Genomic DNA, 288,358 nt, shown 5'->3' with positions numbered 1-288,358 from the left:
AATGATTATCCATACCCTGGGAGAAAGACTATGCATAATTGTTACATTCTAGAAAACATTGACTATTCCAAGTTTTAGCTCTTGCCTCTGCCATTCCTAAGTATAGATATTAGGCATAAGTGAAATAACTCAGATTTGGGTAATAAAGAAGAAATGGTACCAAAAGAAAAGAACAGGTTACTCAAATTCTATAGCCAGCGTCTAAGTGAGTTCAAGGGCTTGCTTTATATGAAAGCACACATTCATCCATTTTTAAGAATTATGCAGTATTAAATTATTATGGGTGCTGTATTAAGAGATGTAGAGCAAGTAGAATCAAGCGTTTACTTATGGCATGCATTCTCAACAGGAGTGATAGTGCACCCAAGGGAGCAAAAGCCAGCTCTTGAGGCAAAGTCTAACTCTTTATATGTAACATAAACAGGCCTGTAAGTATTTTCTGTGGCATTAAAATTTCAGGAGGGAGATGATTAGAAAAAAATAAATGTTTCTAAAGGCTCCATGGGGGTGGTGATAATGGAAAAAGAAGGTTGAGAAATGGTGGTTTGAAGGAAGATTAAACACAGTGGTATCAGTGGCAACTCCAGAATTTCTATATTGCTAGGAAATGGAGCATCAGAATGACAATCTGGTTAGAAATGAAACAAGGCTAAGAAGTAGTTGCAGAAAAAAAGTTAGGCAACATTGCTTGAAGTTTTGTTCTATTTGCATATTGTGATAATCAGAATTCTACAATGGCTCCCAAGACTCCTGACTCTTGGTGTACATGGCCTGTATAATTGAATCTTTTTGAGTGTAGGCAGGATCTGCAAATATGATGGATGTTTCTCCCATGATGAGATTACATGGCAAGGGTGAAAGCATTGTGCAAATAAAATTAAGGTCCAAATCAGTGGACCTTGAATCCGTCAAAAGTAGGATTATGCTCAGTGAGCCTGCCTTAATTAGATGGAGTCATTAAGAGAGGGTAAAGAATCCGAGACATCCTCCTGGTCATCTTGAAGAAACCAAACAACCCTACAGTGGCAAAAAAAAAGCATTCTGCCAACATCCACATAAGCTTGGAAGAAGGCTGTGAGCTTCAGAGACCAGAGAAAAACCAGCTAACCTGTTCCTGGACACTGGCCCAGGGAAACTGAGAAAATAAATGAGTATTTTTAAGGTGGTAAACTTGAAACAATTTGTCACAAAAGCTGTAGAAAACTCATGCACACTCTAAGTACATAATTTTAAATTTAGATTTGTGTGCTTTTATATATATTTGGAGATTGATATGGGTAGTAAACCTACCTCTCACACCTGTGTTTCCACTGACAAGAAGTTTTAAAGAAAAAATACTGGGTCAGAAGTGAAGTGGTAGTTAGTGGCCCTTTTTAAGTATCGCCTAGATAAACATTCTGATGGTGAGGGCAAGTGGATTTTTTTTTTTTAAATCGTGAAAACTCACATAGTACTTAAAAATTTTAAATATGTTTCTAAAAACATGAATTGATTTGTCTTTCAACCTAAGGTAGGTATTATTAAGTACACTTGAGAGTGGAGAACAGTTGCATCTATGCAACCAAATTGGCTAGCTCAAGATGTGACAGTGCTTGAGTAGTGGCTCAAAACCTAGAACTTAGATCTTCTGAGGGATTAGACTTTTCCTCCTACGCTTTCCTACTTGGGTCTCATTCTAATAACAGTTTATTTATTCAGTTAGAATCCAACCTTCAACTGATGTATGTTATTGCTTACCAGAAAATTGTACTTTAGGAGAAGCAAAGAGGAAAATCATGTTTTATTGTAAAGGCATATAAAAATAGATGACTGGGATAAATATATACAGCTATGTTTAGTAATTTTATTGTATGATAAATGCTGTTAATTCCCTTAAATGGCCCTAGCCATGATATATTTTAACTGAAAATATACCCTATAGTAGCAGTTCCTTCATAAAATAAAATAAAAATGATTTTCTATTCAATTTTAGATTTGTAACTATATTATTTATTAAGACGTTCTAAGCCAGAGGAGATTCTCTCTCCCTAAAACTTACAAACAAACAAACAAAAACTTGAGCCCTTCTGTGCTATATAGAGAAGCTCCACATTCTATGTATGAGAATATCCATTTACTTATCAATATTTAATAAATGCCTTTCCCAAACATTATAATTATTCATTTTCTCAAAAATTATGTGTTTATATACCTCAATTCCTAAATTTCACATTGTACATCACACAGTGCATACACGCTTTTCAAGATGGATACATGCTTCTATTTCTGATGTTCACTCTGAAGAATTGAAAGAGATCCCTACATAAGCTGAGTGCATGGTATCTTTTAAGTTATTTATAGCTTACACATAGCAATGACACTTTGAGCCCCTCTAGGAATCTCTCTTATAGAAATGCCTGGGGGATATTGAGCTACTACAGTACACAGTGTGTTCCTTTGAAAGATTTTGAGTCATCCAGGATAGGCAGGATCTATATTATCAACTTTGATAAGTGCTTCTGTAGAGGCATTTGAAGCAAAAAGATCTTGTTCTAGCCTGTCTCCATAAGGGACCACAGAATGTGGAACTACAGGACTATAGACTGGGAAATCATTAAAAACACCACTTATATCTCAGAAAGAAACTTCTTTGAGAATCTGAATCTACATTCGCAAATACTTCCTAAAGTTCATGTTTTGATATATGGAAAGTTTGGCCTCACAAAAAGTTTAGACACTTTGTATTTCTTCCCCTTAAAATTATTTCATTTGCCCTCCTAAAATAAAAACGTAGAAAGAAAAATATTGTATTCATTTCCAATTACTGATGTAACAAATCACTGCAAACTTAGTGACTTAAAATAGCATAAATTTATAATGTTATAGACCAATTGTCTGACATGGATCTCACTGGGCTAGAATCAAAATTTCATCAAGGATGATTCCTTGCTCCTTAGATTCTAGAGGCTGCCAGCATCTTTGGTTCCTAGCTATATTACTTCAATCTTTGCTTCCATTATCAGATCACCTTTGTTTTTTCTCTGATCTCACTCTTATCTCTTATAAGGACCCTTATGATTATTTTGAGAGACCTAGATAATTTTCTTAATCCTAATCTAAATCCTAACTGCAATGTTTCTTTTGCCATAAAAGGTAATATTCACTGGTTCTGGAGATTAGGACCTGAACATCTTTGGGGGCAATTATTCAGTCTGTTACAAGCATTAAAGGTTAATTTCATGAGAACAGCTTGGGAGTCACCAGTTGGTGACCATCCAAAAAGAGTCCATAACAAAGATACATACTTAGAGGGATGCTGCTAGGGAATTCACTGGGGAGCCAGCTGCTTGGTTGAGCTGAAAGAGGAAATACAATATGAATTCATGAATTGGAGGCCAAGAGCTATTAATCTGATTGTTCTCAGACCTCTGAGAATTTTGTTTAAAAAAAAAGAAGTGGAATTTACAATGATTAGAGGACTACCGTGTCTCAAGACTAATTTTTTTGTTTTTTCAACTGAGGTATTGGGGCCATATGACTACTGGTAATGTAGGGTAGAGAAGTGTTGATGTGGATAGAATGTATATATCAAGACATGGTGATGAAGTTTAGAAGAGCTCACTGGTTAGCTACCATATGTGGTAATAGGAGGGGGTCTTTCTTCAGGACATGGAGGGCTTCAATTTCCATAGAGGTATCAATAACATGGGATATTTCTAGATTGCAGGCGTAGAACTACACTCATGATTACTTGGTTTCTTTTTTTTGTTGTTATTTTTGTTTTATATCGTTAGTAAAGAAAATGCTTAATAGTGTAGTGCAATAAACATAAGGTATTGACATTTTTTGTCCTGGACTTCAGCCAATATACCCTCCTAAAAATTATTGAATAATGGCAATTATAGGTAACTTTTTATGCTTTTTATAAACTTCCAAGTGTTTTATATTTATTAATTCATGTAATTTTCCAATATAATCTTATGTGGTAGCTGCTATTTTAATATGCACGCTTACATAGCGAATAAAAGAATTGTTTTTTGAACCTAAGCAATTTGGCTTTAGAACTGATATTCTTAAGTTAACAACTGACACTATACTGTTCACATAAAACTTCACCAAAATCTATTCCTAAAAATCCAGACAGGAATTAGTTGAAAAAACTAAAGTGCAAAATGAATGAAGTGATGGAAATTAACACAATTATCAAAGAATATAAAAATGCATAAATATGATGACCTACTGTCACATAAAGCAAAAAAGTTCCGTGGAAAACTTAGCATTCCATGTGAGAGCACTGGTGGCTCTCTAGGAGTGGTGTGGCCAGAAGCTAAATTCTATTTGTCTGAAAAAATGAAGGCACTCTACAGAGTTACCTCTGCTTTCAAGTCTTATTAGAAAACCATAAAAAAATATGATAAGCTGATCTTGAAGTTAAGAAAATATTAGCTGGTTAAAAATAGTAACATGACATTCCAAAAAAAATGTTCTGTCATTATTTCCACAACTTCCTTTTCTGCATACCTACTACTTAACGACTAAAAGCTCTGCCATTTCTTGCCCTGGCCCCACTTCTCCCCAGCTATCCATCTACACGTGCAAATTCCATGCACACTTTTTTCCATACTCTAATTGATCTAACAAAAATGCTTTTTTCTGGAGCATTTTTGCCTCGGGTATTAAAATGCCAACGTGAAAACCTTCCACTAAGACTGGAATTCTAAATGATCTGGGTCAGTTTTTGAATGCTTTTGGTTCTCAGCTCACAAACTTACCTTCTCTGTTTATACTACTTATTGTTAATGGCCTAGTCTTAGGCCGGAATTTATTTCTGTCTGTTATTCTTCACTTTACTGAAAATTAGAGTAAAACAAGTTAAGTTCTAAAGACAGGTAGAGTATGATTTCATAGGCCTCTTGAAATTTATGTACTAAATATCCTGGCTGCACACTGTCCATATGATCTTTATCGAGCAAGAACACTTTCCTTATAGTTGGTTTTTGTTACTCAATTGCCTTCTCGCTACAGTATCAGGCTTTAAAAGCATAAACATTTTTGCTAAAAGAATCCTTCTTATTAGGGTTTTACAATATGAGAGTTGATGTTTTTGTTTATTGAAAATATAAGTTGTAGTTTTAATACATGTTATTATGACCATGCTATTAAAGCTGTCAGGTAACATCCTTGTTAATTTATTTTTATTCCCTCCAGTTTAATTTCTCCTATTTTGTAACAGATCCTTCTGTGCCTAGTAAAGTATTACAAGTGAGTTTTGCTATATTTATGATGATTAATACCATAGTGACTACAAAGAACTGAAAGCGAGTCCATAGTGGCTAATAGTATGGGCTCTAGTTATTAATACTGAAAATCAATTTAGCTGAGAGAGAAAAACTGGAATTTAAAGCAAGCTGCCTCCATGGGCCTTTTTCCAATTAAAGTAGCTCAGTGCATCTTCAAAAGAAAATAGTTAAAGGAATATAGATTAAGAAAAAAATTAAGTGCTCCAGACACCTTTAGTAAAAATAAATTTAATTTTTCTTTCTTAGCTAACAAGCTACTTTATCTTAAGTATCTCAAGAACAGCAGACCAAAGTGAGTAGTTCAATTTATTTTGGCAACATTTCCTTGTAATTATGGTGAAGTAGAGAACTTGACTTCAAATTATTTCCTGACTACTAAGTAGGACACACTGTCTTTTTTTATGTGAAAATTTATATTTGATTTACCTTGTAAATTATTATAGGGTCATCATTCCAAGGATTGCTTTCCACAGAATTATTTCTCAGATACTTCAAAATTATTAAACTGAATGCTACCACTCAGAGGTAATTTAAAAAACCAAAACAAACAAAACATTTATAAAGCTGTGAGTTATTATCTTTACATACTTAAAAATAAAAACATGATAAACTTTATCTGGATAATAAACTACCATGTGGAATTATAAATTAAGGAGATATGTTTCTCATGTTTTACAGGATTGGGGGCAGTTTCACCCTCACCCCCCACCCCCCATTGCCCCTCTTTGCCCTCCCATCTTACTCTATGTCTATTTGTGAATAGAGATATATCAATGAATCTTGTAAAGGGACCATATTTTCTATATGATTGTTTTTTATCAGTTCAGTTGTCTTCTGTAATGTATATATATCTCACTGTTGGATCTGGAATCTGTACCTTACACACAACTTAATAAATGGACCTTAACTGTTGCATATGCTAGCGGAAGACAAGAGACTGCTGAGTCAGAGATAAAGAACTGTATAACTCACGGCACAGCAAGCAGCATGACCATCAGCATACGCATGTCAGCTTTCTGCCCTTAAGTCTTACGGGGGCAACATGAAGCTGCCCAGTGGCCCGTGGCTGCAGCAGTCCCGCTGCATGCACAGTGGGTTTCTTCACAATGGACGAACACTGACGCTGATCTACATCAAGCAGTAAGCAAACCTACTTTTTGTTTCATAATCCCTCATCTCTCAAGGTTGCTTGCTGCAAACACAACCCTGAGAAATGGCACAGGTAAAGAGCTGTCAGGGCCTTGTAGTCTTGGTATACGCAGGAAGATATAGGAAGACAAGAAGCCTAAAGTATATTTCCAGGACTCATATATTATTGCCCTTTCACCAAAATAGTAGATACAATTGATGACTAACTTGTTATACAGCTGTAGTATACTTCAGAAGAAATTTTAGAGTTCTAGTGATGCACTACTGATGTATGACTTTATATCTTTAAATGAATTTATTCTATTTTATTTATTAAAAAAAATTTTTTATATCTTTATTGATTTCAGAGAGAGGAAAGGAGAGGGAGAGAGACAGAAATATCAATGATGAGAGAGTCATTGATAGAGCCCACAAGCCAGGCATGTGCCCTGACTGGGAATCGAACCCCAATTGCCTGGATCCTAGGTTGACACTCAACCACTGAGCCACGCCCGGCCGGGCAAATTTGTTCTATTTTAGAAAAGAGACTTTGAATAAAATTTAAACAATAAGTATTATTGTTTTGTTTACATTTTAGAAATATAAAATTCAAATTATTGTGTGTATTCTTTTTAATAAAGCAACTGTTAAAATTATATAACGTGGTTTCATACTAGTCCAAGGTTTACAGGTAACTGAAAAAGATACTAGTACAAAAATAGAGCTACTATATATTTGCTTTTCTACCATTTCCCAAAAATAAAAACATACTCTAGATGAATTTTGGAAGAAAATAGATAATCAACACTCATAGTTAAGACAGTTTGTTCATCTGCATACAAGAGAGCTAGATGACGCTAGGTGAGACTGTAGTCACTATAAGTAATAAAATTACATGTTTTGTAAATTTAAATAAAATTTTAAAAGGTATTCGGAGAGAGAGAGTGTGTACTCTAAAAAATATATGGCATTGTAAACTATTTTCAGTGCCAGACAAAATATGGGAATGTAGGTTTTATCCATTTTAATTTTGAAGAAGCTGAAGTTCAAATTATTGAAGTGGTCTAATTTCTAGGACTGAACAGTTGTTTGCAGAGACAACAATTTTAAAATTGAATCTTTGAAGGACTTCAAAAGATGAAAAATTACATTATTTCTTCCTCTTGGCTTGAAATACAAAGTATATAAATCAGAATAACTTGCAATTTATTGCTGGTCTATCAGTTGCCATATAAAATGACATATTAAAACCCACAGACTCTCTACACCTCAATGGTAACTGTCATGTCATATGGACATGTCTTACCTTCACATTGAGTTTATTAACTCCATGAGAGTAAAAATTGTTTAAATTAAAATTATTTATTGAAATATTATTTTATGTTTTCTCCCCCCTCCTTTCGATTAACCTGGTTACTAGAGATTGCAATTCCTGGCATTGTAGATTTTGGCCAGGTTTGAAACAGAAGCAGCTGAGTCACATCTCTATATATTCTTTTTAACACCCTAAATGTACACAAGAGATTCTGCTCAGTAAGGACAGTAGGGGAGAGTGACAAAAATATTTGGAAACTGAGAAAAGAGGAGATTCTCCAAAACACTGTGAAGGTAACAGCAGCCTGTGGCTCCGTTTCTATTTCTTAATGAGGTCTTTGCCGACCTCATGCAAATTGCATATGTTGCTCCTCTCCTTAGGCCCTCTGTATTCCCTCCTGTCGGTTATTACCACCTAGCATATCGTATACTTGCCGCATTTGCTCTGGTCTTTGCGATCCTCTGTCTGCTTCCACTAAAAAGAAAGTCCCATGATGACAGGACTTTGTTTTGTTCATGGTTGTTTCCTATTTTAGTTGCCTTCCAAGGTAAAAGACTATTATACTTTAAAAAATGATAACTAGCAAAATAAATAATAAGAACATCAAAAAATCCGGAATTTTTTTTTTTACTTTTGAGTGGCAAAGTGGAAGATTAAAATAGCTCAGATGCAAAATTTTAATTCAGTAAATTTTATAGAGGTATAAACTGTATCCACGTACATTATGAATCAACAAATAACTGAGCTTATAATTAATTGGATTAATGCGTGACAAAGATGCAGTATATGAATACAGTAGCAGGCAACCTTTACACTGACGAACAGGATAATTAAAGAATGTTAACAGTCACGGGGCAGGAAAATGATTCACAATACGGTGCTTCACCCCTTTATAAGCAAGAGGGTGCAGCAAAGCTGCTTCCCTCAGCACACCGAGAGAGAAAGCTCTATTTTGGTCAGACATATTTTTAAAAGTCTATTTTGTAAGTTTCTTTTTCTATGAATATGTATATTTTAAGCAGAGGAGGGAAAGAATTTGAATTTCTTTAAAACTGTGCTAGATCAAGATCTTAAAAACCTATAAATGGTCAGCCCAAGTATTTTTTTAGTCCCTGAAAACAGAACACAAAAATAAAAGTGACTGTTTACTGAAACACATTTTCCATTGCTTCCCTTTTTAAAGTACACCTAAACATCATGAAAGCCGAGTAAAGTGATAATCTGTTTTTTTGTGTACTGCTTCAAATTAGTCCAAAGAGAATAAAATACTCCTCAACCTGTCAGAATCTAAAGGGGTATCTTTAGATCTTCACTTATCTCTAGTTGTTTTTTCTTTGTTTAAAAAAATATCTCTTTATTGATTTTTTAGAGAGGAAGGGAGAGGGACAGAGAGAGAGATAGAAACATCAATGATGAGTCACTGATTGGCTGCCTCCTGCAGCCCCCGACTGGGGATGGAGCCCGCAACCCGGGCATGTGCCCTGACGGGGAATCGAACCTCGATCTCCTGGATCCTAGGTCGGGCTCAACCAGCCGGGCATGTTTTTTTCTGTTTTTGAACTTCTGTCTAGCACACTGACGGAGAACTAACTATATCCTAAGTCCCATCTCTGTACTTCCTCTTCTATATTTCCAACCTCCTTCCCTGGGGAAGGCATTTCAGAATAGTAAATATATCCAAGATACTTGAAGGGACCATGAATTCTAGTTAATTTATTAAATCCATGTAGTAGTCAGGGCAAATTTGCAAACATTTGAGGACTAATTTTTCTTTGAAAAAGATAAACAGTCCTGTGTCACTTAACAGTGGGTCACATTGTGAGAAATGCATCGTTAGGCAGGTTCATCATTGGGCCGATATCGTAAGAGTGTACTTAGGCTAACCCACATGGTATAGCCTCCCGCACACCCGGGCTATATGGTATAGCCTGTTGCTCCTAGGCTACAAATCTGTACAGCATGTTACTCTACTGAATATGGCAGGCAACTGTAACAGAATGGTATTTGTGTATCTAAAAGTATCTAAGCACAGAAAAGGTAGAGTAAAAATGTGCTATAAAAGATAAAAAATAGTGTACCTGTATAGGGTACTTACCATGAACAGAGCTTACAGCCCTGAAAGTTGCTCTGAGCGAGGGTCAGTGGTCGGTGGATGTGAAGGCCTAGGACATTGCTGTTCAATGTCCTACAAACACTGTCACAAGCCCTCCCCCTGCTTCCTGATGACAGGGTCAGAAATAGGACATGGAAGCTGTCAATGCTGCCCCAAGAACAGGGATGTGGGCTGGCTTCATTGGAAATATCAAGGAGAAACCGGCTGTGTAAGGTATGGAGGACCATAATGACAACTGTGGAGGGAGTAAAAGGAGGTCTGCGAACCAGTAGGAATGAGAAATCAAGATGAAGAGATAAAGAAATTCAGGAGACTGTCATGGCAATGCGGTTTTGTCCATTGCATGTTGAAGCAGTGGTCAGAATCACAATGTTGTATTTATTTAAAAAGAGAGTGTTTAATATGCAGAGGGTGTAGAAATGAGGACTCAATAGTGCTCTCTCTGACATTGAATTGATAGAAAAAATAAAGTTTATTTCTGCTTTACATCATTACAACCTGAAAATATTTCTAAACTGCAGGGACAGGCTGGCTTCACACTACCACAGAAAGGTTTTACTAAAGTGGCAGGAGCACTGAATACATGTTAAGGTAGTTCCTGTGGACCTGTGTCCTTCTATAATATCTTATGTCTTCAGCAAAAATTTACAGCAATACACTCTGAAGATCATCAACCTACATCTGGGAGGGCTGGAGAGCCCTCTGAATATGTAGTGCTTGGGGGACAGGCTCTTCTGTGTTGAAAGAGGTCAGTGGCTGATTGGGATGTAATCTCTTCACCCAAAATTGAGGTGCTGTGAGCAAGAGGGAATCTAAGCCCCACAAATACTGCTCCTGTCAGAGAGGGAAAAAATTATTTTGAACCATATGTGCTTTCATTTTTTTATGGGAAATTCAGCTCCATTGTGGTTTCATGGGTCCACTGTTGTATATGTGGTCCATTGTTAACTAAGACATTGTTATGCAGTGCACAAATGTAAAAAACAACACACACACAAAAAAGCCCTTGGTTTTTAAAATTAAAAATGCTTACAAAGTTGCATTTACATAACCCTAATCCCAATAATGAATAATACTTTTTAACATTGCCCTTGCTTTTTTCCTACTGGATCCAATAAACCCAATTAATGTAACCTAAATTTTTATGATTCACTCTCCTCTAGAAGGTATTTTTCTTTTAATAAGTCTAAAGGGATATATTGAAACAAAGAAATGAATGTCCATTCATAGAATAGAAATATTAGCAGATGATTTAAGTATGAAAGAAATAGTACTGAGATGAATCACTTCATGTAGGCAATTGCTGTGTGCTACACATAAATAAGATGATGATACCTGTTGTATGTTTTTCTCTTTTATTTTAACTTATCTTAATTTATTCACTGAGTTCCATAAATATTTGTTTTGAGGGGTCGGATTGAATAATGAGTGAACATACATGGTAGAATTAAAACATGTAGCACCTACTGCATGCATGGCATATTTCTAGGCACTAAGAATACAAATATAAGAAAAAACTAGATATACACACATTTTTTAGAAACATCTGTGATATGGAAAAATAGGAAGAACATTAAACTTGGGTAACTACAGAGAGACCTATATCTTAGAGTTAAATCAGTTTATCATGTTGAGATTCAAAACTCTCATCTGTCAAATGATAAGGTGGAAGTAGGTAATTTAAAGTGTATTCCATCCATAAGAATGTACATATAGGCTATTTATACAGGGTGCCAATAAGGCTGGCTAGAAAAATTCAACTAAAATGTTTAGCTAATTGCAAAAGACAGGATTTAGTCTGGTATGAGAGTATAAAGTTTACGAGCTGCATACACAGGGGGAATTCGCACCTGTTTGCTGGGCTGGCTCTTCTCTACTTCTCTACAAACCTTTCCATGTGGACACAAAAAGATGAGGGACACAGCCAGAGGCTGCAGGAGCTTGCCTTGTGGTTCAGGCCTCAGGGAGGAGAATAGCAAATGCTATAGAGACAGCAGGGGGTCAAAAGTCGTCTTCGCTACCACCCTTGTGGAAAAAGGCCCGAAGCTGCAGTGGGAAGGGTGCTGAACCTTATCAGTAACAGGACACAAGTAACCACTGCAGCCACAACAAGGTTGCAGCTCATTAAGAACAACCTTTTGTTGGGAGAGAAGGATCGTAATCACTGAAAAACTCCCATCAATTAGACCAAAGGGCACAGCCCTTACCTAAAAAGGATATTGAACAACAGCAGAGCAGCACAGGGGAGTGAGGAGAGGCTCACTCTCTAACTGAAGGTGCAGAGATGCCATAAAGCGAGTGCAGGAAAACACTGAGAAAAATACTGTGGAAAATCAGTCTCAATTTAACAGCCAGGTAACACCAGAGACATTTACCACCTTGCACGACTGCACTTCACTGAGAGTAACTGCAGCAAAAACAAATGCCAAAGACAGCTCAGGTTTTCAATGACTCAAAACCAACATAGAGAGAATACATATGTTCATTTCCAGGAATGAGTAATATTTACATTTTCTATTGTCATACAGAAGATGTCTGACATTCAACCAATAATGATGAGGAGAAGCAAGAATAATGCACACACTTTCAAGAAACAAAGCAATGACCATTATCAGGTTCAGAAAAGAGCCAGATGTCAGTATTATCAGACAGGGGCTTCAAAATAATTATAATTAATATGTTAAAAATTATAGTGAAAAAACTGAACAACATACATGGGGGAATGGTTAATTTCAGCTGAGAGATGAGAAGAATCCCAAGGAAATGGATATGTTGTAAATGAACACACAGTAAAAGAGATGAAGAGTGGCTTAGAATTGAATCCCAAATTAACATAATCAAGGAAGCAATCATGAAAAGTGCTCAAGCTATAACAAAATTAAATTAGTAGTGAAAAAAACAAAACTATGGGACAGTATCAAATAGTCTTAAAAATTTGAGTCTCATAAGAAGAAAAAAAGAATAAATATTTGAAAAGATAATGTTTGAGAATTACAAAAACTTATAAAAGGCATCAAAACAAAGATCCAGTAACCTCAGAGAATATTAAAAGGGAACAAACAAACAAACAAAATGTTCCTGGACTCATAATATTCAATTAGCTGAAAATTAATGAGAAAGAGGAAATTTTGAAGAAGAGATTCCTTATATACAGAGTATTAAAGATGAGAAATTCAGCATATTTCACCAGAAACTATACAATCCAGAATGTAGTTACTTACATTCTTAAAATTATCAAATATACACACATGAAAATTGATTAATCTAGAATCCTATACTCAGTGAATATGTCTTTCAAAAGTAAAGTATTGATTTTCTTAGAAATACAAAATCTGGGAAAATTTATTACAGTGACTTATCCTACAAAGTAATTAAGGCAATTCCTTCAGGCAAAGAAATGTCATACAAGAGAGAAATGTGGATCTACACAAAGAAATTAATAGTTATAGAAATGTCATTAGTAAAGGTAAATTTAATTTTGTTATATTTAATTCTTTTAAAATAATTGACTGATTAAAGCAGAAACAGTAGCCATGAATCTGTTGTTTATAACTCCTAAAAAAGTAAGATATGTAACAAATATAGCACAAAAGACAAAAGGACAATTGGGAATATACAATTTTGTGTTTTTATACTACATAAAAAGGAGCATAACATTTGAAATTAGATTAAGACTAATTGGAAATGTATATTCTATACTCCTTTTCAAAAGAGATATAAAAAAATAGGCCAAAAGAAGAGCTACAGTAAAATGATAAAACATTCTCAAATACTCCAAAAAAGGCAGGAAGAGAGAGAACAAAATAAGAACAAGTGGAACAAATAAAAGAATAATTACATAGATAGCAGACTGTAATACAACTGTATCAATAGTTAACATAAATATAAGCAGTCTAAGCATGACTATTAAACAACAAAGATTATTTGAATTAATTGAAAAGCAAAATCCAACAGTTACCTAGATATCTACAAAAACTAACTTTAAATATATGAACTGTCTTTGGGAATTTTCATGAGTTTATCATGTCTATGTGAATTCTCCATGTGCATGTATTAAACTTTGATTTTCTCCTGTTAAAAAAAAAATAGTTTAAAATTAAAAAGATGTGAAATAATAAAACATGAAAACATAAATCAAAAGAAAACTGCAATGGCTATATTAATATCAAAGTATATTCAGAAGTTACTATTTCCAGAAATAAAGAAGAACATTATATAATGATGAAGGGTTTAATTCACTACAAAAATATAATAAACCTAAATGTATGTACATGTAACAACAGAACTTCAAAATATATTAATCATAAATTATAGAATTGAAAGAACAAACACACAAAAACACAATTACACTTGTAGACTGCAATAACTAAGGGTTAAAAAGAAAGTCATCAAAAAATTAGCAAAAATTTTGAGTTGAATGAAAATAATATGCAACTTAAAAAATTTGATGGATTCAGCTAAAGGAGTGGCAGATGACAATTATAGCATTATAGGTTTATATTAGACAAAAAGAAATATCTCTAATAAGTTACCTAAATTTATACCTGAACATATTATAAAGGAAATATCAATAAAACACAAAGCAAGAGATTAAAAGAAATAATAAGAGCTGAAAACAAATTGAGAATGGAAAAATTAAAACAGAGAAAAAACACAATGAAATCAAAATTTAGTACTTTGAAAGAGTCAATAAAATTGATAAAACACTAGCCAAACCTAGGTGAGTGTGTGTGTAGGGGTGTGTGTGTGTGTGTGTGTGTGTGTGTGTGTGTGTGTATGTAGGAGGTGGTAGGTGAAAAAAAAGGCATGACATACAAGTATTAGAGATGAAATGGGGTACATTACTACAGAACCTATAGATATTAACAAGTTACTAAATGAATGCTAACACATTTAGCCACCTAGATGAAATGGTCAAGTTTGTTAAAGAACAAAAATTTCCAAAGCTTATCAGGAAGAAACAAGCAGCACAGATACCCCAGTATATGTTAAATAAAGTTACTTTTTAATAAAAAATCTTTCAATAAGAACAATTTTAGGTTGTGATAGGTTTAGTTGCAAATAGTAGTAAACATTTAAGGAAGAAATAATACTGATCCTACACAAACTCTCCATAATATAAAAGTGCCAAACCTTCCCACATCATTTTATAGGACCAGCAATTAACCTGATTTCACAAGAAAGTAATATGGTAACTCAAGAAAATATAACTACAAATTAAAGTTCCCCATGAACATAAATGCACAAATATACAACATAATATTGGGTATTAAATCTAACCACATGCCTAAAATATAATGTATCATGAACAAATGCAAATTAGCATAATATGTCAAACTGGTTCAACATTCAATTTAACCAATGAAATTCACCACATAAAGAGATTAAAGATGAGGAATCATATGATCATCTCAATAGAAGAAACAAAATCATTTTACAAAATTCAATACTCATTTATGATAAGTACATTCAGAATACTAGCAATGGAAGGAAACTATTTACCAGATAAAGGGCATGTACAAAACTTACATTTAGCAACATACCTAATGAGGAAAGGCTGAAAACTGCTCTCTTGATGTCAGAAACGAGGTAAAAATATCCTCTCTCATCACTATTGTTCTATATTGCACTGAAAGTTTGACCTAGCACAATAGGACAGGAAAAATATAAAGTGTTTATAAGGGCTTTATTCATAATCTCCCAAACTGGAAACTGCCCAAATGTTCTTCAAATGATGAATGGATAAAATGCATTACATCTATACGATGAAATGGGAAGGAAAGTATAACTAATGCACATGATAACATCGGTTACTATCAAATGCATTATGTCAAATGGAAGCAGCGGTACTGAAAGGCTACATGCTGTACGCTTCTATTTTTATGACGTTCTGGAACAGGCAAAAGAATAAGGCCCCAAAACAGATCAGTGGTTGCCAAGGGCTGGGGCATCTACAAAGAGACATCGGGCATTATTGGGAGTAATGATAATATTTTATGCTTTGGTTGTGGCGGTCACAACTGCATGCATGTGCCCAAACTCAAAGACTATACTAAAATGCTTAAATTTTATGCCATATATATTTTTTTGTTTAAAAATTCAAAGAAGATATGTGTAAATCTAGACAAAAAGTAATATTGTCATCTAGAGATCAAAAATGTTAATAGCGAAATCACTCAAAGGATGGTGAATACTGACATCCTAGTCAAGCTCGCACATGTCTCAATTTACAATTATTATGATGATTTTTAGGTAACCACTCAAAGTTTTCATTTTAGTTGTGGCCTTCAAACATTTTTCATTTCTCCCTCTCTCTTTCTCTCTTACAAGCTTATTCCTAGGAACGAAAAGCTTTGGAAGGAATCAGTATTACTGAAAATGTCATGTGTGCCTGTTTGCTCTTTGTAAAGAATCAATAAAAATAATATCTCTATTTTGATTAAAATCAGCTGTCGAGACAAGTCTAACTCTATGGGATAAGCTAAAACAGACCACTTAGCAATTCCGGTTCAACATAAAATATTAGAATGAATAGGACAAACTCCACAGATTGACTAATTGACGGTTTTTACCTGTGTATTTCTTAAGTAGGGGAAGACCAGAAAAGCAAGCTAAATGGAAATATATATTGTAACGGTTACATAGTAAATAGAACAGGAAATAGTATTTTACAATACATTAATGTAATTTTAAATTACATGTTTTTAAATGCAAATTGAATTCTTACTTAAGTTAGAAACCTGTCAATCATCTTAGACCTCCACACTGCATCTGTGATTCATTTTTTCTGAACTATTTAATACTCTCTTTTTAGAACAGCTTTAGTAAGGTATAATTGATACATTAAAACCTGCACATGTTTATTATATACAAATTGGTGAGTTTGAATATATGCATATACCCATGACACTATCAATACAATAAAGGTAATACATAAATCAATTATATTTCCTTGTGCTTCTTGTGTGTGTGGTAAAAATGCCTAACATGAGATCTGCCCTTTTAACTCTAATGAACAAAATATACTGACAAACAAAATAAAACCAGATGCATGGATACATGGAACAGACTGGCAGAAGTCGGAAGGGAGTGGGGAGGGGTACTGGATAAAAGAAGGTGAAGAGAGTAGACCAATAACACATGCATAGCCCATGGACACAAAACAATGGAGTGGTGAAGGCCGGGGGAGGGGTGGTGGGGGCTGAGAGGAGGTGGGCAAGGGGTGGGGAAATGGGGGACATATGCAATAGTGTCAATAATAAGAAAATTAAGAGCACAATACTATATTGTTAACTATAGCCATCATGTTGCTTAGATACGTGAAAAGGAGGTCAACCTTATTAATCATCAGGGAAATGCAAGTCAAAAACTCAGTGAGACGCCTCCTTACATGTTAGGATGGCCTTTATGAAAAAAACAAAACATAAGTGTCCAAGAAGATGCACAAAAAAGGGAACCTTTATATTCTTTTCTAAAAACAAAGATAAATTAATGGAAGGATAACAGAAAATTGACTTTAATACATTTATGAATATAGTTTCTCCTTAGGTTGAATTCTTAATTTTAGATTTATAGAATGCTTTTCTTCAATATTTAAAATCATTGCAGATTTATTGTCCTTCTTTCTAGTTATGGATTTGTACACTGTTTTGTAGAGTATCTATACTGTTATCAAAAGAGTACATATGTGTTTATCATGTCATCATAGTTTTTCTGTGATATTAAAAATGCAGTGGGAGGGAATTTATCTGTACTAAAATGTTATTGCATTCATTGTGAATAGGTTAAATACTCTCATGTGAATTAGACTGGGCATCAGCAGTTAATGTTTATAGACAAAATGCAAAGTGCAAAACAAAAAATAACTCAACTTAGCAGAGCATTGATCACAAATGATGCAAAGGCCAGAAGAAAAAAAATATTTTTACAAGCCTTTCTCTTCAATCATATTTTTTCACTTCAAATCTAAATCTGATATTTTTCTCTCCTTCCTCCATCTACAAATTGATCTAACCTTTCCTTACAATACTATTAAGTATCCTGTAAGGAATATTATGATTTAATAGGTAAGAAGACAGTCAAATAGCCTACGTGAATGAATAAGGCCAAGCCCTTGCCTAGTTGTGTTAAATGAGCCTGGGTTTGGAAGAAGCCTCCCAACCTGATCTTTTCATTCTCATTCTGCAACTAAGGTCCCACACAAGTCAATTTTTAAAGATTAAGATACGTAGGTTTCCACTTAATAAAATATTTGGGGCCAGTTTTTCATTATATAACTATAAGCATTATACTTGATTCATTAACGAGATAATTTAACCCCCCCCCCCCATCCAAAAACCTGAAGGCAGAGGAAACTTTGGGATAAGGATTTTGATAAAATAGGAAAGGGGTTCTATTCCAAAGGATTTGAATTTGCCTGCAATGACACATTGAAGAATTTTTATGAAGCTGAAGAACAGTAGTTTACTAGAAATCAGAATGAGCTTACTAACTCATGCAAAATTGTATGCATTTTAGGACAGTTCAGAAACATTCAACTTATTTCTTATTTGCTGAAGTGACCCAGAGCATAAAAGTGTCGCACACTATAGATGTAATTTCAAGTACAATACAAGCAATTCAATTTTCCATTTTGATGGGGGGGGGGGAAGCAACCCAGCATTTTTTCTATTCATATCATGGAAAATATTTCAACAATTTTAACCCTCATAACAGGAAAATTTATTCATTCTTTCTTTTTTATTTCCTATTTTTTTCTGTCATTCATTTTGTCAGTGGTGGGTCACTTTAAAAGGAGAGTAGGTATTTATTGGTACAGTTATTAACTTTAATGTAATAAATTCTAAGAAACAGAAAGTTTCTTTCCTTTAAAAATAAGATGACAGAGCAAGTCAGGCACATAATTAATATACAAAAAGTCTGCTGATTTTTCCAAATATTTAGCAATGTGTAAAATATATAAAGCTCTTTGGCAATAAAGTTGTAAATTTCCTGCTCCAAGCATATCTTCAAAACCAATTAAAACAAACATACACCAAAAGTTTTTATTAAAAATGCTGAGTCTCTTAAGTTAGTTGCTACTAAAATATTCATACTTAAGCACCAAATAACATGTCCAGGTCATTAGAAATGTATTGAGTTTTCCAAAGTCATGATTGGTTTGTTTGCTACTTTCTAGCAGTTCTTTCTGTTAAAACCTGCCACTTTTTTCTAGACAGTGTGCATATTTTGTTTGTGTTGTTAGTATGAATTTTAACATTGACAACATTGTATAGAAAATGTAGTATAAATTATTACTATACATAAAAATTTCTGATGGCCTTTCAATTTGTTATAGCTTTAAGCTATTTATTGAATTAATTCATACATACAGTTATTTACAGAAGTATAAAAGATGACCAGATGAGTAGAGAAAATTGACCTTTCTAACTCTGTCAAGACTATGGTGGAGAATAAATATAAGCCAATCACAGATTTATATTGAGAACATTTAATAGTTTTGCCTACCGATATTTGAATTGAAATCTGATAGAAAAATAAACGCTGCAAAACTCAAGGTTTTTCTTAGCAATTTCTTAGATAATAATAAACATTTAAATAAGTAATAATAGAGCCAGCTCACAAGAAATGTATTTGAGGCTGAGTGATGAAGTAGTAGTTGATAGTAACTCTCCAGGGTTGGACACCTGAAAGTTTATTTAAAGTGTGGCAAAAAGACTACTTTTAAAATAACAAAATTTCTAGTTACCTAATCCAGTCCACCTGAATAGAGGTGGTTTTCAATTGGTGTATTAGTTTTCTGTTGCTGCTGTAAAAATTGCTGAAAATGTAGTGGCTTAAAACAACATAATAATGTATTATCCTACAGTGGTAAAGGTCCGAGTCTCAAATTGGCTAAAATCAAGATGTCAACAGAGCTGAGTTTCTTTTGAAACCTGTAAAAGCTCTAAAAACCTTCTCTTTTGCCTTTCTTGTTCACTTTCTTAAACGACTCTTGTGATTATATTTGGCCCACCCAGATAATCTAGGATGATTTCCTTATTTTGGTCAACTGATTAGCAACCTTAATTACATCAGCAACTCTAGTTGCACCTTGCCATGTAACAGCGTTCACAGTTTTTGGGGAGCAGGGCATGGTTATCTTTTTTGGCAGGAGGGGCATTATTCTTCCTACCACAATAAATAATCATGCATGATCATAGTACAACAAGATATACTATGGTACTCAATATTGTGATGGAGGAAATGAGAATTAATATATGTGAGGGGAATACAGAGGAACAAATGTCCTAATATGGAAAAGAGTTGAAGGAAAATTACACTAGGTGAGGAGATGATACTATTGTGTGCGGATTAAGTGTTTTTAACCATAATGAGGGGAATATTCTGAATTAACTTTTATTTTGGATCAATTAAAGTCAAATTTATTTTGTTTAATATATATTTTTCTTTGTTTTCCAGCACCTAACATTCTTTACCATTTCTATTATGCTACATTTCATTATATATTTAACAAGATGGTTAATTTGTACACATTTTTACCTTTAAAAAGTTCTACTTTGAACTATCACCCAGTTAATATGTAATAATTAAGGAACGTTTTATTCACGTGATCTAGTGCGCAGATACTAGACATGGGGAAAATACAAAATTCATACTTGATGCCAAAAGTAAGTAAGGTCCAGATCCATGTGGAAATATTTCAGTATCCAATTGAAAATATTTCAGTGACCCTGGGTAAAGCTAAATGTCCTCAGACTCACAACCAAAGCCTAAGGTCCTATAGATCTAAATTACACTTTAGATTAAATGGGCCACTTTTCTCTTTTTGCTTATAATATCTGATTTTGGAGAAGGCATTGATTGCTGTCAAAGTAGAAGGAAGGAGAGGAGATGAAATGAGACAGAATTGCGAAACACTGCAAAGACAGTATCTATCTTTCTTGTTTTAACTTTTATAAACCTTTGAGTTAGGCTTGACATAGAAATTATAACGTGCTCACATGTGACTAGTTTTCTTTATAACATGAATAAAATTTAAAATTGTTATTCTTTTCTAATTCATCCTGTGCTTCCAGGAAACCCCATGCAGTGATATCCTGTTAAAGATATTGGCTTCTGAAAGTACCAGATGGTCTAAAAATAGAATACAGCTGTTAATTAGGTAATTGTCCAACTGGGAATAATAAGTAGTCATGATGTAAAATTGATTGGAGATTTTATTTGCTGAAAATATTATGAGAAGAAGCTCCAGGTGAACTTTATTTACTACTAATACAGATATTTTTAACATGATCTGATCCACCTATTGTAGTTTCTTAAGGGATAATACAAATGCATTCTTGATATATTATATAAACAGTTTGAACTGTAAAGAAAGTTTTTATGCAGGTTAGAAGTTTTTAAGTTCAGTGAGTATAATAGGGTATCTATTCTTTGTTTTGGGACTGTCTTCAATACATAGCAATAAACCTTTGTCTTTTTTTCTAGAATATATTACCAACACAAAAGATATGATCAAAGATAATGGTATCCACAATTTTTCAACCCTCATACAGCTTTTTAGGTTTTTCCATATTGTTTTGAAATTCTCATTGTCACATGTAATAATTTTACATTAGAACAATGACATTGTAGATATCATTATGCTTTCTATAAACCATTATATGATGCACGTTTTACTGTTTATTCCATCTTTATAATAAAATATTTAATTGACTTATAATATTATATGCCATAGATGTGTATGTCCCTTAATTCAATAAATATTTAGTGTGAACTAGTATTTGACAAGAGAGCCAAAAATATTGTATGGAGAAAAGACAATCTCCTCAATAAATGGTGCTGGGAAAAATGGATATTCACATGTAAAAGAATGAAACTAGACCTCTATTTTACAATGCTTTCTAAAATTAACTAAAAATGAATTAAAGACTTAATTGTAAAACCTGAACTCATAACTCACCTATCTATATCTCCTTTATTTATTTTTAAAAGATCTGTTTTTTAAAACAATGCAAATAACTTGTCTTTCTCAGGAAATTCGACCACTTTCCTCACCCTGGAAATGACAAGATTTCAAGAAGAAAAAAAAGAATAATTTTATCAAATATTTGCTATTATTTATCCATCTGTAGCAACTTAATAAATCCAAGGAAAGAACTCCCCCAGACTTGGGTCAGCTGAGATGCCAAGAGAGTTTTTATTAATTCTGTCTGCTCCAAAACACTTCATATTTGCTTATGAAGATTTCCTATATTTATTAATTTGATCTCAGTGTTCTTCAAATGTAACCCTTTGCCTAGTTCTATGGAATCATTATTTATCTCATTAGTAATGGATTTTTGGCTTACTGTTATACTTATTCAGCCTAGATATATTTTTCAGTCTTGTAATATGAGAAGCTATTGACAAAAGCATTATAATTTCACAATTTGAAATCTGTAGATAAAAAAGATAAAATTAAATCATCTTTTTGACCTATTAGAAAATGAATATCTTTATTATGTTATCGTCTTTTAACATTTCAGATTTTGCATAGCAATATCTTTTTATGTAGTCAATACTCAAAGGCTTGCTGATTTTTATTTCTACATATTAAGGATTTCAATCATTTTCTGTTAATACACCTTTATTTTGTTGTTAAATAGTATTTTCAGTAGTACTTTATTTGGAGTTATTTTATTGTATAAAAACAGATTTTTTAAATATTTTAAACACAAACGATGTGACAATTCCTTATGTGAGCCTTCAGCAAATGACTGGGTGTAAACCTATATGAAATATAAACCCATTTATATGAACAGTTTTTATCAAATGCTTTTAGTCATTTTCTAAAAGATCAAAATATATACTACAACTAATAAATACAAAGCTTTATGTAATTAAAAGTTTATTAAGATAGGTAGAGGCAATATGATGGCCATCAGTGTTTAAATGTAAAAGGATTAAACTTTACACAGTGGCTGTTTTCCAAACCCATGTACCTCTTCTTCTACAGACATAAAATTTTAGGGTGCCATGCTTGTAGCTGAGTGTGGCTATTTGAGTAAACCCCGGAGTCTAATGTGAATGAGTGATGTGGGCGAGTTTCAGGGCCGATCAGAACACCTTGAGTGTGCCCTTCGCCACTCTCTTTCTTTCCTGTGTGTACAGGAGCGAGAACTCAGCAGCCCTGAGTCACTCAGTGGCGATGGCAGAGCTGTATATAGTCCTTCCAGGTCCTTCAACATCTGCGTGAAACATATCACTCTTTGCCCTGTCCGTACTGTTGGGAAACCCATTCAGGAATGTCACATCTGAGAAAAGTAAACTTTCGAGTTTGAATCATTATGCTCTATTTGTTAGAGCAGATTAGTCTAATCTAATACAGAGTATTTAATCAAAAAATGTGTTGGACTCGAAATAAATAGAGGATCATTATTTGTATATAAGTATAGTATTTTTAGTTTTTATTTTCCTATTGTTAAGCAGTGAATAGGTTTAAGCTATAATAAAGAAGGAGAAGCATTTATTTGAGCAAAAGAATTGCAATCTGAGAGACACAGACTCAGCAACTCAAGCTGTGCTCTGGAGAGAACAAAGAAAGGCAGCCTTTATAAAGGCAAAAACCACAAAATGTAATTCTTTCATGCCAATGCAGTATCCTGGCTAGGTCAGCAGGAATTGGTTACCTGCAATATGCAAATGAGAGGAAAAAACTACATGGAAGGAAGTGAAGTCCACATGTGTCCATATAGCAGTTGTTCTGGAATGTTTATTGCTTGGCCTTCAGCTGAGTTTAGCAACAGTTTTAGCAACTTAATAGCAGCTCTGAGAACTGAGGGACAAGATGTGCACAGGCCCACTTTCCACAGTCTACTGACTTTTTTAAGTGACTATCTTAGCAATGCTTATTCCATTTTATTTTCTCCATTATCACTTTTTACACTAATGTAACTACAAAAAGTACTTACCACAATGTAATATAACAATTCCCTTCATTTATGCAGCTTTATGAATTTTGCTTAAAATGGTAGATGATGTTGAGAGATGATAACAAATCCAATACATGTTAATTTTTTTTTTTTTTTCATTTAGAAAGATGTTGGAATTTTAATTTTTTTCAGACTTAACAGAATGGACATATTATACTTTTATAAACCAAAATATAAACATATCTATGTTTTAAAATTAAGTATATCAGTCACACCATGAAGAGTAAATATTGTACTTACATCTATATATTTGTTGATGTCCTCCAGCCAAAGAAAAGTATGTAGCTGAACGAACACCTGTGGTTGAGTAAAGTTGGATTTATTGACTCATTGCTAAGAGAGAGACCACGTACAATGGGTAGCCATGGGACTTCTCAATAATACAAAATGTATTATAGAATTTGTGAAGTGATTTGGGGGAGGGTTAAACGAAGTAGAATTTTGCTCTGGATTGAATGCTTTCAGAAAGCTGGAGTTATTTTATATTTGGATATCTGAACAATTTTTATTTGGAGGATGAGAGTAATAGAGTTAAAGCCACAATTAAAGATGCAGCAGTCACGTATATTAGTCAGGAAATGGGTGGTTAGCCATTATTTTAGCTTATACAATGTCATTGCTTTTTAGTCTGTGCTTAGACATGATTATCAAGCTATGTTTTTTATTCTTTTTCGATCACGCTCACAAGTGGCTTTGCCTGGTGCTTGTGTTTTGTGCACTTTTTTATTTATGTTCAGCAGGAGATCATCAGAGCTTAGTTGTGTCAGATCAACTCTTCTCACAACACCAAGTCTTAATGGTCAGTGCTGAACCACCTACCTACTGTCAGGGATTATCTTTCTCTTTCATAGTCCCTGCTTTTGTCCAAGGGTAGATGAAGGGAAGAGTTAGGGTATTAACCTCACTATTGCCAAGATTTTGCTGATCAGGAAGTTGTTCACTGCACATTGCTTGTACTTGGAATAGAATTAGTTCTTCCCATTCATTTTGGTGCATTTGAAATGAAAGTAACCTTTGCAAAACTAAACAGGATACTTTGGGCAACTGCATCAAAATGGCTGTTAGTATTTGTGCTAGGCATTAAAGGTAAGGCCTGAATTACCACACCTAGACAATAAAAACCTGTCCTAAATCCAGCTGTGCCATTTCTAAAGCTCCAGTAAGGAGTTATTTTTTATTTTTTATTTGTAGCCTAGTCACTGGCTATTCTATGTGACCTGAAGTATTTATATATGTGCAACAAGAAGTGTTTCCCCCTTGGCTAGATAAACAGAAATCAAGGGTTATGCATTTGTCCATATCAACTTTGGCTAATAAATTTTAAGTTTAAAGTGGTTTATTGGGCTTTTAGAGCAGAAGTTATGTTCTCATTAGTAGGGCAATTAATTTTAGAAATATCATATATCCCATCAGGACATAATCTATTATTGATTCCTTAAGGTGCAAAGATTCTTTGAATGGTAAACAGTTCCTGTAGAGCAGACTGGAATGTCTCTAAAGAGAAAATCTAACTATTGTAGCAAAAAGAAACCCAGTATTACTTTCCATTCCTGGTGGTGGGATGAGTTTTGCTGGTAAAATTGTAATTATTCAGTACAAATATCTGCTGATATAAGTTTGAAGTTCAGTATTAACAAGACTGAAGCTTGAATTAATTATGTGAGAAAGTCTTAAGTATCAGAAGATAACTTTGAAAAGTGTTTATCTCCTGAAATGTTTAAAGGTACGTCTATAAGGTTTATTGGTCAGCAGGGTTAGGGAGAGGATGACATTCAGCAAGTGGTTAAATTCAGAGCAAATGCAGGAGATTATAGTGTTAAAAGTAACAATTTGAAAGTAAGAAAGAGCGCATGGAGAAAACTTTTTGTTAATTAAAAGAGCAAGCCAAAATGTAATAATATGCAAGATTAATGATAGAATTAAAAGAAAAGAGAGGCTACTGAAAGATTAGAAAATTAATCTTGTTCTCTCATCTCCCTCAAAAGCTGTCCACTCTTGCAATCAATTATCAGTTCTGTTGTTTTAGATAAAAGTAGTCCACTTCTACAGTTACTTTCTGGTGGGTTTCTAACAATCCTAAATTTGAAGTTTCCTAGAATTGACATACAGTTGTCATGAAAACAGTTATGTATGTCTTTTTAGTTGGAAATCAGAACTCAAAGGATAAACACTGTGGAGTTTTACTGTTGTGTCAGTTGCTAATAATAACTGATATGGGCCTTTTCCATTGCATTCAAGGTCAGGTGTTTTTACATATTTTTCAGAAGATGAAATCTCCCTGTTTTAGATCATACAAGAGCTATTTAGGTGATAATTTTTGACATGTAATTTGAATATATTTGTACTAAAACTGGAGGTATCATTGAGACCAGGTTTTCTCCTTACCAGGTATCTTTGTCTCGTGGAGTTGAAGAATGAAATCAAAGACAACAGAAGTGTAAGGGGAAAAGTACAAAGTCTTGTGTAAAGAAAGCAAAGCTCCCTGCCAGCGAGAGGGGTCCCAAAAAGGGTTGCTGCTGAAATTCACTAGTCTGGGTGTTTATATTTCCTATATTTGTTCTTCATTAGCTCATTCTAAGAATTCTACCTTAGGAACAGCCAATCCCTCTTTGTTTTTAGTTTCCCACTTCAGAGGGTCAGGTGTAGGGCAAAACTCGTTTTTCTCATATCCTGCTTGCCCAGAACATTTCACCTTTGCCTGGTTCCATTTACCTCAGGGTCCCCAACTCTACACTGCCTGGCCATTTCTGACTTTTCAGCATGTGGCTCTCTGTCAGGATTTAGTCATATTAGCAAGTAATAGAATAGGACCTCGGAATTCTCAAATTTGGAGGGCAGCCTGTTATTAACTCAGGAAAATGCATGCTCCCTAGATGTGGTTGATACTATTACTGTTAGGATACAGGCAGTACTTTGGAACTTGTGTTAGACTTTAAGACTTTTGATGTTTATAATGATAGAATTCCATCATTTATCTTTGCAGTTTCTGAACTTAGTGGGTAATAAAGAAAGTGGATTTCCTAAGCAAATGATAAAGTCTTTTGGAGTTCTTTAATGACAATGCCACTTAAAAGTATATCTCTGTTACTGATGTGATATAATGGGATACTCAGTGAGAGGACTACATAGCTCTCCCGCAAGGAAAATGCCCAGACCATCCTGAGAAGCAATAATAACCAGAAGATAGTTATAGCCCATTGGGAAGTATTCAAATGGGCCTGAAGAGTTTGGTTCTTGTTTATGCCATACCTTTGTATTCTTGCCAAAATTACTTAATTGGCAAGTAGGACATTCATCAGAAAATACCCTTAATATTATTACCCCACCGAGTTTGGTTCAATATCATTGTCACTTTATTTGTGCTATTATGGATATTTTCAATAAGCATTTTTCTAAACTCCAACTTTCTTGGGGATTTTCCTTAAGCAATTGCAAATTGTATACATTTTTTTCAATTTGTTGTACATTTCTATAGGTGGTTTCTGTAGCCATCATGAAATATCTGCTTTCAAAGTATTTTAATATCATCAGCTAACCCATAATCATACATATTAGGATAAATATATGGCCTTTTATCATATGTCAGCTAGAAGTGCTTGGTTAGGACGATTAATTGAATTGATTAAACTGATTCAATTTCTAGAATAATTTTATACTTCAATGGTAAATTCATATTAGTGATTACATAGCATGCTTGGTAATTTTAAGTTTTCTTTTGAAGTATGAACCATCAATAAACAAGTTTAAATAATGTTTGCTATCCACGGGTTTTTTTTAGAGAGTTTGCATATGTATGGATAGTATTCAATTAGACTAGAACAATTATTAGCTTATCTTCTTCATATTAGAGAAGGAAGGTAACTCTGTTTAGAGTGTTGCACCAATGGTTAATGATATGTGAAGGGAAGACAACACTATTTCATAGAAGGAAAGGCAACTATTGGGGAAGTGGCATTTCCTGCCAATACAAGAGTCTATATAGAGTAGAATATCATTAGGAGATCACAAAATACAAACATTGCAAGCTTTCACTAGTTTTGTTGCTATTGTCTATATACAAGGTGAATATGTCTTCGCTTTTGGTTTTAATGAAAGACTGAAATTAACAATAGCTCTTTGATGAGTCTCAAGAAATAAAGTCAAGGGCTCTAATAGTGTCTGCCCAAACATTTTATGAACAAAAATGGAAAAGTATTTTGTGAACCTAAAATCTTGGAAACCTGTCTATTTGTAGGCTTAATTTACCATAATTATAAATTTATCTTTTGGACTAGAAAATTATTTCTGCTCTGCAAAAGACATTGTCAAAAGAATAAGAAAAGAGGGAGAAAATATTTTCAAAAACCACATCTGATAAAGACTGTCTTCCAAAATATACAAATAATTCTTAAAAATTAACAATACTGACATGAACCAAAGTCTGAATAAAAACTTCACAAAAGAACATACAGGTGGCAAAAAAGCATATGAAAAAATGCTCCCATCAGGGAAATGCAAATTAAAACAACAATGAGATACCACTACATACCTATTAAAATGGCCAAAACCTGACCCTAGACAGTTTGGGTCAGTGGTTAGAGCATCAGCAGGCGGACTGAAGGGTCCTGGGTTTGATTCTGGACAAAGGCACATACCTTGGTTGCCGGCTTCATCCATGGCCCTGACAGCGGCTCTTGCAGGAGACAATCAATTGATGTGTCTCTCTCTCTCATCGATGATTCTCTCTCTTTCTCCCTTCCACTCTCTCTGAAAAGCAATGGAAAAAATGTCCTCGGGTGACGATTAAAAAAAAACAAAACAAAAATGGCAAAAATCTGGGACACTGCTAGCACCAAATGCTGGTGAGGACATGAAACAACGAGAATTCTCATTCTTTGTTGGTAAGAATGCAAAATGGTACTGCCACTTTGGAAGACAGTTCAACAGTTTCTTACAAAACTAAACCTACTTTTACAATATGATCCTGCAAATGTACTTCTTGGCATTTAACCAAAAGAGTTGAAAACTCATGCCCACAAAAACCTGCACAAGGACAGTTGCAGCAGCCTTATTCATTCATAATTGCCAAACTTGGAAGCAACGAAGATGTCCTTCAGTAGGTGAATGGATAAGCAAAATGATACATCCAGGGAATGGAATTAAGATATTCAGTGCCAAAAAAATAAAAGCTATCAAGCAATGAAAAGACACGGATAAATCTTAAATGTCTATTACTAAATAGAAGAAGCCAATCTGAAAAGTCTACATACTGTATTCCAACCATATGACATTCTGGAAAGAGCAAAACTGTGGAGGCAGTATAAAGATCAGTGGGTGTTGGGTTGGTGGAGGAGAAGGGAGATAGAGTACAGAGAATTTGGGGGGCAATAAAAATACTTTGTATTATACATAATGGTGGACATATGTCAAAGTCATTCTATATTTGTCGAAAGCCATAGAATATACACTATTGAGTCAACACTAATGTCAACTATGGACTGTGGGTGATTAAGATGTGTCAATATAGGTTCATCAATGGTAACAAATGAACCACTCTGGTGGAGGATGTTGCTAATGGGGGGCGCCAATGTATGTGTAATTTCCCCTCATCATACAATGAACTTAAAATACTCTAAAAAAATAAAACCTTAATAAAAACACATAAGCATTAGCGTATATTTAGGTTTACATATTTATACGTTTTGGAAGCAATTATAATTTTGAGATTTCTAGACAAATCTATTCTTTCTCTTATGAAATGAATAGAAAAATCTTTGTGTTACCTAATGACTATTTTAAGATGATACAGGCACAAAATATGTCTTATTCAGAATTTGGGGTCTGAATTTGAGAAAGGTAAAGTAAAGAATAGTTTTAAACAAGACAAGATAATGAGAATATATTTAAAGAAAAAAGAAGTTATAGACATAAGCACATGATTATTAGTCTTCATCTGGGGCAGTGAGGGCTTTAGCAGAAGCTTGGTGGAACCTCCACTTCTTTCAGAAACCACAAGGGATATACTTGTAGTTGGGATTGGGATTATTGCATCTTTGAAAAGGGGGAGACTCCATACCATGGGGAACTATAGGTTTTCTCAGAAAGATAACTTATGAGACTTGGGCTTGTGTTCAGTAATTTTCATTAGTATTCACAGAAATGGAGTTTGGGCATTGAGTAATGAAGCAAATTCCAAATTTTAATTAAAAGTCAGAAGAAGGGTTATATTACCGTGTTAAAGAAGCAGGATCCACTCACGTTAACCATTTTGATGATCTGTGTGGTCTGGACAATATTCTGTGTTCTTCAGTGGGGACACAGAAGTCCTACTCCCTGGGTAATGTTGCTGTAGCCTTGCTCCATTGTAGTCACAGTTGCTTCTCTGATATTAGTGCTCTAGAGTTCTGTGAATTCCTTATGTTTAACGGGAACACATGCATTATTTGTGATTAGCAGGCCATATGCTAGATGTCAGAGGCTGCTTTTTTCTTTCTTTGATATTGAATTTTAAAATTTTAATTTTCAGTAAACCACCATCCACCTTTTTGAAGAATTTTCTTAGCTGTACATGATAGCAATTTTCTCCATAAGGTTGCGGGAGAAGATTGTCAGTGATGTACTAGATTGCAATGGAATTACAATAGAATCTTGACAGGTTGTGAGAATGTATAGGATCCTAGAAAGCCAACAGACTGATGGCCTATTCATGTCAATTGTAGATGAAGAAACCTCTTTTAATTAAAGCTTTCGGCAGAAACTAGGTTAAAAGGCAGATGCCAATTAGTATTATAGTTTACGCATGTGTGTGGAGGGGGGTTGTGTTTGTGTGTATGTGTGTGTGTTTTCAGAAATCAATTTTAATCCAAGCCAATGTCCATTCCATAATACTCCTATCTTTCTGCCTATTCTCTCTTCATTTTTCATCAACTCTCTATCCTAGCTTTTCCCCACCTGTCAGCTGGGTGGAATGCCTTAAAATGCAAACCAAATATTAACTATTCCCAGCCTCAAAACCCATCAGTCATTTTCTACTGGACTTAGGATAAAATCCAGAATCTTTAATACTATCTTAAGGATTCTGCTATGCCTGGTTTTTGCCCTCTCCTCCAGCCACTCCTCTTTCTTATTCCACCAGCTTTCAGTCACCACCACCAAGCTCTTTTCTGTCCTCTACCTGTAATGCTCTTCTCCACCACAATATTTTACTTAGTTAGCTAATCTTCCACTCAGTCATTCATTTATTAATGTGTCAGGTATTTATTGAATGCCAGTTCTGTGCCAGGCCTAGACACTGGGGATAATTTGGTGAATGAAATTAGCAATATCTCTTCTATTTCCTCATTCACCACCACTGAGTGCTACTGTACATCTGACTCTATGTGCTTTCCATGGGTTGCATATAACCATCTTTACCTATATGAAAGGAGAAAGGAGCACAATCTGTATCTTTTGCATATTTCTGTCAATTATTTTCACATCTGTGGTAGCAATATTACACTTTATTTTCCTCTTTGGATGCTTATGGACATTCTGCAAACTCTTTTTTACCCATTTCATCCAGGTTGTCCACCTTGGTGTCATATAGTTGTTCATAGTATTCTCTTACCACCCTTTGTATTTCTGTTGGGTCAGTTGTTATTTCACCTCTTTCATCTCTGATTTTGTTTATTTGGGTCCTCTCTCTTTGTTTCTTGATGAGTCTGGCTAAAGGTTCATCAATCTTGTTTATCTTTTCAAAGAACCAGCTCTTGGATTCATTGATCTTTTGTATTGTTTTTTTAGTCTCTATGTCATTTATTTCTGCTCTGATCTTTATTGTTTCTTTCCTTCTGGTTACTCTGGTTGTTTTTTTTTTTTTTATTGTCCTCTTTCTAAGTTTTTAAGTTGTGGGGTTAAAGAGTCTATTAGAAGTTTTTCTTGTTTTTTGAGGTAGGCTTGTAGTGCTATGAAATTCCCTCTCAGGACTGCTTTCATTGCGTCCCATAGATGTGGAGTTGTTGTGTGTTCATTTTCATTTGTTTCCAGGAAGTTTTTTATTTCCTTCTTAATCTCTTTGGTAACCCATTCATTGTTTAAAAACATGTTTTTCAGCCTCCATGTGTGTAAATGTTTCTTAGTGTTTATATTGTAGTTGATTTCTAATTTCATGCCAGTGTGATTTGAGAAGATGCTTGATATGATTTCATTCTTCTTGAACTTGTAGAGACTTGTTTTGTGTCCTAACATGTGGTCTATCTTTGAGAATGTCCCATGTGCACTTGAGAAGAATGTATATTCTGCAGCTTTGGGGTAGAATGTTCTGTAAATGTCAATTAAATCCATGTGATCTAGTGTATCATTTAGGGTCACTGTTTCCTTCTTGATTTTTTGTCTGGAAGGCCTATCCAGTGAAGTCAGTGGGGTGTTAAAGTCCCCTAGTATGACTGTATTGCTGTCTATCTCTCAAAGTCCTCTAGAAGTTTTTTTATAAGTTTAAGTGCTCCTATATTGAGTGCATATATGTTTATCAGGGTTATATTTTCTTGCTGGATTGATCCCTTTAGTATTATGTAATGACCTTTCTTGTCTCTCATTATGGTCTTCATTTTGAAGTCTATTTTGTGCGATACAAGTATTGCTACCCCAGCTTTTTTTTTTTCATTTCCATGTGCATGGAAATTTTTTTTCCATCCCTTCACTCTCATCCTGTATGAGTCTTTTGTTCTGAGGTGGGTCTCTTTTAGACATCATATAGTTGGGTCATGTTTTCTTAACAAATGCCTTTTATTGGGGCGTTTAATCCATTTACATTTAAGGTTATTATTAAAAGTTACTTATCCACTGCCATTTTGTTCCTTTATGCCTATGTTTCTCATTCTTTTTATTTCTACTTCTAATTATAGCAGTCTCTTTAACACTTCCTGTAATGCTGGTTTTGTAGTGATAAAGTCTTTTAACCGTTTTTTGTCTCGGAAACTCTTTATTTCCACATGCAGCTTGATAATCTTGCTGGATAGAATAGTCTTGGTTTCAGAAGCTTGTTTTGCATTGCCTTGAACACTTCATGCCATTCCCTTCTGGCCTGAAGAGTTTTCCATGCGAAGTCAGATGACAACCTTATGGTAGCTCCTTTGTAGGTAACAGATTGCTTTTCTCTAGCTCCCTTTAAGATTCTCTCCTTGTCTTGGATTTTTGACATTTTAATTATGATATGTCTGGGCATGGGCCTCTTTGGATTCTTCTTGCTTGGGACTGACTCTCTGTGTCTCCAGAACCTGTGTGCCTTTTTTCTTGTCCAGGTTAGGGAGTTTTCTGCCATAACTCATCAAACAGGTTCTCTAACCTCTGCTTACTTTCAACCTCCTTTTGCACTCCTATAATATGAATAATGTAACATTTTATGCTGTCCCACATCTCCCTTAGACTGTCCTCCTGTTTTTTAATTGTTTTTTGTTTTTGAGTCTCTGAGTGATTTTTTTTCTACCCTGCCTTTTACTTCACCGATCCAATCCTCAGCTTCCTCTAATCTGCTGTTTATTCCTTCTAATGCATTCTTTATTCCTGCTATGTCATTCTTCATTTCTGACTGGTCATTTTTAATAGTTTCCAAATATTTTTTCATGCTGTTGAGTATCCTTACAATCAGTAATCTGAACTCTGTATCTGAGAGATTGCTTATCTTTTTTCATTTGTCCCTTTTTCTGGAGACTTCTCTTGTTCTTTCATTTTGGGGCTTGTTTTTTGGTCTCCCCATTTTGGCTAAGTGTTTGGTAGACTTGATAAGATTCTCAGTCTTTTTGGAGGGTCTCTGGTACAGGCCAATGTCAGACACAATTTGTGACTGGCCCTGAGTACCCTGTTTGGGGCTATCAACAACCCCAGGCTTGAGGTCTCCACTGCTTGGGCTGGATGTGTTTGGACAGGACTGAGATACACACCAAAGTCGGTTTTTCTAAGGCCTGGGTCCCAAAACAGATCAGGCAAAGGCTCAAAGCACCCTGAGGTCTGCCTCGGTCTGTAGACTTGTTAATCTGATTCTCTTAATGAGCCTCAGGCTGTAGAAGCTCCACAGGGTGGGGCAGCTGGTTGTTGTCATTCTCTTAACAAGCCTCAGGCTGTAGAAACTCCTCTGTGCAGGGAGGAGAGGCTCCCTTGCAGTGTGGGGCAAATGCTTCCCCCCTCAGGCAAAAGCGGAAAATTTGCCTCCCAAGAAAGATGTTCCCCACAGTCTGGGAGATTGACTCTCCCCAGACTCTCCCCACACAGCTCCAGTCCACTCTGCCCTCCCTCTGCCTGAGCCCAAGGTGAGTGTCTGCACACAAAATGTTATGCCTTGGATCTTTAAAAGGCGCCTGCAGTTCCACTGCCTCTCCCTGGCAGACAGAAACCCTGCTGCTTTTCACAGGGAGATGTTATGTGGGCACCTTTCTCAGGTCTGGGGCTCTTGGCTGGGAAGCCCAGCCTGGGGTTTAGGCCCCAGAGTCCTCAGTGGGAACCCCCCCAGCTGAGCTCTCCCTCCCAACCTTCAGCTGCTGCCTGTGGGAGCCCAGCAGCCCTCTGGCGTCCGCACTTCTACCAGTCTCTTTGCGGTCTCCACTTTTTCTCTTTGGTTATGAGGGTGCTCTCCAGCTTGTCTTCAGTTCGTTTTCAGGATGGTTTTCAGGGTGGTTTTTCTGTTTTAGTTGTAAATCCAGATTAGCCCCGAGAGAGTGTCAGTGTAGCTTCCACTCAGCCCGCCGCCATCATGGATCTTTTTCAGTGTTTGCTTGAAGACTCTGCAAACTCTTACAGAAACTTCATCAAAGGTTACTTCTAATTTAGATATAGTGTTTGTGTTTGGCTTCAGTTCAAGTAACATTGAGATTTTTGGCAAAATAATGTGTTTTGAGTGAACATAAGGAAATTTGGATATTCAGTTAGAATTAGTTTTTTCATTTATTAAAATGAATATCAGTATGCTCCAAAAGTTAGAAGTGAAGAATATAAATTTCTTATTCATAGCCTTATTACCAGTAACAAATAAAAGCAAATTTCAGTATAAACTATGACAAAAGTAGACTTTATTTATTATTATTCCACTTTCCTAGCATGACAAAATTATAGCTGCTGTGTCAGTCAGGGTTTTCCAGAGAAATAGAATCAATAATCAATAAGAGATCTCTCTGTGTCTCTAAATATATATAGTTATATTCATATTATTTTTATTTATATTATTTATATTTATATTATTTATATTTATACTATATATGTAATATATACTATATAAAATGAAAGTATACTATTTGTGTATATGTATGCTCACATATTTAATACTATAATATAATCTATACTATAGCATAAGTATAATGTATGTGTGTGTATGTATATAAACATATATTTTACATATATAAGAGAGACAGACTATACATAGGTACACAAAGAAATTGGCTCATACACTTGTGGGAGGTGGCAAGTCCAAAATCTACAGAGGAGGTAGACAGGTTGGAAACTCAGGCAGGGTTTGTGTCTTACTCTTTTGAGGTAGAATTTCTTCTTCTCTAGGACACCCGTTTTTGCTCTTAAGATTTTCAACTGATTAGATGAGGTCCACCCACATTATTGAGTATAATGACCTTAAAGTCAATTGGCTGTAAAGGTTAATCACATCTACATAGCATCATTTAGACTAGTGTTTGGCCAAGCAGCTGGGCAGCATAACCTAGCCAAGTGACTTATAAAATTAACCATGGTAGGTGCTAACCTTCCAAAAAGGTTCATTTGAGACACTATTTGTAACTACTTGTTAGTTATAGGATTTAAACATCTAGTTGGGTTCAAGTAGAATACTATCAGAATCAGTGTCCCAAAATAGGGTACTTTACTAAATATATAATTTGTATACAAAGTGTTTCTCCTTCTGAAATAAAAATCTATGAAATTAATTTATCTTAGATTTTCTTTGTGGCAAAAGGATAAAATTAGAAATTCTCTGTAAGGCTTCTAAAAAAACATTTTATTGGCATGCAGTGAGGCAAAAAATAATAGTTATTGAAAAAAATCAGTCATTATACCTAAATGTACAATAAGATTTTTATTTCTAACCAACTTACTAGTCAAATTACCCAAGTAGTAACTTCTGTAGAAAGATATTGGATGATTTTTGGAAAGACTGTAGAAATGTTTAAGGAAAATACACTTCATAAGGGAATTTAATAGAAAATATTGTATTTCCAGGTATACAAATAAGGTCTTCTGTTATGAACTTTTTTCTTTCTTAAGACTAGTTACAAGACATGAAAATGCTTTACATATCTTTTATGTTGGCATTAACAAAAAAACATGAACTAAACCAATTTCACTAAAATAGCATTGTCCCTTCCTTTAGAAATCAGAACTTTTAAAAAGATAAAATGAATACAACATAATATTATTTATCAAAAATATTATAGTCTGTATTGCCATAAACCTTTTCCAGAGTGTTCAGTACACTTGAGTAGGTCACGTGAAAATTTAAAAAATAGTATATAGTACACTGTAATAAAAAAAAATAGCTGAGTTTTGTTAGAATAAACAGGATAGCAAATCAGTTTTTTATGAATATATCTTTATTGATTTCAGAGAGAGGAAAGGAGAGAGAGAGAGTTGAAACATCAATGATGAGAGAGTCATCATTGATCGGCTGCCTCCTGTACGCCCCTGACTGGGGATTGAGCCCACAACCCGGGCATGTGCCCTGACTGAGAATCGAACCCTGATCTCTTGGATCCTAGGTTGATGCTCAACTGCTAAGCCACGCCCAGCTGGGCAACAAAGCAACTTTTAAAATATATATATATATATATTTTTTTTTTTTTCAGTACAATTTCAAAGTACACATAAAAATAATTCCATTCAAATATTATTTCTTCTTATATGTAGAGAAAGTCTGAGAACTAATTTCATTTAACAAGCACTAAACCAATAAATATGTCATGACTATGAGTAAGAATTCCAAATCTCTGTGATTTCATTGCAGAGAAAAGGTCATTATAATGAAAATAGATCATATTTGATTAAGTATTATTTTTCTTTTAGTGAAATAGAATTTTGTAAAAACATTACATAGACAATATTACACACCCGTGAATCTATCAGTAAAATTTTGGGCTTAGGTTATTTATGCCTACATATCTATGCATTCTATTTTAATTGAATAAATTTGATTTATTTTAAATATGATTATTCATTTCTTAGTCTTTGAAGTCACTTTCTACTATTTATAAGTTATTTTCTCCAACATTTTGTTTACTAAAATGTGGCATAGCATCTATTAATAAAACATTTTTTATTTGGATGGAGAATCTTAGCTTTTTAATTTCTCTTGGGCATCAGAATGTTCATGCAGTCATCAGAGAACTTTAACATTTTGGTGCTTATGTAATCCAAAACAACAACAACAAAAACTTTTGAAGGAAAAGGTTTACAAAGACTTCCATTATCCTAACAAAAATAAAATTGTTTTGGGAACTTTTTCTCCAAGAAAATGTTCTTCTTTAGCATTGCACAAGGAACCTTGAGTAATTTTATACAGTAAATAACATCTTCAAAGACCATTTATAACAATCTTAACATTTCAGTAGTCTGCTTTTGAAGAGGGATATGTGCATGCCAATAAATAGTAACTTACTATAGAACAGATTTGGCAATGTGTTTTTGTCTATGGTATCATTAATATATACTTTACTTTCAGAATTTAGATAATGCTAAAATTTAAAATGAAAATTCTTGATGGTGATTAATTTGAAGTAACAGATAACACTACAACACATTTCACATGACATAATCATTTCTCAGTTTTTCAATTCTTGTTTTTTATAATGAAGAGCATAGTTTAAAATATCAGATTCAATGATGTTCAGAATTCATTGTTTTTGAAGAGACTAATTTCATTTATTAAACTAAAAATGAGTCGCTTCAAATTGAATTATGATAATGTTTGAAAAATAGCCTTATTTTTAATTTGAAATATATTATTTAATAATTATACAATAATTTTTATGTACAGCATTAAATAAGTGTTCAAATATATAATATGTATGCCTATGTGATTCTTGTACTTAGAACATTCTATCGTATGTGTATAATATACCTATATATATATGAATGATCGGCCTTAGTTTGTCCTATTAAGTAAAGGTTCCAATCTTCCTAACTTTTGAATTGGACTAAAATTCTTTCAATCACAATTTTAGCTTATTAATTAAATACATATCACTCATATTTATTATTTTCAAATCCATTATATGTGAAATAGTCGATAAAAAAAAACAATAATACACCATAGGCATTTAGAAAATAAGAAAAATAAAGAGCAAAAATAATAAAGGCTTCCTCACAGGATCGTTTTCTGTCTTGTGTGTATTAGGACAGGAGAATCCGCTTTTTCTACAAATAGAGCTCTCTTCCTGAAGGCGCTCCTGCCTGTGGCTGCCCACAGCACATACTTAGCACATGCTCTTCACCTCAGAAAGACGCCATCCTTCCTTACCTTTACAATATGATGCTCAGTCACAACTCAAAGTAATTATCGTTATTATTGATGATCCTGAAATACTTTATCCTTTCGTTCTTTATATTACTATCCAATTAAAGGCTCCTGGCCACTGCTTCCTTTTTCCCTGCCTCGTGTGGCTGGCATTAGTGTCTCATTGCCCGAGCTCTACGATACTCCTTTATGTAATGACATGCCCACATAAAAATATGTCTCTCTGAATTGGTTTTAAACATATAGCAAGCAAGCCCTGCATCTAATTTAGAAAATGAAAATTCTTCAGTGTTTAGAAAAGATAGGCTATACACATGAGTGAACTCAATAAGTATCTGTGGAGTGAAAGTGTATGACATTCAAATTATGGAGGGAGAGAGGAATGTATTCTTTTTCTATGAATATAGAGATAGCTTAGGTTTCTGTCTACTCCTGAATTCACCATTGCCACCACTGCATTCTAATTCTCATGCTTATGACGTTTAATGTTTTGCCTTCTAAATGGATATAACATTCCGCTATACATGGTATCATTAGATTACTTTTATCTTAAGTAGAAAGAATATTTTAGTTTTGAATTTCAAAAGGTCATTTTTCCCATAACTGACTAAACCACATCCTGTTCGAGTAATTTTACTTCCAGCTCCTTCTAGTGGAAATTGAATTAATTGAAGCACTGTTCTACTGCGTCGTATGATAGGCTTGGAAGGCCTGGCTGCAACTTTATGGCAGCCGAGGAAAACTATCAATACATCAGTGGCAGCATCCCCAGCCAAATATAGCTGTACATCTTTAAAAATTTTAGCGAAGATTAAAACTTTGTCTTTTCAGTTCATCACTCAGTTTAGCACGTAGAATAACGTGCTCTGGTGAATGATATAATAACTGGGAGGCTGTATCAACAAATGCCTGGGAGAAAAGCAATCCTTGTTAGGGTTATTATTTTTTTCCTTTTTAAAAGGCAAAGGGTCTCATAAGCAGATGCTTCTGAACACTGCTCTGTGATAAAGTAGTTCATAAAAGCATAGTCTCATCTGTAAACTTGGAATAATAATACTTCTGGTAAAAAGTTAAAGATGTCTTCTAAGATAGATGTTCAGTAATGCAAATAACTCATTATTTTTACTATTTTTGTACTGAAGCTAAGCTGATAATGCAGTTACCTGAATGCACCTAAAAATAAGCCTCAAGAATAGAGATTAAGGAGTTATACCTTGAGTCACTAACTAGTACATACCCCAAATTCATTTAATTCTTACTTATTTTATAACTCTGTATATACAGATAGATATAGATATCCTATCTCCTATACAGAAGATTCTGGTTGGATGCAAATACTGTCAATTGATGTATTTTTGTATCTGCTTAATAAGTTGCTCCAATGACATTAAATTCTATATTTCTCTGTATTTCTCACCTAATATATGTTCTGAGTTCTTCCTGGTGTACATAGAAACTTAGTTACTGACAGGCTGAAAAATCATTAAGACTGAATATCTTCTTATTACAAAGAGATATTCAATTAATGTTGATTAATGGTTTCACAAAAATCATGAAATATACACTTTTGGACAATGGAGATCACAATTTTGAAGATGAAGTTCATGTGTGAAGTATCAACATGCCTTTTCTTCCTTTACCTTTACAAACCCTTTATCCCTCCCTAGTCGTAGGCAATGTTACTATAGTGCTCTCGCTGCGCTGCTCAGTTCCTTGAGCTCTCGCCCCGCACAGCCTTCATTTCGTTGCCTGCACATTTGCAATCGTTTACTCTGCTCTGATGCTCTAGAATTTGACTGAATGTGACGTTCAGGGTCAAGAACTGAAGGAGAGCCTTCCTAAAATATCAAAGTGTGATACCCAAATGGCTACTGGATTCCCACATATCTTTGGGTACCCAAAATGCTTCTTTACATCTTTTGCTGCAAAGAACAGAGTGTCCTTTACCATGAAAAATGATCATTATGTTTTTGGGTTTTATCATTATAATGCACTATCCTTGTTTTAACTGCAAAAGACTCCAAAGGAGACTGTCAGTGAACCACAGTGTGACTCTACTTATCTTCTCACCTTGGGAAGTCATGCTACGTGATATTTATGTTCATTAATATTACAATGCAGTAGTTGTACAATCTAAATGCCTGACTAATACAGGGCCCAGTATTGTGACTCAGTCAATACTAAATGAATGCGAGCTAATGTCAACAACGTTGCTATTTTTCTATTGGCTTTAAATAGAAATCAAACAATTGGAGCGTTAGAGGAAGAGATAAAATCCAGTTCAAATTATTGCAAGTGCAATATACGTGTGTAAAGTTGACGTGCATAAGAGGTGATAAAGTATCTAATATCTGAATTAGAAAAAAGTAAATGCAGGGTGGAAAAATGTGCAAGAGGCTGCCACTGTCTAATATGGCCTTTGACCCTGTGAGAGAGGATGAGAAATATATGCTGGACAAAAAGTTACTGTGTGTGTGTATGTGTGTGTCTGTGTCATGAGATAAACTCCTCTTCAGCACATTGCATTTGAAAATCCCTTGTTGATTATGATATTTAGAGATTTTGGAGAAGAATGTAATACTAGAAAAATATAGAATGTTCTGCTGCTTTGCAATTCTAAGAGACCATTTTTAAAAACATAATTCTGAGGAATTCATAGCAAAGAGCATTTTATAAATGAGATGAAATGATAAGAAAATAGTTGGTGATGAAGAGATTTCACAAAGCTGGAGAAGCTAGTGACACCCAGAGTTGCAGCTGGTAAGTCTCCAGAGCATTGCGGTCAACTCATTAACCCAGCTTGATGGCGATTGTCCTGCGTGCTTCTCACAGCTGTTGGGACAGCCGAGCAGCTGTTACCTGCAAAAGATTGTATGAAGAGGTTGGTCTCCAGTAGACCACGCAGTGCACTAGCTCTTAAAAAGAGAAGGATGCGGAGCCTGAGCAATGCAGCAACACAAGTAAAACGCACACTAAGTTAAACCTGAGGTGTTGATTGAAGAAACATTGGTAATTCGTGGGGATTAGTGTTCTGATTTCTCACACTTTTCTCTCTCTCAAGCCACTGAAGCCATTTCTGTAACCAATTTCTCACACCATTTAAAGGAAAAATAACTTTGAAAAATGTATAATTAATTGTGATTTGGTATCGTATGCTGATAAGTTGTCTTAATTACTCTTGTCATGATAACTCTTAAAACTAATTTTTTTAGGTTTTGTGAAAGAAAGAAATGAATCATTTTGAAGTTGTTTTTATCTGAGACTTTAGGAAGAGTCTTTATTCCTTTAGTTCATTTTTAAACTTATGCCATTGAGCAGCTAGCTAAACATTTATTAGTAATTTTCCACCCATCACGGGATTCTTGTTTCGAAGAGGCTATAAAGGGCTAATGTTACTGATAGCGGTACCACGTTTTCTTCTTCAGAGTCTGTAGATGTTGAATTTGTTTGAAAGGTATTAATGGTTTTCAAAGTGCTGGGTCAAATCTAGAGAATTTTGTTGTTCTGTGTGCCTTATAGTTTTATGTGAATTCTCTTTTTTAAAGCTTTTACTTCCATTTCATAATTTTTATTATTAGTAGTAATAAAGTATTTATCTTGATCTCTTTAATAATACAACTGGTAAGAACATTTTGTGAAGGCTTTTCAATAGGTATATTCACTTCCTAATAACCTATTCAGTTTTGTACATGAAAGATGACATGACAAAACAACAGAGGTATTTTTCACTATATATATATGTACATATATATATTTTATTTTATTTTAAACTTTACAAATTGCCATGTTAATTTGTAAAGTTTAAAATAAAATAAAATTGACTTTCAGATGACTGAGCTTAAGACATAGAGTAGGGTTAAAGTTATCTATCTTACACTCTTACAAAGTAATTTTGTTATTATGATCATACTTTTGTCATTAAATATCTACTTGTTCCCTCATTATAATTTGCAGCTATTTTTTTCTTCAGAGTTTAATCTCAATAAAATTTAATGTAAATATCTAATAATAGTGAACTGTCACTAATCCTTGTAATGTATGTTCTTGTTATAAGACATCCGTATTCTTATAAAATTTAGACATGTAATTGCTTTCAGTGGAGACACATTTAAAAAATGGAGATATGAAAATACGTATGTATTTACTTTTCTTGGATAAATACCTAGGAGTAGAGTTGCTAAGCCAAAGGGGAGATGCATGCTTAACTTTAAAAGAAAGTTAAACCATTCAGACCTAGGCTTTTCTTTTTGGATAGACTTAGATTACAAATTAATCTCTTCTCTTGATATAGGTCTATTTAGATTACCTATTTCTTCTTGAGTTTGTTTTGGAAATTTGTGTCTTTCTAAGAATCTGTCCATTATATTTAAATTACTTAATTTGTAAGTATATAGTTGTTGGAAATATTTCTTTAGACTTTGTATTACTGTACTGTCCATAGTTATGTCACTTCTTGTATTTCTAATTCTAATAATTTGAGTCTTCTCTCTTTTACTCTTGGTTTATCTGACTAAATTTGGTCAATTTTATTAATCTTTTCGAAGAACCCACTTTGGTTTCATTGATTTTCTTTTACATGTTCTATTCTCTACTTCATTAATTTGGCTCTAATCTTTATTATTAGCTTTCTTTGTGCTTGCTTTAGGTAAAGTTTGCTGTTCTCATGTCTTTTTGTTCCTGTCTTCCTCCCTTTCCACTTTGTTTTGTGTCAAGTGTATATTTTCTAATTTAGCTTTCTAATTTCTTTAATGGTTTTGCCACTATAGGATGTTTGTGTATGTGTGTCTGATTACTCTATGATTCCCCATATATATCCTAACTTAGCTTCAGATTTATACTATATTTAAAATGACATTTTAGCATCTTTTCTAATTATACAATTAACTTTACCTGTGTTCTTTGCTTATTTATGTGGATTCCTAATTAGGATCTGGGGTTGCTTTCTGCCTCAAGAATTTCCATTAGTGTTCTGCTACCAGAAAAAAAAAAAAAAACCTGTTTTATTTAAGAAGGTTTTTACTTCACTTTCATTTTTTAAAGGTAGATTTTCTGTTTATAGAACTCTTGGTTGACAGTTTTTATTTTTTATTTGAGTATTTTAAATATATCATCCCACTCTCTTCTGGCCTGCATTGTTTCTGCTGAGAAGTCAGCTTTTAATCCTATTGGGTTTTACTTATGATACCCAGTGATTAGAGCAAATATTTTATTGAAGTATCAATCTGTTCCAATATTAGAGAAAACTGTGGATAAATTGGTTTTCTTGAGAAGTGCTTGTGTCTTTCTAGGGTGAGGTTATGGCTCAAAGTTCGATCTGTTGCAATTTTTAAATTAAGGGAAACTATCCTTAATGAAAGGAGTGGTTCCACTGCTTCATCACAGGCAGAGATCCAGAATAAAACATCCTAGTCTTAAACCTCACATCTATTTTATTGATCCTGCCTTATTTAGTCTTTTTTTTCATTTTTATTTATTTATCTTTGATTTAAGTCATATACTTCTTTCTATACCACTTCTGACACTGTCTTGTCTTTTCTGTCCACTAAAAGAGTCTCTGAACAAGACTTTCTGCCTACAGTTTTGGTTTGTGTCCAGTTGTCTTCCACACTATAGTGTTATCTTACTGCTGTTCCAATTTAGAAATATTTTTCCCTGCTTACAACATTTGGATAACTTTCTATTGGTCCTTATGATAAAAATCGAACCCACGTACTGTTTAGAAGGTTTTCCAACATATGATTTCTGCACAGCTCTTTCTTTATCATATCTTCATTCCCTTCCCTTCACACTCTAAGCCCCAGCTCTGCTGAACTCTTCATTCCACCATATTCACGCTTACCTCTCAGCTTTCGTGCATGTCTTCCTACTGTGAACCTACCTTTCCTTTTTTCTTCTGTCTTAGTTCATCTGTCCTGTCCCAGCTTCAACATCACTCTTTCTGAGAAATATATTATTCTCATCCCAGGTGCTCACGTAAAAATATAATTTTCTTGTAAAAACACTCATCTGTGGAGGAAGCAACCATTGTTCCTTTAGACACTGTTGTTTCCAGAAGCTACCTCAGTGCTCAACACAATATTATACCACTTAAAAATATTATCTCTAAAGACTGTAGTAAATCTTTGAATATTAAAATCAGAGAAATATTTGCTAACATCAGAGCAGAAATACCGACTCATATAAAGAACAACCTGTTTCAAACTAAATTTAGAGTTTGGTTGCTCTTTTATGTTTGCCAGCTGAAGTTGACTCTTTTTATGGCAATAGTGTACATATGCAGCTTCCAATTATTTGGTCTGCCAAGTTTCAGTTTATGTAATTACAGATGAATTTTCAAACAAAATTTGGATTTTCATTATTTTAAACTTTGTGAAAAGAAAAAAATATAGTAGCTCTATTGCATAGTATTTCAAATGTACTGTGATAGCTGCTAAAAATTCCTTTCTGTCCTGGACTCATATACTCTGTCTTCCATCAAGAGATGGAGTTAATTTCCCATTTTCTTGTATCCGGACTGAACTTGCTTTGACCATTAAAATGGGCAGAAGTGTAACTCTTCAAATTGTGGCCTAGTTTGTGTGAGATCTGGTAGCTTCTACTGGATGACCACCTCTACTACTACTAGAGAAAGAGAAACCATGGAGAAGAAAATCAAGGCTCATAGCCAGATCACCTGCCGGTCAGATGAGTGAGGCCAGACACCCCGTTCCAGAAGAGTTCCAAGTTGAATGCAACCTCATGTTCACGCAGCCCAGGCAAAATACGTGCAGCAAAACCCTGCTTGAATTCTTGACCCATAGAAATATGAGAAATAATATATAATAATTCTAACACTCTAAGCTTTGGGGAAGTTTATCATAGATATCTGATGCATGCTAAATAAACATTCACTTTAAATAAGGCTATATTGTCTCTGCAATTCATAAATTGCTTATGTTCTTTATTTTTTCCTTACTTGAGGTAACGATTAAGGGAATTATAAATAATCTAATGTATATTCTCTCCTGGTAACTATTAATAATATTGTTATCCTTTTAAACTGCTCCTGCTCCCTGTCTCTCTTTTATTTTCTACCTGTGCTCATGATATTCACACAATTTACTTCCCCTTGAAGGGTATTCCCTAGTTTCCCTTCTTTAATTTTTACTATACTTCCAAATTAATTTAGAGTCTACTCCTCAACAATTATTTGCTTACTTCACCCCACTGAGTCATTCCTTTCTTCCTCTGACCTCTCTCTATGTTCAGAGATAGGAACTATCACACTTGTATGTTCTGCTTTATTTCTCTGCCAACTGTTGCCCAGGCTAAGCACGTAGGCCTTATCTTTACCATGTTCTATATCAAGAATCATGTGAATATTTGATAATACTTTTTTATAAGACTGATTCCTCTCTTTTCCTGACAGCTTATAAGTATACAAAATATACAGAAGCAATATACAAACCATTGGAAGGATAAACAACTGTAGAAGTATCCACCATATTTCAGAATAATGTCCCTAATCATTTTGCTACCACTATTCTGTGGGTAGTAACTTTCTTCTTTCAATTCCTATTATAAAATTTAAATTATATATATTTATATTTTTATATATTTATATATTTATAATATTTATATATATATGTTTATTTATACATATACATAGTATATACTCATTTTCCAAAATTAAAAAGAAAAGATAAATACCTACATATTGATATATTGCTATCTCTTCTGGAATTTTTTTTCTTTTTATTTTTTATTATGGCTTAACTGCTGAAACAATAAGACTTATTTATAATAACTTTGTATTTTTACAGGTAAGATGATTAATAAGTCAAGTATATTTTAGTGTCAAATGGGATAGTGTATATGAGCATGCCTTTTAGACAGAGAAAAAATATATTGTAATTATGTAATAGTAGTCTTATTGGTTTTATTATAGCTATTTTTATGAGTTCCGAAGTTAAAATGTTGCCAAAAAAATTGTTACTCATCTACGGAAAAGCAAAATATTTTATACACTCTTTTATCTGACACTCAACATTCCTTGAATATTATAGTCTCTAAATGAAATGCCGTATTCTACTTAACAATAATATATCAGTCAAGGACCTGGCAGTCAAGATTGACCTGTTGTAGTCAAGGTTAAGGGGACTAAAAATAGTGAAGCATCCCAGGATGAGCAATATCCAAATACTTTATACTAGCTTATCTCATTGTCACTTTAGCCTGAATGGTAACAGTAAAAGTAAACTGTGTACTAGATACTGGAAGGGTCTAGTATAAGCTACAGCAATGCGAGAGGAGGTATTCAAAGGGAGACGTGGCCACTGGTAGAGGAACAGGCCATGACTGAGGGATGGAAGTGGGGAGATATGTCTCCCTCTATCTTCTTCCTCCCTCTGATCTCATTCTTGCGCCTCCCACTTGTCAAAGCCAACCAGGTGCCAGAGGGAAAAGGATTCTTAATGATAAGGTTCATAGAGGAGAACCTCACAGAGTACAGAGCAGGTCAAAGAATAGGGGAAGATGAATTTGAAAGACAAAAATCTGGACTTATCTTTTGTTTAGATGGAAGAAAATCAATCAGGTCAACATCTCAGAGGTAATGTAAAAATCTCATCAGCCTCCGTATCTTTGCAGGGGGATTTCAATTCAATCATTAGTAGTAGATCTCATGTAAGGTAGAAGAAAAAAACAGGAGATACTAAGTAATTATTGTTATAATCTTCACTTCTGCCTTTTGTCTTGAAGTCTAAGATGATATTCATATAGTCCTTCTACAGGCATTCGATGTTCCTTTACTCTCTCTCATCCAGGTCCTTGGTGTACTAGATAGTTTTCCCTGGTATGTTTTAATGGGATAAGACTAACAAGAGGCAGCCCAGAGAATGCCCAAAGTCCTAAGTACAGTCCTACTTGCCTCCATTTGTTTCCTTGTAATGAAGATCAATCATATTAGTCAATACTTGGAGAATTTATCTTCTTGGTTCTTAAATTGAATTGAAAGCCTTTGCCAATTCAGTAGCTGCAAAACAGGACATGTATTGATTTGCCATAGTTATGATACCACATCTGGTATCACAACTGTGAATAGTATCACTGCCTGAGTAAGTTTATGATAACCCAAAGTTCTTCTCTAAGATCCATTTGATTTTTGCACTGGTCAAACATGCAAATTAAATAGGGATGTGATAGGAAGTATCACTCTAGCATCATAATTCCTTCAGGTTTTTGATGATTGCACTACATCTGCAATTTTCTCAAGTATTCAGTATTGCTTTTGGTTATTGTTTTGGTGAGAGATAGGAAGCAGTTCTAACTGACCCTGTTTACAAAATTAGCCTTCAATATTCTTATGAGATTTTTTTCTCGGTTAATAAGTACATATCATCATCATATATTTTGGAATGAGAAATAACTACAGCTTAATTCTATGGTCCCACCAAACCCTCTGTTAAATGTACTAAGGCTCAAACTCCATACTCAAACTCTATTTCTCACCTGAATTCCATAACCCCTGTGACTAGAAGACCATAGTAGCATTTTGGTTACCCAGGAATTAAGAAATAGTGTCAGTTCAGAGATAGGAGGTTTGAATGTTTCCTTATCCAGAATGAAGGGTCAACCTTGATATATATTCATCACTCCTTTTGAGAGTAACTTTGACCAAATAGAATTAAGAGTGCACATGTAGCATCCACATTACAGTTCATTCTCAAAGGAACATGGCCTGTCCCTTAAGGGTCCCTGTGACTCTGAGCTGGCTTAGTATCATGGGAGATATGGCTAAATATAGGATAATCCAAACACCCCCAAACAGCATATTCTAGAATGGGCAGAGCTTAGGTTAAATAGCATGACCTTGCTCTTCTCCTTTCCTCCATTCTCTTGCTGGTGCCACTCTTTGGTTAACTTTAACCAAAAGATAGATGGCAAGGAAACACCAGTGATAGAGTCTTTGGATATCGACCTCTTAGGACACTAGCCAGATCAGAAAAAGACAGAGACTAAATAAGCAATGGATCTGGAGAAGCAAAGAAAATAAACAGCAGAAATGTAATCCAATTATAGGCAACCAACTCTCCTCTTAAAAGTGAGGTGAGGAATCTACTACAGTTGAACTCATGGCTTAGATAGACCTTTATACTTCACAGAGCCCCTACTCATAACCCTTAAACAAGTGAAAAATGATTTAGTTATATTACTAAGAAACTTTCCAAGTATCTGGAAATATACACATTTTTTAGAGTTGTGCAGATTGAAGCATGTCATGTGATAATAATTCTGTTAATTAGAGTAACAATACTACATGCAATTGAGAACAAAATGCATGGTGCTCCATGTGCAGGTAAAATCTGTGCATAACTTAGCTCATTTAATAGTAACAAAATTCTACAAGATTGCTACTGATTTCATGAATATTTTTATATTTTACTGCATAGAATTTACATCATGTTTGTAAGCACATGTTAATATCATCTTGTAAAAACATATATATAGGCACTGCCATCATTTTCATTTTTAAGTAGAACCTAGTAGTGCAATAACTTTATCAAAATCAATCCACTGCTCTAACTCAGAGACTGTGTCTTAATTTTTTAACAGTATATCTCAGTTATGCTTTTTTTGTTTCTATGTATTTTAATAAACATTCATCAGCACGTTTTAAAATCAGTCTATGCTACTATTCCAGATATTAATAATTCCTCATAATTTATAATGTGAAAAGTTGCTGATTCCATCTAGATAATCTGGCATGCAGAATTTTCTAATATATGTTTGACTGTAATTTAATATAGAGATATGGATTTATATCTTTTACTAGAGCTGCCATCTGTGGGGTGATTATGGAAGAAAGAGGCATGAAATGAAACAGAATATATCTGGCATACACAATGATTCATGACATGATTCAAAAATAGGAAGAAACTGATAAATCATTCCTTTCTTTCTAAAAATAAATGTTAGCTGATTTTCACTGATGCCATTCTAAGTTCTCCATGTGACAACATCATTATCTAATTTTAGAAGGAATATTCCCACAGGTGAAACAAGGGAAAACTGCAAAGTACCATTGGCTGAGTTTGATTGAATTATCCCAGTGAATGATTATGTTGGCTCCTTTGAGTCTTTTGAAGCAGTAATGCCTTTATTTGAGTTCCATAGACTGAGAAAATGGAGCTTAGTGAGGACATCTGAGCTCCTGAACTAAGGTATCACTTAAATCAACATTCCTGGAGCTCTTCTAATTTCAGTGTTGAAGTCACTCCCCAAAGCATTTAAACTTGTCCTTGCCAGTGGAGTGCCTTGACTTTTCCACTAGAAATGCTCAAAGAGTCATCACAGAATCGCCTCTTTATGCAAATCTGTGGCTTAAATCTTAGACAAAATACATATGGATTCATATTTATGTAAAAGTATGTGTGTTTATGTTTAAAATGAAATGTAGACCCTTTACCTTCCTAGTAGACAAGGGGACCTTCCTGTTATAATCTTTATTATCTATATTAGTCTAAGCTTGCAAAAATATCTGCCATTCTTAATGTAAGTCTATCTATCATCTCTGTTATCAGAGAGGATGTTCCTGTTGCACCCATTTTTTTTTTTTTTTTTTTTCCCCCCCAGAACAAGAAGGGGAAGCAGAGAGTCAGACAACTAACTCTGTTTTTAGGCACACAATTCAGAAATTGCATACCTGGATTTTGTTCAGTTCCATTGGCCTGGATTTAATCACATTGCTACATACAGTTGCAAGTGAAGCTAAAGATGTTATCACGAGCTGAAGGAAGCAAATGTGACCTGCTAAAAATTACAGTGAAGGAAGAGAGAAAAAAAGAGAGAATGGATATTTAAGAACACAAAGAAATCCCTCAGGCATTGTACATATGCTGACAATAGGTTATTGTTAATATTTAAATTCTATTTAAAAATAAACATACTTATGATCCTACATGGGATTTTATTTTACAATTTACTGAAATACAGCAAATCACTAAGTACAACATTAAACCCTCATAATTTTATAAATAAATAAGTCTCTTTTAAATGAATTTTAAATTAAGTCATGAACTACAACTTCAGTTCTGTGACAAAAATATCTGCCAGTTGGTATAATCTTTTAATATATTTATTCTTAATCTCCTTCTCCATGATGTATCTGCCTGATAGGTAAAGTTATTGAAGAAAGGAAATATTTCTAACACATTTTCCTAAAACTTCAATTTAAATTTTATAAAACAAATAGGTTTTAATTCATTTGGGGTACTGTCCAGAGGAATATAGAAAATAAAACATAAAAATAATATTTGTTACAGGATCTATTTTTAGCAATAGGAAGCTTACAGCCCCAATCTCATGTATAAAATTATAGAAAGATCCTAATAAATATAATGCCTTTAGGTTGTAGCTTGAAAGTGCCCACTGGTCATTTGTGTGAAGATTCCATGAGAAATGGAAAATGAACCCAGAAGAAAATCCTCCAAATTCATCTTGAGAATGTCATTCCTGAATAAAAGCATTGCCTATATTAGACTAGAGGTTGAAAACGTTGTGAGAAGAGAGGTGGTTTAAAAACACAATTTTTAAAAAATATAACGTTTGTAGCTAACTGTAAACAGTCTTAAGTTTGGCCTTTAGAATATATACGTGGCCAGTTTTTGCAAGGCGCAGAGAATGCCACACTGAAATGATAATGTACCAGATCTGTGGGGACTCACTGGATCATGTGTGCATGTGTGGGCTTTGCATGTGAGATAAAAATATGTTTTCCACTTCCCTACAAACTTCCCAGAACAATTAGAGCAATTTGGACTTTAAGTCATATGAGACCAGGGCACAAGTTTGGGAATCAAGAGATAAACATTCTGGTTCTCTTTCTTTCACTTCGTGATTGTGTACCTTGAAAATCACTTCGCCTCTTTAGGTCTCACAAAAGCATTGAGTGCCCAGGACAACATTATCTCCAAGGGCCATTCCAGCCCTAATAGCCTGTGATTGTGACTGTGTCTCAGCTCTACATTCCAGCATTCCTTTCTTGCCAAAATTCTTTGCTGCCTCCATTTTTCTACTTTCTCTTTTAGAGGGTTTCTTTGAGTCATTTATTTTATGAACCAGAGGAAAAATACACTGTCCCTTTCTACCAATGGATTTTACCACACAAAGGATAAAAGTAATTACATCTTCTTTATGTAGGAATGGTGAATTTTTCACAGGAATATATTTCATATCACTCCAGAAAGCAGACAGTGCAATGTGACAAACTGATGTGTTTTGCTCTCGTCTATACATTGCTTTCATTTGTTTTTAATATCGTCAACTCCTTCTTTATAATCCTAGTTCATGTGTATTTTACAAATGAGCTATTCTTCACTTTGACGTTTCTTTATGTTATTTTTTCATGTTGAGATTGTTCTACATTTTACTAATATATGGAAGGAGTGTTCAAAATAATTAGCTGTAAATACACAAAAAAAAATGGTTAATTAATGGGTTGTCACATACAGGTTGACTTTTTAACTTTGCACTACATCATATAACATAGCACTTGTCAGCTTCTGCCTATCTGTGGGGTTGCCTGCCATGTACCTGGTGACTCAATTTCTTTGCATCACTTAACCTAGGAGAGACAGGTCAAGCCATTTCTCCTTCATCAGGTGACAGGTGAATATATATGAGGTCATCCTTTGCTATTTCTGCACTGTGTTTGCTCCATCCATCTGACTGCATTTTTTCCAAATATACTTTGATGATGTTACCTCTAAGTCTGTGAGATTTAAAAACCAACCTTCACTTCCTTATGATCTAGAGTGATCCTGCATAAATAAAAATGCTATATTTATTGAATGCTATTATTACACCAATTAAAGCAAAGATAGTTAGAAATGACTGATTTGTATTCCAGAGTCCTTTTCTTTTGAAGGTAGACATAGTGAAATATTCTTGTTAGGGAAGGGGAGCAAGCTCTCTAATAGCTCCTAGAGTTAAAATTTACTCATATTTTTTAAATATTATGTATCATTACATTCTACGGACTCACAGATTTTGAAATTTGGGGGAAAGAAAATAGGTTATATTTCCCAAGTTCAAATTCTAAACTTTTTTTTTAAATATATCTTTATTGATTTCAGAGAGAGGAAGTGAGAGGGAGAGGGAGAGTTGAAACATCAGTGGTGAGAGAGTCATCATCGGTCAGCTGCCTCCTGCAGGCCCCCGACTGGGGATCGAGCCCACCTGGGCATGTGTCCTGAACGGGGAATTGAACTGCGATCTCCTGGATCTTAGGTTGATGCTCGATTGCTGAGCCACGCCCAGACGGGCCTAAACGCTTATTTTATTCTGTTAGGTTGCTATGAACTAAATTAAAATCAGAAAAAATAATACTATATTTTGTTCTGACAGAATAATTTTCTGTGCTGACTGTTCACATGAAGCAATCATTGGATATAGCTTTCACAAAGGCAGGGAACATGCCCAAAAGAGAGATACCTCTCTTTAGCTGAGGACTATTCCTGGAAAGGTCCCAGCTACTAAGGGCAGTCAGCCTGGAGCACCCTAGGATCTGAAGGAAAGGTGAATAATTACTGACAGAATCTAGAGAGTGGATCACAACATCAGTGACAATCTACCTTTGCACTGTCTAGACATATTTCATTATTAAAACTTCTAGAGATGGCAACTACAGGATTTTAATGGTCTTTTTTTTTTCCCCCCTGGGGAAAATCTATAAGTGGGAATTTAGTGGGACACACTACATCTCCTGTCATTATAGCTGGTATTGAGGCCATAATTAATACTAGAATTTTCCTTCCTCTACTGTCCATTTTAGATTTCTTTCGTGGTCAGCCAGCTTTTCTGGAGTCTGGGTGGCTTATCTGATACAATAATTACAAACTCTCATTCCTGAGGGGTGTTTGCTATTGGCCACTATGCCATTCTCAGGCCATGACTGCTGAATGTGTGTATTTACCATCAAAATCAAGCAAAGCTGTATTAAGAGGTGAGTGGAAGAAAATTGATTCCTCCCTGTCCCACCCAACTATTATGTAACAGCAACTATACCTCCTGATTATCAGGGGTCTAGTTTTAAAGGGTTCAGATATAAATTTCAGCAACATTCTTGGTTTGATTCAAGTCTTCTCAAAGTTGTGATTTCTCAGAAGAGGTGCCTGGTACAGTTAAGAAAAAATGAATATATTTAGATTTCATTTTTTTCTAAATATTAAACTAGAAACCAATATGAGATTATAAAACTAGCACCAAAACCAAAATTAGCACTTCTAATAAAAAACCCTACATACAAACAGGTGGTGCTTATTAAAGGAGCAGAAATAGTGTAAAAGGTGTTCAGGCAGCTTTAAAAAAGGTAAAGGGTGGTGGTGAGTAGGAAGGCAGTGGGAGATGTTAAACTGCAGAAGAGCCTTCAGCAAGAAAAAAGACTGACTATTGGATAAAATGGAAGTGCAAATATATTTGCCCATTTAATATGCTGTTTTAGGCTTTTGACAATGATGTCTTTGTGTGTGTGTGTGTGTGTGTGTGTGTGTGTGTGTGTGCGTGCGCCTAAAAAGGCATATTTTTTGAGTATCAAGCTCTGGCTAATTCCCTCATGTGCAAGAACCAAAGCTGTTATCTGGACATTTTGCAGTTTTGTCTTTCTCCTCCTGAGTGCTATTGCCTCATGTTTAAAATAATCTGAGTCTTTGTCAGGCAGAGTAGCTCAGCAAGAACTTTGAAGTTCTTTCTAGCTATCTAGCAAGATTAACATGTTTTATGGTGGATAATTTCACAGACAGATAATAAATTTAGTTCTAAAATCATGGGCGGGATAGGAAAAGAAATCTTGTGTTTAAAAAGAAATAAAATAAAATTATCCATTGCATTATAACATTCATTAGGCAACATGACATTTTTTTTTGCTGGAAGGCACATAAAAATTAACCATGAGGATAATTTACTAGGACAGTGGGGAAGAAACTACTTAGGCTGCATGGGTTCTGTTATATCATGAACACACTAGCCACCTACAGTTGAAACAAAGTACTCTGAAACCCAAAATGTGGTACAGAAACTAGTGAATGTTAGTTCTTGGGTAAAGAGAATTTATAGTTCTTTTTTAGTGTAAATTATTCATGCAATAAGGCCAGTTTTAAATGGAACACCCAAGTTCTATATATGCAAATAATTTTAAATTATAGGATATTTACTATTACTGTGTACCATAGATAAGGCAAAGTCATTGTGCAGCTGAGTAGACATCGCCCAGCAACATTCAGCATTATAAAGTCAACCAAACAGAAAAGATCAAGGACTGTTATGAAGTTCATGGCATTTTTACATTGGTCATTTAGACACAATTTGCATAAAAGTAAATAATATGCACATACAGAGATGGGCAATAGACATGAAAAGATGCTCAACATCACTAATCATTAGAGAAATGCAAATTAAAACCACAATGGGGTATCACTTCACACCTATCAGAATGGCTCCATCAACAAATCAACAAAGAAACATTAGTGAGGGTGTGCAGCAAAGGGCGCCTTCCTGCTCTGTTGGTGGGAGTACAGGCTGGTGCAGCCACTGTGGAAAACCGTATGGAGAGACTCAAAGAAATTAAAAGTAGAACTCCCATATGACCCAACTATCCCGCTTTTGGGTAGTTTTCCTGAAGAAATCCAAAACACTAATTCAAAAGATATATACATCCCTATGTCCATTGCAGCATTATTTACAACAGACGAGGTGTGGAAGCAACCTAGGTACTCATCAATAGACGACTGGGTAAAGAGTATGTCGTGCGCATATACAATGGAATATTAATTGGCCATATGAGAGAATAAAATCTTACCACTTGTGACAACATGGGTGGACCTAGCGGTTATTATGCCAAGTGAAATAAGTCAGACAGAGAAAGACAAATACTATATTATTTCACTTAATATAGAATCTAAAAAACAAAATAAGGGAACAACTAAAACAGAAACAGACTCAGAAACAGAGAACAAACTGATGGTTTTTAGGTGGGAGGGGTTGGAGGGCTGGGTTAAAAAGGTGAAAGGATTAAGAAGTACGAATTGGCAGTTCCAAAGAGTTACAGGGATGTAAAGTACATCTCAGGGAATATAGTCAACAACTATGTATGGCTTCAGGGGTGTACTAGACTTATCTGGGCGATCACTTTGTAAGTTATATATCTAACCACTGCGCGTACAGATGAAACTGACATAATATTAAATGTCAACTGAGATCCTTTTTTAAATTTAAAAGTAAATAATATGCATAAAATCAAAAGCAAGGTTAAACTTTAAAATGAGAGGAAAAACTACATTTTACTTTTTAGTAAAAAGGAAACAGATTTTTTAAATAGAAACTTTATTATATCCACAGCCAATGAAACCCCAGAGCTATTGTTAGTCATGTAAATACAAACTCTGATAAATATTTAATATTACACTCTGCATAATTTTTATGCGGTTTTAAGACCAGCACCTACACTGTTTTTTTCCTCTGTCTGGTGAGAGTGCATCTCGCTGGGCATGCAATGCTACCACTCTTGTCCTTTTTTTATGTAGCTTCCTTCCATTTAGTTTATTCAATACTTTTTCAATGAGGCTCTTTCCTAGATAGATGTTTAATTTTTAAAAAAAATCTATTTGGACTTTCTTTGATCACTTCATCCATTACTTGCAGTGTTCACCAGTGCCATTCAAGTTTTATTTTTTCTCATGTTCTGCTTTGTGGGCTGAAAACTTACTCTTCTCCAGAATAATCACACCCTTTTTCAGGGAAGCAATTTCAGACATTTTCTGCAGAGCCATCTGCTGCGTTTTGGGGCTCACATGTCTGTAGATCACATCCTTGTCATACAGGATCCACTCTAATGCAGATACACTTCTGCTTGCTGAACAGTAAACATACTAAGGTGTTGGGTGTCAAATAAGAGCACCCTCCTCCCAGAAGTGACATCTCTCCTTTTGTAACTAGAGTGATTGACAGAGGGACTGAATCTTATGGAGGAAGCAAAGGCCCAGCTGCCCCTGCAACAACTAGGGAGCTGTGCAGCCAGCACCAGGCAGGATGGGGAGCGATCTGGGCCCCTCTAGCCTCTACAGTCTGAGGGCACACACTAGAGCGTTTTCAGTCTCCAAGTCCTAATTGACTTTAGGGTCTGGTAATGCAGAGCTAGCTAATTGGTGACCTTTGACAAAGGGTGGCGCTTAAAGACTGATTGGGCTGGATGTCCAGAGAACAGGACGAAGCAAGCCTCTCGTGGAGGAATTTTGTGTTTGCCTAAAAGATAGAGGGAGAGAAGGCCGAGGGTGGGGGTGTTTTGTTTTGCAACAAAACATATTATACGTGTTTGTATAAGGAAATAATATAACTGCTGGGGGAAAATAATGATTCATTAGGGAAAGGAGAGACTTGCAAGAGCAAAATCTCTGAGTACATCAGAGCTGTCATGTGAGTCAGAGTTGGAGGGGTGGATTTGGAAATGTGCAAAGCCAGTTTATCCATTTAAAAATGATTATCAAAGCAAGGAATATTGGTTCCAATGTAGTTTTAGGTTTTTAGTCTTGAGTCTTTGTTTTTTGTTGTTGATTCTCCTTAAATGGCTGATAGTTCTTGGATTTGTGTTCAAATTATGAAGAGATGACTATTCATTGCTACAGGCAGTTTAAGCATATTTCATTGGAAGGGAAGGCTGCCTGCTGGCCCTAGGGATGTGGGTGGGGTGTCTGGACAGGAGATCTCACTGACTGGGGTGCTGACATAGCGCAAGCAAGCAGTGTGCCCCTGGACCGTTCCCTTACAGTCTGAAGGGAGGAGGGTGCCACGCTGGCCAGCCTGGTCTCGTTCTGGGCAACCTGCACAGCATACTGTTCAGTATCTTTAGGCATGAGGTGCTCAGTTTCATTTTGGGGACAAATCTGCTTCTCCGAGACAGAGGAAGTAGGGAGAAGAATTTTGACACCCTAACCTTCTGTCAACCAGTCCTCAGTCCAACATTGTAACCCTGCTGTTGTGTGACCAAACCACTCCACCTCATTTTCAGAAGTGAGACTTACCCAGGAAGCCTTTATCTTGAAACTTGTTTCCCCATTATCAGCATTTAGTTTCCCAAACTTGTTTTACATTGTTTTGAATGTAAAGATTGGTTATACATTTGACTAGAGACTTCTTTATATATAGGACTGCTGACTGACCATTTTCTCTTTTAAAATTTTATAATAGCTTTCTAGCCATTCTTTTTATAAGCCTTCCTCCTAAATCTATTTAAAAAGTGATCTCTTTGATTTGCGTTTTTCTCATGACTCACTTTAGATTCAGTTTCATTCACTTTCTTTTGTTTTATATGATTCTTAATTTTCTATTTTTAAATATGTTTTTATTGATTTTAGAGAGAGGAAGGGAGAGGGAGAGAGAAATAGAAACATCAATGATGAGAAAGAGTCATTGATCGGCTGCCTCCTGCATGACCCCACTGGGGACTGAGCCTGCAACCTGGGCATGAGCCCTGACCAGGATCAAACCATGACCTCCTGGTTCATAGGTCAACATCAAACCACTGAACCACACCAATTTTTTTCTACTCATGTATTACAACACGTTATTTAAAAAGTTCATATTGATTTTTGCCTAGACAATGGGATATAATATGAAAATACCTTTAATATTTTCATAAATTTTTGCTATTAAAACAATATTTCTGGGTTTTGATTTTAAAAATATATATATTTTGAAAATCTTGGTTAAGTCTTTGAATATTTTCTCTTACGTGTAAAAGAATTTCTAAGAAGTTTTTTCCAAATGAAGCAATTCTTTTCTTTCATTCCCAACAAATTAAAAAAAATGGTAAGTATCTCTAGAGTCAGTAGAATTTTTGCTTGTGTAAACTGCCAAACCAGGTCCCGTGGGTGGAATTTGACAGCTGTATCATGCCATACTGCACATTTCTCGACAGCTGAGCACAGGAAGAAATTCCATTTGAAGATCTGAAAGTTCAAGCGAAATTTAGTTGAGTAAAAGAAAATTTCACAAAATGGAATATACACAGAATTTTGAAGCTTTTGTTTTTCTTTTGAAAAGTGCCAATGACCATAAATAGTTAAGACCTTAATTTTGCATTGCAGAGCATATATTGTTTTGTTTCCTTATGTGTCTAATTTTTCAGTTTAGAGACTGAAATAATTCATAGTTTCAATAACAATTTTAAAAATCCTGTGTGGTTAGAAATGGATTTAAGAGAATTCCTTTCATTTTGTATATTAATATAAAACATCATGTCTTGAAAGGAACGCAAAGTGTATCTTTCAATGTTAGAATGGAAGCTTCCATGAGTGAGCCTGTTGGAATGAACTCTTACAGATGAAAAACTCAGTTTTTCTTTGGCAGTGCTGAAATAAATTATATTGTTCTTTCATTCATTGTTAATTATTAAGTGTAAGATATCTGCCAGGCAATAGTCTAAAAACTAGTTAATTGTCAACCATAAAAGATAAGGCCCTGCTTTAGGATTTTGGTTCATTTTGGTCTATTATGGAAACCCAGATAATACATTTTCAAAATAATGTGTAACAGGAATTATTACATAGGGACAGTGTAACAGGTTATTAAAAATCAGATACACCTTGATTAAAGTGATAGCAGTACCACTTATAAATAAAATAATTTTTCATACTCAATAATACTATCTATAAGATTTTAGAAAATAATGCTTTTGTGCTTAACAAATAGAAATTATTCAATAAATTTTATTATTTTAGTACTCAAATCAGCTACAATTGTCTGGAGCTATGAATAATATGCTATGGAGTGCAGAAAAGGTATCCTTATGGTTATCTTGAAAAGCTTTAAAAATTTGGTTTTATTTCCCTGGAATTTAAAAGACTAATAAAATATTTCAATGCATTCAAGGGTATATATTTTTCAAAAGTATAAATAGCGCAGGAAATTGTTTTTTAAAGAATTATTTGTGTGCAATTTGACTATATCAAAGGATGCCCAGCAATAAAATAGAAGTTAGTCAGGATTCAGATCCATGAAATAATTTGTATCAAATGACCACAAATACAAGAAACTTCAGATACTCTAATCAAAGCAAGCAAAGTTCTAATCTTCTACTTAGGTACATCGGTTTTGAAAGACTGTTAAAAACACTTAAACAACTCTGCAATGTTACTAGATCTCTTGTTTAAAAATATTAAGAAGGATCTTCAGGTTGAAGGAACAAAAATAAAAAGAATTGTAAATCCTACAGAAAAACAATTATATTTTGATACTCAAATGTGAAAAAAGAAAAAAGGCATGCCTGCATCTACATCTGAGTAAGATAACTAATTAAAGGAAAAGAAACCTTAAGTAACTGATATATCTGATTTAGAGGAAAGTTACTTTCTCTTCAATTCCTTGTGAAATTATGAAATTTGAATTTTAATTATTGTTGATACCTTAAAACAAATATGGATGAAACATGTTTTTAGAGAAGCAAACAGTATTTAAAAATCATCAATCATTAATAGAACAATGGGTTTATAATAATCTGAAACTAGCAAGTACTAAGATGTTATTTAGGAAATCTATTGTATAGGAAAAATATATATTACACTAACTTAAGCTGATGAGATTTGACAAAGTTAAAAATCACCTTATTACCATTTGGTGAGAACATAAGACACTCTTTCTCTGGCATACCAATAACTTCCAATGAGTAATACTCATCTTCAGTGGACATTAGGGCAGTTTTGACCTTCACTCCTTAGTACAACTCATATCAGTAGTGAATTATAAGTTGTTCTATAAATGTAAGAGAATATTGGTTATGCTTTAATTCACAGTGAACTCTTGCAGATGAAATTGACTATGAACATCCAATGTTTCGTGTTTCTGGAAAATGTCTGAAGTTCTCACACTGACCTTGTTCAAGTTGTGTGTGCATTGTACAGAGTAGTTCATTGGGCACAGGAATTTAATAATATAATAATTGTATTAAAGGATTTTTATTATGTAGTTTCAGCCAGAGGCATAGTTATCCACATACCCTGGAACAAGTGTCATTTTCAGCTACCCTGAATGGGTTATCCTGCTTACTTCTCTTATTGCCAAAGAGATGGATGCTAAACCTGCGCTACCAACCCAACCCATCTGGCTCTCAGCATTAATACTGAGCAAAGCTTGACATGTCCCAGAAAAACACCAGGTGCCACACAGACCCTGTTAACAAAAGAAGACAGCAAAAGCATTGGAGGTTTATAAAGGCAGAGCAGCAATCTGATAAAATATACATTGTTTTCTTTCAGCTGAATTTTTTCTTGAAGAAAATAAATGGAACAGACTGACAGATCTCAGAGGGAAGGAGGGTGGGGAATACGGGAAGATAGCAACCGAAAAATCTATATGCATATATGCATAACCCATGGACACGGACAATAATGTGGTGAAGGCCTGCAGGGGTTGAGAGCTGGGTGGAGGGAGGCAAAGGGGGAGAAAATGGGGGACACTTGTAATAGAGTCAATATTTTTTTTAAAAAGAAAAGGGTTACCTTACTCCCCACCCCCCAAAAAGATGTCTCTGTGTAGAGGGCCACAAACTCAGAGCTTTCTACTATTAGCAGTCCAATGTGAGCTTTTCTTAAGTCCGTAATGTTCTTCTTCAAGTGTCATTTTGTTATGTCACAGGCTTTTGACATGTAAAACGGGCTTGTGTTCTTGAAGAATTCACAAGCTGTAAACTGTGGAGGGCTACTGAATATACCCAGAGATTCATTCATGTCTCTGAAAGGGCACCAGATCAATGTCACCTGAACCGAGGTCATACCTAATTGGGAGAAAATTGTGACTATGGGATACTTGATCTGGGCCACAGCAGCCCACATGTTGATGTACTCATGATGTTCTTTCACAATTTCACAAGACACAAATATAGAAATGTATTGAGATCATGATCATCTTTACCATAACAGGCAATATAAAATGCTTGTGATGAGGCTTTAATTGGTGCTGCTAGAAGCATGGCAAGAAAGACTGCCACCCTCATCTTTCGGCTATTTTATAATTTGGCCCTTACACATTTTCCAACCCTTTCTTGAAACTTCTTGATACAGAGGTGACAACTAGTATAGCCGCTAAACATCTCTGCAGAATAGAAAATCTTTTTTTTTTTGATACACCATATTTATAATTTATTTTATTTTATTTTATTTTATTTTAATAATTTTTATTTTTGTTTAAAGTATTACAGATGTCCCTTTTTCTCCCCAATAGCCCGTTCCCCCCTGTTCCTTCCCCCTCCCCATTCACTCTCCCCACCATTGTCCGTGTCCTTGGGTTGTGCATATATGCACATAAATTCTTTGGTTACTCTCTCCCCCTCTACCCCCTCTCTCCCTTCCCTCTGATATTTCGTCAGTCTCAACTATGCTTCCATGTCATTGAATCTATTCTGCTCGTCAATTTATTAAGTTCTTTAGATTCCACGTATAAGTGAGATCATGTGATATTTTTCTTTCGCTGCCTGGCTTATTTCACTTAGCATAATATTCTCCACGACCATCCATACTGTCCCAAAGGGTACGAGATCCTTCTTCTTTACAGCTGCGTAGTATTCCACGGTGTAAATGTCCCACAGCTTTAATAGGTTCTGTCCTCAGATGTTTCGTGAGATTTATCATGAAAACAATTAGATTTTTAAACAACCTGGTTAATCATTTGGTTGATTTTATTCTCATTGTCTTTATGGTTCACACTTCCCTGAGGTCACAAAAGTTCTTTTCTTTATAAAGTTTTCCTTTCCACTTTCTGATGGATACAAGAAAACACGCTAAGGACTTAATCAATCAAAATAGATGACTTGGAAAACATTAGCACAAGATTTGAAACTTAGATGGTTTGAATGCTGATACTGGAGAATGAACATTTTCTTAGGTGGAAGGAAATAAAATGGACAGGTTCACTGTGATGGCTTACTAATTAAAAGTAATAACAGCGCTGGCCGGTGTGGCTCAGTGGGCAGAGCATCCTCCCGTGCGCTGAAGGGTTGCTGGTTCGATTCTCAGTCGGGGCAGATGCACACACCTGGGTTGTGGGTTAGATCCTGGTAGCAGGTATACAGGTGTTTTGCTCTCACATTCATGGTTCTCTCTTTCTCTCTCCCTCTCCTTCCTCTCTCTCTCTCTCTAAAAATCAATAATATATATATTTTAAAAGTAATAATAGAACATTAAAAAATAAAATCCTCTGCTATAAACACAAATTTATTGAAACAACTATTGGGGAGGGAGGCAGCAGAGGAAGTCTCTACCAAATGTTCACTTGCTCTGGGCCATGTGGAATGACAGGCACTTAGAATTTTTTAAACTTACTTTTTTAACTGCCAGGCATATATTCTGCATTTTCAAATCTCTATTAATTTTAAGTTTGAATTAAAATGCATATTACTACCATGATACATATCCAAATAAGGATATTTGACATGTTTCTGAAAGCCTCTGTTTAGAAAAAGACTTCTGCATGCACACAAACATGTATACACAGTGTCCCAGTTAGTGGGTTCCTTTTCAAAGCAAGAACTTCCAGAGGCTAAAAGCAACAATGTTACGTCCAGTGCAGAGAACCTGTGAGAGTGACATTTTAGTCCCAATGTAGTTCTATTTTTAAAATAACAGACAAAACAAATATATTTTCATAAAAAGGCTTACAGGTATTATTTATGGACAAATAAAATACATCAACATGTAGCTTTTAAAATGTTAGATGTGTGTATTCTTTATTGCTGTGTAAAAAAAATGACACAAACTATATACTTAAAGCAGCACTCATTTATTATCTCACTGTTTCCATGGGTCAGGAGCCCAGGCATGGCGTGGCTGGCTTTTCTGCAGGCAGCAATCCAGCGTTGGCCTTGCGGGCTGTCTGACTGAGGGCTTTAGTTTCTTGCTAACTATCAGCTGGAGGCTGATATGGTTCCTCTTCAGTACCGTATATAATTATTCTTCTGGTGTTGCGAGGGAGTACAAATGCATATTGTCATTGCCAATGAATAAATAAATGGGTGTATCCCCCAAATACATGGCTAAACAAACACAAAAATAACTAATTTGTTATTGTGGCTTTTTAAGCACAACTTTTTTTCAACATAGCTGTATAAGCACAATTTCTTACAGTGATTGTCTCTGGTCATTGTGCTCTGTGCTTAAAATGTCAACAGAAATAGATAACTGGAGGAAGTAACCGTACCCTGAGAATTTCCATTTTACTTACAATAAGTTTAACTCTAGCAGTGGTCACTATAGGTAAATCTAAAGAAAACATGATAGTTGAATTTGTGATTCAGAAAGTTTTACTTCCATTGAAAGATTTTATCATGTTTAGCTTGTTTTACATTTTGTACATATGATTCTAAAAGGTTTAAGGTCAGCAGAGGGAATAGTTACAACCTAGAAATACTAAAGGCATTACATTAAGAACCACAATATTGCGAATATAGAGCATTTTTTAAATATAGTACTTTTACACTGGTAGGTGGATTTCTTAAGTCCTTGCTGGTGTTTAGACAGGAAGTAGTAGAATTAAATCACAAGAAGAGAAGTGGACATTAAAAATACTTATTGACTTTCATGGCTATGAAATTAAATAATATATATTTTCTACAAATTATTTACAAAATAATTAATTTTCATATTCTCAAATGTTTTCAATATAGATTTATCAAAATACCAAATGAACTTGATTTTTTATCTTTAAATACCACAAGTTTCTTTTATCAGCAAAACTGATAAACACTAATCTAGATAAATGCCCTCAGTTTTAAAGATACATTTGGCTTAATACATATTTATTAAGCCATAGCTAATCAAAATACATTGATCATATAAAAAACACTATGCCTGATATTTAAGAAGTCAAGATTTACACACTTGGAAGAAAGAAATCTGAGAATAGTAGACCCTGTTACTTGTGGTCCCCTTCAGATAAGATAGAAACCTTAAAATGAGTTTAAACAACATATATATTGCATGTGAATAGAAAAGAGAAAAATCACTAACACAGGAGGAAAAATTTTAAAAAATATTCAAGGTATAATTGGTAGTTATGTCTTCCTGAACTACAGAATTTATGTAAGAGAAAATGTGAGAAGAAAGATTGAGAATGAATAGCTTTTAATGATGTTCTAACTTCTTATCTGAAAATATGTCCATTTTTAATAAATGTTTGATGTAAGAAGAACTGATAAGTGCCCATGTTAATAACAGTAATGATAAAAAATAAGTTGCAAAATTATACAAATGAAAACAATTTAAAATTTGTATTCCTATTTGTCCAGTATTTCTACTTGTCAGTTTTTACATTAGAGAAATACTCCATGAGTGCAAGGAGATTTGCATGCAAGGATGTCCAGAGTAGTAGTAGTGTTTGCAACAGCAAAAATACTGTATAAAGACTTCACACCCACCAGTAGGCATACAAAGAAGCTCTGACTAATCCATGCTACGGAACACTAGGCAGATTTATGTAGCTCTACCTGTACTACTGTAAAAACATTGCTACAATGTACAGTTAAATTTTTAAAAATTGTAATAAACAGATAAACCATTACCTGATAGTATCATATGCTGTATTTGTTAAAGTATACTTATATTTGCATAAATGGAAAGAAAAATATAGAAAGATGGAAGAGAAAGAAGAATCCAGAACTGTGGGTTAGAAGACATTGTCGACTTTAACCTTACTCTAATATTTTAAAGTTTTACTGGTGATTATACAGAAAATTATTTGTAGAACTAAAAATTAACTAAACATACATATTTAGAACTTAATGAAATTCCTACCAAAGCACAGTAATGTTTTGGACAGCAAGATAAATTAAGGTGAGCCGGTAGCTACAAACAAATGCCGATAAAGTATCAAATTCCTCTGTTTGTGCAGTAATTTCATAGTTATTTTCAAGCATTTGTTATATGTCACATACCATTCGCTGGTTTATTCCTTTACTATTGGAGCATTTTAAAAATTTCAAACCAGAAAGAATTTATCATAATGATATTTGAACTTAAAACTGGACAGAAAAATACTGGTTGGCTGAGGTTTATTCTTATTTTTCATATTTCTTTACCTTCTGACTTTTCATTCTACCCTTTGTGTGGGAGAGAGGGTGAAAATTCCTGGAGTTCTTTTCTCCATCTGAAGTACCTTTCAAGCCCTATTCAGTGGAAATGCTCTGCCAAAAACATAGATAAAGAGATACATCTTTAATCTTACAAGCTGTCTCCTTGCACAGGATCAGGAAAATGATTTTTCTTTTAATAGTTGGCTCATGCTTGACATGTGCCACAAAGGCTTAGGCTCTATTTTTATTTGTTCTATTGAAATCGTGCTCTGACACCTGCCCCTTTGATACCGTGGACTGAGGCAGTAAAGAACCGAGTGCTTCCCAGGCAAAGAACACGCTGTACTTCCTTTCTCTTTGGTTTGGTTCAAAAATACGATTAAAAGTAAAACATTTTCTGTAGGATAGACGTGCAGAAATATTCAAATTAAGTAAAAATATGTCATTATGCAATGAACAATGATATTTCTTTAAAAAAGATATGACCTTAACCTATTCAGTCTTCTCGAAAGTTTTAAATAACATTCCACATTATCTTCTGTATCTCTCAGAACAGCCTAGTGCTACTTGGCGTGAAAAGTAAGTATATATGTGTCAGTTGTTTCTGAGTAAAAGCTAATGACAAATGCTATAATAACCATATACACAGATGTAATAAAAGTGTATAATATGGTTGTGAATTTTAACGTGGTACTTTGTACTATTTGGGAAAAAGTCATTGTTTTATGTGACAAGCAGGAGGTGCAAAGAATTGGGGCGTTTCCATGAGGAAAAGTAAGGCAGTGCTAAAAGCCAAAGGGTATCAGTCCCACCTTCTAGTCACAAAATTGCCAAAATAATATCCCCTAGTAAAGAAATTCTGACACAAGATGCTACTATTTGCCCTAAAAGTATCATAAGATAAAATATTTGAGACTGACGAAAAAACAAAATAGTGTAGGCAGCTCCAAACTCACTTACCTATAAAAATAAACAAACAAACAAAAATTAAGTAAGAAACTGTCAAAACCAACTCTGTCAGAACTCTGGAAAACCATCAAAGATTTACAACAACCAAGCAAACACTGAATCAAGAAAAGGCAGCCTGAAAACAGCAGGAAAGCTGCGGGTGTTTCCAGTTGCACTCGCTCCCCTTCACTCTCAGCCTAGGAATGGCCATCGACTGTTCCCTGTGTGGAACCCCATCCCTGGCTCTCGAGGGAGCATAACAGATCTTATCGACACATTACCGTAGATGCCTGTGCTAGCTTGTCTGAGAGCTACCTGAGCGACTAATGAAAGGTGCTCAACTTAGTTTTGCTTGCCTTGGAACTCAGGCCAGAAGTGGCAGGCCCTGCCTGAAAAATGATGGCAGGCAAACCTGCAGCCTGCAGATGGTTAGGGGTCAGCTATACCCTACATGAGCTAAGGTCAGGGAGGAAAAGATCAGGGAAGCTCATGGGGAAATTAGAGGGCATTCAAAAACCCCTGCGTACCTAGAGATCTTTTAAAATCCACATGCATGCTCAGAAAAGACTTTAGAAGACATAAGCTTTTACCTTGGGCTGATCCCTAGGCTCAGTGCAAATCTGGCTAGTGGTGAAGGAATGCCCCAGAGGAGAGCTCATTTGCAAAGACAAAGAGGAGTTTTGTTGCTGTATTGCTTTTGGTTGTGTTTTTTTTTTTGCACTTCTGTGGGGTTTTTTTCTTATTTTTCTCTCCTTTCTTTTTAGCTCTTTCCTATTAAGGAATTATTTGTGAACACATATGCACTAGTACAACCTTCCAATATTCCAAAAAAGCTAAATGAGAACTTGATTTCAAGTGTTAACCACACTATAATATTTAAATGTCCAGATTTCACCAATGACAAAATCACAAGGCGTACAAAGGATCGGGAATGTATGGCCCATTTGCAGGGGGGAAAAATGATACAAATCATCCATGAGGAAGTCTAGACATCAGACTTACTAGAAAAAAAGAAAAAACACACAAGAAAAAACAAAATACCACAATACAACTGTCTTAATTATGTTCAAGGGACTAAAGGAAAACCAGGTCAAAGAACTAAAAAAATCAGGACAATGACATAGGAACAAAATGAGAATATCAATAAAGGGTAGTTCTTTATACGTCGTTATAAATCCTTTGTTAGATATTAGTTGTAAATATTTGTCCTCAGTCTGCAGCCATTTTGGTCTCTTAACATTGTATTTCACATAACAAACATTTTTAACTTTGATAAAGTTCAATTTATAAATTTTTCTTTTAGTGGTTATGCTTTGGGTGTCATGCATATGAACCTTTGCCTAATCCATGGCAGGAAGTTTTCCTCCTATATTTCTCTGAGAAGTTTTATAGATTTGTTTTGTTTTACAATTGTATCTACGATGCGTTTTGAGTTAATGTTTGTATAAGGTATCAGTCAGTTAGAGCAAGGCTCTTTTCATGTTTTGAATATCATGATAAAAAAATTATTCCTATTCCCTTTGTTGAAAAGATTATACTTTCTCAAATGAATTAATTTTGCACTTCTGTCAAAAATCAAATGGCCATATTTATGTGGCCTATTTATAGACTCTCTATTCTGTTTCATTGATCTATTTGTCTTTCCCTTTGCAAATATCACACTTGTTTAGTTTGCTAGCTTTGAAGTAACTTAAAATCGGGTAAGGTATGTATTAGTTTCCTATGGCTGTTGTGATTAATTACCACAAATTTAGTGGCTTAAAACAAGTTATTATCTTACAGTTCTAAACTTCAGAAGTCCGAAATCAGTTTCACTGAGCTAAAAGCAAGGCTATGTTCCTCCTGGAGGTTCTTGGGGCTCTGTGTCCTTGCCTTTTCCAGCTTATAGAGGCTGCGCACATTCCTCAACCTGTGGCCTTACTGCAGTAATAGTGTCACAGGACACCTACTGCTGTAGTCACATTTCTTTCTCTGATTCTGATCCTTTGGTGCCTTTCTTATAACGATCCTTGGGCCTATCCAGATAATTGAAAATAATCTTCCCATCTCAAACTCTTTAACTTCATCACATCTGCAAAGTCCCTGCAACACATTAATATAAGGTATTAGGATGTAGGTATATTTGGGGAACCATTTTTCTGACTACTACATAGTCAGAGGACCTACTATACATGATTTCAATTCTTTCAAATTTTTAAGGTTCTTTTATGATATAGTCTACTTTGAATATTCCATGTGACTTGAAATGGGGAGTATTTTTTAAAGCACTCTACTCTCTTGAATGAAAGTCATTGCAATGAGATCTAATTTTTAAGAATCAAAATAATCCCTATTATTTTATATTGTTTTCCAGAAAACATTCACTCTGTCCCCCCGTGATACTTCTTCCATGGGAGATATGTACTTCCCCACCTCATTAATGTATAACTTAATCATATGTCTTGCTTTGACTCTGTGATGAGTGGGGTGTATTTCCCACTTTTTGATTTGTCTGTATGACTTACTTTGGCCAACTGATATTAATAGATGCCATGTAAACAAAGATTTGAACTATGTTCAGTCATTTGGGCTCTATATTTTATGTTCCTGTATTTGAACAAAAATAGGTGTCTCAGATTGTCTCTGGCCCAAAGAATTTGTGAAACTGTTGGATCACACCTGCACTCAACTTTCTGATTGTAGACAAGTCTGCCCTAAGTCATTCCAAACCCTGACTATCTAATCAGTCAACACAAAAGCAGGAAATCAATGCAGATGGCTATATGCTACTGGATTTGTGCTGATTTCTAATGCAGCATTCTTGGGGCAATTATTGACTAATGAATAAGTAAAAATTGTATTAATAAATATAATGCATAAAAATAAGTTTATTTATAATAAAATGTCTATTTAAATACATAAATACACAGGCATGACTGTACAATAATGACAGATACAGACAAATACCAATATACTGTATTGGCAACTCCAGTGAAAAATATCTTGGTAAATTTTAAAACAAAAAACACTATGAAGACTGTCATATAATCTTCCCTTAGTATGTATATCCTGAAAATATCAGTGTATTTAAAATAATGCAAAAATATTTTCCATTCATGTATGAAATAGAGTTAAATCACAGGCTCAGATAAATTATAAACAGCCTTATCATCCAGTTAGTGTCTTGGAGACCATTTGAAAGTCCAGTGGCATAGTGCTTATCTATGTAGGACAGTCTTAAACATACCAAAACATTTGGCATCCCATTGTCCAGTTATGAATATGAGAAGAGCTCACAATCATTCCAGCAAACAAATACATTTCTAAAATTTTAAAGTGTCTTCCTAGTGGACAGTGAAACTCAAACATGAAAATCACTGTTAAATGTAGAGTAAACCTAAGAACTCAGTCAGTTGAAGTGAATCTGGCTATATCTGCATCAGGAAATATTTGCAGCTGTACAGAAAGGAGTATTTCCATGATATAATAGAGGGCAAATTCAAATTTCAAAATATTTGCAAAATGGAGTACAAAGGGTCCCCCAAAAAAGCATATAAAGTAGATTACCTTCAGAGCATCAGGAATACTCCTGGCTATTGCAAAAATAGAAAAAAGTGCATCAGTGAATTTGAAATCTAAATAAGAGAGACCTAGAAAAATAGATTGATTAGAAATTATCTTAGCAGTGCAACTACATAAACCCAGAAAACCCTCATTATACTTATACATATCTCAAAGGAAAAGCTGCATAAAGAAGCAACTAAGTGTTGCTTCTTTCAATTCTAGATTCATAGTGATAATTGTATCATAAACCCAAGTAACTATCTGAGCAAATGATCTGGTGTTAATTAAAGCACACTTAATGAATATATCCAACCCTCAGTAGTGTTGACAGAGCCACTTTCCTATGTAGTTAGAACAAATTGGATAATAGAATTTCACTGCAGTCTGTGCTTTCAGATACATATAAGGTGTGAGAAGTAGGGCATTTCAGAAAATAAAAATTAAGGAGGAACAAACCTATGAAAATACTTCTTAATGCAGGTTAATTGTTTAGACTGATGAAATAATTCCTGGGTGAATAGACAGTTATGTCTATGCCTCATTATCCCGAGCACTGAAGGATCCCATTTAAATTTGATTTAGTCCAGGCGAGAGAGCCAAAAATAATATGTTGTAAGGTAGGCTAGAGGGTGACAGGTAATGTTAAGTATATTTATTAATAGTCTTTTTTTTCAATCTTAATTTTTTTTACAAATTACCATGTCTAAAATTAGATTTCGTCTTACAAATCATGGTTTCACATATTAGATAAAGCACAGTAAGTGTGTCAATCTTTTCTAACTTAAATGGTCTATTTTAGGTATTCTCTTAGTTAAAAATACATTCTTCTGGAAATATTATCTCCTTAAAAGGACATCTGGCTGATTTAGGGCATGCATGCAATTTCAGAAAGGATGGGGTCACCTGGGACCCACACTCTAAGAATCAACAGCTTCAGTCTTTGCCCATTGGCTTCCATATTAGTGCCTTTCTCAGGTTTCTGTATAGCTTGTTGGCATTTGCGACTGAAATCTCAAGTGCTGATCCAACGGTCAGGCGCTGTCCATTCGGCGTATCCAGGCTGTGTCTGTCCTTCTGTACACCTTTGGTTTTGCCTCCCAGCGCTGTAGACTCCTTTGCCTTTGAGACACTCTCCGTGCGATCTGTGTGGCAGCTAGTCACCCGCACTCCTTTGCAGTCTGGAACTTCTAATTTTGCCACAGGGACACTCCTGCAAGGTGCTGCATCTCAGCTTCACTTTCTTATTCTGCGCGGCTTTGGGGAACATACGCGTAACTTCCACGCTGCTAAGAAACATCCAGGAGGGATAACTCGTAACTTTGCACGGGTGGCCTACACTGTGCTGACGGCAGAGTCCTCTGTTTCATTTATGCTACGTTGTTTCTCCCTGTGTGCCTCTCCCCTCCTGGGGTTACACACTGAGCTGAGAACAAGTACGAAGTTCTGCCCCTTCTTGTTTTTACTTCTACTGTAAAATAGTTTTTAAATAAAACTCAGCCACAGGAGGACATCAATATAAACTAAATATTGTGAGCCAAATATTAGCTTGATACCTTGAGATCTAATTAAATTTAATTTAAGTCTTTATCCAATAACCTCTAGGAAGTTCAAAGTCATTCCACAATTTCTGGAATTTTCAAGAAAACTCATGATTACTTTTACTTGAACATCATGATTTTAATCTTTGGCCCCAAAGGAATGTTATTATAACCTAGAGTTTATCTCATCTTGCTATTCTCTTTGTTCTGCACCAACGCATGGTGTTTTTCTCTCTCACACATTGATGTTTCTCTCCCTTCTTCTCTCTAAAAACCAATAAAAAATATTTAAAAAAAAAAGAAAATAGAAATGATTAACTTACCAATTGGATTCTCTTAATAACCATGCATAAAATGTGAGTATTAGTTTCATTCGTAAGGAAGAAAAAAAATACAGTCTAAAACTCATAAGTATGAAAAACAATATTAAATTATGAGAATTAATTTTGCATGTCTTTCCTTTTTTAATAAAATATTTTTATGTAATTCTATTTTTACATCTATCAGCTATTTTTCACCTGAAAATATTTTTTCCTAAAGTGAAGAGGAATACAAAAATGTTAGGGAATATATTACTCCACCTGCATTTATACACTACATATCAAGTTGTATAAAGTAATATGTATTTTCAATAACATATCCTTCAAGTAAAATTACTCAAATGCTTTCAAGAAATTGCATTCTGATTATTTACAAAATGAAGATTAGGTTTGTGGTCTCCTCTCCTCTACATGTATCATTCTCTTTAATCAATGGATTAAACACTCTGATCCACTGGAACAACTGGCTTCTCTATTTCCTCATCAGAATCTACACTGTATACCCTACAAAGAGAGAACTGTCCTTCAGGCAAACACGGTTTCAAGTGGCTACACTTCCCTTCCAGAAACTTGTTTCTGTGCTTTGAAAAATTTATGTTTATTATTGAATTTCAAAGAATAATTTACAGTTCAAAAGTGTGTTAGAGCCTGGGCAGGAGTGGCTCAGCAGTTGAGCATTGACCTAGGATCCAGAGATTGCGGTTAGATTCCCGGCCAGGGCACATGCCTGGGTTGTGGGCTTGATCCCCTGTTGGGGGCGTGCAGGAGGCAACTGATCCATGACTCTGTCATCATTGATGTTTCTATCTCTCTCTCCCCCTCCCTTCCTCTCTCTGGAGTCAATAGACATATATATATTTTTTAAAAGTGTTACAAAACATTGTCAAACAAAAATACTCGTATTCCTTTCATAACATTTACATGCATATTTCATAGTTTAGCACAATAAATCTGTCATATAATATTTTATGCATTTATTTGACCAATGAAAAGATGGTTTCCCAAAGTAATGTCATATATAGTGGCTATAGTTATTTGTTTTTTTCCATTTTACAGTTCATCAGCTGAAACTTTTTATTTAATAACTCTAATATCCACCCAGCCGGGTGTAGTTAAGTGGTTGAGCATCGACCCAGGAGCCAAGAGGTCACAGTTCACTTCTGGTCCAGGCACAGACCCCAGTGGGGGGCTAGATCCCCAGTGTAGGGCATGCAGGAGGCAGCTGATCAATGAGTCCCTCTCATCATTGATGTTTTTTCTATCCCTTTCCCTTCCTCTCTCTCTAAAAAATCAATAAAAACATTTTAAAAAACCTCTAATATCCATATTTCTGGCATATATTACTGGCTATTGTGTTAGTTTGTTCTCATTATTAGTACAATCTAACATTACCAGAAATAGCTATTGAAATATTACCTTTCTTTTGGAAAATATTTTTAAGGTTTATTTGAATAGCTTCCAGCTCTTTAATTGCCTTAAATATATTGTCAGAAAGAGCACAGATTTGGGAATTTTCAATTGCAGGAATAAAAGGTATTAATTTTTTAATAATATTAGTCAGATTGCTTAAAAAGAGTGGCACTAACTTCTAAAGAAGAGAATGAATTACCCAACAGACGCTCTTCCCTTTACACCTCTTGTTAACTGTGGGTTCAGGACTAGCCCACAGGGAGTGTTCGAGAGTCCTTCACCTGCTTGCCTCCGTTTTTAGAAACCTTTTAAAAGTTTGGAGGATACACTGATAGGCAGAGTCCCACGAGGAGGAAGGATCAGGAACAGTGCCTATTCTGATTCTCTTGTTCTAGTCTTGAAGGTTAAGGACAGGAGCCCAGCTTTCTTGGAAGCTGTGTCTGCATAGTGAAATGAAACAGAAATAATTCATGAACTGATTTTAGGAATTGCCCACTAGAATCATCAGTCTTACTTTTTTTTCCCCATTCCTTTTTGAATGATTGAAGGCCTTTTAGACCACAAACCATCAGTGAACTCAATCAGACCTTTTTTTTTTTTTGTCTTTAATGTTTTTATGATAATTTGATTCAGAGAATTATTCTAAAATACAAATAGTTGTGATGATCCTCAGGCATTAGTACTTATGACGTGTTCCCATTCCAAGCTGTGCTTCATCAGAATTTTTTAAACACTGAGGTTTTGGGATTTGGGATTTTCATATCATGAAGCAGGAGAAAGGCCGTGGCCTACCCATGCTCTGGCAGATTCAAGGTTGCCCTTGACTTTCTGTGAGCAAACACAAAGTGGTTTTGTTTGTTGGTTTCTTGCCTTTTAGTCTTCCTTTTTTTAACCCTTTTCTCACCCAACTTTTTCTCTATTCCTCTAAATCAGATTTTAGAAAAGGCTATATAAAAGACAATAAGTGATAAAAGAAAATAAAAGTCATAAAACTAGAAATAACATCAGAAAATTTGATATTCAGAATACAACTTTCTCTACCACCAGACACTGATTTTCATCTAAAATATGAGAACAATCTGGTTTGTCCTGTGTCAACATAAGAAAAGTCCAAACCTGTAGAGAATTTTTGTAAGAGTTTATTTGAGCCAACCTGACAATTTATGCTGGAGAGCCAGATCTCAACGCTCCAGAGAATATATTCTGCAGCTTTTGTTATGCATTTGAAATTGGAGAGGGGAGCTAAGGAAGATTGCATGGAGGTGGGAGAGAGCAAGGTGGGGACTGGATCATAGCAGAGTTAAAAAGATCATGTGTTTATTTCTAAGGGGGGAAGAAAAGTCAATCAGGTGAGTTTCTTCTGGGTAGCTTATGCTGTCTGTGGCTCACTGTTTTGTACGCCCATTTCCTTTCTCCTGGGAGGTACTCGTGTATCAGCCAATGTGAGAGAAAGACAAATATCACATGATCTCACTTATATGTAGAATCTAAAGAACTTAATAAACGGATGAACAGAAACAATTCAGTGACATGGAAGCATAGATGAGACTGATGAATGTCAGAGGGATGGAGGAGGGCGGGTGGGTGGAGGGGGAGAGAGTAACCAAAGAATTTATATGCATATATGCACAACCCAAGGACATGGACAATGGTGGGAGAGGGGCTGGGGAGGGGGATGGGACAGGGTGGAACAGGTCATTGGGGAGAAAAAGGGACGCCTGTAATATTTTGAACAAAAGTTAAATAAATAAATAAATAAATAAATAAATAAATAAATAAATAAATATAGAAATAAATAAAAGATTACGTGCTGTCTTGAAGGTGGTTACTGTTTGTTTCAAAGATGTTATCTTGATGCACAGGAACAATGAACAGTTCTTTTGCAAGGGAAGATAAACCTGTTAGTAAAAAGCTACTGTATATGCCTGGGATGTGACTACCTACCATGACCTGCTCAGTTAGGAAATTATGAAAAGATCACTCTGTGAAGTTACTTTCCACAGATCCCCTTTTTTCATCCACAACTGTATCTTACAGTGAATTTTATCTGATCAAGCTTCATCATAGCATATTCATGTCAAATACCTTTTATCACAGATTGAAAGGATTAATAACAGACCAGTGGTGAACTCATAGGTATGTGCCATTTTCACCTCTATCAGTCTGCAACTTTATCTGTGAAAAGGGAACTGAAATATCGAGGGGAATGGGGCAGAGATGAAGTAACCGACAGCATTCTGCTGCTGGTCAGACACTGCTCAAGTCCCATCGTCTCTGAATCTTTGTTTCTGCTTTTATTTAGTGATGATGTTAGCTATATTTGGAATAGATATGTCTTTTTTTCCTTTCTCTCTCTCTCTTTTTTTTTTTGTCCCTGAATTTGTTTGCTGCTGCTTCATTTTTATTAAAAGAAGAGAAAAAAATCAGGACCTCAGTATACAATGAAACCTGTTTATTTTGAATAAAGTAGCAACAAATGCTCAAAACTGCACTCCTTCAAAGCAGTCCCTGTCTCATCTCCATTGGAACCTAGTCTTCTGAAGTTTTAATCTGTGAGTTTTTTAGCTTTAAAAGACTCATCCAAATGTCAAAAGAAAATCTTTTATATTTTTGTTTTTATGTGTTTTTCAAATACAAAATATAAAATTTCTCTTTGAGTATGTAAGCTATTTCTTAAAATTTTGTTGTCTAAATTGCCATAGCAAAAATATCTGAAGCTATTTGCTAGTGCTCTGAATGCGTGCGTATGTATGCGTGCCTGATAATGTGTGTACATACACATATGTATGCATATATGTGTGATACAGTACATATGTTTAAATAGTATATATTACATATTATAAAATCTATAACTTGTATTACAGGACATATTTTTCATATATATTTTGTATTTTACTGTATCTGTGTATATATATAAAGTGCATAGCTCCTTGGTTCTCAGTTACATACTAGGTGACTCAGGAAAAAAAACCTCTCATATCTCTAACACACTAATGAAGATGTTATTTAAGGATTTAAAAAGCAACTTGCCAGATAGTGACAAACTTAAAATTACTTAATTCTGAAACTGCCATTTTAAGGCAGTTTCTATGGTGTGAAAAAAGCACTATGTTGCAAGATTTTAAGTATTTTGGCCTTTTCTAATTCTTAAAAATAGCCTTTAGATTTCCTTCTGACTTTTAAGAACTCAACAAGGTGATCTTTTCCCTGAAAACTTGTCTGCTGAAAGGTCAAGAAAACTGTGTGGGTCACATAAGAAGCTGTATAGGTTAGTACTTCATTTTAAGAGCCGTTATTAAGAAAATGATCTATCTTGGATGATGCATATTCCTCATTTACTGCAACTGTTGAGACTTTTTCAGAGTTATTTGAATATTCTCTCTGAGTTGTGGTGTGTTTTTTTTGCTACAATAAAATTGGCATTAAAACTGGGATTTATAAAGTTCAAAAACAAATCATTTCTTTCTTTACTGTCAGATTTTTTAATTAATATATTGTACCAAACTATAAAAGAGTTTAAAACATACCAGATCTTCCAAGTTGCAATCAAGCCATAATTTCAAACATTACTGAAAAGCTTCAGCCTGTGATCCACCCGGTTCCCAGTGCCCAGTGCACAAGTGCGTATGTTCCAACACCAATGAGTTCCGCAGAAGCTGGCCTACGCCTCCCCCCTCTGCCCTTCTCTCCAGCACATCAAAAACATGTTCAGCGATGCGTGTGGTTTGCTAGAACACTGGAAAATCTGTGCTAATTTTTCATTTCTTTATTTCAACAGTCAGAGACACTGAAACTGGTTTTCTCTGCGGGGCTCCATCCACTTTCCTCTTTCCGCCTTTCTCTTCTCTACTCTGTGGCGTTGTATTAACTCTGATTTTATTAAGCTAACACGTACCCATCAGATTTTAGTGACGGCTTAAGAATTATTTTTCCAAAGTGGCATATATGACCCCCCAATTCTGCTTATGCCCTTTCAGAGCACACTGTGGTTGACTCTTTCAGTGTGTGCCACACTTTATGCGTTGATCGTATCGAGCTTCTCTTTAGTCTTCGTGTACTTTACGCACCACCTCCCTTTCATTCTGGCTGCAATGCTGCACACACGCTTTTGGCAGTTCATTATTAACCATTCTTTGACTGCTACTTGGCTGTAGATTAATGGTTTTTTGTGATTCCCTTTGTTTTAGTTTTACCCTGTTCTTCTCATACCATCAGCACATTAGTTGTACAGGGACTTGACTTCTCTGGTGGGCTATTGGGTATGTAAGACAATGACCTTTCCTGGACAACAGAGCATTACCAGGAAGAAAAGATTATCTGGAACATACTTATAGAACAAATAGCCTATCAGGATTTCAACATATAAAATCTCTTCATTGCTGCCTGGACAAGTTTCATGAAAAAGTAGAGGGATTTTTAACAATTTCTTACAGATGTTTACTTAAGCAGGTAGTACAATCTATTAATGTTTGACCTGTGTTTGTTATATTGGTTGTAGTTAATGTTTTAAATTCATATGTTAGCAGAACATGTATTAAAGTAACTGCCTCACCTCATAAATTCCTGTATAAAACTTGTTGAAAATACAATGACTTTAGGAAGATGGTAGTGTATCCACAGGGCTAATAAAACAGTGCTCATGCACTGAAAGATAAGCTCTATTAAAAAAGCAAATTGCTCTTCATAATTGGGTGGGCCTCATCCAATCAGCTGAAGGACTGAATAGGGCAAAAAGACCAGCCTCCCCAGAGCAAGAGAATTCTCCAGATGACTGCTTTCGGACTTCATCTGCAACATCGCTCCCCCTGGCTCCACAGCAGCCAGCCTTCATATTCAAACCGGGGCCTCGGATCTCCTGGGTCTCCAGCCTGCTGGCCCAGCCAGCAGGTTTTATACTTGCCAGCACCACAGTCACGTGAGCTAATTCCTTATAATAGTCTCTATATACATAGTAAGTCCCCACTTAACGTTGGCAATAAGTTCTTGAAACTGAGGCAAAACAGCATTTAAAGAAATCAATTTTGCTATAGACTGATATAAACAAGAGTCAAGACCTACGATATCTCATCAACATTGTAACAAATGACACTATGAATGAAATAATGAATAAAATGATGCTATTTGGGGGAAAAAAGTATTGGTACTTATGTTTAGTGTACCTGTTTATCTGCAATGATTATTCAAACAAGTTGAATCTAGTAGATGCATCTGAATGCTGTTATTTCCCTCTGTATAAGTGTATACAGAAGTTCAAAACCAATTCAGTTGATTCCATTCCTTACTTCCCCGCTCACATCACAAACGTATTCCTAAATTACAGTCATGCAATATACAGTTTATCTTAAACGTTCATGATAATGGGTAGTGTAATAAACCAAATAGACCAAGATCCTACCCACAGAGAACTCTCATTCTAGTTAGAGAAAGAGAAAAACATATATGTGTAATATCAGTCAATAATAATTAGTGTGAGAAAATAAGATTTAGCTAACGTAATGAATATTTTGATAGAGACAACTAGAAAGGCTTCTGTGAGATAATTTCCAGTGGAGATAAACAGACAGGAGTGAGCTATGTGAATAAATGGGGGAACAGCATCAGTAAAAATGATGTGGAAGCCCCATTATGAGAAACTGAAGAATTAAGCTTTGTGAATTGAATTGAGATACTCATTAAAGCCAATTATTAAAATTTGAATCAACATGACCAAACATTAAAAAACTCATATCAGACCGTTAATGGATAAATAACAATTGTTTCTATTTTCTATGGGATTGCAAAGGACTCAAAACTCTTGAGGGATATTTACCAGAATATGAATATTTATCTGTCATTGTGATCTCTTGTCTTATTTGATAAGCAATAGAAAAGAGAATGATTTTGACAGCTACTTGAAATTGTTAAAAACTAAATAAAATTTCAGGGAAAAATATGTCTTTAAAGAAACTAAACCATTGGAATATTAGATACTTGAACTTCAGTAAATATGAAAACACGACACACTGGCGTCTAAAGAACCAGAAACCTCTTTATAGTTGCTATGACTCCCTAAAATCCCCCCTGACTATACAACTATTCAGTTTTTATCATCTCAGTATCCATGTGCAGTTACCAAGGTGCCTTAGTAATGTGGTGATTTACATCATGTCCATTTACATTTAATTGTTTTTTTACCTTTGTATGAGACAATACCTGCGTCACTGACAAATTCAGTGCAATTATGGGCGTGTTTGGAATAAAGAGATTGGAGATTCAAGACTAAAAGGAGAGAGACAGAGACAATAAAAGAGATACACGAATATTTATGAAAAAGAGATTGAGGAAAGCAGAAAATTAAAAATTGAACAGCTTCACATATATACAATGTGATGAATGCAAAGAGCCTATTTGAAGCCAAAGAATTCTATGAGGAATTTGCTGAATTTAAACTATGATTGCAATGAGATCTGGCAACTAATAAAACAAGTGAAGGGAGAGGAAAATAAGCAGATAATAGCAGTACCTTAAAGATAATTAAGATATAAAAACCATATGGTGTTTCTTATTTAGGATGATGGACATAGAGTGTTCATTCATATTCCCTTACAAACACACCATTAAAATGTTGGCAATTTAAGGAAAAGGTAAAAGTTGCAAGAATAAAAAGAACTGAAAGGGTCCATCAGTGAATGAAATATATTTCAAAAGCTTTTTGTAAGATGAAAGGCACATAAAAATTCATAATGAATAGAATTTGAGACACAGGTAAGGAAGCCAAAACCTGTATGAGAAGCAGGAGCTCATATACACTGCTGAATCTGTAAGAGCCTAGATGCTAAGAAGTACTAAGCCTGATACATGGCCCGAGAGAGATGCAAGCCTGAAGTTGCAACTGAGGGTCTAGAAATGGAATACCCCCCATGACCACACGCAGAACGTGAGATGAGCGCCACTCATTGAAGTTCATTTCTATAGAAGTAGAATAAACTCTTCGAGAAAAAACTGTGCAGATATATGGACATTAGTTACAGGGACACAGATCTCCCAATGTACCTACTTACGGGCTCCAAGCCAAATATTTACTTCTCCAAATTATTCAAGAACATACCAGATGTTCAGTTACATAAACTCTACTGGTTTCATTGTAAACTATGATAAGAGAAAAAACAATCAAGAATCACAAAACACCAGAGGAAAGCTTTCAATACGAAGATGAAAAAAACACAGAACACATGGAAGAGAAATTACTCCTTAGACAAGATCATCATGAAAGAACATGCGAGTACAATTAAACACTTGCAAAAAATGTCTAACTAGCACCTCAGCCCCTTTGTATGTTTGTTTATTTTGATATTGCATCCACTAAATAAATTTCTAGAAAAAGAAAATTTCAATACAAGAAACGGTATTGGGAAATTAAAAAAAAAGCTATCAACAAGTGGTGCTGGAACAGATGCAAATTTGCATAGTAAAAATGAATATAGACACAGACCTTACATTCAGCACAAAAAGCAACTGAAAGGTGGTTCACAGTCCAAAATGAAAAACAAACTAAAATTCTTAGAAAATAACAAGAAAAAAATCTGGGTGACCTTAAATATGGCAGTGGCCTTTTAGATACAACATCAAAGATACAAACCTTGAAAAAAATTGGTAAGTTGGACCTTTTAAAATTAAAAACTTCTGCTTTGTCACTGATAATGTACAGAGAATTTTAAGACAAACCAAAGGGTAAGAGAAAATATTTATAAAAGCTATATCTGTATAAAATGACATTGGAATTTTGATAGGGATTGCATTAAATCTAAGGATCGTTTTGGGGAGTATGGGCATTCTTCTGATCCAGGAACATGGAATAACTTTCTGTTTGTCTTCCTCACTTTCTTAAATCAAAGTCTTAGTTTTCATTGCACAGATCTTTTGTTTCCTTGGTTAAATTTATTCCTAAGTAACTTACTGTTTTTGATGCTATTGTAAACAGGATAGCATAAAGTTTGCTACATTTTTATATTAAGCTACTCAGTTTTAGAAAATAAAGTACTTTTTCCAAGCTTTCAGAAACAATTACTTTTCATGAGTCGGCACAGTTTTTGATTGAGTCTGTCAGAAAATCTTGTACAGTTCTCTTGTTGTAATAAATGGAATATTCAGGTTTAATTTCCATAAAAATAGATTTTAGAAAATAACAGTTCTGGGATTTATTAGATTTTCCAGCAAAGCATTGTAATTATCTCATACTTCAGCTATCACTAGTGCTTATTACAAGTGCCAGTTGTAATCATTTGCTGATTTCGCTGATGTTCAAAGAATACTGAAGATGTATTCGCCATTTACCTTAAAATGATGAGTTCAGAGCCCTAAGTTTTCTTTTAAAATTTTGACAACTATTTGTATATATCAGCAATTTTCAACATTTGTAATCTCATGGTACACATAAACTAACTACTAAAATTCTGCAGCACACCCAGAAAAATATTTTTTTTTCGCCGACCTGACAAAAATACATAATTTTCATTCATTCACACTGGATGGCCATTGTTGTGAGAGCTGTTGTTGTTTTTTAAATTTGACAATCTAAGGGAAAAGAGTCTGGTGCCCCTGACTAAATAGTCAGGTATTGCATGTTTTAAAATCGCTGGTATAGAGAATGTAATGATTTTTCTATCAGAATTTGCATAACTGCATGAAAGCTTAATTGATTTTTTTTTCCTTTTCATCCTGGAAGGGCATTAGGTAACTGTCCCTTAGGATGTGAAATTCATAACATCTTGCCTGTTTTGCTTCATATCCTCTGATTTTTCTAGCTATAGACTTCAGTGCTCTTCAAATTATCTGAACTGATACTTGATTGCAGCAGCTCTCATGAACTCCTGAGAAACTTGAACATAATAAAACATTTAATAAATAGAGTGAAACAATTAATAAAATAGAGCCCAAATATAAAGTTTCATGCACCCCTCTCAACAACTTTTAAAAATTCAAAAATATAACTTATCAGATGATCACTCTACATTTTCTATGAATTTAGGTGTGATATGCTTTATTACAGTAATATGCAAAGATATAAATTAGTGAAAGTTGAAATAGAAAAATTCTGCATTAATCATTTTACCTTTGATTGGTATAATGATTTATTTGTGACATTTTTCACAATTGTATTTATATTTTCAATAAAATCATGCTATATGATTCTAGACTGATTAATGATTAATAAATAGAACAAAACTTAAAGGTTACTGTAAAAGACAAAATTATTTCCAGATAAATTATTGATATATAAACTAGGATTCCTAAGACATATTTAGGTGGTGGTAATTTTAAGCAATGCTTTTAGAGACTTTCCAAAGGGTCAAAGTAAAAATATTGCTGATATATGTTTTCCTTCTATATATACTTCTTGTAGATCCACACCAAATAGTAGGTAATTAAAGGACCTGAAGCACCTTATAATAGAATACTTCTTACAGTTTAGAGGCAATCATTAGAAAAATTAAAGTAAGACCTACTTCGAGCATGGCACCTTCTTAAGTTTATCTATTAACACTAGTTAGAGCAAACTTCTCTTAGCATTAATTGTAACAAACTGGTAATTAAGCATAAGTGCAAAAGCCTATGGCATTTCATCTCCTCTGTCATCAGAGATCTGAAGCTAGTTTTAGAAATGTTGATTTAGCATAATACATAGCTACAACTCTGAAACTATGCAAGCCATACTTAGCTATGTTTCCTATGCAATGTAACTATTACTCCAGCTTGATTATCACAACTTGGCTAATGCCTGAGTTAGATAAAATTGAATTTCTAGTGAAATCTTCAGCCCCATAATCCATTTCATTCATTAAGATATGTGAATAAGTTTATATGCAATCTTTTACTATAAATATGTAATCACCACTTATAATTTAGTATTCCTGGTGGCCTGGATAAAAATCTGCCTTTACTTTTAGAATTTAGGTTTTTAGATTATTTAGATTATTAAATATTTTACTAAAGGTTAAATTTAACAATACTCAATCTAAGATAACAATTCTTGGCCTGTTATTTCTTTTTCATTTCCCCTTCTTCCCACCTCTCAATTAACCTAATGCCATCAAAAGAGCAAATCACATACTGTACCATTTGATGATAATTTATATTCAACATTCCAACATGTATATGAAATAGGCAGAGATTTATTTATGATTCCAATTGGGTAATCTTCTAATTTTTCTTGTTACAGAGAGTAATTTCGCATTGCATTATAGGTGATTTTACTTTGTATATAAATTTGATTCTCTTTTGACTAGTTTATTGGCACATTAATAACACAGTAACATAATCTTTAATTTTTTAAACACACTTAAAATTATGCATAAAGAAGAACACTTTGGGGACAATCCATTAGTTATAAAAACTTAGTAAAATCTTGATTACTTTTTAAGTGAAACTGTTTTAATGTCTTATTTCTCTGGATTTAGATTCTTATAAAAGATGTCTTAATGACCCTAGTAGGTCATTAAGAGTGTATGGGTTTAAAAATTGAGAATATATAATTGTTAAATTCTTTGAAAATCACAGTAAAAAACTGGCCTCTTGATGAGATTTTACAGATTATTGACACTAGAAGGCAGACACCCAAAACCGGGTGTGTTCCTTGATAAGAGGATTTTATGGAAATAATATTCTTATCAAAAAATATTTAAAAGTTTCAGAAAATCTCAAAGATAATTATCCAGGCAGCTTTTGGTGTGTGATTGATCACTTTTGAAACACATTAGAACCTTTTGAGCAGAAGCAGAGTTAAAAGCTTAAGTCTAGACGTGAGGTCATCATTCTCATTATCACATTCTATGTAAAGAAAAAGTGATATTCTTGTGATTGAAAAATAGATATTCATTGATAGAGATTTTCAATGATAATGTTAACATATTCTTGCTTCAATCCATTGTGATTTCCAAATCTGAGGATTCGCGTCTTTAGCCCAGCCTGGAAAATGATGTGTTGTTATCTCTTCAAACAATAATTCTCTTCAGTGTTCCTTGCTATGACTTACAGAATCCTATTAAATTGCCATTGGTCCTTCTTAAAGCTTTGGAAGCCCATTTATGCTGTCTTACCTCCAGAAACATGAATAGTTTTGTCTCCTTTCATGGGAGCCAGGTTTATTGTACATTTGTCAAGATGAGAAAAGCTTGAGCCTGTCAATTATGACATAAATTAGCAGATGTAGAAATAGTAAAACCTCACTCAGTAAACATGTGTTCTATTCAGAAGAGTATTTGAATCAAGTTGGGACTTTTGTTTGCTGGTAACGAGAAAACTCACTTCCAACTGACCTTTAAAAGAAAAATGGCATTTATTTCATAGATTACACAATTCCACAGGTTACACACCCCACAATTGGTCCTTGCCACTTGCTTCTGTTCTTTTCTCCCTTTTCCATCCCATTTTCAAACAGAGCTTATTATTCAAACTTTTGCAGGCCTCACCCTGTCTACACATTTTGATTTAATTCACTTAAATGAACATGGTGAAAACTGGCTGCCAGCAGGTCAGTCTAGCTCCCCGCAGGTCCAAAAATACAGACAGAGTTTTTGTTCTTTTCTGTTTTCCTTCAGAGAAGCTATTACACATGATCAGGACTGATTCTGATTGAAATGTATTAAAAGTTATGCTTCAACTGCTATGAATCAATGTGGTCAGCATGATTGGACGGGCATTGTTTGGACAGGCATATGTCACCCTGTGGTTATGAAGTCTTTGTGCCCTTTGACCCAGGTCAGGGTCACATGAACCAAACTTGAAGTTATAGGTGTAGCTCCACCTAAAATACATGTACCCAAGTGGGTAAGGTGTAGTTTGGAAAAAACCTTTCATGCCCTAATGAAATGGTTGTTGGAAGAGCAACACCTTATTAAGAGAATGAGGTAATTGACTAGAAATCAAATTTCACAAGTAATAACAAAAGGATGTGTATGGTATATAAAGATAATTCAAAATTAACTAAATGTGAATGTAATGTATCTATTATATGTTAAGTTAGAATATATACTTGTAATAGGTTTTATGTTCGCTCAATATTCATTTTTTTTTTCCTTCCTGTTTGCCCCTCTCTGAAGCAGGATTATATATCTTTACCCTAGAGACCTCATGGTTAACTTGACTTGGCCAATGAAATGTGAGTAGAAGTGCCATATGTCACTCCTTGACAGAGCTTTGAAGCCATTGTGTGACTTTACAATGACTTCAAATGTACCCAGTAAGATAGAGGCTAGGTACTGAAGTAAAGGGACAGGGGAGCAAGATGAGGCTGATTTGGATAGACACTGAGTAACACACAAACATTTGTTGATATAAGCCACTAACATTTTGAGCTTATATGTTGTGGTATGCCGGTGAAAATACTGACTGACACAATATTTTTTTTTCTTAAAAATATTTATCCAGTACTCTCATGGTCAAAATAAGTAAAAAAGGTCAAGCTTTTATCAATTTTGGAGGATGGCAAATTAACACAGTTTAATTGTAGATAATTTGAAAACAAAAACAAAACAATAAACATCATCTATGTCCTCCAGTATTAAATTGAGAATACTATTATGGAGACTATCCTTTGAAGATGGGTTGTATTATCCTGAAACCAAAAATAACATTACATTTCTGTTTTGGATGCACACATTTGTATTATGCAAGCCTCCATCCTGCCAGACTACAGAAAATTATTTTATTCCATTAACCTTGAGAAACCTCAAGGGATGCTTATGCTTAGATATTCCACAAATGAGTCCTTGCCATGCACTGTATTCTTTCCTTCCTTAAATCATTAATCTATCTACTCAGGTAGCTGCTACTCCTCTGCAGTTTTTATATCCAGTATGAATACAGGCCCATCACCTAATACTATACTACATAGCTAAGACAAGACTTGGGAAAAGGTCATTCCTGAAGGCTTGGGGAATAAAATGTAAACTTTAAACAGAACAACTTAAAACATTCCATTGGATTTGGTTACTGACAGAGAATTTTAACTCCGGTCCCTCTCCATTTAAGACTGGCTTTAATTTTGCGTAACTAAATATCCAAATATAAACAGTTTTCTGTATGAGAGACACCAAAGCCTTCTTTTCCAAAAAAATCAATGAAAAGAAAAACGTATATTTCCAAGATTAATATATCTTTTTCCCCTACTTTTATAAAACACATTTTTACAATGTATCGAAAAATCTAATTTTATTCAGAATATTTATGGCAATAAAACTAAGACATAAAAACTATTTGTCTGTGGCCTCGTCTGCATTCTCAACACTCATTTCTCCAATAGTAGAAAATACAAATTAGTCAGTTCTATAAAGACTTGATCAATTCAGTATTTTTAGGTCATTTCATCTGTAATCTAATTCAATTCCAGATTTCCACTCACCATCTTATCTTCCCCCAAATGCCATAGACATTTGTGAATTCCATACCTCAGTGGAGAAAGAGTGTCTTATCCAAAGCCATTCTTGGCCTTTTCAACATCCCTGGTCATTGATCCATGAACTATTCCCTTTCTTATCTTGTCACATTTGTTGGTGCCCTTCTTAGTCATTCTTCACCCTTCTGCAAACATTTAGATGCTGTCTCATACTTTTGTTTGCAAAGAGAAAACTCAGGTGATCACCTTGGCAGAAAGAACGTCCTGGAGATATTTGTAGTTTTCCCCAAGCTTCAACAAGAAAAAAAGCAAAGCAGTCTGCTTGACTCCCATCTTCTTATATATCTAGGTTTATGATTGCATGCAATTCTCTTATACTGGGGCTTGGAACCTTTACAAGGATTAACAGCAAGCCGATGTTTCCTCTATTGCTCTACTTTCAGGAACTGCTCTGTTGGCCTAGGTAACATTTAAATAATCATAGTGGGTGAAGTACTAGGGTCTCCCATCTGTTCTCTTACCAGCCTATTGTTATGGTTAGCAGGCTCCAAATCTCCTACCTCTTAGACCTGAAACTCAGTTTCCTTTTTAGTGATACATATGTTGAAGTGTTTAGAATAAAGTATATTGATGTACGTAAATTATTTAGAAAGACATCCAAAAATAAAATTAATAGAGTTATATATAAATGGATATTTTGTGATAAAACTAATATAGTAAAATATTCTTGGTAAAATCCAGAAGGATTGCAAACTATTTTCAACATTTCTGTAAACATAAAAATTTTTATTAAAATGTTGGGGAGCCCTGGGCAGGTAGGTCAGTTGGTTAGACTGTCATTACTGTACACCAAGGTTTCAGTTCCATGTTCAGTCAGGGCACGTACAAGAGTCAACCAATGAATGCATGGCTGGGTAGAACAACAAATTGATGTTTCTCTCTCTCTCAGTCTCTCTTTCTCTCTTTTCCTCTCTAAAAATTAGTCAATAAGAAAAATTTTGAGAAACTTTTCAGGAGTCTATTTTGGTCTGTAAAGCATAATTTGGATATTTGATATGCTGAACATTTCTTCTCCATTGACTTCATAGGCAAAGGTCACAATGTTAGTAAGAAAATGTTTAAAAAGTAATAGAGTAGAATCTTGATTAATATAAAATTATATGGTGATACACGTATGATTTATATATGCATACATCATGTAGATGACATTTGATTTGTTAAAAATGTAAGTAAACTACATTATGAACAGCTTAGATTCCTGTTTCCTTGTTTTTCTACGAAACTCTGTATCATGGAAATCTTTGTGTTTTGAAATTCACTAGATAGATGGTATTTCTTTGCTGTAGAACATTTTGTGATTTAAATATTTAAAACTTATATTGATAATCCTGTCTTTTTAACATGCAAGTTATTTCCAAACGGCTTTCATAAATGATAATAAAAAAGTAATTACAATGATAGTTATGAGAGTGCCCTCAAATTATTTCTTAAAGGTAGAACCCTAAGACATGGAATTATTGACTGAAATAATATGGATACCTTTAAGATTTTTGTATTAGGCTGTAATACTACTGTTTAAATGCTCATAAACATGTCCTCCCACAAAGAATAAGTGTGTCTGTTTTATCACAGTTCTTCAACAATGTAAGTGACATATTTTCCTTTCTGTCAAATGCACAGGCAAAATGATTTATTATAAAACTTCTTTGGTTTTTAGCAAAGTTAAACAATGTTATACATATATATGTACTTATAGTTTGCAGATTTTCTACTCATGTCCTTTGCCTATTTTTAATTAAAACTTTTATTATTAATCTTTAAGAACAAATGATATAATGGATATTTTCTAGATTTGTACCCTGTTATACTATTTTAAAAGTACTTTCTAAATTAGTTGTGTCTTCTTTAAATTTTATTTGTGTTATTTTGAAGACTAGAATCTAATTTATACCTATACAAATCTATCAAATTTACACTTGTAATTTTTCTTAGCATTAATGCTCAACAAGACCTTTTGCACATTAACTAAAATAGATATTCAACTGTAATGTCTAGTTCTTTTACAGCTTCACCTATTATATTTTATATTAGTATAGTTTTGGAAATTACATCAATAACATATCTATCTGTCAAATATAGTTAACCAATTATCACAATTTTCTTGATTCAAAACCCTCCTTACCACTCTACATCACAAATCTATTTTGAAATAATCCTTCCTAACTTTTTTGGTGAAACAATCATATACTACATATTCAGATTCACTTCAAATATCTCTTGGAAGTTATTACTGGTAGTACAACACTGGAAAACACATGTAATGGGCATTCCTTGATGTAATTCCATAGTATCTTGACATAATCCCTATTAGATAATTGATTGAAGAGGGAACTACCTCCTGATTATCTGAGTTTTCCAGATTTAATTAGATACATAAATGAATATTCACAAACTATAGATTTATATTTTCAATGACATTTTGGAAGTCAAGAACTAGGATTCTAGGAGGAGAATCGCCTTTTTTGTTGTGTTGTTCCTCTTTCCACTTTCCATCTAGGGCTACAAAAACATGTCAGTCAGAATTTATGTCCTGCTCATACTACATATCTATTTTATATCAGCAGGAGGTTCTTCTCCATTTCATTTTCGCACAAGGACCTAGAGCGAAAGAAACATTTCAGGCTATCTGAAAAACTGCCAGTAAGCCACAGCGGGGTGGACACACACAGCATGGAGACAGAGAGAGTCATATATTTGCTTTTCTTGGATTGTTCCTGTAGTCCATGCATCAATTTCACTCATATTTTACTGGCCAAAACAAACTGGCCTCATCCAACATCAAAACAGAGAGGGCGTGAAATCTTACTGAACCTTAGCAAGGAATCTAATCTAATTGGGTTAGATTAGACTGGATTGAATTGGATTGGATTAGATTAGATTAGATTGAGTTAGATTAGATCCACCAATAATGGTGAACAACTCCATAAATATAAGGTAAACAGTTAATATCTGAAGAAGGAAAGGAATACTAGTTGATATCTAACTGAAGAATTGCCCATTGCCCATTTTGGACATAATATATTAAAAGTTAAATAAAGTAGATTTAAACTATCAAGAGAAGCATTTAAATATATTCCTTAAATTAAAAAGGTGCCAAATACAGATGATTTTATAATTGAAACTTTATATAACTTGAGGAGTGTCTGACTTTTCTAAAGATTGAAAATATTCAGTTTCATAGCTTTAAAATATATTTCCACAATTCAAATATATTATATGAAAGAAACACAAATTGTTAACAAAACAAGAAGATAGTGCAAAAAGGAAAGATCACAAAATTCTCATCAAAATGTTAACACAGTTAATCCAGCAACATGGTAAAAGGATAATATAACCTAAGCTCGATATATCAATGAATGCAAGCATGTTATTAGCAATGGAATTTAACATTAAAGAAGAGTATACTTTCTTTATCTCAGAATTTCACTATTGACAATAGTTGCTACATATCTTCTAATCTAAGTGTGGAGTGTTAAATTGTTTGTTGTCCAGACATCCTGCTGGGTTTACTAAAAGGTAGTCAAGTTAGACCGTAAACCATTTCTATTACTATGCTCCCCAAAAGTTAACTTACTTTCCAAAGGTTGTATACTAAGTGGCAAAGAGGGGACTTTAACCAACTCTAGTCATGGTATCAATACTCATGACCCATAACAGTGCCTAAAGGTGTTTCCTATAACAGTTTCAGATAAGTGCCTTACTTTAAAATATTTTACCAAAATACTAGTTTTCATAAATGCCATTGACAAATATTTAAAAAATTAAATAATAAAAAGACACAATTCGCTGTGTAAACAAGAGTCTTCAAATACAATAATAAGTAGATCTACAAAGTACTTGAATGAAGAAAAAGCACACACCTTTACCAAACAACATAAAGATTTAAAAACAGGTTCCCCCCGTGCCTGTGCACAGGCGGGGTCTGAGGATGGGGACTCACTTGTGTCCTCTGTCACACACTTTTGATAGGTGTACTAGCCAGTCAGGCACAGGGAGAAGCCACTAAGAAATTGACAGAACGTTGTCTTCCTGAAGAGATGACATAATAATATAAAGACGCTAATTTCCTATAAAACTCCCTACAGATTTAAATTAATGTCATTTAAAACTCTGGTGGAAAAGCAGAACTTTACAAAGTTATTCTGACATCATCTGGAAGAATAAATGGTTGAGGAAAGCTAAGGAAATTTTTAAAAGAAAAATAATTGGAGGAAATTGATCTGGCACATACTAAAATGTTTTATATGCTAAAGTAAATTAAAGGGATATTTTCCTGGCCCACGTATTTTAAAGCAGACCAGTAGAACAAAGTAAAAGACAATAAATAGAAGTTACTATTTTGGTTTTTTTGTTTTGTCAGTCCTCACCCAAGGATATTTATTCCACAGATTTTTAGAGAGATGGAAGGGAGGAGAGAGGGGGAGAGAGAGAAACATCGATGTGAGAGAGATGCAATGATTGGTTTCCTCCCACAGGAGCCCTGACTGGGGCTGGGGATCGAACCTGCAAACCCAGGCATGTGCAAATCAGCAACCTTTAGGTGCCCAGGCCAACTCTTGATCCACTGAGCCACACTGGCCAGGGCAGAACTTACTATTTCTTTACTACTGGACATACTTACTGAGATCCTAAGAATATGCTAAGCTCCATGGATACACACTGAGAACAAAAGTAGGTTCATTACATATTATTAAATTTTTCTAAAATATTTTATGTCCTTTGGTATCTTGAACATGTTCTATTTTTTAAATAAAATAAATTTTCCCCATTGGTTTGTGTTTACTGATTTTAAAAATGTTTTTAGTGACCTAACTTTGATGGAGGTCTTTTCTGTCCTTGAGGTGCCTGGGAATATGGCAAATATACTCTCCCCGAGTACCATGGATACCATCACTATTTACACATAGCTAGTAAACATTCACTCCTAAATAATGATTTAGAGGCAAGGCCTATTTGTTCACCTTCCGGTCTATTTTTGACATATCTGTACTTGTGAGGAGAAAGCCACACAGAAACAAGTGCCATTTATTCTGATGCAGTCACAGTAATTATCTTGCCCTGAAGAGTGAAGGTATAACTCTAAGACCAAGAATATTCTAATCAGTTATTCTGGACTTCATGCTACCTCCTAGCAGTGTCATCTGTCCACATTGAAACTATCACATTATATCCACTTCTGTAGCTACATATGTTGCTTAGTTTAATTTTTTCCGTTTGTGGAAGTGAATAATGGTAATAATGTACAAAACCAGAATATTCTGATTCTCTTTATACTAAGAGACAATTTTCACACAATAGAGTTTTCATTTCTCCCCAGTCTAATTAGGTTTCTATGTCTGTGGTTGAATGGATAGAAATGTTACACCACCTTTGACCCTTATATGACCTTCCCTTTTGACTCAAGGCAACTTGAGAAGGTTAAGTAGAGGGCATCCCTTCTGCTGCTTGCCAGCTTATTCATCAATATTAATAGTTTCCAAGTCCTGTATATTATATATATTTGCAGATTTATCAGTAATTCTGCAAAAATATCAGAAGGCAAAAAGTAATTAACTAACAATGGCCTTTTACCATCATTGTTTTTTAGGTCCAACTTGTGTAAACTGATTATTCGATAACAGTATATCAACACTCACAGGCTTGAATAAAATATTTGTAAGACTGAAGAAATAAAAATACATTATTTTCAAATATTATGTAATTTGGTTTCCATTCATTTTTAGTATTATTTTATCTTATATTTACTATGTGCATTGTTTACTGTATTCCTCTCCACTCATTTTGTTTTCTTTGTTCTTTTTGCATTGCTTTGTTTTTATAGGGAAGATTTTACTTTTGCTCTATGGTTATCTTATGTCCCAAAAGTCCCTTTTTTAATACTTTTGCCATTTTTATCACAGATTTCTTTTTTAAATTTTTAAATTTTGTTCTTTATAAATTAAATTTATTGAAGTGCCATTGGTTAATAAAATTATACAAGTTTCAAGTTTAGAAATCTATGATACATCACCTGTATATTGCATTATCACCCAGACTGTTGTTCTGCCAGCTTCAAAGGACAGGCTTTGCATCCTACTTCCTTCCAAGCCAGGCTTTCAGTGAGGTTACTTGACTTGACTTTACTTTCTTCTTCAGTTTTCAAGCTGTATCCCTTCTATTATATTAAGGAACTTAATGCTCACGTGTCATTGTCTACCCACCAAAAACCCATCATGATATTGGTTTTATATAGTCAATTAAATATATAAAATATATATTTGCGGATATATCAGTAATTCTGCAAAAATATCAGAAGGCAAAAAGTAATTAAGTTTTTGTGATTTCCCATTGTCATTTCTTAGTTGAATAAAGTTTATATTCTAGTAGATCTCTCAAAAAAGTGCCTTACTACTCTGTTGTATACCATGTGTATTGATATGACATATCAAATTAATGAGAGCAAAATTAAACAAACTCTAAGGGCAGCAACTGTGTACAAATATTTATGGTTAATCAGTTTCTGTCGCTATTCATTTGAACAATTTACTAAGCAGCACTATATGCTTTACTAAAATTGAGTACCTCATAACATGAATCTCTTTTGGCAAGTATAAGGGTAATGGGTAAAGTAAAATGTGCTGGAAAGTGGAAACAACTCATCACCTTTTATCTAAATTAATGTAACAGAATTGGAGTGCTAATGAAACTGATGAGAGCCTTTTTTATTTTTCAGACATTTGCCAATTTGTATATATTCTTTGGAACCTTCCTTTGCTTTCCTTATTGGCTTTATTTGTAAGTATTTTACATTATATCTCTGGTGTAAACATTGCTATGACAGATCCCAGCTACTGTGATGCAGCAGTCTATTAACATTATTTTCTATATCTAAATAGCTAAACTCAACTGCTTATAAGTCTTAGAAGTTTACAAAGTGACATGCTATTTTTGAAATATTTCATGGTAAGAAACACTGACAGCTCTCATTCATCTTTCTGATATTATATGTAAAAGGAACAGATATTGTATATAAATTCAAATGCAAAAAACAAAAACAGATTAAATTAAAATATAATATTGAATATCAGAATTCTAAATAATATATTTTGATGTGAACTACTTATTTTTTAATCTTTCGGGGTCTGTTTCATAGGATATCTTTAAAGAGACCAAATTGCCCTAGAAATGTATGAAAGACAACCCTACATGGACTTTAAAACATTAAATTTTCCCAATAGTTTACTCTCATAAGCTTTGATAGGTACTCAGGAAAAAATAACTACAGAGACATATCCTTCTGAAATGTGAAGTAAAACTCTTAACAACAAATGAAGTGAGTAGTGATAAATACAAAAATAGCAGCAAGGTTTTAAAATGTATCAGTAACACCTCTTCCAGTGGGATTATCTTTCTAGTCTAGCATTCCACATTCCCTTTTCCTTATTTTCCTGGGGAAGCACAGATTTTTGAAAAATTGATTTGAGAGAGAGAGAGAGGAAGGGGCACGGAGAGGAGAGAGAGAGAGAGAGAGAGAGAGAGAGAGAGAGAGAGAGAGAGAGAAATATTAATGTGAGAGAGAAACATCAATTAACTGCTTCCCGTAAGCCCCCTGCTGGGGATTAAGCCCACAACCAGGGCATGTGCTCTGACCTGGAATCAAACCTGTGAACTCTCAGTGCGCGGAGGGATGTTCAACCAACTGAGCCACACTGACAAGGGTGCCACAGATTTTTTTAGTTAAATAATTTTGCTAATCATATTTAAATTAATCGAAGTATCATGAACAGAGAGTAGCTCAGGCGCTTCTTCCAAAGTAAGCATCAACATATGTTGAGTTCTTACTTTGTGCATACATTGGGGTGGTACAGATTAATATGTTGTGGTCCTATTTTACAGAAAAACACTATGAGACAGACATACAAACCTTTAGAGGGGCAACATAACAATATGGTCAAAAGGGGAGACTTTTAAATCAAATTTTGTGAGTTCTAACCCTGGAACTTCCACTTACAAAGTGTGTAAATCCAGCCAATTTACTTCACTTTTCTGCAACTGAATTTCTTCACTGTCGAAATAGGATAAAACTATCTACTTAACAAATTTTGAGGATTAAGTAATTTAGCTTATGGAAAGACAAAGTACTGAGCTCATCTTCATAAAAATGAGAATTCCTCAATAAATACAAATGATTATTACTTAAAACAGTGGGTCTCTAACAGTGGCCTGTGCAGCTCTCAGGGTCCTCAATGCACTGTCTGGGGATCTGCATGTTAATACTGTTTTCATTATCACACTGAACAGTATTTTCCCCCCCAGTGTTTTGATATTTTCAATGATGGCAATAAAACAGTAGTGGATAAATTTTGGTGTCCTACTTCAAATAAAGGCAGAGGAACAAAACTTAACTTGTAGTCATTGCATTCATATTTACCATGCATACAGAGGGAAAAGAAAAGTCAGTTTCACTTAAGAATGAATTGATGAAGCCTTGTCAGGGAAGTGTATATTGGAGGCAGTGGCCCACAGAGTCCATTTAGTTTGACATTTAAGGTGTCATGTTTACCCTTGAAAGCAAACTATTATTAGTGTGGTAGAGGGAGAAGCCTGATTCACATATTTTGAAATGAGAAATTTCTAATACCCAATGGGAATGGACTGTGTAAACTTGACAGCAAGTTATTTCCCAAGATCTTAATGTTGCTGATATCTGGTCAGTTGACTAAGAGCTTTTCTTATCTAGAAATCCTTTAAGTATGTGGACAATTACATTAATTAAAGCCAGAATCTTCCAACAATGTTCACTATGTTACATTAACCTCAACCTCTGCATTACCTAGTAGCAATAGACATTAGTGGCATAGGCAAGTTGCTTATAGTAAATGAAGTAGAGGTGACAAGACTTTATTGCAGGAGATAGACAAGTTGTGGGAAGAATAAATAGTGATATTTTAGAGAAACAGTAAATGCTTTTGTTAAGTCAAGTATGTTTTCAATTATATGTGTAATACACAAGTGCATATATACGGATGTGTATGAGTAGTAATGTACTGATCAGATATTTAGTTCAAGAGAAAGGATACAAGTATGGTGTCTCTTTGGCAAATGCCTTAAATGTAATTCTGTTAAGAAAAAATCTCTTTCAACTGTGAAAAGTTACATTATTTGCTACATATATTCCATCTACAACATCTTTGTTAGCATCAGGGTTAAACCTTGGTTCTTGAGTTTCGCTAAGAAAGAATTCACAGCCAAGAACTCTAATGCAGGAAGTTTATTTAGAAAGTCACAAAAGTAGAAAAAGATGCTCCAGGAGGAAAGGTCACCTTGGGGGTGAGGTCCTAGCCTGTAAGAGTTGTTTTCTCTAGTTTTGCCCATTGCTAGCCACCTGGGGCTTTCTGACCTGGTGACATTCTATACTTGGCCTATGGCTCCTGCTTTGCTCAAGCTTGTCTAACTGCCTACTCTGTCATCTTCACCATAAAGCTGCTTATACCTTATACGCATTCAAATTAGTGAGGGAAGTCAGGGACAACTTTATTGAACACATTTCACAAACAATCCATTAGATTGACAAGAGAAGATGGTTCTCATTATCCCATGAAATCACTTTGATATTACTTTAGTGCTGTGCTAATGAAAAATGGGAAATGCAGCAGGAGCCTATATTTCTAAATAAGAAAATCTAAGTACAGATGACCAATTGATTTTGAAAAAGAAATGAACACTCCACCTTCTGTCTATGCCCTGAATTTCACAACCATTTATTCTCTCATCCTGCCCCCGTGTGCTCGGTATGTGAAAATATAACAAAACCAAACCTTTGACAACAGGCAGATAAACTAATAGCCACTGTAATTTTAAAATTTATTTCCCTCATTGGACACTATTCCAAACTACCAAAAGAGCTATGAAGTGTAAAGACTAATGCAGGGGAAGAGATTGAAAAGCATTCATCTATATCACTAGGAAACTGCACAAAACAACAAAACAACATGTTTTATAGTTTTCTTTAATTCAAAATTTAATTTAAAAATCATTTGCTACTTTTCTTTCTAATTCTGTTACATGAGCTATATAGTAAAGATCAGCGAATCTAATCTTTGTATAACAAAGAAGTGAGTGCCACCAATAAAGTCCTTCTCAATGGAAAAGTCTATGATACTGGACAGTAACTATCTTAACAGTGATTAATGTTTGCTAGAGACCAGTAGTTCTTCCCCTGTTTTACTTTTATGGTGTAAGTCCCAGGGTCCTAATATAAACTAGGGATAGGATATACCACAAGGACACAAAATGCGGACATCTCATTGCCTTTGCAAGTGAAAGCCCAGAGCCAAGATTGATTTAAGCTGAATAGATGCCATAAATCTTGCAACTCAAAAATCATAGAGCAATTTATACCTCTTTCATGCAGAATTCCTTATAGTAGTCTAGTACTTGCTATTCTGATTATAGGTTACCAAGAATAACTTATCTTAGATAAAGCCTGGCAATAAATTTAACCAGAAGTGAAAATAAAAAGTTGGACAAGTCTGAGAATGATAAAATAGAAAAGTAAAGAAGCTATTTTATTTAAAATATTTCTTCTAAAGCTATTGAACCATTCATATTTCAAAGATTCACAAAATGTGTATTAATAACATGACTTGGTACAATAAAAAATATAGTAAATTAAGGATTTTTCACTAATGGAGTGGTAGAACAAAGAGGTGTGTTTTTTTTCTTTCTATTAAATTTGCTGATAAAAGAAAGAAAAACAAACAAATTCACAATCCTTGTGTGCCACCCCTATCAACTTCAACTTTGCAGGCTTTAATTAGAGATGCAAAAAAATCACATTAGAGTGAAACAGAGAAGATCTGCATGATTTAGTGGAAATGTAAAGGAAAATGACCTTAGTATCATTATCTAACCTCTATTTATGTAATTTGGAGTGGCATTTTGCATCCTTTTTATGGAAAAAAGATTAAAACATTTTAGAGACTGAAGAGGCTCTTCGTAGATACACAATTTAGCTCACAGGTACAAAGATCCCAAATAGCACTACCATATACAATATAGATTGTAAGTGAAATAACACCCAGGTGATGGGGAATTAAATTCAACATTCTAAAAAGAGACTAGTTGGTACACAAAACTTATATTGTAGTATTCTTTACAAGTTTAAAGTGTAAAGAGTTCTGATTAAGATCTGGATTATTTTTTTCTGTCCCAGCTACAAATTCAAGTTGGAAGCAAGATAAGTTATATAATTCATATTGTCCAAAAGATAAGGGCAGATTGCTTGTCTAAGTATAATTAATATAAATTTATTTTAAAGTTCCTCAAGAAGAATTGTGTGTGTGTGTGTGTGTGTGATATAGCAGACAATATTTTAAACAACATTTATGGTTAAAGCAAAATGAGTAGTTGACAAACCCTAGAATTTAAATCCCAAACTGGTGAATTTAAACTTAGTTCCTGACCGGATGTGTAATTTAGGCAAGCTGCTTACCCTTTTGAAGGCTGAGATTCTCAGTCATGACATAAGGATACTCACCAGGGTCATTGCTGCAATTTAATATGCACTTAAAGGACTTAAAAGAAGGCAATTATCTTTATAACGTATAGTCAAGAATTAATAATATGTATAACATAATAGAAACAGTGTTAGTGGTTTTTGTCTGGAAGTTCTGTGTCTTGCCAAATCTGTTCTTTTCCTTTGGGAAAACGAATTGGGTTTTTGGGGGGAGAGGAGGGGCTAGGTATTACCAGGTTATTAATATTTCTAATACCAAGTCCAGAATATATGAAGAAAATTGAAAAACAAAGGGACTCACCATTGCGTTGTCTCTCAGATCCTGAGGTCCTAAGCTGGTATGCCTTCTCTCTAGCTTGGAGTCTTTTTATGTGTAATGATCAAGGATTTTAGCTCTACTTAGTGGGGTGAATTGGAAAAAGTGCATCTGCTCCATCTTTCCAGAGGTGAAAGTTCAGTCTACTGAGTAGAATGTTTGAAACATAGAAAATAATATTGTAACAGGTATTCAGTTTTTAAATTTCATGTAATGAAAGTAATGAACTTAATGAACACTAATTTCATGAACACTTATCAATTCACTGCCTGTTACAAAGGGCACATACATTTATATCTATCACCCTGCCCCCAGGTATAAAATAAATTGTTTATTTATCAGTTCCTCCATTTTAATAGGTTTATCGACTTTCAACTACTTATATTACCCATTTAAAAATACTATTTGATTCACATGCAAGCATATATGTGACTTTCTTTTCTAAGCTAATGGGAACATCTTTGCATGCCATTCTACAATTTACAAAGTAACTATACTTGTCTGATGTCTTTGCAAACTCTTCCTGAAAAAAATATACTCTGGAATAATATTAACTTGACAAAACACTTTTGAAACTGAGAGTTTGTGTTATATATTATACTTGGCTTATTTCAGCTTGGCAAACGTATTGCTTTTTTTCATTTGACTTTGTGTCATTTGACTTTTTTGTATGTTCAACAGTCCTCTGAAACATATGCATAAATTAGATAAAAAATTAGAATAAACTAGTTTTTGTTCACTGCTCCTCATTTTCTGGGTAAGGTGCAATTATCTAGGCATAGTTTTAGCTTGGTTAATATTATTCAAAGGTGCATTCACAGAGCCATAAATTGTATCTTGAAAGGGGTCATGACACTGAACTTATTCCAAATGCCACTTCTCATTTCAGCATCTCAAACTGTGGTATAAGTGAAATGGTTTGGATTTCCCACCTGTCATACTTTTCAAAGTCAAAGTTGAAGAACACATTCTAGTTAATGAGCACAAAATTTAATGAACGAAATTCATGGACTGTACAGACGGTATTGTTCAGCTACTGCTTCTCCATATACTTGCTTGTTATTTGTTCCATTGAATAAACCTACATCTGCAGGGTATTCAGAACAGAAGCATGAACCAGAAACCATGACATAAACTTGCATTTTTCAGCATTACCATAAATGAAAGGACCTATGGATTCTAAATAGCTTTTGATTTAATTATAGTGTATTTTCCGTAGTTACTTGTAGCAACACAAATTATAGAACTATAATTTATCACACTTTGTTAGCTAAATTTATCATGAAATTTTATTGTGACTAATGCTTAGAAATTTGATTAGAAATCATATACATGTATTGATTCTTATTTTCTCCTTTTCAACAGGAATATATTTTAAGTAGGTCTTAATGAAAAGCAATAGACATATAATATTCACAAGAAAAATGTTAGGAAATTTTTCCCATTAAAAACATTGTTCAAACAATTGTTCGAAAAATTCAAATATATATATATATATATATCACTGTGTCAGTAACTTTCAGAGTTTTTTATAAATATTAACTTAGATCATCTTTATAACAAAACAATCCTTTGAGGTTGGCACTACTAGGATCTCCATATTGTAGATGAGGAAACTGAAGGATATAGAAGTTAAGGTGTTGACAAAGCATACACAGTTAGTTAGGGGTAAAACTAGGCTAGAAATCCAGGCAACCTGCCTCTGGAGTCTACATTCTTTACCATTAATCTATGCTGTCTCAATTACCCACAGCCTCCCCTGCCAATATTGAGGTGATTATTAAAATTAAAAACAAGAAATTAACTACTTAATGTTTTGACCTAGTAGACAAGCAAAGTTTTTAATACTCATCTTTTTGGGACTCATATACTTGTTTCTGTCTCAATTATATGCATGAGTGTTCTAATTTTGGCTAATACCACATAACCAATTACTTTTTTGATCAATACTTGCTAATCCACATATTTACCTCCATTAAAATCTGGCTATAATTACCTTCTTATTCAACATTTCCTGGATAGCTTCAGTCATTTATTTACTAGGTATTCTTTTTTTTTAAATATATCTTTATTGATTTCAGAGAGAGGAAAGGAGAGGGAGACAGAGAGAGAGAAACATCAATGATGAGAGAGTCACTGATCGAGCCCCAACCGGGCATGTGCCCTGACTGGGAATCGAACCCCGATCGCCTGGATCCCAGGTCGATGCTCAACCACTGAGCCACGCCCAGCCGGGCTACTAGGTATTCTTTAGTGTTTCTTCCATATTTGTATCACCTGTGTATATGCATTGGTTGACTTTACCCTTCAAGTGAATTTGTCTGAATGCCTGGATATCAATTCAGCTATTTATTTAAGAGTGTTTGAGTGCAGACATTGGGTGGAGGGACCCAGAGCATGCTCTACAGTCTCACTTATTAATAGCTGGTCATGGTAACAGAGAAAAAAGGGAAGTGGAGCTCATTTTCCTTGACTGAAAGTCATCTTATTATTTTTCTTTTCCTCCAGTTAGAGGAAGAATAACTTTTATTTCAGCTGCCTGGAAAAGTGGCTATAGGCACTTTTTCTGGATAGAGAGACTATACAATAACAACAATATGACATAAGAACCTTGTGTATATAAAAAAAAATTCTTATTAGGTGTCAGTAAAGGGGCTCAGTTGATTCATGGCCACACTGTATATTAACCAATCAATTGCAAGTTTGTTAATAGCTTCCTTACATGTGTTTTCTTATACAAATCATAATCAAGGCTGGTTCAAGAGAAGTTTGGTGGGCAGCATTTTAATTCACCTGGGGAGCTTTGTCAAAATACACATGACCTCTAGCTTCCCCCTTATGGTTATGGCATTATGAGATGCATTGTGGGCATAAAGGCATAAACATAGATATTCTGGAGAGAAATTGCACACCTTCTCTTTTTCATCTCCCAACATTCGAGAACTACCACACTACACATATAATGAATTATGACCCTCCCACAAGCAATGTAGCAAACATATGAGTCTCTAATCTTTATACAAAGATTGTCCGTGAGAAAATTAATGAGAGGTATTTCCTACACTACTGTCTATATTTCTGTTTAACTGCAAACTAAAGTTGAGAAATGCTAACTAATGAGATCTAGGAGATGTAGGGAGCACATGTTTAAAACAGATAACCCACAACATTACTCAAAGGAGATAATGACTCTTTTAAATTAAGAAAAACTAATGAAAGACTCAATTATTTAGGAGAAGACTCAGCTTAAAATGATTTACACCCCTTTACTGAGAATGGGGGTGTTTTGGAGACCATTAATCATTATCACTTTATTTCTTCACATTTAATGTTGGGAAAAATGGCAGTCCATTTTATTGTGTACTATATTGATAAAGGATAACTTACCGTTCCTCTTCAAGGAAAGTCATGATACCTTGAAAAATGTAATAGATTTTTGATTATACATACTTTTTACCTGTAATATTTTCTGATGGGAAGAATCTTGACACATTTCTTAACTAAACTTTAGATGCAATAGCAGGCTAATTGCTGGACCCATCTTAATTTAATCCTGCAATTATCTCAGTAATTTCATGGTGTGTACTATAGAACTAAATGAATGAATAATTTTATTTAATATGACTAGTAAAAAATTATGTTGGGTGACAAGACTAATGTTTCTTTTCCTTAAATGAAGCAATTTAAAGTATCTCCAATTTATTTTTTCATGAGAATCTATAGAATAGGTAAACTTTTGACATTTATTCTATTGTCTTGCTGAGAAGGGAAAGAGTAAGCAGAAGGAAATATAAACTAGAAGATTTATATGAAACAAATGAAATCTGAATTGGAATAATAGACATTTTTATGTCACCTAGATGATTGTTTCTGTATTTCCATAATTTTTGGCAAGGCACTTTTATATTTTAACGGCCTTGTTTTTACTAAGTGAGAAATAATCCTTAAGGCCAGTGATATGTATACCAAAAGACATTTGAAAATTCTCATTTACTAAAATTATTATGTAAGAACAGATAACATAATGATTGGAATGGACACATTACATCATATGAGAACACTGCAGGAGATTTAAAAAACATATTTAAGGGCTAAGGTTTCAGAAGTTGACAATAGCCTCGAAAGGGCTCTATTTTGTTTTATTTATGTGTTCTGCTTCCACATTCTCTCTGAGGGGAGCTGCCTTTGCAATGTCCTCATGAGGGAGTAGATTGAGCTTGTATTTGCACACGTGTAACTAGATTCTAAAATATGATTCCATTACCAGGCAACAGCTAATTTTTAACCAAAACTAGTTGATAAATAAATAAATATGTATATGCATGTATTCACTATATATGAAAATATGATACATATTTCAATGAATATACATATATGCACTAAATATATATATATACACGCACACACACACACACACACAAACACACTGAGTATTAGCCTAAGAAGTGGTCTGGTCAAAGAAAATTTTTGAAAAATGATGTTAAATACAAAATTGAACTAATCATATCGTTTTGCATGTTGAGTCACATTCATGATAGAGTACTGAGTTTGCAATAGGGATTTCAAGCTTCTGTGGAACAGCTATTGTTCTTCAGAAGTTAACCAGTGGAGTTGTTATTAACATGCTAGAACTATTGCTTGTGTTGTAATGATATTACAGACTCTGTAGGGCTTAACGAAAGGGTCAGGTCTCCTGCTTTTGTTATTTCCATATGTATACATATTACTAGCCTGAATTTTTAGAGATTAATTGAATGATTCTCTGTTTCTTGAAAACTGGAAGAGTGTGAAGAATTGCACAAATACATTCATTGTAGCAAACCCACATTACGTTTTGACTTTCTAGGGTTTGATGGTAGTTTAGGTAAAGGCAGATGATGTAGAATTCTGTGCATAAGGTTTAAAGTAATGGAAAGTTTCTTACCATATTTTTGAGAAATGTTCTAGTCCCCAGATAGCTTGATAATAATGCCCAAACATTGTGTCTTTTAAAATATTTTTAGAGAGAGGAAGGGAGAAGGAGAGAGAGAAACCAATGTGAGAGCGTGACATCCTTAGCCTGCGCTCTGACCAGGAATCAAACCTGCAGCATTTCGGTGCATGGGATGACGCCCAACCAACTGAGCCACACCCGCCAGGACTAACCATTGTGTCTTTATAGTACATTAACAAAGAACATCATGTGGAAGCCGAGAATTATTTTCACACATTCTATATTGTTAAGTTTTTTGAGAAAATAAAAAAATTAAAAGGACTGAATCTAAAATATGACATGGGGATGCTGAGCCTCCTACTGGAACTCACACAGTAGGGGATCTCTGGCTTTGCTGTTTATTAACAATGATTTTGGTTTACATGACACTTTTATGTCGAAGCAGGAGGCTATTTGGGATTTTAAAATTTGAATTATATTTGAATTATATTTTCTGAATTATGAGCCAGGGAGTTATTTAATACTACTAGTGCTGTACACTCAGAAGCTGACTCTCTTTGTTGTGTTAATGAAGTATGGGATTTCTTGCATCTGCAGGACAGCTTAAATGTCATTCTGAGAATTCTTTTTCAGGTAAATTGCATATTTCACAGTTACCTTGGTAGAAAGAATTCTAATATGAAGATAATGTTATTGACACTAAAAAAACAAGAGAGTATTATAATTTATTAAATTATTCTCAGGCTTTGGAAATATAATTAAGTATTTTGTGACGAAGTGGCTATAATATGGGGAAAATGTGTAAGTTACACTTTTCAGAACTGAGTGTGGGGAGGGGTGATTGTGCTTAAAAAAAGAAATAATCTGGGTATTAGGTACAGTAAAGTTAGTCATAATCTGTAGTTTGCAGCCCAGTATAGACTCAAAGTTGATTTGTACATAATGTAACATAATGCCATTCTATTTATCTTTGTCTTGTGGTTCTGTGTTTCTATGCTACAAATATATAACATTGTTCTCCTCATTTTGATTCCTTTTGCTCTGTAAACAATCCTATCAGTATATTGGTAATGATCATTAAAATCATGACTGCTATTTTCATACCTGGAATTTTATATACACAACACAGTATGCTGAGTTCTTATATGCATGATTTCATTTTATACTCAGATCAGCCCAATGCAATAGGCATCAACAGAGTGGTTAAATGATTTGGCTCTGGAGTCGCTGCACATCCTCTATTTTCTGCTCTACCAATAATGAGCTTTGTGACCTTATTATCTACCTCCCTATGTGTTAGTTGTCTCACATACAGATATCTCATTATCATAAAATGAAAATGACAATAACATGTCCTATTAAGACCATTGTGAGGGTTAAACGAGTCCTTGGCACATGATAAGCAGTTCATAAATTATTGTTGTTATTATTAATATACTGAGATCCATGTTAGAGTTCAGAAAATTAAGACTTAAAGATGCAAAGAAATTTTTCAATATTATATAGCTACTAAATAGTTTACACAAGATTTGGATCTAGGTATTCCTTGGGCAATCAGAACCACACTTTCAAATACCATGGCTGTACTGTCTAATAACACTAATATAGGTTTTTCAAATATTATCAATATTTTAACCCTTACCCATGGAAAATCCTACATCCTTTACATAAAGAGGCTGAATGTTTTAACTGAATATAACTGAAGATGGGGTATATAATGCTTCATGCTGGGTAAAATCAATATTGACTAACACTGTATGTAAATAGATGAAGGAGGCATAACCTTCATATTTTAAAAAATGCCCCTTTGCTAGCATATATGCTTATTAGAATAATCCTTGTTGGAATGAAGAAATAAGATAACCTTACAAGCAGATGGGTGCACTCCTATGAGTAACCTGAAAAATGAATGTAAATTAGCAATTATGAATTGTGGGATGAAGAAAGCATGACAACTGGTATTTATGAGGAAATGGAACTAACAATTACTGACAGAATACTGTGGCTCTACATATTCATTCTTTTTTTTAAAAAAAATCCTCACTGAAGGTTATATGGATATGTTTTTATTGATTTGAGAGAGAAAGAAGAAGGGAAAGAGAGAGAAACATTGATGTGAGAGAGAAACATCAATCAGTTGCCTCCCTGTATGTGCCCCAACCAGGGATCCAACCTGCCACCTAGGTATGTGCCCTGACTGGGAATCCAACCCACAACCTTTTGGTGTATGGATGACTCTCCAACCAACTGAGACACCTGGCCAGGACCACATAGTCAATTTTATATTAATAATCAAATGACCCTATCAGAATTATTTTCCAATTGCAGAAGTAATAAAATCTATGCTCATAGATGAATGAATGTAAATTAGCAATTATTGTGGGATGAAGAAAACATGATAACTAGTATTTATGAGGAAATGGATAACTCAACATCATAGTAATGAAACAAAAGATTAATAGAGTCCGACAAAAGGAGGAAAAAAAATAAGAAAATAATTTTTTAGTTAACAATGTGTCTGTTGCAATTAAACATGAAGATCATTTAGAATATAATAAGTTTGTTTACATGAAGTACGTGAAATCATGAAACCATTAGAATAAGTTGATTTGCTATTGGAAGCAGATGACACTGGCCTCACTTTGTTTGCAAAGGCCTTCTAATAGAGCCAATACTTCATAGCTACGGTTTCACTTTTTGCAGAATCACAAAAACTGTATTTGGAGTAGAGTGTTTACAGAATTAATCAAGTTAAGATGAGGTCACCGAGGTGGACCCTAATTTAATATGGTTGATATCCTTATAGAAAGGGAAATTTGGACACAGAGACAGGCATCTGAAGAGGAAATGCAAGGTAAAGACACAAGGAGGGCACCTCCTACAAGCCAAGGAATGCCTAAGGCTACAGAAGCTGGCAGAGGAGATGGGACAGACTGTTCCTCCTAGCTCTCAGAAGTAATAAACCCCATGACACCTTAGTCTAGGATATCTAGCCTCCAGCACTATGAGCCAGTTAACTTCTGTTGTTTAAACTACCCAGTCTGTGATACTTGATTACAGCAGCCCTGGGAAACTAATACAGGTTCAAGGGAAAAATTCGCAACCCTCTCGTCTGCATAATTTTCAATCAATCTCTTAAATTTGCATTAGCTGCTATTTCATTTTACTATCTGTTGGAAATTAGTTTACTAACTTCTAAGTATGAAAAAAGAAGTTACAAATTTTTACCTTGGAATTCACTGTATATCTTAGCAATTAATGTTATGTGTATATCATAATATAACTTTAAGCTAAAATATTCTGTCTAAAAAATTGCTAGTGTTTCAGAAAATAATGTTATATTAGGGAACTAGTAAAACTTTAAAAATAAATACTGAATATGGGCTGTGAGTCAGCACACATCTTTTATGAGTTATGTCACTGGATTACTTTACATAGGATACATTTTTAAAAGCTGGAGCAGTACAGATAACTGATTTTCAATGATGCTATATATCTTTTCTATGCCTGATTAGCTGCTTGCATTATTTATAGCTCTGAGTTTGTGATGGAAACATAGGTTAAGAGTCATGAATCTTTATGCCTTAGTTGACAAGGCGACTAATACATCATTAAGCTTCCCCATTCTTGTTAAACTTACCTGTAAACCAATAGTGTCAGACTTGAATTATTTTTGATATTTAATCTATTGATGAACTGCAAAGGTTAAAATTAAAGTGTGATTTATGCTGTGATCAAGAGCATGGTGTTAGAGCACCAAGTGATCTGTGCAAATTATAACCATAACTATACTTCAGATTCTGCTTTATAGCTCTGCTATGAAGCTCTCCATTCCCTTTCTCCCTCAAGGAGATTCCTTAGGCTAAGAGCGCTGATAAAAATCAGTGTTTCAGATCTTGATGACTTTGTGAACAAAGCCAAAGCACCTGTTTTTTCCCCTCTTTGTAGTTTCATCCAGGTGGAATTTTAAGACTTTGAATAGAGGAATGTGAACAATATGATCTATGCTCTATTACTTGTAGCAAAGTATTATGGATCAGAAAACCACTCATTGTATTTCATGGTAGTTCAAAAAAGCTTGATATCTCTCCTAGTTAAGGGAATAAATGAGTCATTGAAAGCTTTACTTTCCGGCATCTCTAGGCTGTAGTTGAAGGCTAGCATGTCAGTTCTCTTCAGCTTATCTCACTTAAGCAGACAGGTTTCAATGATAGCAGGTTATCAAGAGACCTGTAGGTACAGACTAAGTTAAGTATAAAAAAAAAGGGTAAACCCATGGGGTCAGAATGGCAGAATATCAAAATTTGTGTATTAAGTTGGGTGGATTATCTTAAATGTAAATGAGTTAATATCATCAAGCCTGAGGGTGCTGGCAGTGGGAGTCTCTGAAATGTCATTACTTCCTCCCAAATACTAGATACGACCTAACAAGCCCACCGGGTTTTATAAATAGTTTAATCATTATCTCACCAAGAGATGAAAGACAGGAGATTTTTGCCTTCGATTTTCTTTCCTCTTTTTTTTGACCTTGAAGTAAGAGTCAATGTGCAGTATATCCTTTGGATTAAGAACTTATTTTGTACCTATTTATGTATACAATTTGATAAATATTTTAAGTTTAAAAAGTGTCATCTCTGGCCCCGCTGGCATGGCTCAGTGGTTGAGCATCGACCTAGGATCCAGGAGATCACAGTTTGATTCCCAGTCAGGGCACAGGCCCGGGTTGCAGGCTCGATCCCCAGCCGGGGGCATGCAGGAGGCGGCCGATCAATGACTCTCTCATCATTGATGTTTCTCTCTCTCTCTCCTCTCTCCCTTCTCTCTGAAATCAACAAAGATATACTTTTTAAAAAAATTATTTTAAAAAAAGAGCCATCTCTGGACTTACTCAGTTTTGTACATATGAAAACATACATTTTTAATTACATTTAATAATTATAGTAAAATCACATGATGTAACGATTTCCTTATGAGATTGCATAAAAACTAGTGAAAAAGAAATATTATTTACCTAATACATTGCTGTGTATGGGAATGAATTTGAAAAATTATTTTCAATTTACCTGGGAAACTTGAGATTTAAAAACATATAACATTAAAAATCCTTTCAGAGAGTGAAGAGTCCTATCAATTAAAGTTTAAATTTTTTTCAACAATGTAGAAGTATATTTTATTTGACAGATATGATTAAGTTTTGTTAAATGCAAATAAATTCTATAAAGACATGAGTGATTAAAATATTTTATTGAAATAAATGTACATAGTAGTTCAATGACCAATATTATAATTTGAATTAAATAAGAGCTTAAGGGGAGAATAGGTCCTCAGGGAATGACACCTTCATAGGAGTATATTTTTTTCTTTTCTGCCCCAAATGAGGTAATGTATCCTCCATTTCCTGAAGTAAACAATCAAATTTCCATGGTCTAATAAATGCATATGACTCAATTAATGACTATATAAAAATTAAAATATTGCTTAATCCAAATTAACATTTCAGTAATATTAATATTATTGCTTTTGTGACAAAATGTTTAAAAATTTTACGTGATTTACATATGTATTTTAATTGTTTCACTTGTACTTTCTCATAGGAATGAAATTATAACTGCATAAAATGGTTCTTTATTACTTATTTGCTATGACTTACCTTAATATGCACTGCTCTCAGTAACACTGGTTTACTAAACAGTGCCAATCAATATAACACTAAGGGTTGTCACACCACACCCTCCTACTTCCCTGACAGAATGGGCATATGATGATGTTTTCTGAACAAGTTCCACACTGCCTACCCTGTTCCTCACTTGAAATCTCTGGCTTATGAAACAGATGTATTTATGTGTGTGAATATATGTCAATATAAACTTTAGGGTAAGATAAAAAATGGCTATTGTTAAAAACATGTTATGTTTAAAATGTGTTGTAATCTTTTTTAAAAAAAGTTGTTTTCTTATAAACATTTCATTGAAGCTTTTCAATTAGCATCAACATTTGCTAAATGTTAAGTATCTCACTGGCTGCTAGAGATATAAACATGAATAAGACAATATTCCCTTCTTTTATATAAGAAAGAGCTTGACAAATTTTTCATTTGCTTATTTATTTTTCTAAATCTCTTGTGTAGCTAGGTTGGGGACCATATGACTAATTTTATCCAATGGAACCTGCATAAAAGTGATGTGTGTCACTTATAAGTCAAGTATTTAAGAGCTCTTATCAGTTCTCCACACTGTTACTTCAGCAGTGACACAGGATAAACGTATTAGATGATAGGACCCATAATATTGAAATGGTCTCTGAAAACTTGAATCACTACTTAAAAGGAAGTGCCCTGGAGACAAAGGCCTTGCATCAAGCCACTGAGATAGTGAGGTTTGCTTGTGGCTGCATAGCTTATTCTGTTCTAACAAATGAGTCTAGATTACTTTAATTGAAAGGGGTAGAAATCCAACTGAAATTAACAAGAGAAAATAAAAGAATTGCAATGATACAAAATTATCTCATCTGAATGGTGAATCATCTCAACTATATGAAATATAGGGATACAGATGGGCCTTCAAGAGAACTGGAAGCAGTGTTTTGAGCATCTTGAAAAAGAGTTTTGATCTCTAATCCTTGCTTCTCTGTATAGTGATGTTATTCAGTCCACTGCCAACATGCTTCCTCCCTACCATGGGAGTAAATACAACTCTGGGAGCTCCAAAACCTTAAACACTCAATGTCTACCACCCAAATGCCCCCTCTTCCTTAGTAATAATTGAATTATCCAGGAGAACATACTGTTTGGTTACTTTTATTCAATTGCATATGCTGAGACAAATCAATTTTAGCCACTTGAGAGGAGTTCAATTTGAATCACAGATCCAAGCCTTTATAAGAAATTTTTGTCAGATATGTGGACTACAGTAGTTCACATTCTAATCATTTGTTTGAAGTGATGAGGTGAAACTTTACAAATAAAAAAAGTTGTCTGTAGAAGTGAGAGTGGTATTTAAAAAAAATGTGTGTAGTTCTTCTCAATACATAATTTTTAAATTTAAAAAATCTAACTTATCTAGTTTGTTCATTCTACAAATACTTATGAAGCTTCTACTCTATGCAAGATACTGTTGTGGGTACTGGAGATAAATTCGCAAAACAAATAAGGTCTGAGCCATCATTGACTTTATACTCTAAACTCTTGCTTTTAATTTTGCTTTGGAATTAAACACCCAGAAAGAAAGCATAATCAAAACATTGTCGATTCCCATGAGGTTGAAAAGGTCCTTAGATAATTAATATTTAAATAAATTATTATGTAAACTGAAACAGACTTGCTCTGTCAAACACTATGCTTCCGAGCGCTAGGAAGAAGCAGGCAAATAACTCAAGCATTAAAAATAAGTGAAGGCATGAGGGTCAAGATTTAGATTTAACACAGCTCCTGAATGAGTCATAATTTTAGCTCATGTGTCAGAGTTCAGTTACGAAAGTGCTTACTATGAGTATAATGAGTATAAATGAATTATTATCTAAATTAAACCTAACACAGATGTGGGAACAGCTGGTCAAGGAAGTGTAGGAAGATCAGGAAAAGAATGGACAATAATGTAACTGAAGCACTGGTGTGAGTGGACAGGTGGACTCTCAGAAATGAGGGACACTCCCTGGCCGGGTGTGCCTCAGTGGTTGAGCGTCGACCTAGGATCCAGTCGATCGGGGTTCGATTCCCAGTTAGGTCACATGCCCGGGTTCCAGGCTCAGTCCCCAGTCAGGGACGTGCGGGAGGCAGCCAAGCAATGACTCTCTCATCGTTGATGTTTCTTTTTCTTTTTTTTTCTTTTTTAATATATCTTTATTGATTTCAGAGAGAGGAAAGGAGAGGGAGAGAGAGAGATAGAAACATCAACGATGAGAGAGTCATTGATCGGCTGCAGCCCGCAACCCGGGCATGTGCCCTGACCAGGAATGGAACCCCGATCTCCTGGATCCTAGGTCAATGCTCAGCCGCTGAGCCACGCCCAGCTGGGCATCATTGATGTTTCTATCTCTCTCTCCCTCTCCTTTCCTCTCTCTGAAATCAATACAGATATATTCAAAAGGAAAAAAAAGAAATGAGGGCCACTGATCTCATCTTGCCTGTGTAATGAGGTCACAAGAGGGAGCTTGTAGAAAGCTCTATAGGAAGCTGTTGCCTTAGTATACTTATTGCTTCTGTTGATCTGTATCCAAGAATTCAGTGTTAAGCCTGAGGACACTGCTGGATAACAGATTCAACAATTGGAAAGACAGCAATTGAAAAGACAGGAAGCAATGTGACCTGCCAGGTACCTCTGTTGTTCTTTCGCCATATCTCACTGTGATAACCTTCTAATAATAATGGCTGATGCTTCATTTTACCATCCAAATCTTCTGTAAGTATTTATTTTGGCTAAACTATAACTCAGACCTTACAGGGAAGCAGATTCTGGGGAACACAATTCTTGGTTGTGTCTATGTTAATATAGAAAAAATGGTACAGTAAAGGAATAGAGTAGTATTAGTTTTCTCATAATAGCAATTAAGGGGAACTAACTGATTAAGTAAACCATAGTATGTTAAAGTACCTCTGCAGTGTCCTTGGTTTTACTTATAAATGTAATTTTATTTTTATTTAAAAATGGATTATTAGATTGAACATAAAATATATATAGAATGTTTTACATAAAACAGTTCAAATAATATTTGTATATTTAATCATGTCATTGATATTTCATAGATATTATATCCAAATAATTTTCCTGTTATTTATATTTTGGAATTATCAGTGTATCTGAGATTTCTCCTCTGACTGCTCAGGAAATTATTTTAGGCAGAGCACTTTTTAGTTTTAGATGTCAGAGATCCAAAACATACTTGCTTAAATACAAAGGGGGGATTTGTTTATTTATAAAATAGAGAGTTCTAGGGGAAGCCTTCAGGTACAGATATATACAAGCACTTAAATGTAGTGTGATGCCTTGCTCTCAGTGCCCTGATTTTCTCAGTGTTGGATTTATTATTAGCAAACCTCTATTGATATGGTAGAAAAAAGAAATGGTCAAGAGCTCTTCCAAAGTTTCATTCTATCAACCACATGAGAGTGTCTGTTTCTTCATAGGTCAAACAAAATTTCAGGAGATGGTGCTCACTCTCCAAAACAATATTCCAGTCTCCAAAACAATCACTGTGGCTGGGGATGCAGCACTGGTTAGCATGACCTAAATGCCCACTTCTGCAGAGGTAGGTAAGGTTCATTCACACTAAGGTGTCATAACTGGAAAGAGAGCTAATGTTGCTAGAACTAGGAGAAATTGATTGTAGGAAAGTATTATTGGTCAAATTTTGTCCCTCCCAAAATTCATGTGTTGACCTTATTTGGAAATAAGACCATAGCAGACATAGACAAAATTAAGATGAAATCTTTAGCTTGGGCATTAATCCAATATGACTAGAGTCCTTATAAAAAGAAGTTTGCACACAGAGATATTCACATGATAGTGGCATTTTATAATACACTCAGAGAGTAAGACAATTGTTTTACAAGCCAAGTCAAGGAATTCCAAAGATTCCCAGAAAACCCCAGAAGCTAAGTGAGAGGCAAGGAACAGATTATCTTTCATGGTATTCAGAAGGAACCAACTCTGTGTACAATTCGATCTTGGACTTCTAGCTTCCATGACTGTAAGACAATTTCTGTTGTTTAAGCCACCCAGTTGGTCATACTTTGTTACAGCAGCCCTAGAAAACTATACAAGAAAGACAAGCCAATACTTCTCCATTACAGTGGCTATTCTAGATGAGCTTTCTTAGATATATGCCAGTATTTACTATAATATATCAAAAGCCTAATTATGCAATTTTCAAACTCTTTTAAAAACTTTTGATATAAAGATAGGAGATAATGAGTGTTCAAATCTATTTGTGTGGGAGCCTACACTCATCAATCCCTATTCATAACAGGCTTTGTGTCTGACTGATGTTAGCATGTACCTCAGAGTCTAATAGAGTTCCTTGCATGACAAAAAGGTGTCAATAAATATTTATTGGTTTAAAAAACTATAATTTTAGTATTTACAGTAAGAATTTACTAACAGCAGTGTTCATGGAATATGCTAGGCACTGGATTAGTTACTGTCATGGAGAGAAGCAGAAAACATAAAAATTCACTTTGAGAACTGTAGTCATTTTCTATTGCTATTGTAACAAATTTCTACAGCTACTGACTTTAAAATAATATAAATGCATTACCTTATAATTCTAAAAGTTAGAAATCTGACTTGGGTCTCAGGTAAGGTGTTGGCAGAGCTGAGTTCCTTTCTGGAGCATCTAGGAAAGGCCTATTTCCTTGCTTTTTCCAGCTTCTAGTGGATGCCCATGTACCTTGCTTCACCCAGGGCCCCCTTTCTCCATCTTAAAAACCAGAAAAGTTGCATCTCTGATTATTCATCCATAGTCACATCACCCTCTCACTCTACTCTGGCTTTCTTTTCCACCTTTAGTGACCTTGTGATTACACTGGGTTCACTTGAAGAATTAAGGATAATTTTCCTCTCTGTTTTAAGGTAACCTGATTAGCAAGTTAAATTTCACCTGCAAACTTAATCTTCTTTCTCATATAGCATATTATTCACAGATCCAAGGAATTAAAACATGGACATCTTTGAGTGCCCATTATTCTACCTACCACAAGAAGCTCACAGTCATTTCCTTAGGGCGAGGTGGGGAAAAGGAGGAAAGTAGAGATAAATTTATTTAAGGTTTCCAATAGAAGAATGCTATATAGTTTTTCTTCTCTAAGCTGATAAAATTGATACTTATGTGAAATAGTGTGTTATTGCAATACCCTAGTTTTCGCTTTCCCCCTTGGGAGTTGTTAGTAGAACAAGGACAATAATATATTTGTGTTGTGCCTTTTCTACAAAGTAATGTATTCAAAAAAATTTAGGGCTTTCTTATATTTAAAGCTATTGATTGATTATGATACTTTAAGATCATTCTTAAAATTCATACTGAATTCTATTCATATTCTTTAAAGTATTAACTCTAATTTAATACTATATTAATATAAAGCTTAATGGTGAATTATGTTCTGGAATATGTACTTTTACTGGGTCACATATGTGCAAAATTGATGAAAATATTTTCTTAATCCAGAAGAGTACTAAACTATGCAGAGTTAATTAAATGAGAGATGATAGAGAATAAAATATGGCCCATAGGCATCGTAAAAAAGAAAAATAAAACTTTTACTTTTTTCCTCCAACATTTTTAGCAATTTAGAAAAGCTGCAACCATAAAATGTTTAATAGACAGTAAGACACAGTGTTATAGTTCTGTTGCCCTCAAAGATGAAGTTATAATAAGAAATCACACTTTTAGGACTTTGCAAAAAACAGGGTGACCTGAAGTGCAGGACTATATAATTCCTAAATCTTCTGGCTTAGAAACCATTTTAGAAGAATATAATCCTTCAGAGGTGAGTAGTCAGGGTTTTCTATAAATAAATGCATTGCTATCAGGGGGTTTAAAACCAATGACAGACAGTGAAGGGTTAGAGGAGTTGAATTTTGAACTAAAGCTATGATGAAGGTTATAAGCCATTGCTTAAGACTTTGTCCATGTCGCATTATTAGATCTTACTGTTGAGATTTATTATGTGTAAGAAAAAATATTCTAATGTCTTAAAGACATGTTCGGCTAATTTTTATGTTGGATGGAGTGTTTTCTTTTTTGTTTTAGTTTTAATTCCAGAATATGATTTCTAAGCCAAAAGAGGTCAATATAGGGTGGGCAAAAATAGGTAAATTACCAGCCATTATTACCTAAAAGATAAATCATAAGTAAGGGCACAAAATAATAATAATAATGGGAAGAAGACAAATAATACAAATAAATAATACAATAATTAATAAATAAGTAATAATATAAGAATAAACTCTGTGTTTCGTGTACTCACGACTGTAAACCTCCTTTTGCCCACCCTGTACATGCAGGTTAAAAGAGAAAATATCCAGCTCAAACTTTTACTTACTCTCTGAACTAAAGCTTCAGAAAACGTTTTATATATCATAACCCATACTTTTTCACACCTTGTAATATCAAACTTTTACAGTTCGACATAGTAGCTTGACTGGTGTTTATTTTATTATTATTTTATTTTATTTTATTTTATTATTTTATTATTTTATATTTTATTTATTCATTTTTTAATGTTTCTTTCTCTTTATTGTTGAGACTATTACAGATGTCCCCTTTTTAACCTCTTTGATCCCCTCCACCCCACATCCATCCCACCCCCAGGCCTTCCCCATACCAATGTCTGTGTCCATGGGTTATGCTTATAAATATATAAGTTATTTGATTAATCTCTTCCCACCCACACTCCCCTCCCCGCCTCCCCTATGAGATCCCTTAGTTTGTTCCATGCTTCTATGTCTCTGGATCCACTTTGCTCATCAGTTTATTTTGTTTATTATATTCCACATCTGAATGAGATCATGTGGTATTTGTCTTTCTCTGACTGGCTTATTTCACTTAGCATAATACTTTCTAGTTCCCTCCATGCTGTGCCAAAGGCTAAAAGGTCCTCCCTCTTTACAGCTGAATAGTACTCTATGGTGTAAATGTCCCACAGCTTTTTTATCCACTCATCTACCGATGGGCACTTGGGCTGTTTCCAGATCTTAGCTATTGTAAATTGTGCTGCTATGAACATAGGGGTGCATAAGTTCTTTGTGATTGGTGTTTGGGGTTCCTTAGGATATATTCCTAGAAGTGGGGTCACTGGGGCAAATGGCAGGTCAATTTTTAATTTTTTGAGAAACCTCCATACTGCTTTCCATAGTGGCTGCACCAGTCTGCATTCCCACCAGCAGTGTACTAGGGGGCCCTTTTCTCCACACCCTCACCAGCACTTGAGTTCATTGACTTGTTGATGGTAGTTATTCTGACAAGTGTAAAATGATACTTCATTGTGGTTTTAATTTGCATCTCTCTGATGATTAGCGACGTTGAGCATTTTTTCATATGTCTCTTAGCCATTTGTATGTCCTCTTTAGAGAAGTGTCTGTTTAGGTTCTTCGCCTATTTTTTAATTGGATTGTTTGTCTTCCTTTTGTTAAGTTATATAAGTGCCTTATATATTTTGGATATTAATCCTTTATCCGATGTGTCATTGGCAATATGTTCTCCCATACAGTAGACTCCCTTTTCGTTTTGTTGATGGTTTCTTTTGCTGTGCAGAAGTTTTTTATTTTGATGTGGTCCCATTTGTTTATTTTCTCCTTAGTTTCTCTTGCCCTAGAAGATGTATTAGCAAATGTATTGCTATGAGAGATGTCTGGGATTTTACTGCCTATGTTTTCCTCTAGGATTTTTATGGTTTCATATCTTACTTTTAAGTGTTTTATCCATTTTGAATTTACTTTTGTGTATGGTATAAGATGGTGGTCTAGTTTCAATTTTTTGCATGTATATGTCCAATTTTTCCAACACCATTTATTGAAAAGACTCTTTACTCCATTTTATGTTCCTGCCTCCTTTATCAAATATTAATTGACCCTAATGGAATGGGTCAATTTCTGGGTTCTCTGTTCTGTTCCACTGATCTATATGTCAGTACCAAGCTCTTTTGATTACAGTGGCTTTGTAGTATAACTTGATATCTGGTATTGTGATTCCTCCAACTTTGTTCTTCCTTCTCAAGATTGCCATGGCTATTCAGGATGTTTTATGGTTCCAGATAAATTTTTGAAGTGTTTGTTATAGATCTGTGAAATATGCTGTTGGTATTTTAATAGGGATTGCTTTGACTTTATAGATTGCTATGGGTAATATGGACATTTTAATGATGTTAATTCTTCCAATCCATGAACATGGTATATTTTCCCATTTGTTTATATCTTCCTCTATTTCTTTTCTCAGTGTCTTATAGTTTTCTGAGTAAAGGTCTTTTACATCTTTGGTTAAGTTTATTCCTAGGTATCTTATTTTTTTAGTTGCAATGGTAAATGGGATTGTTTTTTGAGTTTCTGTTTCTGAGAGTTCATTATTGGTGTATAAAAATGCCATCAGTTTCTGGGTGTTCATTTTGTATCCTGCTACCTTGCTAAATTCATTTATTAAATGTAATAGTTTTTTGGTGGAGTCTTTAGGATTCTCTATGTACTATATCATGTCATCTTCAAATAATGACAGTTTGTTTCCTCTTTTCCAATTTGAATGCCTTTTATGTTTTCTCCCTGTCTAATCACCGTGACTAGGGCTTCCAGTACTATGCTGAATAAGAGTGGTGAAAGTGGACACCCCTGTCTTATTCCTGTTCTTAGGGGAAATGGTTTTAGTTTTTGCCCATTGAGTATGATGTTTGCTGTAGGTTTGTCACATATGGCCTTTAGGAATGATCTCTCTATTACCACTTTGCTAAGAGTTTTTATCAAACATGGGCGTTGGATTTTATCACATGCTTTTTCTGCATCTGTTGATATGATCATATGATTTTTGTCTTTCAATTTGTTTATGTGATGTATCACGTTTATTGATTTGGGAATAATCTACCAGCCTTGCATCCCTGGAATAAATCCCACTTGGTCATGGTGTATGATCTTTTGAATATATTGCAGGATCCAATTTGCTAATATTTTGTTGAAGATTTTAGCATCTATGTTCAATAGGGATATTGGCCTATAATTCTCTTTCTTTGTAGTGTCTATGATTTTGGAATTAGGCTAATTCTGGCCTTGTAAAAAGAGTTTGGAAGTGTTCCTTCCTCTTGGATTTTTTGAAATAGTTTGAGGAGGATAGGTGTTAATTCTTTTTTGAATGTTTGGTAAAACTCCCCTGTGAAACTATCCGGGCCAGAGCTTTTGTGTGCTTGGAGCCCTTTGATTACTGCTTCAACTTCATCAGCAGTTATCAGCCTATTTAGGCTTTCTGACTCTTACTTATTGAGTTTTGAAAGGTTGTATTTTTCTAGAAATTTATCCATTTCATCCAGGTTGTCCAGCTTGGTGGCATATAGTTGTTTTTAGTATTCTCTTACAATCCTTTGTATTTCTGTTCGGTCAGTTATTATTTCACCTCTTTCATCTCTGATTTTGTTTATTTGGGTCCTCTCACTCTGTTTCTTGATGAGTCTGGCTAAAGGTTCATCAATCTTGTTTACCTTTTCAAAGAACCAGCTCTTGGATTCATTGATCTTTATATTGTTTTTTTAATCTCTATGTTATTTATTTCTGCTCTAATCTTTATTATTTTGTTTCTTCTACTTACGCTGGGCTTTTCTTGTTGTTCTCTTTCTAAGTTTTTAAGTTGTAGGGTTAGAGTGTCTATTAGAAGTTTTTCTTGTTTTTTGAGGTAGGCTTGTAGTGCTATGAAATTCCCTCAGGACAGCTTTCATTGCGTCCCATAGATGTGGAGTTATTGTGTGTTCATCTTCATTTGTTTCCAGGAAGTTTTTGATTTCATTCTTAATCTCTTTGGTAACCCATTCATTGTTTAAAAACATGCTTTTCAGTCTCCATGTGTTTAAATGTCTTTTAGAGTTTTTATTGTAGTTGATTTCTAATTCCATGCCACTGTGATTTGAGAAGATGTTTGATATGATTTCAATCTTCTTGAACTTGTAGAGACTTGTTTTGTGTCCTAACCTGTGGTCTATCTTTGAGAATGTCCCATGTGCACTTGAGAAGAATGTATATTCTGCAGCTTTGGGGTAGAATGTTCTGTAAATGTCAATTAAATCCATCTGATCTAGGGTATCATTTAGGGTCACTGTTTCCTTCTTGATTTTTTGTCTGGAAGACCTATCCAGTGAAGTCAGTGGGGTGTTAAAGTTCCCTAGTATGACTGTATTGCTGTCTACCTCTCCCTTAAAGTCCTCTAGAAGTTTTTTTATAAGTTTAGGTGCTCCTATATTGGGTGCATATATGTTTATCAGGGTTATATTCTCTTGCTGGATTGATCCCTTTAGTATTATGTAATGACCTTTCTTGTCTCTCATTATGATCTTCATTTTGAAGTCTATTTTGTCCAATATAAGTATTGCTACCCCAGCTTTTTTTTTTTTTTTTCTTTTTTCCATTTGCATGGAAATATTTTTTCCATCCCTTCACTCTCATCCTGTATGAGTCTTTTGTTCTGAGGTGGGTCTCTTGTAGACATCATATAGTTGGGCCATGTTTTCTTATCCATTCAGCCACTCTATATCCTTTTATTGGGGCATTTAAACCATTTACATTTAAGGTTATTATTAAAAGATACTTATCCACTGCCATTTTGTTCCTTTATGCCTATGTTTCTCATTCTTTTTATTTCTACTTCTAATTATAGCAGTTCCTTTATTTCCTGTAATGCTGGTTCTGTAGTGATAAAGTCTTTTAATCTTTTTTTGTCTTGGAAGCTCTTTATTTCACCATCCAGCTTGATTGATAATCTTGCTGGATAGAGTAGTCTTGGTTTCAGATGCTTGTTTTGCATTACCTTGAATACTTCATGCCATTCCCTTCTGGCCTGTAGAGTTTTCGATGAGAAGTCAGATGATAGCTTTATGGGAGCTCCTTTGTAGGAAACAGATTGCTTTTCTCTAGCTTCCTTTAAGATTCTCTCTTTGTTTTGGATTCTTGACATTTTAATTATGATGTGTCTGGGCATGGGCCTCTTTGGGTTCTTCTTGCTTGTGACTCTCTGTGCCTCCAGAACCTGTGTGCCTTTTTCCTTGGCCAGGTTAGGGAAGTTTTCTGCCATTATTTTATCAAATGGGTTCTCTAACCTCTGCTTACTTTCAACCTCCTTTGGCACTCCTATAATATGAATATTGTTATGTTTTATGCTGTCCCACAGCTCCCTTAGACTGTCCTCCTGTTTTTTGATTGTTTTTGGTTTTGGTTCTCTGATTGAGTGATTTTTTCTACCCTGTCTTCTACTTCACTGATCCGATCCTCAGCTTCCTCTAATCTGCTGTTTATTCCTTCTAATGTATTCTTTATTTCTGCCATGTCATTCTTCATTTCTGACTGGTCATTTTTAATAGTTTCCAATTTTTTTTTCATGCTGTTGAGTATCCTTACAATCAGTATTTTGAACTCTGTATCTGAGAGATTACCCATCTTTGTTTCATTTGTCCCTTTTTCTGGAGACTTCTCTTGTTCTTTCATTTGGGGTTTTTTGTTGTTTTTTTTTTTGGTCTCCTCATTTTGGCTAAGCGTTAGGTAGACCTGCTAGGATTCTCAGTCTTTTTGGAAAGTCTCTGGTACAGGCCAATGTCAGACACTGTTTGTAACTGGCCCTGAGTACCCTGCTTGGGGCTATCAACAACCCTAGGCTTGAGGTCTCCACTGCTGGGGCTGGATGCACTTGGAAAGGGCCGAGATGCACACCAAAGTCTCCTTTTCTAAGACCCTTGTCCCCAAATAGATCAGACAAAAACTCAAAGCACCCTGAGGTCTGCCTCAGTCTGCAGACTGGTTAATCTGATTCTCTTAAGGAGCCTCAGGCTGTAGAAGCTTCACAGGGTGGGGCAGCTGGTTGTTATCAGTCTCTTAACAGGCCTCAGGCTGTAGAAACTCCTCTGTGCAGGGCGAGAGGCTCTCTAGCAGTGTGGGGCAATTGCTTCCCCCATCAGGCAAAAGTGGAAAATTTGCCTCCCAAGAAAGATGTCCCCATAGTCTGGGGTAATGACTCTCCCCAGACTCTCCCCACACAGCTCCAGTGCACTCCACTCCACCTCTGCCGGAGCCCAAGGTGAGTGTCTGCACACAAAATGTTATGCGTTGGATCTTTAAGATGTGCCTGCAGTTCCAGCTGCCTCTCCCTGGCAGACAGAAACTTGGCTACTTTTCATAGCAAGATGTTATGAGGGCACCTTTCTCAGTTCTGGTGCTCTGGGCTGGGAAGCCCAGCCTGAGGTTTATGCCCAGAGCCCTCAGTGGGAACCCCCACAGCTGAGCTCTCCCTCCCAACCTTCAGCTGCTGCCTGTGGGAGCCCAGCCAGCCCTCTCGCATTCCCACTTCCTACCAGTCTCTATATGGTCTCCACTTTTCCTCCCTGATTATCAGGGTGCTCTCCAGCTCATCTTCAGTTGGTTCTGAAGATGGTTTGTCTATGTTTTTGTTGTAAATCCAGATTAGTCCCTGGTGAGTCTCAGTGTAGCTTCCACTTAGTCTGCTATCATCTTGGATCTCTCCTGGACTGGTGTTTAGAGCTCCCTGGTAATTAGGACAGCTGATAGATTGCTTTGCTTTACAAGACTTTCTAGGGCTTCTTAGGGTAATGTAAAAATATTGCATTTTCTCTGTGCTACTTTTATTTTGGGGGCAGACTCTGAATAACTGCATGAAAATGACAGTGATGTGGACAGCTCTATCCTATAAATTATGCCTCAGGTTCTCTCTGTAAATTTAGAATATAAAGCTTTTGTAGAGAGGAGGAATTATGATTCAACTTAGTCTCCACTGATCCCCATTGGTATAAAATTTCAACTAACCAATTTAATTACAATAACTGGATTTTTGTGGTTTTCACTGAATTCTAGTTGGCTGGTAGAGCCTTGACGTGTTAATACCTGGTTATCAAAAGATATTCAAAGATGAATAGACTGATTTAAATTTGCTGGATGGGTCTGAGGAGGAAAGAACAGACTTGGCAATATTTGAAATCTGGAAATACAACACATATTACTCACCTACATTGAATGCCTAATCATTTCCTATAGCTGGAAGAAAACAAAAATGGGAAGTTCTACTCTTTTACAATCTACTCATTTCCATTAAAAATATAAAATATGGCTAAAAGTAGAATAAGAACTTCTTAAATAAGGACTTAACTTTGGCAAGTAAGGTTCTCAAATACTACTTAAAATAGATGATACAACACAATATGCTATAAATTGTCACTAAAATACTGTGAATGTTGCACTAAATTCTAAAGCATCTAATACTGATTCTGAAGTCCTTTTCTGAACAAAATGACCTACCTAAGGGACTTAATGTTCTTTAGTGTATTTCTTTTTCATGTTTATGAAATTTAACTTTAGAGGAACAAAGATGAAGACATGGTGATACTATTTGGGAGCTCCACACGTAATGGGGGCAGGGAATGTGTAGATATAATTTTAGTCCACTTTGTTAGTATTAAAAATGCATGAACAAAGTGAACAAAGAGTAACTAACTTTGCTTGGGGCCCACGCAGGCACGGAGGGGATTTAGTTCTGGGAGAGATTTCCAATTGTGTCTTGGTGCATCATCTGAGCATAGAAAGGTGAAGAAGTTGCCAGGCATAAAGAGGAGTGCATTGCATTAGTCAGTCTAGTCAGGAGACAGAAACCACATTGGTTCATTTGAACAGGGGACATATAAAGGATTGTTAACTATTCAAGTGGCTAGAAGAGGAAAAAGAAAACTCAAAGGTACGAAGAAATAGCAAGCACAGAAAGTGGCCACTACCTCCAAAGCTGAGGGAAAGCACCCAAAGAAGGAACACATTTGGAAAAGTGCATCCCCCTCCCGACTCCTCACCCCAGACCCAGGCTGAGAGTCAGAGCTCCTTGAACAGAGTCAACAAGCAGTTCGCTGATGGTGAAGAAATTTGCCCAAAAGTCAGGGTTCAAGCTAGTTTACAGGATCAACCTACTATGGGACTTCAGACCTGTTAGAGGGTAAGGGTAGGTAGAGTTGGTCCACAAGAACTGTGGCCATGTGGCTGATGTTCACTGGGGTGTCTGGAGGCAGGAGTTGGTCCAGAGGAACATGTGAGTGTGTGTCACCTGCTCTTCCTCACGCTACTGAGAGCTGGGCTGGAGAGACAAGGAGGAATACTTCTTGGAACAATAAGAGAAACCTGTTCTGTTGTGGCCCTCTGATGGCTCTCCAGCACCCTTTATTGGTAAAGCCTTATACTGTACCAGCTGGCTGAGGAAAATGCACGTTCAAGTCTCACAAAGCAGGGCAAAGATGAGTGGACTTGAGCTGAAAAGAAATATGACTTGTGGGATGCTGGCTTCAGATGATCATGGAAAAGCATGGAGAATTTGGGAAACAATTTGGGAAATAGTTAAGTGTGGCTTCGAGGGAGTAGTCAAAGTATGTGGAGGGGTTGGGATAGTTGAAGCCAGATAGTCAAAGAATTGTGAAACAGCTCTGAGCAGATCTTGCAGGCAGTGATTAGGAGAGGTTTGTTCTTTCGAATGCTCTCATAAGAAGATGCAACGAATGATTGAAAGCCTTTAAAAGAATGAATCTCACTCTTGAAAGTTCATCATAATCACCTGAGAAGATTTAAAATATCACCAGATTATTTGCCTATTCTATATTTTCTGTATAAAAATCTATAGGGTGACACTCTTAAACCCGGGAATTCTAATGCTGATTGAACTGGATTTTACCATAATGAGGAGATGACAATGACCCAAATAAAGATAGTAGTAGTGAAGACAGTAACAGGAAAACTTAATCTCCTAAAAAGGTTTACTGTTAAGTGACTTTTGTTTTCTCATGAGCAGTTTTGTACATGAAATATATGTAGTTATCTCTAGGCAAAATTTCATCTTCTGCACCCTCTCTCTTTGACACTATCTCAACAAGTAATTCAAAAACTCACTTATCAAAATCTGTCTGGAAAGATTCTCATGTCAATCGCTTGTATGTTAGTGTGAATTTAAACCAAAGTGTTTCTCTTTCCTAAAAGAATTTGAATTTTGAGTCTGACCTGTCAGTGCGGAATATAAGCCTTTGTTCTTATTACAGTAATTCAAGTATCAAGGGGATGGGAGAGCCAGGTGTCTTCTGCCAGTACACGGAAAACACATAAAGAAATGATCACTCACTCTGGCAATTTTTAAAGATGGTTTAAGTGTTATAAAAAAATAATAAAATATTAAAACTCAGAACCAAAATTCTCATGATCTTGAATTAACAAATCCTATGTATATGATTTTCATTTTAGTTGATTCATCTCTTTGGTCATTTTCTAGCTATTAAGCCTTGTACCAAAAAGACAGGATACACTAGCATACCTGGTGTATGTGAATGTTTGGTCATGCTGAAGCTGTTCTCCTGTGGTTAATAAATCAGAAAATAAAGACCCTAAAGGAAGAGGAGAAGCCTATTATTGATTATACTTAGCAAATATAAGGATCTTGCTAAGCTTGAGGATCTTGAAGCAAACACTATGCTATCTAAAGATTTTTTTTAAGTACCTTGGTAGAATAATTAACAAATCATTACTGAAGCAAAACTCACATGACATTCTCTGACATTTAATTATGTTTAAGGTCTGAAATAATGTGGTGTGCTATGTTCACAATTAAAAACTAGATTTGAAAAGGTTGCATGCTTCGGTGTAATTTATTTTAGTGTCTGAAAAATTAGTTTAATCAAAAAATGGTTCCTCCCTTAAAATGGCCAGTGTGAGCAATTAAAGTGAAAATAAAAGTCCACTGGTTTACTTTCATGTGAAACATTGAGCAGATCTGCTTTAGAAATTGAAAAGCTTTCAAATCTGCAGTAAGTGTACTGCTCTCTTGATACTGCTTTATGTATTGGCTCACTGGAAAATAGCTCACAAGGTCTGGAATTGTGGTTAATTAAAACAGAGGCAAAGAGTAAAAGCAACTGCTCTAGAATTGTCTGGAGTTCCCAAATAGTTTCTGACTCATTCCATTAACAGAACTGCCACAACATAGCACTTCATTGGCAATATGCAAAACAGTTTTCAAGGACGACCCAAAAAAAGAAACCAAGGCAGCCTATCGTACCTTACTAGAGCAGTTGTTAAAAAGTTCTATCAATGCCAAATATATTTGTATTATAGACCCATTGTGAAAAAAGGTTTGAACATATAAATTTAGGGGGACACAAACATGAAATGAAAAGCCATAGACAAAATAAATAAATCACTCTGATATTTTAGATATTTGTGGCTGGTTTGTTGGAAAATAGTCTTGGATATGGATCCTTTTTGAAATGTCCCTAAATTATCCCAGGTAGGTAATGACCTATTCTGATATACTTTATCTCTACCCATATGTTCTATATTAAATGATTCATTAATATCTTCAATTATTGGGCCATAGCCCCAATAATTCCAAATAAGTTTTATGTGAGCTCCACAATACATGTTTTCTTAAGACATTTTGTGGTAAAATGTAAGAGGATAAATCTGAATTTGCTTTATATTTAGGATACATGCATTTTAAATGGTACAGCTTCACTTCCTTAATTGTAATAAAGCAAAGTTCATGGTAATAAGATTATATGTTGGACCTAACCTAATCCTCCAAACATCATTTCAATTTATTGGGGGCATTTAGAGGAAATGTAATTACCATTATTTTTATGTAAAAAAAAATCATCAAGAGAGGTTTGAGATTTCTGTTTCCTTTAAACAGTCATACAATTATCTAAACAATTAGTTAGAGAGAAATATTTGGATATATTTACTAATAAAATGATATAAAATGTATAAAATTATTTTAAAAGAATATTGTTACAGTTTTATGTTGCATAGTTCTTTGGATTTAATAGGCTGTAAGCCTTGTGAATAGACACTACTGATATTTTGGACAAGTCAAGTTTTTGTGAAAGGCTGTCCTGTGTAGTGTAGGATGTTAGTAACAGCCCCAGTCTCTAATAGATGCCAGTAGCAATCTTCACCAGCTGGGGAAACAAAAATGTCTCCAAATACATGAAATATTCTTTGGAGGGCTAAATCTTTCCTGAATGAGAACCACTGGTGTGTGTGTGTGTCCATCCATGTATGTGTGTAACATATAACACACAGATATTATACACATACATGCATACACACAAATTCATCCCACAGTGGCTAGCATAGAACCTTGGACTAAATAGATGTTTACCACATATTGAAGGGTATAAGGGAAAGAGAGGTGGTAGGAAGGAGTAAAGGAGAGAGAGAAGACGTGGGATGAAAGAAGAAAAAGGGAAGATTTATCAAAATTTACTATTATATGTGCTATAGTTTTGTTTTCAGTTAGATCTGTGATTTTCACTGGTGTGCCACAGGCATTTTTAAAATTTGCAATACCTGAATATTCAGTCAGGGGCACTGGCCTCTTTTCCCTTAGATGGTCAAATAAAAAATGACAACAGCCAACACAACAATGGTGTGCTGAACAAAAAAAATATGTGTTGAATCATTCATTGTGAATGAATCTAAATTATACCTATTTTTGCCAGATCTGTAAAAATATATTTTTTAGTGTATCACAGAATTTTAGTAATTATGTGTGCCATGAGATGAAAAAGGTTGAAAATCACTGAGTTAGATCTTTTTGTTCAATAACTGACAAGTAAGTAACTGTCAACAAAATAAACACAGGCTACAAGTATAGATGCATTTAGAATTTCTTGAACATGAACTATTTTTATGTAAATTTTACAAGCGTTGTCTTGACATCTATTTTTATTTTATCCATGTCTAGTTGGTTAAAATAAGTTATTGCAAATATTAAACCTGGAATCTTTGCATCATCTCTATCAGAACCCTAAATGCCCCAGGTTCTCTTTTGTTTTCTAACTGGAGCCTTCTAAGGACAGTTGTTTCCCTGTCTCCTGCTATTTCTCTGGCCCTCTGCTGCTGTTCATTGCTATCGGAGTCAAAATTCCTTTCTGCCTCTAGTTGACTCCTTTAGTTAAACATAGCTTGAGAGTGACCTCAGATGAAGACAGATAAAGACAATTCTTTCAAACACATTTAAATGGGTTGAAAGTACTGTTAGTATCAGAGTCTAAATATCAGAGTCACAGTGGATACAGAATTTAGTAACTCCAAAATTCTATATTCATGTTCTAATACTTTCAGGGTAGGTTACCCATCTTCTCTATGGAAATAATGCACCTGGTGTTGAATGCGGTCTCACGCATCATCTGATCGATGTGATGAACACCACCATAGTACGAGAAGATGTTAAAAGCTACTTATAGATTCTGTGTTCCTATCGTTAGAAGTGGGAATCATTGAAAGCAGGTTTTTTTGGGGGGAGGTTTGTTTGTTTATGATTTCCATATGTACTCCTAATACTTACTTTTTAGATGTGTAGATCTACTTCCCATTGAATAGGTGACCTTATCTTGCTTGATAAAGTACAATTTAATTGCCCTGGGAAATAAAATTTGTGAGTTAGCAGCTGCTGTTCAATACAAAGTTCTTAGAATTCTTACTTTTGCCTACTTAGCACAGGACATAACATCAGTAAACCAAAAGATACACACTTTTTCTTATATGCTAAGGGAAAGTAATTGAAATAGTTATAGAAATCTTTTATGTACTCCATATCTCAGATCCCAGCTGTTTCTTTTTCTTTTTTCCATTCAATCAACTGAAAAGGGTAGCAAGAGCCACTCATAACTAAGGAATACTGTTCTCACTCAGGGGAATCTATTTTCCTTTGCAGACAAGAGCAACACCCTAAATAAAAAGACTGATATGAACTACATAGGCCCATATGTATCTTCCATAGGAAAAAAAACAGAATCAAAGCTTGGTGCTCAAATAGTACTTGGTGTTAATAACAATTCCATTCGGCTACAAGATAGACTAAATTTGTTTTTGTGGAATTATCTTGGAACAGACAACCCATCTTGTACCTCATTGTTTCCAAAGGAAAACACTTTCCAAGTTAGGAATAACTGGTATAATATTCAAACAATCAGAACATATTCTGTTTGAAAATTGATAACAAACAGCCTTTTTTTCTCTATTTCTGTTTCTATCTTAACATATTTGCATTGAATACATATATGCACCTTGCAATGTTAGGTCAGATGAAAAGTATTAGCATTGGATTAGAGATCCTATTAATTCTGAACTATATAAAAATGCATTTTTTGGCAGATAAATACAATATTGTTGATATTCTTTAAAGATAAAATGAAAAGCAACAGCTTTACACAGTGTCATTTAAAGAATATGGCATTGTTAAAATGTGCTCAGAACACTTAGAAATAGTATATGTTTTATATATGTGATTATGTCATAACTTAAATTTTAAATTATTTACATAACAAATTTTAAATTGTTTTTGGGAAAATGTCTAGAAAAATTAATTTGGAAATATTTTATAGTTTGATTAGTGGTTTCATTGATTTGCACTTTATCATTTTATGCAGAATTCAATGTTAACTCAATTATCTTTAGTCATTACCTGGGGATCAATTTTTAAAACCCTCTTATTCCTGCTATTAAATAAAAACAATGCTAATGCTCTGTCAGCTTTCAATCGACTGATTTATCACATCATTACACAGTCATCCTGCATCTGCACTTTGTTTGTGGAATGGTATAGCTTGAAAATAATAAAGTACTATGCTCCCTATTGCTGAAAATGTTAGAAAAGCAATTCACACACCAAAATACAAATGACACTAGAATGTTTAGATGCATTTGGCTTCTATACTAGCGATGCTTTGAGTATGTGATAGGTATACCTCTGAAATCAATTTACCTATATAAACATCTGGTTCTGGTTGGTTCTGACTTATAAAGATAAATTTTATAATTACAGCTTGTAAGTCGATAATGGTTATGTATTTAGGATGTTCATGGTCAGAACAACGCAAACTCTTAAAAAGGCTGATAAATTCTGACAGGTTTACTCCTAATCTTCTGATTCAGACTATGAGTTTTAGTAAAAAGTAAACAAAACAAAAAAAATCAAATTATTATCACCTCTAGATTAAAAAAGACACTATTTCACCTCTTTTTAATTTCCAAGTTATAAATATATATTTATAGAGTAGATATAATTTCATATGTTATATTTATTGATGGATAACATTTACAGCTGTGTTGAGAAAAAATCTGTGAACTGAAAGACAGAATATTTATGCTCTAGTGTTCCATAACTTTGGAATTTGTCCTTTCAGGTCATATAATCATGATATTCATTATGTAATATAGCAGAGGCCATCATTAAAACATTAACAGTTGCTAAGAAACTACATATATATAATTTTGTAAATACAAACATTATTATTAGGTTGCCTGAAAGATAAGCGTTGTTAAATCACACTAGAAAACAACCCCAAAATGCATGGCTGCTGCCCTATCTCCAAGAAAACACAATACACTCAGTGTTTCTTGAAACATCTCTGTGAGTTAATAATGCTACATGATATTAATCTGAAATACATGAAAATATTCATACTGACACTTAGATCCAAAGCATAAGAAAGTCACAGAAATGATTCTAACAATAAATAGACATACATTTGAGTGTTCTTTGTTTCAATCTCACTCTAAAGAGGCCCTAATAATAATAATGGTGATGAAGAGGAGGAGGGGGAGGAAGGGAGGGAGAAGATGGGTGGGAGGAGGGAAGAACAAAGCCAGTAAGTTTCCCAACACTGTGAAGATATTGCGAAGATATCAGTGCATAAATAAATCTATGTATAAATTTTGGGGATATCAATGTATAAAAATTAGGCTTCATGAATTACTTTTAATATAGTCTGTTGTAAAAAAGATAGAAACATATGCATCACAAGGTATAAAGAGACTTCAATATATATTGCTAAAATATGCTTTGTTCTTTGTTTGACACGTTTGTTTAAATTATATTCAAAATCAGCCCTCTTGAAATGTTTATTTCTTAAATAAGCAAGAGAAATGTCACATCTCTCTTAAACAAAGTTAAGAAGTTTTCCAAAATCTTTGATTCTGGACTTTTAAGAATTTTACACAGTAAGATGCTTTTGATTTTGAAGAGGAAGGCATTGCATAGAACTTCTGCAAGATTGTTTGCCCAAAGCAAACTGTGTTCAGTTCCCTGACTTCACTTTTAAAAATACTGCTCTACACCTGGCTAGTGTGGCTCAGCACCTGAGCATTGACCGATGATGCAGGAGATAGAGGTTCAATTCTGGATCAGGGCACATGCCTGGGCTGCAAGTATATCCCAGTAGGGGGCATGCAGGAGGCAGCCCATCAATGACTCTCAATACTGATGTTTCTCCCCCTCTCCCTCTCCCTCTCCCTCTCCCTCTCCCTCTCCCTCTCCCTCTCCCTCTCCCTCTCCCTCTCCCTCTCCCTCTCCCTCTCCCTCTCCCTCTCCCTCTCCCTCTCCCTCTCCCTCTCCCTCTCCCTCTCCCTCTCCCTCTCCCTCTCCCTCTCCCTCTCCCTCTCCCTCTCCCTCTCCCTCTCCCTCTCCCTCTCCCTCTCCCTTCCTCTCTCTGAAATCAATAAAGACATATTCATTTTGTATATGCTACTGATTTATGCATGGGGCAAGTTTCTGGAACTACAAAGATGAATAAGAGATTTCTTGCTCCCAAGAGCTTATATTCCAGTGTAGGAGCAGGGCAGGTAAGTAGACAGTTGTTACCCACACTGATAGATGCTGCACTAGAGCATGACCATGGAACTCCTGAGCATAGGATGACACTTCTCCCAGACTGATGGGTTCAGATCTGTAAAGTGTTCTCTGACAAGTGAACCTTAAAAGATAGGTAATGGTTAGTATACAATGTGGAGGGGTGACTTTGTAAGGAGAGAAGATAAAACATTTCCCAGGCTGAGGGAATAGCACTGACTGAGGCCTGGAAGAGAACAGTTGGTCATGAAAGTTTCTTTGAATTAACAAGGAATAAATGGTGAGATTGAAGATACAAGCCAGGGCTCAATCACAGACAGCCCAGGGCACCAATCTGAGACTGTTATACTTCACCCAAGGCTGTCAGGAACCAGTGAAGGTGTTTATTTTTATTATTTTTTAAAATTTACCTTTATTGTTTAAAGTATTACAGATGCCCCCTTCCCCCCCCCATTGGTCCCCTTCACCCCACATCCACCCCACTCCCAAGCCTTCCCCTTACCAATGTCTGTGTCCATAGGTTATGCATATAAACATGTAAGTTTTTTGATTAATCTCTCCCCACCCCCACCCCCTCCCCACCTTCCCTCTGAGATCCCTCAGTCTGCTCCATGCTTCTCTGTCTCTGGATCCATTTTGTTCCTCAGTTTATTTTATTTATTAGATTCCACATATGAGTGAGATCATGTGGTACTTGTCTTTCTCTGCCTGGCTTATTTCACTTAGCATAATACTCTCCAGTTCCCTCCGTGCCGTCCAAAAAAGTACGAGATCCTTCTTTACAGCCACATAGTACTCCATGGTGTGAATGTGCCACAGCATTTTTATCATCCACTAAGGGGCACTTGGGCTGTTTCCAGACCTTAGCTATTGTAAATTGTGCTGCTATGAATGTAGGGGTGCATAAGTTCTTTGTGATTGGTGTTTGGGGTTCCTTAGGATATAGTCCTAGAAGTGGGATCACTGGGTCAGATGGCAGGTCAATTTTTAATCTTTTGAGGAACCTCCATACTGCTTTCCATAGTGGCTGCACCAGTCTGCATTCCCGCCAGCAGTGTACTAGGGGGCCCTTTCCCCACACCCTCGCCAGCACTTGTTTGTTGATTTGTTGCTGGAGCCATTCTCACAGGTGTGAAGTGATACCTCATTGTGGTGTTAATTTGCATCTCCATGATGATCAGTGACATTGAGCATTTTTTCATATGTCTCTTGGCCATCTGTATGTCGTCTTTGGAGAAGTGTCTATTTAGGTCCTTAGCCCATTTTTTAACTGGATTGTCTGTTGTTAAGTTGTATGAGTTCCTTATATATTTTGGATATTAACCCTTTATCTGATGTGTCATTGGCAAATATGTTCTCCCAGAGAGTGGGCTCCTTTTTCATTTTGTTGATGGTTTCTTTTGCTGCGCAGAAGCTTTTTATTTTGATGCAGTCTCATTTGTTTATTTTGAGCGTAACATGATGAGTATTTCATTTTAAGAAAATCATTCCCAAAGGCTCTTTAGAAAGTGGATTGTAAGAGCAGGTCTGAAGGGTGAAGAAAGGCTTGATGGGCAGGATAGTTTCGCATGCCATAGATGAGAAACTGAAAATGTGAAAATGCCCTTGTACTGTTTGCATATACAGGTTGTATTGTGAAATATGTAACAGCCATGAGATGAGTATGTGAAGGTAAAATGCGTAATATTTTCTATAAATAAGAATTAATTTTAATACTCATAGGAAATGTTTTAAAATTTGCAAATGTTATAATGCTAACTGGATTAATTTTGTTTGGGGGGACCTTGTACATAAAAATTGAAAGGAAGATGCTAAGTAGAAATGTAATGCAATATGCCATGGTTTTTAATTAGAATATAAAATTAAAATATTGTTTTACCCAATTCAAAATTAACTCTGTAAAACATATTCTCCCCAAGGCAGGTTTTTAATTACTTCCTTTTATAGTAATCTTATTAAGAATTCCTTTGTAGGATAAATAGGAATATTGTTAAGTCTACACTGAGGTTACATTATACAAATTTAGTGTATTTTTATTTTTATTTAACACTTTAAAATACAAAATGAGCCACCTGGTTGGGTGGCTCAGTTGATCGGAGTGTTGTCCTGTACACCAAAAGGTCACCGGTCCAATATCCTCTCTGGACACAAGAAACAACCAATCAATGTTTCTCTCTCACATTATTGTTTCTCTCTCTGGCCCTTCCTCTCTCTAAAATATGAATAAAAATATCCTTGGGCAAAGATTAATTTAAAAAAATACAAAATAAACTGCTGAAACTTCAAAAATTAGTGGTAACATTTAATTATATGCAAGTTATATCTATATCTATATCTATATATCTATTAGTATATATATTTTTTTCTATCAATAGTGCTCCTCTGAAAAACACATATCTATATCAATATACCTATATTTATATCTATATTTACTGTCAATAGAACTCCTCTAAACACATGCAAAATAATATATTTAACTAGGCCTCTACTGATGTATAGTTTGTTTCAAATTTTTACTTTGAAGAGCTATCCTATAATAAACTTCAGGGTCCCATAGACATTTGCATACGTACGAGATCACATCTACAGGTAGTGTATGGAGATAGAATGGTTCTATCAACTAATGCATTTTTTTCTTAAATTTTGGTAATTGCCAAAATTTCCTTCAATTGCACCCATGTAGTCTACCATCTTCCCAGACTAATAATGTCTATTTCCCTACAATCTCACCAATACTTAGCATTACCAAGCCTCTTGTGTTTGCAAATATAATCTTTGTAGGACCAACATGATTATTCACTGCCCACGGAGGGCCATCTGAGGGGATGACTCGAGCTGAAATCGAGAATGCAAACAGCTTTCTAAGATGTGCTGTGATGGGGGGGGGGGTGCTACTGGAGGATGGGGAGCTTCATTCTAGTTCACAGCAAAATATCATAATAGTTAGTAAGGGCACTGATTTTCTTAGATTTTTTTGCTGTTATTCTATGGAACTGCCCAAATCTATCTTACAGATATGACTTTTTGTCTTTTTTAAGTTAAGAGTATTTATCCTATCATCTGAGCTACAGATAAATTTCAGTTTCCTTTTGGTTGGTTATTTTTATTGTGGTACATTTTAACCATATAAAGTTTCATTTTCTGCAGTAAAGTTTATCACCTTTTTCTTCTTATGTTTTAAAAGAATTCCCTTTAATGGAAGGAAATACCTGACCATATTTTCTTTTATATACTTAAAGTTACATTTTTGTAAAAATTTTGATTCCTCTAAAATATAGTTTGGTGTAGGACTGAGCTAATAATCAGCTTTTCCTTATCTCCAAATAACTAATCATGCTCCCCCTCATGGAAATGTCACTTTTAACATCATCTCTAATATATATTGAAACCTATTTCTTGGTATTTGTTCTGCTTTGGTTATTTGTCCAAGTTCACTGAACTGTTTTACTACTCTAAGATTATAATGTGATTTAAAGTACAGGAGAATAAATTCTACCTCATTTTGTTTCCCCCTGAATGAGTTGTCGGATCTTAATGTTTAATATTATAGAGAATCTTTAGTTAAAAAATTTTCCAAAAAAAATCTAGCTGTCATTTTAATTGGTATAATATTTAATTGGAGATTTAAAAATGTTTTTCATGTGAATGGAAAGAATTTTAAAAACCTGAAGATAGAGGAAATTCTTGTATGAAAATACATCTGGGGAAAAAATAAGCCAATATAGAGTCATATTAGCTTCCTTCTTGTACCTGGACCACGCCAAGAATGCTCCCACCTAGGATATTTACACTGTGGTTCCTACTTTCCGGAACATTCTCTCCCCAGATATCACCATGGTCCATTGTCTCCTCTCCCCTAGGTCTTTGCTCAAATGCTAAATGAGGCCTTTCCTGACTATTTTAAAAGCAAAATGCACCCTCCCCCCGATCCCCATCACTTATTTTCCTCTCTGTCCTTTGTTCCCCATCTTCATTCACATTGCCATCTCCCCACTATTTGGTCTACTGATTTCTTCTTCATTTTCTGTCTCCATAATGTAAACTTCAGATGGTTTGTCTGTTATGTTTGCTGGTATATCCCAGAGCCTAGAAAAAGTTTTCTGTCATAGATGATTTATAATAGACATTCTATAATATTTAATGAATAAATAAATAGAAAATTATCTACTTTTTGGAATAATTAAAAGACAGTCATATTTTAAATTTTAATTTTTAAATATTTTCTGTGTAAAATTTTATAATTTTCATTAAAATGAAAATCACTAGAGCACAGGTAAGGAAAAATGTTACGGCAAGAATGCATAAAAGTGAGTTTTCTTTACAGCAAATGGAACCTGTTAGAGCAAAGGAGTCATTTATTTTATGACATTATATTTCTCTTTTTTAATACCTTTCTCTTTATTTTTTTCCCATCACCATCTGTCCCCCCTACACCCTCTCTACCTCCACCCACCCCCTTCCCTCCAATAATCACCACACTGTTTCCATTTCCATGGGTTCTCTTTTTTTTGTTCATTTTGCTCAATCCTTCCACCCCCCTCCCAACAACCTCCCCCCCCCCACACACACATCAGAGCTGCCAGCCTGCTCTCTATCTAGGAGTCTGTCTCTATTTTGCTTGTTAGTTCAGTTTGTTCATTAAATACCACATATGAGTGAAATCACATGGTACTTGTCTTTTTCTGACTGGCTTATTTCTCTTAGCATAATGTTCTCCAGGTCCAACCATCCTGTTGCAAAGAATAACAATATATTTCTTAGTTCACGACAGTATATCTTTATTTTTAATGTGATTTAATAATTCCTAGAACAAATTTGTCACGCATGTGGCTGCTGGAGATATGTTAACAATATATACATGGTTGAGACCCGCAGAGATCTATATCTAGTGATCTATATCTAGCTGCAAGAGAGATTATAATCTATTTCTAAATGTCTCCAGTTTCCCACCCATAAAATGTTTTTCATAAGACCAAGGAAATAGAAATATATACAAGGTGGGATTTATAAGACTTTCATCTAAACCACAACTGTTAGAAAACTGTGAAACCAGTTTCACAGAAAACTGGATACAGTTTCTAGTCTGTCTTTCCAGCATTTTATATGAATACTTATGAATAAAGTGGCAAAAGAAGAATTCATAATAGATAATATCAATTGATGCCCCATGACGGTGTAAAAATTTGGTATTGATCTTTTTATTTTAAGGAAAGTCATGACTCTTGATTCCTGCATTTTGCTAATTTGATGACTGAGGATACTTATCATCTGGCCAAAAGGCTAATTTAATCATTTGGATCTGAACGTCCCCATGGTGAAGCTGTTTCAGCCTTGGCACATTTTTAGTTCTCTGCTCATAATTAATCTTAGGTAGACCATTTTTACATAATGTAAATCTATTTCTTGCTTCTAGTAATTGCATATCTAATTTACTGTGAAAAGAAGAAGCCAATAGTGCATCTGCTAAAGTGACTAAAAAGCGCAACTGAAAACATCATCCACTAATGATTTTTATCACTTAGCTTTACTTTGTTAACTTCTGGAACTTTGCAAAATAGAGTTGCTTTTGGCCAGAATGTTGAATTAGAACTTCGATTTGGAAGAGAAATTATGTCTTGGCATGAACGAATACTTTATTTTAAACACCACAAGTTCCTTGTTGATAATTATGTAAAGAAAGCAATCCAATAACCACCACTGACAGAAAACATTATACTTAAATAAAGCTGATTTTCTTTTTTAAGCTGAAGCCCAAGGGACACGTATGGAGCAGTGGAAAATATTTTGAACAGCAGTTCAGTTGTAAAATATGCTTGAAGAAATGCTTACTTCATTATAGTCATTCCCTCCTTTAGTTGTAAACCATCCTGCTCCATGGAAAATTATATTGAATATAATGTTTACTTTTGGTCATGTCAGCATAGGACTCAATAGGTTTGCTCTGTGAAATTAAGGGTCATTGGCAAACTCATCAAGTAGAATAATCAAGGATAAGAACTGTTTCCTGTAAACTGCCCCACCCCAAAACACTAAGTTAATATATATTAAATTCTTCTAATGAGTAAAAATTGTATTATTATCAACAATCTCAAATTTAGAACAAAAATAAGGATCTATTAATTCCATAGATTTCGAGAAACACGAATTTACTTTTGTCTTTATTTTCCTATAGATTCAATAATCTAATACGATTTATTTAAAACATTTCCCTCCTGATTTATTGCCTGAGTTGGTTATTTTTTGTGTGTGAACCCTCACTCATGAATAGGTTTTTATTGATGTTTTAGAGAGAGAGACATTGATGTGAGAAAGGAACATCAATGGTTGCCTCCTCTATGCTCCCTGACTGGGAATCAAACATTCAACTTAGGTATGTCCCTTGACCGGGAGAAGCACCAGCAACCTTTTGTGTACAGGATTACACTGCAACAATCGAGCCACCCGGCCAGGGCCTGAGTTGGTTTTTGATGTGGCTACTTGATTTTTAGTTCTTCCTATCACTCTTTGAGTTTCTTTCCAAAGCATTATTGTTAATAGAAGATATCTCACCAGATTGAAGAGAGTTTTCCTTGGTAAGAGGTATTCTGTAATTCCCTGCTGGACCCTCAGTCAAAATCCTGATGTTCACGTGTAGTATCAAGGTCCACGACTTCATATTTCATCAAGGAATAATTCTTTTGTCCCAAGGTTTACCTAACTCATGGTTTTCTCACTGTGTTCAGTTCTTCATTTCCATACTTCACATATGAGTATGTTTTTCTATTAATTCTGATAAACTCATAAGCATATATCATCCCTATTGAGCAGACTCATGTAAACACTTATTTTAGAGTAGAGATTTCCTAGCTACACATGGAATTATTTAAAAGTATTCAGTCCATTAAAAACCCCCAACTATTAAAGTGTCAGATGTCTCTATTTATTCAAGTGAAAAATTATATATTCTTATGGTTTCAGAGTTGCATATTTGCTTTACCTCTTTCACTAGAACAAAAAACAAAGTCCACTTGATTTATTACAATAATTAGTGACTTCATAAAAGAGCATGCTGTAAATTCTGAGGCATTTGGTTACTATTTTGACTTTATATTTCTCAGTGTAGACTCATAGTTTTGTAATATTTTCACATAATTTAATTAGAGCATGACATCTAAGTAAATAGATGCACTTACCTGTCTCTATAAAAAGTTAAAATTGACACACACTTAACTTTTTGATGTTAAAATAAGGACGGTAGTCACAATTTAAAATTTACTCTAATGTTGTTCCAATTATGTTTACTATCAGTTAATGTTATAAATTGGATATAAACATTTTTAAATTACATTCACCTAATTTTCTTAATGTATCTTATAATTACAATTTTAGAACACCATTATAGATCCTTATAATACATTTATTTCTTAAATTCACATAAATTTTTCTTTTATTTATTAATTTTAATAAAATTAGAGAAAGAAAGGGAGAGAGAGTGAGAAAGAGAGAGAGAAGCATTGATTTGTTGTTCCACATATTTATACGTTCATTGGTTGCTTCTTGTATGTGCCCTAACCAGAGATCGAACCCGAAACCTTAGTGTTTCGAGTCAGTGCTCTAAACATCTGAGCTACTTGCCAGAGCCATAGGATAAATTTCAATGCCTATCTTTTCATTATGGAACACTGCAACATGCTGTTCAGCTTCACAAAACACTTAAAATAATTTTAGTCATACACTGAATAATTTACCTACCCAATTTAATTCGGCAGACATTGGAAGAAAGGCTACCTACAAGGTTTCCATCATAACAGATCTTGAATTATTTGTTCTTTGCTAATGGCGAATCTCTCAAATTATTTTTTTAAATTGCCATACAAATGCCATTTATGACAATATTAGAGCACCTTTTTCTGGTATATGATTTTTTTTTTTGAAAATTTGGACAAGAACTTCACATTGTCCCCAGAATTCAAATGTGTGACTATAAAATGTCAGTCTTATGCTTTAAGATAGTAGTTGGTGTCCAGCCGGCGTGGCTCAGCGGTTGAGCCAAGTTGACCTGTGATCTGGGAGATCGGGGTTCGATTCCCGGTCAGGGCACAGGCCCAGGTTTGTGGGCTCGATCCCCAGCAGGGGGCGTGCAGGGGGCAGTCGATCAAGGACTCTCTCATCATTGATGTTTCTCTCTCTCTCTCCTTCTCCTCTCCTCTCTCTGAGATCTATAAAGACATATTTAAATAAATAAAAAATAATATAGTAGTTGGTGTTTTAAAGCTGTCTGCTTAGTGGGAAGGATGTGCAACTAAATATTTATGCTTTTTATTAGCTGCATTTGGCTCCTCCCTTATTCAACTTCCTTCCTCATTTTAATCTATGCTTTTTGCTCCTGCCTCAGCAGAGGCCTCTATATTTATCATTCGGTTAAATTCCATTTCTCCTGAAGTCTCAAGTTGATAACATTAATTTCAAATTCAGTTAGCAGACTTTCTTATGCAGTGGCCAGCTCCAATCTGTGATATGTTGTTTATTTAATCTACCTGTCAACACAGAATGTTCAGTGATAAATCACTGGTCTGTTTCCAGGCTAAACGCTGTCATATCGTATTCCGACCGGGCGGCTTCAGGATGGCAGCAGATTGCGGTCGCCTTGCTTTCTGGGGCGTCCATTATAAACTCTCTGGGCAATTGTATCTCCATCAAATCAATATAAAGTACTAAATTTGAATAGTTTGACCGTTTAGCAATTGGATCGTGGCACTCATTCCATTTTGCAACCATGAGTTTGACCTTTGCTGGAGGCACTGTTGTTTTTTTTTGTTTCTTAGTTGTGGCAATAAATAAGTTCAGAACACGCTGAAGGTGAGCTCGCTGGGAGCCAGCGCCCGCCCTGGCCACCGTCTCTGCTGGAGGGTTTATGTATTTACACATAGGTGAAGTAAAGCGTTATGTTAAAGTTTTATTTTTTAAAGTCTCACTATTATTTAACCTATATCTCTGTCGCTTATAATAGGGTTTAGTTGACATATAAACCATATACAGCATGTCAGAGTCAGATATTCTACCCTATTTCCTAATGGCACCAAAATGTCTTCAAAAAATTTTAGGACCGATTATGTTGAATTACTTTTAGAAATATTATTTACGAAAAATTTTTGATGACTATCAAATAATTTCTAGTTTATAACAAATAAAACCATGTAGATGTGAGGAGTAATGTGAAAAGAGCTGACATATTTCAAAGGATCATATTTCTTCTCTTCCCAGGTGCTTATTGATACTCACTCTGTTTTACTCAGGTGTTAATGTTATATATACAAATAATATTTTAATTTTGGTCACGCTAGTTTATAACAAAGCGCATTTATGAAATTTAGTTTATATCAATTTCATCCAACATGGTATTTCTCATATCTTTACTATGGAGAAAGTTGAAATGTTATTTACTCTGTTTTGATATTTTAGAGGAAAGAGAATTACGTCACTTAAATCTCTATAATATATTTAGTAGATTTTAGAAATTCTCATACGATCAAGGTCCCAAAATATAGAACCTTAGTAGAAAATAAAATGAATAAATGAATAAATGAATGAATTAAATTAACACAGGAAAGAGGGAAGGGAAGGTGAAAAGGAAGGAAGGAAGGAAGGAAGGAAGGAAGGAAGGAAGGAAGGAAGGAAGGAAGGAAGGAAGGAAGGAAGGAAGGAAGGAAGGAAGGAAGGAAGGAAGGAAGGAAGGAAGGAAGGAAGGAAATAGGAAAAGTGAAGTGTCTTGGAGCATTGTTGTTAGGATTTTAGAATGGATGGGCTGTGAAAACTGATATTGTATCAGAACTCTAATCTCTAGCTCAGACTTTGTGGAGATTTCAGGCAAATGTGGTGGGAGTATCTCAAAGGAATCTCACTTCACATTTCAAAGGCAGGGCGCATGCTCACTGAGGGAACTCCGTCAGGGGCTGGACAGATTTCAGCTCTGCTTTTACCTGCTTTACATAAGCTTGTTACACACACTGTATTGCAAGAGCTGCGTAGAAGCACTTTTCTCAAACTGTTATAACGTAACTCTTACACACATAGAGTTAGTGCATGTTAAAATTTTATTCAATCCATTAAGTGATAATCTCAGCAGAATGACATGAGATGGTTCAAAAATAAAATTAAATGAGAGATGTACACAGTCAACTAGGACAAGAAACATGATACGATTGCTCAATTATGCACAAACTGGTTAATGTCTTGTAAGCTAATTGGACTGTAACTATTGAGGTCATTTTTTTTTCTATGGGAAAGCAAGAAACAACACACCTTACACTCTTCTGCAAAGTTAGCCTGTAACTACACAGGGTTGTAAAACAGCAGAATTCCATCAGCTGTGAAGTTATCCCAACAAAGTCAAACCCCGTAAGAGAGACAGATGGCCATTAGAGAGGCTTATTAAGACATGATCTAGCATGATATTAAAAAGTCTCACAATCATCATTTACTTCATTTCCAAGTATGAGCTTTTTTGTGTGCATAAAGCTAAAGATGAAATAGCTTAAGGCACGGCTCTAAATTTTTAATTGAATTCAAGGATGGGGAAGAAAAAATGCATAAATAATAAAGAAAAAACTACTCCCAAGATTTGGAGGAAAGTGAAATCCCATATTGACAGTGATGAGTGGAAAAGTGTTGTGTGGTGAAAAGACACATAAAAATCTGTCTTTACTTTGAGCTTTATGATAGATATGGAGTAATTTTTAAACACGGAGAGTCTCTATTTTCTTGTACAGTGGAAAAGACTCATTATCAACTTGCTGTAGAAGAATCACAGTGATTCTCAGGGAATGGCAGGTACGGGATAGCCACTAACAACCTGTAGGCAGGAAACCTGGTGCTGGTGTATAACTTTCCTGAAAATCAGATGCAGACCTGGTCAGACAAACATGGTGGGGTAATACTGCTTCTGAACATGTGCCAGACCAACAAACAGGCCTGACTTACCGTCGTATATTAAGACAAATAACAAGGAGACTTTGCAGAAAGAGAAATCCATCTTCACTCCAACTAGAATCCCACGGTTGTTTAGTGCCACGAGTGGTTCCTCTGTTTACCTGTTTTCTGCAATACTTACATCTCTAAACCTACCAGTTGCCAGAAGCACGGGCATAATTAGAGCATAATTCTTTCAGGAGATCTGGAATAACGGGAGGTGACAATGAAAACAAAGCATGATGATGCTAAAATGTAGGCATGGGTCAAGTACAGGAGGGGTAAAGAAAGAAGTGTACTCAGCGTTCTAACATGTGCTAGGGAAGGGCCATCAGGTATTTGTGCTGAGTATGCAAGAAGACGTGGGACAGAGGGAGAGGATGACATTTCAGCCAGAGAGAGAGCATATAGAGAGGCAAGGAGACACACAACACGGTGCATGTTTTGGAAAACACAACTGTTAACGCGGGGCTGCGACAGAGGCTTAGTGGAAAAGTGGCAAGGATGGACCGAAACGTTTTCCCACAGTTAGGTTATGAAAGTCCTTGTATAGCTCTTGAAGCTTGAATTTCAAATCAGTATAAAGAGTGCTTTTGAAATTATGTTTCATAGAATCCAATTATTCCACATAAGCCTCTCAGGACTCTAATGTTTGGGAGTAAAAAGATAAACAGGTGCATTTTTAGCATTCATTCCACAATTTAATCAATTTCTGCATTATTGTTAAAAATGTACACACACATGGAGACACATAACTCCATATTTGTGCATGATTGCTTTTGAAAGAAGAAGAATGCCACTGAAAAATAATGACCTGATCATCCAATAACATGGCTGTATTTGTATAATTACTGTGCAAAAGTTTTCTCTGGCTGGAATGTGACTAATGTTCATGTGAGGGACATTAATAGTCAGTGTGTGAAAGTGAATAATGTGAACTAGAATTGAAGTTCTAAGAGTGAGAATAAAAAGGAGTTGGCATTTGTGATAGATTTGGAAGATAGAATCAACAGTTTGGGGGACTTAATGTAAAGATCTTCAAAATATTTTCTCTCATGCCTACTAAAAATAATTGTGAAAACTTTAATCTGTCTTTACACATTATTATATCTATTTTTGATTGAAGTTTAAATAGTTAAAAAATAGACTGTCTGGCATAGTTAACAACTGACTTTTTAAAAAATTTATCTTTATGGTTGAAAGTATTACAGATGTCCCCTTTCCCCACCCCCTATTGACTGCTCCACCCCACTCCTGCCCCTTCCCCGAGCCTCCCCTCACTGTTGTCTGGCCATGGGCTATGCAATTGACACTTTAAAAGAAACTGTTCATTATTATAAAATGTATCCAATAGAACCTAAATTCTATAGCAAATTGATTCAAATTATTATTCAATTGAAATAAAAATATTTTCTTTAACAGTAAAAGTTTATCTCACTACTTTCACTCCTTAAATCTAGCCTAATAAAAAATATTACACATTTGAAAATATTTTATTGGTCTCTTATCATACTTTTTTCCAATTTTGAAATTTACATTGAAATTTTAAAAGTCTCCTTATTTTCGGTGGCTAGAAGATTCTTAGCATTCTGTTTTTAAAAATGAAACAATATTTTGTCAAAAATAAAGGGAACAAAGCTGCAGTTATGTAGAATGAATCAGTCTAGAGATAGAAAGTAAAGCATGAAGACCAGTTACCATATGATTTCACTTATATGTCGGATATAAAACTGAAAGCAACAAATGAACAAACAAGAAAAAACAAACAAAAACTCATAGACACAGACAATAGTATGGTGGTTACCAGAGGGAAGGGGATTGAGGGATAATAAAGGGTGAAGGGGTCCAGATATATGGTGATGGAAGAAGATTTGACTTTGGGCGGTGGGCACACAATGTAACATACACTTGAAATCTATATGTCACTCCAATAAATGTAAATAAATAAAAGTTTACTCTAAAAAAAACTAGTTAGCAATACTGTATTGACTACTGGACATTTGCTAAGAGTAGATTTCAATTACTCTAAACAAAAATATTGGTAACTTTATGAGTAGATATATTAATTAGCTTGACTAGTAATCATTTTATTATGTCTATATATATCCTGTTATACATTTTACATATAATTTCATTTAAAAATAAAATTAAGAAAAGGAAAAACTAAATAATTAAAATATTTATGAATGTAAGTAAACATTTATAGTTAAATAGTCACACTAGTGCTAAATTAGCATTTGGACGAGTATATTTAAGAAGTCTGTTTGTAAACTTGTTCCACCTATACATTATTTTGTTAGTAAGAAATAAGAGTGCTTGATGATTGAGATAGTATAGCAAGCTGGGCTAAATTTTTAGAGTGCAAAAATTTTTAACTAACATTAAACCATTTCTTTAACTTCTGGACCATTTGATTATAGATTTATATCATTAAGATGAGGAAATATTCAATATAGTTAAATTACTTAACATTAATAAATCTTTGTAAAACATCAGGCATGTGACAAAATGACAGTTGCATGATAATTCTAAGTAATATATATATATATATATATATATATATATATAATATGGCCTTCCAAATAAAAATAATAATTTAAAACATTTTGGTTTGAGTACCTTTTTTGTCCATATTTTCTAAGGAGAAAAATTGCTTCACAACTTTCAGGGAGAGGGATGGACTAATTCTTCACCTACCATGATACTTCAATTACAAAAGACTGTAGGAGATCAGATGAAAGATGCAGCTTTGCTGCACACCCACTGCAAGGGGGCCAACAGAGGAAAGGAGAACCTTCAAGAGCCATTGCTGGCTGAAAGTCTCCAGTGGGTTTTCCCCTGGGAAATTCATTGCTTTCGGGTGGAAGGAAGAATAGAAAACCTGTCTATTTCATAGCTTTTCTTCCCGGTGGGAGCAGAGAGCTGTTTAAACCTAAATAAAAAGCCACAGAGGCAGGGGTGTGTAATTTATGAGACCAAATCTGTAATTAGCTGTAGGGACTTGGGAGCTAACTGTGCATTTTGATTGGCCATGTTTTATACTGTCGTACCAACTCCAAAAAAAAAAAAGTCATGGAAATTATGGAGTGTAATTGAAGGTTGTTATTGGGACAGAATAAATGGAATTCTAAATAGCTGAATAGAGTCCTTAAAGTTGTTGTCTTATTTCATAAATTTAATTTGAGCAAGGAAGAATGCCTACTGGTAAAATGGATTTAATAAGCATGAGTGTGGCCTGTGGTGAAAGACAGGTGCATGTTACACAAAATGTAAAACTAGTGATGCAGGAAAGTGTTTTAATAAATACTGACAATTGTGGACACATTCAAAATGCAGTAGGATTTGACAGGATCTTACACACAGAGTTGAGCTACAGGAACAAATATCACAGATTAGCAGTTAAGAACATTGACATAGAATGTGGGATCAGTGCTAATACCGTATACACTGTTTACAAATCTTCAGTTCCTGCATTCAGTTCTGAAATCATTTTAATTTGAAGTGTTGTATCAATTATTTTAAATGTATGCAAAATGGAAGAAAATACATTCCTAGAGACTGCCAAGATATCTAGGTAAAGACTGCTAAAATTCTCTTAGATTCCCAATCTTAAAGGGACATTAATGAAATTTGGAGTTCCTACAGTTTCTGTATTTTTAAAAAAATATTTCTTTATTAATTTCAGAGAGAGGAAAGGAGAGGGAGAGAGAGAGAAACATCAATGATGAGAGTCATTGATCGGCTGCCTCCTGCACGCCCCCTACTGGGGATGGAGCCCACAACCCGGGCATGTGCCCTGACTGGGAACTGAACTGTGATCTCCTGGATCATTGGTTGATGCTCAACCCCTGAGCCACGCCACCCAGGCCAGTTTCTGTATTTTGAATATACAAGATGTTTTCTTATGTATTCCTTTATATTTGCGAAGGAGTCATCCCATTGACATCCATAGCATATTGAACTAGCAATAGGATTAATCATTTTACTGCTTCTGTGTGATCATTCAGAAGCAGCAAGCACTGAGATACCCTTTCTTCATGTGCTTTATTTATGAACATATACATGCATCCTCTGGATGGATGGTTAACTCTGTGGAAGACTTGCCTTTTTCAAGGCATCTTTTCTATTCCATTCTACTCTAACCATCTAGATAAGTGACCTTCACCTGGGAAACTTTGCCTCTAGAGAACATTTGGTGCTATTTGGAGATATTTTTGCTTCTTAAATGAGTGACAGGGAAATGCTACTAGCATCTAGTGTGTAGAATTGGGAATGCTACTAACCATGCTACTAACCATGCTAACCAGACCCACCCCACAACAAAGATCATCTGAGCTAAAGGTGAACAGAGAGAGGGTTGGGAAACCCTGATCTAGAACATGGGAAACATGGCACAGAACAGCAGCTGAAGTTGGGAAAATGGAGAAAGTAAAGATTGTGAAGAGTTTTATGTTACAGGGTCAGGGTCTGCTTGCTTAACCAAATGTCATTCCATTTCTTCTCTACTAATTGGATTCAGTGTTCAGGGAATATGTAACAATTGGTCTTACCTGCCATGGTAGCTCATTGCCAGTTACTGACCTAAAAGAGGAGGTAAGACTTTTCCAATCGAAGACTTCTGCTGCAGGCTTCTGGGAGCGCTGAATATCTACAAATCCTCTACCCTGGCTTGGGTTGCTGTCATTTGAGGTCATGATACTCGAGGTTACATCAGCCTCCTTATAACTATCAGGTGGCAAACCTGCAGGTCACATCCAACATTTTGGAGTGAAATGATCCCATGTCCTTACTATCCCACTTATGGAACTCTTATTTATGGAATATGACTAAGTAAAAACATGTGAGATGGTCATATTCAGCTATAGCTGGATGGTTGATATCAAATAACACTTCTGCTGATAATCAAGTCGAATCTGTAAAAGATGCTAAATTGACTTTCTTAATGTACTAAAGAGGAACCAGGCATCCAGACTTGAGACTCCAAGATCTCAGATAGAAAGTATGTTCAATGATGCGGACCTTCTATTCACTGCTGCTATTTTTTCACAGAGCATTTACTGATAAACGTTAAGGACGGGGCTACAAAATATTTTAAGAATTAAGGTTTTGCCAAAAACAGAAATTGCAGTCAAATGTTCCACACATGAAAGAGTCTGAAAAGCTGAACAGAAAGTAGGCTTTAAGGGGCTAAAAGGCAAATTTAGCCATTTGTCATTGCTGAGAAGTCAACAACTGGAGCTAAGGGTCAGCCAAGAAAAAAAGAAAACTGGTAAAAACTCCTGGCTTTCAGTTGAGGATAAAAAGAGCCTAAGTCCTAGGAAAAAGGGCAAAGTGGAGATATCCCAGCCTTTAAAAAAAGCAGAGACTGCCCCACAATATTCCTGTTTCTTATTGGATCAAGCTAATCTATCCACATTTTGTCTGCCAGAAGAAAAACAATCCTATCTAAAAGAATTTAATACCATCCGAAGTCTCCATAATTTTTAATCACAACATCCCACATTTAATATAAAATGCCAGACTTGCCAAAACAATAAGAAAAAAATCCAAGAGGAAACAAATGAAAAAACAATTAGTATATGTACAGTGATCCAGATGTTAGTGTTAGAAAATGGTTTTTAATATAAACATGACTAACGTGTACATTAAATTAAAGAAAAAGATAAACACTTTATTAACAATTTATACTACAATGTAACAAAGAAATATATCAACAGAGAATTCTAGAATTTAAAAATGCAACTGAAAGATACATTTAATAGATACATTACAGGCAGTCGGACATATTAGAAAAGAGGTTTAGTATTCTAAAACATAAACCAGTGTAAAAAAATCCAAATTGAACTGTATACAAAAAATACATTAAACATAAGGAAAAAACATAAAATAAAATACAGGTCAGAGTAAAAGTAAAAATATACCTCCATTCTGAATATCAGTATCAAAGTTAAAGGGAATGGCACAAAAGTAATATTTGCAGAGATACTGCCTAAAATTATTCCAAAGCTTCAGATGATATCAAGTCACAAATTCAAGAGTTGCTATAAACACCAAAGAAAATTTTTTAAAAAACTTAAAAATCCCTAGGAATATTACGGCCATGCTGCTGTTGAACACCAAAGGAAAGGAGAGCAATAATATTCAAAGCCACCCTCAAAAAAGAAAAAAACTTGTTATTTTTAAAATAGCAAAAATAAAATAACTTCTTAATTCAAACAATGGAAGATAAATGAAAATGCAATATTTATAATCTACATACAGAAGTGAAATAACTATCAACCTAGATAGAATTCAATAAATCCCAGGAAAAATATCCTTTTAAAATGAAATATAAATTTTTTAAAAATAGCCAAAAATAACAATAATGCATTCTATAAGACTATAATAACATTTTTAAATTTGTATGCATTTAATACATTAACTTTAGTGTATGTAAAACAAAAACTCACAGAACTAAAAAAAGGAATAGTTGTATTAATAATCAAAGCTGAAAATTTTATTATGTTTCTCTCAGTAACATCATTTGGATCTGGACACACTCATCCAGGAATGACCTGTGTGGATTAAAGAGCAGGATGACCTCCCCTAAATGTTTAAACCTCTTAAATCTGACATCTTCACAAGAAAAACAAAACAAAGACACAGTAATAACTGAGTTTTAAAATTTTATCACAGCAGAAGTGGTGGTCTAAAGCTAAATTAAATATGATTTAGAAAGGAAAGTTGTTAATTTTAAAAATAAATTATTTTACTTTAGTGTACCAGCAAAGTAAAAATCTATATACTTTCTTATTATTTCTTAGCCAGAAATACCAAAAGTGTGCAAAAATTAAATGTTCTGTCACTAGGCAATTCCAGAGAAGCGCTAATTAAGTTTGCTGCCACTTTTCTTTAGAGGGGCATGACACCAGTGTTTCAGCTCTTTCTATATCACGATTTCCCCCCTGATGGCCTTTGAATCTTATTGTTAATTAGGGCCATTGATCTGTAGTACAAAGTATGTATTTAAATGGTAGATTATCAGGCACCTTCACGTGGGTGGGTGAAACTGATGTTAAACCCAGGTCACGAATTGTGGCTTTGGTGACAAGGTGAGTGAGGCAGGAATAGAAAAATGCCAATACCAGATTGAGAAAAGATTGATGTATTCACAGGCCCAGGGTTTAAAGCTGCTAACTTGAAGGATCCTGCTGTTCACAGGAACAGGCTTTCAGTGCTATTGTCACAAGGATGGGAGCTTGTGAGTGAGATGAGCTGCAGAGATTACAGATGTTTGATGTTCTGTATCTCTGTGAAAATATGCAAGCTGGAAATGAGTACATGGAAACCATGGGTATATCAATTTACTTTTACTATGTTTTATTTTAGGTTAATAAAGTTTAATCATAATAAGAATCACTGATTCCAAAATAAAACAACATAGAAGACTGATACAACATAAGTAATGGGTCAAATAGTGTCCCCGTAGAAAAGATATGTCCATCTGAAACCTCAGAATATTACTTTATTTGGAATAACATTCTTTTCAGGTGCAATTAGGTAGATATCTCAAGATCAGATCATCCTGGATTAGGATGGACCCTGAATCCAATGACATGTCCTTATAAGAGCCAAAAAAGAAGAGACGCAGTGGCTGGGGGTGGGGTGGGGGCCATGTGAAGGCAGAGGCAGAGAGGAGAGCTGTGCCACAGAGGCCGAGGAGCACCAGCAGCCACCAGAAGCCAGAAGAGGCAGGACGGATTTCCCCCCAGGGCCTCCAGAGGAATTACACACCTGCTGCAAACCTGATTTCAGACAGTGGCCTTCTGAAATGCGAGAGAACAAATTTCCGTTGCTTAAGCCACCAAGTCCATGGTAACCTGTTACAGCAGCCTTAGGAAACTAAAACACATTATAAAAGTATAAAATAGCCCACCATGTTATAGTTAATAATTAAAGGCAAATAAATTATATCAAGTACCTTTCAGCAGACTATACTGTACTCAAAAGAACAGAAAAAATAGAATATTCTTGCACCTGAAAATATATATTTTATTCATTTATTATTTTATGAAATATGTTTTTATTGATTTGAGAGAGAGAGGGAGAGGGAGAGAGAGAAACATCAATGAGAAGAAACATCAACTGGCTGCCTCCTGCACCCCCACCAGGGAGGGAGCCCTGACTGGGAATTGAACCAATGACCTCGGTGCATGGGTTGACGCTCAACCACTGAGCAACACCGACCAGGCTGAAAAAAAATATTTTTTAATAAATTGCTGTGGAATATTTTGTGTCAAATGAAGTTCATCCTACTTAGAGTGGCCTCTAATGACTACCATGTAAATAAAAATATATTCCTTTTTTCATGCCCCAGGGTAAGAGATTCTGAGGAATAATACTGTTTTATGTTGTTTTTTATTTGTTTACTTTTTTGTTCTTGTTTTTTTGTGTGTGTTTTTTAGTAATTGGTCCCAATTAAACAATTTAGAAAGAAAACTCCATTTTGTTTAGGGCTAATGATCCTTCACTGCCCCCTCTCTTTCTCTCTCTCTAAAGAAAATGACTTCGTGTTTTTCCCCATGAAATAACCATGTTGGGCCCCTTCATAGTCATGTTAATGGATGGGGTAGATAATCTAAACATGTCTTCTGTGAATGACCTAACCCTAAGGTACTTTAGCCTTGTTCAGTCTCTCCCGGGCACACTGGGGCCCTCACAGTTCCCTGACCAGGCAAGACACACTCTTTTTGCACTTTCTTTCTTCCTGGAAGGCAGCTCAGACAGTCTCCTTGTCCTCCATGCCATCTCATTTAAATTCTTGATTAAATATTGCCTGTTTAAAATTCCAAAGCCCCCTTCCTCTGTGCCTCCTCCTTTATGTTGCTTTATCTCCGCCTTATGGTTTTTTGACACGTATGTTCAATTCGCTTATATGGTGGTGGTTGTATGTATTCTTTCCCACTGAAATGTAACCTGCATGAGAGCTGGAATTTTGTTTAATAAATACTGTGTTTTTAATACTTAAACCAGTTCTCTGCATATAGTATACCATCTAAAATATTAATTGAAAGAATAAATGAAATTATGCTCTGAAGTCAATTTCTGAACACTGTTTCATGTGCCTTTTAAATTTTTTTAATTTTTCAATTACAGTTACTATTCAGTGTCATATTAGTTTCAGCACAGTGGTTAGACACCTGTATAACTTAAAAAGTGATCCCTCCAATAAATCTGGTACCCACTGGCCCCATACGTAGTTATAATGGTATTGACTATGTTCTCTATGCTGTACTTTACATCCCAGTGACTATTTTATAACACAACCACACAGATTCATCTAGTACAAATAATATTCTTAAACCTCTCACAGTCTAATAATTCTACCATGATACCATAGCATGCTTTTTGAGTCTGTTTGCTCTCTCATATTTCTAGATAACAATTTTGCTTCTCAAACCACCAACAACTGATGACCTAGGTTTCTTCTTCACTGAGAAAGCAGGGAAAAACTTCGATTTCCATCACCACACATTTCATCCTACCAGCAACTGCCTTCTCATTTTACTTGTAACCAAAACTGAAATATCCTTTGCCTTATATAAAATCCTGAAAAATAAAAAATAAAAATAAACCCAATATTTTCCCTATGTGCCTCTCACCTACTCAAGGATGTCTTCTTCAGAAATTCTCCATTTCTTCCATATTTTAATTTGTTTTATTTCTACCAATACTTTTTGTTAGTATATAAATATGGTGGTATTAAACACATTTTGAAGAGTCTTCTCTGGTCCTACCACAATTTCAGATACATTTAGATATCTTTGCTCCTCTAGTGAAAACAAGCAAAGCACACCTCCTAACAAGTTGTTTACACCTGCTATCCTAATATGCTCTTGCAGAATTTTCTCTTAAACCTACCTCAATCGGAGTTTTGTCTCCTTCACCTAATGAGAGTTGCTCGTATCCTAGTAACCATGACATCTACGTGGCTAAATCCAATCGTCGGCTCTCAGTTCTTACCGTACTTGACTACCAGAGCACTAAAAACAGTCCATCTCTCCTCTCCCTCTCTCTCTCTCTCTTTCTCTCAACTTGATTTCCAAGATACTAAACTTTTGGCTTCTCTCCTTCAATATGACACTTTCTTAGTCTCTTTTGCTGGTTCATTTCCTTCTTCTCTGTTTATTAAAGTCAGAATTCAGAGGACAATCCTTGTAACTGAGTATTTGCACTTGCTCTGTTGGTGATCGCATTCTGTTTCATAACTTTAAATATAATCTCTACGCTAGTGACTCCTGGATTTTATGTGCAGTCAAGGCTTCTCCCCCAATGTCTGTATTTGTATATTCAAAAACCTGTTCAAAAATTTCACTTTAAAATCTAATGGTCACCCTGGTCAATGTTGCTCAGTGGTAGAGCCTCAGCCCACGCACCAAAGGGCCTCGGGTTTGACTCCAGGTTGGATCCCAGGCCCTGGTTGGGGAACACAGGAGGCAAATCAATCTCTCTCTCTCTCTGCCCACCCCTCTGTTCCACTCTCTCTAAAATTCATTGGAAAAAATATCTTCAGGTGAGGATTAACAAAAAATAAAATCTAATACTCGATGTAAACATGTCTGAAACATAATGTCCCATCTTCCCACACATGTAAGCTCCACACACATGTTTTTATTCAATTTATGGCCAACTCCTCCTTTCAGGAAAAATCGTTTCAGTTGTCCTTGACTATTCCCTTAATCTCAAAATAAATCAACCAGAAAACCCTATAGACTCTGCTTACCAAATATATCCAACTATTTTTATAATTTTTATCCTGTTCAAGATATTATAATGTCTTATCTGAATTGTAATAGCCACCTTGCTTTTGGTCTATTTCTTTCCTTGTCTCGCTCCCCACAGTTTAGCTCAAATAAAGCACCTAGCATTATACTTTTAAACCACAGGCCGTGTTTAGTTTGCTCAGCACTCTTCAGTGGCTTCATAGTTCATTTTAATTAAAATTAAAATAGCCTTACGAGTTTCTGAGTTCCCTACATTTTATGAACTCAAACCTCCATAAATAACTAACTACATATCCACCACCGCCACCCACATTCCTTTCTGCTATTTCAATGTGCCGGCAACATCCCGCCTGCTTATCTTGCTTTATTTATTTTTTTGTAGCATTTATCACCTTTAACATAAATTATGGTTAACCATGTTTTCCTATTTTTATCCTGCTGGAACACAGGCTCCAAAACACAGCATTCTTTTTCTTGCATGTACACTATGTATAGAAAACACATAGACTAGTACCTGGCTCCCCGTAACTACTGAATAAACTCTTTTGAATAAGTAAAATGGAGTGAATGAATGAATCTTTCCTAATTCTTGCAGGAGGCTCAGAATACAAGTTTATAAATACTAAATGGAGTACTTACTGTATACTAGCCTCTTAAACGGCACTGGTAAAAAAAACCAACAAGATTAGATTGCCTTCAAACTGATAATGATTTAATAACATCCACAAGTCTAACATTAAATTAAAAACTCTAATTCTTCCCTGGCTGGGTAGCTCAGTTGGTTAGAGTATTGTCCAATATGCTGAATTTGTGGGTCTGATCTCCAGTCAAGGCACATACAAGAAGCTACAAGTGAATGCATGAATAAGTGAAACGACAAATCAATGTTCCCCTCCCCTCCCCTCCCCTCCCCTCCCTTCTCCTCCCCTCCCCTCCCCTCCCCTCCCTTCTCCTCTCCTCCCCTCCCCTCCCCTCCCCTCCCCTCCCCTCCCCTCCCCTCCCCTCCCCTCCCCTCCCCTCCCCTCCCCTCCCCTCCCCTCCCCTCCCCTCCCCTCCTGTCTCAAATAAATAAATAAATAAATAAATAAATAAATAAATAAAAACTTAAAAACTGGAATTCAAGGTAAAATTCTAACAGGAGCTAATAGAGCTACAAAAGCTCAGTTAGGAATGGAATCAAAGGTATTCCATGTTTTCCATATTAAAGGTATGAAGTGGATTTCGACTCCAGGGTAAAGAATATTTGGCATAGCTGGTGCATTTGTTAAGATCTCTAATATATTTAGCCAACATTTTAGAGTATCTACAGGAAACTAGAGACTATGCTGTATCCTGGAGATGGAAAGATGAATACTATTGTTACTGTTTTCAATATTTTGGCAACATTTTAGCTGGTATTCTAAGTAATTATTGACATTGAAATCATTTGATTGACTTCTCTTCAAATTGTATGTCTTACACAGTCATGAGTATCTAAGACTTTTCAGGAAGGTTATAATGTCAAGAGTAGGTTTTATAGGCACAGAGCAAACATACTCAGGGTGTCAGTTACTCTTCAAGATAAAACTCCTACATGTTAATTATTTCTGTGCAGCTTGGATAACTGATAAAAGCATATTTAGAAAATATATTGTATTTCCATGAAGGGTTGAACCTTCTATCTCAATGTTCACTGAACTGAATTTGACATGTTCAAGAGGCCTACCAAGGAAGGGCACTCAAGGAAAGCAGATCATTTCATAGGAGACCCCACCATCCACACAAGACACAGCAAGGACACACAGATGGTCCCAGCTTATTCTCTGAGGTGGAGACAGTAAGGATATTATGACTGTGGCAATGATTTTCTACAATTTGGGAGGAAAAAGAGAAAGGAGGTTGTGTTAACACTTTATACAATTCAAAATACCATGGGCTAATTGTTTCATTTACAAGCCATATTTTATTATTTACCTCTTCCAAACAAAATTTCTAGAAGTGTTGCAGTTAAAAGCATATATACCAACCCTGGAACACAACAGGTACACAATACATATTGTTAACTGATTACTAGTAAAATATATGCAATAAAACTAATATATAAAATAAAATAATAGAAAACAATAAATTAATATACCAGATAATTAGCTATTTTACTTATATTTACATCTAAAATTTCTGATAATCTGGGTAAAAATAAATGTTTTCCTTCAGTTACTCTAAGAAGATATGCCCATTGCTGCTTTAGGCCCTCAGCAGTTTTCTGTCCCTGGAGCGCTTTATCTCATCAGCTCCTCTCCCTTGTATATGGTTGGTCCCTTCTTACTTTCTGTTAATATCTTCAATATGCCTTCCTTATTTTCTATTGCAAAATCATTCTTATAGCACTCGCCATCATATACAATCATCTGGATCATTTATTGTTTTTATGCTTATTGTTGATTTTTCTTTTATAATGTTTGCTCCCTGAAGTCAGAAACTTACCTGTTTTCTCCCTGAAGTCAGAAACATCCCTAAAATTGTTAAGGGATGGGAAAGCAGGGAGTATGGATGTATTTAGGCAGCCGTATGCCTTTGAGGAGTGCAATTTGGTAAATGTTTGCAATGCAATTATACTGTTCTCAAGTCTAGGGCTGACCAATTTTATAAGATATGCTTTTATTAGATAAGCATTACCTGTTTGCATATACTTTTTTTTTTTTTTAATCACAGAGTATTATCAGTAGTGCCAGTTCTTGTGTTGCAATCAGTAGAGTTTATTTTTGGAGGCTTAATTTCTTCTGTGTCTCATTTTATCTTTCACCTTGGGGCACTCTATGCCACTATTTCAGTCACCAAAATGTGTGTGTGTGCGCGTGCTTTATTTTTTTCTCCTAAAGCAAAGCAATGGAGTAATATAAATGGCTTTGGAGCTATTGGTGAGGGAGTGTTATAATTTAAATGAGTGGTCAGGGCAGGTCTTGTTGTAAAGGTGAGATCTGAGCAAAGGTTTAGTGAGGGAGTGAGCCATATAGATGACTGGGACTAAGGTACTCAAGACCGTATAACACAAAGATTCTTAGATGTCTGCCATGTTTGAGCAAAAGCAAGAATGCCAGTGAGGCTATAACAGAATGAGTTAAAAGCAGAGATAATATCAGAGACCAAAAGCCAAATTTATAAAGCATTGTCAGGTAGAAATGAATCAATGATATGCAAGCCAACGCGTGATATAATCATCTTTGAGTAAATGGACTTGTTAGAGTATATGATTAGCAGCAAAATTGGGTAGAAGGGGCTAGAATTGTTCTTTAGAACAGAGGTTCTCAGTGGGGGGAGACTTTGCCTTTCTCCTTGTGGTAATGTCTGAAGATCTTTTTGATTGTTATGACTTGGGAGAGAGGGAGGGGTAATGCTCCTGGAATCTAGTGAGTACAGGCCAGGGTTGCTGCTGAACAGTCCACAATGCACAGGGCAGCCTTTCCTACCCATGAATTAGCAGGTCCCACATGCCAGTAGTGCTGAGGTTTAGTATATGATAAGATTCTGCCTTAGAGTCTTGATTACTCTGTTTCCCCTAAGGAAGTAGATATCCTAAGGTGTATTAAAAGAATATGTAAATATATAAATGACCATATATATATATATATATATATATATATATACACACACACACACATATACATATATATTAGCACTTATATATGTAATTAGAAGAGCTAGCATGAACTTAAGAATAGGTTTTAGATTCATTAGTGATATTGTGACAATGTATCATTGTTTGCCTTTTTGAAAATTGTTATCTGTAAATTATCAGCTCTACATATAAATGCTATATTTCTGATTTTACCTAAAATTATTTTTTCTGTAAAAAAAAAGGGGGGAGTAGTGTGCCTCATGGAAGAAAAATGACATAAAATGTCAGGTCTCAGAGTGGTAATTTGGGCTTCCTCTGCTGCGTGGCTGCCACATGACCCTGAGCAATGCCTGGCTTCTCTGGCCCTTAATGTATCCATTTCTAAGTGAGCATAACACCACTAGCTCATAAGATCATTGTGAGGAGACTCACAATTCACTTCAAAAATGCTGCATAAATGCTAAACAGAGTAAAATAGCATTTTCTATCCCATTTATGGGAGTTTCAGACGTGTACTCTCTTTTAATGATGAACACTTCACTGAGCATCCTTTCCAAATACAACAGGGGCAATCCTTCTATTTATGCAAATGCGAGAGATATATAGATATGTCTGTTTTCCACATAGAGAAGCAAATTGATCATGAATATATACATATTCTGCTATATGTGCATAAATATGTAAAATCTGTTCACCACTGCTATTAAAGGTAAAGGGTAAAGCATTGTGTTTTGCAATAGAGTAAAATATTAGATTTGAGTGCAAAGGGAAACATGGTGGATTAAATATGTAAATTCTAATTTGTCAGACTTTTTAGGGAAACTTTAGAGCAAATATAATACAATGATAGCATAATTAAATAACTCCATTTGAGCTCAACTGGGCGTGGCACAGTGGTTGAGCATTGACCTAGGATTCAGGAGGTCACAGTTCAATTCCCAGCCAGGACACATGCCTGGGTTGTGGGCTCAATTCCCAGTCAGGGTTGTGCAGGAGGCACCCAATCAATTACTCTCTCTCTCTGAAATCAATAAATCAATTGATGTTTCTCTCTCTCTCTCTGAAATCAATAAAGATATATATATATTTTTTTAAAATAAATAACTAACTCAATTTTAGTGGAGTTGAGTAGAAATATGTGTAAATGTAGAGGCAATGCTTTAGGTTAGATTATTTAAATATTTTTTTATTTTAATTTATTTTATATATGTAGTCACAGATGAATTCAAATAAAGTAAATAATCTTACAATTAATATTTTGTTGATTAGGCTAAGGTGGTTGAATTGGCATATTTCATGCCTTCAAACATCAAATAGTTTTAATAAATTATTTAATATTTTTACTTTGTATTAATATCAAATTAAGAAGAAACATTATAAAAGCATAATACTTTGAGAGTTTCAAAATCTTATTGGCTGAAGGTAAGTAGGGATTGTATATACCCATAGCTCTAAATTTTCCAACCCATGTATCCTAGGAGAACTAGGTCTAAATCAGGTTGTATATACAAAAATTCAAAATTCAAATTTTTAGCACCATTTTTTATTTCAAAAGCTAAAAGGAAAGTATTGTGGCCCCAATGATACCAAGCATGTGAAGCATGTAATTTTAACATTATAGTGATGTGTTTTTTTTCTTGTTTTTAATACACCCACAGCTTCCTAAAATGTTGAGAACAGAATAGATAATAGTAGTAATCTAGTCTGGTAATTCTCAAAATGGACTGCTCGTTTCAATTACCTCTGAAATTCACAATCATAATAATACGGTTTACTGGGCACTACTTAATTCAGTACATCTGAGTTTGGGCTGCAAATAATCAGTTTGGGCCTTGAAAAATATTAGTTCTTCAGTGATTCTGTTGAGCAACGAGTGACAGAAACCACTAACTTGATCAACTTATTATTTAATAAAGGAGAAAAATTAGTCCCAGAAAGGTTGAGTTATTTAGCAAGAATCTGTAGCTAATTGGAAGAGCCAGTCCAGAGAGGTACTCTCCAGAGAGAATGCATTAGAACTTCTTCCCAGAGAAACAAAATATACTTCTAGGCTGAAAACTGCAGAAATTTCAGTTCTATAAATGAGTTAGTTTGGTCTTTTCCAATTTCATATGTGTGTGAGTAAGTTTGTGGTATGTTTGTGTAGTACTGTATTTTACTTCTTCCCTGAGTCATGTTCATCTATCCCTAATTTTCTAGCCGTGAGATTACTCCTTTCTATAGATTGCATCTGTATTTAGCCTTAATTTGTGTAAAGTTGATACTCATTCTGAAAATGTTAATAATTTTTTTATTCATTTTAGAGAGAGGGAGGGAAAGAGAGGGAAAAAGAGAAACACCGATGTGAGAGAGAAACATTTTCCGGCTGCCCTGACCAGGGATCAAACCCATAGCCTGGGTGTGTGGCCTGACTGGGAATTGAACCTGCCACCTTTAGGTGTATGGGTGGATGCTCCAACCAACTGAGCCACACTGGCCAGGGCTGAAAGTGTCAATGCTTATGAATGAAAAAGATGTCTCCTTATCATTTCCTAAGGCCTCTTGTAGGAGCCAGACACCAGAGAGTTAGGTCAGGAGGCATGATCCGTGCCTTACGCTGTGAGTGATGACAGAATGGTGAGATATGAACAATACCCAGACTCCTGAGAGCTACGCATCTTACGGAAAAGGGTTCCGAGGGACACAGTAGTGTCAGAAATGGCTTAATGTAGTGAGTGAACTTTGTATTGGATTTATGTTAATAGCACATCAATCATGTCATTAATGAGTTATTATTACCTACAGCGTGAGGGTGGTTGTTTATTAGGTTGGTTGTCATGTTCAACATCTGTCATCCAATATATATTCCTCAAAGGTCAGACATTCTATATAAAGGAGTGAACATGAATGCTGTCATCACTTTCAAAGAATCTTCTAGAACACTCTGAACATTGAATAGACTTCTACTTTTAGATTAGTCTGGCTAAGCATGTATGCTATAGTACATGATATATTCCATAATCTATCTATCTATATCTATTATCTGTATCTGTAGTCCATCAGCAATCTATAATATCAGCATCAACACAAATTCTATATTCAGCCTATGCCTTTTTTCACCTCTATGCTTGTATATTTAATTACATATTTTACATATTCACTCAGATGTCTAAAAGGCATTCCAAGCTACTTAGCAGAGAACGTTTTGATATGTTAATCTATGTTTCTTTTTCCTTTCACCTGGTATCAGCCTACTTCTTTTCCCCCTTGTTTCAAACAAAGATGCACATTGCCTAACATGAGGAATCAAGAAAGGAGAGAGAGAAGAAAATGTTCAGTTCTCTTTGGTTTTTTTTTTTTACTTTGCAAAACTTGAAAAATTCAGGGTATACATTTAAAATGTGTGAAAAAATAGACAAAACATTGGAATTTTCCCAGAAAATACAATATTTCCTCCTCAAAAAAAAACAAAAAAAAAACCAATTCCCTGGTTTGAGATAAAGTAAACTGAAAGAAAGCTGGAACCTAGAGAAACGCACCTGGCATTCCAATTGCACACAAGCCAGGAAGGTGATAAGACACTGGACCAGAAATGGAGGATTGCAGACTCTGAGGGCAGAAGCCACTTGAAGCCTGGTAGAAACTCCTGACATACCTCTAGATTGCTCTCACACCTCTCAGATCATTGTTCCTACTCATCTTCACAACTTGGTTACACTAGCACTTCCTCATAAATGTCCTCTCTTACATACCTGCAAGCACTTTACTGCTTAGAACTTACAACATTCAAAACTGGAAATTTATTTCAATGATTTTATAATAATGTCTATCTTCTCCTGTACTATGAAAACTCTAAGAGAGCCGGGGCCTTGTTTAGTGTTCATTCAGTGACGAATCTATAGTAGGAGTTCAGTATATATCTGCTCAAAGAACAAATAAGTGAATGACATTATTTTATCACCCTAACTCACTTTGTATGGTGTTGCACAGTTGTGTTGTGGTTGGATGAAAAGATCTTAAGAATATACCCATACATCCAGAAAAATATCTTCTTTTTGTACCCATCAATCTTCAAAGCAACATATTTGCAGCTACTTGAGGGTCTTATTCCTGCTTTATTCTGAGATATATTGACCTCACAAAGCCAATTTCTTATGTCCATCTGAGATAAAACATGTAAAACAGACACAACAGACTCAAACAAAATATATTTTGCATGATCTAAAAACCTTGCCTAGGGATGATAGATTAACCTTCCCCCGAAAGCTCAAAGCTGCAATTACTGAATAGCATTTCCAAATGAACTGCCTACCAATTTATAAAATTCTATTTTTTTCTCTTCATAGTTTCATATTCTATTACCCTTAAAAAATAATTTAATTCTTAAAAATTTCATCTCCAATATTTCTCTAAAAATATTTTAAACATACAATCTCATTTCCATTTACATGATAGCTCTCTGAATAATTATTCCATGATTATCACACCCACATCCATTTTAAAGATGAAGATGCTAATGTTTCATGAGGTCAGATTACATGCATAAGGCTGTACAAAATGTACATGAAAGAGCAAAAATTTAAACCAGTCTTATGACATCAAATATAATTTTTCTACTTCATCATGATTCTCTCCTATAAAAAATGTAATATACCAAATGTCAGTAACTTTCAGTAAATAAACCATATCAACAACTGTTCTTGAGTTGTAAGTTATCTGCAATTTTGTCACTGGGCTCCTTCAAACTCTGTAAATGTTTGGATATATAAGTGATCACGACATCAGAGATCTTAGAGCTGGATTTTTACATACTCTGCATTTAGTTCAAACTATTTTATGCATAAGGTACCTAAGGCCCAAAGAGAATGTGTCCTACAGAGCACAGGGCCACACACCTATTTGGCAGCTTTAGAAAAAACTAGGATTGATTCTTCTTCTAAAGTGTTTTCTACTGTATGTAAATCTTCATATAATTGTATACCTATGAGAATGGACTAAGAGAGTGGGCCTCAGCTTTGCTGTACACCCACTCCCTTGGGAATCTCTAATAAAGGCCTAGACTCAGAAACAATCAACCACAACCTTAGGTGTGAGGTCTTGGCATCGATATAGTTTTATAAAGTTCCTCAGGTTGATCCTGATGTGTACCATGGCGGAGAACCACCAATTTAAAAGCTATGTAGTTGCCAAGTGTTTTCTTGAGCATTTAAACAGCAGTTTTATTATTAACTCAGCTGAATTCCCTGTTTCTTTTTATTTCCTGCATGAGCATCATTTTGTATTGTTCTTCCACAGAGTATAATATTTGTACTTGTGTGTGTGTGTATGTGTGTGTGTGTGTATTTAGCCTTAACCACTTCTATGTAAAGGAAAGATCAGTTTACCTTTTTTCCATGCTGTGTGGCTGTGTGTATAGGTAAAGGCAAAATCCTGTTTTAAGCATTTCTATTAATGATTGTTTGAGTATATATGTCTGTGGACCTTCTGAAAATGAAATTTAAAAACTACTTAAATTTAAGAACCCTGTCATTTTGCTTGCTAAAATTTTCATATGTATACTATCAGATATGTGTACTTCATTGTAAATTTATAGATACAATAAGAGAATGCCATTTCATTCTGATGTGCTTACCCTAGTTCCCATTCTCTACCAGGCTCTTGAAGGGAAGGAATTAGGATGCAATCACTTGTTTAAAATTTGAATTAACAGTTAAAACTCTTAACTTTTAAACATCTTTTTTTTTTTTCTGCATCATTTCATTTCCATCAGTGAAATTTAGCTTACTTCTTGCTTTAGGATTGTCTGAAGGATAAATGATTAACCAAGTAAGTCTTTGTGCAGACTTCCCCATGATGCATGCATTAATTAGATGGATAATGACAATAGTAACCAAGAAAAAGAATTCACTGGTGTGAATATTCACAGAGCCCATAAGCAATCTGGTTTGAGTAAATGTGTTTGATGTAATGCATGAGATGACATTAAAGAAACATTTGTCTTGATATAGCATGTGATGGATATCTCAATATATTGTGTATGTGATTAAGCATTTTTATTTTCTTCAAGTTTTAATATTCATCTCATGATGAACAATTTTATGGGTCCATGGTTAAAACTCTAGAGATAAATATATGCTGAAAACATACAAAGTCCAAACAATAGGTCATAATCACTTTGGAAGGAAGGTATCAAATGTAGAAACTGTGTGTTTGTATCTGCATTGTTCTGGAATGGAAAGAGAGCTTCCTCCCCTAGAGTTAAGATTCTAAGATGATCTGCATTTCACTAATTTACAAATGAAAAATCAACTAAAAAGTAGTAAATGTGTTCAAGGTTATGGTTATGATTATAGACTGTGAAAGCGAAATAAAGGGACGGATATTTTGGTTTCACATTCCAGATTTGTTTCTGAAAAACATGTTCTGAGAAAAATTAAATATATTTACAACCTAATTATAAAATATAAGTATATAATGTTTATGACATATTCAGGAAAAATTTAAATTATAATATCAGTTCCTTTTATTTTAAATTTATAAAAAAGCACACAAAAATATCAACCAAGTGGTTTGGACATATTGATAAAATATCTAAACTGTCTTCATTTACCACAGGATTCTGTTTTCTAACCTTTGTTTGACAAGACATATCATCTTGACAAGCCAGTTAGCATAAATAACTCACAATTCCCTGAACCCTTACACTTAAAACAGTCAGGACCCTGCACTTCAAGCTGTCACGCTCTCTCATCATGTTTCAGGATGCCAATCCCTTATCTGAAGGCTATTACCTCCCCAAACTGGGAATTCTTCTGATATTTGTCTTTCCATGTCAGCATCAAAATACGCAGTCTTTTATCTATATGCAGCACTAATCTAATGCTTTGAGGAGCTGTAAACAGACAATAACAAGAATTTTATTTTAATTAATAATTGTTATATTATTTCCTTGGGATTCAGGAAATGACTTCAGAAAGTTCTCATGTCATATCACTTAGAATCAAACCCAAACGTATTCTTGCACAATTTAAATGGAAATACTTTAATTTCTTAAAGCTATTTATGTCCTTTAGTGGTTTTCAAATTTAATTCTCAGAGCAGTTATCCTCCAGAGGCAGATTAAATTAATAAAATTTGAGTCTTGTACAACACATGTGTATAAGTAGTAGAATGCTGCACACCACATGCATATAAATGGTTACACATGCATTTAAAGAATGGTTAAATAAAAATTTTGAAAAACCAGAAAAATTTAGCCATTTAAGAGCTTTCTGCATTCATGAACTGATGTGACTTCAATAAAATTGGACACCTGTGGTGCTAACTTCTCTAAATATCGCCCCAAAAAAGATTGTCTGGAAAGCTCTGACATAGCAAATCAACATAGCTGAGATTTTATGTACATATGTTGTAATTTGTCACAGAAAAAATTTTAACAGCAAACTCATAGGAAAAGAAGTATAGATAGGTAATAATGTAACAAAATCATGCTATATCTATGTAGTAGATTGTTATAATACATGTCAGTATGATACTTTTCATAATAGAAGATTAGTGGTTTTATATATTTTTGTGCTGTTGAAGAGTTGGAGGTTTATGCCTTATCAGCATAAAATATTTATACAATGGGAAGTCTTCTTTAAGAAGAAATTAACCCAAAATTTAATTTACTGTGCAAATTTAAACATTAATGAAGAGAAAATACATGAAATACAACGGACCTATGTAATAATTATCTCTTCCCCAATCTCAAAAAGTTCTAGAATATTTAAAAGAGACATATAAACCACTCAGCTATCTTCAAGAACTAATTAGCAATACGACTAAACTCACTTATTCCTCTCTCTGTAAATATTTGGATCATCTGATACAAGTAAATACTGCTAGAAATTGAAAATACAAAAGTTAGATTTATGCCCTCATGAAACTCATAATTTGTGGAAACACTGCAGATAAGCAGATATAGTAGAACAGAATGCGTGGAAATATCTGAAGACTTAATAGGAGACAATTCTCAGTTTTCACATACCCAACAAGTAGTTATGAACCTGAAGGCACCACTGAAGAGACAGAAATTTTTTGTGTCAGAAATTTGAATGAACAAATCCCCAGATCTTATTTTGTATAGAAGGACCATGAATTATGGGCTATGAACCTGATCTGCAATCATTCCAGTGGAAACAAATTAAATGTTCAGCTGAGAAAAGCAATTCATGAAAGAAAAAGTCACCTCATCAAGTGAAACTCAGGAATGCCATTTGACATTAATATTCTCTCATGATTTTTTGAAAATGTGATAATCATTCTGGAAGCCTCTTCACAGTAGCTAAGCAGAAAGTAAAAAAAAACCTGTTTGGATTGTACATATACATTAAGTATATACATTAACACACAATGTATATATGTTTAGAAAAGACATTTTGAAAGAACTGCAAAGAAAATAAAGATTCTAAATTATCGTCTCAACTAATGTGTATTTCTTTGATAACCTCTAAAATAACAATCAATATATTTTATTAAAATACACTGAATTATAATATTTGTCTTTTTCAATTCTGATGCATTTGGCTGAATCTCTTATGAAATAAAAAGGCAGTAAGATTAGGTGATGGCAAGTTAAACTTTTCTAATAAATCTTATTGCAATGCAAATTTACATTCTACTGCTGTATATATCAGGGATAATTTGGACAGATGTTTAATTTTCCTTATTAAAATTCACTATAAATGAACTGTCAAATTAAAATTGCTCTAAGCACAAAAGCCAACAAAGTCAAATTAAAGTGTCTAACGATAAAAACATTACTGCATCTTTATGAGAAAAAATTAGAAATAATTAAATGAAGGGTAGTCTTGTGTGCGACAAATAAGACGAAATAATAACTTGAATTTGACCTCTCAAGTACTTCTTTTAAGAATGTTTTTGGGGGGTTTTCATGAAGAAAAAGAAAAAATAAATAATACTCTGTTTGGGCTTATATTTTTTTCTGAAACATGTCAGTATTTTCTCTTTACATACAAGAGCTAACGCTCGTCTTCCCCGTGTTTACATATTGAAAAGAGACTTTTCATTCTGTTTCTGGAGGGAACATCAAGAGAGGAACCTTGCAGAAACTCAAAGCCTCCTCACATTTTTCCAGGACAGAAGAGTGATTTAGCTGACCACTACATTTGGGAGAGGAAAATAAATATGACAACTCTGCCCTCGGGAGCTCTCTCTTTAAGACTTGTCTGCCTGCAGAGATGGTACTTGTGATCCACTGGTGGCAGCCAGTTGTCTAACACTGCCTGTGACCTGGTAGGCTTTCCTATGAAGTACAGGTTAAGAAGCCCATTCAGCCACAAATACATTCTACCTTCTTCAGTGTGGATTTATCACTGGAAAAAAGTGAAGTTTGATTTTGAGACTGGATCCAAAAAGATTCCAAAGTTGCGTAATAAAGAAGGTTGCTATTTGTCATCCCTCTCTAACCTGCATGTATCTTAACCAAGACCCAAATTATCTTTCCTCCTCTCAGCTCAGGGAGGCAGAAACCCTACTCCAGGCTGGTACGGCCAGCAAGTCAAGGCTTGCTTTCCCCAAAGCTCTGCCAGGGAACTATCTGCTCACGAGGGGCAGCACATCAGCATTTGGCATCCTGCCCTCGGTTACCTGTTGGTGAGGCCAGGTTCTGGGGAATGAAACCAAGAGGTGGGAACTCCTTAATTCTGTCCATCTCCCACTTGTATAACAAATTCCACCTACGGCAGGATGCCGCTGCTTATTTGGGTTCCTGATTACCCTTGCCCTGGCTCATAACGTGGACTCCTATGCCAAGACAAGCAAACTGGCAAGGCCCAGGGCTGCTCCTTCCTGTCCCCCGAGCACTCAGCACCTAAAGTAGAAGCGTCCTTTAGAGAGAAAGGTTTCATTTCCCACCTCCTGCACCAGTGTTATGGTTCAGAGATTTTGCCTGGGAGAAGCAGCAGCCATAGAAGGGAGAGATGCAATGCCTCTCCAAAAGAAAATACTTGATTTTCCACAGTGTGCAGAAATTCACACCTAAGGGCGCTCTCAAAAACAGTGGTAGTTGCCGTAAAAAGTAACTGGAGAGATTGATAAATTCATCAGAGATGTAGGCTAAACAGTAAGCCTGCTAGTTTTTCAGATTAATAGGGAAAGATAGAGCTTGAAAGAGCCCTCTAGAGGTCACAAGAAATCTCAAAATACTGACCTTTCTCTTGTAAGGATTAGTCTGTGAAACAAAGTTTATCCCAGGATATTGCTGAAAACAGCACAGCAATTAGTTTGGTCAGAGAAAGTCAAAGAGAGCTTGGCCCAAACCACTGTCATCCGTTAGCAACTATGGGCACACATAAGGAGCAACATCAGAGGCTTCACGCTGCCAGGTGGAGGAGTTCAGACAGATTTCATCAAAATAATCTAGTCAGTCACTAAATAAGTAAATATCTAAGTGATCATAACCAGGCTCCATTTGGGGGTAGGAATAATACCCAGAATTGCTATATTATATAAAATGTCTAGTTTCCAAAAAATGATATGCAGCCTCAGAGAAAAGTGTGATCCATATACGCAGGAAAATAGTAGGCAACAGAAACTTCCTGCGTGTGTAACCCAAAGTTGGATTTAACAAAAAGGTTTAAAAGTAACAAGTATAAATATGCTTATAGAACTAAAGGAAAGCATATTTAAAGCAGTAAAGAATGGTGTAATGACAATGTTGTATCAAATAGAAAATTTCTATAAAGAGATAGAAAATTATACTTTGAATAGAATAAAATGGAAATTATGGAGTTGAAAAGTACAATAACAGAAATAAAAATTTTACTAGAGTGACTTAACAGTAAATTTGAACTAATAGGAGAAGAAATTAGTCAACTTGATAATAGATTGATGAAAAACAGAGAGAAAAAATAATAAAGGGAAATGAACTGAAAATCTAATTAAATGTGGGCCACCATTAAGCACATCAACTTATACATAATGCTACTACCCAAGAAGAGGGAAAGGAGCAGAAAATATTTAAATATTTAAATATCCTAAGAGAATATTTCACTTAGTAAAATATTCTCTTAGAACATTTAAATAATGACTGAAAACTTCCCAAATTATTATAAAAACATTAACCTACACATCCAAAAACCTCTGCAAACTCCAAGAAGTATAAAAGCTGATATCCATAATAGAAACATCATAGAAAAATGTTGAAAGACAAACACAAAGGTAAATTCTTGAAAGTAGCAAATAGAATTCCATATCCAGCAAAGCTTTCTTTCAAAAATGAAAGAAAAAATAAAGACATTCCCATATAGACAAAAATAGACATAATTTGTTGCTGGCAGAGCTGCCTCATAAGAAATACTAAAAGATGCTCTTCAGACTGAACGCAAATGATCCCAGCCAGCAATGACTGAAAAAACAAAAAGCAGATAATTATAAAATATGGTACACACTTTCTTATTCATTCTTCTTTTAACTTATTTAATAATTAATTGCAGGAGCTATATGCATATAATATATTGTTGGGGCTATAACATATAAAAATGTAATATAATAACCAGAAACAGCACAATGGAGATGGATTGGAGAAAAACTGCATTGTGCTGTTGTGTTTTGTGTGGAAAGAGATACAAATTATGCATAAGTATCATCTTGAATACCCTGGTCTGCCTGGGGAATTATAAACAGATTTTTAGAGAACAGGCTACAAACTTGGAACATGCATTTAGGACATCATATTAGTGAGAAGTAATTTTGTGCTGTTTGTATCGTTGCACATGTTGGAGCTATTTGTTTCAGGCTTTAGAAATTCTTTAACCAATAGAGAAATTATTTGATGGTTGGGATGCTGTTGTAACTGATAAAGATATAATTAGCTAAGCAGTTTAGTAGTGATCTGTGAGAAAATTGATGTCAGCAGTTAGAAAACTAAGGATCCTTTTTATGCAGAGACAACACAATTGGCAATATTGTTATGGTTGATAACTTGGAAGGCAATTAATGTCCCTAACAAGACTGCAGCTCAGTGGGAAGTGTTTGGAAAGACATGGTATAAGAGTATTTGTTGGCATTTATTTTCTGCTTTTACTGGAATACTAAATAAGAGAGATGAGGCCAGGCACAGGGAGAAATTGACAGTTTTCAGGCAGAAATCTAAAAGAATAAATAAAGTCCAGAAAACCGTGGCCTTGGCAGGTTGGAAAATCCAGCTGCTTCTAGTTCTGAAAAGCTAATAAATGAGACAAAAGTTGTTTGGGTGATAAGTGCTTTAAGTTTCCCACTAAACAAGGTCACTTAACCTTGTCACAAAGCACAAAGTAAGAGTCTTTCCTTCCCACCCAAGCCTATAATTTCATGTAATAATGGTTTGGTGGTGATGAACTTCTTTAGTTTTTTCTTGTCTGGGAGGCTTTTTATCTGTCCTTTGATTCTAAATGATAGCTTTGCTGTGTGGAGCAATCTTGGTTGTAGGTCCTTATTTTTTATCACTTTGCATATTTCTTGCCGATCCCTTCTGGCCTGCAAAGTTTCTGTTGAGAAATCAACTGACCATCTTTTGGGAACTCCCTTGTTAACTGCTTTTCTCTTGCTACTTTTAAGATTCTCTCTTTGTCTATAACCTTTTGCATTTTTATGGTAAAATGACTGTTACATCTTAACAATGTAGACTAATTTTTATTTCATAAAACTGATTGTATCTGGCTCTGTATCCCTACTTTTGAACTTTATAAGAGCGTTCCTAATGGTCATGTCTGTAGCTCCAGTCCTGAGTTTTTTGTAGCATGAGAACATAGAAATGGGGCAAGAAGGGAAATCTCTGGTCACCTATTGACATTGGTCACTAATGCTGGGTATCTTCCAACTATTCAATATGGCTCTTGAGTCCTGTCCTGGCCCATTTCAGACGATGAGAACAAGGTAGAAGATAGAGATACAGCTAAAAGCAATCCTGACACTTCTCTGTCACCACGACCTGATAAGTGTCTGGCACATATTAGTTCTATAAACAGTTATGCAATGAATGACTGAGTGAATGCTTTTAACCATTCCTCCTCCTCTATTCACCCCTACTTTCTTCTTTTATTTACTTTCTACATCATTTAAAATTTTGAGATGTAACCCAATGTCAAAGGTACCTTCAGATATTTTCCTTTTCATCCCTACCCCCATCCAGTCAGGCATCAATTCCACAATTAAATTCCAACTCAGATCTCACTGTTTCACAATTTATTTATAGCAATGATTTCCTCACTTAACTTTATGTATCCAGAGAACTTAATTAAATTGCAGGATTCCAAGACTGCAGCAGACTGAGTGGAAGCTACACTGATGCTCTCCCAGGACCAAGCTGGAATTACAACTAAAATAGAGAAAAACCATCCTGACTAATCAACAATAACTGAAGAGGAGCTGGGGAGCACCCTCACAACCAAGGAGGAAAAGTGGAGACGCACAGAGACTGGTAGGAAGTGCGGAGGCGAGAGGGCTGCTGGGCTCCCACATACAGCAGCTGAGGGTCCAGAGGGGTATCTCAGCTGTGGGGGGTCCCACTGAGGACTCTGGGGCCTAAACTCCAGGCTGGGCTTCCCAGCCCGGAGCACCAGAACTGAGAAAGGTGCCATATAACATCTGGCTGTGAAAAGCAGCCGGGTTTCTGTCTGCCAGGGAGAGATGGCTGGAAACGCAGGCCCCTCTTAAAGGGCCAACACACCAAGTTTCCTGTGCAGCCACTCGCCTTGGGCTCGGACTGGAGCTGTGGGAGGAGAATGCAGGCTTGGGGAATAGAGCTCAGAGGGCAGCCATCTGGATTCCTGTGCCGAGTCGATCTCCCATAGTGCAGAGGACACCTTTCAGAGGCAGACATTTGCTATCCAAGCAGCTTTTGCTGGTGGGAGAGGAAGGGCACAGGGACAATTGCCCCGTCCATTGAAAACCTCTCACCCCACCTGTGGAGTTTCTACAGCCTGAGGCTCATTAGGAGACTCAATATCAACCAGCCTCTGGGTGCTTTGAATCTTTGCCTGATTTGTTGCTGGACCCAAGGATTGGAAAAGCAGACCTTGGTGTACATCTTGGTCCTTTCCAAACTCACTCAGCCCCAGAAGAGAGAGCCACAAACTGTGAAGTGCAGAAAGCTTCAAACAGGGAATCAAGGCCAGTCACAAACAGCGTCTGACTTTGGCCTGCACCAGAGACCATCCAAAAGACTGGGAGTCTTAGCATATCTATGTGATACATAGAAATATATCCAAACAGGCAGCCAAAATGGGGAGACAAAAAAACAAGCCCAAATGAAACAACAAAAGAATTCTCCAGAAGAAGAGCTAAATGAAATGGAGATTAGCAATCTGTCAGATAGAAAGTTCAGAATACTGATCATAAGGATGCTCAACAGCATGACAGAAGATATGGAAACTATGAAGGAAATTAAGAATGGCATAGTAGAAATAAAAAAATACATTGGAAGCAATAAACAGCAGATTAGAGGAAGCTGGGGATCAGATCAGTGAATTAGAAGACAAGGTAGAAAATAACTTTATGTATCCAAATATTCCACTTGCTGTTTTTTTACTGACCCTAATTTGCCACAAAAAGATAAGACACAACAACAAGATCTTATTTTTTAAATTTTCAATTGCTCTCCATTCTTTATAGAAAAAAATGTTCATAATCTTTGATAGGACATGCATGACCATCTGCCTCATAGACACAAACCGTACTCTGAAACTATCACACACTTCCACACTGCTCAGCCCATATGCTCTCTCCAGCCATCACAGAAGGGTTATTCTCTGGATAAGCATTTTTGTAACTTCTTTCCTGCAATGCAGCTTTACTCGTTCGTCGTGGATTGCCCTTGTATCTATTCTATGCTTTTTTCTTTTTTAATTTTCAAAGTCTGGGTAAATTTTCATAATTTCTAGGAAACATTTCTTTTTTCTAATGTTCTAAAATAATCCCTCTTTACTCAGTGGTGTTATGATATGCTTCATATAACCTTATTTCAAAATTATTTCATTTGAGCTTATTACAATTATTTACTGACGTATCTATCTTCTGCATCATTATTGCTGAAGTCTATTTGGTGGTATTGATTCCGTTTTGAATTTTTAAAAATCTCTCTATAGTGCCTCATAGACCTTTAAAAAAATTCTTTGAACTTAATTGAATGCTTGTATATTTTCCTTCAAAAATAACCATCAAGGCATACCATTTTACTAAATTCAAACCATATAATGAAAATAGAATTGTATTTTAAAAACAACATCTAACACTAAATATACTCAAAATTGTCCCTTTTTTGATATTTTTATAGTATGGAAAACATTACGAATAATGGAAATTTATTATTGACAAAATATATTATTGATAGTAGTAGTATCTAACAATTACAGAACTTTTTATATACTATTTCATTTAGTCTCCACAAAATCTTTTAGAAGAAATTATAATAGACTGTTATCTTCATCTTATAGAATAAGAAATAAATAAAGATTCAGAATTACTTAATGTCCTGGAATTAATAAAACCTACAATAGAAACTCAGTTCTTTGTCCCAATAGCTTGTTTAGTTGTGTTTTTTTTTTCTAGTACATGAGAATATAATATGAACATAATATAAATTTCCATACAGAAAGTGTTTTTCATTAAAAAAAGAGGAGGGGGCTTCACTTAAACTACAAGTCCTAAAACAAATTTAAAACCGAAAATTTAATGTATCTAATCAGAATGTATTAGTATTAGTATTAGTATTCATGTGACATGGAGATTATTTCTTTGTTATTAAAATATTTACTTTAAAGATATGACATGTCCTCTCCTAGTGGAGATTTTTTAAATGTAATTCTATAACAAGCTCCTTAAAGTTTATTATAAGTGGTTTTGACCTGAAAAAATTATGAACACAAATTATATGAAGTAAATATGTGTTATAATATTAAATTTACTGTTGTTTATTCTTATGAGTGGGAGCACCTATTTATTGACTGGACTTTAATAAAAATATGACTGATTATTTCTATTAAAATCCTATTAAATGCCATGGAGCCTGATATTTATGCCCTGGTCTCTGAAATGTGACAGGGAGTCAATACGTAAGAACTAATTCTACCTTGTTTGAGTACTAGAAGAAAAAGCCCCATATATATCTATTTAAACAAGTCAAGGTGACACATGACAACATGCAGTACCAATATTTATGGAGATATGGAGAAATACAAACATCTAGAAAACACCCTCAGACTCATTAATGCTTACAATTGTATAGTTCAATAGAAAGATATGTTCCTGTACCTAACCTATCATAGTTTCTAACTAAATTTCTGCTGCACTATGACTGCTATCAACATTAGGAAGAACAAGCACTGTTGTCTATTAGGCAAATTATCCATGATCATTTTCAACATGTATACTTCTTTTTAAAAAATTATTAATTAAATTACATGGTGCTCCCTGACAATCATATAGTTAGTCATTGTCCTTTAATTCACTTCATGGAGACACGATATATAATCAGTTCTTTTCAAACTGAATTTTAGTTAATAATGTATGTCTGTAGAAGGACAGAGTAAGGGAGCTAAGGAAGTTAGAGAAAATTAAGGAAACAGAGATATAGACACAGTATCTTTTTAAAAAAAATCCATAAAGAAAGACTAAAATTCTACAAAAAACTCAGTACTGGATCTGTGACAGTTTTCTCATTCCAAGAATAATTGAAAATAAATTAACCTTTATAGAAAAACCTTATTGATTCAAGACTGAGACAGGATTATAATATCCAATGCAATTTTTACTCTTAAGCTTAGAATTTTCTGGAACTGAATATGAGAAAAACAGATAACTAAATCTCAAAGCAGCCAATATAAGAAGAACAGTTCCTATTTTACTTACATTAGGGCCTTAAAGAAGGCAATATGAATAATATTTAAATCTGAGATGTTAAAATTAAGAAAGGTCATCATAGATTCAGAGAAGAATATATGTATATATATTTTTTATTTTAACATATATATATGTGTTAAAATAGTGAACTGAATTCTTATATAAAATTAATAGAAGTTTCCAGGATTTCCTACCAATTGTGTTATTTAAAAATAATAATGATTCATATTATAATAAAAATAACTTTCATATAAATATTATTGAGGACAAACAAGAATATTATATATTAATCAGAATATGTTTTCTCCACTTCGGTATTAAAAATAGTACTAACATACACTGTGTAAACTAAGAAAGCATAATATTGAAGTTAAATTTTCAATTGCTCTGCTAAAAAAAGAAATGCTTTTATGGGAATAGCAGATTAGGCAATTCCAATTGCCCTCCTACCAATGTTAGTTAGAAGAGCTGAATAAAATATTTTATTTTTTTAAATATATCTTTATTGATTTCAGAGAGAGGAAAGGAGATGGAGAGAGAGAGAGATAGGAACATCAATGATGAGAGTCATTGATTGGCTGCAGCCCGCAACCCGGGCATGTGCCCTGATCGGGAATCGAACCCCGATCACCTGGATCCTAGGTTGACTCTCAACCGCTGAGCCTCGCCCGGCTGGGTGAATAAAATATTTAAAAAATCTATTTGAAGGTATTGAGAAGCTGATAAGTCCTTATAGGGTTTAAGAACCAAGACTACAAAGAGATAGCTGAAACCCAACTACCTCCCCCCTTAACCAATTTCAAAATAGTTAAACAAAAATCTGAGTTGCTGACCTGCTGTTTGGACAATCTCTGTTTCAAGCTGTAATCTTGCAAAAAGGAACTATGAGACAAGTTAGTATGTAGAATGTTAAGGAACAACACATTTGGAAAAGAGGACAAGTGATAGAATTGAGCAGAGGAAAGTTTAGCTGTGCTGTAATTCTTTCTAAGGTCTCTGTCAACCTCATGAGAAGTACTCAGCTGGGATGTCCCAACATTATTTTCCCAATTAAGAATGAGTCTAGGACTTTATATGGTTAGTCTGTCATTGATGGAAGAGATCAGTTCTTCCAAACATGATCTAAAGATTCAATGAAATTCCAATAAAAATTCTAGCAAGTTATTTTATAGATATCAACAAATGGATCCAAAGTTCATAGAGAGGCAAAGGACCCAGAATAGCCAACACAAACTTAAAGAAGAACAAAGTTGTGTGGGGGTAGAGAAAATATGAAGAAATTTCTGTACCGTTCTCTAAATTTTGCTATGAACTTAAATTTCCCCAAAGGATAAAACCTTTAAAAAAAATCTTAGGAATGGTCATGTAGATGTTTGGAGGCAACATAAATTTTCATTTCTCTAAGATAAATACCAAGTGTGCAATTGCTGGGTTATATGTGTAAATCTAACTTTATAAAACAAAACAGCTTATAAACTCTTTCAGAATGTCTGCACTCTTTTTTTTATTCTCTATCTACTATGCCATTAGACATTCCATTGCGCAGTATACATACTAGCATTTTGTATAACCAGATTCTATACAATTCATATTATTTATTAGAACCTTATCAAAACAGAATGAAAAATATCTTTTAAAACTAAATTATGTTGCCCTGGCCACTGTGGCTTGGTTGGTTGGAGCCTTGTCCAATGCACTGAAGGGTCTTGGACTCTCTTCCAGCCATATGCCCAGGTTGTGGGTTCAGCCCCCACTGGGGAGGCAACCAATTGATGTTTCTCTCTCACATTGATGTTTCTCTCTCTATCTCCTCCCTTTCTCTCTAAGATAAAATAATAAAATAAAATAAAATAAATTATCAATTAAAAAAACGAATTAATGTTTATTATTTTACCAGTAGGCAAATTAATTAAAATCATAATACTGTATACTTGAGATGGGGGCTTATAGTAAGTAAAAATATAAATTAATAAAGTTGTTAAAAAATCATCTAGCATTCTGGCATTAGAGATTTGTTTTTGGTCTATATTGTCTATATTGCATAATGTTACATGTGCACTTGAGAAGAATGTGTATTCTGCTCTTGTTGCATGGAATATTTTATAAATGTCAAACAGGTCAAGTTGTCTGATAATGTTAGTCAGGTCATCTATTTCCCCATTGAATTTCCATCTACTAGTTCTGTCAATTATTACGAAAGAATGTTGAAGTCTTTAACTATCACTGTGGCGTTATCTATTTCTTCCTTCAGATCTACCACCTTTTGCCTCGTGTATTTTAAAAGACTATTATTAGATCTACATGCAATTAGAAAGCTTCTATGTCTTCTTAGATAATTGATAACTTTATGATTTTGTAATTCCCTCTTTATCTCTAATAATTCCATATCCTGGAGTCTACTTTGGCTGAAAATAGCTTCTGTTATCTTTCTTTTGGATAGTGTCAGGATGGCATTTCTTTTGTTATCCTTTTAATTTTAAACTACCTATTTTTAGGCTTTGCAGCCACTCAACTCTACCATTGTAGCATGAAAGGAACCATTAACAATATGAAAATTAATAACGTTTATTGTTTTCTTACATAGTTTCTGACCAGTTAGCTTTAATTTTATTCTGGTTCCTCTGTACCATTTACCTATATCTTGCTTTTTATCTTCAAACTTTTTTCTTTATGTTTGGTTTTCAGCAATTTAAAATATGGCATACCTAAGTGTTTGTGTTTTTTGCTTGTTTGTTTTAATTCTGCTTGATGTTTTCCAATCTTATCTGTCACTAATTTGGGAATATTCTTGTGCATTATTTCTACAAATATTTTTTCTTCCTATTCTCTTTCTTGTTCTTTATGGAATCCAAATGTACATATGTTAGACTTCTGGATCCTGCTTGGATGCTCTGTTCCCTTTGTCGTTGGCTTGTTTTATTTTTCGTTCTTTTATGTTCACTTCGTTTCAGTTTGGGTGCTTATATCTATCTTCAAGCTCTCTAATTCTTTGTCAGCTACTTTGAGTTTACTGATGATCCCTCAAAAGCATTCTTCATTTCTATGACTGTGGTACTTTATGTTTTTATTTCTAGCTTTTATATTTAGTTATTTCTTATAATTTTAATCTCTGTGCTGAAAACATATATGTAACCTTGCATATTGACTACTTTTACAGCTAGGGTCTTTAACATAGACCTAATGGACTTAACACTTCTAACATATTTGTAATCTTTAACTCTTGTACTGATAATTAATTTGTCTCTTCAGAGTGTGTTTTCTTAGCTATTTGTATGTGTCAATATTTTGTTTAATAGGGGACCTGTTGTATAGGACAGGGATTAGTAAACTGTGGCTGTCAGGCCAAGTTGGGCCTGCCAAATCAGATCAATTTTTGTACAGTCCATGATCTAAGAATATTTAAAAATTTTGAAAAGTTTGAAAAAAATCTAAAGGAAAATAATATTGTATGATGTGAAAATTATAGAATAATTTTAAAGTAAATGAAGCCATTATGTTAAACCTCATATAGTGCCTTTTTAAATCAAATACTTTAATACATATTTTCCTTGATGCTAGTCTTCAACATTTGTAATGCTCACCATCAGGTTCTAGATAATATTTTTCTTCTACTAAATTAACTTTCTCCTTCAGTATACTTATTAACTATTCTAAAGGTTAAGTCTTTCATAATTACAGAAATCCTCTCTGGAAATTTAATCTCCAGTAATTATCATCATCTTCTAATATCAACATAATTGTCCTTTATTTACAACCACAGATTATTTTAAGAAGTTAAGATACTCAACTAACTCCTATATTTCAAAAGCTCTCTGTATCTGGAGAGATATTTGAACTCCAACCTTTAAATATTTAGTCAAATTTTGAATGATTTAAAACCTTTCATTAATTTACATTCCTCCTAACTCATTCAAAAATCTTATCCTATTAAATCACACAGACATTCTTGTATTATTTTTCTAAAAACCCTTTAGACTACTCAGTACATGTTTAAAATGTAGAGGTTAAACACAAATAGCATTCACATTTTCAACTTTTTGAGCTTTCCAATAACCCTATAGATCCCAAATTTTTTAAGCAAAATGAAAAGATTTTCAGACATTGAAATTGGAATGTCACATATTTTATTTCCTTCAGCAATCTTTATGTCAATTTCATCTACTAGTTAGAGCAAAGTCTTCTCTGTTAGGATAAGCATTTGAACTCTTAGAGACTGAATGATGATACTGGACATAAGTAATTTACATGGAAAAATGTTATTCTACTCAGTACCACCAACTACTATTATGCATACTATAGAGAAATATGATTATGCCTTTCTAATGCATAGATTAATATTCAATTCCAGTCACATATGAGATAAATTATAGCTCTTTAAAACTTGGTGGTTGGTAGGTTATAATCTTTTAACCTATCTCCCTTTACTTCATTCACTAAGACATGTTTAGATAATACTTATGAGATATTGCAATGCATGCATGTGTACACACACAAATCTGTGTATATCTAATATATATAGTTCATATAAAAACTTAAAGAAAAATTATTTATGACTTGGAATATGTAAGAAACAATCCATGTTCTACTAGTTTTTCATAGAGGATCACTAGATATTGAACAGATGTTACATTTGTTGTTTTGGTTGTTTTGTCTTTGGTATTGCAAGGAGGACCTAGAGAAGGCATTGATTAAATGGAATAGAATGTATCTGCTAGAAAACTACAGTGAATTGTTAGATACAATTCTGATTTGGTAAGTTAAAAGCATCTATGATGTTCTTTTTTGAATGTGTAACAGTAGCAGCATGAGTGCTCATCAAATTCCTATTGAAATTCTATAAATCTGCAGGTAATGAACAATGGGAATGTACAAAGATACATACATAGACATTGAACAGTATTTTAGAAACTGCCTTGGCATGCTTAGAAAGCAAATAGCTGGAGACTCTAGGCATGGCAAAGAGAGTGACATCATCAAGAGGACAGTGTAAATTTTGTGGATGAAATTCATCCTATTCTTGGAGACAGCACTGAGCAGCAGCCTTTTACGATCCACATAGGATAATTTATCCCAGGCTACCATTTTAGATGTGGATACACAGTTGGAGTTGCTTTTCTAAGATCTGTTTGAAACAAGGTAACTTTCACTTCAGGGATAAAAGAGTGCACGCCCAGGTCAGGGCAGAATTAGGGCAGGAATTAGCAAGATATAAAATGGAATGCCACAGTCATGTTTGGGAAAAATATAAGGTCATTTCCCTCTTGGGAAATTTAGCTCTTAATAATATCAAAGTATATAGATGAAAATAAACTAATATCATTATACAATAAATGTTAGGAAAACGCCAAGTCCTTGTGTTATGTCAATTTTTTTCCTGAAGGAAGCGTAATGGCTCTGAAAGTTTAGGATCAAGAAGGTAAAGCAAAACTGGAATTGATTAAACCTGGGAGCTATATTGTTGGTAGTGCTTGGAGAGGAAGAATAAGATTCTTCTTTTTTTTGTCTTCATCTGAGATATGTCTTTTGTTTTTTGAGAGAAAGGAAGGAAGGGAGAGAGAGAGAGAGAGAGGGAGGGAGGGGGGGGAGAGAGATCAGTTGCCTTCCATTCACCCTCCCCAGGAATGGAACCTGAAATGTAGGCATGTCCCCGGACCCACAACGTTTTGGTGTACAGGACAATGCTCTCAACCAACCGAGCCACCTGCCCAGGGCAAGTGTCGGGTTTCTTAATAGTTGGGTCAGAGGTTCCTATGGATAGGACATTTCAAGCCAAATGCATACCACTCATTTGGTGGTATACGTACCCTATGTTTGTCATCAGGGAGATGGTTCAGGTCGCTAGATAACTTTGTGTCTTTTCCTTCTCTGCCTTGAAAATGGGCTCATTTAAAACAAGTATATCTAGGCCCCCACCAAGGCTTTTCCTGCTATGTATCCATCAGTGTGAAGCAAGTGGAAATCATGGCCACTCTAGGCATCAATGGATCCACGGGTAATGGATAGGGGAATAGTCTCTCATTAAAAAGGTGAGACTTGAAGAAACTCATCAGTTTAGAGTCCCTTAAAAGCAATAAGCATTTCATGTACTGATATCACTGTAATTATAGGAAAACAAATCATAGTATTGCTTCCTTGCTCCAAACCAAACCCTTTCTTGTTCCAAACCCTTCTGATTGTATCTAGGAGCAAAACAGGCACAAAAATTCACTTAGGTTAGTGGTGCCTAAAAGCATAATACCAACTACTCTGCTTTCACATTTGTTATTTTGCGGTGTAAATATAAACATGTTCATGGTGCTCTTTTGTTCATATCAAATTAGTTTCATTGGAGATGGATTGAAGAATGGCTGACTCTCAGAGAATTATGGGAAGATAATAAACCATAAATCATCAGGAAATACTAGCTGAATTCCCCTTATAGCCCATCTGGCAAGTGGAGTAGTTCAGAAAGAATGGGGTTTGGAGTTAGGAGTTTTCTTCAGTGAAACTATGTGAATATCTAGAAATTAAGGTGATACAATGTTATTTTGGAAACCAAAGTTTTTGTTTTAACTTCTCAGGAAATTAAAACAAAAGTCTTGGTATGTCATCAAATCAAATGGGACACTGAAGGAAACATTAAGATATAGATTGGAATCAAGAACCAAGGCCAGAAAGATAAAAACCAGTGTATGAGAGTTAGTATTGAGGTCCAGGAGGTTCAGGGCTCTTTGGGTTTACTAGACATAAAGTTTTGGGTGGGTGGACTGGTTGGACTTAAATAAGAAACAGCAGAAAAGATGCCAGTGCCAGTATATCTCTAAAAGTTTATATTTACTAAAAAATATAGACAGATATTAACAAAACAATAAATACAGATATATATTTATATATCTAAAAATTAATGACCATTGAAAGCCTGGAACTGTATAATTTACCTGCTGTATAATTCATATTCTTTCAACAGTTCCTCACACAGCATTTACTGTATATTAGATACTACTCAAGACTGTAGACACACAACAACGGCTATAGCATAATCTACTCTTGAGGATGCCAATATCTAGAATTGGAGACTGCATTAGTTTCTTATTGCTGTGTAATAAATTACCAAACATTTAGCAGCTTAAAAGCATAGATTTATTATCTTACTGTTTGTGTGGTTCAGGGTCTGAACACAATTTAAAAGAGTCCTCTTCTCAGGGTCTCAAAAGGTGGAGGTCAAGGCATCAGTCAGTATATTTTTGTTTTTAGTTTGAAGAGAAATCTTCTTCCAAGATTACTCAAGAAGATTTATTTCCTTGAGGGCTATGACTTATTACTCCAGTTTATCTGCTGGAGGCTTCCCTCAGCTTCTAGGAGCCTGTCTGCAGTTCCTAGAGGCTCCCGCATTGTCTTACTCTATTATGCTTTCTCAATCTGGCCACTTATTTTGATTAGCCAGGCAGGAATATCTCTAGAACAAGCTTTATTTGTAGCAAAATAAAGTCTTATATAATGTAACATCAACATATGAGCGACAGCCCATCACCTTTGCCATATTCTATTGATTATTAGCGAGTCACAGATCCTGCCCACACCCAAGAAAAGAAGATTATACAAGGTCATGAACATCAGTCATTGGGGATCATTGGAGGCCATCTTAGAATTTTGCCACCAGAGATGCTGATATATAAGTAGAAATGCAAATCAAAATTGTAAGACGATCATGAGCCTAAAATAAAAATGGATAAGAGGGAGCTAGTTTGCACTATGGAGTATAAATAGAATAAAATTTCATAAATATCAACCTTGAGAAGATCACATATGAAGTAACTGCCACCAAATGAGTAGTAATCTGTCAAGAAAAGAAAGGAGCCAAGAAATTCTGAGAAAGAAAACATGACTGGGCAATGCCAAATTTAAAAATAATGACATATCTAGTCCAAGTACCTTTAAATAATGAAATATCAGACACAGAAGAGTAAAAACCAAGCTAGAGGCAAGTATCAAATCATGGAGGCTCTCTTATAGCTCTGTGAAACTTGAATTTCATTGAAAAATCATAGATCCATTAAAGAGTTATTCTCAAACAGATTATTAATCCAAGGTTAAGTAACCATCTAAGAATGAAGGGAGAAAGGGTAAAGAGGCATTCTAAAAAATACCCCAAGTTTATTCTGATATACATCTCGATCTACTACTACTGAAAATCATTGTATTGGTAGAGCTCTTTCATGATTAATTTTATATACTTGATAGTTATTCTGGCAATAATATAAAGACATGTTATGCCTGGCCAGCATTGCACAGTGGTTGAGCATCAACCTATGAACCAGGAGATCACTGTATGATTCCCAGTCAGGGCACATGCCTGGGTTGTGGGTTCAATCCCCAGTAGGGGGCACACAGGAGGCAGCCGATCAATGACTTTCTCTCATCATTGATGTTTCTCTCTCTCTCTCTTTCCCTCTCCCTTCCTCTTGCTGAAATTAAATATATATATATATATATATTTAAAAATACATATGTTGGAATAATATAATACATTTATAAATGATGAGGGCCAGAATGAATGCGATGGTAATAAAAAAGAAGTGAAGAGGGTGGATTCAATAAATATCTGGTAAATGTGTAGAATATAATGAAGAATTGGTGAAAATCAGGAGATAGTGAGGAAATAAGATTCCCTTCCCCCATACTGCCATTGTTTCTGCCGATGGCAGGACTATCAGGCTAACTGAGAAGAAAGTAGAGTAGGATTGATTGTGAAGGTCAGAACTTCCCTTTAAAAAATATTAATTGTAAAGAACCTATCATAGACCAAATGATAAGAATTACTCTCACTCTTGGATATCCTCTTGCTCTTTTAGTGTGGTAAGAACCTGTAAATATGATATTTCACTCCCATGATTATATTACATGTTATAAAAAAAGGAAGATTAGTTTCCTTTAAAATAAAAGTATTCTGGATGGTGGTAGAAGGCCAAGTCAAAAGATATGAAGTATAAAAAGAATTTCACATTAGTTTAAAAATGAAGAAGCTACATGACAAAACAAACAAACAAACCTCTAGAAGCCTCTAGAAACTGAGAGCCTGACTGAAAACAAGTTTGTAAATGGGCACCTCAGTACAACAACCACAAGGACCTGTATTGTTCCAACAACCCAAATGAACTTTGAAGCAAATTCTTCCCCAGATCACCAGATAAAAGCCCAGCCCAGAAGACACTTTGATTATGGCTTTGTGAGAACCTAAGCAGGGAACCCAGCAGAACTAACCAGGCTACAACTGTGAGATAATAAATGGGTTATTTTAAGGCATTAAATATGTGGTGACTTGTTATGTATTAATAGAAATGAAGACAGTGACTACAAAACATCCAGATAAATATACAAAGCTGGTATTGGGCATTTAATATTGTGGTTGGAGTAAAGAAGTTGTAGATGGAGATAAATATTAGACATCATTAGAATGTAGATCATAGGAATTGAGCCACATGAAATCACTGATATTCAGCTGTTTTGACCTTAAAAAAAGTAGAAATTTAACATGATTCAATCTAATTTAAAAAGTTAATTTCCCAAGAATGCCCTAAGTTTTCCAACCTTTTTTTTTTAAATCAGATGCCACTAGATGTACATTCACACAATGGAATACTATGCATTGGTAAAAAAGAAAGACCTCTTACCTTTTGAGACAGCAAGAGTGGACTTGGAGAACATTATGCTAAGCAAAATAAGCAGTCAGAGAAAGACAAATATCACACAATCTCACTTCTATGTGGAATCTAAGGAACAAAATAAATAGATGAACAAGATAAGACCATAAGCATGGAAGCAGGAAACATACTGACAGATCACAGAGGGAAGGCAGCAAGGAGGGCAGGCAGAGATCAACCAAATAACTTATAAACATATATACATAGCCCATGGACACAGATAATAAAAGGCCTGGAGTGGGGTGGAAGATGGGTGGCAGAGGGCAAAGGGAGGGGAGGGGTACATCTATATTGCTCTCAACAATAAAATAAATTTTTAAAAAAGACAGTTCAGTGAGCACTGAAAGAAGTGTTTAAAGGTAATGAATATTTGAGTATTTTCAGATTTCATGCAAAAGGAGGAGGTGGGAGAAAGAATAGAATTTTGTCTAAAAATGAGGGAAAGGTTTTACTTCTGTTAATTTACTATGCACCAAATAGCTCTGAGTAAGGCTGGAGTCAAATTACAGAAACAAACCTCTAGTTCTTTACTATAAACACTAGTAAAGAACATAAGCAAGGAGGAGTAAGTAAAAAGTACAGTACCACACTGAAATAGAAAAATTGAAGGCTTTAGTATTAGTTAACCCAGCGCAGGATCCTGGTTTCTTCTGTTTTGTGCAATTTGGTAGCTATGTAAAATGACTGTGCTCTAGTTTCTCACATGGGTTCTCAGTTTTGTCATATAGTCAAATGAAGTATAAGATAGTTGATTTTTTGATGAGTAAGTACTCAGTAAACATTATTATTTTTTTTAATGATAGAGGATAAGAGAAGGAAGTTTACTGAACACTATGGAAGAGGTTTTTGGCTGCACTTCACTGATCATGACTATTTAATATAAATTTACATCCAAGAGCTGGGTGTTAACAATGTAAGTACTTACATAAGTCCAAATCTCATGCTTTTCTATTTAATTTCTTATATTAACAAGAAAACTAGATGATTGCATGTGATAAATAAATCTAAAGTACATGAAGATAAGTTGAAGGAAGTCAGAGTTTTAACAGAGAATTGCACACACATATACACAAAAAAGCAGACCAATGCTATTTAGATATTTATGTGTTTGACCAAAATTTTTCTCTTACTCTATTTTTTTAATGTTTTTATTTATTTTAGTGAGACAAAAGGAAGAGGGATAAGGAGATGGAAACATCAATGATCAGGTGCCTCCCACATGCCCCCTACTGGGGATCCAGCCCTCAACCCAAACGTATGCCCTGACTGGGAATCAAACTGGGAACCTCTTGGTTCATGGGCCAACACTCAGCCACTTAGCCACACTGACAGGGCTCACTCTGTTAACTGAAGAAGTAACTGATAGTTTTTGCTGACAATATCTTAAGCGCTTTAACACAAACAACCAGTTATTAAACTGGCAGTTTAAATGGAAAATGTATAATGCATATAGTAATATTGCTGTCTATTTAGAGATTTCAGATAAAGACTTTTTGAGAAGGAAAGTAAGAGAAATCATTTTCATCAAGCTATTCTCAGCTGTAAGTCCTAGAGATTTTATGAGAAAAATATTGTTCTATAAAATAATAAAATGAAACATAATTTAACTTGTCACAAGGGAGTGAAAATAATGAGTAATTTTTGCACTGATCATTAAAAATGCAAAGCCTAAGAGAGATTTTTAATATAACATTTTAGCAAATTCTGAAATGCATGTTCCAATTTCTTTCTAGTCATTTTCAGGAGAAGATAGTAATACAAAGACAAACACACCTAGGTCTGTAAATGAAATTTCTAGAATGACAAATGGCCACTGCTAATTGCAAAACAATTATCATATTTTTGATATTCTCTATTTTTGACTGAAATCATCTATCAGTGTCCTGAAGTAACTTAGAAAATCTTAAAATGTGTCTAATATGTTTGTTGAAAAGTATTTCTGTTTCTGAAATATTTTCTTTGCAATTATTATTAAAGCATAATAGAAAGTAGGTAAACATTTAGTTCTCAAATTTTGGAGTGCACCAAAAGTAATAGTAGTAACAGCAACTAGTATAGCTAACACATTAAATGCTTATTAAGGTACTGAATATTTATTTGAGTTAGCTACACAATCTGTACAATAATCTTACTAAATAACTCTACTATTATCATTTTTAATGATAAAGAAGTTTACAGACAAGGGCCCAGTCATGTGTATTTTCCATATGATCCCCAGATGGCATTGATGAAAATCAAAGTTTTAGAAGTTCCCTAAATAATACTTTTTACTAAAATTCAAACTGTATTGTCCTTAAAGTTTTATTTCAAGATCTCCACGTAAACTCTGTCTTCATAAATGACCCATCTCTGATTACCTTATATTGTAAGTTCTATTTAGTCAACTCATGATCTGAAAACTCCTCAGTTCATTGGGTAGCTCAAGATTCTCAATATATTTGCCAGACTTTCTAGAAATGAACTGAATTATTTTTAGAGAGCAAATGCTAATCAGGAAATTTCAGGAATCATCTTCCAATAGATTGATATTTTCCTAGTAATTTGAGCACACTCCTATACACTGTACATATTTTGATCTAAAATATGAGAATGCACCATGCACTTTTTTTTTAACAGTCATCATGTGAAATGTCAACTTTCACTCTGTAATTAAATAAAGTCACTATATCAACAAAGCACGTAAAGGTCCACCTGCCCCAAATATTAAAATTTAATCAGCAAAACAAGAGTAAAGTCTCATCTATTAAAACAGCCAACTAAAATTCTATCCCACAAAATTCACATAATTCAAAAAGATGAGAATCTAATCCCATGGTCTAAAGTTTAACAGGTCTACTGCCTTGAACCATCAATCCTTCAGAACATGTCTATGTTAACCCCTTAAATATGTCATACTTTCTTCTGCCTTATGCCTTAAGTTCTTACTAAGAAACACTTACTGAGATCTTGACCTAGCAATTAAAACAAACAAACAAAAAAACATGGAAAAAATTATATTTTCAGTTTTAGATTCTAAATCCAGTCTATGCTTCTCCCGGTCCCTTCTTTCCTCTCTTCCCCACCCCCACCCCCATCTCTATCTCCATCTCTTACCTCTCTCTATTTCACAGACAAAAGCACAAGTGAACTTAAAGAATGTTTCACCAGCTATTTAAGCACTTAAAAACAAATGCAAAATGTAAGCAGGTAAGCATAAAATGATAATGAATTATATGCAAAATTCAAGTCAAAGTAGGCACATATCTTTATTTCCCATCATGATATATTTGATATCCTGTTGGAAAATAAAGATATGTGCCCACTTTGATTTGAATTTTTAGAAGTAACCATAATAATTAAAATACTACTTCGATCCAACTTTCCCTTCTTAATTAGGGTATTCGATGATATTTGTTTCACATCTAATAACGGTGAGTACTAACATTCAAATAATTGTTGGGCAACTTTTTAATTTTTTCCTGAAACATGACAGCATGCCAAATAAAGCAATGACTGGTGCATATCCCAGAGAGAATTTCATAATTGAAATTTAAAAATAAATATACATTCTCAAGAAATTTTTAACTTATATTACCATTTTAAAAAGTATTATGGGAGTGAATCATAATATAGAAAATTAAAACTTAAAGGAGACTTCAAAAACATCTTGTCAGAAACTCAATTTAGAGAATAAAAGACTTGAGGCAATTACAGCGCTAGTGAGCTGTAGTGAAAATTAACACTCTAACAGTTAGGTCTCCTGACACAACTTTGTTGGATTTACTCTATTCCATATGCCTTTTTTCCCCTCCTTTCTCTACAGTTGAGAACAGCAATAAAATATGCCCAATCTATTGCTTGGACAACTGCAGTTATCTCTAAGCGTTATCTCTCGTTTTATTCTTAATATGTAGAAAATGGGGGAGACACCCAAAACTTTAAACTTTGAGAGAATATGTGGGTAATCAAGGCTGGATATTGTACCTATCCCTGGATTTAGACTGTAGCTGCCAGACTACATCTATTGGGAATGCAATGAGTTAACATTTATTCACTTTTCAGTTTGTATAATAAACTGTTCTAATGATTTAATGTTTCAGTTATTATAACACCAAACCTGTGAAAGAGGTGTTATTTTTGATTCCTTTAAAAATTTAATACAGATTTAAAATATGAAATAGCTACTCTCCCTTTATGAGGAAAATATCCCTGTCAAGGATACATTCTTGTGGAAAGATTATGGATTTAAGACGCTGATCTGTATTAAGACCATGTCAATAAGACTAAATAATTACATCATCGTAGGACACTTTTTCTGAAGGCCATTTTAGTCATCAGTGTGGGAGATATTAACTATGTAGAAAAATGGCCATTATTTCAGCCTCAAACACCTAGACAATTTGAATTTGAATGCACTCTGACTTGACCTTTGCTTTACAGTGAGGGATTGAATGAGAACATTTTTGAAACCACATCCTTGCCCAAGGTCATCCAGCTAATTGTGAGAGAATGGTTGAAAATGCTTTCTGCTTATTTGTTTTTATTTTTGTTTTCATGTCAGAGAGTCGGAACATTTAGGAAAGCAATTTATGAGAGGGTATATGTAAAAAAAATAATTGCAGATAAATACAGAAAGAGTGTTTAAGGAAGACATTAGAAATAGTTCAAAACAGCTGTCAATGCTTCAAACAAGGAGTGTGACGTTTCCAGTGCCTCCCCTTCTGAAAGGCTCATGGGAGTAAGTGGTAACGTAGAAATCTACAATTTTACCCCACCTCTGGAGCATAAGACTAAAAGTAAAAGAGTGACCAGCAACTCCTCTTGCTTGTCGTAATGTACTTTGTGTGCTCTGTCAGAGCTTATCATTTTCACACGTGAGATTTTGATGGAGATTGTTAGTAGCTGATAAAGTGTTGGTGATTTTACCTTTCGTATAAATGCCATAGATATTGAATCTCCAGTTTAATCTGTTTATTTCCATGTTCTATGAACACCACAATGAGCAGGTGAAATATAAAAGATGAGGGGTATTGTCTATATTATAGAACTCTTTCTCTCTCTCCCATATATATATGTGTGTGTGTGTATAATCTAAAGTCATTATGTTTGATTTAGCCACATTTTAATTTTAATTTTTAAAAAATATGTTCTTTATTCATTTCAGAGAGAGGAAGGGAGAGTGAGACAGAAACATCAATGATGAGAGTCATTGATCGGCTGCCTCCTGCATGCCCCCAACTGGGAATCGAGCCCGAAACCCAGGCATGCGTCCTGATCAGGAATCGAACCACAATCTCCTGGTTCATGGATTGATGCTCAACCACTGAGCTATGCATGCCGGCCGGGTGATTTAGCCACATTTTTAACGAGGCAAGATAAGCTTTTCATTAATCTGTATTTATCAGTGGTGACTAGTAAAGAGTTTTAAAATTCAACGTGTGCATTTTTATTTTTTAAATATATCTTTATTGATTTCAGAGAGGAAGGGAGAGGGAGAGAGAGATAGAAACATCAATGATGAGAGTCATTGATCGGCTGCAGCCCACAGCCCGGGCATGTGCCCTGACCGGGAATCGAACCCCAAGCACCTGGATCCTAGGTCGACTCTCAGCCGCTGAGCCACGCCCGGCCGGGCATCAACATGTGCATTTTTAAAGTTAACTATTTAAACAGAGTTTTGTCATTGTTTTTAAAGTTATTCCAGAGGGTTTTGTTTGTTTGTTTGTTGCTATCAGATATACCAATTTACATAGAATGGTTTATTTCTGTTTTCTAGCCAAATTATAATTTCCTAATTACTTGTGTATTCATTTCTAAGGTTTCATTTGACTATAGCCTCATAGCATTAATCCATGAATTCTGATTTCCTATTGGTTTTTATGTCCACCTAACCTAAAAATTAAAATCGCATTTTATTAATTTAACCAGAATGTTTGACTCTTTAAAAAAAAAAAAATTTGTAGTTAGATAACATATTAGTATTCACTGTTGAAGAAAATCACTAGTTAACAATTTATTGATACACACTTTTTCTGTTTTTGTTTCATTTTGACTCATTTCCCAGACCCATTACTAAACAAATGTAAACAAAATAACAAAATTTACAAAATTAACCTATTTATGATCCATGAGTAAAGAATTAGGAAGGCAACAGAAAAGAAGAAAAGCCTTGAACAGTCTGTATTAAAGCTCTGCCTCCTTGTGAAAGTGTTGCCCATTTGCTGCATGATCTTGAGCTAATGCCTTCAGCTGCCTGACCCTCAGTTTTGTTGTTGATAAAATGAAAGTGTTGGACTAGACAATGACCTGGATTCCTTCCAGCTCTATTATTTTCTCTTACAGAAAAATTGACATTATGGTAAAAAAAGTGTAGCTGAAATTTATTACGCTTATTATTATATTGGGTTTCTGTTGACATTTTCCAGAAAGCATCGTAAAACTGACACCATGCCAAATTGCCTCTTTTTCAGTGGTTCTTTGAAAAATACCTGCAGAAATCCTACAGTAGTAATTAACGTGAAGTAATCTATTAACAGTATTTTTAAGTGTTGCTATTTTCCAATTCTCCTGTCCCTTTCATTAGTCAACAAAACAAAACATTTTCAAAAAAGGAGACAGAGAAAATATATTGCAAATATTGGAGGGGGGGAAGAATTGCCATTGACAAAATAATGTACCATGTTTTCTTGCCACAGTTAGAATTAACCTAAATGAATATGCAACAGTTTAAAATGCATGCATGTAAACTTTTCATGGATCCTCTTCTAGTTTTGATTTGCAGAGGATCATTCTTACAGAACTGAACCCTAAGTTTGGGTGTCTTCCCCCCACACACACATATTCCTGTGTGTGCACAAACAAAACCCTTAGAAGCATGTAAGCAAGTATGATATGTTCACATGGGGAGTCTGTGGCTGTATACAAATCTAATAGAAACTATTCTTGCTTTAAGGGCCTATTCTTGCAAGTTGAAATTACTTGAAAAAAAAGTGTATCGGTGGGCATTACTATGAAGTACGTGTAATTTAAAGGTTTACTCATTTGTACTGTTAGCTCCATAAAATGAAGGAAACACGGGGGGGAAGGTTATTCTTGAGTAATTCAACATCAGCTATAAAATTGATATAAAGGACTCCTCTGCGTTTCTTAAAGGAAAACCAAATTGATGAAATTATTATCATTACTGGTAAGTTTTATTAACATTTTGACAGCTTCCTGAATTTGGAACTTTTGATGATGAGGTCTCTTGATTTTATAAACGAAGAATTTAACACAGGTTGGTTGCCTTCGCCTCTGCTTTTGGCAGAGACAAAAGGAAGCAAATGCAGCAAAGGGAGGAGACACTGGAGATTTTCCCAGAGAGCTGCTTTAACTAGTCTTTCTTCAGGTTCAGTTCCCAGTTGATATTGTGTAAAACATTTAATTTAAAAACTGCACTACATAAAAATATATGAAATATCTGAAAAGAGAAATGAGATATAATTTCACTGCACTAGGGTAAAATAAAATTTAATAAACTAAATATTGCCACTTTTTCACTGTCCTTATTTCATATAAAATATAATTTGTTTTTATTTTATTCTACTCTTTTCATTCTTACAGTAATTTTTAACATCACAATCCCTTTTACATTTATTATACATTTGATGCAAAAGTATTTAAAATATTTCAACTTCAAAAATTGAGTACACATATTTAGAAACACAAGCATTTTTGACAAAGTGAGAGGAACAGTATTATAGATTAGTTGGCAGAAATTGATTTTTTTTGTTCATTACGTTGTAAGCTTTAAAAATAATTTCCATCATATGCCAAAGGAGGATGTTGATGTAATGCTAGTGAGAATAGAAGAGGCAGGAACATTAACCCAATTCTACAGAGAAGGGAATACAAACAAAAATTCTGAGGTGCAGCGATATTTTTTTGGATGTACTTAAAATAAGCATGATGATAAATTTCAGAGACATTGAGACCTATGTCTCTTATATGAGGCCAATGTGCTCTGGAGAGAGAATGTGCAGAGGACCTCTCTCTAAAGTAGACAAAAAAGGTTTTTATTTTGCATATTCATTAAAATGGGAGCAAATATATATATATATATATATATATTAACCATGAGCAATCTGAACACAAAGAACTCTGGCATATTAATAATGAAAAGAATAGAAGATTCTGTTTGCTCAGAAATCTACAAAACACGTACAGTTTTACTTTTACCTGCTCTGATTACCCCTTTCTTTGAAGAGAAATGTATTATATACCTTGAACTTGTGTCATAACCATTTTTAAAACATCATCATTAACCAGAACATTTCAAAAATTTCTGTTAAATTTTCTACTTTGTTAATTTTAACTTAAGTAACTAATAACGTTGACATGTTAACTAGTTTCCAAGGGGAAAAAAACAACTAGTGATTCATTGAGTGCTGCTGTATACTATACATAATGCTTAATTATTTTACATAAGGACATTTTATTTGAGGCTATTTTTGTCAGCATCTGAAAAAACAGCGATCAAGGTATTGTTTGGAAGTTAATTAAAGGACCACTTACATCTAAAATCTGTTTTAGATGTAAGCCAAGTATATTTCCAAAAATTTCAAATGGCCTTATCTCATTAGTCACTGGAAAGTACACTTAAAAATGGAATCATGTTATTTGGGACATTAACCTGCAACTAATAGTGAGCCCCTCACCTATAGGAGCAGAGGTAACATGAACAATGTGTGTGTTTATAAAGCAGTAACACTGGGACGTCAATGAATCTCTTTAGATTCCTCACCTTGGCTATCATTGCCCTGATCTGGAAATAACAATATAAGCTTCTCATAATTATTATTAAGATTAAGAAAAAAATGTTATGTGAAAGTGCCCAATTCATTATCTGGCATATAGTGGACACTCAATTTTTAGTTAAATGTACACATGAAAGACAAGTTTTGTTGTGGAAGAAAAAGTTGCTTTTCTTAGGTGCATGGAAAGAGTTAAGGGGGTATTTGGGGGCAAAAACAATGAAGATTCAAAGAATAGAACAAAAAGGGAGGGAAATTCACTAATATGTTAAAGAGATGCTCCCATAAAGTGGGAAAGAGAGGGTAAAAGTTAGATTCTTACCTACGATTGTATGTTCTGATTACACATGCATCACTATTTATATACATACTCAGGTGTTATGTTACCACGAGGTCACGCATATGTAGTACAGGAAAGAACTTCTGGACATTAACACTTTTAAAATCAACCACTGAGCAGCACCAGCAGGGCGGTATTATACATTTCTTGATACTTAATTAGCATGGATGCAAAGATTGACTGGAAAAATATTCAATAATAGAAAATCAATTTTATATTATTTGTAAAAAATGGGCACAGAACATCAAATTACCCTGATTAAAATACAAGTTGCTGAGGATGCTTAATATTAATATAAACAATATGTACACTCAGAAGCAATATATAAGGTGAGAGAATATCAGTGTCAAATATCTGAATTTTTTACTTCAGAATAGGTTGTTTAGATATTTTATATAAAATTAGACATAAGTGCCTGGCCAGCATGGCTCAATGGTTGAGCATTGACCTAGGATCCAGGCAATAGGGGTTCGATTCCCGGTCAGGGCACATGCCCGGGTTGCGGGCTCGATTCCCAGCAGGGGGCGTGCAGGAGGCAGCTGATCAATGACTCTCATCATTGTTTCTATCTCTCTCTCCCTCTCCCTTCCTCTCTCTGAAATCATAGACATATTTAAAAATAAATAAAATTAGACAAAGTAAAATTATATGCAATATATAAATAAAATATTACTACTTTATACATTTTCCTGAGGATTTCAGTTTCCTTTTCATTTTTTCTCAAGCATGATTATATTTCATGTTGATAAATTTCATTTTAAAAATAATGTAGGGTTGAATGTTAAAACTCCAAATTTATTGTATAGTGTCTTTTGTTTTTATATATAAATGAGTCATTCTGCAAAGATGTAGTTTGCATTCTAAAACAAAATTAGCACTTAAAATGGTGTATTTCCATTTGTCAATATATCCCAGAATTTAAAATTAAATGAATTCAGGGAAGTTATTTACATATTAAAGAAGAATATTGATTTCATACATGAAAAAACACTCTATGTTTCATGAAGGGTATTTTGCAATGTGCAGAATATATGTGTCACAAAACCAAACAGCTTTTAAACAAATTCGTAGGCTTCCTATTTTACTATTATAGGTTGTTTCTTTACCAACGAAACATGATATATTTAAGAGCCCATTCATTTATATTTAAATATATGCTAATATATAAATGGTGTAAAAATACATAAATAAAAGTATAAGTACAAATCTGCACATGTATACATTTATATGTGTGTATATGGATGTATTATGGTAATATCAAAAATTCCCAGAAACTAAATATAAATATCTTAAATAGGTAACATGTCCCTTAAACATAATTAAATGCTGTTAACTAAAGTGCCCAAAGGTATAACATCTCCCAGTTCACCTAAATGTGTAGTCTGGGGTCTATTAAATCAAGACTTTCATGTGCATTTCATTTGAGGGAAATTCATCAAAATCTTGCTCTGTTTTTCAGTGGAAAAAATACAGCATGAATGTGTGATCTGGAAAAAAAAAGCTGAGTATTTGATAGTATTTTCACTTCTAATCAAAGACAGTGGTATTTGGCATATTGCCTTTATTTTTATTTTTTATTTTTAAAATTTATCTTTATTGTTGAAAGTATTATAGATGTCTCCCCTCCCCCTCCTTGTCTTTATTTTTTATCAACTCTGAGAGCAAAGAAGTTCCAAATAGAAAAGATAATTATTAATCTATTACATTTGTTCTAAATGAAAATATTATACATTCCCTTTTGTTTCATAGAATCTAATCCATTAATTTAGGACAACCTTTTCTCAGGGTTCCAGTGTAGATGTCTGTATACAAAGGTAACTTTTAATGTAATCAAGCAAAATGACATTTATTCAGCAATTACTTTGTACTAAGAATATTGGTTAAGTAACTAGTTTCTTTTCAAATAGCTGGAAAGTAGGATGGTGAGAGAAAAACTTTAAAATCAGGTTGCTTGGTCCATCCTTTTGGACATTTTCATTATATTATAAGCTCCTTATGCTGTTCCTGCAAGGCTACACACCAGTGTCTGAAGTACCCATTGTTAACTTGGTAATGATTATGTAAATGCTTTTATTAGTTTTCGGTGGGCTTTTTTTGACCGGCATTTCAATTTCAATTAATTACAGAATTATTTTCCTCTTTTAATTTATTTTTATAAAATATGAAAATTACAGAAGTTAACTCATATTCAAAGTAATCATTGAAACAGTAAAAGTATATTGTTAAATAACCGCCCACCTCCTCCTTTTCTCATCTTTGCATCACTACATTTCAAACACCAAGCTAATCAAATAAGGATCTTGGTGTGTTGTGTATATATTAGTCTACAAAGCCACATAAAAAATTAAAAAACAGAATTATGTGATTGATTTTAACTGAGAAATTTACATGTGGCAAAATCTTGACTACAAACACACATTCACACACACACAAACACACATCTTGTTTCGAGTTGTAAAAATTATGATTACTTTTAGAATGTATCTTAATATTTTTATAATGCAATTTACTTAAAAATCTTTATGTATTTTTCTCATTAAATCTATGCAAAATCTTACAAGACTTTAAAGGTTGAGGTGAGTTGTCCAAGACCACAAAGTAAATGGAAGAACTGCAACAAGAGCCTAAGCCTTCAGTTTACTTTAAGTGTATTCAACCCCCCTTCCTCTCTGAAAAAAAATAAATCAAGTACTTCAGTGAGAAAAATCTTGTTACTTCCTATATAGTATCTGTCTAATTTTTCAAGTGTTTATTTTTTGTAAATCCTCACCGCAGCACTTTTGGATGGTAATGTGTTTATTAGTATTGTAATGTTAAATCTATGACTACGAGCTCTAACATTCATTGGAAAATGCCTGTCATCAGCATGCTATTATACAAACTGAGAGTTCGGTGTTAATCAAGACAACCTAACGCTAACACCAAGATTATTATTAAAGCAAACATGTTTGTTGTAAATAATGCTGAATTTTAGAATCTGTTACATAAACATGTTACTTAAGTTCCTAGAACATCGTCTTATGAAGAGATCAGTGTGGAGAAAACCATGCAGAATATATTTGAAAGATATAATCATTAACCTATCCGATTGGGTTGAGATCCTCAAAAAGCATGAAGAAGCACATAATGATTATTAAAGCCACTTCTAAGAAAGGTGGAGTCCTCTACTGTGAAGGGCTTTGGTTTTGCTCTGTGGGTAAGTTGCTCAGATCAAGGGAAAGGACACAGTATCATTGACAAAGTTACTATTGTTCTGTTCTTTATCCAACACTATTCATGATTAAAAAATATTTTAAAATATGGTGAAGGCCTGGGGGTATATGGGCTGGAGGAGGTCAAGGGGAGAAAAAAGGACATCTGTAATAGTTTCAACAATAAAGGTAAATTAAAAAAAATAAAATAAAAATAAAATACTGTGGTAAAAAAAAAAAAAAAAGGGTAATGACTGAATCACAAAACCCAACTATTAGTTCTTTAAGAGAATACAATCTTTTTATACTTGATATGGTAAATTACACAGGAACACCTGTGTCCCTTGAGTTCAACTAAACCAGATGGCTTGTTTTGTGTTTTTAAATTTTAAAGTAATTTTTGTTTAACAACATTGGAGCACATTTTCCAAATAAGTCACTGAACATTTTTTCGAGGCTCCGTGTTGTGATCTGAAGCTTCTTATTCATTATGATCCTCAAAATAGTTTCACTGGAGAATGAATTTGTGTATCATGTTTCAGAGATAAAATTATGGGGAAAAATTCTATTTTAAATACTCTCAAGCTATATCACACCTATGTAGACAAAATCTATATCTACATATACATATAGGGATATATGTGATAGGAAGATAGATATAGCTAGCTATTCACAAAGACATAGATGTAAGCATTTAGATAATAAATATGTTTAATGACTCTCTGACACAAAACCCTATAATTTGGTAATTATCCCTGAAGTTACAAGTCATTTGCCTTGTTTGACTCACAGAGACACTGAGGCTCAGAGGGGTGAACTACCTCTTAAGAAAACACTTAGCCAGCAGAGCAAAGTCTAAAATCAGGCTTCCCGGCTCCTAGCAGAGTAATCTCTTCTGAGGTGTCCTTTTTAGTTAGTGACTTTCTATTATGGCTCTTCACAGTGCCTGATGAACGTATATTTTAAAAGTTTGAAAAAAGACAGTGCTCCCAATAAAACATGTGCTCATTTTAATGTCAAATAATCCCATACTTTTTGCAGTGTTCTTTGTTTTTAACAGCCCAGTGGGATTCATTCTGCCAATTTATTCTTCACAGTAATGAGTGCTGCATGTGAAACGTTACACTGCACTAGATGAAGGTATAATCGATAAATGGCCAGTTCATTCAGTGTTTTGAAGACTCTGCAGAACGGAAGGTCATGCCTGATGAGAATACAGAGCAAAGGTGTCACCAAGTGATTATAGTGATCTAGCAGTAACCAGAGTATTCCTTTTACTTAGAGGCAGTGCTCAACTTGGTTACCGCCTAAAGTGAAATTTAATATTGAGCTCCTCTTGCATTAGATATGCTATCAGCAACCCAATTCCTAACCAAAATGTAAGATCAGTATCTAACTATAAATATCCTTGAAGCATAGTCTATGTTTATGAGTGTAATAGATCAGTGAGTATACACCTCTCAAAAAGTGATGTTGTAAAACATACATAAAGGGGCATATAGTCAAATTTTCAATGAATTTTTCAATAAACATTTATTGTGTATCTGAGCAGAGTGCTGAATTCAGTATAGCAGTGAAAAGGAACAAATAATATGACAGATAAGTTTTAAAATAATAGTAATAATAATAATAACAATATAAACAATAAAATATAATTGTTCCAACAAGCCTTTCCTTGGGCATTATGATATCAATTTTATAAATGTGCAAACTTAGACAAAGAATTGTTAAATTACCTGTTTAACATCATATAACTATGAGTGTTCATGGTTTTTAACATTTATTTGCAAGGAAACTGCTTTATATACGTCAAATTTGAGAACCATTGGTTCCTTCTCTCAAAGGGTTCATTATTTAGTGATACATAGAAGAAAAACCCACAAGATTAGCGACACAACTAAGCACATTTTGGTGAATATATAAAGTTTTAAACAAAATGATAAGAGGTCTTTATAGAGTTAGTATTTAAATCTGACTTTGGCAAATGTAGAGTGATTCCCACATAGGGTGATATTTGAACATGGACTTGGATGGTAAGTTTTGATAGACAAACAAAAAAAGGTTAGACTATTTTAGCAATTTGAAGACTGTGAGCAAAGGCAATAACTCACGACAGACCCTGGCATGCCAGGTATTGATAAGCTGTGACCTGTGAAACACAAATACATACACAATAGCAGAAGAGAATACTGTAGCTCGAGATGAGATTATATAAACTTTTAAGAAGAAACCTTATGAAGTACTCAATTTTCTATGCTGAGACATTTTGAAGTGTTTCTATTGGAAATACAAAAGACATAGAAAAATGATCAGAAGTTTAACCTAGTAATGTTCTAAGATAAAATGGCATGCAGGGTGATTGAAAGCAATGGTGTCATTTGGAAGAATGTTGTAAGGACTTAACTATATAGTTAGATACACTTCTCCATATTTCTAATAAGTAAGTATGTATCCAAAATCATTCTCTACATTGGTTGATTAATATTAATTATGATAATAACCTGCACTTGGATATCACTCTACAGCCTCAGTTTGTTTCACATATTACCATATGCAATCTTGAGGGTGAGAGGCATTAAAAAGGCAATGCAGGTCTTCTATCAGCATTTTGGAGATGCAAAATTTATGTTAGAAAAATAAAGACACCTACTCAGGTTGTACAAGTAATAGCTGAAGAAAACAAAATGAGACCCTAGTCTTCCTGATCTTATCAGATCTTACAATAAATTCTAAGCAGCAAAGGTAAAATCTATCACATTTTAATCAGCATTTATAAGTCTTCATATTTAAATTAGATACCTATTTTTGAAACCGAATAGATTGGTACTTCATATATGTTTGCTCATTTAAATTTAGAACACCACAATAATAATTAACATACTTAATTGCTAGCACAAATGAATCACTATCAAGAAAAGAAACACTACCCATTCCTTAATGAAATCTAAAGCCTTGTTGAGAAGACAGAAATCAATCTAATAATTACTAAAAATTATAATTTCTCTTTAGTCATTACTTAATTATAAAACTAAGAGTAATTTTCACCTTCAGTTTATACACTTGCTTCCATAATGGAGCAGAATACACTGAGGCCAAAGTCTATTGTTTTAAATTTTATACATGATTGGAAATCCTGTTATTAGTATGAGTCTACTTCTTATCATCTGTTTTGAATGCAGTCTGGTTGCAAGACGTTTGGAAATATACTTCAAAAGCTCTGAAGTCAAAGTTTTACTGGGAAGTAGAGATGGCCTATGAAAGAATGAGCAGATGAAGGATTTGTAGCTCAGTTTCTCCACATAACCACACAAAAGAAAATCTGGGAGATTTTTCTGTCAAAGGAAATAGATGGGGTTCAATCATGACAGCACTTTAAAATGTATTTCTAGACACATCTAGATCAAAATGACACAAGGCTGAGCATCCACCAGTGTAGGGTCTCCAAATTTTTATGTGTGGGCACACAGAAAAGTGAAACTCTCAGTAAGTTGGAAAATTAAAGACTGGTAAACAAATGACAGAATGGGGAGGGGGGCAATTTCCCATTCATAATAATAAAGCACCTGAAGCTGAATTATGAAAAAGCTCTCTGGACTTTAACTTACAGAACATGCCAAAACTGTTTCATGAGAGGACACCAAGAAAAAGGTTAGAAAGATATTTCATTTTTATACACATCATTCACCATCCACTGACCCAGAAACTTGAGGCATGGACTGCTCAGAGAGGATGGCAATCATTTATTTTCTCACTTAAGGAACTGAGTTATAAGTTAAGATCACCCCTCCTTCAACCTCTGAAATTCTGTTTTCTCCATACCCACACTATATTTTAAAAGTAGGATAGGTAGTTGTAAATACAGCAAATCACAGGCTAAAATTAGGCTTTGACTGGTCATGGCATTATGCATTTGGAGATGTCTAGTCACGAAGTGAAAGTGAACTATAACTTTCTGTGCACCATAAAAGCTCTAAGAATTTGAAAGTCAGGCAAAAGAAATAAAAAAGACCTGTAGGAAAGCAAAAAGAGTAAAGTACTAAAATCAAGGAATTGTACTAGAAATTCAGAATTTCTTGAGTTTATCTCCAGCTTGAGAAGTGAAAAACAGAACTAAAAATCCTTAGTAGGAGACTGAAAGAATAACTAAGGGAATTCCCCATTGTTGGATAATCTTTGTAGTCTTTTTTTTTTCTTTCTTTTTTAATAGAAAGCAAGAATACAAGGCTTCATTGCATGACATCTAAAATCACAAGAAAATTGGCTAATATTAAAAACCTAGGCAATATCAAATATTCAAAAGAAATAACTAAGAATCATGGAAATAACAACTTTATTCAAGTCTAAACTAAAAAAACTAAAGAGCTGAATTAATCCATTTAACACAACAATAAAACTAAAAAAAGATTTTAAACACTCAGAATAATCTCATTCTTGTCATGCCGCTATAAATGAATTATAAGGCAAGAATGTGTGATAATTTGAATTTTTTAAATCTTAGCTTTATTTAATTATATTAAGCTACATCAGAGGTTAAATGAAAAGAATGTTAACAAATAAAGGTAAAATATTTTGTGCTTTACTCTTCTGACTTTTTAACTTGCAACCACATAGTTAATTATTTTGCAGCTGTGCCTCATTTTGGATACACATGTGCTCCAGAAAGCACTTATGCATATATAATTTTTAAAAATATGATCACATTTTCAATATACTCGGTGAAATTGCTAGTTAAATGAATCCTGGGATGATTCATTTTTTCTAAAGCACCAAATGATTAAGAATTATGAATGATTTCTTATACTTTAACTTTATGAATACATGTAATGTGTCCTGAGTTAGGAGGTGAGTTTGAAAACACCATGTTTTCTTGCTCCAGCACCACCCTTCACTGCTCTAATGCAAGATGGTAATTTAGGGGCTATGTATGAGTCACTTCAGATTTACTAAAATTCTTTTCTGGCTTGGGTATGGAAGAAAAGATTTTTCATGACATGTAACTGCTTTCAGATATTTTGATGCTTGTCCTCTGCAACCCTGTAGCTTCCTTGACAACTCTCTAACATCTATCTATCTATATATATTTTTAAAATACATCTTCATTGATTTCAGAGAGAGGAAGGGAGAGGGAGAGGGAGAGAGAGAAACATCAATGATGAGAGAGTCATTGATCAGCTGCCTCCTGCACGCCCCCGACTGGGGATGGAGCCCGCAACCCTACATGTGCCCTCCCCAGGAATCGAACTGCCAGCTCCTGCATCCTAGGTCGATGCTCAACCGCTGAGCCACTGCCAGCCGGGCCCTAACTTATATTTTGAAATGATCTGACTACACAGCTTCTCATTAGATTATCAACTTGAGGTGGAATAGAACTACATCTTATTTATCCTATCACTGTAGGAATAGCATAATAAGCAGAAATATAATAGTCACCTAGTATTTTGAATTGAATGAAATTGCTTAAGTTTGAGGAAGAAAGGCAAAACATATACAGTAAATATACCTCATTTCATGTCTGAGACAAAATTATATAGACAAAAATATACAATGTGTAGTAGAGCTAAATTTTTCAAAGTAAGCAGATTGCCACCTAATACTTACCTTCTATTATATAAGGACTTGCTCAGTGATTACATGGAGGCATATTTTAAGTTATTTCAAATACTCTGAATGAAGAAAAAATATATGCACTGATTTTACTTTTTTTTTAAATTAAAGAAACTTCATTTGCCAAAGTTAATTTTTATAGATCCAATTAAACACTATAGATTCTAGTATAATACTTGAGACACTTTTAGATTGTTTATTACACCATAAATATAACATGTGCTTCTCTGTTTTAATTATAACATTCCAACTTGTAAGTTGTAATAGAGTTGTCTTATTGTGTATCTATATATGTTAGTTTTTCAGAGATAGAGTAATATTTTGAATCAGAATATTTGCATTCAAATCTTAGATATAGCAATTACTCTAAGATTGATGGCCAGTCATTTTTACATTTTGAACCTCAATTACCCAATCTATAATATTTGAGCAAAAAAAGTATGTGATATGTGAAAGTGATTTGCAAATATAAATTATTACTTGAAATGAATTATATAAAGATGTTACCTATGATCTTCAAATTTCTCAGTAATTGTTGTTCTGCTGAAAGGATGAGGTATATTTTCTTCAGAATGTATTTTACACAGAACCTAATGCCATCTAAATATAAGAATAGAACTACATCCATGCATAGCTGTTGAATAAAATATCTGGTAAAACCAACAGTCACCACCAGTGACAAAATCAAATAAGTGCATGTACAGATTGGTAGACTGAATTTTATTTATAAAAGGGAGAGAGTATGCATGAACAGCAAATATAAAAAATGAAATTACTGAATAAAAGTATAAAACTTGCCTGCATAACAGGATTTACCTCAAGGCATTTTTAATTTAATTTTGTTTCATTTTGTTTTGTTTGTAGACTCCACTACATAGCGTCAGCACCCTTTCTGGATCCAACTTTCCCCAAGAGTGATCTTATTCATTTATGTGTCTCAAGAGAGAAAACAAGTAATCATCCTGTAGCTATAGAAAGAACAGCAATTCTGAATTCTCTTATAAATAATAGAAAAAATTGAATATATACTGAGTTTACAAAAAATAAAAGCTACAAAATGCTCTAGTAACAAAGTGATATTTATCACCAAGAAATATTCTTGATATAAAAAACAGCAAGGTGTTTAAATTTTGAGGAAAGGCATTTACTACCCAGAATTAAATCAATTTTATAACTTGCAAGCTGCTTTAAACTGTCACAGGAGGGAAGAATGATGATTACATATTATAGGTAGTTAAAGGTATGGTTTTTAGAAACAATTATTTGAGTTAAGATGAACCCAAGAACATAAAATAGTCTCATGACCCACCCCATCCATTATGTTTGGAATAATAATCCTAGACAGTTATATGGCATAATAATAAATAGTCTCTTAAGTTAACAAATTTAAAAGTGTATTTTTCATTATCAAGATTGCTAACTAGCAGTTATTGAACATTTAGTTGAAGCTCAACTCTAATGAGTATTGACCTTGTAAAGAATAAAATTTAAATACAAAATGCTCTCTCATAAGACAGACATTGTCGTCAGTCAGTCATGTCAAATGGGGTGATTTTGTCTCACACAGTTGCTCTGTATAAAATCAGAAAAATGAGTTTCAACTCTGAATCATTTTTTATCTTATGGATACATACCTGAGACAGAGCAGACTAGAGAATTGCACATGTTCATATAACTATAGCCAAGAACATAGGAACTAGAAGTTTATAAAGCTGAAAACTACAAAATACTAAGGTAAAAATAACGAAATCACTGGAGATCCAAACCACGTATCTGGGCACTCACTTCATGAACTGGACACCATTCTCCTGGACACTGCCAGCATGATCACATCCAACAGTATGACACAATTCCCTTTTAATGAATGTGAATGACAGGACACAGACCCCTCTCGCCATACCTGACTCTTGACATTACCCTGGACCCAGAAGAAAATTCCATTGTAAAGAAACTCTTAATCTCTGTTTTAGGTTCTCTATGACCTAGAGTGATGTCCATACCATGACCACATGTGCTGCTCCATCATGATTAGTATACTGAAAGTTAAATCTATATGTTGCCAAGAAATCAGTGCCATCATGGTGGTCAAGACTCAATAACAATATTGAGTACTAGGTTCCAAGGCTTTTTATTTGTATTAGTACAGTCAATAATGAAAATAAATGTACAAATTGCATATCATTGTTATACTCATTTTACAGATGAGAGAATAAGATGCATGAAGTTTAAGATTCTTGCCAAAGGAAGTAAAGGGCAGAATCTATAATTCAGAATTTAAATCCAAGCAGTTCTGTTCTTGATCCATCAATGATAAAGCCTCATAAGCTTTCAATTAATCCCACAGTTACTTGAAATGACAGTGTTTCTAAATTTTATCCTTTGTGTACCAAATTCCTAAGCCCATTGTTGCATTTCTACGTTGAACATTTTAGTAGAATATAACATTTTATTATCAAACTGGGACATTCTTATAGATAGATATAAAGATATATGCAAATGTTCTCAGGGACACTTCTTAAACAACATGTCTACAACTATATTCTTTAGTGTGTTTTTTTTTTTGTCATGTTATTATTTTTATTGGTTTAGATTATTGTTTTGTTGTAACAAAGAATTCTTCATCTTTTGATAAAAATACAAATGTTTCCACTTATCAGATAAAATTAGCTGAACTTATGAATCAAGAAAAATATCATTCTTCCTAAAAATGTTCTAGTCCAATGAAAGAAAGAGAATGGGCAAAGCTTACTCCCTTCTCTCCATAAAGCATGGCTTCCTAGTTTTTCCTTTTGCGCTGCTGCTTGTCCCATTTTATAAGGGACAGTAGATTTTGCCACTGAGAGAGAAGAAGGATCAGGAGTGAAATCTACTCTAGGGAAACAGTTTTCAAACCTAATAGAAAGGACAATGTACAGAAATCAGTTCCATCACGGTGATCAAGACTCAATAACAACATGCAGAGAGGCAGCCCTGAAAGAGACAGAGTAAACATGTATATTGCACTCTTAGACACCCTTCCTTTATTTCAGACATAATAATATTATGGACGAAGTAAAGCTTCTGCACAACAGAATAAACTGTCAACAAAACAAAAAGGCAGTTAACTGAACGGAAGATGATATTTGCAAACAATACCTCGGATAATGGGTAAATATCCAAAAAATATATTTAAAAAACACATACAACAACTGAACAACCAAACAATCCAACTAAAAAAAAGACAGAGGACCTGAACAGACATTTCCTCTAAGAAGACATACAAATGGCCAACAGATATAAGAAAAGATGGTCAACTTCACTAGCTATTAGGAAAATATAATAAAGACTATAGTGAGATATCACCTCACACTTGTTACAATGGCTGTTATCAGTAAGACAAATAATCCCTCTCTCTTTTTCTCTCTCTCTCTCCTCCTCTCTCTGTTGCTGAAATTCCAAAGGTTCTTTTGCTGACTTCCAAATGTTCTCTGTTCCCTCTGCTTTTAGAGCCATCTTTTGACTCAATCCCAGGGCCACTTGTTCTCCCCATCTGTTATTTCAAATTATATCCCTTCTTGGCTCTATTTTAATTGGCAGGTTTTCATAACTTTTTTCAACCATTCATTTTATAACAAAACTACAAAATGAGGTTAAACTCATTTTTTTTATTTACAAGGTAAATAATAGATCATTTTCATAGTTTTATTTTCTCTGAACTACTGGTAAGCTTTTCTATTGTCACTCTTGTATAAACTCTAGCAAATATGTCATAAGTAATCTCATAGTTGTATGTGAAAATTCTTTTTCATTAATATCCAGTTTTAGTTAAAATGTGATTTCTATCCTTCCTAGTCCTAAGGGCATATGTACTAAAGAGCTTATTTATGATGGAAATTTGATATGTAGATAATAAATTAATATTTGTTAATTTTTCAATGACTAATTAGTTATCCCTTAAGCAGAAATAAAATAAATGTCTATTGTAAATAACACTGAGGTAAAAACATTGACTTTACAATGTTGAAAGAAGATAAGTGGAAAGAATTTGTAATAAGGAGATAAGACTATAAAGAGATAAGGTAATATGATAAATGTATAAAGAGATAATACAATACATAAGTGTATTAGTTTCCTATTGCTGCTGAAACAAATTAGCACTTATTTGCTTAGAACAACACAAATTTATTTAGTTGTGGAGGTCTGAAATTCAAAATCAGTATCACTAGGCTAAAGTCAAGGTATCAGCAGGGCTGTTCTTTCATGAGGCTCTAGGGCAATGTCTAGCCTTTGCTTTTTCCAGCTTCTAGATGTTACCAATTTCCTTGGCTAGTGACCACATTGCTTTAAATTTTGCTTCCGTCACATTTACTTTTTTTTTTGCTTTGACCTTCTCGTATAGTAAAAATGTCTCTTTCACTATATAAGAAACATATTCATAGGTTCCAGGGATTAGGGCTTAGGCATACTTGTGGAAGCATTACTTCACAATAATATATGAGAAAATATTTTTGAAAATTAAAAGAAAAATGCAAATGGTAAGTTTTATTATTTTCATGTCAAGTGACCAAAAAGTCACTAGTAAGATAGAGACAGTAAAGGGTACTTTTCATATTTTTTTAACTTGATATTATGTTCACTTCTGTTTGGATTTACATAAATTATAACAATGTGTGTATTGCAAATACCATGATTCCCTCTCTACAAAAGAGAAAATGAGTACAATTTGTTCTAGTGACTTGTTTAGGCCACATATATAATTACAAAGACACTGAGGACTAAAATCCAAATTCCTAACACTTAGTCAAGTGTATTCTCTACTGTTGTCCAATATTTTTCATAAAAGAAAGAAAATGAACCACTGGAAGATAGAAAGGCTGTCTAAGAAGTCTAAGCCCAATGGATCTAGTTCTTCAAGTCAGGAAATAGGTCATACCTATCCTTGTATTCACAGGAGTAAACACAGTTGGAGACACAGAGTAGGCGCTTAAGTAAAATATGACAAAGAATAATAATGGACTCAGAATTTAGATTACACACATAAGTTTACTTGTCATTTTCCCCACATATTTATTTAGTGCTATTATATTATGCTTATTGAAACTAAAAATATTGATTTAAGAGGAAATTATTAATATCTACTTATGAATATTTGACTTTGCTTTTCTGGTTATATACCTTCCTGTACATTTCTTTCCTGCTGGAAGCAAAACATGAAAAACCCAAGTCAAACTGAAAGCAAACTGAAAGCAAAATTATCCTTACAGAATACTCTAAGTTCAGTTGAGATTCTGTAATATCAGCCACCCCTCACCAGGTAGTTAAGATAAACGGTTCCTTCAGAAATTATCTATATTCATTTGGTGTAATTAGTTTGTGTTGAAAATAAGATCAATGCATATCTTAGAACTTTTATCACAGAACAAAATGGTAAATGAACTAATTCTCCATATTCCCTGTGATTTTTTCTGCAGGCAATAAGGAACTTTTAAGGGTGTGTACACATTTCCCCTCTGCCTTTTCTACTTCAATCTATAGTGTAATTTATGGCTTTGTTTTCTATAGTCCTCCTGTTTTGAATGCCTTCAGTGCTTCCTCTAATCACAGCATAATGCACTTTCCTATTTCTCTGATTTGGGCATTGGTTATGAGACTGGCTGTGGTCAGTGGCTTATGAGTGGTTATGGTGTATTCAGAAGGTCTAAATATTCTTGCACACTTTGCCCTGGCCCTTGTACTCCTGCTATTCTAAAAGAGAACATGCTTTGGATAACATCTAACCAAGGAAGATAAACTACACATAACATAGACATGGGCTCCTCCCATAGTCTGGATCTAAGCTGAACATAACCACTGCTTGAAGCAGAGCTTCTCATCCAAGAACAACCAAATTTACCCAAGTTTCTTCCAATCCACACACCTGTGGGCATGTGAATAAATGATTGCTGTAGCAAAACATTGAATTTTGGGTGATTTTTATATAGTATTTTTGCTTCAAAACCTGAATGATAAAGCAACCATACCAAGTTAAACTCAAAGGTCATGGAGGGAGTCTGCCTAATTGAGTCTTCTCTCCACCCCTCTCCCTCTTCCCACAGCTTATCACCCTAGCTTCAATTTTAGCAAAACTACCTTGGACTTGCTTTTAAGATTCTTCCTCCAAATGTAGAGGGAAAGGGCTGACATCTAGAGATAATTGAAATATTAACTGTGTTGAAAGATCTATTATTTACTTTATTATTTATTTATTTATCTAAAAGTTATCTTTATTTTTTAAAGTATTATAGGTGTCTTCCTTTCCCCCCGTTCATTGACACGCTCCACCCCACACCTGCAACTCCCCCCCCACCAGATCTAATACACTATTGTCTGTGTCCATGAGTTACGCATATATGCATATAAATTCTTTGGTTAATCCCCTTATCTTTTTATTTTTATGAAAGACTGAAAACTACCTAAATAATAAATCAATTTTCAGGCTATGATTGCATGATATACAATATCTTGCTTAATTTATTACATTTTCTCTGTTGGTTACAAAGTAGGAAGTGCACAATTGATTTAGATGTTCATCTTTCCTTTCCTTATGTTTTGAATTTTCCAAAGTTTTACCTTCTTGCTCCATGAAGTAAGCCAAAATAGACAAATGATCAATGAGAAATATTGATCCAATGTGAATGTGTTACACATTTACTTCACCATTTTTAGTCTTTGTTCAGATTTTATAATGTGCAGAATAGAAATAATTTTAAGTTATCTCAATCATTGTTCTATCTCTACTAATTGTTCTATATATTCACTGTTTAAATTCACTGATTATGTCTGTTGACTATTCTTCTGCAGAGTTTTCTGCTTTATGGGATAGAATATGTCCATGTTTTGATGTGATTCTTTAATGTAGACTAGCAAAGTTATAAGCAAACCATTTCATTCCCAGGCAATGGTTGTATCATTGTCTTTCCCATACTACAGCTATTTCTTTACTCCTGTACCTCAAAGGGCCCATATCTGATGTCCATCAAATGCTGGTGTTGAGGTCATTAATCCTTAACTTTATAATTCAAAGATACTAATTCTCTCAAATATTTTTGTTAAATTGCAAGAATATAACTTATTCTCACAGTAGTTTCTACTTGCTTCTAGAAGATTCCAGGTAAAAGAAAGATTTTACGTTTTATTGCTCATGTTCAGATTTCACACATAATCTCTATGAAAAGGCTGGATTATCATATACTTAAAAAGCCTCCTACTAATCAAGCATGAGAAGCCAAAAAATATATACTGCACAGATGGGCAGTTAATTTCTTTCCCATTGAGCTTGCAATGTGCTCCATGATGTTGCAGCAGCTGTGGTGAGAATGGTAGATGTCCCCAATCTATGCTTCATTTAACTTCAGAAATTCTAAAAGATTGCATTGTGTAGAAAATAAAAATGTATTTTAAAGCAATGGAGCTTGGTGTCCTGAAGCAGCATTTCATTTTTAACAAGTGAAGTTTTAGTACAAATGTTGGAACTTGTATATTTCTTTCTTTTGACAACTTTACCATCAAATTAGATTGCATTTCATCACTAAATACATACTGTTAGTTGACCTAGTCCTAGACACCCTATGAAAATCAATGGGATCTTGATGCAGGAAATGAAAGAATTGTATGTAAATAGTGGGTTTCAATTGTATACAACTCATTTATTTTTCACAGACACTGATAATACCAACTTATATTTGTATAGCATTTTTTATATTCAAAAGCATTCTACTGTCAAATGGGAATAAAAATGTTTGTCTTACCTTCTTCACAGAGTTGATGATGTGATTATCTGACATAAAAGAAATAAAAACACTTTCTAAAGCAAAGAGTGCTACAAAAGATATGGGATTATCAATGGTATTATGCATGAGGAGAATGTTAGTCAGCAAAAAGTATAGAGGTTTTTAAGTAAGACCTAAAATTTAGTTCCCATACCATTACTTATAATTATGTGTCAAACTCAGTAATTTTCTTACTTTTGCTTTGAGCCTTGATTTTTTGTGTGTAAAAAAATTGAATAATTATAAACTAACATAAGGTGTGTGTGTGTACAGGTTTGAAAATTATGGTAGTTTATGTATGGAAATGCATAGTTCAGTGTTGAGTTAATATGAGGTAGCCATTCAATTTTTAAGCATCATACAATCCAATATTTAAAAGTATTAATTATGGCTAGACTGGTGCAATTCACTTATTCATAATAGATATCAAGGGCCCATGTGAAATCCAAGAACAGGAAATACAATTACAATAGCTGAAGGGGGAAATCATCTAAGTGGTATTGGAATTTCTGCTTGGACAAAGCCATTTGATGACTGCATTCCTGATGAATTTGTAATGGTTAAATTATGAATAACAGATAGCAATCCCTTTAGAAATAATCCCTATTAAATTTCTAGAGAGAGCTCATGAATCCTCCATATCATCCTCTCCAATCTTCAAGAATTGACAAATCACTATATTCCCAGGGAGGAGAAGGGTTACACAGGCTCTGGGACAATAAAAGGTTTGAACTATCATGACAATGGCTACCATTGGACTGCTGATGAAAATTTAGAATATACATAATTATAGCCCCTTTTGAGACTTCCTCCAACATAACCAGAAGTGGTAAAGTTGTCGGCTACTTTCTTTGATTTCCTTTATATGAGACATATTTTTCTTTTGCTGCCCCCCAAAGAAAAGAAATGATAGCAGGGCTCATTTACCCATAGAAGATGCTCATTCATTTCTTGTGTTCCCTTAGTTGAAATCGTTTTCTTGATTTTCACTTCCACAGTTCTCAAGGGGACATAGACCCAGACCTTGTCTTAGAAAGTCCTACCCGCTTTTCTTTCATCTCACTTGGTGTCCCAGGCTCGAAGGTCTGGAGTCTCTGGTGGAGACGATGTGCTTGAATCAGTCATTGTGCCCTCTCCCTCTTCTCAGTTTTCTATTAAGCATTCAAGCTTTATACTTCATTACTTCCTAACTATTTTATATAATTTGTCTTTTATTTATTTACACATATAATAGCTGCCTCCCTCTGTCCCCATTTAAAATATAAACTCCATGTAGCCAGCCTTTTTTTTGTAGTGTTTTTCCTAGTACTCAGAAGAATGCTGGTAAATGGCAGGTGCAAAATATGTAATTGATGTCCAAATAAATCATTAAATCAATACAAAACTAGTATTTGAATTTAAAGAAAAGACATATTTCCAGACTTTGGCCTGTCCAGTGTAGGAGAAAGATACCATTTTTGTGTTCCAACTAAGTGTACTAGAGCTCTACCATACAGGTAAGCCAAATCCCAGCAAGTATTATACATTATTGCATCACTATTTCGTTATCATCTCTCTCAGGATCCCCAGAGGTTATGCTGACTAAGAATGAGTGGGCAAAAGATCAAGACAACGCCCACATTGATATATTGATATTACTATCTAATAGTACATCAATGCAATATTTAAAAAAATAATAAAGTTTTCCTGATGACAAAAGAAATTATAATAATTTTGTAAAGCAAAAAATAAAAAAGCATAGGAAAAGTACACATAATCTTAAAAACACAGTATGAATATAGTACTTTTTATTTTAGACATTTTTCCTAGGACTATTTATCTTTTCAATGTCAAATCAGTTTCCTAATTTTTGTTTATGTGATTGTTCATGCCATAATATCAGGAGTGTTGCTCCCTACTATTTGATTTATATGAAATGAATTCTGAAGTTTGCATAGGGCACCCGATTAACAATCATCTTGAATTCAACCAATTTCCTAATATTGGAAAATCGTTGTTTTGTGTGGTTGTGTTTTTTTCTGTTTGTGTTCTCATTTCCATAGTTTTTTATCAGTGTTTGACTAGAAATTATTTAGAAAAGGATCCTTGATCTTACAGCAAAGAAAAATTATGTCTAAGAAGGTTTAAGTTATTTATCCAAGCATCTTATTTTAGGAAACTTAGAATTTGAACTCAAGCTTTTAAATTCTTATTTCAGTATTATTAAAAAAGCACATGGTCATGAAAAATAAGTTGTGTTACTTATTGTCAGCATTAAATTAAATCATTCTTTGGATTTCTGATGTTAAGGAAACCAGCTGGGGTAATACTAGTTAACTTTTTATGACTGCTGGAGGAATTTTGAGTCATAAATTTTTTCACATCAAGATCTTTATATTTTATGAAAATATATATATATAATTATTTATATATATTTATAAAATTTATAAAATTAAGTTTGTCTAAAATGAGTCAATAATAAGAGACTACTCAGAGATAGGGAAGAGGGTCGATTCTGTGTGGTCAGATGTCTGGGAATAAAGTAAGACATGATATTACCCTGCTATATGGGATGGATAAAAACACAAGGATGGGTAAAAAGAATAATCACATTCCTTTAAAAATGGCCTCAGTTCATATTTATTTGTATATAAAGGTTAGTAAATATATATATGTGTATATGTACATATATATCACAATATTATGCACACATATATTTATGTGTTCCCCAAAACAACTCTACTAGGTTCAAAATTACTGATTTAGTTTAAAATCAAAGTGTATTTTGTTTTAATGGCATTACAGCAGTTTTATTGCACTGGATATTTGTTAATAGTGTTTAAAGGGAAATGAAAACAAGATTATAGAAAATCAATTATAAATAATAATTAGAAGACACTAAATACGAGGCCTTCTTGTGTTCATCGCCTTACAGCCAATTCCTCAATCCACTTATGATTTCAGTTTAAACTAATAACTATTCTAATTAATTCTAAATTATAATGAAAATCCCATAGATATTATTAACATCAATATTAAAATCAAGTGAGTTTCTTTTGATAGATGTTATAACAATAATTACCAAAGGAACTGATGGTAATAAGATCTTAATTTTAAATGTTACTGGTATATTTTAAATTTTTAATTGTATTTAAATGTGGACAAGCCTGAAATTAAATGTCAAAGGTAGTCTTTAAAACCAAACAGGTGTTATGGCCAGTAGCTTAACTCTGTTGAAATTCAGTGAATGTCTTGAAAACTAATTGAACATTTGAAAAAGAAACACTCCCCTATGAGAGCTTCACTTTTCCTGTGAAGCCTTTTTGGAACTACCACAATCGGACCTGGAAAAACTAAACACCTGTTTTTAAGGGACTCATGAATGTTTAATCCTGATGAATTTTGTTACTCTAGTGGGGTCCAGGCAAACAGAGCAGATCAAGTAAACATGAAAACAAACTACTCCATATTCCAGAGGCATTTCCTTAGGTTACCTTCCTTCAATCATTTTCTTTTCCTCCTATTAATACTTGTATTTTTATTGTTCATGATTATATGTATATATAGGTATTTTCTTACAAAGTAATGAACATGTGTTTTAACCATAAATAAGAATATTTAAAAGACTTTTAACTACTTTCTTCATCCGTTAATAACTCACATATAACACATTAATTAAAATTGAATCCAAATTTAATTTTAAAATATTTTAATGGCTGGGGTTAATCCTAGGAAAATTATTTTGTCTCAGTATAAAATATAATGCTTTCTTTGAATAACATATTCTTAGAATGTATCTTAAGTATGCCTAAATAGCCTTTGCAAAAGGTAAGAACCATATACTCAATGGGTTATTTATACAGAAAACCACAGATCCCATCTAGTTTAAACAGAATTAACATGTATCATGTAAAAATTATAAAAAGCTAAGGTAATTTGCAAGTTCAGAGCATAAAGAAATCCTGTATGAAATATTAGACAGATAGATGATAGATACATAGATAGATAATAAACACCTCAGATATGAAGAGTGCAATTTCAATCAATCAGATTATTGTGTGTATTTTATAGCCAGTTACTCAATCCACTTACTCTATAAGCTTCTAAGTAAGAGAGTGTAAATAAAAATAAAAAACCAAATAATATATTTGAATAAGTACTCAATTCTTCAGCAGTTTGGTACAAAACTTAATGTCAGTGTGCGTATGCAGACAATCTGCCAGTCTCTAATACAGTATCAGTTTTACTGTAATTGAATATTTTACTTCTTCATTGGCAAAGATATAACAAGGACACTTAACATCACTTTTTGACGCCTTAAATATAGTGTTTTATTTGGGGTGTGTAACTGAATCTTATTATGTAGTTAGTCTGCTCACTCAGAAGAAAACTAGAGCTAGCAAAGCAAATATAGGTTGGAATAGAGAGTGACGAGGTGTCTAAATCTGCAGAAAAGTCAAAACCGATAGGAATTAACAAAGCACAAGAATGACTGATTCTTTTTCCCCCTTACACCTCAAATCCTGTCACCCCATCTTTCAGATATATGTAATATTTGTTCCTGCCTTTCTACATCCCCCATGGGTACTTCCACAATAGGTCCTACCTTTTACATCTGATTAGGAAGCTCTAACCTCCTAAACTGTTCTAACTTTCTTCCCCTTCCACTCTCACCTATACTCTTTCTGCCACAGAAGAGCTAGAATGAACTCAAAAATATATTTCAGATCACATCAAACCCCTGGTAAAATGACTTAACTTGACAGTTAAAAAAAAAAAGCCAAACCACTTATCATGGGCTTTATGATTTTGCCCTGGAATATAAAAAACAACAAAAAAACAACAACAATGGATAGATGTGGCAACATGAATGAATTTCAAAGACATTATGCTGAGTGACAGAAGTCAATTTCAAAAGATTGTGTATTGTATGATTCTATCTCATGGTCTTCTAGAGAAACCAAAACTACAGTGACAAAAATTATTCAGTGTTCTCCAGAGGTTAGAAGTAGAAAGACAGTGAGATTTCAAAGGAGCAGCACAAGGGAGTATTTTGGGATAATGAGTTTATTTTATGATTGTGTGGTGGGTACGCAAATCTACAAGTGTGCTAAAGCTGAACACTAAAAAGATTCGAAGTTTCTACTAGTTAGTTTAAAAAAATAATAATTAAATAATAATTGGTTCTATTTTTTCAGTTGGCCAGATATAATTTTGTATTCTTGCATAAAATATTCAATTTCTCTAGTTAGAGATTCTTCACAAATGAAATGAGAACAGTGCTGTTATTTTTTAAGGACTGCTACCTCTAAAATATAAAGTGCTGTCTCCCTGTTTTCTTTGTTTAGTCTTATTTTTTCAGTTAATATCAAGAGATGCATTATTTATATTTCTCAGGAGAGAGTCAGTTGATCTACTTGTTTCTGTTAAGGTAGTCTATGCAGCTACTTGTTTTTGTCAGGAAACCAAGTCTGTTGGAATTACCATGGTTTCATATAACAGAGTACTTGCTCTGCAAATGATGTATAAAAACTAACAGTTAACTGTTAAATCTTTTTCTATAAAAATGACAGGCTAAAACATGCTAATTTTATTTTTAATATGAATGTGATATTCTTAAATAAACCATTAAAAATAAGTCAAGGAGCCTTCCTAAAATTTAACATGCTATACTGAATTATATTTGCCTAATTCAAGTCAAGTATAATAAAATGTTATATTGTGCGTGTTTGTTTTTTATTATTTACATTGCAGACATAAAATCCCTTTTTAAAACAATGAACCTCAGGTGTCATATATCTGTATTTAGACTGATACCCAACATGTTCATTCAGCCTTTTGAAATCACAAGGAACCACGTGCCCCTTCCTGATTTAATATGATGGGTGTAGAATATCTCTGCAGTGCAGAGTGACTATTATATTTCTTTCATGTGTATGAAAGTCTCATAACTCACAGAGAGCACAAAGTGCCTACAGAGTTTGTGAGTTATTAAGGTCAACCATAGGAAAAAATAAAATAATCACTTTTTACTGGTGAAATATTCAATTTATTTTATGAGAAGCTTTTTTATTGATTACCAGTTTAAGAATGGCAGAAATGAATAAAGCACCCAGGGATTTTTGTGTGTGTCCATCTGTCCATCATTCCAGGCTGAATGGGTCTGTGCCCTTGATTTAATGATGCTCACACACTCAAATGATAACAGAGAAGAATAAAGAAGCCTTTCATTTAAATTTGTAAATTTTAAAAATATTTAAATATAAATTGTTCTCTGCTTTACTCAGTAATTTATTTTCAGGTAGTAGGAAAAGAAAAGCACCACTGGCTAGTATGACCATAGTCTGTGTGAAATAGAGATGTAGTTCCTGGGCTTTGTAAAAGAGGCTTGCATTAAAAACCAAAGCAGTAAAATGAATAAAATCAAGAACTAGCACATTTTTAAAATGTAAAATTCATTTTGATAAGATTATGCTGATATAATCACAAAAGAAAATTCTGTGGCTGTGAATTCATTAAAAAAATATTGAGTAAGATGAAAGGATTTTAAATTTTCTAAATAGCAAATGATGTAGTGTGTGTGATTGTGTGTTTATGTGTTTCTCCTCTACCCACTTACAATGTTAAGACTGAAATTTATGACAAAAAAAGCATGATGCGAGAAAATATTTACTTAACCTTAGAATTCAATGCCCTTTTTCTTCTCCTACCAATAAGCATTCATTATTTATAGAAATGACTATTTTGTGTGTGTGTGTGTGTGTGTGTTCATTCATTAATTCTTGGTTCATTAAACTTTATTCATTCATTTCTTAGAAAGGTTTTGATTTCATTAAGGAAAAAGTCCTCTCCTAGAAAGTTGTGTTCCCTGTAAATGTTTCTATTCTTTATCAATATTTCAAAAGCTCTAGTTTAAAAAAATTTTTATTGAATTTATTGAGATGACATTGGTTAATAGAATTATATAGCTTCCAGGTGTACAACTTTATAATATATCATCTGTATATTGTATTATGTGTTCACCACCCAAAAGAGTATATGCACCCCTATGTTCTTTGCAGCGTTGTTTACAATAGCCAAGATTTTGAAGCAGCCTAAGTGCCCATTAGTAGATGAGTGGATAAAAAGTTGTGGAATACTACTCAGCTGTAAAAAATAACAAAATATTACTCTTTGCAACATCATGGATGGAACAGGAGAGTATTATGCTAAGTGAAATAAGCCAGTCAGAGAAAGACAAATACCACATGATTTCATTTATATGTGGAACCTAATCAATAGCTGTTTTTTATTTCCTGTCTTCTAAACTTACGTTGACCAAGATTAGTTTTGGGAGCACATTATTCAAATGGCGAGCCATCTTTACTCTTACCAATAAGTGAAAATTGCAATAAAAGCTTTTAACAATTTTTTGGTCTAATTCTTATAACAGTGCAACTGAATAATAAGTATAAAGGTGATATTCAGACTGCTGACACCCCTTTTTGTTTCTGTTGCCTTGTACACACACAAACACACACACACAGACACAGTAAATTAGTATATCGAAGTTATGGAGTGAGGTATAAGTATTCTTTAATTTTATAACGGATTATATTTTTAAAATCAATTTTAGGTCTCTCTTCTATTCAGTGACATTGAGCATTCTGGCATTAGGAAAATACGTACATTTGCTCCCTCTTTCTAAAGAAGTCTTGGTTATTCAAATTTAACTAAAAATATCATTGTATTTTTTTTATTTATCTTTACTGTTGAAAGTATTATAGGTGTCCCATTTTTCCCCCCAAGTGACCCCTTCCACCTCGCTCTCACCCCCTCCCCAGACCTTCACCCCATTATTTTCTGTGTCCATGGGTTATGCATATATGCGTATAACTTCTGTGGTTAATCTCTTTCCACCCTCCACCCCATTCCCTCTTTCCTCTGAAATATGATCGTCTGTTGCATGTGTCAATGTCTCTGGATCCATTTAGCTCATCAGATTCTTTTGTTTATTAACTTCTTCTTAAAGAAGACCCTTCAACATTTCCCGTAGTGCCAGTTTGGTGGTGATGAACTCCTTTCGCTTTTCCTTATCTGTGAAGCTCTTTATCTGACCTTCAATTCTAAATGATAGCTTTGCTGGGTAGAGCAATCTTGGTTGTAGTTCCATGTTTTTCAACACTTTGAATATTTCTTGCCACTCCCTTCTGGCCTGCAAAGTTTCTGTTGAGAAATCAGCTGACAGTCCTATGGGTGCTCCCTTGTAGGTAACTAATAGCTTTTCTCCTGGTGCTTTTAAGATTCTCTCTTTGTCTTTCATCTTTGGCATTTTAATTATGATGTATCTTGCTGTGAGTATCTTTGGGTTCCTCTTGTTTGGGACCCTCTGTGCTTCCTGGACTTGTAAGTCTATTTCTTTCTCCAGGTAGGGGAAGTTTTCTGTCATTATTTTTTCAAATAGGTTTTCAATTTCTTGCTCTCTTTCCTCTCCTTTGGCACCCCAATAATACGAATGTGGGCCCTCTTGAAGTTGTCCCAGAGGCTCCTTATGCTATCTTTATATTTCTGGATTCGTTTTTCTTTTTGCTCTTCAGGTTGGGTGTTTTTTGTTTCCTCATGTTCCAAATTGCTGATTTGATTCTCAGTGTCCTCTACTCTACTGTTGATTCCCTGTAAATTATTCTTCATGCAGTTCATGTAGCCTTCATTTCAAATTGGTACTTTATGATGTCATTGATTTTCTCAATTATTTTCATCATATTCTTACTAATATCCTTGAGCATCCTTATAGCCATTATTCTGAACTCTGTATCTGTTAGCTTGCTTGGATCTGTTTCATTTAGTTCCTCTTCTAGAGATTTCTTCTCTTCTTTCCTTTGTGACATGTTTATTTGCCTCCACATTTTGGCTGCTTCCAGGTGTTTGTTTCTATGTATTAGGTAGAGCTGCTATGTCTCCTGGAATTTGTAGAGTGGCTTTGTGTAGTAGGTGTCCTGTAGGGTCCAGTGGCTCAACCTCCTCAGTCACCTGAGCTGGGCCTTCTAGGTGCTCCCCTGTGTGGGCTGTGTGCACTGTCCTGTTGTAGTTAGTTGAGCCTTGGTTGCTGTTGGTGTCACTGGGAGGAATTGACCCCCAGGCCAATCAGCTGTGAGGACCAGCTGCAACTACAGCCAGAGAGCTGCTGTGTTGGAGACACCCCTATGGAGCAGGATTTACTTCAGTGGAGCTTTGGTGTTCACCAAGTACGCTCTTGAGTGTCATCATGGATGTGGTAGGGTTGTAATCCAGCGTGGTCGAGTCTGACCACCAGGTGCACTGTCTCTGGGGCTTCCCGGGAGGTGCAAAGTCAGCCCCTGCCAGTGCCTTGCCCAGGGCCCCCCAGCATGAGCTACACAGCAAACCATAGTTGGCTGCTCCTTGTGCTGGGCTCAGAGGTGCCCAGGAGAGGCCCAGCTATGAGCCAGTGCAGCTGCCGCTAGTGCCAGGCCTGGGGCCCCTTATCAAGCCGTGTGGGGCCCGCTGCTGCTTGTTTGAGAGATTTTAGGAAAGTGCTAAGCATGAGGCTCGAGAGGCCACTTGCACAGAAAAGCCCCTGGAAATGGCCTGGATGAGCTGCAGGTGGGGAGGGGCGGGGCCTCCGGGAATCACGGGGCGGGGCCAACGGTGTGAGTCAGGTGCTGGCAACTCAAATATGGCGCCTGCCTGCCGGCTGTGTGCGGGGAGGACTCGCCACAGGAGCCATGGCCTCCGCCAGCCCTTCTGCCTGGGAGGAAGCTGCCCCTCCGCCTCTCGCCCGGATCTCAGGCAGGTTAGTTCCTCCCCGAGTGTCCCGGGTCCTTTCAGGCTGCTGCCCGGCGCTGGGCTCAGAGGGAGCGTCCGAGTGAGTCCGTGCCGGGCCCTTTAGAGGAGCTGCTGGGGCTCCCGCAGCCTCCGCGACCCTCAGCCACAGTCCCCGCTGGTTTCCCAGCCCGGAGCTGTGGGGACATCTCTTCCCAGCCCTGGAGCCCTGGGCTGGGGGCCTGCTGTGGGGCTGGGACCCCTCCCTCCTCCGGGAAACCCCCACCGCCGAGATTCCTTCCCGGGTTTAACCCGCGGCACCGGGGGTGGGCCCTCGGCCGGGTCTCCACGATTCAGCCCCGATCCGCCCGCGTCCCGCCCCTCCTCCCGGTCTTGGTGCTTCCTCAGGTCCCTGGTTGTGGGGCTTTTGTTCAGCCAGATCTCAGGAGGCTCTGAGTGATGGTGGTTCTGTGTTTTAGTTGTAATTTTGATGTGGTTGCGGGAGGCCCTGATACCTACTCCGCCATCTTGTTTTTCCCTTGTATTTTTTTTAAATATATATCTTTATTAATTTCAGAGAGAGGAAGTGAGAGGGAGAGAGAGAGAAACATCAATGATGAGAGAGTCACTGATCGGTTGCCTCCCGCCGCCTCCTGCTGGGGGCTGAGCCTGAAACCCCGGCCTGTGTCCTGACCGGGAATCGAACCTCAATCTCCTGATTCCTAGGCCGATGCTCAACCGCTGAGCCACACCGGCCTGGCTCATTGTATTTTTAGTGGCAAAGTTTACAACTGCTTATGAGTCACTCACTTTTCTTGTTCAGTTCCTACATAGATTATTTTTATTGTTCAACGTACATTTATTCATTGAGTAAAAATAATTTAATTTAAAATTATTTTTATAAGATGTGTACCTTTTTAAATATCTGGAATAGGAATTGGTTTTTAATGATCAGGAAATCTGACTTCATTTTTATGTATCTATAGGTTTTTAATCATATTCCAATTATAAGATTGCAGTTTGTTTCCAGCTTAGCATTAATATAAACAGTGCAAGTAAATACTAATGCCCTTTACTTTCTTAGATGATTTCCTTGGGTCAATAAAAACTGATATTAATATTGAAATAACTTTTATGCATACCCTCAATTGTTTTTCAGAGTTTTTAAAGCAGTATTAAACCAATAATGTATATGTGTATATTATATTATAATTTTTTAGAAAGTATCATTTCAGAAGTGTGAAGAACATCTTGGAGAGGAAAAGTATAGTGCCTGGGTGATCAGTATTAGATTATAATTTCAGTAATTGAAAAGGAAAATGATCATAGCGTGGCCTAAAGAGTGGTCATTGGATAGGAGATGAATTGAGGTCACTGAATTTCTACTTAATAATAATTTCTTTTTTTTTATTAAAAAACAGTAGGCACTTTACTCTCAAGGACATTGTTTCTCATATGTTGGGAAAGTCTTGGCACATTTCTGTTTAAAAATAGTCCTGTTGAGATATAATTTAAAATATTTTGGAAAATGTTAAGAAAGAAAGTATGCTTTAAAAAGGTAGCTACTGTAGCCGTTCTGTGTATAAGGTCAGTGGTGAGAGCCTGAAATATAGCATTCAGAGGATGAGAGCCAGTGCTTGCATGGGCTGAAGCAGCAGCAAGGGAAGTAAGAGAACTGAGCAAATTGCTGGAGAATCCTTGGGCTGGAGAACAAATCCAAGTAGAAGGTAAAGAGCGCTTTATGGTCTTTTTTAATTTTCCCCATTACAAAGGACACAGAAGTAGTTGAAATTGATATTTCCCTTAAATAAAAGTTGCTTAACCAGTGGAATAAGAGATAGCCTGAGCAGAAAATTCACAAAGAGAAAATAATGTGCTAAGAAGGCACTTAAATTCTTCTCAATACTTATACAGAAAATTAAAGTCTTCCCCTAAGAGGGAAAAGGAGCTGAGGGAAGTACCTGTAAAGGTCTTTTATTGCCAAATACTTAAAATATCTGGAATTAAAACTCAGAGGGTATACTAGATATTCCCTTCAGGGCTATAATTGCGGAGGAAGACTTGAAAGTAAATTATTCTGCAGCCTTGGTTTAGACCAGGTACATTTAGCAGTGATTAATAACAGTTAAATCTGATATTCAAGATAACCGGCCATTAGTACTTTATCAAACCATTTTTTCTAATGTACAGTTTTTGAAAAAAATGCATACAGAGTGTTTTGTGGTTATCAATTCTTTTAATTTAATAATATAATATAGATTAAATTATGTTTTCCCCAACTCTTATGTTATAGCCGTAAGCCCCAGTGCATCTGACAGCAACTACATTTGAAGATAAAGCCTTTTAATAATAATTAAGGTTAAATGAGGCGATTAGGGTGGGCTAGATTCTAATTTGACTGGTTTCCTTATAAGAAAAGGAAATTTAGGTACACAGAGTCACTAGGGCCTCACATGCAGGTAAGAAAGACCATGTGAGGACAGAGAGCAGAATGTGATCTACAAGCCAAGGAGAGAGGCCTCAGAAGGAACCAAACCTGCCCACACCTTGATCTTGGATTTCTGGTCTTTAGAAGTATAAGAAAATAAATTTCTCACAGTTAAACAAAATAAATTTGTTTAAGCCACCCAGTCAGTAGTATTTTATTGTGGCAACCCTAGCAAAATAATACAATATGTTTCTTGGGAATAAAAGCAAAATGAACTGTGCTGTCTCTCTGTAATTGTTTTACACTATCAGAAAATCAAAAGTTAGATTCAAAAAATCAAAATCTTAGTAACTTTATTTATGTGATGTCAGATGTTCAGAATGTTGTCATGGTGTCTAGAAGATAATTAGAAATAAGTAAATTATGAATACATAGTTTTGCAAGATAAAGAAAATGATGGCAGTTTTCACAAAGTGCAGCTGGAAAGAAAAACAAAGCAGGACAAAACAAAGCCATAAAATAAAACAACTTTCTAGATTTTCTATTGGTCTTAACTCAGTAATAAGAAAAAAAAAATTGTCCTTAAATTTCAGAGATCTTAAGAAAGCTGCTAGCATTTATTACAGATGTGGCCTTAGGTATGTTACTGAATTGCACTGTGACTCATTTTCCCCCATTTAAAACATTGGTATAACGGCAATATCTATCTTACAATGTTGTCTTGTACATTAAATAAGTTAGTGAACAGAAAGCACTTACAAGTGTTTGCCACAAAGTGAATGATAAAAAAGGTAAGGAAAATCAGAAACACTAGTTCTGATTCTCAATATTATTACTAGTGCACAAATGCACTTAGCAGAATATTTTTCAGTGGATAAATATCTCCTAGACACTAACTAATGAATAAAATTAATAAAAGTAAAATTAATAAAACTAATAAAATAAAAGCACTGAGAGCAAAAGAACCCAGAAACAAGCAAAACAAAATACTAATAATATGCAAAAATTTATATATGAAGAAGCATGGAAGAGCAGAAAATATTTCTTCCTATGAAAAAATCTATAAATGTATTATAAATACACAATGATAATGGTTACTCACATTTAAAGCAGGCAAAATAAAAGCTACCTTGGAGTTGTTCAACAAGAATTCTGCTATGAGACTTGACTTGGGATGATAAACACAATAAAAGATATAAATTATGTATTGTAGAATTGTAAACCTAAAACTATTTCATTTTATTAACCAATGTCACCCCAATAAATTCAATAAAAAAGAATTATGTTATGAACAAACAAGTTGAATGAAAGTTACAATGTCCAAACTAAATGCGATCCACAGATTCAGTGCCATCCCTATCAAAATCCTAAAGTCATTTTAAACATGAGAACTTTCTTGATTCTTTGTATGCAGAACAACAGAGCAAGAAGCAAAGGTTGCCTGGGTTTTTTCGTGTGAATCCCTTTTGTTCCTTTGGGGAAGTGTCAGAAATCATTACAGGATTGCTCCTCTTGTTAATTATAAAGCCATTCCTTAACTGCATATCAATTCTTTTATTTTTGATCTAAGGGCATAGAATTCTTGTGAATTTTCCCTCAGAGGAAGTTTCTGACAGATTTAAGATTTATTTATCCCCTCTCTTCTGTGTAAGAGTAAACTTCCTCAGTAGTTGAAAGTTGTGAGTTCCAAGATGACCTTCCATTTCTAAACAGCATCATGACTTTTACTTCCATTTAAACTGCTCATGTGTTCCTTCCTTTTTTCCTTCCTTCATTTTTCCAGAACTGTTTGATAGCTCTCATTTTAAGTAAAGAAAAAAATGAAGACAATCTGATGTCAAAGTTTGCTTACTAAGAATTTTTATTAATGGGTTAATTTAATAATGTATATTGTCACAATATTGAAATCATTTATGTGGCTTAAATTCAAAGATCTTTTCTAGTCTGGCCCATATATCTTATGTTTGTTGTATATTTAACTATCTGACCACAGGGGGGAAATGATTAGACCTTCATTTGAAGAGTTTGTAATTATAGAATTATATTATGCTATAACATGAATTTATTTTCTTTTAAATAATAAAAATATACATATTTAGTTATAAGAGATGATTTTTATTTTTAATTAATATTTGACTACTATTAACTCATAGTGTCTTGAGTCGATTCAAGGACCCAATCCAGAGGATTTGAAAACATAAACCATAAATCCCCTTTCTATATTTTAAAATAGGATTAGGTGTCCATTTAAAAGTTACTTTCTAATTTTTAGGTGATTGTGGTTCATATTGATGTTTTAAGAAACAATACAGACAGCTTCAGAGATCCTGGATGCTTCTCTCCCTGGTGCTAACATCCTGCGTGCTAGAGTGTAGCAGCACAGCTAGACAGCGACACTGATGCAACCCATCAGCCTTACTCAGGTTTCACCAGTTTACATGCATTCATTTGAATGGTTATGTGTATTTTGTACACGTAATCTCTATGTAGTTTAATCACATGTGTAGAATTACGTGACCAGCATAACACTTAAAATACAAAGTATTTCCATTACAATGATTCCTCATGCTACCCTTTATAGACTCAGCCACCTGTCTCACTCTGTGTTTTTCTAGCCTCTGGAGGTCCAGCTTTAGAACTGGCTTTCATTTTTAAACTCTCCTCCTTCCTTTTTCCCCCATTTAATTAAAATACCATGCTCATAGTGGTTGAAAAAGGAGAAAGGTATACTGTTTTCGCTGCTTGTGAAATTTTGGTTCTTCAGTCTTACCCACAACTGTCTTCATGAATGCCTGGCATTTACGGTTCATATTTCATTTAATTAGGTGGAAGATATGGACACAGAATTAGGAATAAAGGCACATTTTGTCTGGAGGAAGAATGTTGGGAAGAGAATATATAATGATAATAACCAAATAAAATTTGATTCAACACTTGCTTGGGGTAAATCAGCATTTCTTCTATCAATTCCTGAAATGAGGGTGGAGGGGTTGAGGGAAAGACAGAATTTCCAATTGGCAGGTTAGATACTATCCTAAGATGTCAAAGAAAGTGGAGATGCCACAATGAAACAAATACACACATTTCTGATGGTAGTGTATGTGAGTTTAACTCCTTTGGAAAGTACTATGTTAATGTATACTCAAGTATTAAAATTTGACTTGGTATTTCCAAATCTGAAAGTATATTTTGAGAAAAAAAATCTCTAGATGTTTGTTCTTGTCTTATCATTTCTGAACTCATATCATAAAACAAATCTAACAGACCAAAGATAGGGAAATGTATAAATTATGAAATATTTATTCACAACAATTGTATTTTAGGAAATAAAATTAATCTTCATGCTGAATTTGTGAAAACATTGAAGCATTTAGTTTATTATGTTATATGAGAAAGTATTCAAACTGTTTTCATATGTCAAAATATGCATTGTGGGAAGAAATATGTGACTATGTTAGTTTTATGTTTGAGTGAAGTGTTGATCTTCTTTTCCAAAATTCTTTTGAAAATTCTGTATTATTTTCCTCTTTAATTAGTTTTTATCCTAAAGGAATAAATACAAGCAAAGTGTGATGAAATATAAGAAATAGAAAATAAATAAACAGTCCCCTATCTGTATGTGATTCTTCATTTCCATCATTGTCCCATTCCACAGAGGCAATCACTTTTAACTCATATACATTTATTCTGCTATTTTCCTAGACATTTTTACCAAAAACTGTGAACAAATTATTTCCTGATTTGTCAATTTTAGATTGACTTTCAATTACAATAGATGAACTACCTTCTAACCATACTCCCAAATAGTTCAATCAAAATTTCTTGGCTTAGAGCTTGTATATTTTTTGTAAATGATGTATAGTTTATTTCTTTATGAATAATTTCTCTCTGCCAATCCAATAAGTGTGTTATGATTAAATTTCCTTTCTTTGCATTTTTTACTATCCTTAGCATTGATAACTCATTTTTTGTGTGCTTAATTTTCTTTAAACCTGTTATTAAATTATCCTTCATTGTCTAATAGCATGGCAAAATCTACCATTATATCTAATTCTATTCATTCAAAGCAGATTAAGAAGTTTGTTAGTTATGTTTGCTTTTTTCTGAAGCACTGGGACCCCGCATACCTTTGTGGTAATTTGGGAAGTTCTTCACTGGGCTGCTGTTTGGCTGTCAGCTGACTTCCCTTGCTTTCACTCTGGAAATCAGTCTCGTGAATTGCCTCAGTGTTATCTAATACCTTTACTGATTGATTTTTATTTCAGCATTCAAATAACTCTTGCTTTCCCATTTTTTGTGGCATTTACTTAATAGTTTTAATCTGTACATTGCATTTTCTCTGCCTCTTCTATAAGCCCCTTCACTTTTCTTTGGGTTCTTTGCTTTTCATGTTGGAATTTTTCTGCAAATGTTTGATCTGTCTTTATGCATTATCCTTGAAGGAAGCCCTTAAGAGTTGACTGGAATGTCTTGGAAGATTCTACTCAACCAACACCTGCCAGAGACACTATAAACCTGATTGCATGTTTATATTGCTAGGCCAAGTTAGCATAATTGTTTTAAAATAAAGATTAGTTCAAAAGATGGGGAAAAAGCAGAGCACCAACCAGAAAATTGAGCTGTATGGTTGTTTCACCTTTTTTCTTTCTTTCTGATAAGCTTAGTTCAATAGAATCTTAATCTACAATTGAATTTATTATTTTAATTTCTAAAGCAGTATGAGTGAGTTTTTTGTTGTTTTTATACCAATTTCTGAGTTTTCTTATGAAATTTTTAAGAATTGGGAGCCCTCTGGTTGCACATTTTAGGATTTGTGGTCTTTTTGCAGAGATGTAAATCACTTCCTAGGTTAGTTAAATTTTTCCGGAGAATAATTTTACAATCCATCATCAGGGAAGAAGTAACAAATTTGTTTGGAAAATGAAAAGACAACTTCACAAGGTGTGATTTGGGGCACACGGTAAAGAATAAGCAACAATATTTCTAGCACGGAAGAGAAGAGGGTTGATAGAAAAAAACTGAAAACAAGGAAAGAGGAGATAGCTGAGTGAGAAGCCTGAAAGAATGTGAAACGCTTAGGAATCAATGAATACAAATTTTGTTGGTTTATTTCCTCAGAGACTTGAAACAGGCAACAGTGGTTAACAGTGAACCTGAAAAGCCAAAAACATATTGAAGAGGGCATTATATTTTCAAAACTCAGCCTTTCATGTATTAAGACTAAGTTTTTATGTAATAAAGTATATGAATATACTTATAATTCAGTCTGCATAGGGGTTAATGTGGAATGAGACAAAGCATCAAGCAGACACGGTGGGAGAGAAATTTAGCTTGAAAATTTTGTCTGTCTCTTATGGGAACATATGGGGCTTATATTTATATTTAATTTCAGGATACTTAGAAACTTTATATGAGGGAGGGAGACTGAATTTGATGACATAATTGGCTGCCTCACTGCCATATATTTAATATTTAATGTACAGTGGCATTATATTTTAGCAATTAACATGATGAACTCTGAAGCCAGACTTCCTGGATCTGAATTCCAGCTCTGCGATTTATAACATAAAGAGAGTGCGAGAGAGAGGAGAGAGTGAAAAATATCAATGTGAGAGAGAAACATTGCTCGGCTGCCTCCAGAACATGCCCGACCAGGGATCAAACATGCAACCTGGCATGTGCCCTGACATCGAGTAGAACCCGCAACCTCTCAGTGTACCAGATGACATTCCAACCAACCGAGCCACCAGACCAGGGCAGCGCGGTGTTTTTAAGGTTCATCATGTATCGGAACTTTGTTTCTTTTTGTGGCTGTATAATATTTCATGTATATAACATAGTTTGCTTATCCAGCCACTAATTGATACATTCTGTTTCCACATTTTGATTACTGTAAATTATGTGCAATGGACATTGGCATACAAGCATCTGTTTGAATTTGTGTTTTCAAATCTTTGGGGTATATATTTAGGAGTAGCTTTTCTGGGTTTTATGATAATCCTATGAGAGAGAGACAATGAGAAAGAGACTTATTATAAGGAATTGGCTCACATGACTGCAAAGCCTTACAAGTCCAAAATCTGCAGGACAGGCTGGCAGACTAAAAATCCAAACAAAAGTTGATGCTGCAGTTAAAATTCAAAGGCAGTCAGTTGCTGGCAAAATTCCTTTTTCCTCAGGAGAGGTGAATCTTTTTTCTATTAAGGCCTTCAACTGACTGGATGAAGCCTACCCAAGTAGTGGAGGATTATGCACTTTACTCAAGATTTACTGATTTAAATGTGAATCTCATCTGAAAAAATATCTTCACAGAAACTTCTAGAATAATGTTTGGCCAAATATCTGGAAAGCCAAGTTGACACATAAATTAGTCATCACACCAAATAATTCAGCTTTGGGACTGTGTAATAATTGTAACATAACCCATGGAAATCATTTTAGCACTAGATAGAGTCAACTACTCAAATATTTTCTAGGAAATAATACTTCAGTGCTTGTATGTGATAAACTTTAACCATTGATTTCAAAACAAATCTAGTATAGATTTTTATTTGGGTACTTTAATCAGACAAGTTTTATGTCTGAAATATCTCATTTCACATAATTTCTATAAAATCCAATGTACAAAAAATGAGATGGTAATAACACAACACATTTTAATTTGTAGCAGTTGCAATGTAGTTAAAATAGGCAATCTTTTGTTTTTTAACATTAGCCTAACATACAGATAATCATAATGCAGTGCACTCTATTATGTGGTTGCCTAATTGAGGATGAGTTCATTTTTTTAAACTTATCAGTTTTGTAAATATTTTTCCTAATATGTGTGCTCCAGTATCATGTCAAAAATTAGAAGAAATGGTAGGTATGCACAAATTTTGTCTGCCTACTTATTATACTGCATTAAGTAAATGATTTTTGTAGTCAACTTTTAAGGTAGAATGAAAACTGAAACAGAGAACTAGGTGTAGATTCTAGGTATGGCTCAGCAACAATAATATGTGACTTTGGAAGAATGGTTTAATCTCTTGGAGCTTAACTATCCTTATTTGCCAATTATACACAAATATTAGTTTAAATTTTGATAGAATATATACAAATATCAAAACATTTAAAATATATAAGTATTTTAATATGAATGAAAATGAGATCATAGAAATCAAAGCCTTTACTACTACAGTAGTAAATGATACTTTGGTATAGTTACGCATTGTGTTTTATGCTTTTGATAAGCTCTCTTCTGCCCCAGAGTCCTTCCTGTATCCAATTTGTCATTGCCTAGGATGGAATGCCATCCTAGGAAAGCAGAAAAAAATGATTCTGAGTATAAAATTTCATGTGCTTTTATGTTGTTATGTCCTGCAATTTTGAGTTTCAATCCCTGAGGCAGTCTGAGTATAAATTATATTCCATAAAATACTGTGGATTTGCAAGAATGCATACTTAGGTAAGAGCCAGGAATTTAGCTTACCCTGACACCATGCTGTATATTCTCTTTTTGCCTCTCCTGATGCATTCTCTACCTGCTCTGTGTCTCAGAATTCTCCGTGGTATAGCCTGTGCCAGTGATCTCCCCTGACCTCTGGCAGAATATCAGAGTTGGGGTAGAGAGTACAGTCAGAGCTCTCTTGCTATCCATCACCATAAGTTGGCTGTATCTTTTTTCTAAAGCCCACAGGTCTTATACTTGAATCAGTTATTCTTTTCCATACAGTTACTTGCTTTTATTTGAAAATCTGTTTTCTCCTTTAGCGTTGTTTCTAGTTCTGGAGAATAGCAACGTCCTGTATTGGTTGAACCAATCATTACTTGGAAATAGTCTACTAAACTCTCCTTAATTGCTCCACTTGGGTATGCCATCTTGTCTTGCGAGAACATTAGCACAGTCCCAAATGCTTTCAATATTTTTAGACTGTTACTGGAGTGTACAAGAAGAGAAATTATCTAGATGTGAGAATACATTGAAGGACTCTACTGAAACAAATCTGGTCTCTTGTTTGTGTTGTATTTAATTCCAGCACCCTGGAATTGGCCTTCACTGTTTGTTAAATTGCCTGGAGGACGTTGAACCCTGATCAAGGCATGAAACATGCTGATTGAAAGTGTTGCTTGGTAGTTATAGGTCTATGAAATTTAGAGATGGTTTGTATCAGCTAGTCAGCATTTTTTATTGATAACAGTGAGATTGATGATATGCACCTGATCTCCATGAGATCTCTGGAGTAATTTGCCATTGGGGCTGGTTAGGTACAATATGCCTACATGACCAGAAGCCTCAGAGGAATGCCTATTTTTTTCTCTGGTTCTGAGCCCAGATATACTCCTAACCTGAGAGGAAAAGTGTATTTGATACAGCCCTACATAGGGAGGACAGTTGTAGCTCACATATGGCTTCTTGGACACCTTACTATGAGGCAGCCTTTATCTGCGATGCATGTCCTTACTTTAATGCTGTTGCTAAATTGTACTATTTTCCTGCAATAGTCTATTCCTGTGTAAATGTTTTTATTTTGGGTCATATGAGTTTCTTTGGCCTCATGTTTTATAAATAGCCTGAAGCACTGGCAAGCCTCATTGAATTTGCCTGTATGGTATCTGACATAGTCCAGAAGTGGTAGGATAGAGATGGTTGCTTGAGCTCTTTAGTCAGAGGGGCATGAGAAAGCTTTGTTAGGGTTTTATGTACCAGTGTGTGATTAATCTTCTGTTTCAGGTGTGCCCAAGAAAGGTATGGATATAGTATTGACAATTACTATATCCATGTATAGAGAAGCCTTGATTCAAAGAAGGAGGCCCCAGCAACACTTTGCATAACCTGACTCTGTGAGACTTGCTGGGGGTGGAGATGACTCAGAAGATCCTGCTGGGGTGGGATTATTGCAACCAAAAAACGTATAAGCTCACCCTCCAAGTAGTTTATTCCCTATGTCCCAGATCATAGAACCTACTCTGAGGTGAGGAGATTTGTTTTGACTGGCAAAAACACACAATAGATTAAGATTTTCAATATTACTTGGTAAGGTTTTTCTATCATATAATGTAATAAAGCTTATTTTATAAATTATGTACATTAATAGAAAGTAAAGTTACATTTGTAATACCTGAGGTTCTAGCCTGAGAATGATCTCTGTTGAAAATGTTGAACTTTTCCCCAAGTGACACAGAAAACTTATAAATTAACCACCTTAAAGGAATCTTATCCAGTAAACCATATTTACTGACTATGTGGTAGAAAATGAATAATATTTAGAACAAAATAAAAAAAGGCCTGTTCAAAATAATATTACAATAATATAATCACAAATAAATGTATAATTTATTAGTTTAATAAATCGTGTGAATTATGAATATAAGAACATGGTCCTAGGTTTCTATTTATATCTTTTTATAGCATTGTCAGGCTTAGTAGTGGAGGAATTGATCAATGAAGGTGTCTTTGCTGAAAAAACATTTGCATTAAAATGTAAAAGATCAAAAGGAAATAAATAGGCAAGTTTGAATATGGTAAGAGAGGGACCAGATGTGAGGAGGAAAAAGGGGAAAACGTTCAGTTAAAAGAAGGGTTTTGCTCAATATCTCTATAAAGAAATTCCCCTACTATGAGACATGCAACTGAGAATCTCTTTTTTGAGTGGTGTGTGTGTGTGTGTGTGTGTGTGTGTGTGTGTGTGTGTGTGTGTGTGTGTTCGAAAGCAACTGCAATAACATAGAATTTATTAACAAGAATTTATTTTATTTTTAAGACTTTCACTTTAGTTAAAGATCATAAATTCAAGTTTCTCAAAAAAGATAAAAGAAATAATACTAGAAAGTGGAAAACTAAAAAATTCATATTCATCTAGAGTGGCCAATTACAAATACTAATAACAGTATTATTGAGTAACCATCCCAGGCCAAGGACCATACCAAGTGTTATGTGCTATTACTAATTGTGCTAAAATAATGACAGCCATGCAAGGAGGCAGATAATGATACTGACCCTTCTGTACTGATGAGGAATCTGAAATCTAATAACATTACTTCTTTAATTTTCACCAGTTTGAAAAAATATTGATCTTCCACAGTGAAACTTAAAATATTAATCTATCTACAGGTAGATAAATTAATAAAGTTACCTATGCTTATATTTATTATGTTATAAAAAGTCTGAGATAGGAACATTAATTTGTTTTCACTAAATAGGGTAAGGACTTTTTTCCTATCAGTGTGCAAATGGGGCCTCCTCTTCTTGTAAGAGAAACCTAATTCATGTAGGCTTTCCTCGAGGTCTCAACCTATGTGCCTCAAGGGTGATTGATGGGCTCTGAGCAGTCTAATCTAATCCTGATAAACCCATTCTCCCTTGCCAGGAACTGACTTAAAAAGGGCAAGCCTAAGCAAATTTGGTTACTTAACCTGAGAACATTTAATACATGCTTCCTGGAAAGAAACTTATTTACTATTAAAATACAGCCTGTGGAAGACAGGCTTTCTTGCTTACATCTGTGCATGAGGAAGCATAGCTCCAGGGATGCTGCAGTTAAAGGGTCCAGTCTCAGTCTCAAGTTGTAGCTCACATGGTAGGAGCAGAGTTAACCAGTGAATTCACTGCATTCTTTGGGCAATAAAATTTGTCTAGGGTCAATCATCTACCTGTCTTCTCTGTAGGACTCTGGTTTTGTAAATTAGTGAGAGTGTGTGTGTTAAGCCAAATTAAGTTTTATGTTAATTTTATTTACCTAATTAATTTACTATTAATATATTCAGCTTCAAATGATAAAGCAGCAGTGTTTTGAGGAGAGTTTTCCAAGCACACAGGAAAAGAAGGGGAGTTTTAGGAAGCTGAAAGGAATGGGGGAAAAAGGAAAGCATGACAAGTAGCCTGGGACCAAAGAAATTTCAATAAGCAGACGTTAAAATTAGGTTGGAAATGGTTTAAAATTTTGGGGAAAATATGTTCTATTGCAATTGATTGCTTAGTTAGTGAATCATTAGTAAAATTAATGTATTTACATATGCAAATATACATATGTTTAAAAAATTATATAGATTTTCTGCCATAAAGTTTAGTGAGAAAAAAAAAGAATGAAATCGTAAGAATCATAGTAGTCATAAAAATAAAAACGGAAATATGCATAAAATCCTATAAACAAACACAGAACAGAATATTTTATGAAACTGCATATATATATATATATATATGTATACATATATATGTACATCCAAGGAAAGATTTCGGATATTAGAATATGTATATTTGATGAGAGAAGAAAGTGGTACCAGAGATCACAAATAATGTGGAAAAAAATAAAATCGTGTGAGTTTCCATGAATTTATATTTATGGTGTACAATAAACTGAGGAATTAAGACACTTTTCCCAAGGTCTAAAAAAAACACCTGTGTGAATGTGTATATATGACTTACTAATGTGAAAATGTATGCTACTAATTGACAAAATAAGCTTGTTTCTCTTAGTTAATAGAGCTAAAATATTTAATTGTTTTGGAAGAATATCAATGTTGCTTTGTATAACTTAAAATGCAATAGTATAAAAATCCCTAATATCAAAGACATGAGTATATGTATACACCTCTTTGAATTCTACCTTATTTGGCAAAACATGATAATTTCATATTGTATATCTTTCTGAGTAGTGTGTGTGTGTGTGTGTGTGTGTGTAAGACAGAAGGAGAGAGAGGAAGAGAAAAAGAAAGAAGTAAGTAGAAGTAATTTTTTAAAAAAATGTTTAAAGAAAAAATGCAGAGAATGCATTAAAAGTATATAACTAGGAAATAGTATATAATATTAACACAAAAATACTGTCGTCATTACCTGAAATTTATATTTTGAGGGAAATTTTATAACATACTATTCCCAGAGTGATAGTAATCAAAACATAGAGTATACTTACATTAAATAAACTACTTGAATTTTCAGAACTTTTTTCAAAATAATCATTTTCTAAGAACTCTTTTTGTGCCATCAGAATGGAGTTAGCTTTAACACTCTTACTTTCAATTCCTCAAGATCATAAATCCTTTCAAATGCAATGGAACCCTAAAAATAGTCTCTTGAAAGTAAGGATTAATCAGACACTGCTCCTGTTATCAGTTATTTATATACCATTTTCCCAACTGAGCCTCCCTACCACCATAATGACCTGAATGCATGCAGTGCTCAGCTGCTGAGGCAACGCTTACAGCTGATTTTATTGCTTTAGACACATTGAACAACAGAAGAGCCCATCAGCACAGAAATGTTAGGATGCCAGGAGTGTGTTCCAATCATTTGCAATAGGAAATCACTCTAGAGCATGAATATACATCAGACCTTGTGTCTTCTTCTTTCTTTTAATAAAAAGAACTCTATAACTCCCAATTAACTATATTGTAGCAACAGTGATAAATTCATTCTTGTAGTGAATTGCAAATATCTTAATTTGGTATTTAAGTTAAATAATCCCCACTCCCCACTAATGGTTATGCAGTTAACTTCTTTGCATTCCTGGCACTGTGGAAATTTGGGGGCATATTGAATTATCTCCTATTGACTAAGAAAAATAACCTTCATATCTGCGATACAGAATAATACAGTTTTGGGGTTGGGTTCCAGACCTTGAGTAAAATATTCCCATTCTTACACCATAGTAATTGAATTTGTGTTCCCTAGGAGTCATTGAGTTAGACATTTATATCTTATATACCTGTCCTTGAAAAACAAAAGGGCTTTTACACACACATATGTATGTAATATATCCATTCCCCAAGCTAAAGTAAAGATGAAATCATTGTCTCTAGTTTGCAGGATTGAGTCAAGCTTTTTCCCCTTTGAATTTTACGTATGACAATTTATAGTTACTATGATGATTTCATATGGTGATGTCCTCTTATATAGAATACAACATATGTGAAATGCCATATCATACTAGTAAGCTGACAGAATTAGAAATTGTCATATGAAAGTATCACTGTAAGCACTTATTTTGATATCATAATTTATTCTCTTTCAAAGTAAAATCTTAGATTGGTAAGAACTTCTAAGATACATATTCATTGTCCCAGATTCATTGTGGAAAAAACATTAGAATAAAATTGTTGTTATTTTAAATAAAATAAAACACCTATTATGTTTAATTTTATGTTGATGACTTTAATAAGAATCAAAGCTTTCAAACATTTGACAAAGCAATTGCAACGTGAATAAACCAAAGTAACTTTAAAATGTCACCATTCTTCCAGTTCTGTATTCTGTCATAATAGCAAACATATCTACATACTGAATACATGAAATTTGTCATTTTCACAGATATTTCTTAAGATAATAATATTGAAGTAGTCTGTGTGAGTATACCACTATAACTTAAATCATTTACCAATACAAATGTGAATTTACACCTATGTAAATAGGTGAACTTTTCAATTCACCTATTTACACAGAAAACATCCACTCAGTATGAGTAAACAGGTATCAAAATACTAGACAAAGTATTTTCTGTGCAATTACTATCTTAACAATATTCTGTTTTTCCTTCATTCTTATTATTTATAAAGCAGTGAAAACATGTTAACATTTGTACCCACTTATTCATGCGAGTGTGAATTCTTGAAATATGACATCAAAACAAAGGATTCAAATATGACATCAAAACAAAGGAGAAGAAATGTGGATATTGAATTTAATTTTCAGTCTTTGCTTCCTTTTTTCTGGGAAAATTCCCAATTAAGATATTCAAAACAAGAAGATGTCATTCATTAACCATAAAACAGAAAAATCACCTGGCTGGGCATGGCTTAACGGTTGAGCATCTACCTAGGATCCAGGAGATCACAGTTCGATTCCTGGTCAGGGCACATGTCTGGGTTGCGGGCTGAATCCCTAGTCAGGGGCATGCAGGAGGCAGCCGATCAATTACTCTCTCATCATTGATGTTTCTATCTCTCTCTCCCCCTCTCCCTTCCTCTCTCTGAAATCAATAAAGATATATTTTTAAAATAAAAAAATAAAACAGAAAAATCTTTCCAAGAGATATTTAGGACACTTGTTTGGAACTAAAGCATATATAAACACACTATGGAGCACAATGTAAATCATTTGAGAAGAGCCCTTGGAGGTAACTTCTGAGAATTTTAGGAATATTATAGTGGAAAAAGCACTTAAGAATGAGACTTTCTCAAAGTAACCTTTAGAAAACTTGATCCGTTGGAGATAATAGCAGAAATGTTTAACTTAAAATGCCATACTAGAAGGTGAGCAGGTCAGGTTGGATGAAGTAGGCCATACCTGAAGCAGGAAACAAAAGCTCTGGCATGTGTTAGAAGAGGAGGCTTCTCTCTCTTAGTTGATCCTCCTGCTAATATGGACCCGGCAAACCACCATGTCCACCTCACCTTTGGGGTGGGGTAATACACTTTGACTCAGTTTTGAGACTTGGGTAGAGGACTGGATTGGAAATTGTTCTGATTTTGCTTTACCTTGGGCAGGTCATTTACTCAGCCCAGATATTGTGGTTTTATTTTTATTCCTCTGTATAAAGGGATTTGGGATCTATGATCACCAAGAATCATCCCTCCTCTAAATTCTATGACCCCATTGTCTTATCTTTTTGGTAACATTTCCCTTACTCATCTGACTCATAAGGGATGATCATTCTTATGAAAGTATTCTAGGTGTAATGCTGACTCTTCGTTTTCAATCTAAGATTAAAAAACTAGGTACTAAACAAAACAAAAAATCACTCACCTACTATAAGACCAAGCCATTCCATTTCTAGGTATTTATCATAGATAAGTAAAAGCTTATATCTACACAAAGACTTTATTCACTAATGTTTATGGAAGCCTTTTTTCTGTAATAGCCCCAAACTGGAAACGATCCAAATGTCCATAAATAGGTGAATGGATAAATAAATTGTAGCAAATCTGACAAAAGTATACTCTTTAGCAATATAAAGAAATGGACTGTTAATTCAGCAACCTGGATGAACTTCACAATAATTATGCTGAGTGAAAGAATCCAGATGAAAAGAATTCATGCATATTATGGAATTCCATTTATATAAAATCTTATAAATACAAACTAATATATATTAAGAAAAAGCAGACCACTGCTTATGTGAGGTAAAACATGGGAAAAGGTGGGAAGGATTAAAAAAGGGCAAGAGGAAACTTTTTGGGGTAATAACTTTATTATCTTGACTGAGATGGTAGTTCACATGTATACATGTGTGTGAATATTTATAAGGTTTTACACTTTTTGCATGTGGGATTTATAGTATACTTTGCTTACCCCAATAAAGCTGTTACAAATTAAGTGTAATTTATCCCAGAAGAAGGAAGTCTGAGGCAATTTGTTACAATAAATATATTTCTGAGGGTTTATTTGAATTATGGGCTAAGGCGTGGCATAAAGATGGGTCGTTTAAATTTGATGAATCCATGATACTCTTAAATAATAAATTGCAATGAGAAGATATAGGAATCATGGAAATGTGCTACAGGTAAAAATTATAGCCAACAATTCTACATGATTCATAGCCCCAGATACTCCTTAGTATACATAGTATGCATATAAACTTAATTTATGACAGGGCGATTTACAAGTTAATGGAGGAAGGAAGGATTATTCGATAAATGATGTTCAGGTAAAATGCTAGCATTTGGAGAAATCAATCAATTTAGATGCTCAGATCATGTAACCTCACATTTCATGTAATTAAAATATAATAAGTATCAAAAACTGTATAAAATGAGAAGAAAACTTTTATCAAATATATAGAATGGTGTTATTATAAATTATTGAAGAAAAGAAAAAGAAAGAAATCAATACTTCTGAATACATGATAATGAAGAACTAGTTATCAAAAATGAAATACATAAAAAGTAAAAAGGCCAATAATAAAACAGAAAAAGATGTGATTAGTGATTCAAAAGGATACTTCAGTGAATTTGTGTGTCATTTTGGATGGCACTTACTCAATGATCCAGGCCTCAGAGTGAGGGTATGAGAGAAATTCACTTCCCAGGCCATAGATATCAATTCACAGATGAGCAAAATTCTTCAGGCAAGCCACTGAATCATTATCAAAGTGTGCTAGAATGGTTTTCTAAGAAATGGCATACGTTTGACGGAATAACTGACTGTGGATTGTGGAATCCAGAGCTGTCTAGGGTCATCTTCAGTACTATAAAGAGAGAGTCTGGTTAAAAGGAATGACATAAAAAAGATGCTGGAGTTTAAAGATAGAATGGGGGATTTTTAAAATATAACTTGAACGTTTGGATATAGCTAAATCTTGAGCCTATGGTAAATTCCCTTTAGCTTCGAGAAAGTTGTGGGTTTTTTTTAAATTGCATTTATTTTGCATGTCTTTGTCTCTTCAGATAGTGTCTACATTTCTCAAAGATAGCACATCTCATTCATTTTTCATCTATATGTGTGTATATGACAATGGTCAGTGATATATATATACACATATATATATGTGTATATATACATATATATATATATATATAGCCTCCCTTGAAGCTGCTTTGAAACTGCCATGATAAATAAAATGTAGCAAAAGGGATGCTGGAAAAAAACCCCTGACATTGTCATATATATTTGTTCTCACTGATTTATGTACCTTCTAACCAGATTTACTTTGAGCACTTTGCAACCTGTTCTTCAATCGCAGGTACAGACGGGTGAAGGGAGGGGCTGGTTCTGATGGAGACACAGGTGAAGCGGGAGGAAGGAGCATGGAGGGAGTGGGGAGTAAGGGGAGAAAAGACAGCCCACAAAATAAAGGGAAGGCCAAGTGAGCAAGGGCCAAGCACAAGGAAATAGATACTGATATTCGTATTTGTAGCAAGGTAAGAGGCAAGCATAATAAAACCAAAGAATGGAACAAAATGATGCAAATTTAACTCATTACTGTACTTCTAGCATGTTTGGCAAACTCTGAGTAAACATGATATTGTAAACCATCCAGGTAGCTAGTTTACTGGAACAGCACAAAAAGATCCAAAATAACTTCAGATATGCAATTATCGGACAGAAATATAAAATAAATATGTTTAGTACATTTGATGCATTAGGAGATACAATTAATATTATGAGTTTGAGACAAGGATATTTGAAACAAAGCATAATGAAATAAAAAATATAATAATGTAGTTCAAATTTAAAGTTCAATGATAGATTATCTAGCAGGTTAAATACACGTAAAGAAATAATAAACTGTAAGATAGACAAATGATATAGAATGCAGTTTAGGGAGACAGAAATATGAAAGAAGGTTAAATAATGCATAAGACAGCATGAGATACTTAAAATTATATCTAATTAAATTTAAACAGGGATATAGAGAGAATGGGGGGAAAAAGTGCTCAAAAATATGATTGCTGAATATTTCCTATTTTAGTTATAAAACAATAATCTCAGAATCCAGAGGCACTCCAAGGATCTAAGGCCTGCCTTGCTGGAGTCTAGGGGCAAAAGAAAGCATGTATATTTTCATGGTGGAAAGAGTGATTTATGCTTTCTTTTTACTGCTTCTTCTAATAAAGACTGTTTACATCTAATTTATGGTCTATATCTGCCTGTAGTCAGGACCTACAGATCTTCTAATGTGTTCCCTGCACTTCCAAGTCTGCAAAACTAGATTCTTACCTAAATCCTTAATATGGTCTCTGGCTAAACTACACACTCCACAGATTTTGATTCAAGATCTCTCTCTTCATTTAACTACCCCAGCCTTTGAAGGTCAGCTCTCTCCTCCTTATCTCATCTATGTTTTGCCTTCTTCCCAAGGACCTCTGGATCTTACAGGCCACACAGGACCTGAGGGAAGGTGAGGTGCCACAATCTCAGAAAGGATCTGTGCCTGCATGTGTCCAGCTTCCATTCTTAACGCCACCATTACGCTATGTTGCTGTGGGTTCTCAGGGTCCCAGCTGGAAACAGAGCCCAAGCCTCCCCTGTTTTGGCTTCGTGCTCATTCTACTTGACTTGCTGTCACTCACACCCTCCTTTCCACAGGGCACTAGGTGTAGGGCGGCAGAGTCTGTCTCCACGAGGGAACGGGGTAAAGGCCCATGGTTTAGACCTACTGCTAAGGGCCGCAAGGGAGAGAACAGGGAGCTGACTTCCAAATGAGGACACATACGGAGGGATATGACAAGTCTTTTACCTATGAGAAAAACAATTAGTGAACTCCCTTCTTTGTTACTTATTTAAATGTATATTTTACAGAGTTTGCTTTTAATTGGAAGCCAAAATAAATTTTAAATTATTAAAATTTTCATAAAGGATATGTACAATAATTTTTCCTTATGAATTAGTCATTAATATGCTATAAATTAAGATAAATATTAAGAAAATAAAAGAAGGTAAAATATATTTTAATTACAGTGGTCCCTTGGTTTCGAATGTAGTCCATTCCAGAACATCCTTTGAGCTCTGACACCGAGGGACCCACAGCCCACAGCAGGGACTCAGGATCCTGCCCTCAGCGGAGGCCTCCTGGAGAGTTCGACTTCCGGGACGGGTTCGAAAACCGAAGCATTTACGTCCTGGTTTCCAGCATTCATAACCCGAAATGTTCCTCAGTGGAGACTCTCAAAAAACGAAAACCGAGGTACCACTGTAATTTAATTCTTTTTACCATGCAATCATTACACTTTATTGAGTTCTTAATAAGTAACAAAGCAATATTCATGTATTTTTTTATGTTTTTACTAATTCATGAAATGACACCTTATTTATTTGATATAAAATTTAATGATAATTCATACTGATGTCAAATGAACAAGACAATAATATTTTATGCTAACTCAAGGCTACAATATTTTAATAATGAATGTGTAATAATTTACATATTATTAAATAAAATATAAGGCCTATCCATTATGAAAAATAATCAAATTACATAAATTTTATTCAATGATGTTATTAGGCAACTAAAACATAATTAACAGAAAAATCTTGCTGAAAGATATTAGAAATTAACCCCCTGGAATACCTCTGAGATTTATAATTATTTTAAATGCTATCTATTAACCTGTATAAATAGGAAATATTTTCTATATATCAAAAGGATTAACGAATGATGCTTTTCACAAACCACCATGTAGTCACTAATACTTTTTTTAGTATCAAGGATAGTTTCAGCCCAAGCTTGGGAGAAGATACAGATGCATCCTTTATTGAAATCACACTACACCAAGTATTATCTTGGCTCATAAACTCCCTAAGCTTCACTTTTCATATTTGTATATATCAAAATATCTTCATTTCTTAAACATGTTAATTTCAACATCAGGCAAACGGCATTCCAAACCCAAACAAATTTGTCAATGTCATGAAAGTCACATATTTTGACTCTATTGAAGTCATTATTCCAGAATTGTGACTTGGTTTTGAGGTAAATATTCATCATTTTCCCATGTAACATTTTATTTTAATGAAAAATTTCTGTGATGTCTGAAATACCACATACCAAATTTCAAAAAGTGTTAAGTGTACATAATACAAATCATAAATACTTAAAACTTATCACAAAAATACATAATAAAATACGATGCAATTTTCAGCACATTTATAACAATACTGTCCAGTCCTATGATTTTAGATATGACAATATTCCAACAACAAAATCTCAAAACTTTATTACTCTTCAATAAATGGATACTTTACAAAGAAGCCAGATGAAGCAATAACAGCACCATATTGTCAAGAGATTTAATTTATGCATTAAGACTTAATTAAATAAAACACACCATCTTGATTAGCACAAACTTTTACTTGACAAAGCTTAACTGCAAATATCACAAACCTCCTAAACAAAGTTAATAGAAAGAAGCTGTGGACCTTTCTAAAATTCATCATACTAACTTAACCTTTTTCTAACAAAATCCCATTTTTTTGACATGTGAAGCTCCTTGTAGAAAATAAAATGTTCTCCATCAAGAATTATTAATTGGAGGATTTCATCAATATTTATCATCTAAAAGTATAAAATATTTTATTAGTAGACTCAGAGATATCATCTAAAATAATATTGGAAACATTTTATTGTTCTTTGTTTATACATTTAATAAAATTCACATTTTGAAAGTATAGTTTATTAATTTTAATCTGCTTAAACAACAATTTCATATTGTTTTAGTTATGACAAGAACTAACTCTTGCCAGTAGTGGTCTTCATCAATCTCAGTGGCCAAAGAAAAAACTATTGCCTTCTAAATTCCAGTTTGAAAGTCAATCACTTAGGCACTGGGAAAACTGTGTGGAAATGTGAGTATATGTTAATAATAAAGGAAATTAATAAATATATATTTTTCCTTTTTATTACTCCAGGAGCCTAAAAACATTTACTAGAATAACCTCATTTTTTCCTCTCTAATTTGAATAATTACTCTTATCTTTCTTAAGTCTCTTTAAGCCTTAAACCATGCTATGCCTTTTCATCGACTTGGCTTATTCTTTTCTTATCTTAAATTGTAGGAGTTCAAACATTAACTAATGTAAGATATCAAATAAAATTTATTAAATACTAGGTTTAATAGAGAATATTGGCTCATTAGAAATATTTTATTTTCTATGTTCAAATAAATTATTTTTGGTGTCAAAGTATTTTATCTAGAAAAGTAATCTTATCACCTTTGTACAGCTAATTTTAGGTGGGTAAGTGAAATGTTTACATATATCAGATAGCATCAATGACAATATTTTTTATTTATTTTAATAGAGTGACTTTTTATTTAATTATCTTAAAATCATTGTTTGTTTCTTAGCTAAATATTTCAAACCAAATAATTTTTAAAAATGTACTTATAGTTAGTTTAAGACATCTAATTCCAAGACTTGCAAAATTACTATTTTGGGTCTAATATTTCTATTCCCTCTTACCTACTCCAGAAAGTGTTATTAATGATGAAAATTACTGTATTTATCTCTACAAAAAAGTACAGAGGTTATTAATTTGCTTCCTCAGCTATTATTAACACATGTGGAAGTCCATAATATGTATCTATTTTAAAAAATTTTGCTTTTAAATCAAACACTGCACATTCACTGGGGTGATTAACATGCATTGAATAAGACTCCTTATTTTGTAGTCAATATATATATATATATTTCTAAATTACATTTTCTATCACACATATAAGAGTTTTAATAACTGTACCACACATATAACCATATAAAAAAGATTGTGTTTTTACTACTTATGAATTTAATTCTCACTATTTCTTAGACAGAGTTTAACCTAGCAGGTTCAGGAAAAAAAAAGTTTCCCTTTTTCCCCAGTCTCCCTTGATCTTAATCTTGGCCAAATGTCTAAGCCTTAGCCAGTGAATTATGAAGAGTAGTGACATATGCCTCTTGCAGGCCAGTTATAGCAAAACTTGCCACATGACCTCATTCTCAACCCTCTCTTTGTAGTTTCCACTTCTCTCTGAATTGAGGGTGACTCTCATGGAAATCTTGGTAGATAAATAAAAGAAACATCATCTCTGTCTCCTGAGTCACTGAATCCCTGAAGGATTTACCACTAACAATTAGAACAGTGAAAAATAAATAAATATTTTGTGTCAAACTGTTATTTTGGGGTTACCTAAGAACTTGTGTTACCATAAGTAATGCAAATTCTAAATTATTATCATGTTAATTGTATCTATGTTTCTTTGGTATTTTGTGGTTTCAGTGGCCATTATTTTATTAACCACTTAATCTAAAAATGATTTGTTTATGTTATGATCTTATCTGCAAATAGAAATAGCAAGGACAGGATTGATGGTGAGTGTAATCATTGTTGAAGTGGTGGGTGTAGCTATGATTTTTATTTTCCTCATATTTTGACCAAAATGGATTAAAATAGAAGGCCATAAGAAAAGCAAACTAATATTTACTGAACACTTATTATGTGAAGCTACTGTGTGCCATTTGGCTTGCCTGTTATTTTATATTAACAGTCTCATAGGAACCACTTACATATAAAGAAACTGAGGTTTAGAAACATGAAATAAACTGTAAATGGATGTGCTTAAGCTGGAATTATATCCAAGTTCTAATTATATTATTATTACCTAAATTCTAAAAATACAGTTACATAGTACTATTTTACTGTAATTTTATGAAATTTAAAATGTATTATGATGCTTTACTATTAATTTTTATTATTGTTTTTCTATTCTATCAAACATAAAAGAGTCATAGATATTTTCTTTTCCTTATAATATGTGTAAAGTACATTTCCTTTAATTATCTTGCTGCTTTCTGCAAAGCTTGACTGTTTTTAATTGCTGGCTGCCATCATTCAGCTGATAAACTGTTTCAGCATCATTTAGCTTGATAAGCATTTGCTTCAGTTTTTGAGGGGGGCGGGATTGCATAAAACATGGAATTTGTAGAGCTCATTATGCAAAATGATGCATTCATTTTGATTTGCATTACTCATATTTAATTTGCATATATCACAAGAACCTGAAAACATACATTTAATATATTCTGTACATCAGAAGATACACTTCAGTGATTATTTATAAAGTTTTTATTAATATACACATAAGTGATATATTCCCGGGGAGAATAAAGTCCCAGGGGAGATTTGCTAAAGAGAATATTGGTACTCAGTTTCAATATCTAATTCCTTTTTAGCACTTCATTTTTAGTTAGCCATTTATATCTATAGTTATTGTTCACATATATTTATTACATATTTATTGGACAGTAATTCTGAAATTCAGAAGGGAACCCTAAGTACCTTAATGTTGGAGTCTCTCCTTAATTTCCTATTCCACCCTCTTCCCATTACCATTTAGAAATATTAGGTCATTCAGTAAATAAGGTACATGCTTGAAAGTTTGACACCAATCTATACTAATGACTCCAATTGGGTATTGAAATCCACTTGAATTGATGTTTTCTTACTGTTGACATTAAGAAGCTTACAGGCCTGGCTACTGAATTCTCAAGTAGTTCATGCTGCTTCTGCATTTATTTCAGATGCTCTGTCATAATTAGGAAACAGAGAGAAGAGCAGGCTCAGCAAATTGAACAAACTAATTAAAAGGCAAATGTAGAGATGATTTTCCCTATACATGTGAAGGGACCAAATTCCTTTAAAAAGTGCAACTTTCTAATGAGAACATGAAAGTATAAGGTAACAGATTGTTAAAAATTAACACATGATCTTGGGTGTTTATTGTCTTGACTATTTTAGGGAAAGCTTTAAGGAAATCTCATTCTCATGGAGATTTTGCTTCTTATGCATTTAGACATAATCAAAAGTTATTAGAGATGATAAGCACTTAAAATTGAGAAAAATTCACTTTGGACAGGTACACATCTTGAGAAAATTCTGTGCTTCAAAATAAACCAATCATCATGATCAGTCCATGTATGAAAAGACTAGCAACTAAATTATAAAATTTCATCCAATGAAATAATTCAAGAAATATTTAATGAATATTCAGTTTCATAGAGTGCCTTTCAACATACTACAGCTATCCATTACCTTTTATTTCAGGAAAGTTTTAATCTGTTAGCTAAATGTCTGCCTTAACCCTTGACTTAGTTTTACTTTCAAGAAACACAAATATGTATGCTGTGTTATCTTTAATTATGCTCTGCATTTATTACTTCTTTTCATATCACTTTTTCCTTTTAAATTTCAATAAGATAATTTTCACTTTACATTCTCTAGTTTATTAACTGTGCATTTTTAGTGTATATTTTGTCTTTATTTTTCCACTACTTTAGTCTTCATTTCTAAAATGGCTTTTAATTTTTAAAAATAATTTCTGACTTTTTGTCAGTTCTTTTTTTTTTTCAATCTTTCATTATCTAGACATCTCATATCCAAGCAATCCTCTTTTATTCTTCTGAGGCCTATATTGTTATATTGATTTAATTTTATTAAAAATTTTAAATAATAGTTTTATATTATTTGTAGTCTCAATTTTTTAATGTTTTTATCTTGAAGGAAAATTGATTCAATTTTATTTTTTCTCCGAATAACTGAATAATTTTTTTGTTTGTTTCCCACATTTGATTAACATTAGATCTCTGTGAAAGGCGTAGTAAAACCAGAGCACCTTTCAAAGTTTCATAATGTCAGTGTTTTCTCATCTATTATTGCCATAAAACACTCAAAACGTAATCTTTCTGAGAACCCACTTAAAGATCTATTGGCCTTATACTCATTCACGATAGATTTGTTTTCTGTATTTTCTTGTCTCCAGATCTTCCTAAACCTCTATAGTTATTGCCTTTCAAAAAGGTACTCTGAAATTTATAGCTTGTATTTTAGTGTTGCTGTACTTGATACTGTCTGCTTTCCTTTTACCCCTTTCACCTTTAAATTAAACTTTTTTTTATCCTAGGTTTTTCCCTTGCTATATTTAAATGTTTCATGTAGGGTGTATTTTTGTCCCTTTGAAAAACATATTTAATGGATATTTCTGAGATTCTTAAGAGCTCTGACCACCAGAGCACTGTTTGATCACTTGCTGAGTCTATGAGCATTTTTTTTTTTTTTTGGCATTTACCCGCAACTCAAAGCCTATAACTTCTTTTCCCAGTACCCCAGTACTTCAGATCTTTTCACATTCACTTCTCCATGTCTCAGTCATACGAGCCCTCTCTCTTTAGGCATGACTATTTGCTAGAGGGTTCGTTATTCCAAAGTTTTTAAAATGTGATAACATCTTTCCACCAGTCCCTGCAGAAAACCACTAATGTTTCTCAGGTTCTGCTTTTGAGATGATGGTTTGGATAAAATGACCACTAGGTATAAGTAGTTATTATCTAGTATAATAAAGAATTCTCATCATATAACTCTATTATCTTTATAAATCACAAAGCAAATTAATCTGAAAATGATGGAAAGAGACAGGAGTTTCAGAACGAAAGAAAATATTTGTTTTAGTCATTGTAGAGAGTTGGAAAATTATTAAAGAGATGGTAAGACTGTTTAGTATTTGTGATGGGCTCTTTTTTTTTCTTCTATGAATTTATGGTAGAAACAATTTGTGTTTTGGTATGATTTTTTTCCTAAAAGTCTAGTTTGCTTAGGTGCCAGTGTAGAGAGTATATCCAGAATTAGATTCATTTAATATTGGGATATTTTCCCAGCAAAATTTGATAAAACTTAGTATAGCAAAGGATCTTTATGAATTATGAATCTAAGCTGGATAATGAGATACTTTTAAAATAAGAGAATAATTAAAAATAATGTTAGCATCCTGGGATAAAGTAGGGAAATGAGTTGCATATCTCGACAAGGTTGAAAAGAGGCCAGAGAAATGAGAAAACTGAGAGTAGCCAAAGTTGGGTTCTGAGTAGGAAAATTAAATGAATGATTTTGGAATTGGATTGATTTAATGTGTCAGCAGGGCTTGACGTGTGAATATGAAGTGGATGATTGAAATAGAGTGAAGAAGCTTAGTGGTTATGAACAGGCTAAGGACTTTGCTGGACAAAGGAATTGATGGAATGTTTTGTTGCTCATAGAAAAAGAACATTAACATAGTAGGGCTTGAAGTTTAAAGAGAGAATAAGTCACATGCCAACATTTGGTAAATTGTTGCAGGGCTCGATGAAGAGCTACTACAAGGATGTGAGGAGAACCTGGTAGGTGTCTTAGTCTGTTTGTGTTGTTATAACAAAATACCACATACTGGGTAAGTTTTATTTATTTTTAAAGATTTTTTTTTTTTTTATTGATTTTTAAAGAGAGAAGGAGAGAGAGAGAAACATCAATGTGAGAGTGGAACATCAATCGATTGCCTCCTGCACACGCCCTACAGGGAAACAAGCCTGCAACCTGGGCATGTGCCCTGACTGGTGATTAAACTGGCAACATTTTGGTGCATGAGACAATGCCCAACCCACCGAGTGACACTAACCAGGGCACACTGGGTAACCTTTAAATAGCAGAAATTTATTTCACACAGCTCTTGAGGCTGGAAGTCCAAGAAAATGTGCCAGCAAGGTCAGGTTCTGGTGAAGGCCCTCTTTAGGGTTGCTGACTTCTCATTGGGTCCTCACACGTTTAAGATGACTAGGATGTTCTATGATAAATCCTTTATAAGAGCATTACTCCCATTCTTGAGGGCTCCACTTCACCCCACTATGACCTAATTCCCTCCCAAAGGTTCTACCTAGTAATACCTATAAAGATTAGGATTTCAACATATGAATTTTAGGGGACACAAACATTAGATCATGGCAGCAGGGTTTCTTTAAAATTGGGGATTAGCAGTAAGCTCTGAATACTGTTTGCAGAGATAATGCAGAATTGATAACATTCAAAAATCAATCACTCAAGACCATGATTAAATAGCCACCACTCAAGCATTCTCAGTAGTGAGTCATTCAAATAAAGCATGGAAGTGAGGAGAACATTTTAGATAAGAGATTAAAGATATTGGGGGTGAATTCTTAGCTATGATGCACAGTTCTTGAAAGGACAATGGAAATGTTTGGGATTCAGGTGATTAGAAATTTCAGAACACTCATGGGTGATAGATGATTGATGGTCAGGGCTACATACACTTTAATATTAACTGGTAAAGGCAGGAATATGTGTGTGGAGGGTTTAGTCCTGTTCAGGAGAGTGGGCCCCAAGCCAAGCACCCAGAGGTCCTGCCCTAGTCTCAAGTTATGAGAAATGATGTTTTTTTGAAACATATACAACATTTTACTGATGTAGAAATTATGTTAGCTTAGACATGTTAGTCAAACTATGAGCTTTATTTCTTTATCTAAAAAGGTGACTATAATATATATAATAAATAAAATCAGATTAAAGCTTACAATAAGTATTTATAATATTATTACCTGGCACATAAAATGTACTTAATATTGTAAAATTATATCACTGGTCCTGTTTTATTTTATACCTATTTTTTAAGACCTAACTCAAGTTATATGGAAGTAGTGGGTTCTTTATGTGAAAAGGCATGGTATTTTATTTTTATGCAATTATTTATTTTCAAGATTGGACCCCTCAGGGGCTATAGATCTTGTTAATTATGTATTTAAAAGCAGAAATCTATGTTGTAGCCTGAAAGACATATCAAGGTGAACTTTTTAGATTATAAACAAAAGATATTCATCAAAGTATATACTCAGAAACTTAATAACTTAATTGCTAAACTTATTCAACATCTGTATTGTCAAAACATTTTGTGAAAATAACTTTTTAGGTCATGATAGAATCAAACAATTCAAGACTGTTTACTTACTCCACTAATAATATTAAGCAGTATAATCACAAGATTTGTATATAAAAATAACAAATTTGTTTTCTAATTCAAATTTATTAACCCCTTTGTCAGCCTAGATAGGGAATTTCCAGGCAGAAATGCTAATATAAAATGTATTAGCTTTCATACTGAAAGCCACTCAGGGCCCTGTTGTAACACTGGCATCAATTTTTTAACAGAATTTTCTGCTATTGTGAGATATGTAGCAAATGACCCGCAAATATGTTTTTCAATTTTGGCATTCCAAGAGAAGTTTCAATGCAATAACTCATAGATAATATAGATGCATATGTTCACATTTCTTTGCATGATAACACCATTTATTCCGTTAAACCAATTACATGGCTTGAGAACAAAGGTACTATGAGTGGGAGGATGGTGTGGAAATACTGTCAATATGAGAAACTGACCTTGATTGTACAATAACTCATTTATTAGTCTGGAGTGCCAGAGCAAATAATGCAGAAAATTTTGCAGAAGGTATTCTACATTCCACAGCATCAATTCCCTCCATAATTACGAACTTTTCTCCCATGTTCATTGAGTCATCTCTCCCTCCAGAAAAAAATAGACATTTTATGCCTCAGTCTTTAGCAAATTTTAAAAATACAATTGATATCTAATTGTTTGAAATATAATAACCTCCAATTTGAATGGACAGCATTGTATTTGCTGCCATTGGATTACAGGAAAATATATTTGCATTTGGGACACACACTTTGAAATATAAATTCATATTTATGCAGAGAAACTAGTAAATGCTGTGCCTGTTTAGATAAAAATTCTTATTGACAAACATTTTCTAATTTGAGATACACTAAATTGCCAGCATTACATAGCACTTACAGTGGCTAAGACTATACATGAGAGGCACAGGATACTGCAAGAATTAGGAAAACAAAATCTTGATTTAAAATAATTTTTTTTCCCCAATAGCCATGTGATCCCAAACAGTTTCTTGTTTGCTTTTGCTTGAGTGGGACATCCATTTTCAAATCATTAAAAACAGAGCGTTGGAACAGGTGATCTCTAAGAGTGATTCAATCCAGTTATTTTCATCTTTATTGGGAAGTTGGTTTGACATATTGTGCGGTGTCAGAACTTCTCATTATAACTCCCTCTGAGTGTAGAATACTTAGGGGTACAAAATAGAAATCTTTAAAATGAAAAAAATATATAAATATAATCACCTAGTATTACCCACTTCTCCAAGGATAAAAACTCAGTATATAGATGTTAAAGTTTTTTAAAGATTCTGTTGTTTTTATGTGGGTAAATTGTTAGCTATTAAAATTTTATTCCCAAATAGTCTTGAAAGAGCCCACACAGACTTTGTCTAATTAAATTATGTTTAAAGTCTAGTGTCCCATTCTGTTTCATCAGCGATTCAACATTTATTTCAAGCTAAACTATTTTAATGGACGGAATAGAAAGAGAGATCTACACTGTCTACCAGCTTCTCATGCAGAGAGCAATTATTTTAAAAAAGTATTTACTATAAAAGAAAAAGAATCTTTTACCCATTTCTTTCCTTCTGTCACTTTAATCTATAAATGAACTAATATAGCGGCAGGTCCAGTGTCAGACTAGTAGTTTCAATATACTTTTAAAATCATGTATTATTTCCTTCTCTCTGTTTTGTTTTGTTGTGTATGCTGATGGTGCATTTTGCCAGAAACGTAATGTAAACATGAAATTAAACATCTTAAAAATAGACAATAGGACTGTGGATGTTGCTTTATTTCTTTCAACTTTTGAATTACCAGATAACTGATAATTCTAAGTAATATAGATTAACTCAGCCAATGGAAATATTGGCAAAGTTATTCATTAATCATTCTGCTTGCACAATTCAATTGCCTTAAGTATTACATAGTGATCTTTAAAAATAAAATGGAGTCTATTGTATAATTGAAATAACTAAATCCGTATAAAGTGAACAGTGAAAAGTATCTCTGGCTATCCTTTCTTTTATCCAACCCTAATTAGGAAATTGATAATTAGGCAACAGTACAAAAATAATATAAGCTTCTAAAGAAAAAAAATGATGGGAACTTTGGAATTATTAATTTATATTTGACTGTAGGGAGGGCAACTATAGCAGATCTGAAAGACAATCTACAAAGCCCACTTTAAAATTGTCACTGAAGTTTGGCAACCAGTTTTGACATTTCTTGATTATCCAGACTATAAAGAACTTATACAGGATATAAAAAGAACAAAGTCATATGCAAATTAGGAAATAAAACTTCTTGAAAATGTATATTAACTAATTTTAATAAAGTCTTTCATGGGAAAAAGCATATTTAGTTTAAAATATGACATACTTGTCTTCCTTGTGGATAATTAAATAAGTTTCTAACAAGTAAAATTTATAAATCCTAATTGCATGTATCATTATTTGTATCACTTGCTGACTCTTGCCCCTCTTTCCAATCAATCTCCCCATCAGGATTTAGAAGAGTATAGAACTTTGCCTCTCTGACTTGAGGATGAAGAGCCCCAGAGATCTGTCACAGTGCAATGTTTTCCATTGCAATAATTGTTTCAAGCCTTGAATAAAGCAGTTATTATCATTTATCAAGTTAGAAAGCTACTGAGTCTGATTTCTCAAATTACCCTTGGTCTTCTATATAGAAAATAACTGAAGATAGAGCCCTAAATTTGTTAGGGACAGCATAAATAGCAGTAAAGCAAGACCATATAGCTTAAAAACAGACCACTGACAACAAATAAGCTGCCTATGACTTTCAATTATAACTAGTTATGTCTTCACATTAGTACCATTTTGAGTGAGGGGATAGCTTACAATGAGAAGTTACGATTACTAATTGTAGGGTGGGATTCTCCAGCTCTGCTTATGCTTTCTTTATGCTGGTTTTGTAATTGTCAATCTTTTTGTCCAGATCTAATTAAGAATCTATTGATTACATTTATATATATCTATATCTCAACTCATATTCTTCTGTAGGTAATTCTCTGTCCTTTTGTTTTTGTCCAGAATTTTAATACTTAAAATATGGGCACATTCTAGCTAAGATATCTAGGATCTCTTCCTCAGTGATCCATTATTGTAGCCATTGCATATATCATGGCAAAACGTAAAATACTGGAGGAATTTGCACTTTAACACTGTTGGGACATGGACATGTTAAATATATTGTCTCTGCAAAATGCTCTGTCTGTGAAGACATTCTGCAAAATTTCTTTTGCAGTGGCAATAAGATGAGTTTATAGAAATCCTCTGATTTAGGTTGAGGAAAGATGCCTTCTGGGTTTCATGTTTCATTTTCACATTTAAACATTTCTCAGTGCATATTAAAATTCAGTCATTCAAAGTCTTGAGATACTTCTTAAGTAAATCACTCTGGATGCTCCTTATGATATAGATTATAAGAATGAGAAATGATAAATTAAAATGTGCAAAAGTAGAAAAAATTTATTTATAAAATACTATAAAGTCATTAAATGTTATAAAACCACCTTGAAAAAATAGCCTGTTATTAAGTGATCATATTCTTTGACAAATAATACAATTTTATTGATACAAAGTATATATGAATAAAATGGCTGAAAGTATGTTAAATACTTATTTTAGGATGGGCTGACTTCAGGACTACTTTAATCATAGAATATGAGATAATTGACTATTTCATCCCACACTTTAAGAGGGTAACAATTTTCATTTCTTTTCTTTAAAATGCTTGCTCTGTGGAAAGCCAGGCACCATGTATGTGGTCCAATTACCCTGACATGATGCTTTGAGGAAACCTAAGCTAGCCATGGGGATATTCTATATGGACAGAGAAAGTGACAGAGAGGGAGAGAGGGAGAGAGGAAGGGTGAAAAGGTGGGAAATAAAAGGTGAGAGAGAGAGGGAGAGAGAGAGAGAGAGAGAGAGAAAGAGAGAGAGAGAGAGATACCTGGCCACTTCTCAGTTCTTCACCAGCAGCAAGAGAAAAGTGTGTGAGTGACATAGTCTTCAGGTGACTCTAGACCCATCCACCATTAATTGCAACTGAATGAGGGACCCCAGAGTAGAACCAGCTTGCTGGGCGTGGCAACCCACAAAACTGTGAGACATAATGATAAATTATTGTTTTAAGTCATTAAGTTTTGGTGGACTATAGATAACCAATAGTACCATGGTTTTCTTTCTTTCTTTTTTCTCTTTCTAAATTTCCATAAATAAAGTATATTATTTACTAATAATAAAAATATCAAAATATCATTTACTTAGAATATCCTTTTAGAGTAGTTAGATTTAATAGTCTGTGAGTACAATAATAGTACTCATCTTGATTTTTAGGTGTAACTCTGCCAAGTTTACTCCATGTCAGTTTTATGTATGGACAACTGGTCTCATCATATCAATTGAGACATAACTCAGTTCTGATATGACTTCACCTCTATTGTGATCGGTTAAGGTTCTAGTGTTGACATGTCTCTGATTAAAAGATTAAATTAATGTCTCATTTTACTCTTTAATATTAATGGATGGATTAAAACAGTGTCACTGATTAAAAAGGCAGTGAAATAAGAGCTGTATATTTTTTAAAGAACTAATCCTGTACCAAGCACTCTTCTAAGTACATTAAATGTATTTAATTATTAGTTATTGATAAGAGTCCAGCACAGTGAACAGTGCCTCAAATATAAAATTCAACTTTTTATAACCATTTTCTACAAACTCACTTTCTTAGTTTGACTGGAAGTGAGGATTGCCATAAGAACTTTATTAGGAAAAGGAATCTAAATATGCCCTGGATGTGGGAAAGAAGAGTTCAGGACAAAGTCAGTACAAGATGGTGGAAAGGTTTGGTTGCCAGGCAACCTAAATTTTGTTTCTACCAACTTATTACTAAAAAAGAAATCTTATATTGTAAAAACTCCTATCTCCAGGTTCCACATTTATACAAAAATGGTTTTTACATTATTTTTCCAAAACTGTTTATTGAATGACAACCTTTGCAAGTTTTAACAATGAAGTTATGGAGATTACACAGAATATTGAAATCAAACATGTGCACGCTGCCTATTGTAGAAGAGAATGTCATTCATTGTAAATAAGCACAATACTGCAGAAGAATGTTAGAGGAAGAGCGTCATTCCCATCGGGGAAAGTTTCATGCAGAAGAGCCTTTCAGCTGAGCTGGAGGGAGAGGCAGTGATTTATTTTCAGGCAGAGATGATGGCTTAGCTCTCCAGGTGTAGTGAAGGGCCTCCGCTAAGGCCTAGTGGAGAGAAAACCACAGCGTGTTGAGGATACAGAGGGAAGTCCGCAAAGGCCAAAGCAGGGAGTAGGAACGCTATGGATGTTTTGTTTTTTTTGGGGGGGGGCGGTGTATGGAAATAGTAAGTAGAGCATAGGAGGGGTTGATGGCTATACAAAAATGATATCGATTTTCAAATAAATTAAGTCTCATTTTATATATGAAATCTTCTCCAAACACAGTTCATTGGAGACAACCAGTTTATTAATCCTGATACAAAGCCATGCATATAGGCTCTCACCAACTGGGAAAGAAAATCAATCACACTGAATGATTTTGTTCTGAACTTGAAACAACTGAGTATTCTAATAGCTATCACTAAATACATTAACTTATTTTTTTTTTAAAGCAAGTAAACTTACATTTCACATGCTATCTTTAAAAGAAGAGAACTTCATATGTATAGTTTGGAGTTAGTATAAAAAATAATCATTTAAGATATAAAGTATAAGTTTTATAAATAATATAAATTTTAATTTGCATACTTTTTTTCTATCACTTTATGAGAAAAAAAATAAAGAAATAAAACACACCTCTAATTTAGAATATTTTTGATAAACTAATATCTATCAGAGGATATAACTTTTCAAAAATAATACAATTTGACTAATATGTTTTGTAATCCATCACAAATGCATTGCAATTTTAAATATCTAAACACTGTGAAGTACAAAACACTTGTATGAGTCTAGTTAAATGGATATAGAACATAAATATTATAAAGAATACTGATATATATATATATATATACACACACACACACACACACACACATATATGTGTATATGAAAGGAAGATATCAATTTCTAGTGTATGGTTACAATTCCAGGAAAGAAGTAAATGGATTGGGAAAGATTAAGATTTATGACATTATGTTATCTATGATATTTGATAATCTACGCAGGATAAAAAACTTTCAGTAATAATATTTTGTGATTTTTGTTGTAGTGTTCTTTTGTCTTATTTCTTATAGTGCTTTATGCTGGCTTACAGAGGATGCCAATGAAACTACTGGGGCTGATGCCTTTGCATAATCACAAAGCATGGTTCATTACAGATAGGTTATTATGAGAGCAGAAAACAAGCACCTTCCAAGAAGCTAAGTACCCTTAATTACATTTTAAAACTGCTTACAGTATGTCGGTGCAGCAGAATTGCAACAACCAAATGGTAGGTAGAAATGGTTGCTTGAACCCCAGGCAGAGAAACATTTTAAAACACCCATACTGTAAGAAATATGCTCATCCAAAATATGAAAAATGCACCTTTGTTCATTTATAACTTCTGAGTTTGGTGTGAAAACTTTGTTTAAACACTGAGTGTGTTCTGTGGATAACTTTAGAAGAATCCAAAGAAAAAATATATATCTTAAGTGATAATTTGCTAAACTAAAGAACAGCGAGAACTTTCCAGGTTTCCAAGACACGTCTCTGTTCAAATTTAATTACTTTCACCTTTCTTCATCCATACAAGTTAATATGGATTTGTTCTTTAGGGGGACGATTTTTAGCTCTCAACAAACTAAATTATATAAAGTATTTATCTTTCCAAATTTTCTTTTATACTTTTACACAATTAGTTTATTATTCCAGATTATGCTCTTTACCTTTGACATTTCCTTAAGAGATTATTTTATAAATAATAATTTTCTAATATTTTGTCGTATTTTTCTGGCCTCATTTTGCCTTTAATTTTTTTTTATATATATCTTTATTGATTTCAGAGAGAGGAAAGGAGAAGGAGAGAGAGAGATAGAAACATCAATGATGAGAGAGTCATTGATCTAGCCCACAACCTGGGCATGTGCCCTGACTGGGAATCGAACCCTGATCGCCTGGATCCTAGGTCGACGCTCAACCGCTGAGCCACGCCCAGCCGGGCATCATTTTGCCTTTAAAAAAAGAAAAAAAGACAAAAAAAAACAAGACCCAACTCAATATTGGCTACTAAAAAGTCAACTTTAAATATCAACTCTTAGATACTTTAAAAGTAAGAGGATGGAAAGATAGATTCCACGGTAACACTAAGTGAAAAAAGTTAGCTTTCTGAGGCTACATCATGCTTCCATTTATCTGACATCAGGAAAGCTTTACATGTGAGAAACTTAGCAGCGTTTCCCAGGGAGTGAGTGGGGAGGAAGTATGCTTAGACAAAACTCAGCGAACGTTCAGGGGATGAAACTATCGTTTATGATACTGTGATAATGCATATATCCCCCTATATTTTTGTCAACTCAAAGAATTTTACAGAAGAAGGAGTGAACCTTAAGGTATAGAAATATAAAAAATATATATACTGTTTAGTAGGCCAGGAGATCCCAGAACAATATGTTTAAAGTTACAAAAGAATATATAACTTTATCATAAATAATGTATGAAACAATGTCACTGAAGAAGAGTGGGGGAAACTGTTGCTTTATTAAATAATTTCAGCATTGAGTGGAAACCCTAAGAATAAGGGCAAAGGAAACTATGCATAACACTGTACTCTGGTTAATAAGTTGTTTCCTTTCAGTTAATAATTCTGAAACCACTCTACTTGTATACTGGAACTGAACATCATGAATGATGGATGGTCGGAGCCAGCTTTCTCATAGTTGGAGTGGCAGACGACAGATAAGCAAAGAGAGAAGGCCAGACAATATTCCATTTTGGTAATGGTTTAGCTTGAAAATATCAGTATGAACTTATATTATTTTAGTATAGGTACATATTGACACATGGAAATATTTCTAGAAATACACATATCTTACCTTTCTCTGTCTGATAGGAGAGCCTAGAAACAATGACACACCAGTTGGTAGCAAGAAACTGAATTAGGCTTCTAATGTGACTTTTCAATTAAAGGACAAGGTTCTTTGGAGAATTGGCTGATTCTAAAAATATAGGCTATTAATAATCCGATTTACAGATATGCAGGCATCTGTAACAGTGTAAAGAATAAAAATAAAGTTAAAATAAAAGGAAATTCATGTAGAAAACAAAAACAAAAATAAGAACTAATCTTATTTTCACTGATCATCTCATACTAGTCTTTTACTAAACTTTTTTCAGCTTTGTCATGACATGTGGCTTATTGATCTATAAAGCACTCACCATTTAATGAAATATATATATATATTTCCTTTTTCAATACACACAACATCCTCAAATGGGTTTTTCTGATATTTGAAGAGATTTCTGACAGAAATGCTAGCACTGACATATGTAGTATATTACTGTTTCAGATTCTACTGTGATTTATATTCACTTTAATTCAGTCTTATTTTGATCTATGGTTAAAGTCTTAGAAATAAAATTCAATATTTTTCTTCAGATATGTAATTTATTAACTACCTTCAAACTCAGGGCAAGTTATTTGTTGGACTTGAATGCTGCTAGCCACAATCTTTTTGAAGTGCTATGATATGTGACAGAGGGATTGAGCAAAAAAAAGAAGAAATAAAGAGAGAGAAGAAAGAACTCATGGGCATGGAAAATAGTGTGGTGATTGCTGGGAGCAAGAGGGTGGGTGGCAGTGGAAGAACATAAGACTAAATGGTGATGGAAAAAAATAAAATAAAATAAAGAAAATAATTATTTTATGTCATAATGCAGCCAAAGTAGAACTTCAAATTAAAGGTAAAAGCATAATAAATAAATAAATATACTGTTTTGTGTTCACATTTTATATAGGACCTATGATATTTTAGCTAAAAAATTCAATTATTGTACATATTTATACTTAGAGTGCACTTTATCATGGCATTCAAACCCTACTTATAACAGGATTTTGTTAAAAAGCCATGTTCTATCCCAGAGACTACTGTTAATGCTACTCATAGCGTTATGAATCTTTTAAAATGGTGAGTAGATATTTGTATTATCAAACTAAAAATATTTTTACTTTTTTTCCTAGCATATATAATATAGCTATTAAGTTGATTAATAAAACTACTCTATTCCATTTAACTTTTGCAAACTATATCTTATTTCACACATAATTTAGACTTCTAGTTTATAGAAATAATTTCTCAGGTGCCATTGGAATACTTAAATTAAAAAAAACAAAAACAGAAACAACTAACTGGTAAATTGTTTCCTTAACTTTAGTATCCTGAGAAAATTTATCATATGAAATCTCTAAGATATATCCCTTAACAATTTTATAAAACTTAATGAACATGTGTCATTATACAAGCTAAATTATAAAGTCATTAAATGCTTTTAGTTTAAATTTTTATTTACCAAATTGTTCTTTAGAAAGAAGTAATTAACATTCTGAGAAAAACTAGTAGCCTTGAGTGGTATTCCTGATTTGTCCATGGAAACATCTCCCTCAATAATAACATTTAAAATTATATTATGTCACCAATTATCTTGTCTATCCCTTTAATGGTCACACATTTCTTTAGTAACCCCGTAAAAAACAAAGACAAAACAAAACTAAACTAAAACCAAAAAAAACACTAATTCTATAAGTTTCCTTACCTCTAGGTTTTCAGGAGTTTATAAGATAGCTTTTCCTCATGTATTTCTAGAAATTCCCAAGGGAACTTTACATATTCTTTTTTAAAGTTATCATCTATTTTTATTTATATCATCAATAATTACCTTATTGTTGTATTTTTCTTTTTATAATATTGGGGTGACATTGGTTAATAAGACTACATAGGTTTCAAGTGTACATGTCTAGATACTTGATCTGAATATTGCATTGTGTGCCCACCACCCAAAGTCGAATGATCTTCTGTCACAATATATTTGACCCTTTTTACCCTTTACTGGTCCTCCATCCCCATTCCCCCTGGTAAGCACCATACTGTTGCTGTATCTATGAGTTTTTGCTTGTTTGTTTTTCTTGTACGTATATACAATGGGATACTACTCAGCCGTAAGAGAAGAAGAAATTTTGTCATTTGGACCTTGAGAATATCATGGTAAGCAAAATATGTCAGGCAGAAAATTCAAGCAGCACACGATTTTGCTCATATGTGGGAAATAGGTATGAAAGCAGCAAATCACAGGCAAGATATTTACATATTCTACAAAAATTTTGATTTTCCTTTGTCACATTACTCAGCCATCTAACCTTACACAATCACTAGGTTTTACTGCAGATAACATTTTGCCAACTCATAACTGTCTTCCCAAACTGATAATATCTCTTTATTGATCTGCATTTTTCTGGTACAGGATGCGTAGAGATTCAAGTTTAAAAAGCTCCCGCTATCCTTGAGGTACTTGGTAATTCTATAATAATATTTTGAATGGAACAAACTTGCCTTAGTTAAGAAAGAAATTTAAATTGCAAAGTTCTCCAGAGAAGGAAGACAATTATAATATACAAAGCAAAGCTTTTACTCTGAGAATAATTCACTCAAAGGCCTTTCAATAAACAGAATATCAAAATGAGAATGTTCCAAGTGATACAGGCAATACTGCCCTGGAATCTAAGCATGATGAAACTAAAGAAAAAAAAGAGATTGGGAATGCTTTATTCTATCAAAAAAGCAGAACTCGAATGAGTTGAAATGTCTCATTGCTTTAAAAAGACTTTTTAAATGTGTTTATATGATGAGATATTATTTAAGGATTAATGAAATCACATACAAATATTTAGAATTAGCTTATGAAAATCTTCCTATAATTCCACTTAACTAGTAAAATTCGGAAAGCTTTTTAACAGCTGGAAAGATTGACACAAGACTATTTCATATTTGTCAAAGTGCTCTGCTGGACTAGAGTAACTTAGCGAGTATGGAGTAGCCCGGGCTGCGCTGCGCTGAAGGCCAAGGAGAGCTGGTGGGTGGTGAGGTGCGCTTATGCTCTGAGCTCCCTGCGAGAAAAACAGCGCAGGCCTGGTAGAGCTACAGGGCACTTTCGGCGGCTGCCGTGTTTAATAGCAGGTTTAGAGTCCATGGCAGCAAATCTGACTCTTCAGAGGCTAGCTTTGAGGAGGGAGAAAACCACCTGCTGAAGCTACAGGTGTGAAGTAGAGAAAGCTGCGAACAGGTGGTGGAGGGCGGTGGAGGGATGGATACTGAGGGCCAGAGACTTGACTTGTGAACACACAGTGCAGCGTACTGATGATGTGTTTTGAAATCGTGCACCTGAAACCTGCATAATTTAGCCTGAAAGCTTTTTATCCAAATTAGTTTAATGAGTATGACAAATACAAAATTCACAAACAAAAATCAATGCATTTTTTATATACTAGCAATAAAAATTTTAAATATAATGAAAGCAGGAGTTATGTGTGTGATGTTTTAAAATTGAAATTGATCTCTGTGCACTTGGAAAGAAAACAAAATAAAAATAAAAAGTGTTTAAACACAAAATAACCTAAATTGCTGAATAATGTATTTTAGTATAGTTTTTTTTAATTTAAAACACACAGTCAAAAGCAAATTCTATATTTCTCTGTGCACATGTATTTATAAAAAATAGATTGAAATTATGAACAACAGTTACTTGTGTTTCCATCACTAATGGGAAAACCAATGGAATTTTGGAGAAAAAGTAGATCAAAAGATATATTTGCCTTTTCTCCTTTTTATAATGTTTATGAGAATATAATTATGAAATTAAAATTATTCTTAAGGCATATTTCAGTATACTTGCTTTGGTAAAATTTTCAATAGAAGGAATAGATTTTCATAACAGTTTTGAAAACATTCCAATCACTTAACAACTGGATATTTTTACTAGCCAAATTTATCCTCAGTCACCTGCACTATATTTATATTTCTGTACCAGCCAATAAAGGCTCACCATCTTTCTTTTCTTCTGCCAATTCCTTGGTTTTCATACAGATTATTTTAGTTATGCTTGATTTCTCCTCTGACTTTCACAGTGTTTCCTGCTAATTGTTGGATGACATAAATTTATGGCGTGTGCAAATAATTTTTTTTCTTTAGTTTGATCTAATTCAATAATTTTCTCTATGGATAGAAATCACTCAAGCTAAAATTTTATGGTTCTTTTGTTAAAAAACAAAGAAAAAAAACAATAACTAAACAAACAAAGTTAAAACACTTTGTACCCAGGGTATAAAATAAATATTTTTCTTCTGGTTATATAATAAAACAAAAAATTGTGAACAGAGATATACTAATATAATAACCTAGCTTTCTTTGTCCCAGCTGGGCACTCTTAAAGTGTGGTTAATACAAAAATTCACTATTAAAATCTGTTAAATACCCAAGAATCCTTTTTAGTTAAATCATCAGTTATAGTCTATTTCTTTTGTACTTAAAACATTTATCAAAATGCCTTACTGTGATTTACTTTTTTGGCAAATATTTATAATGTTTTGAAATTTATAGGTTTTATAAAATATATTTAATCAATATTTTAATTTTTCACAAAGGGAAATTAGTGATTATAGGATAAGCGAGTTGCCCATAGTAAAATTGCCAGTTAATTATATGCATATATTTGAATCTAGTTCTTATGCCTGGTATTACTAAAATATCTCCATTTTATTTATTTTTCTTGTTTATTAAAATGTGGCTGGGTGTATGTTCTTCTTAAAATGAAGGTATCCTAATTTTAAGAATTACCATATAACTTACATAAATCATTCATGAATAAGGAATCATACTACAGTGATATACATAGTCCTACTTAATAAGACCCATTCATCTTAAAAATTTTTGATTGAAAATATTTAAATATGAGTCCATTAAATTCATCTAAAAAATGATTCTTCCCAAAAGAGTTCAACCACAAAACAGTTACATGTTCACAGACCAGTTTCACAAAAGCCTACGGAGTCCGTAACTTGTCTAATTCTGAGTTTTAGAGGCTTTAAGAGGTTGGACTAAAAAGAAATTACAATCCAATGAAATTAGTTAGTGGCTTAGAAAGACAAACAAACCTATGGTTTTGAGGAACAGAATTCACCAGGATTCCAGGGAGACCACGCTCCTCTGGTGAGTGACTCAGTACTATCCTCATGGCTCAAAGGGAAGAGTTTAAAAGAATTGTCTAATGCTACAACATGTTACCCTGAGATCTTTATCTGACTTTTTAATATTAAAAAGTCTACATTATTGGATTAAATAGATTAAGGAGTATTATTTTGGGGATAGACTTTATTCCTAGCTGTTCTGTAACAAATCATAGCTATCTGTTGCTTATCAATGTGATAGTATATTCTATTGATACATTACTAGGTATAATTTATTTTTCAGTATTAAAGCAAACTAGTACACACATATTTATATTTGTGTCTCTATGTTTATATTTATATGTGAAAAACAAATTATATGATGCTAAGAGTCTTAAGACTTTAAGTTGTTTTTTATTTCTTCAAAAAGTACAAAATAAAGAGTCATTTTGCCAATGCATTATTTCTTACATTCGAGTCACGGAATTTCATTAATGCTTCTCTTAGGCTTTTCAAAGATTGTCTATATATTTTAGTAGTTTACAACATGAAGTGAGTTCAAAACTAGTAACTGTATTCTTGGAAATAATATAACAGCATATGTTTCATTTGCAGTTTCATTTAAGTGTGATTAATGTTTTCACTTGGGGACTATTAAGCCCTTTTGGGGTTCTGGGTTGCTGAAATAACTATTCACTGTATTGTGAACTGCTGTAGCTTGGCTTAGAAATGTTGTAATGTGCATTTCTTCCTTCCCTCTATTACTGGATTGTGAGCAGGATCCTTAATGTCTATTAGACAGAGTTGAATGGCAAGTTGCTCCCTACATTCTCACTCTAAATCTCTAAAGTTGAATTATGGTCTGAGTAAATACATCAGTTCGAATATTAGACCCTAGTATGATGACTAAGTTTCAATTGACTTGTGTTCTTATAAATCAGGCATTATATGTGAGGGCAGCTCATAGATATTGAAAGTTAATGTTTTTACGTACTGCTTTGGTTCATAGGAGAAATGAAAACAGAACAGGAAAGCAACAAACTGGAAATATATCACACTGCCCTTCTGCTGTAGAGGAAATGACAAAACTACCCGATCACCAAACATAATAGAGGGCTAAAGATTCCATAGCTCCGATGTTTTGGACAGATTTCTTGTGTGACAGTAAGTAATAAAAGCAACCAATTAGAGGCCAGTGGGAAAAATGTACTGGAGAACAGAAAACCATGATTTACTGAGAAGATGAAGAGAGAGAGAGGGGGAATTTTTTTGGCTGCTTTATTATAGTAGCAAAATTATCATGTCATTTTTCTGAAAACTAATAAATAAAGGGGGGGAAATCAGGTATTTAGCCTGCTTTTCATGTTCAAAATCTATTTCAGGGTAACGACATTACTGATAAGTAAAAGCTCTTCTTTAGAGAAGAATTTCAGTTAATAAATGCAAAAGAAATGATAAATTACAAAACCTCTATTTTGCAATTCCTAATGACAACAATAGATCTAATCAACAATCAATAACTGCTGAAACCTTTAGGTGAGAGATTGATACGGGTTTTTATCATAGATGGGTCAGGCTAACATTACTTTCATCTACTAATATTAGTTCCCTTCTACTTATGCCATAACAAGTACCACAAATTTGGCAGCTTAAAACAACACAAACTTAATATCTCACAGTTCTTTTAATGAAAAGCCCAAGTTAACTTGGCTAGTTTTTCTGTTCCAAATATCAGAAGGCCAAAATCAAGGTGTCAGCCAGCCTGGTATCTTACTAGGAGACCCTGGGAAAAATCTGCTCCCACATTCACTGAAGCTGTTGACAGAATCAGGTTCCTGGTATGGGTAGGACTGAGGGCCCTTTCCTTTGCTGGCTGTCACCTGGTTAGCTCTTAGAGGCTTTAAGTCACACCCATTTATTAAGCACCCAGTGCAAACAGCTTTAGGCCTGTAGTGAGAGCAGAGGTTGTTTTCTGTTTAATAAGAGTGATAAAATGAATATCAAAATAGCAAAGAGTAGAATGTAAATTGTAGTAAATGTCACTTGAAAGGGATGATAAATCCTTATGAATGTTCAGAGGAAAGAGCATTACTCTAAGTAAGGAGTTTGTAAACTCATTTTGTTAATGGCCAAACAGTAAAAAGTTTTAGGCTTTTAGAGCCAAGAGGCAAAATTGAGACTAGTATTCAGGTACTTATATATAAATAAAAACCAAACAACAACAACAACAAATTAACAAACAACCACACAAATGTTCACAATCATTTTAAAATTAAAATTCAAAAACATGATTGTATTATGTATTAGTCAGTTTGGGCTTTTATACCAAATAGCATAGACTGCTGGCTTAAACAACAGAAATTTTATTTTTTTATAGTCCTGGTAGCTGGAAGTCCAAGAAGGTGCTGGCAGGTTTGCTTTCTCCTGAGGCCTATGGCCTTGACTTGCCGATAGATGGCTGCTTCCTTGCTGTGTTCTCACATGGTCTCTTTTCGGGGCCCACACATCCCTGGTGCCTCTTGCTCTCTTTCTAGGAACCCTGGTTCTATCAGATTAGAGCCCCACCCTTATGACCGTGTTTAGCCTTAATTACCTCCTTAAAGTCCTTATCTCCAAATACTTTGAGAGTTAGGGCCTCAACATAAGAAATTGGAGCAACACGATCCAGTACATAACAACAATAATTGAGGACAGAGTTTATAATACATATCTAAGGAGAAGAATGAGAGTATTTGGGAGGATATAATATTTTGTTTAATTGGGGTTCAAAGTTAGTGTTCCTTACCTCAAAATCTATTATAAATATTTATTATAAAATCTATTATAAATATTTGTTAATGCACATCTATATGAGATTTTATGTTTTTCATGCAGGTAAGTGACACAGGTGGCACTTTAAATATTGTCAAATTATTACTGTATCCATGAGATTTATAATGAAGGAAGGAAGAAGGAAAGAGAAAGGCAGCCAAGTGGGCACAGGAACAGAACAGAACAGAACATGGTCTTTATCAAATGATTTTCATCCTGCCTTTTTTTGCAAGCACCATTGAGTCTGCATTGTTAGAACCACCAGCAGAATAGAAAAGTGAACACATTATCTAATACAGTTGAATTCCTGCAAGTTAAATGGATGCTCTGACTCCAAATGTATCATAAATATAAATTAAGGCAGGTATTGTGGGTCCACCATCCAATGTCAAGAATCACATACACTTTATGAAAATTTGCAATTGTCCATCAATGTAATCGATTAAATTCTTGTTAATTTATTGTATCAGAGGGGTGAATTTATTTAATCAATGTTACATGTTTGGATTTCCCTTTGATGTCATTTTGAATATAATTATTAGATTTTTGATAACATTATTTCAATGTTTCAATATAATATTTAAAACATGAAGTATAAATAATTCTTTAATAAAGCAACTGTATTGAAGTTGTGATGATGTATTTTACAATTCAGTGTAGCACATCAATTTCCCTGAAGGTTTATTTTATGGATTATAATAAAATTGTGAAACTATTCAGAGACAGAGTTGGAAGAAACAACTTTAAGTCACTTTTTTTTTTATTTCAACAAGGGGCATATAAAAGCTTCCTACTATTGCCAACATTTATCTTTACATGATATTTCATGAAGAACCTCTTTCAGTAGAGGGAAAATAATTATATTATTTTGAATTATCTTGTTGAAATTTTAAAATGTAGACATTAGCTGCTTTATGAAAATATGATTATAGACATTATACTGTAATCCTTTGAAACTTAAAACATAGAAATTTCCACTTCCATAGAAGAAAAAATTATAATAGGAAAATAGAAAACAGTTTGACAGAAATTTACATTTCTGAAATAAAAAACATAACAATATTTAATAAAATTATATTTATAATGTATCTATGTTGTGAGCCACATTTAAAAACATTTAGTCCACATGTGACATGATTATATCTTCTATACATTGATTTTGCCAAGTGGTCATCCTGAAGAATACATTGAGTGATAAGAACTGAACATCTAATAAGAAATTGAATTCTATGTTTGAAAACATACTATTACAAAGTATTTGTCATTGGAAAAAAATAAAACATTAGTTGGTAAATCTGGGAAAGAATACAAGTTTTCTATATATAACAACTGTAACAATTTGAAATCATAAATGCTTTATTTTTATCTTATTCTGTCTCCCTTACATAGTCAATGAAGAATATATAAATGAAAATAATACACAACATCATAACATTTTAGTATATTTATTCTTTGGGGGAGTAATATTATTCTTTCATTTCTATGTTCATTTGGATAAACATGCAAAACTTTTCTTTATTATGTTTAATACCTCTAAGTATAGAGTGGTGATAGTTTATGCTATAATTGAGTGTTGATATCTTTTAAAGTTTAACTCAGTATTCAATTATATATTTTTTTCATACTAAACTTTCCATGGTATGCATTAGGCATACCATGAATAGTTGTTGGGTAGTTAAATGCCGAACTTACATTATTTAAAATATTCTATTCATTTTACTCTTCCATTAATTATTTAAAATTTAAGAAGTTTAGAATCATTAATTAATTTTAATGCTATATAAACATAATTTATTCTTATTACTATAAAGTTTATTGAACTGTTTTTGAAAATGCACAGTATAAGTGCAGAATTAAAATTGGTACCATGCAATGAATGTGTGCACAAAAATAAAATAAATGAGTAGGTTATATAGGTAACCCCACTTAAATAGAAGTGCAATAATCAGAAATTACTGAAGAGTTTTCTATAATTCTTCAATTTTTATTTATCTGTTTTGACCACTAAGAGAAGTGACAGCTGATGCTCATTTGTTATAAAAATACTGTAAAATATTTATAGCTAATTTTCTTATGTAATTATCAATTTATATTTCTCTGTGTGGTTTGCAATGATAAATTATTTTAACTGGTTAATTATTCAACAAAATTGAAGAATTCTGTTCAATTATGTGACCACCTATTCTCAGGTGGTCACATAATTGAACAGAATTCACTATGGTATTGAGGGCCAAAAATATATCAATCCTATTGCATTATCAGCTTATAAGCAAAAAAACCCCAAATCAATCTAAAAGAATATAAAGAAAAAATGGGATAAAAATTAGGTAATAGAATCTAATTTTTTTTTTTATTGAGAGCAAATTGCAGCAACCAAATCTTCCCCCAACACTCCTCCAATGCCCAAGACTTTTGCTGAAGATCAAGGTAAAACTTAAAAACGTTTGAAGGCTGAGAAACATCCTGGATTTTCTCTTTGTATATTGGCATATCCTATGTTAAGTCTTTAGGCCATATTTTCATCAAACATATTAAAAGATCTTGCAGTGTTCAAAACATTATGTTGTGTGATCATGAGAATATAAAGCTCAACATGACACAGTCCCTGACCTCAGGATTTATAATGTTGTGGAAAAAATAAGGCATAATCACAACTAGCATTGTAAACATTTTAAAAGAGGTACAGAACATTACAAGTGCCACAGTTGGAACGTGGAGAGTCAGATCCAGGAGACCTTAGTAAACCGTAAGAGATAAAGTTGTTATTTTCCAATGTTTCCGATCAATTCATTTCTTTAGACCTTGAAAAGCAGCTTTTCTATGACTGGCAACTTCACACTATGGCATTTGTTATTGTGCTTGGAACTTTTTGGTAGTTTCTAACAAAATAATTTTTGTACACATGTTCACCATGCGTTCTATTTTTATCTTTCCCAAGCTTTACTCTTTGATTTTGCAAATTGCATTAATAAAGCTATAGTTCCTCGTATTTAAATAAATTCAAACGTCATATAGTGAAAACTTTTAAGGATCTAATAATTCATTTAAAATGGAGCTGAAAGGAAAGAGCATACTTTCAGGAGAGAAGAGAATAAAGTGTAAGTACTCTATTATGAAGTTTAAAAAAGTCATTCAATATTTTCATTAAGGCAGGATAACTCTGTATGGAAATAAGATCAATTAACAAAGAGTAGTAAACTCAATATAACCAATAAATAATGTTGCTTTTTGAAAGATAATTAACCATTTGACTAAATCAATGCATCCAATAGTATTGAGCATGTATATAGAGCCTAAGGTAGTGACTCAATTTTTTGTAAGTTTTTTTGAATTTACTTCTTTAATATGAGGTGCAAATGTTGAATCAAAGTTTAATTCCTTGACTTCAGCCTAATTCACCTACCTTGTCTCCATCAGGCTGGGTTGTGATAGCTTAGAACATTCAGCATATTTTGTGGACATTAAGTTTCAATTTAATCCTGTTACTCAGGCTAGATCTAGCTTTAAATTAATGTGATTATTTGGAAATTTCGGGCTAAGAAATATAAATAGTTTTAACACTACAAGAGTCCTTAGCAACTTCTTGAATGAAGTAACACATAAGCTATATATACATCTTCTAGATGTCTGATCTAGAATATCTAGAAACAAATAGTTTATTTATCAATATTAAGCAGAATGCTTCATTTTGGTTTAAGGCAGTTCACCAGATCACAAAATGCAACTTCTTAGCAGCACATTTTCCATCTTCACTCTTATATGCCACTTACAGTGCATCTTACATTCCAAACCAAAGCCCCCCATGGCCTTAATCCTACAATCAATTACACAGATCTTCCCCACTCTAGGAAGTTCTATATAGATAAATAAAGATAAATACATCAAAGTATGTTATTTGTTAAACAGACACACAAATATATATACATTAGAGAGGTCAAATTTATATAAAGCCATACATTTTAAACATATAGCATGAAGAAATTTTAAAAATTTATACCCTTAAGCAACCTGTGTTCCAATTAAAATACGATTCCAAAATGTTTCTTTATACCTACTGTAAGTCAATGACAGCCATTCCTAAGCAGTTATGATATTATGATCTCTATCACCATACATCAATTATGTTTGATTTTTAACTTAATATAGGTAAAATATTATAGTGTGGCATCTTTTGTTTCTGTCTTCTTTGCTCTACTTAAAGATTCATCCAAATATCAGTTCATTTTTATTGCTGTGTAGTATGAATAGTCCAAAATGTGTTTATCTATTTACTTGTGATACGGGTTATTATTGGTTTGGGTTATTGTGAATGAAGCTTCTATGAAATTTCTTGTGCATGTATTTTAATGGAAATATGTTTCCATTTATCTTGGGTAGATAATGAGGAGTAGAACTGCTGAATTATAGGGTAAAGGTATATTAAATTTGTAAGTATTTGCCAGACTTCTGGTTCCAGTCATGGTGGAGTAACAGGCTTAAATTATCTCCACAAATAATTAGAAACATGGACAATTTCCATGAAATATTTTTTTTTTAAATATTGAAAAATACAGAAGGCTTTCAGCTCAGAGGAGGCCAAGGTACAATTTTCTTTAATTATCCTGCATCTGGGTGTATCCAGCATCAGCCGTCTCCATCACGCTGCCCACGTTTGACCCGATGTGATCAATGTCATATAACTGATGTGCCCTGATGGGGAAATAGGTGCCATGTCTGCCCTGGCCCTCAAGATCAGCCCTCTGTATTTATATCCAAAAAAAGTTGGTGGTGAGTTTGCCAAGGCAACTGGTGACTGGAAGGGTTTAAGGATTACAGTGAAAGAAAATAAGAACAGACTGGCCCAAATTGAGATGGTACTTTTCTCCCCCTGCCATGCTCACCAAAGTCCTCAAGAAACCACAGAAAGAAACAAAAGAATAATAACGATAAATAAGTAAATAAAGACAGTGGAAATATCACTTTGGTTGAGATTGACAACATTGCCCAAAATATGCATCACTGATTTTTAGCCAGAGCGCTCTATGGAACCATTAAAGAGATCCTTGGGACTGCCCAGCCTATGAACTGCAATGCTGATGGCTGCCACCCTCGTGATATCATAGATGACCTCAAGACTGGTGCAGCAGATGCCCAGCTAAAATAAAAATAAATAAATAATTTTAATAAAGGATAATTTGACAGCTATAAACCAAACAAAAGTACAGACAGCATGAGACTACGATCCCTATAAAAGAATAGGCTGTTAAATCTTGATATAATCTTGCTGGCTTAAACAATACATATTTAGTATATTTCTGGAGGTCAGAAGTCCAATTGTATTGGCAGAACAGCATTTTTTCTAAGGGAGAATCTGTTTCCTACTGTCTTCCAGCTCCAAATGCTTCCTGCTTTGCTTGACTTCTTGCCCATCCAGCAAGAACATTCTGACCTCTGTTTCTGTCACCTCTCCAACTCTTACCCTCTTGCCTCACTCTTTCACATTTAAGGACGCTTGGGATTGTACTGGGCCCTTTGCAATAATCTAGGAAAATCTCCCCAGCTCCAGATCCTTGGTCATATCTGCAAAAACCCCTTTGCCATGTAAGGTAGCATAGTAACAGATTCTGAAGATGAAACTGTGGACACCTTTGGGTGTGTTTATGTCTGAGGGGTGAGTCATCATTCTGCCTCACACCAAACTTTGACTTATATAATTATTTGGTAGATGGTGCGGAATCCTGAAGGTTTCTGCAGAGCAAAAACATCTTATCAGAATGCTGGGTCTGCATTTGATCTCTTTAAAAAGTGGTTCAAATTTAACTCAGATTATTTTATGAGCAGACTCTAGACAACATTATTCTTGGTGAAAATTAACATGCCACATTATTTATAGGGAATCCTATTTGTCTATGGTAGTTGTATTTTTGTGGGTCAGATATATCAAATAACTTCAATATTAAAAAATGAAAAGTAAAATCTCAATATGGGGTTGAAATTTCTGGATGAGCATTCTTTCAGGTAGGCGTTGTATGCCCATATCAATTATGATTGGGGCCAGTTTAATTTTTTCCGGGGTTGCATCTGAATGAGAAAATGGGTGCTAGCATAATTATGAGGTCACAGAATGCCAGTTATTGAATAATGGCTCTGGATAAATGTCCTATCTGCAGAATGATAGCCCTTTTCCTGGTTTGCTTTGAAGGGGCCGCTTGGGTAAGGGACAGGCACTCTCAGGGTGCACTGGAGAAACACGCTTTACCATTTAACCGATGGTTTGCATTTCCCTCCTGTTACAATGCAGATGCGGTTACCTTATGGCTGCAGCTTTAGCATGAACACCACAGTGCGAGAGGCAAAATCGAACCTGATCTGCACACACCGGACAGGGCGATGATGAACCTGAGCGGCTTGCTGTGTCCCGGCCCCTGTCAGGGGAGCGTCGTATCATACATACTGCGGGTGGGCAATCTCACCTTGTCTCACGGTGTGCGGGGCTGCGGTGTCGAAGGCCCAGGCCCAGGAGAGCAGGGGCGGCTCTGGGGCTGGAGAGCCCCAAGAGGAGAGGTGCTTTCTACCAGGGCTGCGGGACACGCAGCGCCAGCCACCGAGGCACCATTTCAGAGCGGCCCTGTCACTTCTTGTCACTCACGTATACAACCTGGGAAAAACTGGTTGGTAATCACGTTCAGATTGGCAGAAGGACATGGCATCCTAGCTAGAAAAGGGAGCTGAAAAGGCATCGGGAGAATTATGGTGAGGAAAAGATTTTGAAACATTACTGAATAAATTTATATCCGTGATACCTTCTAATAATGAAAAAGGTAAGTAAGCAATGCAGTCTACCTAAGCTGTTTAAGAGTTATTATAATATAAACACAGAATCTAATTAACTCTGTATTATCCAATATCAGGGTCTAAATATCATTGATTGGTATGTGAAAATAGTATCTACTTTTTTGGAAGGTGTGATTCTGGATGCTAACAGCTTAAAATTTTACCTTGATTTTAAAAAATAAGAACCAGCACACCAGGCTGAAATGCTTTAGCTTCAGAGAGCAAATTTTATGGAAGCTAAGGTTTGTAAAATCTTTGGAATTTTAGAATTTTTTAAAAAATCCTTTTTAATAGAAATAACAATAGAATATTACTAATTTTCAGCATAAATAATCAAGTCTTCAAGAAATAAACATACCACAAGTAAAAATAGGTTAAAATGAATGTTTTTTTAAAAATTTATTTCATGTCTTTTTAATATCCATTAACTATCCTATTATTTTTCTTCATTTTTAAAACATAAGAAAGAGAGGTTGGCCTCCATTTTCTTACAAGTATATTATTCCATATCTCCTTAAAATAAAAATCTCCCCAAATGGACATTGGTAAGAATTTTGAGTCTTAATTTGTTCAGGAAAAGAGAAAAGTGTGATAGCCATGGGTATAGCATCATTACTTTTGCTTCTTCTGATGTTTAATGGACTTGATTCCTTCCTTTGTCTTCTGGTCACATTTCTATTAAGCTCACAAGTGGAGTCATAGACCATAGATTAGCATCAGGCCCTCTGATTATGTTTCAAGTATCTGTTTATATGTTATCCCCTTGTCTCTACAGATGAATGCATGCTGTTATATTAAAGTTTACCAGCATTCTCACGTTAGGTGGCAGCTTATAACGGTGGTTCCATCATGAATTTGCATGTCTCTAGTTATTTGTGGCAATTATTATTTTACTACATTTCCAGACTCTATCTCACCCTCTTTCCCTGCCCCACTTAGTTTTTGTAAAAGCAAGCAGGTACAGGTAAGTCAAATCAGGGGTGGCATTGGGGTTTCTCTGCTCTCCAAACCTTTCCAAAATCTAATTTGCAAGTGAATAGATACTGTGGGATTTTTTCTTAGATAAAGTCTGCTAGAAATACCCCTTTTCTTAATTAAGCAACCTAATGGGAAGGGATAGTAGCTTGGTTTTGTTTCAGCTGTGTCTTGTGAATTGCTCCCCCCTCCCCAATTAAGCAATGTCCCTCTTATTTTCATTATGAGTCTGAGCTCCCTCAGTACTCATAGATTTTCTGTAGGAGCCCAGTCTCCTCATGTCATTAGTACCTTAAGGTCGAACTGGATTCCTGTTGCCTCAGCAGCTCCTTTAGGGAGCCTGAGGAAGAGTCCGCTTGCTCAATGTCCTGGAAGCTTGTAAGCAGAAGTCAGGGCATTAAACACCTTGCTCTGCTCCTATTTTCCCTGGATGGCAGGGACATCACCCCTTCAGTGTTATGCTTCCTTCCTTTGGGAAGGCGAGCAGCTATTTCTTCTTACGCTACATTTTTCCAACTTAAGAAATAAATTATGGTGGTGGGGCACTGAGAGTGAGGTAGTGTTTGCGGTTAGTTCTGCTTAGGCACACTCAGGGTGAGCCAGGGCGCACCCTGTTCTAAATAACACAATGTGCCACAAGTGGGACTAGGGATCCCCTTCCCATACTCTTGAAATGCTTTTTCTACATTTTAAGCATTCATCAACACACTTGCAGCTGTTCTCTGATGGGCGTTCAGAAAGCTGACTCTCGCATCTCTGGAGTTCTCACTTTGCCAAATCTCTGGTTTAAAGTGCTTAGGTATTCAGACAAATCTATTAGTCATCAAATGCACTTGGAAAGCATCACATACACAGTATTCCCCGGTGGAGATTTACAATGCACGTTAGCATCACAAATCCTCTAAACCAGCATTTTCAACCCGTGTGCCGCGGGAGGCACACCAATGTGCCACGAGAGTTTTTAAAACATGCACTACCTCACTATTTAGACAGGGGCATTCACATTTTTTCCCTTCGATTATCAAGTTTAAAAAATGGCAACAGCCAACACAATAGCTGTCTGATGTGAATGAATAAAAATAATACCTATTTTTTGTCAGATCAGCAAAAAATATATTTTTTGGTGTGCTGCAGAATTTTATTAATTAGTTTATGTGTGCCATGAGATGAAAAAGGTTGAAAATCACTGCTCTAAACAAAACTTTAATAGGAAATAATCCTTAACTTTCTAAACATAGTCTTTCTCAAAGTTAGTTGTCCCTTGAATCTTTTGTTTTCTATCTTATAAAACTAGGATTCTAAGCAACAAGTTCTAAGAAATGCTGCTTTCTATTAACAACCAGGAAGGATCATGTTAAGGGAAAGAAAAACTTGGAACACATAGGGAAAAATTAAAACTACAGAAGAGCAACATTACCAGCCAGAAAAATTTACACATTTCTTATTTTTCTATTCGTTTTCATTTGTTTGCTGGTATTACCCTTGCTACTGCCCAGTAGGTGTCAAATGACCAGTAAAAGCTCCCAAATAGCAATACCTTTACTTTCTCAAGCTTAGATTGAGGTTATTATGAACAAAATAGAAATTCAAAAGTTCAATTTTAAATTTTTTTGTAAAACACAGTATCTAGTTTGTTTCAAAAAATTTGCTCTTTTTATTTGAACCATATGATGGAAAAGTTGAATCTATAAAATACTATATTATTTTCAAATACTATTTTGTCTTTTTAATATGAACTTATTTTTATAGAAAAATTTAGAGTAAACAGAAAAATTGAGAGAGCGGTACAGAGATTTCTCATATCCACCCTGCCCCCATACATGCAGAGCCTCTCCAATTATCAGCATTGCCCACCATAGTAGTACATTTGTTGCAACTGATGAATCTACACCGACACATCATAATTACCCAAAGTTCACACTTTACATTATGTTTCACTCTTGGTGCTGTGCATTCTATGGGCTTGGACAATGCATAATGACATGTGCCCATCACTATCCTATTATACATAGTATTGTCACTGCCATAAAAATACAGTGCTCTGCTAATTCACCCCTCCCCCAGCCCCTATTTTGTCATTTTAATAGGAATTTACAGTAGGGAAATATTGATCTTATTTATCACATACAGTCCTGCCACAGTTGTTCATCAATAAAACTTGTATTTTATTAATCACATTACATTGTGAAAATATAAAGTGCATGAGTTAGACAAGACAAGCTATTTATAATTTTTAATATAATAATGTAAATGCTTTCCAACCTCCCTATCTCAAATAGTAAAGTTACTCCTGCTGAGCCTCTAAGCAATGATCTGTGGCCTTCAAATTTTATCCCATTATGTCATCTTAAACATCTCACAGTACAAGGTCATCCCCTCTGCTGATGTCTATTAGATTTATAGAACAATACATTATGATGAATTAATGCTATCTTTTCACTTCGAACCCATAAGGACTTTCTGCTTTATGAACTCTGCTATGAAGCTAACACCTTCATTTATTTTTCTTTTTTTTCTTTCCTGATCAAATTCTACACCTCATTTAAGGTAGCAAAGAGAGACTAAGCTATTTGCATTTCAATTTCAATTTTCATTAGCATTTCTATTTTTTAAATAGTTACTCTTTCAAAGTAATTGAAATTTTGGATAATGATGATCTTGTGGGGGACAGAGTGATACTTTTCCATTAATTACAATTTTTCCTCCCTGTCTCTTCAGACTTATACCACATCTATTTGGTATTTCATCTTTAGGAAATCTGGCTGGCCATGCTGTAGCTAGCATGCAATAAAGTGTTCATTATGAAAGACTAATAAAAAATTGATGAAGTATTTATTAAAGTATATACTGTTACATAACACTTTAGGAGCTCCAAAAGTATACTTTGCAAGTTATTCCTCAAGTTGCCATATGCAAATTTTGCATTTTTTAAATACATTTTCTCTCCCCCATACATTTCAATTTAATTCAATCCATCAGACATATAATAAAATCACCCTGAGTATTATCATACACTTACATAGGTGCTGGGATATCAGAAAGAATTAAGTCATTCTGCCTCGCATGTCCTCCAGGTTATGAAACATACATAAACATGTAAATAAATAATTGTAATTTTATGTTATGATTTCTAAAACAGATCTGTACATTGTATATGAGATCACAGAATGGGAAAATCTAATACCACCTTTCCTCAGTTACCAAGGAGAGTTTGCAGTAGATCTAGACCTCGAAGAAAGTTTCTTATTTTGCAAAGTGTACACCCACCACACTAGCACTTGTGTTGGTAGATACACATGTCATTCAGTAGAAACCTTAGATTAAGTCTCAGAAGAATTACTACAGATAATAAGAAAGGACTCATTAGAAGCACAATAGCAAACAACCATGAAAGCAATGAGATCAGAAAAAAATATTGGTTCTTTCTGTTTAAAGGAAAAATACCAGTTTTATATTGCACATCTTTAAAATAACAGCTTGATTGCCTCAGTACTTTCAAACATTATGCTCAGAGGTAGTACATTTTTTAAAGAAAAATTTTAAATTTTTGAATCAGCAGCATTATGAACATCATAATCTCAAAGTAAGTACCTTCACTGTTCAGTTTATATTTGATTGAGTGATAATGCAATTTTGATATTATGGTAGCTTCATAAATACATATAATGTTTTTAAGAATAATATTCTATTCTGAAAGACTATTACTGTTTTATTGGTAAAATAAAATATATTTTATAAATTAAATTAACTGAAAAGAAATTAACACAATATAGCTTTCATAATGCTGTGCTTTGGAAACAGTGTCTTTGAAGCAATCCATAGAAAGCTGTTCCATACTCACTTCTGTGTTGTTCTTGAATACACCACGCTGGCTCGTGCATCGTTAGCATCTTTAGATACATTCATTCATCTTTTGGAAAACTCTCACCGTCAATCCATCAGCTAAAATCCTGTCTCTCTTTCAAGGCCTGATGGAATAAAACCTCATTTGGAAAACCAAGCCCTGAAGTTTCTACACTTTCAAGTGTTAGTCACTGCCTCCATGGTGCTGGGTCTGAATGTCATTCATATTTCATATTTTCTCTTCTTCTACTTTTTAGGGAAATTTCTTTGCCTATCTATGCTACCCTGTTTCGTGTTTCTCTTTCTATTACCTGGCACAGTACCATACCAAGGCAGGTACACTGCAGAGGGTGCCAATAGGAACAATCTAATTCAGGGTTGGGCTCCCCAGGGAGCGGGATCTCAGATGCAGGTGAGCATACAGGTGTATTAGGAAGTGCCCTTGGGTTAATTCCTTAGAAGGGAAGGGGTAAAAATGAAGGGGCCAGGAGACAAATCAAGCAGTCTCATTGGAAACCCCACAAAATTCATGAGTTCTCACGGTGAGATGGCAGAGTGGTGGCCTTGGGCAGATGGCTTTCTTTACTGGAAACAATTCCTGAAGGAAGCTGATAGTAAAGGCTGAGTAATAAATCTCTCCTAGCTAGTATAAGGGATCTGTGAGAATCATAACATTCCCCACATTATTATATCTAGTATCCACCCCCCGCCCCGGTCTCCAAAACGTGCCCCTTCTCATTTGATCACTTGATTATGTTTTCTAAAACAAAAGCCATGAAACACTGCCACAAACCACGTCATAGCAAGGAAGCAAAACACTACTAATTGCTTGAACATGAGAAGGAATTGAAGGATATGTACATAGGATGCATAAATCATTATCTACAAAGTCATGCCATGCCATACTTAAGTTCTTAGTCCAGATTTTATTGAAAGTAAAATATTGAAGTTGTGGAAAAATTATTGTCTTACACTAAACACAGAGCAAAACTACTTTGCTGTGTTTTACAGCTAGTGTGTAATTGGGGAATTTTACATAATTAACTTAATCATTAATTATTTAGGTTAAAAATAATTAACCTAGTATTTCCAGCTCCTGAACTGAGTGCTAGGGATTCAAAAGAGTGTAAACAAAAAAGAAATCCACATGATGCAACTTATTTCCTATGCCGAGATAAATAGTAAATAACAAAATAACAACTTTAAAAAAACACAGGCAACGTAATCTCATAATAAATGATTTAGTATAAATAAATTGACTTATATGATTAAATGTAATTTGGGAAGATATCTTAAAAATTATTTAATATTAGGTTAGCAATAATTATTATTATAATTGTAATGGATTAAAAGTTGCTTGAGACCAAGAATCTAGTTGGGTCTTCATTCTTTCACATTTCCTTGATTCCATTTATAATGCCTCATCAACCTCTCCTCCTCCCATGAATCCTGACATTTTCTGAGACAGTAGTGACATAGCACAGGTTTACATTAACTCTTAGGTGTTAGAATATCTTAAACTAAATTAACAGCTCAATTGTTCTTTTTCTAGGATATAAATACAGTGTGTCCCCCCAAAATGTATACAAATTTTGAATGGTTATAAAGTCAGTGTTTATTAACATACAGTTCATATTCTAAATTTAAAAAAATCTACAGAAATGAAGAATTTTTTTGGTCAATGCTCGTTTTCAAATCTATCTGGTCCAGGCACTGCTGATAACATGAAGCAATGGAATCAAAAACATCAAGAATCATTTCGTTAGGTATTTGTGTGCCTTCAATTCATTGACTGTTGCCAATTTTGTACAGTAAACTTTATCTTTTACATAGCCCCATAAAAAAAAAGTCTAGTGGCAATTTAGGATAAATTTTCTTTGTTCAGAGCTTAGTCTGGCTTCACCCATTATTTCAAATCAGCTGAACCTAAAAAGAAGTGAAAAATAAATGAGTCAGCAGCTGTTCAAGTGTGTATACATTTAGGAGGGGACACCCTATATTCAATATAGGCACTATGTTATTGCTTTATTTCTAAAGTTCTCTTTGACTCCACTTTTATTATTAACGGAAATAATTGACACATTTTTAATTATAAACAATGATAGTTGCTCAACAAAGAAAGTAGAAATTAATATTTTTATATATAAAGTTGGTTTGTTGTTCTGTGTTTTCTTGTGTGCTTGACATTTCTCTTTGTTTATTGTTTCTTAGTGGCCACCTTCTGGGTGATTTTTATTATGTACCATAGAATTTATCTCTCCTGCATGATTTGACTGTAATCTTGTCATTACCAGTAGTAAAATAAAAGGAATCTTTCAATGTAGCCAACAGAAGTAATCTTGAAATAAATGGGTGACATAAACCCCAAGACATGCAAAGCAGTGTTGGTTGTCACAGTTTCACTCTTAACTCTTTTCCTAAAGAAATGAAAGTCTGTAACAATGCCTAGAATAAAACAAAAGAGCTATAAACAAAAGCAAAAACTTAGTGACATAATTTTTTTTAAGTGTTTTGAGAATAAGTTAGTAGTTCTGCCAAATGAAATAAAGAATTTTATAAATAGTATCATAAATTAACATTGGAATTAATATAGGATTTATGTTTTACTATATGATTAACTACATTTTGGTTTTTTTTTTCTGATTAAAAAACCCTTGATTATATGATTTTTGTGAAAATATTTAATGAAATTTCTTCAACATTAAAACTCAGTACTTAATTACTGTCACAGATTTTAATATTTGGCAGTTGGGCCATTATCACTTTAATACTTTTAAACCTACTACTTACTTTAATATTAGTTAATTTTAAAGAAAAATTGGTTTATTAAAATATTTTTCTTTTGAAATAAATATAATAGTCTTCACAGGCTTATTGCCTTAGTAATTTTTGGATAATTTTTTCTCCAAATATGATTTTTTATTATAGAAATAAAGCATATTTTTAATATTGGAACTACTACAGATTTAATATAAAACTAAGCTATTACAACTTTTATGTGCATTAGTCATAGGATGATTATTATTTTTAAGAGCTATGCATCTCACATGAAGGCAAAAATAAGATATTATTTTTATATAGAGGGATGCCTGGTAAGTATATAGGAAAAAATCATTAAAAAAAAAAAAAGTTATATGTTTAGGTACATAGTTATATACACATTTTAAAATAAATAATTTTAATTTACATAAATTCCTCCTCCAAAATTCTTAAAAGTATTTTTGGATCCAGGTGAAGTTAAGAATTACAGAACAATATTAAATAATTTTATTTCATGAGGTAATTGAGCTGTCATACCCTAGTGACTTTTTAATCTCTTTCCAAACAAATGGTCAAATCATAATATACTTTATCCTGTTTTTATAGTTGGTTCTCATACTAATCTAGAATATCTGGATTAGAATAATATTTTTATAATAACAAAAATCAATATTTTAAAAATGTTGAAAAGTATTTTTTTATCGATTGTGCTTTGTAATCTAATAAGGGGTAACTTACATGAAAATATGATTCTACTTATGTACTTTGATCAATGTAAATGTTAGTGAAATTGTGCCTTTAGATACAATTTTATTATAAAATTGCCTCCAAACACTTTGCCTTAATAATCCCAAACATATGGGCATTTTAATAAGTTTTGTTAAAAATCTCCATTACATTTTTTAGTTCTGTTTGAATTAGGCCCCTTGTTAATTTGGTTATATATTTTTTTAAATAAGTAATTTATTTTGGTCATTGTGTTAGCCTGCTAAAGCTGCTATAACAAAATATCGTAGGCTGGATGGCTTATGCAATAGACATTTATCTCACAGCGCTGGAGCCTAGGCGCTCCAAGATCGAGGTTCCAGCAGATTTGGTTCCTGTGAGAGCCTCTTCCTGGCTTGCAGATGGCCACCTTCTCATTGTGTCTTCACGTGGCAGAGAGAGCCCTGTTCCTCCTCTTTTTATAAGGACACTCATCCCATTATGGTTGCTGCATCCTCATGACCTCATCTAGCTCTACTTTCCAAAGGCCCCATCCAAAAAACATCACGTAAGGAGTAGGGCTTCAACGTATGAATTAGGGCACACAAACATTCAGCCCATAGCAGCAAACATCTAGTAAAACTTAGAAATTTGGTTGTTGTTGTTGTTTACAATGATAAATTCTTACAGTTAGAAGTAACTAATGCAAAAATATATATTACAACTCTAGTGTTATTTCCTTTCCCACGCACAGCAAGGGCAGATCATTCCATCCCAAGGTAGTCCATTTGACTTTGTGAACCGAACAACAACAACAAAACACACACACACATCAACAGTGGACCAAAGCACTCAGTCTATTATGTACTAACTTTAACCTCTGTGCAGGTTAAGTAAGTTCTGTGAGCTTCAGTTTCTGCATCCCTAAAACAATTACTAATGAAAGAAAATCTTCCCTTTCCTCTAACTGTTTGGATAAACACATAAAAAGATGTGTTAAATCATTTTTAGAAGCAAAATACCATAAAACTTTAAGCTTATATTATTATTTGCTTGGAACAAATGGATAAGATCAAGATTTTCTGTGTATGTGTGTATGTAACCAGCTCTTTATTATTGATTTATATAATATACTTTATTATTTATTATTAAACTACAGTATTTACCATGTGTACCTGTATTAATGTTTAGTATAATTTTAATCTGGAATAAAAATTTAATTCAAGGTCCAGTTATATCTTTAAAGTTGTAGGTAAGAGTATTTCCCTAAATCAAAAAGTTCTCTCAGACACAAATTCCAAATGAAAATCACTTGTGAATTTTGGGGTACTGTAGAGACTAGATAATAAAGCTGTTTTTGAAAATGACTCCTGTAGGTATGACTTTTTATAATCCACGTGAGACATGCCATTACATACTAGAAACATCTCCAATTGAAAAGACTTAAGAGGAAGACAGCTGGACCCTTGGCTACCCATACTTATCACACTGCTATGTAAGTTTTAGCACAGAAACTTCTGAAGGTGATAGATTTTTCCTTCAAAATACCACCCCTCAATATAAGCCTCAAAAAAAATTCCATTTAGCCCTCTCAGGCATCACAGTTCAAATCATTGCTCTATTTTAAGGATTGTTTTATCTAATAAATGGTTATATAGAGAGCTTTGTTTTACTCCTGTTCAATCGTTAAGCAATTGGGGTTGGTGACAGGAAAGTGGGTAGAAGAACTGACAGGTAACTATACATCTAGAAGGAATTTTTAGAAAAGAAGAAAGGTCACATCACATTTTTTATTGCATTTATGTGTAAAAAGGAATGCTGGTTTCCTTGGCATCTGCACCCCAGCATTCAATGGAAAATGAAGCAATTATTTTGAGCAAAAAAAACCCAAAAAACACCTCAATAGAAGTATTCAGTTTTTCAATGCCAAATGGAGATCTTGCACTGTACCCTCAAGGCTTTGACTTCAGCTGTGTCAGCTGAATGGGTTCTGATTCTGAATATAAAAATCTGATTCATAACGAGTTTGACACATGCTGCTTCACAGAAGTGAAGGAGCCTCCAAATCTCATTCAGAGCTGCAGCCTGGCAGCGGTTTCATTTTTGTCTTCTAAGTTGTTTTTCTTTCACCCTTTTGCTGAACAGAAACTCAGAAAATGACTCTGAAAGGAACTGCAGTGCAACAGATGTATTACACATAAATACCCAGAAACTTACAGAGAGCCCTGGAGAACATAAACTGGTGTTATCCACAAAAATCTGTCAATTACATAAAATTCAATGCATAAAAGAAATAAATATTACACTGATCTTGCCAATCATTATGAAAAAAAAGCTTTACCTCTGAAGTAATGACTACAAAAATCTGATGCAAAGAGAAAATAAAATCCAAAGTGGACCATTACTTTATGATACCAAAAGAATCAACAGAGAATTTTTGTTTAACTTGGTAACTCCCTTTCCCACAGCCCTGTAGAGGCATCTCATTGCTTCTTTGTACTGAATTTATCAATTGTTTAAATAATTCAACGCAATGAGTACTGTTAGCTTAAAACTACCCTGGTTCTCGGTACAGTTCATTTCCAATAGCTTCACTTCAACTTCTTTCACATCAATATCTTCTAATCTCAAAATTAGATATGTCGACCTATTCATGCTTGACTGTGTGCTGTAGAGTGAATGTGTGTGTTCCCCCCATTTACATGTTGCAAAACCTAAACCCAACATCATGGTGCCCTGAGGTGGGGCCTTTGGGAGGTGATCTCTCATTAGACCAGAGCCCACTTGAATGTGATTAGTGCTCTGATGAAGGAGACTCCAGAGATGGGCCTTCTCCCTAAGGCCACGCGGGGTGAGGAGATGGCTGCCAGTGAGCAAGGGGTTCTCATGGGACAGTGAGTCTTCCTGAGCCACGATCCTGGACTTCCCAGTCTTTGAACTATGAGATCACATATCGATATAATGCAGAAATGTGCATCCTTTACACCTCACATGGGAGAATACAGTAATCTAGGTCTATTGGTTTGATTTAGGGAGCTCTGTAAGGAAAGCCAACTTCATTCACTTTCACCTTCACACCTGGACATCTGCAGAGTGGTTTACATGTATATAAATGTATGTATATATAAATTTCTGCCCCCACATTTCTACTTAGCAAAATGCCAAACCCTAGTAGATTTTCCTTCTCTGGTGATTAGCCTCTGAGTACACTGAGCTTTTTCTTAGAAGGACAGGCATTACACCTAGTACACCTAAAAAGGGTGTCTATTAATGAGATTTAAATGGTTTCTGCGTCCTTTTCTGAATGTCTGGGTTAGATCTACATGTAGATTCCCAGAATCTTTTATTGGCTTTTCCCCTTGTGGCAGTTTTTCAAATAATATAGTTATGGTTTAAAGGGTTTCTTTACTTTGAGATGGGTACTGCTGCTATTTTACTTTTTTATTTTAATGATTTTGTTCATTTACTTAGGCTTGAAATTAGAAGAGTACATTATGGTATAGTTTAATATTTCATTATAAACTAGACTCTATAGTCTTAATGTCATAAGATAAAAGGAATTTGATTTTATGTTAAAGATTCTACTTGCTGTGTTTAATTTTCTTTAATTAGTTTCAGTTAACAAAGCAATTATTTCAGGGAAATCACTAGAATTGTAATAATTTCAGGTTCGGGAGAACTCAGATAATGAAATTATTAGAAAAGAACAGACTTATTTACTCATTTCATGATTTTCAAAACTAAAATGTTTTGTAGAATTTTTTGCTTAAATTTCAGCATTAAGAATATGTGTTAAGAACAGGAATATAATGCCATCTACTTGTTACTTGGGAAAATGACTTGGTGAAAGTTTGCCTTGAAAGTAATAATATATGAGTATACAAACAATTAGCATAGCTATTGTATAATACAGTAGGATAGTACATTAAATAAAAAGTAATCACTCACAATCTTTAGTATCTTTCTCCCTAAAAATTTTATGAATCCAGTATTTTCAGTGTTGATATAAATTTTTGAAAATCTATAATGTCATTTTTCATCTTCTGACAATGCAAATGCATCACCGTTTATGAAATTCTGTTTTATAATATTTAAGAGTTTTGCTTAAGAATAGTGTTAGACTTAAATTCAGTACTATGAACAAATGTATTTATAAGCTCATTTATTTGTTCTTTATTGGAAAAAATAAGAACTCTTTTAAAGAAAATGTTACTGCACAATTTATAGTTTAAGATAAATACAAGTAGATTTGACTTAAATTATACTGACTTACTTTTATTCTTCTGTTTTGCCAGCATAGAATTCAGCAATAAAAATGCCCTTAAAAAGCACTATATATTCTTAATTTCTTTATTCTTTTTAAGTAAATATCTTTTTTTCTAGCATGAGGAAAACCTGTTGAGGATTTTAATAATGTAATTTTCACTACCTGTTTTGCATTCTACAGTTTTAAATAATAGCCTTATTTTCTGTGCTACACATTGCTTTTGCTTCAAATGTAGACTTTTATTTTTCTTTATATAACATCTAATACTCTCATTTTTCATACGCTATGTAACATCTCAAGAAATAAAAATAAGGAAAGAAAGGTAAATAAAAGACGAAGAAAATAAGGTTCAGAAATAAAAAGTATATATCCTAATTTTATGTGCAATCATGTTACCTAAAACCTAAAAATAGAACAAGACCCAGCAGCATTTTAGAGATTCAGGTGGCTCAATTTGTTGCTATGTAAACCAGGACTACCATTCAGGTTCTATAAACAATGATTACTAAGTAGTATTTTACATGTTTTCCTATGTGCTTCCCACTGAAGTTTCACAACCCACGTTTCAAGCAGGGATTATTATCCTCATGACACATACAGGAAAACTAAGCTTCAGAGAGACTGAGCGACCTACTAAGGGACACAACCAGTAATTTATCACTCTCCAATTCCAACTAGATAGTTTTATATGCGGTGTTATATAGCAGAAAAAAAATGGGGCATTTAGACTCTCACTTATCACTAATGTCAACAATCAGTGATGAAAGACCTGATTATTTTATATCAAGGTCTACATCTAATGACATTATATAAAGATGTACTGGCCTAAAAGTCCGAGAATAAGAGACAGCTCAAATTGCTCCTGAAACCGACTCTTCCAAAAGTTAATATAAAGACGGAATTTGGACACAGAGCCCAGTGTGCATGCCTGTTGATTCACAGCTCCCTTAAAATTCTAAAAAGCAAAGATCTTCAACATGATCTTTGTATAATTTCTAGAATTTTCAAAGGGTGAAATTCTTATTTACTATCTAAAATAAAGAACATAAAACTACATGTGTCTTTAATTAGGGAGAGCTTGTTGGTTAAGCATAGTCTCTTCAAGGAGAGCAGCCTGTTGGTTTTCCAGAGAACATTTTGAAAGCATGTAATCCAAGGATTGGTGGAATTTTACAGACAAGTGGCTTAACAATTTACTTAGAGTGAGATTGCTATTGAGTGGCTGACATTCATAAGAGAGCCCAATTTTAATTGCTTGACTTTTAGAAGCAAGGAGTTCTCATTTACTGGTAAGCATGCAAAAGCATGTTCACTGAAGTGAGGTATTATTATTTATTGATTAATCTACTTTAAAAATGTTTCCAGTGTTATCATAAATATAGAACTTTACTTTGTTAATTAGGCATGTTCAAATTTAATTATGGTGGTTACCATTACAATGGCTACAAAATAATCCATGTTTTCCTAGTTATGTGGTAATATTTTTTAACATATACAAGTGTTTACTGTTATTGTTATTATTTATCTAGGTGCTCTTATTTGTTTTGAAATGTGAAATGTGTACTTTTCTGACAAGGATGCCAGCTAGTTTGACAAATTTTGTTTAAATCTAGTCTTGTATTTATCTACTTTAGCTTGGTTTCTGAAAGGGACAGTTGATTCTTTAACTCATGTCATGAGTCCTTATAACACAGCTTTACTACTCTCAAGAATATTATTATATAAATGTAATTAAGTTAGTAGACTTCTAAGGTGCTACAGATATTATGAAATCACATTATGGCATGTGTTATTGGAAGGGTAAAATCTTCCTGGATTGATATATTTGTTCAGTTTCCTGTAGAAAATTTTAGTTTTTTTCCAAAATTTCCAAAAAAAAATAAATACCCGTCTTTTCTGTAATATTCATTCATTTGGAAATATTAACAATATGTGCAAAGCTATGAAAAGGTATGTACTTTGTGAATAAGGATATTCCTGAATTTAAATGAGAAATATAATCAATGTTAGGAAAGTATGATTTATTTTAGTTTACATCAAAGACCTTTCAGAATGGATTTTAATGTAAGACATTAATTTAACACTGATAATTTTAATGTTTGGTAATTAACTCTGCTTGGCAGACTTCATTAGCTTGGTTAGAGTTACTCTTCATGCTAATAAACCACATTAACAGCATAGTGCAGTCTTTTAAAAGTGGAAATGTATCTTTACCCTGATAGTCTAAATTCAGCCTATTCACAATAGAAAAAAGGTTTATAATTTTTGCTCAGAAATAATATTTTCATTTTACTCTGAGAGGATGAAATAATTAATTTCAAAAGTTTGGTATCAATAGGCAAAAGACTTCTGATGTTTGAGGACATTATTTAATATATGCCAATATATTTAATTATTTAATGTATAATAGTGCTATAATAACATAGCAATAGCAGGTTTCATAGGTGCTCAACTAGTGATAACTTCAGTCTGCAGAACAACACCCAAATTCTTTAGACAGTTATCCTATAACCTGACTCAAATTTATATTTCCTGTATCTTTCCTCACTCCTCTTTCTCTCTCACACTGTTCCAAATAGACAACTCATAATTGCTTATCTGTAACTGTTTATATCCATGAATTAGCCACACAGTCTTTTTCTAGTAAAACAACATCTATCTTCTTCTGCACAGGTCAAGTTTGAACCATAGTTTTCATGGGGCTTTCTTTTTTCTCCAAATCAAAGTAATAACACTTATCTCCTCCTTCCTGGTATTGTAGTATTTATTTATAGGTATCTCATATAATTTTGATAAAGAGTTATTAATTAATAAATAGCATCTTTTGTATATGTCTTATTTCTTCTTTATATCTAAACTTCCTGATTATATATAGTTACCATCATCAACTTAAAATAATAAAGGTGGACATATTTTCACAAAATAATCAAATTTGGAGAAATTAACTTAATCTAGGATATATATTAATTATCTACTTCTATTTCTCTGTAAAAGTTTTTATTAATAGAAAGAGTAGCTTAGGAGAATCCATTGGGAGTAAGTGGCTATAAATATAATTACATATGATATTTGCTAATAGCAGAGGCAAATAACAAGTGATGCTGAAGAGGGTGTTATGAAGATCTAATTATTAATCAGAAAGGTACTTTATTGAGAAAAGTCAAAAGATGATCATTAATTTAAATTTTAAATAACAGACTTATTGATCAAATACAGGGACAAGTTTCTACAGCTGAGATAATGAAAAAAGTTTTATTTAATGGCTTCTTATGACAATATATATCACTTTTGCTAAAGGTGAATTTTTTTCTCAGATAAAAATTACCTTTAATCATGCTACACTAGGCTTGCAGAAGTTCTAAAAGATGATTAAATAGTAATGATACAATACATCTCAAAGTATTGTAACATTAAAAAGAGCTGGAGTAAAGGCTGAAATTATATAGTGTGGCTTCCTTCAAGATTTCCTGATGATTTTTTGTTTTAACCTTAAATTTTAAGTTTTTAATAGTAAATCCTGTGCTAATAGAATATTAGTTTAGCAATTATTTAAAAACAAATAGGATCTTCTTTCTGGAAAACATAAAGCTTGGTAAATTTGAATTCCTCTTATTCATGTTGTAATTCAGAAATAAGTTTTATTATAAAGAAAAGCACAATGTTAAAAACTTAACTACACATAAAGAATTACCTAAAACAATAATAAAATGTTAATTCCCTGGCCTACTGCCAGATGATTCAGGTGATCTGATTCAATAAGCCTGGTTGGGACCCAGGAATCTGCTCCCTAGATTATTCCAATGCTGGGTCAGGGAAACAAGGACAGATTTCCTTACCGAAGAGTGTGGGCCAAGGTCAGTCCCCAGTCACCTATATAGATACTATGTAGTATAAATAAAGTCTGATATATTTACAGAACCTCAGGTTTGAGATTAGTTTTACATCATAGTTGAGAAAAACTCATGTTTCTGAGTTTAGCTTCTTCATCTCTAAAACAAGATAAGAGTATTTACCTTTCAGAATTGAAGCACAGATCAGAATAGGAACTTAAAAATAGAAAAGACTCAATAAATCTTAATTGTCCATCTCTCTTGCCCCTAACATAGTAATATGTTTTGGACTGCTGTCAGTTGCAGTAGTCCATAATATCTATAAGGGTTTTGAGGACCAGGTCCTGCTCGGAGGGGAACTGTGATTTCTCAAAGATGTAGAGAGACCCAGCACCAGGGAGTCCAGAGCTCAGGAAAAACAAATCATATTGTAAGAACATATTGTTGGCTCAAAATGATTAACTAAACAGCTTTGGACAGTCAATGATCAAGTGGAGTGTATTTCCCTGCGGGGATAGCCAATCCCATGAACTGAATTATGAGAATGAGGCTGGCGGAAACATTGTTTATTGATTCTTGTACTGCAAGTAAACAAAGGAAGAATATCTAGCCACAGACCAAGATTTAGAGCAATCCAATTCATTTAAATTGTCTATAACTAAATCTCATTTATCTCTTGAGCTTGATGAAGTCATAATGTTTATTATGGCAAGGGATATTATGACAAATTCATAATTTTTCTGTAAATTCAGGTTTCAATTCTGTCGTATGTGGGTTCTCTTTATTCTTCCCCCCCCCCCCCCGGAACAGATTTAGTTGAAAGGCACCACAGACTAGGAAGAAGTCCCTCACTCATAGTCAACCTCACTGGCATCCACTGAGGTCTACAGCCCTCAGGTTTGTTCTCCAGATCAACCTCTGATCATCTGCCTTCCTTGTAACATGTGAAGCAGCTGCATGTTCCCACTTTCTCATCCAGGTAGACATACTTGTTTCCATTTGGCCTCTGGTATTCAGAGTCTCTTCATTACAACTATAAGACTGTTTTGGACTCATGACATCGCTCCCTCAGCCAACATCTAAGCCTCAGGACCTGATTTCCACACTTGACCTGTATATTTAGGTAAGATTTCTTTTTGGCCCATTCACCATATGTCTCACATAGCTATTGCTTCTAGAAGACCAAGGAACCATGTTGCACCCTGGGTTCAGATATAATGATTACTACTCTTCCAAAGCCAAGGGCATGCATATACTCATCAAAAAGCAGCTCAAAGTAAGCCTTCTTTCAGATACCATCATGATAATCTTCCATGTGACATAGGGAGAGGATCTTCCCCTTGTGTCTGAGACACAAACTATTTCCATTTATTTGTTTATTGCTCTCTTCCCCACTACCTCACTTTGCCACTGCCTCTATTCAGTCAGGTCAAGCATTCCCTTTCCACAGTGAGCCAAGGTAAGGAAAATCTCGAATATATATATATATATATATATAATTCTGACCTGTATTCTGCTATATGTGTTCATTATTTAAGGATCTTGCCTTAGAAATGTTCAACAAACCTTTTTGTAATATGTTTGTCAGTTTTCTTTGTCTTAAATTTCCAGGGTTTGTTTGGGAACTGAAAAACTAGTTACATT

This window comes from Miniopterus natalensis, chromosome 6, assembly GCF_054644295.1.
Source record: "Miniopterus natalensis isolate mMinNat1 chromosome 6, mMinNat1.hap1, whole genome shotgun sequence".
NCBI classification, from domain to species: Eukaryota; Metazoa; Chordata; class Mammalia; order Chiroptera; family Miniopteridae; genus Miniopterus; species Miniopterus natalensis.
Note: the sequence above shows the minus strand (reverse complement) of the source record.